The 288,358-nt window shown below is 49.6% G+C and overlaps 1 protein-coding gene across 5 annotated transcripts; it reads left to right on the top strand.

Moving 5' to 3' along the window:
* The first annotated feature begins 127,149 nt into the window (after nucleotides 1-127,149).
* Nucleotides 127,150-253,557, top strand: CADM3 (cell adhesion molecule 3). 5 transcript variants are annotated; one of them, XR_006276919.1, is made up of 12 exons: nucleotides 127,426-127,696; nucleotides 182,944-183,057; nucleotides 222,855-222,995; nucleotides 223,566-223,718; nucleotides 224,392-224,529; nucleotides 225,675-225,845; nucleotides 232,949-233,039; nucleotides 233,375-233,544; nucleotides 241,984-242,106; nucleotides 245,186-245,311; nucleotides 248,222-252,191; nucleotides 252,295-253,557. XR_006276919.1 is itself a non-coding variant. In XM_038382546.2 (11 exons), the coding sequence occupies exons 1-11, from the start codon at nucleotides 127,621-127,623 to the stop codon at nucleotides 248,338-248,340; spliced, it is 1,422 nt and encodes a 473-aa protein (XP_038238474.1). In that variant the 5' UTR covers nucleotides 127,189-127,620; the 3' UTR covers nucleotides 248,341-253,557. The 5 variants fall into 5 exon arrangements, 4 of the variants coding, with proteins under 4 accessions (XP_038238477.1, XP_038238474.1, XP_038238475.1 ...); XM_038382546.2 differs by having other exon boundaries at nucleotides 127,189-127,696; nucleotides 248,222-253,557; XM_038382547.2 differs by lacking the exon at nucleotides 182,944-183,057 and having other exon boundaries at nucleotides 127,428-127,696; nucleotides 248,222-253,557.
* Nucleotides 253,558-288,358: the final 34,801 nt, after the last annotated feature.

Raw genomic sequence — 288,358 nt, 5'->3', positions numbered from 1 at the left:
CATATGTATGTGTACAAATTTGTGTCTGCAAGCATAGGTTTTTGTGTGTGTGTGCACGCTCATGTGTGTGTGTGCGAGGGTGTGCACATGGGGATCCTGTTCTGAGGGATATGTGTGTGTGCACGTTCACACTTGCACATGTGGGGGTCCTGTTCTGAGGGATATAGGTTTGTGTGTGTGTGTTTGTGCTCACATGCAGGGCCTGTTGCGAGGGATATAGGTTTGTATGCATATGTGTGCACATGTGCATGTGGGAGGCCTGTTCTGTGGGATATAGGATTGGGGGTGTGTGTGTGGACACACGCATATGGAGGATCTGTTCTGAGGGATATAGGATTGTGTGTGTGTTTGCACGCACACATGGGGGACCTGTCCTGAGGGATAGAGACTTGGGGGTGTGTGTGCGCACATGCACATGGGGGGCCTGTCCTGAGGGATATCGACTTGAGGGGGTGCGCAAGTGCACGTAGGGGGCCTGTCCTGAGGGATAGAGACTTGGGGGGGGGATGCGCACGCACACGTGGGGGGCCTGTCCTGAGGGATATAGGTTTGTGTGATGCACTGGCATCTGTGGGGAACGTACATTTGATCCATTTTTAGGAAGAAATATACAAAAGTAATGGTTCCGGCCAGGCAAAGTGGGTGCAGCTCAACTGAAATCAGGGGCCTTCCTGTGGTGTAGGACAATCAGTCCAACATGCCATGTACCTTGCAGTGTCCAAAGAACACAGTGTGACTCCGGTGGTGTGGGGGTGGGAGGGGAGGAAGGGGGCATCACCCTGAGGAGGCAGGAACGAGGGGAGCTGATTCCAGTGTACAAATGATTTCCACCAACCCAACCATGCAGAAGGCTGGAGACATGGCAGAGGAACCCCAGCTGCCCTACACCCGCCAGTCTAACTGGCTGATAGAAGGCAAGGTAGTCCATGAGGAAAAGGCTGTCATGGGGTCAGAGCTGGGCGGGAGAGGGGCCACATGGACTTCCTTGCCCTTTGGTGGCTAGTAAGGAAGCAGCAGCTGTCCGTATTTTAACTGGAGTGCACAGAGGCTGGATGGCACAGGCAGGGGCTAGCCATGCTCTTTTCCCAGCCTGCTAGATCTTAGGGGTAATTGCTCCCTCCAGAGTCTGATCTATAACCACCCCCTGCCCCAGGGCAATCAGAGCTGTGTGGAGCAGGGACTGACACAAACATCCAGGTGAGGATGGAAATCATTCTTAGCCTGTTTTTGGCTCTGAAGGAGCCTGGATTATCAGTGCTATGTGCCTCCTCGGCAGGCTGGTGAGGATAGGCAAGGGAGGAGGTGCAGTCCATTGCAGACTGCGCATGGGATTGGGAGAGCCTGGACCTTCCCCAGAGCTGGCAGATTCTCATTCCTTCTCCTAAGTTATAAGCCATCGTGGGGCTTTATGGCTCTGCTGGTGCCTGTGGATCCAACACTGCCCAGGTGATTCACATTTTCATTAGGCCTTGCTTTAAATGGCAATGTGGAGGCACCTGCTCTGGGCAGGGTGGAGCCACTGGCAGGAGCCCAGCCACCGTCCCTGCATGCTCTGCCAGCGGAAATACTGCAGCTTGCCTGCAGCCAGGCAAGCGAATTAGAGAGGACAGTGAAACACTGAGTGGGCAGGAGCCAGGGGACGGGAAGGCTAAGAGCTCAGAGCTGCCTCCACTGAGACCAGCTTCTTAAAGAGAAACGCCAGGGAATGTGCCCACGGCATTCTCCATATCCTTCTGCCCCTGCTTTCAGCACAGCTCCAATCACCATCTCGTTCAGTTCCCCCTGTGAATACACCCCCTCCAAGGGCTTGGCCACACGGCAGCACGCAGCACACCTCCTAGCCCAGCTAGAGAGACTTATGCTAGCAAGGCTCGAGCTAGTGCACTAAACATAGCAGTGTGGACATTCTGGTTAAACTGGTGCCACAATGTGTGTGGACACTCTGCATGGCTGTTTAGCCTGCAGTGTTGTTAATGAGTCCCAAAGGAGTTCCTGGCAGAGCTCACGGGCCTTTTCTTCGTTAGACCCAAAGCGAACGCAAAGCAAACATAAGGAAGGGGACTAGTAGCATGAATCCCACTCATCCCCGCCCTCGCCGAAGGCAGGGATCAGCTGGGTGCACAGGAAAGGATTCTCAGGCACTCTCTATTGTCTCAGGTGCATTGTTTCCGTTTAGTCAGGAACTATCGGTCTCTCTGTGTCTTGCCATTACACCCCCTTCTATGGTGTTAATGAAGAGATTAAACAGATATTTTTCTAACGTTCTCTGGCCTGTGTTATACTAGACAATCACAATGGTCCCTTCTGGCCATGGAATTTATGAAACCAGATGATGCTATAATAGACCCCTGCAGCAGCACTGGACCTAGCGTCCCAGCATGTGACATGGCTCACAAGTTTTCAGGCCTGCAGCCAGTTCTCAGCCCATGCGTTAGTGTCATTTCCAAGCCAATCTGAATGTTGAGTGAGATTTCACTGAAACAGAGAATGAAATGCTTGAATAACCTCCACACATAGCACATCCCCTGCATTCTCTTCAGCCACTAAGAACCTGGATCTGCAACCTTTACTCAAGTGAGTAATTCTTACTTCTGAAAATAGCCCCTAATTTTATAATTTAATCTAAAAATCTTCATTATGTTTGCCAATCCCTGGCAGAGCATCATCTGTTCCTATGTCCAAGGTGAATAACTACAAAAACAAGTGTCCACAGAAATTGTCCCATGCACAAGAATGAAGCAAATTAGCACTTAGACACTACAGAGACCAGCACTGTAGAACTCCCTAAAATACCCCACTCGAGGTACCTTTCAGTTAAAAGGGCTCCATGTTCAAAAGTGGCCAGTCATTTTGGATGCCTAACTGGACACCTCTTGGGCCAGATTTTCAGAATGGTTGAGCACACACAAATGCCACCCACAAGGCGAAGTCAACAAGAGCTGGGCTGCTCAGATTCTCTGAGGCACAGGCCCGAGGTACCTGAGATTGGCCTCCCAAAATCAGAGGCCATTGTTGAAAGGCCCAGATGTGCCTGGACCAGTTAGGCAAAGTTGACTATTTCCCCCACCACACACCTTTTTTTCATTCAGTTCAAAAATTTCAAACAAATTTTCCTCTGGCTACTGAGGACATAAGCAACAGCGGAAGCGCTAAGGGCTTTTGGGAAAACTAAGTGAAATGGGAGCAAATCAGGCTTGTACTGGAAATCTTGTTAAAACCTTCATTTAGGGAGAGACTAGGGATTTCCCAGGGTGGAGGCCTTGAGCATCATGGCCTTCCCCACACTGCCCAGACAGACCATTGGAACGCTCAGTTAAGGTGAGAACAGCACAAATTACTGGCCCCAGTTCTGAGATTTTTAGTCTTTACTCAGTGAGAACTTCCATTCTGGGCCTGGGGGACTGTGGGAGTTTTCACTGAGTATGGACTTCAGCCCTGGACCTCATTGCAATGACTTTCTCAGATCATTTGTGCTCTGGATGGTGCAACTCAGCATCTCCAGTCTGGGCAGAATGGCTAAGTTACTGGCGCTGAGGACCTAGAACATCTGAAAAAGAACAGAGCTCCTCCTTGGCCGAGATGATATGGCGTGTGACTGCCCCACAGGCTGGGCTGCAGAATTCAGCTCAGCTTTTCTCCGTAAGCATCTCTGGTGGCGTATGATCTGGGAAGATCACTGACAAGACTTTCTGCAAAGGAAGGCCAGCAGCCTTCACAGTAAATGCACATCTCCTGTTCTCTCCAGGGGCTGCCACTTAGCTCACCAAAACAAGGCAGGGCGTTGCACTGAATATGCATCTAAACCCTGCCCTTTGCAACTGCGCCCCCAGCTCTTTGCCCCAAGTGAGGCTTTCTTGGGGACTGGTCACATGATAATGCTGATGGCTCACACTGCACTGTAATCAAATTATATGAGCAGACAATAAGACTCGACTGTTTTCTTTTTAATGGAGAAAGTCTGCTTTCTTTGCATTGCATAAACCAATGGATTTTGCATGAACTTTAAAAAAACTAATTCACATTTTGCAAGGACATAAGACAGTGCCATTTATTTAGCTCTGTCTCTGTAGTGAAGCCCAGCAGAGACACTGGCCAGTTTTCAGATAAGAACAGCACTAAACTCAGCTTCATTATATAAGCCCTGGTCTCACTACAAGTTTAGGTCGAATTTAGCAGTGTTAGAGCGATTTAACCCCGCACCCGTCCACATGACAAAGCCATTTTTTTCAACTTAAAGGGCTCTTAAAATCGATTTCTGTACTCCTCCCCCGACGAAGGGATTAGCGCTGAAATCGACCTTGCCAGGTCGAATTTGGGATAGTGTGGTTGCAATTCGAAGGTATTGGCCTCTGGGAGCTATCCCAGAGTGCTCCATTGTGACCGCTCTGGACAGCGCTCTCAACTCAGATGCACTGGCCAGGTAGACAGGAAAAGGCACGCAAACTTTTGAATCTCATTTCCTGTTTGGCCAGCATGAGAAGCTGCAGGTGAGTGCAGATCTCATCAGCAGAGGTCACCATGATGGAGTCCCAGAATTGCAGAAGAGCTCCAGCATGAACTGAACGGGAGGTACGGGATCTGATTGCTGTATGGGGAGATGAATCCATGCTATCAGAACTCCGTTCCAAAAGACAAAATGCCCAAACATTTGAAAAAATCTCCAAGGGCATGAAGGACAGAGGCTATAACAGGGACCTGCAGCAGTACCACATGAAACTTAAGGAGCTCAGGCAAGCCTACCAAAAAACCAGAGAGGCAAATGGCTGCTCGGGGTCAGAGCCCCAGACCTGCTGCTTCTATGATGAGCTGCATGCCATTCTAGGAGGTGCAGCCACCACAACCCTACCCCTGTGCTTTGACTCCATCAATGGATTATCATGCAACAGGGATGCGCATTTTGGGGACGAGGAAGATGATGATGAGGAGGAGCAGGTTGCTAGTGCACAGCAAGCAAGCGGAGAAACTGTTTTCCCCGAGAGCCAGGAACTGTTTCTCACCCTGGACCTGGAGCCAGTACCCCCTGAACCCACCCAAGGCGGGCTCCCGGACCTGCCAGGCGGAGAAGGGACCTTTGGTGAGTGTACCTTTGTAAATATAATACATGGTTTAAAAGCAAGCGTGTTTAATGATTAATTTCCCTGAAGACTTGGGATGCATTCGCAGCCAGTACAGCTACTGGAAATGTCTGTTAACGTGTCTGGGGATGGAGCAGAAATCCTCCAGGGACATCTCCTCATGGTCACCTGGTTGAAATAGGGTAATTTTAGTAAGGAGACATTCAGAGGTGGCTGTTCCTGCTGGGCTGTGTGCCTGTGGCTGAAAAGAAATATTCTCCGCTGTTAGCCATGTGGTGGGGGGAGGGGTGAAGCAATCATCTTAGAGAATTGTGTGTGGGGGGGTAAATTGGGTTTGTGCTGCATGTTAACCCGAAAACCACAGCCCCTCCTTTTAAATTGCCAACCCATTTTAAATGGCCAACCCAATGGCTGCTTGGTATGGGAAATGGGGTCGCTGCTGTTTGAAACCATTCCCACATGTTATGAAGGTTAAACAAGCCAAAAGACTGTGACTTACCGTGGCTGCCTGCAAGCCGAATTCTGTTGCCCGGCCCTGCGTGAGTGATCTCTCACACGAAACCGGCAGATCCTCAATATAAGAGGCAAAATGCGACCTTGTACCAAAAGCACATGTGCAATGTAATGTTAACAGCAAGGTTCACCATGAAAGAGTCTACCCATTGTTCTCTAAAATGTGTCTTTTTAACTACTACTCTCCCATTTTTTCCCTCCCACAGCTGCAAATGTTTCAACGCTCACACTATCATCTCTGTCCCAGAGGCTAACGAAGATTAGAAGGCGAAAAAATGCACTTGCGATGAAATGTTCTCTGAGCTCATGCAGTCATCCCACACTGAAAGATCACAGCAGATGGCGTGGAGGCAAGCAATGTCAGAGTCCAGGAAGGCACAATATGAAGGCGAGGACGGGTGGCGGGTTGAAGATGATAGGTGGCGGGTTGCAGATGACAGGTGGCATCAACTTGCTGACAGAAGGCAGGAGGCAATGCTGAGGCTACTGGAGGATCAAATTGATATGCTCTGGTGTATGGTTGAGTTGCAGGAAAGCCAGGAGCACAGACCGCAGCTACAGCCCCTGTGTAACCAACCACCCTCCTCCCCAAGTTCCATAGCCTCCTGACCCAGACGCCCAAGAACACGGTGGGGAGGCACTGGGCACCCAACCACTCCACCCCAGAGGACTGCCCAAGCAACAGAAAGCGGGCATTCAATAAATTTTAAAGTGCAGTGTGGCCTTGTCCTTTTCTCCTCCCCCACCCCTCCCGGGCTACCTTGACAGTTATCCCCCTATTTAAAGAACGCATGAATTTGAAACAACAATGACTTTATTGCCTCTGCAAGCGGTGATTGAAGGGGGGAGGGGAGGGCGGTTGGCTTACAGGGAAGTAGAGTGAACCAAGGGGGTGAGTTTTCATCAAGGAGAAACAAACAAAACTTTCAGAGTAGCAGCCGTGTTAGTCTGAAATAAAACTTTCACACCATAGCCTGGTCAGTCATGAAACTGGTTTTCAAACCTTCTGTGTTGCATACCGCGGCCTCCTGTACTCTTCTAACTGCCCTGGTATCTGGCTGCACATAATCAGTGGGCAGTCGATTTGCCTCAACCTCTCACCCCACCATAAACGTCTCTCCCTTACTCTCACAGATATTGTGGAGCACACGGCAAGCAGTAATAACAATGGGAATATTGTTTTCATGGAGGTCTAAGCGAGTCAGTAAACTGTGCGCTTTTAAACATCCAAATGCACATTCTACCACCATTCTGCACTTGCTCAGCCTATAGTTGAACAGCTCCTGACTACTGTCCAGGCTGCCTGTGTATGGCTTCATGAGCCATGGGAGCAAGGGGTAGGCTGGGTCCCCAAGGATAACTATAGGCATTTCAACATCCTCAACGGTTATTTTCTGGTCTGGGAAGAAAATCCCTTGCTGCAGCTGTTGAAACAGACCAGAGTTCCTGAAGATGCGAGTGTCATGTACCTTTCCTGGCAATGCCACGTTGATGTTGGTGAAACGTCCCTTGTGATCCACTAGTGCTTGCAGCACCATTGAAAAGTACCCCGTTTGGTTTATGTACTCGCTGCCTTGGTGCTCCTGTGCCAAGATAGGGATAAGGTTTCCATCTATTGCCCCACCACAGTTAGGGAATCCCATTGCATCAAAGCCATCCACTATGACCTGCACATTTCCCAGAGTCACTACTCTTGATAGCAGCAGCTCAGTGATTGTGTTGGCACTTGGATCACAGCAGCCCCCACAGTAGATTTGCCAACTCCAAATTGATTCCCGACTGACTGGTAGCTGTCTGGCATTGCAAGCTTCCATGGGGCTATCACCACTCGCTTGTGAACTGTGAGGGCTGCTCTCATCTTGGTATTCTTGTGATTCAAGGCAGTGGAAAGCAAGTCACTAAGTTCCATGAAAGTGCCCAAAAGTTTCGAAGCCACTGGGAATCGTCCCAGACCTGCAACACTATACAGTCCCACCAGTCTATGCTTGTTTCCTGGGCCCAGAATCGGCGTTCCACAGCATGAACGTGCCCCATTACCACCATGATGTCCAAATTGCCAGGGCCTGTACTTTGAGAGAAGTCTGTGTCCATGTCCTCGTTACTCTCGTCACCATGCTGCCGTCACCTCTTTGCCTGCTTTTGCAGCTTCTGGTTCTGCATATACTGCTGGATAACACGCATGGTGTTTACAACGCTCATAACTGCCACAGTGATCTGAGCGGGCTCCATGCTTGCCGTGGTATGGCGTCTGCAGGACAGCAGAGTGGCAGGGGAAGCGGCGGGTGGATGATGATGCTGACAGCAATATGGTGCCCGCACGGAAAAAGGCATGAAACTATTGTTGGCCGTTGCTTTCACAGAGGGAGCGGGGGGAGCAAGGTGTAGGCTGGCAGCAGATGGTGCAGTACGACTGCTAGCTGTTGTCATCTCCTGGGTGCTTGCCAGCAGACGGTGCAGTATGACTGTAGCCAAATCATTTCCAGGCAGACTGAATCTCCTTGAGATGAAACTGAAGAAGAGAATGACATGGAGTCACTCCCATTTATGTCCAGGAGCCCCTGACAGACCTCACCGAAATCGGTCAAGAGCACCCAGGAGATGACGACGACAGCTACCAGTTGTACTGCACCATCTGCTGCCACAAGACAATGAGCTGCTGCTGCAAAGCAATGCAGTACCGCATCTGCCAGCACCCAGGACATGTACAGTGACCGTGAGCTGAGCAGGCTCCATGCTTGCCGTGGTATGGCGTCTGCACGAGTAACCCAGGAAAAAAGGCGTGAAATGATTGTCTGCTTTGCTTTCACGGGGGAGGGGGGCCTGATGACATGTACCCAGAACCACCCACGACAATGTTTTTGCCCCATTAGGCATTGGGATTTCTACCCAGAATTCCAATGGGCAGCAGAGACTGCGGGAACTGAAGGATAGCTATCCACAGTGCAATGCTCTGGAAGTTGATGCTAGCCTCTGTCCTGTGGATGCACTCCGCCGACCTAATGGTCTTATTGGTCTTAAGTGGGGACACACACAATCAACTGTACAAAATTGATTTCTAAAAAATCGACTATAAATTTGACCTAATTTCGTAGTGTAGACATACAGTGAGACTTCCTATTCCTTGGCACTGGGGCTGGCTGACTGGCAGTGATGCAATGCAACTCCTAATGTCCATTAGGAGAGGGAGGGAGTCCAAGCAAGTTCCTCTCTCTCTCTCTAGTGACACTTCCAAGCAAGATTTTTCTGTTGCTAATGAGGGGCCTATTAGTGCAGGAGCTGTCAGGGCTGGATTAAGGTACTCAGGCAGAGCAAGTAGGGTGGGGGAAGAACTAGAATAGAATAGAACAGAATCTCCACCATGGCCCAAGCCCCTCCACTTACAGTAGCCGTGTTTGGGGCCCTACTGCTCTCTCAAACAGAGACGTCTTTCGTTCCCCAGGAACAGCAGTAGGGGCCCCACTCCCCACCACACCACCAACCAGGCTCCCCTGTACCCCCCAGTACTTACTCCAGAAGCTGGGGTATATCTGCTAGAGGAAGGGATCAGTTTTCCTTCCCCTTCTGCCACATGCACAATCCTGGGGTTGGGGTGGAGGGCTTGGAGCAGTGGGGCTGGAAGTTAACACTCCATTGAGATGACAGGAGTAGGTCCCCTATGGAAAGTGAGTATCTCAGGCTCTCTGCAGACTCAGGATGGTGTGGCTGTGTTGATTACACTCAGGCCATCTTTTCAATCTTTTCTCTGCAATCATGAGAGCTAAAAACCTACTTTTTGAAAGAAATGAAAGCCGAGATTGTGATGTAAACACAGGTCTCTGGGGGCCATTTATTAATTATTATTGTTAGTATTTTATGGTGGTATCTAGAGACCATAACTGAGACTGGAGCCCCACTGGGCTGGGCACTGAACAGACGCACAGTAAGTGCACATGTACACAGTAGCTGGGAGGTGTGAGTCTCAGAGTGGGTAGAAACAATGAGGAGTCCTTGTGGCACCTTAGAGACTAACAAATTTATTTGGGCATAAGCTTTTGTGGGCTATAGCCTACTTCATCAGAGGCATGGAGTGGAAAATAAGCAGGTATAAATATACAGCACATGAAAAGATGGGAGTTGCCTTACCAAGTCGGGGGTCAGTGCTAACGAGGCCAATTCATTTAAGGTGGATATGGCCCATTCCCAACAGTTGACAAGAAGGGGTGAATATCAACAGAGGGAAAATTACTTTTTGTAGTGCTAATGAGAGTGGGGAGACAGGCACATGGTAGCAGTGTGGCTCTGGTTGTGGTGGCTCGTGACTGCCCAAGGAGGTACCCAGAGGGTCGGGTGGAGTTGTACTCAAGTGGTTAGTCCAACCCTCTGCCTATGCCACTGTGGCCATTCTGCTCTCTTTAGTGCACAGCTAGCTCCTATCTGTCCATCTGCACTGGGTAGATGGAAGGGATACACAAAAGGGTGTGCGAAGCTCTTACAGCGATAACTGAACTTTCATAGTGCTTGAACTTTCTGGACACCCCCCACTGCATTCCCTGTTGCTAGCGAGGGTTGTCGTGGTGCAGAGGCCACTGTTACACAGTGGTACAGATGGAGCACTGTTACACACAGGGCCCTGAGTGTTTGTGCTCTCCAAAGCAATGAAGAATCCTGTGCCTCCAGAGATCAGCGTCCGAGTTTAAAGCGTGGCACATACCATGGGGAGGGGAGCGGAGCTTACATCTGAAGAGACCAGTCAGGCGCGGGGTGGGGCAGGGCGGAGTGGGGCGTGATGTGCAAGCAGATCTGTGGCTCCGGAGGGCATGGGCAAGCCATGATTCTTTTGTTTGTTTCTTCCTTTGTGTTTCTTGGGCGGGGGGTGTGTTTTGGGCTGGGAGAGGATTAGCTAAACAAAGAGGAAGGGGAGGAGAATGAGAACGAGCTGGGGGGTTAGTAAGCTGAGGTGCAGAGACTGCAAGGGAGGGGTTGGAGTGAACAGCCAGTCAGCACAGGTAAAGCTCCACAGACCAGTCAGTCATATTCCCAGGGCTCTGCTGCAGCCACTGGCCTCAGCTCTTGCTGGGTCTGCTTCTGAGCTGCCCTTCCCAGCAACTTCTCCCTTCCCCAGCTCCGGTGGCTGGGGGTAGAGCTGTATGGGCTCAGGTGCCCTTGGGGGCGGGGGAGGGGTCCCCATGACAGATCTATGTCGGGGCACTGGGGGAGGGGTAATCTCATCTGGGTCTCAGCTCCCTGCACGAGCTGGGGCCCGGGGAATGGGGCTGTCATGCCTATAGCCCTGGCGCTGCTGGATCTGGGACAGTCCTGGGCACCTAGTCTGTCACAGCCTGTCAGCCTGGGAGCACAGTGGCCTTGCAGGGCAGCACTCCCTGGCTAGGGGACATCAGAGGTGTTAGCCATCTCTGCCTTCCAGCCTCTTCTCGCACATTGGTTCAGGTTTGGGGCATGAATGTGGTATCAGCGCTGGATTCAGTAGTGTGGGACCTGCACAATCCCCCACCCCTTCAGAAGGGTGGGAGGTCCCACTAGGACAGATGTGTCCCCTGACACCTGTGACACTCCCCTCTTTCACAAGGTGCTGATCAAAGCGTTTTCTCCCTTCCAACATTTCCTGACCCTCCTTTTGTTGACAGTCACAATAAACATGAACTGGTTGAGACTGTGACAACCCCTCTCTGGGCCCTGGGGTGAGAGCAGGCTCAGTCATAGCCCCCTATAATTCCCTCATCCCAGCAGTGGGGGGAGAGCGGGCTCTTCCATATCCCCCCATAGAATCATAGAATATTAGGATTTGGAAGAGACCTCAGGTGGGCATGTAGTCCAACCACCTGCTCAAAGCAGGACCAATCCTCAACTAAATCATCCCATCCAGGGCTTTGTCAAGACCAGCCTTAAAACCTCTAAGGATGGAGATTCCACCATCTCCCTAAGTAACCCATTCCAGTGCTTCACCACTCTCCTAGTGAAATAGTTTTTCCTAATATCCAACCTAGACCTCCTGCACTGCAACTTGAGACCATTGCACCTTGTTCTGTCATCTGCCACTACTGAGAACAGCCAAGCTCCACCCTCTTTGAAACCCCCTTCCAGTAGTTGAAAGCTGCTATAAAATCCCCCCCCTTACTCTTCTCTTCTGCAGACTAAATAAGCCCAGTTCCCTCAGCCTCTCCTTGTAAATCATGTGCCCCAGCCCCCTAATCATTTTGCTGCCCTCTGCTGGACTCTCTCTAATTTGTCCCACATCCCTTCTGTCGTGTGGGGACCACAACTATACGCAATACTCCAAGTGTGGACTCACCAGTGCCGAATAGAGGGGAATAATCACTTCCCTTGATCTGCTGGCAAAGCTTCTACTAATACAGCCCAATATGCCATTAGCCTTCTTGGCAACAAGGGCACACTGCTGACTCATATCCAGCTTCTGATCCACTTTAATCCCCAGGTCCTTTTCTGCAGAACTGCTGCTTAGCCAGTCGGTACCCAGCCTGTAGCAGTATATGGGATTCTTCCATCCTAAGTGCAGGACTCTGCACTTGTCCTTGTTGAACTTCATCAGATTTCTTTTGGCCCAATCCTCCAATTTGTCTAGGTCTCTCTGGATGCTATCCCTATCCTCCAGGGTATCTACCTCTCCCCACATCTTAGTATCATCTGTGAATTTGCTGAGGGTGGAATTAATCCCAATCCCATCATCCAGATCATTAATAAAGATGTATTATATATATTATATAGATATTATGTGTATAATATAGCCTTCTGCATCCCAGCACTGAGGTGAGAACAGGCTCTGTCATAGGCCCCTATAACCTCCTCATCCCAACAGTAGGGGGAGAGTGGGCTCATTCATAGTCCACTATAACTCTGCCATCCCAGCACTGGGGTGAGAGCAGACTCAGTCATAGCTCCCTGTAGGCTCCTATCATGGGGCATGCATGCCCCATCCTCTTTTGGGATGGGGTAACGGTTGCTATAGTCCCACGGCCAAGTCTGCGAGACCAATCTGTATCTTGGGACAGGGTGGCCTCACAGCCCGTGGCAATATAGCCGCCCCCCTGAGCCTCTGCCCCCATATATTTTATTTCCTTTGACCAAATCTGACTTTTATGCTTTGACTTATAATCACTTAAAATCTATCTATATAGTTAAAAAATCTGTTTGTTTATTCTACCTGAAGCATTTGGCTTGAAGCATGTTAGAGACTCTCCTTAGGATAACAAGCCTGGTACATATCAATGTCTTTGTTAAATTGACAAACTCATATAAGCTTGCAGCATCCATCAGGCAGAACTGGACACTGCAAGATGGAGGCTCCTAGGGTTGTGTCTGGGACCGGAGATATTCGCTAGTGTCATTCAGTTGCAAGTAGCTGGGAGCAGTTTACATGCCAGAGGCTGTGAGTAAACAGCCCAGGAGTGGGGTTTTTCACAGCAGATGAGGGTAAGGCTGGCTCCCAGGGTCAAGGATTGGAGTGACCTACCAGATCATCGGTCCAGACAACACCAGAGGGGAACATCACAGATGCATAAACAGGGGATTCTCAAGTGTAGGTCTATTTCATTGTTAGTTGGCATGATTGGGAAGGTGAATGGAATGTTATGTTGTTATAACAAGCAGTATGATGAATGAGAATAGCTAGCTAAGATCTTGGTATTAATAAACAAACCTAAATATAAGATAAGGTAGAGGTCAGATTACGCATGAATAGCACATGGACAGAACATGCAATACAGGGGTTGTTTCCTACAAAATAACTGAGCCAAACCCTAGACCTGTGATGCAATGTATAGTAAATGTAATGTGATGTGTAAGTGTATATAAAGGAAGAGGTTTTCTGTGTAACTTTATATGTGTGGTACGCCCTATACTCACCCCCTATCCTTATCTGTTCAACTCAGTATAGCTTTGCTGTATGTCAAATAAAGATTCATGAGTGATAAAAATTTGGAGTTGAAATGAGTTCTTGGGAAGCTGAATAGAATGGGGTCTCAGAGGAAATCCCAAAATCAAGTCAGTGACACCAGACACCAGAGGGGTTATTTTACCTTTGTATTTGACACTGGTGCTGAAATACTTTGTCCAGTTCTGGTGTCCACAGATCAAGGGGGACATTGATAAATTGGAGAGAGTTCAGAGAAGAGCCATGAGAATTATTAAATGATTGGAAAACCTGCCTTATAGTGATAGACTCAAGGAGCTCAATGTATTTAGTTTAACAAAGAGAAGTTAAGGAGTTTATTCACAGGAAGTATCTATATGGATAACAAATATTTAATAATGGGCTCTTCAGCCTGGCAGAGAAAGGTATAACATGATCCAATGTTTGGAAGTTGAAGCTAGACAAATTCAGACTGGTAATAATGCATACATTTTTGACCATGAGGGAATTTAACCATTGGAACAATTTACCAAAGGTTGTGGTGGATTCTCCAGCATGGACAATTTTAATCAAGATTGGTCATTTTTCTAAAAGATCTGCTCTAGGAATTTTTGTGGCAAAGTTCTCTGGGGGAAGAGAGGTCTATAGAGGAGGTCAAACTAGATGATCACAATGGTCCTTTCTAGTCTTGGAAACAGTAAATCTTCTGCATATGTCTGAACCAGAAAAATTGTGCTTCCTGGATTTTGTCAGCCACATCACGGACTTTGACTTCCATCCTAATATTTACAATTCAAAATCTGTCTCTTCCTGTAAGTCCTCCTCTGGAGCAAAGACATCTCATTTCCTGTACCTGTAGGCATTGGACCTGCCATCTCTTTATACCCATTCATCTGCACCAGGCAGCATGTTCTACACAGCTGAGCTTTTACTCTGGGTGGCATACACTGGTCATGTACATCCCTGAGATGCTCTCCCAGCACTCCCTAGTCTGGACTGTATCTCATGACCAGGCTCACTGTCTTCCATGATCCAGCTGCTAAAGTCAATCTAGTTTAATTGTGCTCCATTAATCTCTATGTCCAGTTTTTCTCTGGCATCTCTACTAGCCCACATGACCGCAGTCTTAGTCATGCTCACTTTCATCCCATGCCTGCTTAGCTGGTCATATCTCTGGTTTAATATTTCCTTTAGGTCTTCTTTTGAGGGTCCCTTATTGCTGTGTGATCTGCATATTGCAACTTCTCCCTTCTTCCTGCTGATGTAGTCCATCAATGTGATAAACAGGAGTGGACAGAGGACTGACCTCTGGTGTAGTCTGACTTTTACTTCAAAGGGACTTGTCATTCCAAAACATGTTTGGGTCACTGGTTTAGGTGATCTTTATAGGGCATACGCTGTAGTTATTAAATCCTCAGACACTCGATATTTCCTCAGCACGGGTGTGAGCATTCTTCTGTCCTCTTGTAGGCCTTGTCTAGGTCTATAAAATCCCAGAATATGTTCTAGTATCTTCATCCCATGTAGCAATAGCTTTGTTCCTTGATAGTTTTCTCATTCATGGATGTTTCCTTTCTTATGTACTGGGACCAGGATAGACTGGCACCAGTCTTTGGGAATTCTCTTGTCTCGTCATAAGGCTTTAACTACTCTGCTCATCCATTTTAGGCCTCTCTCACCTAAGACTTTCACCAGATCCACCATTGCTTCATCAGGTCCTGCTGCTTTATGGTCTTCATTTTCTGGAGCGCATTTCTCACCTCTTCCTCCATTATATGAAGCTCAGGCACCACATTTCCTCTGTCCTAAGGGGTTTGCTTCATTTAAGGGACTTTCAAAGTATTCTTTCCATCTCTCTTTCACTTGTTAGGTGTTACCAGCAGTCTCATTTACCCATCATATACAAATGGTGTTATAATACCATCCTGCTTCCCTTTGCACCTCGTTTTTGCAATGCTATAAATCTTTTTGCCAGCCAGCTGTGGGTGGTTTACAAGCTCAGCATACATATTGTCTAGGGCAGTGTCTTGGGCCTTCCTTGCTACCTGCTTGGCAGCTCGCTTTGCTTCTCTGTATTTGCTTTTGCAATTGATTGATTTATTTTTCTTTACGCTCCATGTTCTTGTTTTGGATTGCTACTTGCACTTCATCAGTCCATCACCATTCCCCTCTTTCCCTTGGTTTTCTCCATCTGCATCATCCACAAACCTCTTCCACTGCTGCAATCAACATTTTTTTGAAGTGGTTCCACTCCTCTTCAGCCAATGGCAAATCTGTTTCCAGATACTTATCCTGCACAAACTTCTCTGCCACACTTCCCCTTAACTTTCCCTACTTTAACCTTCTCTTTGATAAAATAAATAGATTGAGTTTGTTATGGTCTTTCACTGTAAGGCAAGTTTTTCAGACCTCTATGGGTATCTCTACACATCCCGTGGCAGTGAGCGTCCAGCCCAGGTTGACAGACTCAGACATGTGCTACCTACTCAAAATATCTGTGTAGACAGTACTTTGAAGTTGCAGCTTGGTTGAAGCTTGGGCCTCGGAAGCCCACCCCACTCCCTACCCTTCAGAAACTGAGCTCCAGCCTGTCAAGGTTTCTTCCCCACTCTGAACTCTAGGGGACCTGCATGAAAGACTCCCAAGCTTATTCTTACCAGCTTAGGTTAAAAGCTTCCACCACCAAAGTGTTACACAAAGAACAGGGAAAGAGCCCACTTGGAAATGCCTTTCCACCCCAAATCCCCCCAAGCCTACACCCCCTTTCCTGGGGAAGGCTTGATAAAAATCCTCACCAATTTGCATAGGTGAACACGGACCCAAACCCTTGGATCTTAAGAACAATGAAAAAGCAATCAGGTTCTTAAAAGAAGAATTTTAATTAAAGAAAAAGTAAAATCTGTAAAATCAGGATGGTAAATACCTTACAGGGTAAGCAGATTCAAAACACAGAGAATCCCTCTAGGCAAAACCTTAAGTTACAAAAAGACACAAAAACAGGAATATACATTCCATTCAGCACAACTTATTTTATCAGCCATTTAAACAAAATAGAATCTAACGCATATCTAACTAGATTGCTTACTAACTCTTTACAGGAGTTCTGACCTGCATTCCTGCTCTGGTCCCAGCAAAAGCATCACACAGACAGAGAGACCCTTTGTTTCTCCCCCCTCCAGCTTTTGAAAGTATCTTGTCTCCTTATTGGTCATTTTGGTCAGGTGCCAGCGAGGTTATCCTAGCTTCTTAACCCTTTACAGGTGAAAGGGTTTTTCCTCTGGCCAGGAGGGATTTAAAGGTGTTTACTCTTCCCTTTATATTTATGACACAGCCCAAGCTGCAACATCTACACAGCTATTTTTAGTTCAGCACCACAAGCTCTGTGAGCCTGAGTTTCTCGACCCGGGCTGAGAGGCTTGCTGCGGCAGGCTGGGTAGATGTACCCTAATTGTTCTTGTAGTTCTTCTCTGAACCCTTTCTAATTTGAAAACTTTTTTTCAAAGTGTGGGCACTAGAACTGGACTCAGGATCCAATAGGACTGCCCAGAAAAAAAGACTTCAATTTCTCAAAAAATAAAAAAGATGTTTCAGAATTTGTTCTCATTCTGCATTAGATAGCCCGGTGGTTAGAGCACTCACCTGCAATGTAGGAGAGCCAAGTTCAAGTCCTTGCTCCAAGTCTTGTAGAACGGGCTTGAATGCTCAGACCAACAGGTTATTGGCTAATCTGGGGTGAGTTGCTCTCTCTCTCTCTCTCTCTCTCTCTCTCTCTCTTTTTGACCCTGGACCTTCCTGAAACCCTCCTGAAAAAAGTTCCATCAAAATCAATATGTTCCTGTGAAAATTTTTGATTTTGATAAACTGGCATTTTCCAATGGAAAAACTTTTTGGTTTAAAAATTCTAACCAGCTCCAGTGTCCAGTAATGGTCTCACCAGTGTAATATACAGAGGTAGTAACACCTCCCCACTCCTGCTTAATATTCCTCCACATATATGTCCAAGAATTGCATTACCATGCATCACACCAGGTCCATTTGCCATGGCATCACAACAGGTCCACCAGGACCTCAAAGTCCTTGTGAGAGTCACAGCTTTCCAGGATACAGTTCCCCATCCGGGAAATGTGACCTACATCCTTTGTTCCTAGATGTTCCTACATTCCAATTAGCTATATTAAAATCCATATTGTTTGAATGAGCCCGCCTCCCAGAAGTGATGCAGATGACTTTGTGTTACTGACCTGACTGATCATTATTTACCTGTCCATCATTTTTTGTCACATCTGCAAACTTCACACGTAATTACTTTATATCTTCTTCGAGATCTCTTTGACAGACAAATTGAAGAGCATTGGGCCAAGGAGAGATGCATTGGGCAAATAAGTTAGTTTGTTTGTTATGTCCCTTTTCCCACAAAACCATGGTGACTGACACTAACTGTGCTGTCATCCTTTCATCCTTTACTAATTGCTTCCCATATCAGGTTTTCCATGATTCTGCTGGGATCAGTGTCAGGCTAACTGGTCAATACAGCTGTTGTTCAGTGCTCTGGAACTTCCCTAATATTCCAAGGTTTGTTAAAGATCCACATTGGTAGCTGATCAATGTATATTTGATTATTTACACCAATAGAATTACAAAATGGCCAGGCCCATTTCCTACCTTGTTGCCTGGCATCTCGCTCCCAATTCCCTCTTAGCTCTAAAACCGCAGTAACAAAGTTATTTGATATAAAGCAAAACAACTCCCCTGGGGTTTGCTCTCTGGCTCTCTCCCTCCCAGCCCTGCACAGAGCTGTTTCCCCCAGGAGGACTTGGCGGTGGATTTTCTGCTAGAAATTGTTCCTACTTTGGTTTTGCCTACAACCTTCAAAGAGAATCATTACCAGGCAGGGAAAGCTGTTAGCTTGATACAACTGTTTATCCTATCAAAGTGAAATGGTCTCCCCAGGACAAGCGGAGCTCAGAGGGCTCCCCATGGTTCCCTAGAACCATGCCTGCTGGGTCCTCCAGGGAACACTGCTCCCCCAGAAATCCAGGGGAGGTTGCAAGAGAAGGATGGGGCTCCTTCGGAGCCCTGGGAGCCTGGAATATGGAGATAGGAGTCCTGTAGATGAGGAGTGGCTGTGGGGATGAAGAGAGGGGAAGGGAAGGGCAGATCCTGTGACAGCATTGATCTTCTGCTGCCACTGTCACAGTCTGTTTAGATGCTGCAGAGTGTGAGTGGAAGGCAGTTTCTGGCCCTCTCCCCAGGCCATGGCCAGCATCCCCACAGCTCACACTTACTTTCTTGCCCTTCCTGGAAGTTTCATCCTCTGCATCTCCGTCATACAAGGCATGGTCCATAGTAACTATAGATCCCTGAGGCACTTGGGAGAGTTAAATCAGACCAGGCAGCCAGCGGTATGTGGTGTGAACAAACCACAGAAAGAGGGTGAGGAAGAACAGAGTATTTTTTGTTGAGAATGGAAATGCCGAGTGGAGCTGATAGCACAGAATGATGTGGGGAGGCAGGAGCTGCACAGAAGACAACTCACACCAGAGGGGTTGTGTGACGGGACATGATCACATTCCACAGGCCCTTTGTTGGTCGGAGCTCAGGGACTGAGCAGCTGTTTGATGTCCCTTTTCATCCTATCGTTCAGTGTGTGGCCACATGCCTCATTTACTGCACAAGCCACACGCTGCAGGGAAGTCATTAGCTCCTCATGGGTTTTCCATGTCATCCATCACTGGATTATTTGAACCCCTCACAAACGTTTGCACATTTCTGCTTGCAACACAATACCCCACTGCATCAGGGAGGCTTTATTCTCACCATTTTACAGTTGGGGAGCTGAGGCTTGGAGACATTTGGCCACAATCTGCAAATGTGATATGCTGAAGTGAAGACATCTTGGGCCTGCCATTAGAGGATGGAGACCTGAACTGCCATTGACTGCAGCTAGATCTGTGAGCCCTCAGAACTTCCAAACATCAGGCCCTGGGTGTCTCACTTTGCTTACCTGGAAATGGAGAAATACACAGGTAACAGTCATGCCTGACAACTCGGGTCTCATTAAACTCTGGATATCACACAGAAAGGTGTCAGGCAGAGCCCAGGACAGGATCCAGCTCCGCTAGCTCACTGGTCTAGGACTTAGCTTCAAGACCAGGCTTTCTCTTCTTGCACAGCCTTCTTCATTCATTACACAGCATTCTGTTGCTAAAGAGGTAGGAGGGTCAACAGAAAACAGCTGCATTTGTAACACACACACCTGGGTGTGGTGTTCTGTCCCATCTAGTGGCACCAAGACCACTTAGAGAGAAAATGAGTTTGCTCTAGAGCCTTAGCTAACAGCCAGCTGGAACCTAGGCCCTTTAGCAGGGTCATCCCTAGCTATTCTAGGGCCCTACACAGTCCCCCTGCGGCGGGGGGGGGGATGCAGACCTCCACAGGGGTGGGCCAGGCCTCCGCAGGGTGGGCAGGGCTGGCTTGGGGGGCAGTGGGGAACCGCATCCCCAGCACTCACCGGCAGTGCAGCAGGGGCTGGGCCACTGCACTTCCCACAGCTGGTGAGTGCAGGCCCAGCCCTATTGCAGAGCTCAGAGGAGAGAGGGCGAGGCTGGGGCGGAGCAGGGGCGGGAAGAGGTGGGGCTGGGGTGGGAAAGGGACAGGTCGGGCGTGGAGCAGGGCAGGGGCTTTAGGGAATGGGTGGAGTGGGGGTGGAGCAGGGGAGGGAAGAGGCGGAGCTGGGGCGGAGTGGGGGGGCATGGGGAAGAGGCGAGGCAGGGGCTGGAGTAGCACGCAGCTGTGCAGGGCACCAGGAAATTTGGTGTCCCAAATTTTCTGATGCCCTACGCAGCTGCATACTTTGCGTATGGGTAAGGACGGCCCTGCCCTTCAGGGCTACAACCAATCTCTCGCCTGGGAGTTAAAGGAGCAAATCCTAGCTCTTGCCCACTATGTGGAACAACCCAAAGAGTTTGCAACAGGACAGATATTGATAATGGATTCTACAGTTGCTAGACAGCCACAGAATACCACAGGATCAGGACACCTGGGTTCTACTCCTGGATTGAGAAGGGGGTGTTGTAGTGGTTCCAGACGAGGTAGCTGAGCACCTAGATTTGGCACATCCATTCTGAAAGACAGTCTGGCTAAGAAGTAAAGGCTTAGCTCTAGTGTCCTAAAAAGATGGTTTCCATTCTCATCTCTTGCTGAAGTGACCTTGTGCAACCATCCAGTTACCTGACGTGTAAAGTGGTGTGAATGACACTTGCCTGACTTCTAGAGGAGGGCTATTGCTGGTCTATTGTATTCACATGCTGAGAAGCAATCCATAAGAGAGATGTTATCATTAAAACCATTATAAGCTGTCAGACACAGGGCAATGTGCCCCAAAGCACAGGCCTTCCCCTTTCAGGTCATTTACCACTCATTTGGTCACTCCTCTCTCACTCTGGCAGGTGCGAAGGGTAAGATGTGACTCGTTTGCATGTGTAAAACTGATGTGCGTTGAGTTTGTGTGTGTTAATCTGGATGGGGCAGCAGAAGCTGAGGTGATAGAGTGGCTGTGAGCAAGACAGAGATCCTATGGAGACAACATGTATTTAAAAATGAAACCTTTGTCTTTAGTACCAGTTAGATTCCAAACAATTGGTGTTGCGACTGCAAAGCTCTGGGGGTAAATTCTGTCCTCAGTTCCTTGTACAATCCCATTGCATGCAGTGCAGGGAGCTTCATAGGTGCCACTGAGGGCAGAATTTGGACCGTGCTGTTTTTCTGAAAATGACTATCTCAGCAGACACCCATAACAAGGCATTGTTCACCTGGGAACAATATTGATGAATACAGAAAGCAGAGGCCTAATCCTTCTCCACATATAGCAGCATCCCACCCTGACACACACAGGCCAGTTTAGAGGAGGCTGATATTTACAGTTTTACCAGAGAAGAGTTAGCCCAAGACAGACCCATGTTGGTCAGTTCAGGCAGGAGTTAGTGAGGATGACAGCTTCTTGTTAATGGGAAGGTGATGCTGATACTTCTGAAAGTACATCCCAGCCATAGAGGTGCTGACAAGTGTAAGCAAAGGGCCAGGGAGATGGGGACAAGCACTCAGATAGCAGTCATGATAGTTCACTACGATACAGATAATTACTTCCAAACAGCAGAAACCAAAGAGCTGATGCAGACTTATGAAATCCAAGCAAAGGCTGTAGGGGGAGGAAGGGAACTTGTCTGAATTTGACAAAGAAACCTAATTTTGTGTTACTGCTCTGCATTACTGCTCTACATTCATGAAGATTTCGGGGTATAATTTTGCTATGTTCCCATTCTATACACCTAAGTAGCCTGCTTTGACTAGAGAAACCAGACCCTCAACTAACAGGACAAATCTTTCAGATCCTGGCTGGCATGGACTTCCGAGTGATCTCAAAGTAATCTCAACCATGATCAAGAAATCTTGGACATTGGTCTATTCCTAAAAATCCTTCAGTTAAATGTGAAAGGCCCCTCGGCTGCTAAACACTCCGTTCTCCAATCCCTAGCCTTCAAACGTAAAAAATATAATGTGCCTTCAGAATGGGCGGTGGGTGAACCACAGCTCGGGAAGGCTAGCCCCCAGCCTGACCCACCCCTTCTGACTGAGGCCCCTCTCCTCCACCCTCTGCCCCGCAGCTGCCAGCCCCCCATCCCTGGAGCACCAGGTGGGTGGTGTATAGCCCATCTCAGCCCCCTGTAGCACTGGGCAGTGCATGCCCCCACATGGCACCCTGGAGCACGGGGCGGCATGCGCCCCCCCAGTCCCGGAGTGCCCCTGGAGTGCCAGGTGGCGTGTGGCTCCCTCTCCCCCCAGCCCTGGAGCTCTGGCTGGCATGGCCCAATTTCAGGCTCCCCCCCCCCCAGCACTGGGCAGTCCCAGCCACCCTATCCTCAGCCCCAGCAGGCTTCCCTTCCCGGAAGAGGTGCACCCTGCCTGGGCTGGGGCCAACTAGCAGCAGGAGCGGGCCTCTGGACGAAGCGTGGGCGGGGCCACGCGGGGCTGTTTGTGGAGGCCTATTAGACCCGCTGCCCATGGCCTTCAGGAGGCCCTTTCTGCCTGCCACCTTAACCTCAAATGTTAGGCCCTTATGAGTTACTCTTTGCATAGTAACTATGACTATGTAAACTATAATAGAGCGGATCTTGCTGACCCAGAACTTCCATCTAATTCAGACCTCTGTGATATTATGAGAGTTATCCATTTCAGAGTAATGAGTGTGTATGAGCCCCCAAGCCACCCTTGGGCTATCCTAAATATTCTTCCTAAGCTCCCACACCCTGCCATCTCTGTTGGAGATTTTAATAGCTCTCACACCACCTGGACATACAGAGTCAGATCAAAGTGGAGTTGATCTTTTGGGCTGGGCCTTGCTCCATGTCCTTCACCTCATTCATGATTCGAAACAACAGAGTACTTTTCTTTCTGCCAGATAGAAGTAAGACTTACTCCCCTGGTCACACCTGGGCCATCAGCACAGGCAATCCTCCAGTGCAAGCTATAAGCAGTGTATTAAAAATCCGAGAAAGACCACAACAAGTTACCACCCCATCTCTGTGCTAAGCTGCAGGTACAAATTAGCCGAAAGGCTTATCCTACTAAAAAAATGCCCCCGGCATTGATGATATCCTGAGTGCAGATCAAGCAGGTTTCAGACCAAACTGCAATACTTGTGATCAAGTGCTGGCAATCACCACCTGCATCGAGAATGGCTTCCAGACCATGCAGAAGACAGATGCTGTATTCTTAGATCTTACTGTGGCATATGGCATGATCTAGCATACATGCTTACAAACTGTCATTGATCCTATGGACATGGCTTGTCAGGGCTGTGGAACTGTTGCTGAGAGGCTGCTGGTTTCAAATTTTAGTTAGACAAAAGAAACCCCAGCTCCTGGAGGTCCCAAAACAACAGTCTATTCTCAGGTCTAACACTAACACTTTTCAACCTCTTCACAAATGACCTTCCCAGCATCACTGCGAGGTGTTTTATCAATGCAGATGACATCTGTCTGGCAGTGCAGGATGAGGATTTCAGTCACCTAGACCAGTGGTTCTCAATCAGGGGTATATGTAACCCTGGGGATATGCAGAGGTTTTCCAGGGGTACATCAACTCATTTAGACACTTGCTGAGTTTTACAAAAGGTTACATAAAAAGCATTAGTGAAGTCAGTACAAACTAAAATTTCATACAGACAGTGATTTGTTTATATTGTTCTATATAGTATACACTGAAATGTAAATACAATATTTATATTCCAATTAATGTATTTTATAATTATATGGTAAAACTGAGAAAGTAAGCAAATTTTCAATAACAGTGTGCTGTGACATTTTTGTATTTTTATGTCTGATTGTGTAAGCAAATAGTTTTTAAGTGAGGTGTAATTTGGGGGTACACAAATCAGATTCCTGAAAGGGGTACAGCAGTGTGGAAAGTTTGAGAGCCACTGACCTAGAAGTCCTGAATGTTGACATGAACAGATGGCCCACTATTGCAAAAGACGGAGACTTAAACCTCTTACCAAAAAGACAGTTTCCAGCTGCTTCCAGCTATACCACACAAAGGCCAACAAACAGCTCAACATCTTCTTGCATAAACACAGGCTGGACCACAACCCGAAGCATGTGTGTCTAGGTGTTACACTGGACTGGACTGGACTGTGACTTTCAAGGAACACCTTACCAAGACATTGATGAAAATAAAGACAAGAAACAACCTGATCAGCATATTGTCACAGTTCAGGGCAAATGCACCTGTATTCTCTGTCCCTGGTCCCTTGAGGGGACACACTGTAGGCTCCCGGCTCCTCAGTCATCACCTCTCTTGAATAGAGACCTGAGTTCTCTCCCTCCTGAGCGGGGTTTTTCCAGGCTGCACAGTTCTCTGCCTACACTGTGATATCCCCAGTAAGCCAGGCTGCCTTTATAGGCCACTGTTTGTCCTTTGTTTCCTCTTTGAAAGCTATGAACAGCATGATTGCCAGCAGTGGTAAGTTACCACACAGCCCTTGTAAACAAGCACATATATTCTTAAGGTGAAAACATTTCAGAGAAATCATAAAAAATATACAAGTTCTTATTCACATGCTCAGAGCTTACCAGAACTCACAAATCAGTCCTATGGGCCTCCGAAGGCTGAAGTACTTCCAGCCCTTCCCAGGAAAGACTGGGGTCCCCTTTGGACAGAAGGTCCTGTCCATTTGCTGGATCAAAGAAGGTCCCGAGTCAGTTAGAACTCAGGCTGTTTCTCCAAAAGGCCTTTCTGTGTTTGTTGGTCACTGGATAATCCAGTATGAACCAGTTGAAGTAATCCTGCCCTGGTGGGGACCTCTCAGGAGGTGTTTCAACCTCAGTGAATTTGACTAATTCCCCACTACCTTCACTGTTATTAGTTCCTGAAGGGCTGTGGTCCCCCTCCCCCATGCAATTACAGACAGTCCTTGTATATTAACTGGTTGTTGCTTTGTTGCAGATGTGTGTGAAATATGACTCACCTGGAGAAACACTAGTCACAGGGCACAACATCTGACATGTGATTCAACATACAAATGTGGACCCATTTAGCTCCCATTGACTTATTATTAATTATTATGATGATGTAACATTAGTATTGTGGCAGTTCCTAGGAGTCCTAGTCCTGGATCAAGACCCATAGCGCTAGGTGCTGCACAACCAAACAACAAAGACAGACCCAGCCCCAAGGATCTCACAATCTCAGCAGGGAGTTGAGGGCTCTGCACACTCATGCCACAGTGTTGTTCTGCCTTTGTCTCTCTCTACACACATTTTATACTGTTTACCCATCCTTAACACACATGTGTTGGTCACATTTCTGTGACTACAAAGAAATTCCCAATGTCTTGCTCTCTTCTGCATAGGAATAGGTTGTAGAACCCAGGTCCAAACTGCACTGTTATTGTTCCAGATCTCACCTGCACAGCCCTTTGGAGATTCCCAGTCTGCCATGGATCAGAAGATTCATCTCAATGAATTTATACTCAATTGATAAATCTCCTACTCACAAATTAATTGTCAGACACAGACACTTACAGTGACCTGGGAAAGCAACACGGAGAAATACTTTTCAACTCAAGTATTTTCTCACTGACTTCACAACTCTCTCTGCCCTTGTCTGCACTGGGGGAAAAATGCACACTTTAGAAAACGTGCTGTAGGGAGAGACACAAAACAAATCAATCGCATGGCTCATTGTACCAAATGTATTCTTAATTTCTACAGCACTCCTCACCTGTGTGCCTGAGTGTCTGGCCAAATTTATGGTTCACCATGGATCTCTGGAAGGCAGTTTCTCACTGGTATAGAATGCTGGAGTCTGATTCCTTCACTGCCAGGTACATTCCCACATGGCTGTTTGGGGGGATGATTGCTGAAGCAGGTGTATGTTACATGGTGTTCTAAGGGAGTGAGAGTTGAGATAAGCCCAGCTTGCAGAAGCATGTTCTATAACAATGTACTCTTTGATGAGACAGGCTCTGCCTGTGACCACCAGGGTTTGACATCTACATGCCATCAGCCAAAGTGTCAGCACTGAGCATGGCAGACATGCTGGGGAGAGGTGAGGGAGGCAGTATCTCAGGTACCTGGTCCCAAACCCATTCCAGGTTTGAATGTGAGGATGATAATTTAGAAATGGACTCCAAATTTGAGTGACAGCTCAGCACTAGTGGATTGGCAGCAGAGCCCTCAGGAGCTGTCTTAGAAGGTTGTCTTAGAATTGCAGCTTCAGGGTTGCAGTGAGTTGTAGTTGTTCTCTCTGGGTGTTACCTATGTCACTCAGGATGAGCAAAGCTGTGATGAAGGTGACAGAAGGCATTTGTGGCCACAGCTTCAGCTGGGCTTCCACAACAAGGAGGAGTTGGGCCGCCTTTGCCACTGGGGGCAGATGTCTGCAGCAAGGGTAGGTCAGCCATGCCCTCAAAATATCTTCCCCAGCTATCATCATCGCCTCATCCTGCCTGAATTAAGCTGTAGCCACTGCTGCTCCATCAAAGCCTCCTTTCCCTCAGGCACAGCCAGGGCGTGCACAGGCCTGGCTCATCTCACTAATACTGAGGTCCCTTCACTGTGATGGTGCAGAAAAATCACTCCTGAGTCACAGTGTGCATCAGTGTGAGGTGACAGGTTTCAGATTAGCAGCCGTGTTAGTCTGTATTCGCAAAAAGAAAAGGAGTACTTGTGGTACCTTAGAGACTAACAAATTTATTAGAGCATAAGCTTTCGTGAGCTACAGCTCACTTCAAGGTGAGTATCAGGCCCCCAGTATCACTTTTTAACACTCCTCTTTGTTAAGATAAACAGATTGAACTCCTGGAGTTTAATACTATAAGGCACGTTTTCTAGTTCCTTAATGATACTTGTGGCTTTTCTCTGAACTGTTTCGAATTTATCAACGTCCATCTTCAGTGTGGATGCTAGAACTGGAAACATGATTCTAGTAGTAGTGACGCCAGCACAAACCCAGGATTAATATAACCTCCTTACTCCTATTCAATATTGCCTAGTTTATACACCCCAGGATCACATTAGTCCTTTTGGCCACATCGTTGCACTGGGAGTTCACATTCACCAGTTTATCCACCACAATCCTTCAAGTCCTTTTCAGAGTCGCTGCTTCCCATGCTGGAGTCTCCCCTGTTATAAGTATGGCCGACATTTCTTTATTCCTAGATTTATAACTTGACATTTATCCATATTAAAATGCATATTGTTCGCTTGTGAACAGCTCTACCAAACAATCCAGATCACTCTGTGTCAATGGCATATCCTCTTCATTATTTATCACTCCTTCAATTTTTGTGTCATCTGCAAACTCTATCAGTAGCAATTTTATGTTTCCTTCCACATCATTGATCAAAATGTTAAATAGCCTATGACCTAAACGAATCACTGCAGGAGGTCACTAAAAATGCACACGCTAAGTGATGAATCCCCATTTACAGTGACATGGTGAGACCTATGTGTTAGCCAGTTTTTAATCCATTTAATGTGTGCCAGGTTAATTTTGTGTATTTCTAGTTTTTTAATCAACATGTTTTTGTGGTATGAAGTCAAATACCCTATAGAAATGTAAGTGTATTACACCAACACTATTGCCTTTATCAACCAAACTCAATCTTGTAAAAAAAAGAAAAGATATCAGATTAATTTGACAGGTTCTATTTTTCATAAACCCATGTCAATTGGCATTAATTATATTACCCTCTATTAACTCTGTACTTATCAAATCCCATATCAGCTACTTCATTATTTTGCCCAGGCTTGATAAAAGGCCAATAAGTCTATAATTACCTGGGTTGTCCTGTTTACCCTTTTTGAACATTGGCACAGCATTCATTAGCTTTTTCCATGTCCTCTGGAACTTTCTGCTGGATGCTGGCTCCCTGAGCAGGGCTGGCTTATCGCACTAACGGTTTGCATTCGCAGCCTCTGACAGTGGCAGACTCGGCCACTCTGCATATCCAGCCAGGGCGTGGAGCTCCCCAATGTCTAATCACTTCTCCTTGTGGTGGGATAGGATCAAACACAATGAGAGGTTCTCAAGCTCATTCTTTTCCCCCTTCTGTCTCCATATCAGCAGGAATGGGGAGGATTCTGGATTTGCTCTTATTTTTCTGTCACTCTAGATGTGAGTTCTTGGCAGTGCTGGGCATTTACACATAGGGTGGCACACAGGCACTGACAGCTCACTATTCTGAACTGCTCTGCTGGCAGGATCTTCACAGCATCCATGGTGGAGAAGCTCCCAGGGCCTTTGGTCCCTGTGACGGCCTTGTAGCTGTAGGAAAGTTGTTTCCCCTGCCCCTGTACAGGTAGAGGAACTAGGTGTATTTTCTCTCTTTATGGGATTATGAGGTAATTGCTTATCAAATGTGAACATAAGAACGGCCATACGGGGTCAGACCAATGGTCCATTGGAGAGAATGGTCCCTGGAAGAATAACATGAGGGGGAAAGGAGTCCAGGAGAGCTGGCTGTATTTTAAAGAATCCTTATTGAGGTTACAGGGACAAACCATCCCGATGTGTAGAAAGAATAGTAAATATGGCAGGCGACCAGCTTGGCTTAACAGTGAAATCCTTGCTGATCTTAAACACAAAAAGGAAGCTTACAAGAAGTGGAAGATTGGACAAGTGACCAGGGAAGTGTATAAAAATATTGCTCGGGCATGCAGGAGTGAAATCAGGAAGGCCAAATCACACCTGGAGTTGCAGCTAGCAAGAGATGTTAAGAGTAACAAGAAGGGTTTCTTCAGGTATGTTAACAACAAGAAGAAAGTCAAGGAAAGTGTGGGCCCCTTACTGAATGAGGGAGGCAACCTAGTGACAGAGGATATGGAAAAAGCTTGTGGAAATGTACTCAATGCCTTTTTTGCCTCTGTCTTGACGAACAAGGTCAGATCCCAGACTGCTGCACTGGGCAGTACAGCATGGGGAGGAGGTGACCAGCCCTCTGTGGAGAAAGAAGTGGTTTGGAACTATTTAGAAAAGCTGGACGAGCACAAGTCCATGGAGCCAGATGCGTTGCATCCGAGAGTGCTAAAGGAGTGCCAGCTTGCTGGCTTAGCTTGCTTAGCGGATGTGATTACAGAGCCATTGGCCATTATCTTTGAAAACTCATGGCGATCGGGGAGGTCCCGGATGACTGGAAAAAGGCTAATGTAGTGCCCATATTTAAAAAAGGGAAGAAGGATGATCCTGGGAACTACAGGCCAGTCAGCCTCACCTCAGTCCCTGGAAAAATCATGGAGCAGGTCCTCCAGGAATCAATTCTGAAGGACTTAGAAGAGAGGAAAGTGATCAGGAACAGTCAGCATGGATTCACCAAGGGCAAGTCATGCCTGACTAAACTAATTGCCTTCTATGACAAGATAACTGGCTCTGTGGATGAGGGGAAAGCAGTGGATGTTTTGTTCCTTGACTTTAGCAAAGCTTTTGACAACGTCTCCCACACTATTCTTGGCAGTAAGTTAAAGAAGTATGGGCTGGATGAATAGATTCATAGATACTAAGGTCAGAAGGGACCATTCTGATCATCTAGTCCGACCTCCTGCACAGCACAGGCCACCCACTCCTATTAAAAACCTCAACTTTTTTTGAGCTATTGAAGTCCTCAAATCGTGGTTTAAAGACTTCAAGGAGCAGAGAAGCCTCCCTCAAGTGACCCGTGCCCCTATGCTACAGAGGAAGGCGAAAAACTTCCAAGGCCTCTCCAATTTGCCCTGGAGGAAAATTCCTTCCCAACCCCAAATATGGTGATCAGCTAAACCCTGAGCATATGGGCAAGATTCACCAGCCAGATACTACAGAAAATTCTTTCCTGGGTAACTCAGATCCCATCCATCTAATATCCCATCTCAAGGGATTAGTCCTATTTACCTGAATATTTAAAGATCAATTATTTACCAAAATCACATTATCCCATCATACCATCTCCTCCATAAACTTATCGAGTAGAATCTTAAAACCAGATAGATCTTTTGACCCCACTGCTTCCCTTGGAAGGCTATTCCAAAACTTCACTCCTCTGATGGTTAGAAACCTTCGTCTAATTTCAAGTTTAAACTTCCTGGTGGCCAGTTTATACCCATTTGTTCTTGTGTCCACATTGGTGCTGAGCTGAAATAATTCCTCTCCCTCTCCTGTATTTATCCCTCTGATATATTTATAGAGAGCAATCATATCTTCCCTCAACCTTCTTTTAGTTAGGCTAAACAAGCCAAGCTCCTTAAGTCTCCTTTCATAAGACAAGTTTTCCATTCCTCGGATCATCCTAGTAGCCCTTCTCTGAACCTGCTCCAGTTTGAATTCATCCTTTTTAAACATGGGAGACCAGAACTGCACACAGTATTCTAGGTGAGGTCTCACCAGTGCCTTGTATAACGGTACTAAAACCTCCTTATCCCTACTGGAAATGCCTCTCCTGATGCATCCCAAAACCGCATTAGCTTTATTCACAGCCATATCACATTGGCAGCTCATAGTCATCCTATGATCAACCAGTACTCCAAGGTCCTTCTCCTCTTCCGTTACTTCTAATTGATGCGTCCCCAACTTATAACTAAAATTCTTGTTATTAATCCCTAAATGCATAACCTTACACTTCTCACTATTAAATTTCATCCTATTACTATTACTCCAGTTTACAAAGTCATCCAGATCCTCCTGTATAATATCCCGATCCTTCTCTGAACTGGCAATACCTCCCAGCTTTGTATCATCTGCAAACTTTATTAGCACACTCCCACTTTTTGTGCCAAGGTCAGAAATAAAAAGATTAAATAAGATTGGTCCCAAAACCGATCCCTGAGGAACTCCACTGGTAACCTCCCTTCAGCCTGACTGTTCGCCTTTCAGTAGGACCCGTTGTAGTCTCCCCTTTAACCAATTCCTTATCCGCCTTTTGATGTTCATATTGATCCCCATCTTCTCCAATTTAACTAATAATTCCCCATGTGGCATGGTATCAAATGCCTTACTGAAATCTAGGTAAATTAGATCCACTGCATTTACTTTATCTAAAAAAATCTGTTACTTTTTCAAAAAAGGAGATTAGGTTGGTTTGACATGATCTACCTTTTGTAAAACCATGTTGTATTTTGTCCCATTTACCATTGACTTCAATGTCCTTAACTAATTTCTCCTTCAAAATTTTTTCCAGGATCTTACATACAACAGATGTCAAACTAACTGGCCTGTAGTTACCCGGATCACTTTTTTTCCCTTTCTTAAAAATAGGAACTATATTAGCAATTCTCCAATCATTCGGTACTACTCCTGAGTTTACAGATTCATTAAAAATTCTTGCTAATGGGCTTGCAATTTCAGGTGCCAATTCCTTTAATATTCTTGGATGAAGATTATCTGGGCTCCCCGATTTAGTCCCATTAAGCTGTTTCAGTTTCGCTTCTACCTCAGATATGGTAATATCTACCTCTATATCCTCCTTCCCATTTGTCATGCTACCATTATCCCCAAGATCCTCTTTAGCTTTATTAAAGACTGAGGCAAAGTATTTGTTTAGATATTGGGCCATGCCTAGATTATCTTTAACCTCCACTCCATCCTCAGTGTTAAGCGGCCCCACTTCTTCTTTCTTAGTTTTCTTCTTATTTATATGGCTATGGAACCTTTTACTATTGGTTTTAATTCCCTTTGCAAGGTCCAACTCTACTCGACTTTTAGCCTGTCTCACTTTATCCCTACATGTTCTGACCTCAATTAGGTAGCTTTCCTTGCTGATCCCTCCCATCTTCCACTCCCTGTATGCTTTCTGCTTCTTCTTAATCACCTCTCTAAGATGATTGCTCATCCAGCTTGGTCTACAACTCCTTCCTATGAATTTTTTCCCCTTCTTGGGATCCAGGCTTCCGATAGCTTCTGCAGCTTTGATTTAAAGTAATCCCAGGTCTCCTCTACCTTTAGATCCATAAGTCTCAGTCCAATCCACTTCCCTAACTAATTTCCTTAATTTTTGAAAGTCAGCCCTTTTGAAATCAAAAACCCTAGTTGCAGATTTATTTTTGTTAATCCTTCCATTTAGTTTGAACTGAATTAGCTCATGATCACTTGAGCCAAGATTATCCCCTACAACCATTTCTTCTATGAGGTCCTCACTACTCCAAAATTAAATCTAAAATGGCATCCCCTCTAGTCGGTTTAGCAACTACTTGATGAAGGAATCCATCAGCTATCGCATCTAGGAAAATCTGAGCCCTATTATTATTACTAGCACTGGTCCTCCAGTCTATATCTGGGAAGTTAAAGTCTTCCATGATCACACAGTTTCCATTAATATTTACTTTATTAAAAACATTAAAAAGGGCTCTATCCATATCCAAATTAGATCCCGGAGGTCTATAGCACACTCCAAGCACTATCGTAGGAGAGGCTTTACTAGTTTTCTTCCCCAATGTAATTTTTGCCCAGACGGACTCTGTCTTATCCATTGCATCGCTTCTTATTTCTTTACATTTTACCTCATCATTGATATACAATGCTACTCCACCACCTTTACCTTTGTTTCTGTCTTTCCTAAACAGCACATACCCTTCAATACCTGTAGTCCAGTCATGACTACTATTCCACCATTTTTCTGTTATCCCTATAATATCTGGTTTCACTTCCTGCACCAGTAGCTCTAGTTCCTCCATTTTGTTACCTAGGCTCCTCGCATTGGTGTACAAACATCTTAATTTTTGCTGTTTGGCCTCGCTCACATTTTGTACCCTATTAGGCACAGTCATTCTACAACCAGTATAACCTATTAGACTAGTATCCACACCGCCCTCGCTCCTTATATACATTCTCCTACCCACGGCTGTATCCTTTCTTACTTCGTCTTCTTCCCTCTCAATGCTAAAATCTGGCATGGAGATTACCTGGACATCTCCCAACCATCTCCCCCAAATTCCTAGTTTAAAGCTCTCTTTATCAGTTGTGCCAGCCTCGATCCTAGAAGTCTATTTCCTTCCCTACTCAGATGAAGTCCATCCTGAGAGAACTGTCCTCTGTCCATGAATGCCTCCCAGTGACCATACATCCCAAAGCCCTCCTTATAGCACCACTGCCTAAGCCATCTGTTGACAGTCATAATCTTGTCACACCTTTGTTGCCCTTCTCTAGGAACAGGAAGGATCCTGCTAAAGATCACCTGAGCCTCAATTTCCTTAAGCATCTTCCCCAGCCTAGCATAGTCTCCCTTAATACTTTCCAGCGAGAATCTAGCTGTATCATTTGTTCCCACATGAAGGATAATTAGGGGATTCTTTCCCGCTCCCTTTAGGATCCTTTTCAACCTCAGGTCTACATCCCGTATCTTAGCACCCGGAAGACAGCACACTCTTCTATTCTCTGGATCAGTTCTAGTTACAGGCCTGTCTATTCTTCTCAATAAAGAGTCCCCTATCACATAGATCTGCCTTTTCCTGGTGACACTGCTATTCTCCAGTCTCTCCCCTGTTCCCTCTGGCTACAAGGTTCTTTCCATTCCTATTTTCCCTTATAATCCTCTTCAACCCATCCTGTATCCCCCTGGGGCTCATATTTGGTGTAATCTCCCTTGACTCTTCCCCTTTTCCTATAGGACTAGCCTCTCTTCTCTTCTTCCTTACCCTTCCACCTTCAACAAGTACCAGCTGAGCCCCTTCTTCATTTTCCAACTCTGCAAACCTGTTCCTAAGCTCTATTTCTCCTTCACTAGCCCGTCTTTTCCTCTGTCTGGTTCTTTTAGTCACATGCTTCCACTGACCACTTTCCTCACCCAGTCTCCCCTCAGAATTCCCCAGCCCTGCTTCCATCTGTAAGTCTGAGCTTTTCCCTTCAGATACCTCATATCTTTGCTCCATCATCTGCTCAAACCCCTTCCTAAACTCAACCAGACTTTCCACCTGCATCTCCAAACCTCGGATCTTTTCCTCCATCAGCTCTATCAGATGGCATTTCATGCAGAAAAAACTCTCACCAGGTCCCCCCTCCAGGATCATGTACATACCACAGCTTCCACATCCAGTCATCCTCAATGTGTCTTCCACTACAGGAGTCACTCCCACAGCTACCTCCGTATCTGTCATCGCCTTCCCACCTAAATCCTGTTAATCTGGGAAACACAAGCCACACCAAAAAGACCACCCTCCCTCCCAGCAAAAGCAAACCCCAAACAAGCACCACAATACAAACTCCCCTTACAAACTCCCACTCAAACTCCCCTGTTTACAGCTCTGTTTGCTAGCTCCTGTGCTGCTGCAGCTGTCAGTGCCACTGCCTGACTGTCTGGCTACCTTTATTGGACCTCTAGTCTGAAAATCCCCGCCCCCTACTCAGGGCTCAGCTTCTCTCCCCGCATGAATGGACGATAAGGTGGTATGACAAAGCTCTGTCCTTGCCTCCATGGGTCCCATGTTTCCTGGAGGATTTTGCTAGCCTCAGAGGCTCACTGTGACTCTCCACGTAACCCTTCATTCTCTAGAGACAAGGGTCACAGTCTAATGAGCCATTTTCATCATAAGCCAGCAAGGGAGGTGAGGAGAAGTTATCCTTCCATGCACAGTCTCTGTTGTCTCCCAGTCTCAGTGATTAAACAGGGGCAAAGGTTGGGGGGGGAGCCCAGGCCCACCCTCTACTCCGGGCGCCAGCCCAGGGACCCTAATAGTATCAGCTATGGTAGCTGACCTTTTAGAAACATGACATGTACAATTCCCTGGGCTACTTCCCCCACAGCAACCCTCACTTCCTCAAGCTCCACTTCACCCTTACCTCAGGGCCTCCTTCCTTTTGCCTGATATGGTGTGTACTACTCAGCCTCTCCAACAGCACAACTTCCTCTCACAGCTCCTGACATGCACTCCCACCTGACTGACTGGGAGGCTTTTAACAAGTTTCAGCCAGCCCCTGATTGGCTTCAGGTGTCCCAATCAACCTAGCATTCTCCCTGCCTTCTTGAAAGTTCTTAATTGGCCCCAGATGTCTTAATTGACCTGGTGCAGCTTCCGTTTCACTTAACCTGGTACCAGGGATTTGTTTAGCCTGGAGCTAATATATCTATCTCCCACTAATTTTCTATAGCCATCTGGCCTTGCCCCGTCACATATCCCGCCCCCGCTCAACACCATAGAGTTGGACAACTTGGGACGCCAGGCAGTATGCTCGTGACAGACCATCAGCGTTGCCATGGTGGCATCTAGCCCTGTGCCGAATGCAGAACTGGAATGGTTGGAGGGATAAGAACCACCTGGTGACCCTTGCATTCTTTTCCTTATTCCACTGCATCCACTAGAGGGGTGCATGGTCCATCACAAGAGTAAATTTCTGGCCTAAGAGGTAATAACGCAGTGTCTCCATAGCCCATTTGACAGCAAGGCATTCTCTCTCGACTACTGCGTATTTCTGTTCTCTTGGGGGAAGCTTTCTGCTCAGGTATAGGATTGGGTGTTTCTCTTCTCCCACCATTTGCGACAGAACTGCTCCCAACCCCACCTCGGAAGCGTCTGTTTGTAAAATAAATTCCCTGTTAAAATCTGGGGCTATGAGTATGGGGTCATTACAGAGGGCTGTCCGAAGGTCTGTAAATGCCCCCTCTGCTGCGTTGGTCCACTTTATCATGTCTGGACCTCAGGCCTTCACCAGGTCCATTAGGGGACTTGACCTAGTGGCGAAGTGGGGAATAAACCGTCAGTAGTAGCCTACCATGCCTAGGAATGCACGGACCTGCTTCTTTCAGGTCGGCCGGGGTCAGTTTTGAATTGCCTCTAGCTTATTCATTTGGGGCTTCACTATGCCCCTTCCCACAATATATCCCAGGTACCTAGCCTCTGCTAGCCCTATGGCGCATTGAGCAGGATTAGCATGAGGCCAGCCTACCTTAAGGTGTGCAGTACTGGCTCAACTTTCTCCAAGTGGGTTCCCCAGTCTGGCGTATGGATGATGACATCATCTAGGTATGCAGCTTCATAAATAGAATGGGGGCGCAGCAGCTTATCCATAAGGCGCTGGAATGTGGCTGGGGCCCCATGTAGCCCAAAAGGGAGGATGGTGTATTGGAAAAGCCCATCCGGGGTGGAGAATGCTGTCTTTTCTTTAGCTTCTTTGGTCAGAGGAATCTGCCAGTACCCTTTTGTCAGATCCAGTATAGTCAAGAATGGGGCACTACCCAGTAAGTCAACCAGTTCATCAATACGTGGTATGTGGTATGCATCAAACTGGGATATTTCATTCAGTCGGTGAAAGTCATTACAGAATCTCATGGTACCGTGAGATTTAGGCACTAGAACAATTGGACTGGACCCATTGACTGTAAGATTCTTCAATAACCCCTAATTCTAACATTTTCTTTCCTTCGGCCTTGATTTCCTCTCTTTTGGCTGCTGGGATTCGGTAGGGTCTCAATGTTACCTTGGCTCCGGAGATCGTGGTGATATGGTGATAGGTCTCAGTCGTCCGCTCTGGTTTTGTAGAGAACACATCTCTGTTGCGATTAGTCATGTTGGCTGCCTCGATCTTTTGGATCAGCGTCAACTCGGATGATATCCTCACTTGCTCGTGTAAATTATCCTCTTGGGGAAGGATCTCCTGCATGACTAAGCATGCCTCTTGATCGTGCCAAGGTTTTAGAAGATTGATGTGGTAAATTTGCTCCGATTTCCGGCGGCCTGGCTGCCGCATCTTACAGTTCACTTCTCCCACAGCTTTGATCATTTCATAGGGTCCCTGCCACTGGGCCAACAGTTTACTTTCTGCTGCGGGCACCAGTACCATCACCCGATCCCTTGGTTGGAACCGTTGAAGCTTCGCTTGGTGGTTATAATGGGTTCATTGGGTCTCCTGTGCTCTCTCCAAGTGTTCCCGTACAATGGGCATAACTCAGGCTATCTGATCTCTCATCTGCAGTACAAGCTCAACTATGTTCCTTCCAGGATTTGGCTCCTCTTCCCAGGCTTCTCTGGCTATATCCAATATGCCCCGAGGGTGGCGCCCATATAGTAGTTCGAATGGAGAGAAACCCATGGAGACTTGCGGAACCTCCCAGATGGCGAACATGAGGTAAGGCAATAGGGTATCCCAGTCTTTCCCATCCCGGCTCACCACTTTCCTGATCATGGCCTTGAGGGTCCTATTGAACCTTTCCACAAGGCCATCTGTTTACGGGTGATATACAGAGGTCCATAGGGCTTGTACATGGAGCAATGAACAGAGATCTTTCATCAACTTGGACATGAAAGGTGTCCCTTGATCAGTCAATATCTCCTTGGGTAGCCCAACCCAGGCAAAGATCTGTACTAGCTCCTTAGCTATTGTCTTGGAAGCTGTGTTGTGCAGGGGAACAGCTTCCAGGTACCGGGTTGCATAGTCCAGTACAACAAGCACATGTTGGTGGCCCCGAGCTGTCTTCTCTAGGGGCCCTACCAGATCCATGGCTATCCATTCAGAAGAAACCTCTATTATTGGAAGAGGTATCAAAGGAGACCGCAAGTGACACTCCGGACAAGAGGTCAGTATCACCAGACATCTTCATGTACTCCTGGCCAGAAGAACCTCCACAGGATCTGTGCCTGGGTTTTTTCTACCCTAGGTGTCCTCCAAACAGGTGACTGTGGGCGAGACTCAATATGGCTTTTTGATGTTTTCGTGGCACCAGAAGTTGTTGTATCTCTTGCTCCTGCATTTGCACCACGTGGTACAGGAGATCTTTCTTCACTATAAAGTAAGGTCTGGGACCCCAGACCTTCCCATCCACGGGTATCCCATCGATCTTGTCCAGTTCTTTCCTGGCGTTATCATATCTGGGGTCCTCCGCCTGGTCCCGCCCAAAAGTCTCTCTCCTAGGATTAACCTGCCCAAGCTCCCAGGGCCCTGCTTCTGCTTCTTCCAACGGCTCGCTGCCATCATGGCTGGGGGCAGCTTCTGGCTCACCTTCTGTGGTGGAAGTTTCTCTGTTGGCTGCTCATGTCCATCTGCGTACTAGGGAGGTCTTCTGGTCCTGGGTCAGGATCTGGGTTCCCAACGCCTTCGCGGCCTTCCTCTCTTTTTTTGTCTTCTGGATCTTTTGTGGGGCTGAGAGCAGATCCTGAGAAATCTCAGCGAACATCGAGGGTTGACATTCCCCCAGTGACGAGTCACTGTCCTCAGGGTCCCCACCTCCCTCCAGCCTCTCCGTGGGGAGTAAATTATCAAACCCTGGATAGTCCCTCCCAATGACTACAGGATATGGGAGTTTAGGAACTTTGCCCACGGTCACTTCAGTGAGGTTTCCCTGAACCTCTATCTCCACTGGGATGGTGGGATAATGTCTCACGGCCCCATGCATGTGTTTGGCTTGTAGCAGCTGACTATTTTTTACCAGCTTACCCAATATGAGGGCGATAGCACTCCCAGAGTCCACAAGCACTGTAGTCTCTGCTCCATATATCCTCACTGGCCTGGTGTAATTATGCGGGGCTAATGCGACCCCCGCGAGGTGGATAAGGGAGCATGGGACTTCCCAATCCCCCAAGTTACATTGCATAGGCTCCTAGGTGCTGGGACACTGTGCTGCTATGTGTCCCCACTCCCCACATGCATAACATCTATAATTGCTTTTAATCACTCCCCTATCCCGGGGGCTAGGGGGTTTAGTCCCAAGGTTCCCCCTACTCAGGCCAATCCCTTCCTTCTGGGGTCCCTGCTGGTTTTCAGCCCCCCCTTCTTCCACCTAGGACTCCCTGGGGGTTTGGCTGCCCAACTTTCCAGGGTTGGGGTCGGGTGCTTGCTTTGAAAGGGGCCTTCCTTGGGTAGTCGGGTCAGTTCCCTGGCTGTCATCCATCTTTCTACCTGTATGATCATCTCGTCGTACGTGGACGGATCGTTCTGGCCTACCCATTTGCGGAGATCTGGCGGCAGTCCCCGCATGTAATGGTCTATGACCAGGGTCTCCAAAATCTCCTCCGGCCTGCACACTTCGGGCTGTAACCACTTCCGTTCGAGGTGTATGAGGTCGAATAGCTGGGACCTCGGGGGTTTGTTCTCCTGATATTTCCACTCATAGAACCTCTGGGCCCTTACCACTGCCGTTACCCCTGATCGTGCTAGGATCTCTGCCTTCAGATGGGTATAGTCAGTGGCATCCATGGCAGGCAAGTCGAAGTAGGCCTTCTGGGTCTCTCCCCACAAAAAAGGGGCGAGGATGCTGGCCCACTGCTCCTGGGGCCACGCCACACGCTGAGCAGTCCTTTTGAATGAGAGGAGATATGCCTTTACATCATCTCTTGATGTCATCTTTGGCAGACAACCAGTGGGCCTCAGGGTTCGCGTCCTGTTGGACCCCCGGGCCAGGGTGGTGAGGATCTTCAGCTGGTCCACCACCTCTCTCAAGATCTTGGCTGGCCTGGCTCATCAATAATTGATTGGTTTCCTGCTCTAGCAGCAGAGACTCCTGTTTTGCCATTGCCTGAACCCGGGTGGCCTCCTGCTGGGCTGCCGTGGCTTGTACCAGAGCTCTGACCACCTCCTCCATTGTGGTACAAAGCAAACAAACAAAAACCAAAACAAAAAAAAATCCAAAACCCCAGTGAATTTTTTTAAAACCTCTTTCTTCCACCACACTGTGAACGAAGTCCCACTCCTGACCCCAGTTGTGACAAAGCTCTGTCCTTGCCTCAGTGGGTCCCACGTTTCCTGGAGGATTTCGCTAGCCTCAGAGGTTCACTGTGAGCCACCACATAACCCTTCTTTCTCTAGAGACAAGGGTCACAGTCTACTGAGCCATTTTCATCATAAGCCAGCGAGGGAAGGTGAGGAGAAATTATCCTTCCGTGCACAGTCTCTGTTGTCTCCCAGTCTCAGTGATTAAACAGGGGGCAAAGGAGGGGGAGCTCAGGCCCACCCTCTACTCCGGGCTCCAGCCCAGGGACCCTAATAGTATCAGCTATGGTAGCTGACCTTTTAGAAACATGACATGTGCATCCCTGGGCTACTTCCCCCACAGCAGCCCTCACTTCCTCAAGCTCCACTTCACCCTTACCTCAGGGCCTCCTTCCTTGTGCCTGATATGGTGTGTACTACTCAGCCTCTCCAACAGTGCAACTTCCTCCCACAGCTCCTGACATGCACCCCCACCTGACTAACTGGGAGGCTTTTAACTAGTCTCAGCCAGCCCCTGATTGGCCTCAGGTGTCCCAATCAACATAGCATTCTCCCTGCCTTCTGGAAAGTTCTTAATTGGCCCCAGGTGTCTTAATTGCCCTGGAGTAGCTTCCATTTCACTTAACCTGGTACCAGGGAATCCGATGAATTGAGCTGTAGCTCACGAAAGCTTATGCTCTAATAAATTTGTTAGTCTCTAAGGTGCCACAAGTACTCCTTTTCTTTTTGCGAATACAGACTAACATGGCTGCTACTCTGAAACCTGTCAAATATGATGAAAGGTCTAGAAAACATGATCTATGAGGGAAGACTGAAAAAACTGGGTTTGTTTAGTTTGGAGAAGAGAAGACAGAGGGAACACAATAACAGTTTTCAATGACGTATAAGATTGTTACAAGGAGGGAGAAAAAATGTTCTCCTTAACCTCTCAGAATAGGACAATAAGCAATGGACTTAAATTGCAGCAAGGGAGGTTTAGGTTGGAGGTTAGAAAAATCTTCCTAACTGTCAGGGTAGTTAAGCACTGGGATAAATTGCCTAGAGAGGTTGTGGAATCACCATCACTGGAGATTTTTAAGAGCAGGTTAGACAAACACCTGTCAGAGACATGCTAGATAATACTTAGTTCTGCCATGAGTGCAGGGGACTGGACTAGAAGATCTCTCAAGGTTCCTTCTAGTCCTACGATTCTATGATTCTTTTATCTTTTAGAAAAACATCCAATCTTAAGAACATAAGAACGGCCATACTGGGTTATACCAAAGGTCCATCTAGCCCAATATCCTGTCTTCTGACAGTGGCCAATGCCAGGTGCCCCAGAGGGAATGAACAGAGAAGGTAAGCATCAAATGATCCATCCCCTGTTGCCCATTCCCAGCTTCTGGCAAACAGAGGCTAGGGACACTATCCCTGCCCATCGTGGCTAATAGCCATTGATGGACCTATCCTCCATGAACTTCTTTAGTTCTTTTTTGAACCCTGTTATACTCTTGGCCTTCACAACATCCTCTGGCAAAGAGTTACACAGAGCCAGAAGAGTACCCAGAAGTCACCTACTACAGGACAGGCCCAACAAAGAAAACAACAGAACGCCACTAGTCATCACCTTCAGCCCCCAACTAAAACCTCTCCAACGCATCATCAAGGATCTACAACCTATCCTGAAGGACGAGCCATCACTCTCACAGATCTTGGGAGACAGACCAGTCCTTGCTTACAGACAGCCCCCCAATCTGAAGCAAATACTCACCAGCAACCACACACCACACAACAGAACCACTAACCCAGGAACCTATCCTTGCAACAAAGCCCGTTGCCAACTCTGTCCACATATCTATTCAGGGGATAACATCATAGGGCCTAATCACATCAGCCACACTATCAGAGGCTCGTTCACCTGCGCATCTACCAATGTGATATATGCCATCATGTGCCAGCAATGCCCCTCTGCCATGTACATTGGCCAAACTGGACAGTCTCTACGTAAAAGAATGAATGGACACAAATCAGACGTCAAGAATTATAACATTCAAAAACCAGTTGGAGAACACTTCAATCTCTCTGGTCACTCGATCACAGATCTTAGAGTGGCTATACTTCAACAAAAAAGCTTCAAAAACAGACTCCAACGAGAGACTGCTGAATTGGAATTAATTTGCAAACTGGATACAATTAACTTAGGCTTGAATAGAGACTGGGAATGGATGAGTCATTACACAAAGTAAAACTATTTCCCCATGGTATTTCTCCCTCCCACCCCACCCCCCACTGTTCCTCTGATATTCTTGTTAACTGCTGGAATTAGCCTACCTTGCTTGTCACCATGAAAGGTTTTCCTCTTTCCCCCCCCCTGCTGCTGGTGATGGCTTATCTTAAGTGATCACTCTCCTTACAGTGTGTATGATAAACCCATTGTTTCATGTTCTCTGTGTGTGTGTGTATAAATCTCTCCTCTGTTTTTTCCACCAAATGCATCCGATGAAGTGAGCTGTAGCTCACGAAAGCTTATGCTCTAATAAATTTGTTAGTCTCTAAGGTGCCACAAGTACTCCTTTTCTTTTTGCGAATACAGACTAACACGGCTGCTACTCTGAAACAGGTTTACTGTGTGTTGTGTGAAAAAATACTTTCTTTTCAACCTGTTGCCTATTAATTTCATTTGGTGAGCCCTAGTTCTTGTGTTATGAGACGGAGTAAATAACACTTCCTTCTTTTCTTTCTCCACACCAGTCATGATTTTATAGATCTCTATCATATCCTCCTTTAGTCGTCTCTTTTCCAAGCTGAAAAGTCCCAGTCAGATTAATCGCTATTCATACAGAAGCTGTTCCATACCCCTAATACTTTTTGTTGCCTTTTCTGAACCTTTTCCAATTCCAATACATCTTTTTTTAGATGGGGTGACCACATCTCCACAGAGTATTCAAGTTGTAATCTTGATTTAAAAACTGTCAGTGATGAAGAATCCACCATGACCCTTGGTAAATTGTTTCAATGATTAATTACCCTCACTGTTAAAAATGCACGCCTTATTTCTAATTTGAATGTGTCTCGCTTCAACTTGCAGCCATTGAGGCCATGTGGTATCTTCCCCTGCTAGACTGAAGAACCTATTAGTAAATATTTGTTCCCCATGTAAGTACTTATAGATTGTGACCAAGTCACCCCTTAACTTTCTCTTTGTTAAGATAAATAGATTGAGCTCCTTAAGTTTACCACTGTAAGGCATGTTTTATGCTGGACTACTGTGTCCAGTTCTGGTGCCCACAATTCAAGAAAGGTATCAACAAATAGGAGAGGGTTCAGAGAAGAGCCATGAGAACTATTAAAGAATTAGAAAACCTGCCTTACGGGTGATAAGAGGAGATGAATCTATTTATCTTAACAAAGAGAAGGCTAATGGGTTAACTAATTACAGCCTATACATACCTACAAGAGGGACAAAAATTTAATAATGGGCTCTTCAACCTAACAGAGAAATGTCTAACATGATCCAATGGCTGGATGTTGAAGCTAGACAAATTCAGACTGAATATAATGTATACATTTTTTAATGGTGAGGGTAATTAACCGGTGGATCAATTTCTAGAGGATCATGGTTTCCTTTGCTGGTTTTACAGTGACAATTTTAAAATCAATTTTGGTGTTTTTCTAAATGATCTGCTTTAGGAATCCTTTTGGGGAAGTTGTGTGGCCTGTGTTGTACAGGAGTTCACACTGGATGATCAGAATAGTCTCTTCTGGCCTTGGAATCTATCTGCAGACAGCACAGATTCTGCTAGGGCCTTAGCACATGTCATAAACATACAGCTAAGGGTAGCCTCGAATTCATCCTTACCTGTAAGGGGTTAAGAAGCTCAAATAACCTGGTTGGCACCTGACCAAAAGGACCAATGCGAAAGAAGATACTTTCAAATCTGGGGGATGGGGGGAAGGCTATGTTTGTGCTCTGTGTTGTGTGTTTTCTTGGGAAGCATTGGGTCGGAAACTCCTTCTCCTATAAACTATCCTAAAAGTCTCTCATATTACAAAAATTGTAAGTAAAAGCCAGCCAAGGCATGTTAGATTATCTTTTGTTCTGCTTCTGAATTTTTCCTTTGTTGGAGGGAAGTTTTTTCCTGTTTTTTTGTAACTTTGAAACTAAGCCTTCAGGAAATTCTACTGTGTTTTTGAATCTTTTGTTACCCTGTAAAGTAACAAAAGTTACTTTTGTACCTCCTGTATTTTCCATCCTGATTTTACAGAGGTGATTTTTACCTTTTTTATTTAATAAAATCCTTCTTTTAAGAACCTGACTGATTTCGCTATTGTCCTAAGACCTAGGGGTTTGGGTCTGTGATCACTTTGTAACCAATTGGTTAGGATATTATTCTCAAGCCTCCCCAGGAAAGGGAGTGTAAGGGCTTGGTGGGATATTTTGGGGGAATAGGAACTCCAAGTGGTCCTTTCCCTGATTCTTTGTTAAATCACTTGGTAGTGGCAGCGTACCCTCCAAGGGCAAAGAATTTGTGCCTTGGGGAAGTTTTAACCTAAGCTGGTAGAAATAAGCTTAGGGGATCTTTCATGTGGGTCCCCACATCTATACCCTAGAGTTCAGAGTGGGGAGGGAACCCTGACATGGTGGCAGAGCAGTGGGATCATTTTGAACCAGAAGCACAAATCTCAGGATATAAAAAGGACACTTCCCCCCCTTTTGCTTGGAAAGCAGGGAGGGGTTTTTTTAAGGATTTTTTTTTAAGCTGTGAGCAGCTAGAGGATTTTTTTCTCTGCCTGAGGCAAAGTAGTTAACCTTCTGCAGGGGAATTCACAAGTGTTTTTTTTTTCTTTCTAGCTCTCAGGTTATGCTAGATTAAACAGAGAAAAGCTAGGATGGCTGACAGTGATGTCCAGAAAAAACTGGAATTAGCCAGATTTGAAGCTGAGGAAAAACAGAAGGAACATGAAAGACAGCTGGAACTCAGACAGATGGAGATTGATGCACAAGTGGCCAAAGAAAAAGCTGCCCAAGAGAGAGCTATGGAGGCTTAGTGGGAGGCCCAGAAGCATACTCAGGAGGAGAGGGAAAGAGAGAGGAAGCATGAACTGGAGTTAGAGACAAAACACTTAGAGATGCAAAGGGCTAAGAAGAATATACCAGGCAACCCTAGCAATCCTTCTCCAGGTAGGATTCCCTCCCAACTCTGAACTCTGGGGTATTGTTTGTCAAAAAAGATGAAAGCCATGAAAGATTCTTCTTCCACATGAGAGTACAAAAGGCACTAGAAAGTCTTGAGAAATTTGTTACCCATTTAAAACTGAAGAGCTACTCTTGCAATTTTAGTCCCATAAGAAATCCCCTGATTAGAACAAGTTGGTGATGGCTATAGTAATGGGAAGGAACATGAGTGCTTGTCCAGAGACAGTGAGCTAGCTCTAGAAAAAGCTATGCAAAGCAGCAGAACAGACAAAACTGGAGGCACAGGCCTTATGTAAGATGGAGAGTCAAGATCCAGTATGTGTCGTTATTGTGCAGCAGAATATGAACTGCCAAAATCTTAGAATCATAGAACTATGAAGTTAGAAGAGTCCACAAGAGTCATCTAATCTAGCCGCTTGCTGAGATGCAGGATTTGTTGTGTTTAAACCATAGAAGACAGATGGCTCCAGCCTCTTTTTGAAAACCTCCAGTGAAGGAGATTCCATGAGTTCCCTGGGCAGTTTGCTCCATTGTCCTTCTGTTCTTACAGTTAGGAAGTTTTTACTGAGATTTAATCCAAATCGGCTCCGCTGTAGTTTGAACCCGTTGCCTTTTGTCCTGCCCTCTGTGGCAAGACAGAACATTTTTTCCTCTATCTTTCTTATGGCGGCCTTTCAATTAATTGAAAACTGCTATCATGTCCCCCCTTAATCTCCTCTTTTCCAAAATAAACATAGCTGGTTCCTTCAGCCTTTGCTCATATAGTTTGCATTCCATCCTTTTGATCATCTTTGTCTCTACATCCTTTCTATATATTGGTGACTAAAATTTGACACAGTCCTCCAGCTGTGGCCTAACCAGTGCTGAGTAGAGAAAGCAGTATTATCACTTCCCATGACTTGCATGCTTTGCTTCTGTTAATGCAACCTAAAATAGCATTTGCTTTTTTTTGCAACAGCATCGCATTGCTGACTCATATTGAGTTTGTGATCCAACACAACTGCCAGATCCTTCTCAGCAGTGCTGCTGCCAAGCCAGGTATCCTCCATTCTATATGTGTGCATTTGGTTTTTCTTCCAGAAGAATAGCACCTTACATTTGTCTTTGTTGAATTTCATTTTGGTGTTTGTAGTCCAGTTTTCCAATTTATCAAGATCTGTCTGAATTTTAGCTCTATCCTCCAAAATGTTGGAACCCCCCACTCCAGCTTTATGTTATCTGCAAACACAGTATGCTGTCTATACCTACATCCAAGTCATTAGTAAAGATGTTAAATAACACCAGACCCAGAACAGATCCCTGTGGACTTCAGACCTCCCTTCCAATCCAAAATCATTCCATTAATAGTTACTCTTTGTTTGTGGTCATTTAACCAATTATGTATCCACTCAATGGTAGTTCTGCTGAGCCCACATTGCTCCAGCTTACTTATGAGAATGTCATGTGGGACTGTGTCAAAAGCCTTGCTAAAGTCCAGGTATATTATGTCCACTGCATTGACCCTATCCACCAAACCAGTTACTCCGTCAAAGAAGGAAATCAAGCTGGTTTGGCATGATTTGTTCTTGGTAAATCCATGTGGGCTGCTAGTGATCACCCCATTGTCCTCCAGGTATTTGCAAATTGAATGTTTTAGACATTGCTCTAGTAGCTTCCCAGGTACTGAGGCCAGGCTGACTGGTCTTCAGTTCCCCGGCTCCTCCTTTCCCCTTTTTTAAAGACGAGCACTACGCTAGCCCTTCTTCAGTCTTCTGGGACCTCTCCTGGCATTCATGACTTTGCAAATATTATCACCAGTGCTCTGAGATTTCTTCCGCTAATTCCTTCAGCACCCTCGAGTGAATAGCACCAGGCCCTGCTGATTTGAATTCATTGAAATTAGTCAGAAGATCTCTGCCATGTTCTTTACTTATCCTGATCTGCACCTCTTTCCCTTTATTGTCTATGGTAACTTCGCTAGTCGTCTGGTCACATTATTTTATGTGTGAAGACTGAGGCAAAGTATTCACTGAGAAGCTCTGCCTTCTTATCATTGCTGATTGCCAGCTCATCTTCTCCATTAAGCAGCAGGCCCACAGCATCCCTAATCTTTCTTTTTTGTCTGACATTTGTAGAACCTCTTCTTGTTTCCTTCCAGTTGTAACTCATTCCTTGCCTTGGCTTTCCTGACTTTGTTCCGACATGCTTGTGCTATTCCCAGTATACATCCTCAGTGACATGCCCCTCCTTCCATTTCCTGAATGTATCCCTTTTGGTTTTTAGATAGCTAAAAAGCTCATGGTGCAGCCACATTGGTCTCCTGTGGCTCTTCTTATCTTTCCTCTGCACTGTAATAGTTTGGTGTTGACCCTCTAGTATTACATCTTTTAGGAACTGCCAGCCCCCTTCGACTCCTTTTCTTCCTAATTGGTTTCTCTATGGGACCTTTTTACTATTTCTTTGAATTGCTTGAAATCTGCCATTTTGAGGCCCAGTGTCCTTGTTTTGCTGTTCTCATGTCCTCCTTTCCATAGGATCTTGAATTTTGTCAGATTATGATCACTGAAGTTCCTCCCAAGTTCCTGACCACCTTCACAGTCACAACTAATTCATCGCTGTTGGTCAAAACCAGATCCAAAATGGATGACCCCTTTGTTGTTTCCTCAACTTTCTGAATCAGAAAGTTGTCCCCTACACACACTAAGAACTTGCAAGACATATCAAGAGATATCAGGAAAGTTAAAATCCCGCATTAATACTAACTCATGTATGTTAGCTAAACTTGTCACCTGCTTGTAGAATGATTCATCCACTTGCTCTTCTTGATTTGGCGGGTCTATAATAGACCCCTACCACAACATCACTACTATTTTTTTCCTTTTAATCCTCACCCAGATACTCTCGGTAGATCTGCCGCTCATTTCCTCTTGGACCTTGGAGCAAGTGTACACATGCTTGATGTACAGCACAACGCTTCTTCCTTTCCCCCCCTACCTATCCTTCTGGAACAAGCTATCTCTCCCAACGCTGGTACTCCAATCATGGGCGTTGTCCCACCAAGTCTCTGTAATAATAATTAAGTCATCATTTTCTTCATATACCATGACTTAAAGTTCATCCTGCTTGTTCCCCATATTCCTTGCATTGGTATACTGGCATCAAATGTATTTTTCAGACTGCCCTGTTGTTTCTCTTCTTGCATCTTGCAGCAAATGACAGCCAGTGACAATGTGTGAAACATGGAAGTGCACATGTCTAGAATTTGGGTAACAGTGCGGAGTCTGCCATAAATACAAGTTACTAGACAATGCAAGCAAAGGTAACTGTAAAAGCAATGAAGGAAACAACTAATGAAGCTTTGTGATTTGATTAAATATAGCAACTGTCAGCAGTCAACAAAAACTGGTCCATTACACTTAAAACCGACAACACACACAGTACAGACAAGAAGAAAAGGAGTACTTGTGGCACCTTAGAGACTAACAAATTTATTTGAGCATAAGCTTTCGTGAGCTACAGCTCACTTCATTGGATGCATGATAGATTTCCACTCCATACAGCTAAATTCAGTACTCGTGGCACCTTAGAGACTAACAAATTTATTTGAGCATAAGCTTTCATGAGCTACAGCTCACTTCATGAAAACTTATGCTCAAATAAATTTGTTAGTCTCTAAGGTGCCACAAGTACTCCTTTTCTTTTTGGGAATACAGACTAACACGGCTGCTACTCTGAAACCAGTACAGACAAGGTGGACATAAGTGCTGAACTCAATTTGCTGCCTATACAACTGTGAAAGCATACAATGGATTTTCCATCTCTGTGGTGGGGAGATGCTGCCTTACTCTGACATATAACAACAGAGAAGCAAGCACATTTTTGTCAGGGGACACAACACCAATCCTAGGCTTGGAATCAAGCTAGCAATTGGATCAATACATGGGTTATTACCATACAACAAGACTTGACTCCGAATATCACAGTGTCAGTGATGAAATATACAGATATGCTCAACAGATCAGGAGAGTTACCAGTAAGTTATAAAATCACCTCAAAGGAAAATGCAGCCAGGAATGTCCCTGTGGCCCCGAGGGGCAGGCTAGAGAAGGAACATCAGTGTCTCATCTTGATGCATGTGACAAGGAACTGGAGGAACCTTCCAGATGGGTGCACTCTATGGAGCACTGGGCTTCTGTTTAGACAGCCACAAGCAAATGAAGGAGAAAGCATTATCACATGCTGTCAAGGTTCCCTCCCCACTCTGAACTCTGGGGTACAGATGTGGGGACCCGCATGAAAGACCCCTAAGCTCTACCAGCTTAGATTAAAAACTTCCCCAAGGCACAAATTCCTTTCCTTGTCCTTGGACAGTATTGCTGCCACCACCAAGTGATTGATACAAAAATTCAGGAAAGGGTCACTTGGAGTCCCTATTCCCTCAAAATATCCCCCCAAGCCCCTTCACCCACTTTCCTGGGGAGGCTGGAGAATAATATCCTAACCAATTGGTTGAAATGTGAGCACAGACCAAACTCTTTGGTTTTTAGGACACTGAAAATTAATCAGGTTCTTAAAAGAAGAATTTTATTATAAAGAAAAAGTAAAAGAATCACATCTGCAAAATCAGGATGGAAGGTAACTTTACAGGGTAATAAAAAGATTTAAAACACAGAGGACTCCCCTCTGGACTCAGTTCACAGTTACAAAACAGGAATAAAACTACCTCTTAGCATAGAGAAAATTCACAAGCTAAAACAAAAGATAACCTAACACATTTCTTTGCCTCACTTACAATTTCTGTAATTCTTAGATGGATTATTCCAGGTATGTTTTCAGGAGATGTTGTCCCTGCTTGGCTTCTCTCTCCGTCCAGAGAGGGAACAAACAAAGAGAGCGCAAACAAAACCTCCCCCTTAGATTTGAAAGTATCTTCTTTCCTTATTGGTCCTTTTGGTCAGGTGCCAACTAGTTTATTTGAGCTTCTTAACCCCTTACAGGTAAAGCAATTCAGTACAGCTGCAAGGAGGAATTTTATGCTACCCTTATCTTTATGTTTATGACACACGCTAACCATAGAATCTGCGGGGGGACGGGGGGGATGGCAGGTGACATGGTTGCATCAAATGGATTTTGACAAAATTTTCCCTGTTCAAGAGAATTCACACCTTTGCTCATTTTAACACACCTTTTGTCAGGCGCTGCTCCAAATGATTCCCCTCTGGAATTTCCTCTGCACCTGAATTATTCCATAGAATGATGCATCAGCTTCTGGATGCCATTTACAACCTCAGGATGTGTACAGATGATATTCTTATTTGGGGTCCCACAGAACAAGAACAGAAGGACAGGCTGGAACAAGTCCTGCCGATTGGTAGGGAACATGGTCAAAAATTGAGTAAAATAAAATGCCCATTCCAGAAAAAAGAACTCTTGTATTTGCAGGAAATTCTGTCCAAAAATGGCATCAGGCCTGATCTGGAAAAGAGACCAACTATTCTGCCAAGTCAAAAACAAAACACGGACTATCAAGGGCTTTGGGTGTGGTGACTATCTAGGGACATTTCTTCAATAATCGGATAAAAGAAAGTGTAGGAGAAGATTGCTGCTTCAGGGTGTGCAGTGGGAATGGGCTGAAGCGCAGGAATCAGACTAAAGAATTGAAAAGATTACTCACATCTCTGCCCACATTGCAATATTTGAATGTTTCATGCTCTAAAAGTGGCTACAGATGCCTCAAAACATGGAGTAGGTACAGAACTACTGCAAAGGAAAGACAGTGACCAGAGACCTGTAGCATTTGCATCCAGAGCCAGAGTCATACAAAGAGAAGGACGCACGGAGCAATTGTCATGATTGTGTATGGATATGGGAGTCACTGCAGAGACTGACAGTCACCCTCCATTTCTGGGAGGAGGAGTGCTGGGCTGCAGGGGAAAAGCAAGCTGCGGGTTGCAGCAAAGAGCAGGCTCTGGCTTCAGTTGTATTACAGTTGTGTAAACTGTAGATAATAACGGAGCTGTTAAATAAAACTTCTGCTTGTGTGAGTGTAAAGAGCAACATAGAGATCATCCTGCAGAACATCATGGCAGTGAACCTGGTAGACTCTGACTGGGGTTGGTGAGCTCTAAGGGATAAAGGTCTGTCCTTCCATCAGTGACCAGAAGTGGCAGCACTCTGGCCATATCTGGGGAGCCTGGGCCCCAGTAAGGGAGGGGACCTGGGAGGATGCCAATTTAAAACTGCCCCTTCCCTGCAAAGTGCCCAGCTACACTTTGGGGGCCTCCAGCCCCTCTCACCACTTTGTTATTGCAAAGATGACCCTGGGTATCAGACTTTTCCTGAATGCTGGGCTGGAGGTGGGGGGAGGGAACTGAGTGCATCTCCTGGATTACCCTGGGTTCCAGGGACAGACAAACAAGCACTAAGGAACCTGTGCTCCCAAATTGCTTGGGGCCAGAATCACAAAGGTATTTAGGCAGCTAATGAAGTAGATAGGAACTTAATCTCAAAAGTGCCTAAGTCCATTAGGTGGCTAACTCTGATTGACTTTCAGTATTTATCTGGATTACATTACCCCTCCCTGGGGATACACTGCACATTCTCTCCCCTAGGAGGCACTGCATAGCCCCTCCACCTACACTTTTTTGAAAAAAAACATGTAAACTGAAGCATCTGGCCTGCTTTAGGACAACTCATACAGTGGAGGAAGGGACCCAGGGCTTGTAGTGGCTCCTGCTCTGATAGGAGACATTTGGCCTACGCTCCCCATTTGGCAGGCTTTGCTCCCCTCGGGGGGCTCAGGGCTGTGACATTGAGTCAAAGGATCGGAGTAACATTCTCCAACAAGCCTGGGGGCATGTGTGTATGACGGGGGCAGTGAGAGCCCAGCATGGTAGCTCCATGGGTAAGTACAGAGGGAGGGAGGGAGGAAAGGCCTAGCTTATTTTGGGGAAGGTCAATTCTGGGATCTGTGTGGCAGGAGCGTTACTCCTGGGGTCTGTAGCCTTTATTGTCCCTGCCCCAGAGACCCAGTACTTTGGGCTCATTGAGAGCCATGTAAGTCCCCCTCCAAGGGTGGGGCAGATCCTGGGCATCTAGCACCTGTGGGGAGGGAGCGGTCTGGCTGGTGTTCCAGGCAGGACTAGCCCTGCCAGGCAGAGAGCTGGGAGAGGCTGACTGTAATCACTGCAGCAATGCTGTAGCCAGCTGCAACCTCTCCCTGCCTTCCAGTCCCACTCACGTCAGCTGTTGTCAGGATCTGGGCCAGGATCCCCTTCCGGTTGGTTAGGGCCCTGCCAATACCTCGTTTGTGCTGCTGGTCTCTGCGTGTGTGATTGTTAATGCTCAGGAGAAATCTTGCTCAATCCCACTTTGGGTGTATCATAAATATAAAGGGAAGGGTAACCACTTTTCTGTTTACAGAGCTATAAAATCCCTCCTGGCCAGAGGCAGAATCGTTTCACCTGTAAAGGGTTAAGAAACTAAGATAACCTCACTGGCTCCTGACCAAAATGATCAATGAGGAGACAAGATACTTTCAAATCTGGAAGGGGGGGAAACAAAGGGTCTGTCTGTCTGTGTGATGTTTTTGCTGGGAACAGCTCAGGAATGCAGCCTTACAACTCCTCTTAAATTAGTAAGTAATCTAGCTAGAAATGCGTTAGATTTCCTTTTGTTTAATGGCTGGTAAAATAAACTGCTGGAGGGAATGTATATTCCTATTTTTGTGTCTTTTTGTAACTTAAGATTTTGCCTAGAGGGATTCTCTATGTTTTGAATCTGATTACCCTGTAAGGTATTTATCATCCTGATTTTTACAGAGGTGATTCTTTTACCTTTTCTTTAATTAAAATTCTTTTTTTAAGAACCTGGTTGATTTTTTATTTTTCATTGTTCTTAAGATCAAAGGGTTTGGGTCTGTGTTCATCTGTATTGGTAAGGATTCTTATCAAGCCTTCCCCAGGAAAGGGGGTGTAAGGCTTGGGGGGATATTTTGGGGGAAGACATCTCCAAGTGGTCTCTTTCCCTGTTCTTTGTTTAAAACGCTTGGTGGTGGCAGCATAGGGTTCAAGGGCAAGGCAAAGTCTGTACCTTGGGGAAGTTTTTAACCTAAGCTGGTAAGAATAAGCTTAGGGGGTCTTTCATGCAGGTCCCCACATCTGTACCCTAGAGTTCAGAGTGGGGAAGGAAACTTGACAGGATGGGTGGCCAAGGATCAGTAGCAAACTGGCCCACGATTAGTAGCAGCAATTGGGTGACACCTCAGGCCGGGGAATGGGGCTCAAAGCAGGGATGGGGGTGTGGGAATCTGCGTGAGTGGCTCAGGCTGTTGTGTGCTATTGGATGTGGGGGATGGGCACAGGTAGTGTGGCTATGGCTGCGCACAGCTGCGGAGGTGTGGGGGTGAGTGTGTGTCTTTAGGTGTACCTTGTGTGCATGCAAGTTCTCAGGCAGCTGTGGCCAGATTTGTGGTGAGACTTTGTGTGTGGGTCTCTACTTTGTGGTGGGAAGTGTGGGTGTGTGCATGTGCAGGGTTGAGCACCCTTCAGGTTGTATTGAGGCTGTGGGGGGTGATGTGTGGGTGGATAGTCTGAGCATCTGTTTGCTTTGAGGACCAGCTTTACTTGCCTGCTTCCTGTCCCATTGAAACTCCCGTGGTGTTGTATTTGCACAGTGCCTGGTAATGAGGTATTACCCAGCACTCAGCTCCATCCAGAGGTGGCTTCAGTTCTCAGCCAATGACTCCTAAAGCTGGAGTGCCATGTGGTGCCCTCTTGGAACTGGCTGGGTGCTATTTGCCAAATCAGTTACCTGGTTATTGTCTAGCCATATTGTCTGGTGGCTTTTCCTTTCCACAAAGCTGCTCCCTCTCCACCCACACTGCTGCTTGTTGGAAGAAGAAAGAACAAGATGAGATGGAGGAAAGAGAAACAGGTCTGCGCCCTATGGTGAGGGGAAAGGCCGGCAGAGCTGTAAGATGAGGCTGCTGTGCTGGTCTCCCAGCTCCTGGCATGAACCCTACTGTGAAGGAAATCCAGGGAAGTGCTCTGTGAAGCTTGGCTTTGCTGGCTCCTGAGCTACGTTTCTAGGGCTTGGCTGTTTCTCTGCAATGGGCTGGGGCCATGCACTCACTTCCCTGATTCCGGGAAGAGGAAGGTGGCTCTGGAGCAGTTTGTTCTCAGGAACTGACAGTCCCAGGAAAGCTGCCAAATCTCCAGAGGATGGATGAGCCCCTCTCAGAGCCTAGAAACCTTTCACACAAAGGGAGAGGAGTTCATCAGGGTGCTGCAAGTGGGGATAGTTCAGAGTGAGGGGATGAAACTGAGAAAGGAAGCATTTAAACTGACATTGTGGGGAAATATCTCAACGGGGGTGTGTGTATAAAGGTGTGCACCTTCTCTCCAGAGTCCCATCACTTGGGGCATTTAAAGCTAGCCTAGACAAAACAGAGAAGACTGGGCACAACCCTGGGAATAATCCTGCCCTACCCCAGAAGATGCTGTTTGAAGTCTCCTCCATCCGTATAGCCCATGAAACTTCCAGATCTGCTGTGGGCCAATGGCTCCGGGCCAAATGGCTCCCAGGCCTACAGCACCCCCAGGGTGCTTACCTTCCCCACCAATCAATGGTTCACCCTCACCTGGGGTACTGTGAGCAGTGCTTGTCACCCATCTCCAAGTGGATAGGGCAGAATTAGAGGAGCTCAGAGAAAAGGTCTGGAAAAACTGTTATATGACTTACAAGGAGAAGCTGAGGGACCTGGGCTTCTTTAGTCTGCAGAAGAGAAGAGTGAAGGGGGATTTGATAGCAGCCTTCAACTACCTGAAGGGAGGTTCCAAAGAGGATGGATCTAGACTGTACTCAGTGGTGGCAGATGACAAAACAAGGAGCAATGGTCTCAAGTTTCAGTGGGGGAGGTCTAGGTTGGATATTAGGAAACACTATTTCACTAGGTGGGTGGTGAAGCACTGGAATGGGTTACCTAGGGAGGTGGTGGGATCTCTATGCTTAGAGATTTTTAAGGCCCAGCTTGACAAAGCCCTGGCTGGGATGATTTAGTTGGTGGTGGTCCTACTTTGAGCAGGGGGTTGGACTAGATGACCTCCTGAGGTCTCTTCCAACCCTAATCTTCTATGATTCTAGGATTCTATGCAGAGAGTTTGAACAGACTGGGATTGTTAATGCATAGAGCGGGTAAATAAGAAAGAACATGATCACATAAAGGGATACTGGTCTAGAGAATGGAAACAAGGAACTTCTGTCCTACTGTGAAGTACCAGGGGTACAAATCCAGACTAATGAGCAGCTGTGTCACCCCTGCCCTGCAACCTTGAGGGCCTTACAATGTCTTGGTGAAGTAGCTCCCACCTGGGCCTCTCACAAACAGCTTTCCAGCATGCAAGCCATGCCCTGAGTGTCTGTGTGTAATTGCAGCCTGCCAGCCACACTTGGGTTACACTCTGGCTCTTGCCACCCTTAGTTATACTGCAGGGTGACCCCAACACACCCTCAGTCTCAGATTACCCCCAGAAATGTATGTCCTGTATTGCTCAGCCCTCTCCTGGACTGTATAAGTTGTATTAAGTCCGTTATTTCTTTAATAGAAATAATATGCACACAACTTGTCAGCCCAAATGGAGTTTACCATACACTTCAATTTAAACACCCACTAGATTAGATAAAACAGTAAAACAAGTTTATTAACTACGAGAGAGATTATGAGTACACATAATGAGGCATAAAAGTAAGAAATGATTACAAGAAAAATAGAGATAAAATGCTACTGGTGCCTAACTTCACAAACTAGATTAAGTTCAAAGTAAAGTTTTCTCACCATATGCTTTCAGCTGTCCTATTGACCAATCTACTTAGGTCAGGACTCCTCCTCTAGAGTCCAACTAATGCCTCCTTTGTTGTTTCAGATGCAGTGATTGTGATGGGCAGAGAGGGGTGGGAGAATCCTTTGGGGGTGTTTGTCCCTCCTTTTCATAGTTTCAGTCCCCCCTTGAAAAACATTTCCACTTTATCACCAGGAGACAAAAAAATCTATATGGAAGGATGTTCCCTGCTGTTTTTCCTCACCTGTTTGAGCTTCCTTTGTTTCCTTTCCTGATTGATGATTCATTTATTACTTAAAGGCAAATTAAGCAGAGCACACATTCCTTTGTTTAGGATCTGTTTGCCAGCCTCAGTTTAGGCACGGCTGTGGGTTTCGGAACATGTGTTAATGGCATCTTACAGGGAAATCTTATAACTTCATATTATGTTGCCACACCCATTTTATCAGAACAATAACAACCAGCAAATTATGAGTTTTCAAATGATAACTTACAAGGCTTACTTTGTAGGAGATTATTACAATAGTGTGTAGGGTCTGAATACAGGGGTATAGCCTATCACACTGGTCTAGAGAATGGAGACTGGGAGCTTCTATCCTCTGTCTCACAAGAGAAGAACAAAGGACATTAAGTGAAATGAAAGGCAGAAAATTCAGAACTGATAAAAGGAAATCTCCCACTCCTGCAATTAGCCTGTGGAACTCACATCCACAAGATATCATTGAGACCAAGAGCATAGCAGGATTCAGAAAATGGACATTCATTCATCTAGACATTCATCTAGATAACAGGAATGTCCAGAGTTAGAAAAATGATTATTAAAATAATAAACAAAAATTTGGAAGAAATCTAAACCCTCCTTCTTTCAGGACCTCAGCCCGAGCCTCTAACAAAAGGGGTCAGGAGGTATTTTCCTGGGGGCAGATTATTCCGTAGCTAGGGGGTAACATGCTCCTTCCCTTGAAGCAGCTGATACCTGCCTGTCTTGGACTGTTGGGGGTTAAACTGGGAAACTCAATTACAATTATTCAGTTACTCAATTACAGCTCAAGGAGCTGACTGAGGAGCTATCAGAGCCTTTAGTGATTATCTTTGAAAAGTCATGGAAGACAGGAGAGATTCCAGAGGACTGAAAAAGGGCAAATATAATGCCCATCTATAAAAAGTGACATAAGGAAAACCCGGAGAATTACAGACCAGTCATCTTAACTTCTGTTCTCAGAAAGATAATGGAGCAAATAATTTAGCAACCAATTTGCAAACACCTAGAAGATAATAAGGTGATAAGTTACAATCAGCATGGATTTGTCAAGAATAAGTCATATCAAACCAACATAGTAACTTTCTTTGACAGGGTAACAAGCCTTGTGGATGGGGGGAAGCAGTAGATGTGGTATATCTTGACTTTAGTAAGGCTCTTGATACTGACTCGCATGACCTTCTTATAAATAAACTAGGGAAATATAACCTAGATGGCACTATTATAAGGTGGGTGCATAACTGTTGGAAAACCATTCCCAGAGAGTAGTTATCAGTGGTTCACAGTCAAGCTGGAAGGGCATATCGAGTGGGGTCCCACAAGGATCAGTTTTGGATCTGGTTCTGTTAAATATCTTCATCAATGATTTAGACAATAACATGGAGAGTACACTTATAAAGTTTATGGACAATACCAGGCTGGGAATGATTGCAAGTACTTTGGAGGATAGGATTAAAATTCAAAATGATCTGGATAAACTGGAGAAATGGTCTGAAGTAAATAGGATGAAATTCAATAAGGGCAAAGGCAAAGTACTCCACTTGGGAAGGCACAATCAGTTGCACACTACAAAATGGGAAATGACTGCCTAGAAAGGAGTACTGTGAAAAGGGATATGGAGGTCATAGTGGACCACAAGCTAAATATGAGTCAACAGTGTAACACTATTGCCAAAAAAAAAAGTGAACATCATTCTGGGATATATTAGCAGGAGTGTTGTAAGCAAGACACGAGAAGTAGGTGGATAGAAAGAGGTGGAGAAGAGGTGGATAGAAAGCTGGCTCAATGGGTAGTGATCAATGGCTTCATGTCTAGTTGGCAGCCAGTATCAAACGGAGTGCCCCAAGGATCAGTCCTGGAGGGGGTATTGTTCAATATCTTCATTAATGATCTGGAGGATGGTATGGTTTGCACCCTCAGTAAGTTTGCAGATGACACTAAACTGGGAGGAGTGGTTGATACGCTGGAAGATAGGGATAGGATACAGAGAGACCTAGACAAATTAGAGGATTGGGCCAAAAGAAATCTGATGAAGTTCAACAAGGACAAGTGCCTCTGCTTATGACAAGTCCTTCACTTAGGAAGGAAGAATCCCATGCACCGCTGTACACTAGGGACCGAGTGGCTAGGCAGCAGTTCTGCAGAAAAGGACCTAGGGGTTACAGTGGACAAGAAGTTGAATATGAGTCAACAGTGTGCCGATATTGCCAAGAAGGCTAACGGTATTTTGGGATGTATAAGTAGGGGCACTGCCAGCAGATCGAGGGATGTGATCGTGCCCCTCTATTCGACATTGGTGAGGCCTCATCTGGAGTACTGTGTCCAATTTTGGGCCCCACATTACAAGAAGGATGTGGAAAAATTGGAAAGAGTCCAGCGGAGGGCAGCAAAAATTATTAGGGGGCTGGAGCACATGACTTATGAGGAGAGGGTGAGGGAACTGGGATTATTTAGCCTGCAGAAGAGAAGAATGAGGAGGGATTTGATAGCTGGTTTCAACTACCTGAAAGGGAGTTCCAAAGAGGATGGATCTAAACTGTTCTCAGTGGTAGTAGATGACAGAATAAGGAGTAATGGTCTCAAGTTGCAGTGGGGGGAGGTTTAGGTTGGATATTAAGAAAAACTTTTCCACTAGGAGGGTGGTGAAATACTGGAATGAGTTACCTAGGGAGGTGGTGGAATCTCCTTCCTTTAAGGTTTTTTAGGTCAGGCTTGACAAAGCCCTGGCTGGGATGATTTAGTTGGTGTTGGTCCTGTTTGAGCAGCGGGTTGGACTAGATGACCTCCTGAGGTCCCTTCCAACCCTGATAGTCCGTGATTCTTTAATGTCAACATTTCTTATCTTGTTTCAATATGGATTTTTCCTTCAAATTCCAGTTTTGTTTGTGAATTATTCCAAAAATGACTTCATTAGCCATTTTCTTGTTTTCATTTTGACGAATGTCTCAATTTTGGGATGTTAATATTTAGTTGCTCTTAATGGTACCCCAACAAAACTTTGGTGTGATCCAGTCTGGTGATCCCCATGTTCCTAATCCCAGTTGAGAATACTCGGAGGAAGATGAGTTTGTGTCCATCTTGGTGGGAGTGGAGAGTGTGTGAAATGGTTACACTGAGATCTTGCTGCATTCCCCACATCAAAAGGAGGATAAATGCAGCCGCTCCAATCCAGCGATGCCAGCTGTTCACCTGGACTTGGAGCAATGTTATTAGCAATTCAGAGGGAGTCAGAGAAACAACTGAGGGGGTTGTTTGATTACCAGGTTCATTACATTTTACGTGAGGTAACTTTACAAAGCTAATTTTTTTTTTAAAAAGAAGCCTCTGAAAAGAGGTAGTAAGATGATGATGACAGTGCCTGGGACCCCCAGCCAAGGACCTGGAGCCCATTGTTCTAAGTGTTGTACAAACTGAACAAAAAGTCAGTCCCTGCCCCAAAGAACTTACGATATAAGTATAAGACAAGCGGCAACAGATAGATACAGACAGACCGACAGGGGAGCACAAGGAAACAATGAGATAGTACTGGTTGTAGTAGGAAGAGAGCCTGAAACATAAGGCCTTGTCTCAGAGGTCTGGTATGAGGCCTGAGGCCTGAACTAAAGTAATGGTCAAAACTTTGCTGCCATAAAGCAAAGTTAAGTTGTAAGCAAGAGGCAGGTCCTGCTCACAGCATCTGGCAAGAACAGGGCAGATATTGCAGAAACACATATTCCTAAGTAATGCTAGGTACAAGAATATACATGTAAACACATTCCAGAAGGGTGGTACCAGAACATCCCAATAACAGCACATTCCCCAAAGATAACAGGAACACACTGACCCATCCTAAAGATAAGGTCAGGATGACAGGGTGATGGATAGAGATGTTTTGATCTAACCAACAGGTACAAGGTAATGGCTGGTGTTTAATTATGTCAGAGGAGGGGACCCAGGCATATCACATGGGCAATACGTAACTTGTTTGTATTGGTGTATAAAGAGATATCTCAGAGGGGGTGTCGCCATCTGGCTGAGGGGAGAATAGAAATTCCCACCATTCAGTGAGCTGGTCCATTGTCACGGGCATACATGTATTGAGTGTACTTGTAGCAAGTATAAGGCACCAATACCGAGCTTCGTCAGCAATGAACCTGACCAAGTTCCTGCACTGAAAACCAAGTCTGTGAATTTATTGGGCAGTTCGATTGGAGCCCGCTTGTACGGGCTATCTGGCCAGAGCCAGTGCAGCACTCAGAGAGAGCACACACAGGCGAACACCTAACCACATTGTTCTCAGCAAGGGCAGTGGTCTCAGCATATCAGCAGCCTGACCACTGTTAAGATTCCTGTACCTGATATGAGGACTTGCTGAGAGGGCACACTGTTGCCCAGGAATGAAATAGAGCCAATATCAGGACTCACATGTAGTGTGGTAGCCAGCTATGGAGATCTACACGCTGAGGAATGATTTAATCTCATTGTGTATCTCTCCAGTCTGTAGAGTTTGTATGAAGGTGTGTCACATTCTTCCAAGGCATTTGGCTTGCTATCGTACAACACTTTGATTAAAAAACTAGAACAATATAAAATTAACATAGGACAAGTTAAACGGATTAACAACTGACTGACTGAATGATAGATCTCAAAACATAATTGTAAATGGGGAATTGTCACGGAGGAGGTGTGTGGCCAGCGGGATCCCACGGGGATCAGTCCTTGGCCCTACACTATTTAATGTCTCTATCAATAACCTGGAAGAAAACAGAAAATCAACACTGACAAAGATGACACAACAATTGGGGGAGCAGTAAATAATGAAGAGGAGAGGTCACTGATTCAGAAAGATGTGGATCGCTTGGTGTCATTGATCTACAGGATTGGATCTATGCTCCAGCCTGTAACCGGTCTTTTGGGAGTGACCCCTTTAATGTGCCAGGCCCCCAGGACCCACACAGTTCCACCAGTGCAGGCTCAGCCTCCAAGACTCTTAGACTGGTTTTAGGCAGCAGCAATCCCTATCTCTTTCCATTGCTTCCTGCAATGAATCCGGTTGAGCCAGACTCCTGCAGGAGGCTTGCCCTATTTTCCTCAGGATGCGATGCTCCCAGCGGGTGTTTGCAGTGACACAAACAGCCTTTCCAAAACAAGGTAGCACTTTAGTAGTCACTTGGCATACAGACTCTGAAAGTCCTTAGGTTAGCAAAGAGAGGCAGGGGTTAAGCCATAGTCCATCCTGGCCAAGCCATGGGCCAGCCAAACTGTAATGGACTTCTTTGCACGCCCTCTGTCCCCTGGTCTCTTTGTCCTTAATCCCAGGAGAGAGATGCTGAGTCCCTGGAAAGGGCAGCTCTTATTTCACTCACCTAACACAGTTTGCCCTTTGTTCTCCAGTTTAGTTCATGTATCCCACCTGCTGGAATTTCCTGCTGTGTGATGCTGATTGTTCAGTCGTTGGCAGGGTGTGTTTCTGTCTCCTTTTCTTGTTGGATTTTTTGCTGGTCTGGGTCAGTTTCAACCAGTTTTTTTTAATGACCCATTCAGACTACTCAGACAGCTAGGTGAACCCCTCCTCCCAACATGTCTTTTAGTCTGCCCTGAGAGCAAACTTAATCCTTTTTGCCCCACTGAGAAGCCATGCAAGGTATGGGGGAAACGGAGGTACACATTCGATTCATAAAAATATTGTTTAAATATCCACTTCATCACGCTTGGTAAACTGGGCACAAGCAAACAACATGCATTTTAATACAGCAGTGACTTTGAAAAACATTTGGGGGTTGTGATGGATAGTCATTGAATAAGAGCTCCCAGTGTGACACTGTCTAAAAGAGCTAATGCAATCCTGGGGTGCATAAACAGGGAAATCTTGGGTAGGAGTCAGTAGAGAGGTTATTTTATCTCTGTATTTAGCACTGATGCAACTGCTACTGGAATCCTGTGCTCACTTCTGGTGCCCACAATTCAAGAAGAATGTTGAGAAATTGGAGAAGTTTTAGAGACGAGCCACAAGAATGATTAAATGGTGAGAATACATGCCTTATAGTGATAGACATAAAGATCTCAAACTATGTAGCTTAACAAAGAGAAGATTAAGGGGTGACTTGTGTACAGTTTGTAAGTACCTACATGGGGAACAAATATTTAATAATGGACTCTGCAATCTGCAATGGACTCTGGTTGGAAGTTGGAGAGAGAAATTCAGACTGGAAACCAGACATACATTTTTGACAGTGAGAGTAATTAACCACTTGAACAATTTATCAAGGGTCGGGGTGGATTGTCCATCACTGACAATTTTAAAATCAAGATTGGATGTTTTTCTAAACGATCTGCTCTAGGAATTATTATTGTGCTGTACAGGAGGCCAGAGTAGATGATCACAATGGTCCCTTCTGGTATATGAATCTCTGAAAAATCAAAGGATTATCTGAAAAAGGTAAAAGTGATCCTAGAATGTATCAGGAGAGGTATTTCTAACAGAAGTTAGGAAGTCTTAATATCATTGTACAAGGCACTGGTGAGACCTCATCTGGAATATTGTGTGCAAATCTGGTCACCCATATCCAAGAATGATGAATTCAGACTGGAACATGTGTGGAGAAGGGCTACTAGGGCAATAAGGGAAATGGATGGCCTGTCTTATAAGAAGAGACAAAAGTGTTTGACTTGTTCAGACCAGCAAAATGCAACCTGTGGGGGGAATTTGATTGCGCTTCTTGGAGGTAAACACCCCAGGGAGGGAGAAGAGCTATTGAAGCTGAAGGACAGTGCTGGCACAAGAAAAAAGGGATAAACTGGCTATGAACACATTTGGGTTGGAAATGAGAAGGTTTCTAACCATCAGAGGAATGAGGTTCTTGAACAGCCTCTCCATAAGAGGCTTGGGGGCAAACAACTTCACTAGTTTTCAGATGGACCTTGATAATTTTATGAATAGCATTGTATGACAGTGGAACCTGCAATGGGAGGGGACTGGACTGATGACCCAGGATGTCTCTTCTAACCCTATGTCTTATGTTCCTTTCTGGATGGCAAAAAGTAATAGGAGAGCTAATAGTCATGAACAAGTTTGACTCAGGTCTGCAGCTATGGAATTTTGCAAAAAATAATCCATTCTACTTGCTCAGGATCTGCTGAAATGTTCATAAACCAGCCAAATCCAATCCAGTGTCCTCTAGAACAGGGCTGTACCCCACTCTGCAAGAAGGAGTAATTCCCAGAAATGTTCAGCTGCTAAAAATACAGGATGCGCAAATGCTGTTAAAATGGGTTTAGCATGGAAACTCTTCTGTAATGTGAACTGAGCCAGGGTGTGACTGTCCCTCCTTGGTACCATCTGCTGGAGAGGTAATGCATCACTGAAGTCTGCCAGTATTTGGCAAACAGTCTGTCCTGCTGGTCACCACTTCTGGCCTACTAGTCATGGTGTGCATCGTGTGTAAGGCTACGTGTCTGTCACGGAGGTTACGGAAGTCACGGATTCCGTGACTTTCCGTGACTTTCCGTGACCTCCATGACTTCTTGCAGTTCATTGGCTGAGGAGCCAATGCTCATGACGAGAGCAGCATGTGGAGCTCCCCGGCCTTCCCTCCCCCTAGGAGCTGCAGGGACATACTATCTGCTTCCAGGGAGCCATGCAGAGCTGGGTAGGGAGCCTGCCAGCCCCAACAACCCTCCCCCCCCAGCACCAGTAGGGTCCTGGGCTACCTCCTCAGCACCCGCAATGCCCCCTTGGGCCACTCTCCCAGAGCACCCCAAGCCCAAGTTTTACTTAGGTGTATATAATACAAGTCATTGACAGATCACAGGCCATGAATTTTTGTTTACTGCCTGTGACCTGTCCATGACTTTTACTAAAAATACTCCTGACTAAAATGTAGCCTTAATTATGTGACACATGTTCTGTTCCTCATTGGCTGATCTAGCCCCCTATTTCAGTCCAAGAACCAGTTGTGATTTGGTGGCTCTTTGTTTGTTGGGAGGTGAGAGGAGGCTCTTCTGGGGATCCACAAATTGTTCCTTGGCTCAGGACTCATGGAACATTTTTGTGAATGAAACTTTACCCTGCAGAATGTTCACCACCAGGAAAACAACAGGATCCCAAGCAGTGAATGGGTTTTACTCCCAAATCCTTTTCTGCAGCACTTGACCCACTCTCATCTACTCTCTCCTGAGCCTTTCAATCTCTTTCCCAAACCATGCGGGAGTCTCAGCAGCTTACACCCCAGGGCTAGCATTTCAGATCTGGGCTCGGGACCTGCCTTCTCAAGCAACAATTGATTCACCAATTCTGGGCTAGCAAGAGGCATTGTAGAGGCATAGTCAAGGCCAATTCAACTCATTGCACATGTGACCTATCATTGCTCCTTCCCATCACCTCTTTCTCACTCTCTGTTGATGAGGGGAGGAGGTAGTTTGGTTCAGTGTCCTGCAGACATGCAGCCCAAATTAGCACAGCTCTAACTCAGCCAGCCAGCCAGAACAAATTGCTTTGCTGAGGCTTATGTTCCTTCCACTGCTTTACTGACTAGTGTCTGCAGCGGCTCTGGGAAATAAAATAGACGTTTGAACAAGAGACTCTGGAGGGAGCTCCTGCCCCAGTACAAACATGCCACTGCCATTTCCTTTCCCCCCAGATAGATTCTTGACTCAGATAAATTCCTTTTTAGTGTGGGGGAGGGAGATGATTCTAGCTCCTTGTGCCCTGCTGCTAGAGATACCCTCTTCCCTGTCCCTTGCACTCACCAGAGCATCCAAATCTGCCATATACAGGGATGTTGAACACCCACCCACAGCAGCTCTCCCCGGATTGGGTCACTGCTTTGTATCTGGCTTGCTCTAGTCCTGAGTTGCAAAAAGCATTTCGAGCAACAAGGCAGGCACATGTGAGTTGGTAGGTGTAACAATGCTGATTCTGGCGTGTGTCTGTGATTCTGAGTGTGCCAATTCAGGACAAAGTGCTTAAAGCAGGGCAGCTACAGCCCAAAGTGGGGGGTTTCCACCTCTAAGGCAAACCAAACCAGCCAGATGGAGAGGACTTTGGTCTCACCACACTGGCTAACCACAAGTCACACAAGCAATTCCCTTAGACACTCCAGTTTCCCAGTATCTCCACCAGTGCCATTCATTATAGGGACGAATGGTTATGAAAACCCATATCCCAATAAAAGAAAAAAGGTTCTCTCGATCCCAAAGGACCAAGCCCCAGATCCAGGTCAATACATAAATCAGATCTTACCCACAAATCACGCTGTTGCCAATCCTTTAGAATCTAAAGGTTTATTCGTAAAAGGAAAAAGATATAGATGAGTGCTAGAATCGGTTAAATGGAATCAATTACATACAATAATGGCAAAGTTCTTGGTTCAGGCTTGCAGCAATGATAGAATAAACAAAGTCTTTGGAGAACATCCACAGCTGGGATGGGTCTTTCGGTCCTTTGTTCAATGCTTCAGTGTAGCAAAGTCCCTCCAGAAGTAAGAAGCAGGATTGAAGACAAGATGGAGGAGCTGCAGTAGCTTTTTATATTCTCTTGCCATGTGGTCTTTCTTTCTTTGTTTCCAAAGACAAGCTGTCCATCACATGGCCTGGAAGAACTTCAGAGTTCTGTCCATAGGCATGTCCCTGCATACCTTGCGGAGTCGCAAGGCGTATCTGCCTTCTCTCAATGGGTCAGTTGCATAGTTGATGGTCCTTAATGGGCCATCAAGCAGGCTAGGCAGAGCTGACGCCAACTTGTCTGGTGTGTTCCCCAGAAGCATAGCACAAGTTTGAAATACAGACAGTATAGAGCCAATATTCATAACTTTAACTACAAAAATGATACACATATATAGACAGCATAATCATAACCAGCAAACCATAACCTTGTCTTAGGCACCTCATTTGACTGCCTTTATACAAGATTTGGTGCCACTACAGGACTTTGGTTGCAACAATGATCTATATGGTCCCAGCTTATGTCAATAATGTCACAGTGGGGCAGGGGCCCGGACAGCCCATTGCACCAGGGTGAGCTGGTGAGAGGAGGCCTAGGGTCTAGGAAGCATGGGATGGCTGAAAATGGATGAATGGAGCCAGAGTCAGCACCAACCAGTGGGTGAGTCTGGATTATACCCAGGGCTAAGGGAAAGTCCACACTGTGGCTTCTTGCCAGCTCCCAGCATCTCCAGGGAGTAAATCGCACCTGCCTGGCTGCTCCTGATTGTGTATATACAGAGTTTTATTAAGAAGCATAATAGCACTAATAAAATGGCCATAAAGAGTGAGTCTCAAACACCTCCACCCTTCTGATTCATGCCCAAGTGGGCTCCCTGAACAGCATGGCCCTGGGCCTCTTCTGCATAAAGTGGGCAGTGTGCCAACCTGACGGAGGATAGGGCAGGGCTTTCTGGGTGAAGCGTGAGACTGTGATACAGGGGAGGACTGGGATCTGACTGGCCTATGGCTCATATGGCTTCATGGCCAGACTCTGCACCCTGTAACAAACTGAATGGGGTTCTGCCAGCCTCAGCCATGAGGGCTGTGCTGCACTGCTGACTCAGACACAAACCCTCAGAGCATACAAATCCCCGCTCTGACCTTCTCCTCCTCCCAACCTGGATGTGGGCAGGAGCAGAAAGAGGAGGGGGAGGCTGGATAAGAGCAGGGTTGGGGATTATGGTGGAAACAAATGTATATAAACTCCCAGTGTCATGCTGTGGCAAAAAGTGCTAACATAGCGCTTGGATACAGTGGTGGGGTGTGTGGGGAGGTGACTGCACTGCTGTTACCCTTTGACCTGAATGGTTAGTGAAAGTTAGGCTCTTGCAGGTTGTTTCCTTAGGAAGAGAAATTAGTGATGCAATCAGGGGTTTGACGCATTCCTGTTTATTTTCAAAGAATGTATGAAGTCCTTGTGATGTTGCACTCCATATGTTTATAGAAATATGCTTATGAGTGTAAATATAATGTAACTGGAATATGCTTTATGCAAAAGGTCTCTTGTAAGGTATCATTACAAATCTTGACAGGTTTCAGAGTAGCAGCCGTGTTAGTCTGTATTCGCAAAAAGAAAAGGAGTACTTGTGGCACCTTAGAGACTAACAAATTTATTAGAGCATAAGCTTTCGTGAGCTACAGCTCACTTCATCGGATGCATCCGATGAAGTGAGCTGTAGCTCACGAAAGCTTATGCTCTAATAAATTTGTTAGTCTCTAAGGTGCCACAAGTACTCCTTTTCTTATTACAAATCTTATAATCTACTGAGTGTGATCATCCTGTTTGTATGAATGTATCATTCTTGTATCTGAAGCTAGAAATATGGAGTATTACTCTGAACTCCTGTTGTAACTATGCAAAGTGTGGGCCATTACTGGTGGTTTGGAATCTTGATGGCTCCCATTAACCAGGACAATTGGTTGTAAATGGCTCTGTTTATTTGTAAGACTTCCTGTATACCTGTGTGCCAGCTAGTGAGTAATGAAATCTCACAGGACATGTGAATACGTCACATGATTCTGGAATCCATCTTTAACTTGGTGCTTTTCCATTTAGAAGGAGGGGTGGGAACCCAGAGAGAGGCAAAGGATTCCCACCTTCTGCCAAAGCTATAAAAGGAGGTGGAACAGAACAAAGGGGGCTGGAGTCATGAGAAATCCCCTAGTTACCACCTGAGCTGGAACTAACAGGAACTGTACCAGAGGAAAGGATTGGGCCCAGACTAGGAAGGAGTATAGTCTGTGAAAGAAGTTTATTGGAATATCTCTGAGGGTGAGGTTTTACCTATAATCAGGTTCTTAATGTATTAGGCTTAGACTTCCATGTTTTGCTTTATTTTGCTTGGTGACTTACTTTATTCTGTCTGTTATTACTTGGAACCACTTAAATCCTACTTTTTTATGCTTAATAAAATCACTTTTGTTTATTATTGAACCCAGAGTAAGTGATTAATACCTGGGGGAGCAACAGCTGTGCATTTCTCTCTATCAGTGATATAGAGGGTGGACAATTTATGAGTTTACCCTGTATAAGCTTTATACAGAGTAAAACAGATTTATTTGGGGGTTTGGATCCCATTGGGAGCTGGGTGTCTGGGTGCTGGAGATAGGTGACTAGCTGAGCAGTTTTTAGTTAAAGTCTGCAGCTCTGGGGACATGGACCAAACCTAGGTCTGTGTTGCAGCAGACTAGCATGTCTGGCTCTACAAGACAAGGTTCTGAAGTCGCAAACTGGCAGAGAAAACAGGCTCAGAGGTAACCTCAGCACATCAGGTGACAGTCTGGAGGGGGTCTCTCTGACTGAACCCATCAGAGTCCTCTTTAGCTGAATGCTGGAGGAATCAAACAGCAAGAGACAGTTCTTTGCTCACAGCTCCAAGCCTCTTTCCAGCCAGCACTTTGCCCCAAAGCTGGCTTTCTTAGCTATTTCTCAAGGCCATGCTACAAGTCCTTCTCTGGCTTTCTGCTGATGTGAGCATCTGTCTCACACACAGACACCCAGCAGCAATCCAATCAATCCCCCACCTCTGCATTTTGTTATCAGATTTCTTCAGGAAATCCTTTGGCCAACATGGCTCAACACCTACCACAGCCTTGCAGGGGGCCTTTTTTTTGGGCAGCAACCCCTATTGTTTCAGCTCTCTGTTCCATAAAAGTGGTTTGCTTTTTACATTTGCCCTACTCTCACCAACTTCAGTGAGGTTTTTCCCAACACTTGCCATAACTATGGCATTACTGAGGCCATGGCTGGGCTAGCGCTGCCAGAAGCATACAGGGGTCTGCACACCAGGCGCACACTCACCTTCAACTCTGAACCATATACAGAGTCATTCTCAGTCTTGCTTGATGGCTCTCTCTAGCTCTCTTTGCCCAGTGACAACTGAAACCTCACAGTGGAACAGTCACGGAGCCAGAGACAGAGTAAGAATGAGAATGACCCCTCCCTCCAGGATGTGAGAGACCTACGGTCCAGTCTCCCTGCTCCAATGACTCTTTCATTATTTAGTCACAGGGGAAAACTTCAGCAGAAGAGCCAGAAGGAGCCCCACATCAAAGAGCTCAGTGGTTCGGGCACCCACTGGGAAGTAGGAGAGCCCTGTTCAAATCCTTTCTTCCCTGCTGGCAGAGAAGGGGGAACTCCCAGGTCCCAGGGGAGTGCCCTGACCAGCAGGCTGAGCATTACAATGTGGGAACCACCTCCTTCTCAGGCCTTTTTTTGTGGGGAGTGAGGCAGGTGCCTACTTTGTTCCTACCGAAGATAGCTTAGGCATCTGAGCTACCTGATCCAGGCGTGGGGCTCCCGGCTGTGACTCACCAGCAGAAATAGGTGCCTCCCTGCAACGGGGACTTAGGTGTCTGTCTCTGTATGAGGACACACTCTCATTGGCTGACTTAGGCAGCTCCCCATCTGGTGTGCTGTCTGTGTGGATCACAGTCTAAGGGACCTCTTTCCCTGTTCATTGTATAGGAGCCAGGAGTGGCAGAAGCTCTCTAAAAGTGGAGGGCCCATGAGTGCCTGAACTGTGGCCCCAACCCCTGCACTGCCTCTTCCCCCGGGACTCCCCTGCACCACCCCTTCTTCCCAAGGCCATTGCCACATGCCGCCCACGGCTGGGGATGAAGGGCTTGGGGTGCAGGAGGGGGCTCCAGGCTGGGGATGAGGGATTCAGAGTGTGGGAGGGGCTCCGGGCTGGGGTAGAGGGTTGTGGTGTGGGAGGAGATTTGGGGTGCGGACTCCAGGTGGCACTTGTGATGGGTTGGATAACAGAAACCCCCTTGGGACTGCCACCTGATGTGCCAAGACTACTTCTGCCTCTGCTTTCCTGCCCTGTCAGCTTAGGACTCCAGCACTCTGCCTGGTTTGAGCCAGACCCACTAGCCTGCTGCAAACCCAGACCCAGGTCTGAACCATGTCCCCTAACAGCTGTAGGCTTAACTTAAAGCAGCTTACAGAAGTGTTCCTATCTTTAACACTCAGATGCCCAACTCCCAATGGGGTCCAAACCCTAAATAAATCTGTTTTACCCTGTATAAAGCTTATACAGGGTAAACTCATAAATTGTTCACCCTCTATAACACTGATAAAGTGATATGCACAGCTGTTTACCCCCCTTTCCCGCCCCCCCCCCCGGTATTAATACATACTCTGGGTTAATTAATAAGTAAAAAGTGATTTTATTAAATACAGAAAGTAGGATTTAAGTGGTTCCAAGTAATAACAGACAGAACAAAGTGAACCAAGCAAAATAAAATAAAACACGCAAATCTATGTCTAGTACGGTAATAAAACTGAATTCAGATAAAAACCTCGCCAGTTCCAGTAAGCTTTCTTTTACAGACTAGTCTCCTTCTAGTCCAGGTCCAGCAATCGCTCACACCCCCTGTAGTTACTGTCCTTTGTTCCAGTTTCTTTCAGGTATCTTTGGGGGTGGAGCCAGCTGAAGACAAAAATGGAGGGGGCTCCCAGGGGTTTAAATAGACTTTCTCTTGTGGGTGGAGACCCCCTCCTCTCTCCTATGCAAAGTCCAGCTACAAAATGGAGTTTTGGAGTCACCTGGGCAAGTCACATGTCCAAGCATGACTGAGTTCCTTACCAGCCAAGCCACATTCCTGGGAAAGCTCAGATGTGGACTGGCATCACCAAGTTAATTGTTGGCTTAAAGGCTTCTTTATTGGGCACTTACTGAGCATAGTCTTTTCTCAGGAAGCTGACCAACTGCTTCACTAAAACCTACTCAGAATCAAACAAGTATGAGGCCAATATTCATAACTTTGAATACAAAAATGATACATGAATACAAACAGGATTAATAGATTCAGTAGATCATAACCTTTACAGAGATATGGCATATGTAGCCTAAAACACATTCTAGTTATGTCATATACACATTCATAAGTATATTTCCATAAAGCCTTATGGGAGGCACCATCACAGCGCTGACCTCAGGTGGCTCCTGGGAAGTGGCAACATGTCTCTCCAGCTCCTAGGTGGAAGGGTGGCCAGGTGAGGAGATGCAGAACTGGCGCTTGGGGTGGCGCCTGCGGGTGGGAGCAGCGCGCGGAGCTTCCTGGGCTGCCCCTTCACCTGGGTGTCGGAGGGACATGTTGCCACTTCTGGGAGCCAGGCAGAGCTGGGAAGAGAGCCTGCAAGCCCTGCTGCACCGCCAATCGCACTTTTAATGGCCCGGTCAGTGATGCTGGCTGGAGCCACCAGGGTCCCTTTTTGATCAGGTGTTCCGTTGAAAACCGGACACCTGGCAACCATACCCCAAGGCTTTGCCCCCACACCACCTCTTCTCCCTGAGGCCCTGTCCCTGCATCGCCTCATCTCCCTGAGGCCACACCCCCACATCACCTCTTCTCCCTGAGGCCCTGCTCCTGCATCGCCTCATCTCCCCGAACTCCTGCCCTTGCACCACCTCTTCCTCCCCAGACCCTGCCTCTCAATCATTCCTCTCCGCTCCCCCCCACCATTGCTCACTCTTGTGGCCAGTAAAAAGTGCGAGGGCCATGGCCCCCTGGCCCCCACATGTTCTGGATCCCCTGATAGGAGCCTAGGGCCTAACCCTGGGTTGCAGGGTGTTCTTGTGATGTTACAGATGCCTACAAGTTAGGTGCCATGACAGTGAGCCTCGCAACACCTATGTCCCTTTGTGAATCTGGGCCTCAGTGTCGATGAGAGTGTTGCCTTGCTGGACAGGAGTCCACAAGGTGCAGGACAGTGGTGAATCAGGGCCTAAGGATTTAAACCCTCCTGCTCCAGGCCGTGAGACAGCTTCTTTCCAAGGTGGTGGTGGGAAGGGGCAGTAAGAACCCCCGTCCCTGGGGAAGATGATTGAATAAATGCCAGAATAGTGTTGGCCACGCTTAGAGATGGATTACCCTGGTTTGATCCATTCCCATAGACGCCAGCCAATTACACCCATTCCAGCGGGGTGCAGTGACACGGCTATTAAACTGGTGTTGGCTGTCTGTGTCAGTAGCACCCGGGCAGCTGAAATGGGGCGGGAGGAGGGAGGTTTTGTGAAATGTCCCTGATGTCGGCAAGGCTGTAGATGTGCGAGACTCCAGCTCCTGGTGCCCGCTGACCTGAGCCTTGCTACTACCCTGGGTTACGTGACGTGGCAGCTGCCAGGCAGCCAGATCCTGCAGGGAACACTCAGTGAGAGAAAGGGAGGGAGGCAAGTTTTGTCCTTCACCACTGGCCCTAATTAGCATAACAAGCCTCCTGTATAGCAGGCACAGAGGTGCAGGATTATGGCAGGTGACTTACCCTTCTCTGCAACTGAAAAAGATTAGTCTGGGTAAAAATAGACAAGGAAAGTAGTCCCCCTGTTGAGGGGCTTTGCCATTGCTTGGTAGCTGGGCCCCTTGGAGCTGGCTGTGTGGAGAAGGCAGAGGAAGGTGTGGCCTGGGTCTTTTTGTGTTACTCAGGAGTTGAAGCGCTGCTGTCTTGCTTGGTTATCTCTGGTATATTGCAAAGGAGACACTGCTTCTCTGTGGGGCCTTATTGCAGCATGGCCATTGCATGCGTCAGCTGTGTAGGACTGCCAAGGCTTACATAGCTGCTGCAGAACTGCTAATAGCTGTGGGTCTCAGTGACTCACACTTGTGAGGTTTCAGAGTAGCAGCCGTGTTAGTCTGTATTCGCAAAAAAGAAAAGGAGTACTTGTGGCACCTTAGAGACTAACAAATTTATTTGAGCATAAGCTTTCGTGAGCTACAGCTCACTTCATTGGATGCCTTTGTTAGTCTCTAAGGTGCCACAAAGTACTCCTTTTCTTTTTTTCACACATGTGAGACATCCGAAAAGCCTTTCATGCCCATACACGGCCCTCTGCCCCAGGCAATGCAGGTTCAGTCCTTACCTGCCATGCAGAAATGCCAGAAGCCAGGCCTTCAGGGAGAACCTAGGATTCCCTACCCCAGAGCTGCCTGGAAGTGTCAGCCATCAGGACTGGTTTTGGGGTTGCAGTCTGGGTTTTGCTTCCAGGTACAAACAAAGGCTGAATGGGGCAGATCCAGGGAGCCAGGACCTGGCACTTAACTCCTCACTGTATTGAGGTGAGGAGACGGCACAATCCCACTCCCTCCCACAGAGGTTCAGAGTTCCCTTCAGTGCAGGTGGTCCAGACCAGTGGTCTCCTGTCCATGGGCTAGTATGGAAGAGGAGTAAGCATGGCCCTGCCTCTTCCTTGCTCCATCCGAGGTGCTCCCAAGGATGCAGAGAGAGCAGTCCCTTCGCCCTGCCCAGCAGAGTGAGTGCAGAAGAAGCAAAAGGCTCTTGCACTAACCCCATTTTCACAGCCAGGGGACTAGCTGGCCTCTTCTTCCTTTCAGCCCCTGGTCTGTGTACTGGTTAGCTCCCTACAGGCCCTGGGGCAGCTTGGTCATGGTTTACATTAACTAAGCATTGGCATTTCCAGTCCTTGTTTATGTACTTTCCTATTTTAACAAATAGTTCTGGAGATAATTACAGACAGGGCTATTTATAGCAGCCTGGCCCTCCCTGAATAGGGATGTTTGCTGCTATCTCTGTGCATGTGGCTTTGATATAAATAGTGATACTGGGTAATTATTACAAGGCTGGAAGTTACAGTATAAGTGTAGATAAATATAGGAGAAAGTAAGAAATGCTCCCCATTATCCTGGGGGTTCCTCTGCCTTCACAGGAGCAGCAGCAGCAGCCCCTGTGGCAGTGTTTCCTGCTAAATGGGGCACTGGAAATGTCTTTCAATCCTCAGGAGCCCTGTGTGCTCAGAGGGTTCCCAAACGCTGCACTGTGCAGGGATCAGAGCCCATGTGCGATTGAGCACAGAGAGGCAGTCCTGATGCTAGGAGTTCTATGCCAATGGGATCTTTCTGCCTGCACTGGGCATTGTAACTAGCACCCACATCGCTCTGAGGGGACCCCACCTATAGAAACAGCAGATATCCTTGGGTCACAAACCAGTGACTGCACATGTTACAGAGACGGTGCTCACAGATGTGGTGATGATGCATCCTGCCATTACTTACTACAGCAGCCACCATGCCAAACCCTAAGCACAGAGCCCATGCTCAGGAGTCCCCAATATCCCCAACCCAATGGGTTGGTGGAAAATGGTGTCAAAAGGAATAAAGCACCTACTGAAAGAGGCTGCAGAGTCAGACTCTGCTCTGTATTTAACACTGTTTGAAATACTGTATTTAATTAGAGAATGGCACCAATGAAACATGGCTGTATTTTGTTTGAGAGAAAACCAGAATGCCTGCACGTTAGGAACTGAGGTCAGAGTCACTGGGGACTTGCAGACATATAAAGAGACAGAGAAAGCCTGACAAAAACGCAGTATGATTTGGGGTCCGAGGAGCTGCCAGGCTGCTCTCTCTGGTGGGGAACAATGGCCACAAACAGCAGTGGGGTCACAAAAGGTCATTCTGAAGTCTTGTGAGGCTGTCACTCCAGATGGATACTTACCGCAGAGGACCAGGTTACACCTTTTGCAAATCCCAGGTGGGAGGGAGACAAGGGGTGTGGAACTGGCTGCTTTCCCTTATAGGGTCTGAGATGGAAACAACCACAGCAGGGTGGGTCAACAGAGAGCCAAGATGTAGCACAACTAGAGAAAAGGGCCCTACCATCTCCTGACAGCAGTGGTGCAGATGTTCCAGCGAGGCCCCAGGTCCAGGCAGCAGCACAGGGCACCTCACAGACTCACTGAACGTCGTTAGTCAGTTTAGTTGTCAAGTGGGTTATTGGTATTAGTGAGTGCTTGTTGTTTAAGTTGGTTTTGTTTTTAAGAGTTATTATTATAAAGTTTTGGCTGGGTAAGGAAGATGTGAATTGGGGCCTGTGCCTTTAAGGGCTGAGCTTCCCAGATGGCAGAGCACTGGGAAGCCAGTTGGAAGTAGACCCAGAATAAAGCAGAGCTCTCCCAAGCCGCAGGAGCACTGAGTGATCCCTGAACCTCAGTGAGCCCTTGTCCACTAGCTCATCCACAAAGGCTCATTTTTTGTAAGTATGATGTCCATGTCAGAGTCCACAATGGTGGGGCTACTGGATGCTAGGACAGAGTCTGCTCTCACCCCACTGCTGGGATGTGGGGGAACTGTGGCAGGACCTGCTGTGACACAGACATGCCCAGGCAGGCATATTATCCCTGTGTCCAGCCATCTTCTCAATATTTCACCAAAGGAGGTTGTCTTTAACTATAAAGATAGATTTTAAGTGATTATAAGTCAAAGCATAACAAGTCAGAGTTGGTCAAAGGAAATAAAAGCAAAATGCATTCTAAGCTGATCTTAACACTTTCACTTTCCTTACAAACTTAGATGCATCTCACCACAGGCTGGCTGGTTGCTCTTCAGCTAAGCTCTCCCCTTTGATCAGCACTTCAGTTGCTTACTGTGGTATCTGTAGATGTAGGTGGAAGAGAGAGAGAGAGAGAGAGAGCATGGCAAATGTCTCTCCCTTTTATCATGTCCTTTCTTCCCTCTTGGCTTTGCACCCCCCTTCAGACTAAGGTGAACGTTACCTCATCACCGTTCCAAACTGGCCAAAGGAAGCATGGTGACTCACTGGAGAGTCCAACAGATTCTTTTGTTGTTGCCTAGGCCAGTGTCCTTTGTTCCTCTGAAGCTGGGCTGGGTTTGTCCCATACATGCCCTGATGAGGTGTGAACTGCTTCTCAGCTCTTAGAGAGTTTTTTCCTGGGTTTATTTTAAGCCATGAGGATACATTTTCAGCCTCATAACTATAGTCATGAAATTATAACCTATAACCATACTATAACATTACTAAAAAGAAAAGGAGTACCGGTGGCACCTTAGAGACTAACAAATTTATTAGAGCATAAGCTTTCGTGAGCTACAGCTCACTTCATCGGATGCATTTGGTGGAAAAAACAGAGGAGAGATTTATATACACACACACACAGAGAACATGAAACAATGGCTTTATCATACACACTGTAAGGAGAGTGATCACTTAAGATAAGCCATCACCAGCAGCAGGGGGGGGAAAGGAGGAAAACCTTTCATGGTGACAAGCAAGGTAGGCTAATTCCAGCAGTTAACAAGAATATCAGAGGAACAGTGGGGGGTGGGGTGGGAGGGAGAAATACCATGGGGAAATAGTTTTACTTTGTGTAATGACTCATCCATTCCCAGTCTCTATTCAAGCCTAAGTTAATTGTATCCAGTTTGCAAATTAATTCCAATTCAGCAGTCTCTCGTTGGAGTCTGTTTTTGAAGCTTTTTTGTTGAAGGATAGCCACTCTTAGGTCTGTGATCGAGTGACCAGAGAGATTGAAGTGTTCTCCAACTGGTTTTTGAATGTTATAAATGAATTATAACATTCAAAAACCAGTTGGAGAACACTTCAATCTCTCTGGTCACTCGATCACAGACCTAAGAGTGGCTATACTTCAACAAAAAAGCTTCAAAAACAGACTCCAACGAGAGACTGCTGAATTGGAATTAATTTGCAAACTGGATACAATTAACTTAGGCTTGAATAGAGACTGGGAATGGATGAGTCATTACACAAAGTAAAACTATTTCCCCATGGTATTTCTCCCTCCCACCCCACCCCCCACTGTTCCTCTGATATTCTTGTTAACTGCTGGAATTAGCCTACCTTGCTTGTCACCATGAAAGGTTTTCCTCCTTTCCCCCCCCTGCTGCTGGTGATGGCTTATCTTAAGTGATCACTCTCCTTACAGTGTGTATGATAAAGCCATTGTTTCATGTTCTCTGTGTGTGTGTATATAAATCTCTCCTCTGTTTTTTCCACCAAATGCATCCGATGAAGTGAGCTGTAGCTCACGAAAGCTTATGCTCTAATAAATTTGTTAGTCTCTAAGGTGCCACCGGTACTCCTTTTCTTTTTGCGAATACAGACTAACACGGCTGCTACTCTGAAACCTATAACATTACTGTAACAATTACTATAACATCACTATAATAACCATGCTCAGTGCATCATGAGCTTCCAAAGACACTCAACATGACAAACTTTACATTGGATACCACACAATCATTTTATAAAGGGGTGTAGGGTGTTCCACCAAGGTACAGAGCGTCACAGAATCCCATGATTACATTAGTTCTTTTGGCCACAGCTTCACGTTTGCAGCTCATGTTCAGCTGATTATCCACCAGGACCCCCAAATCTTTTTTTAGAGTCACGGCTTTCCAGGACAGAGTCCCCCATTCTGTAAGTATGGCCTGCATTCTTTGTTTCTAGATGTATGTGTTTACGTTTGGCTGTATTAAAGTGCATATTGTGTGCTTGCTCCCAGTTTATCGCGTAATCCACATCACTCTTAAACAGTGACCTGTCCTCTTCATTATTTACCACTACTCCAATTTTTGTGTCATCTGCAAACTTTATCAATGATGATTTTATGTTTTATTTCAGGTCAAAAGAACATAATAGCCATACTGGGTCAGACCATTGGTCCATCTAGCCCAGTATCCCGCCTTCCTACAGTGGCCAGTGCTAGATTCTTCAGAGGGAATTAACAGAACAGGGCAATCATCAAGTGATCCATTCCCTGTCATTCAGTCTCAGCATCTGGCAGTCAGAGGCTTAGGACAGAGCATGTGGTTGCATCCCTGATCATCTTGGCTAATACATTCATGGAGGATAGGTCCATCAATTGCTATCTCTCTTTTTTTTTTTTTTTAACCCAGTTACAGTTTTGACCTCCACAACATCCCCTGACAATGAGTACCACAGATTGACTCTCACTTATGTGAAAACGTATTTCCTTTCCTTTTGTTTGTTTTCAACCTGATGCCTATTAGTTTCATAGGGTGACCCCTAGTGCTTGTGTTATGAGAAGAGGTAAATAACACTTCCTTATTCATTTTCTTCACACCGTTCAGGATTTTATAGACCCGTATCATATTCCCCCTTAGTTGTGTCTTTTCCAAGCTGAAAAATCCCAGTCTTTTTAATCTCTCCTCCTATGGAAGCTGTTCAATACCCCTAATGATTTTTGTTGCCCTTCTCTGCATCTTTTCCAATTCTGATGTATCTTTTTGAGATGGGGTGACCAGAACTGCACGCAGTATTCAAGGTGTGGGCGTATCATGGATTTATATAGTTGCACTATGATATTTTCTGTCTTATCTCTCCCTTTCCTAATGGCTCTTAACATTCTATTAGCTTTTTTGAATGCCGCTGCACACTGAGTGGATGTTTTCAGAGAACTATCCACAATGATTTCAAGATCTTTCTTGAGTGGTAACAGCTATTTTAGACCCCATCATTTTGAGTGTATAGTTGGGATTATGTTTCCAATGTACATTACTTTACATTTATCAGCATTGAATTTCATCTGCCATCCCAATCACCCAGTTTTGAGAGATTGTGATGTACCAGGGTAAATCCAGACTAATGAGCAGCTGTGTCACCCCAGTCCTGCAACCTTGTGTGCCTTACAATGCCTTACTGAAATAGCTCCTACCTGGGCCTCTCACAAACAACCTGCCAGCTACACCCTTGCTGTCACCAGACTTGTTTATACTGCAGGGTGACCCCAGCACATGCCCACTCTTAGATTTCCCCCAGAAACGTATCTCCTGTGTTGCCCAGCTCTCTCCTGGACAGTACAAATTATACTAAGTCTATTATTCCTTTAAGAGAATCATATGCACACAACTTGTCACCCCAAATGGAGTTACCCTGACACTTCAATTTAAACACTCTGGATTAGATAAAACCATCAAAAGTTTATTAACTACAAAGAGTTTTAAGTGGGTACAAATAGAATCATAGAATATCAGGATTAGAAGGGACCTCAGGAGGTCATCTAGTCCAACCCCCTGCTCAAAGCAGGACCAATCCCCTATTTTTGCCCCAGATCCCTAAATGCCCCCTCAAGGATTGAACTCACAACCCCATGTTTAGCAGGCCAATGCTCAAACCACTTGAGCTATCCCCTCCTCCCTCTCACTGACCCAAATAATGAGGTATAAAAGTCAGAAACAGTTACAAGAAAAATAAAGGTAATAGTAAACATCTATCTAACTATGTCAGATTCAGCAAAGTTTCTCACTGCATGCTTTCAGAAGTCCTACTGTAAGTCAGGACCCCTTCCCTAGAGTCCAATAAATGCTTCCTTTGTCATTTCACATGCAGTGAATGTGATGGGCAGGGAGAGAAAGAGGGATCCTTGGGGTCTTTGTCCCCACTTTTTGTATTTTCAGACCCTCTCTTGAAAACATTTCCAGCTGGGCACTAGGAGACAAAGAGTCTATGTGGCAGGATGGTCCCTCCTGGCTTTTCCTCACCTGTTTGAGCTTCCTGTGTTCCCTTTTCTGTCTAAAGGCAAATTAAAACTATGATTCTAAGCAGAGCACACACTCCTTTGTGTCAGACAGACCTTCTTGCCAACCTTAGTTTGGGAAGGGCTATTGGACTTGGAACATGTGTTAATAACATTATAAAGGGAATCTTATAACTTTACATTCAGTGTTGCCACACATATTTTTTACCAGGACAATACTGACCAACAAATTATGAGTTTTCAAATGATACCTTATAAAGCATACTTTGTACAAAGATTATTACAACAGGGTGTAGGGTGTGAATACAGGGGTGCATTCTGTCACTGTGATCCCTTTGTGATTGTTCAGCATCTGCTTTTGACTTAACTATCTTGAGTAATTTTGTATCATTTGCAAATTTTGCTACCTCACTGTTTACCCCTTTTTCCAGATCATTTACACCTATGTTGAACAGCACTGGTCCCTTGGAGAACCCAGCTATTTACATCTCTCCATTCTAAAAACTGACCATTTATTCCAAGCCTTTGTTTCCTGTCTTTTAACCAGTTACTGATCAATAAGAGGACCTTCCCTCTTACCCCATGACTGCTTACCTTGTTTAAGTCTTTGGTGAGGGACTGTGTCAACAGCTTGCTGAAAGTCAAAATACACTATATTCACTGGATCCCCCTTGTCCACGTTTGTTTATCCCCCTCAGAGAATTCTAATAGATCAGTGAGACATGATTTCACTTTACAAAAGCCATATTGACTCTTTCCCAACAAATCGTGTTCATTTGTGTGTCTGTAATTCTGTTCTTTGCTGTAGTTTCAACCAATTTACCCGGTTCTGAAGTTAGGCTTACTGTATATGCCAGGATTGCGTCTGGAACCTTTATAAAAAATTGGTGTCACATTAGCTATCCTCCAGTCATCTGGTACAGAAGCTGATTTAAGTGACAAGTTACATTCCACAGTTAGTACTTCTACAATTTCATATTTGGGTTCCTTCAAAACTCTCAGCTGAATACTATCTGGTTCTGGGGACTATTTGCTCCAAAGCCTCTGCTATTGATACCTCAATCTGGCATAGTTCCTCAGATTTGTCACCTAAAAAGAATGCCTCTCTTATGGGATTCTCCCTCACATCCTCTGCAGTGAAGACTGATGCAAAGAATTCATTTAGGTTCTATATTTGACTCTATGCTTTCTTTCATATACAGTGCCACTCCCCCACCAGCACGACCTACTCCGTTATTCCTATATATTTTGTACCCTGATATTACTGTTCTCCACTGATTATCAGCATTCCACAAAGTTGCTGTGATGCCTGTTTTAGCAATATTCTCAATTAATACCTGGCGCTCAAGTTCACCCTCTTAGTTACTTCTTGCATTTATATACAAGCACTTATAAAATTAGTTACTTTTTAGTTATCTGGCATTATGTGATGTGATTGAACAGGACTCTTTTTCATTTGACTGTTTCTCTTCAGTTCCTACCTGTACTTTATCAACTTCTATCCTCTCCTCTTCACTAGGATATAGAGAATCCGCATTAATAGAGCTTCACCTACAAGATGTATCTGTCCAAACCACATGCTCCTCCACAGGGCCAGATTTAGGGGCAGGAAACATAGGCAACTGCTTGGGGTACTGTGTTTGGGGGGTGCTGTGCTCAGGGTGCTGTTTTTGTTTTTAGAACCAAAAAGGAAAATAGAATGTTTGAAGTAAAATGTTTCAGGTATTCCATATGTGGATTCATTTTTCACTAACCTCCTAGAATGTTCTGGACCTTTGTAGAATCTCATGGAACCTTCCCGACATTCTGAGATCTAAATTTTCCTTGAACCTCCTAGAATGTTGTCAGCCATGGCCTCGAGGGTATATAAGGGGAGGGGCATCACCAGTCAGTCTGTGAGATGTAAGAACGAAGTGAAGTGACGTGAAGTGAAGTGAAATGAGAACCCAGCTGCAATATTGCGAACCTTGTTTTACTGTGCAATTTTGAAAATGTATTTGTGTTTTAAGACTTGAAGCGTGTAAGTACCAATAATGGACATATTTAATGAGGCACCAGAAATATCTGTTAAACCCCTATCCATACAACAATATAAAAGAAATACGGTTATTTCTTTTGCCATGCTTAACATGTAATGTTTCATGGCTTTCTAAGACTGTGTAACCCAGACTTTTGCTCTCCCTAATACTGTCTGTTTCCCCCATAGAAAATAAAAAATGCCCCCGAATAAACCTTCAGGGGCTCAGTATAGGAAGTGAAAGCTCATTTGCAATCTAGTTTGCAGCAAGGTGCAAATTTGATGGGAAAATGTCTGAAACAGTACAACATAGACCGAGCATTAGGCAGTAGCAATTGTCCCAGTGCAGAAGAAATTGAGGAGCGAAGCACAAAGGATGGAAGTCCTATTACTAAGGAATTAGCAGATTTACCTGACGACAAAGAAAGGAAATGTGAGGAAAGCGATGACAAATTGTCCAGTTTTCCTGGCGACGTAAAGGAGAATGATGATAAAGAAGAATGGATCACATGAAAAGGAGAGTAATGACAAAGAAAAATCTGGTATACATGAAAAGGAGAGAAACAATAAAGAAAAATCAGCCTCGCATGATGACAGAAACAGCAGTGAGAAAAATTGCACACCACAGATTGATACATCAGATCCTGCTTTATGTCTGGCGGTCCTAAACTCTGCTGATATTGATTGTACAATTTTGAATGGGCTGGGGAAAATTGAGTATATCACTTTTCCATTAAATGAACAGAAGCGACACTTCTCAAAGTCACGCTATGACAGAATGCTCGAGAAGGGTAAGAAACTGAATTGACATTAGCTAGTTTACTCAAAATCAACTGACAAACTGTTCTGTTTTTGTTGCAAACAGTTTGACAAGAATGCCAAATCGTTGCTTGCACTTTCCAGGTACAATTACTGGCGTAACTTAGCTGATGCTTTGAAGCAACATGAAAAGTCACCCGACCATTTTATGGATGGAGGTCAAATCAAGTAAATGCATAGACACAGAAAACCAGCGGATTATGAATGTAGAAACCCAGCACTGGAGGAACATGCTTGAGCGTCTAATCTCAATTACCCGCTTCTTTGCAAAGAATAATTTGGCTTTCCGAGCTCGTCAGATAAGTTGTTCACTGAACGTAGTGGTAATTTCTTTGGTTTAGTAGAGCTCATTGGGAAATATGATGATATCACACATGAGCATCTGTGTCAAGTTGTTCGTAAAGAAGCTATGTAGCAAAACAATTCAAAATGAATTGAGTGACCTTATGGTAAGGAAGGTGCTTGATAACAATTTGATGCAGCTGGCAAAGCCAAGTACTATGCCATATTAATGGACTGCACTCCCAACATTAGTCACAGTGAAAAGATGTCATTTACAGTAAGATTTGTTGATGACAAGGATGGCTCTATCCAAATAAAGGAACACTTCGTCTGTTTCTGGTCTGTGGATGATTCTACTGGAAAAGGCCTAACAGGACTGTTTATGAATGTTTTGAATGAAAATAAAATAAGGCCTTCAGGACTGCTGTGGCCAAGGCTACGACAACGGCATGAATATGAAAGTAAGAAACAGTGGGGTCCAGGCAAAGATCAGTGCACTGAATCCAAGAGCTTTCTTCATGCCTTATGGCTGCCGTTCCCTCAGCCTGGCTGTGTCAGATGCAGCAGCATTTTCTTTAGATTCAGTGATTCTCTTCGGAGCACTGCAAAGGTTATACGTCCTGTTTTCAGCATCAACGATTAGGTGGAAGATCCTCACAGACAAAACAAATCTGACTGTGAAGCACTAAGTGACGCTTGCTGGGAGATCTGCGTTGACAGCATAAGGCCTGTGAGGTACCAAGTGACTGAGGATTACGATGCCCTGATGGAACTGACGCAATCGAGTAAAGCCAAGGCTGGAATCTGACACAAGGTGAAAAGCCTGGCAAACCAGATCATTGGCTTCAAATATCTGGTCTCAGTTGTGGTTTGGCATGTTCTAAGTTACCATTGTAAGCAATCCATTACAAACTCAGTCAATGGACATTGTGACTGCTACTACAAAATTTTGTTGTGGCCCACAGAGACAACGGATTTGAAGATCCCCCAAAAAATGGCAAAAAACTTAGGAGTTGCACCTGACTTCAAGGAAACTCGTATTCATCAGAAGAGACAGTTTGGTTATGGGGGCAAAGATGAGGCAATGGGAAGATTTTTGCTCGCTTGTTGACACTGCTCGAGTGTCCATCGAACAAAGGTTTGGAAAAAATGAAGCACTGTGAAATGACCTGGGGTTTTTTGTAGGATCTTCACACCTGGCAGGCAATTCAATGCAGATCATTAGTAAAGTAGTTCAATTGTGTAGGGCCAAGAACCAATCCCTGCAGGACTCCACTGGAAACAAACCCACTCAGTGATGACTCCCTGTTTAAAATTACATTTTGAGACCTATCCGTTAGGCAGATTTTAATCTACTTAGTGTGTGACATATTAAATTTATATAGTTCTAGGGTTTTTTTAATCAAAATGTTGTACAGTATCAAGTAAAATGCCTTACAGAAATCTAAGTATATTACATCAACACTATTGCCTTTATCAACCCAACTTGTAATCTCACCCCAAAAAGGTATTTAGTTAGTTTGACATGATTTGTTTTCCATAAATCCATTCTGACTTGCATTCATTACATTTAAAATCTTTATTAATTGACTCCCATATTAGCTGGTCTATTATCTTGCCCAGCATCAATGTCAGACTGACAGGCCTATCCCATATACTTTTTTTAAAATTGGCTCATTAGCTTTCTTCCAGTCTTCCAGCCAGTGCTCCAAGACTTACTGAAAATTAACATTAATGGTCCAGCAAGCTCCTCAGCTGACTCTTTTAAAATTCTTATATACAAGTTATCTGGACCGACTGATTTAATAATTTCTAACTTTAGTAGCTTCTGTTCAACATCCTTCAGAGCAACTAGTGGAATGGAAAGAATGTTATCATCACCATATGATGTGACTATATCATCTGATTTTCCCCAAATATAGAACAGAAATATTTATTGAACACATCTGCCTTTTCTGAATTATTGATAATTGTACTATTTCCATCTATTAATGGACCAATACTATTGCCAGGATCCTTTCTGTTCCTAATATCTATCTATCTATCTATATTAATTCCTTCTTATTGTTAATTCTGCTGTCCATAGAGTTCTTCTTGTGACCCTTTCCTTCTTTTATCAGTTTTCTACAGTGACTAACTTCTGATTTATATTCATTACTATCAACTTCCCCATTCTTCCATTTGTTATATATTTATATTTATTATTGTTATTTTGAATAAAAGGGACCTGCTGAAGATAGCATGGCAGGAGGACAAGGCAGGAAAGATACCCCAAGAAAAGCAGAGGAAGCAATGGATGGTTTGCATCAAAGAAAATAGTAAGCAGGTGTACCTTATTGCTTCCTTGGACAGGCAAAGATGGTGGATGCTTGCACAACAACCCAGACCCTGTTGATGGGATAAGGAGAAAGGAGGAAGAAGAAGAAGAAGGTTAAGAAGCAAACAGCCTGAAACTGGTAATAGAAATTGGAGGCCTATAAGTATCTACATAGGGAGGAGATTTCTGATAGCAGAGGGCTCTTCAGTTTAGCAGACAAAGGCAGGACAAGATCCACTGGCTGGAAGCTGAAGCTAGATAAATTCAGACTAAAAAAATGTGCAGATTTTTAATAGTGAGGAGAATTACCACTTATCTAGGGAGATGGTGGATTCTGCATCACTTGGAGTCTTTAAAGAAGCCTGGATTCATTTCTAAACAATATGCTCTAGCTCAACCATAAGATATGGGCTTGATTCAGGAATTAGTGAGGGGAAATTCCCTTGTACATGTTATGCAGGTGGTCAGTCTAGAAACTAATAATGGACCTTTGACTTTAAAATCTATAAATATGACAAGATTAACTTTAAAAGATTTTTGCTGCTTATAGTTCATGGTTCTGTTGCCCTTTAGCTATCTGACATTAACTAATCTTTCTTTTAATATTTATTCTATCATTTTAAGGGATGGAAGTGAGATTTTGGGGATGATAATTACCAGGGCCGCCTTCTTGCCTGTCTGAAGATTGGTACTACATAGCTCTCCAGTTTTCCATGACTCATCAGCTTTACAGCAAGATCCTTAGCTAATTCCTCAAGTAACTGAAGATGCATACTACTGAGCAGTTGATTTCAATATGTTCCAGTTTTCCAGCTACTCTCTCACCTGGTTTTTATCCATTGCTATTTCCCTAAGGTCTTTATTACATCAGAAATCCTCAGTCACTCACCTGGGTCCTTAGCCTCTGCAGCGCTCTAGTGGGATTCACTTGCACAGCGCCGATCGCAGGGTTGGGCCCATCCAATGCTTTTGTGGTAAAGAAAATTTTCCCATTGACTTCAAAGGACATGGAATCTGGCCTGGAGTCCAAACTTTTGTTTAATTATGCGTATAACAGGAAGATTTAACAATACCCTATGGGCCTCAGCAATTTGAGAGTCTGTCTCCGTCTCTCCTCATTTATTAATGAACCCGCTTTCTCTGCACTGCTTTCTTCCTCCATGATGTTTGCAAAAGTTCTGAGCTCCTTTTGGGTTTATTGGTGGCGTGTGGTGCTGTCTCCATCCCTTTCCCAATGTCAGTGCACAGCAGGAGCTGCACCTAGATTATAGTATTGCAAGAATGCTCCTGTCCCCCTGCTCCCCCTCCCTCGAGCCCCCTCTTGTCCTCTAGACGCTGCCAAGCATTCCTCCCTCACCCACCTTCAGTCCACATGAGTCAGAGGTACAAAGGGATCTCCCTTCTGTTCCTCATTTCCCCCAGAGAAATGGCATCATAGGCCACATCTTTACCCTTGTATCTCCACACTAGGGGACAGCGAGGAAAACCATAGCTTCATATATACCAACTGCGGTGCTTCCAGGTCAGTGTATGTGTAGCCACAATACAGGACATTTGTGAACTGAAGTGGACAGAAATGTTTGCAGCCTTTCCAATTTTAAAGTTCCACTTTGTTAATTTATGTTAAGAATTTGTATTACAATGCTTGCATTGTTTTGCAAATTGTTTTTCTGCACTGTTTTTGGCACTCAGTAAACTTCTATTTTTGGAGAATAAAATTATCTGTATTAGTTCACAACACATATTGCAAAATGCAGAGTGGTACTCAAAGGAAAGAGTACTTGTAAATGTATAGCAAGCATCACTAATTCATAGCTTCAGGAAAACAGCCATATTTATACATGTACAGCAAGCACACCACCAGTGGTTTTCAACCTTTTTTCATTTGCAGATCCCTAAAACGAATTTCAAATGGAGATGCGGACCCCTTTGGAAATCTTAGACATAGTCTGCAGACCCTCAGGGTCAAACACAGATACACACTGTTTCCCCTCTGATCATTTTCACAGACAATTGCTTACAGTTTGAAAACCACTGTTCTATGGTAATGACAACCTTTCACAGACCCCCTCAGACATAGTTTGCAGACCTCCAGGGGTCTGCAGACCACAGGTTGAAAACCACTGCTCTAGCTCCAGGCCCAGAGAACAGTCCAACTCAGAACTACTGTGTCTGGCTGTTAAAATGCTCTTTACAAGTCTCCCTCAGGAGCATAACTCCATGCTAGTTCTTGTAAAGGCCCTTCTGTCTGGCTGTTCAAAGTCAGCCAGCAGCCACTCCACCTCAGACCTCCCCCCAGTGGCATCTCTTCCCCCTTTGCCTCACAGATGTTATGCAGGACACAACAGGCAGCAATAATCATTGGGATATTTTTCTCACTGAGATCCAATCGAGTGAATAAACACCACTAGCAAATTTCAGTCTACCAAAAGCACCTTCACCTGTCATTCTGCACGTGCAGACCAAGTAGCTGAATCTTTCCTTGGTGCTGTTGAGGTGACCAGTGTATGGCTTCATGAGCCATAGGAGCAAGGGGTAGGCTAGATCCCCCCAAAATCACTATTGGCATTTCATTATCACCAATGGTAATCAGCTGCTTGGGAAAGAATATCCCTATTCATAGTTTTCTGAAGTGTCCTGTGTTCTTAAAGATGCAAGCATCATGCACCTTCCCTGACCATCACATATTGATGTCAGTGAAGCATCCCTGGTGGTCCATCAGTGCTTGCATAACCACAGAAATATAGCCCTCTCTGTTGAGGTACTCTGTAGCAAAATGGGCTAGAGCCAAAATAGGAAACGTGCTGTCTATGGCCCCACCAATTTGGAAACCCCATTGCTGCAAATCCATCCACCATGTCCTGTACATTGCTGAGAGTCACAGTCCTGCACAGCAGATGATTAATGGCCCTCCACATTTGTATGACAACTGCCACTACTGTGGATGTTCCAACTCCAAATTGATTTCCCACTGACCAGTAGCAATCCCGTGTCAATGCAGCTCTCATTCTGGTGTCTTGCTGGAGGGCTGAGATGAGTTCAGCACAAAGCTCCAGGAATGTGGCCTTTTGCATCCCAAAGTTCTGCAACCATTGCTCATCATCCTAAACTTGCATTAGAATGAGATGCCACAAGTCAGTACTCATTTCTTGGGCTGAGAACCATGTGGATTTGTGGGATGTTTTTAAAAGGCACAATAATTATGGGATATTCATAGGCGCTGACTACGTGGATGCTCCAATGCTGGAGCACACATGGAAAAAAATTAGCAGGTGGTCAGCACCCACCAGCAGCCCCATGGATATACTCCTCCCCCAGTGCCTCCCACCTGCCTGTGGGCCCTACCAATCATCTCCTCCCCATCCCTCCCAATGCCTCCTGTCCGCCGTGATCAGTTGTTCAATGGTGGGCAGGAGGTGCTGGGAGGAGGAAGAGCGGGGGCAGGAAGACACGGGGGAGGGGTGGAACAGGGTGGAAAGGGGCGGAGCGGGAAGAGGTACGGTGGGAGCAGTGGGGCAGGAAGAGATGGTGTGAGAGTGGATTGTGTGGGAAGAGGCGGGGCAGGCATGGGAGCTTGGGGTAAGGGGTGGATTAGGGGTAGCCCTGGGGTGGAGCAGGGGTCGAGCACCCTCCTGGGAACTTGGGAAGTCATTGCCTCTGGATGGCATTATGGGATGGAGAAAGTTACATGTTGGGAAAGTGACCCATAGCTTCCAGAGACTCCTGCGAAGTCATTTCTATCCCACAACACACTGCAAAAAATTTACCAAAAGCCACTGTGCTGGATGACCGCATGTAGCACACCAGGATACCATCCTGTGGTACACTGACACAAGCACTCCGTGTGAGTATGTGCAGCACTGACACAGCACAGACACCTGAGTGATACACAAAGATTGGCGGATGTACACAGATGTAATTTGTGTCAACCAAAGTTTGTACTTTAGACATGGCCTCACAGTCAAACTCAGGGAGACTGTATTTAAACCCTGAATTTAGGCTTCGTTAACAGCCCCCACTCACCTTCTCAGAGAGATCCCCACACAACTGGGCCATGTACAGATTTTTAGTTAACACACCTGCCATCCAAGAACTTTAAGTAGCCCTTTAAATCTTACATACCCAAAAGCTCCCTGGGTAGCCTTCCTCTACAGACTACCACAGAGATTCACTTCTTCATGTTGCCTGTACAGAACATGTGTAATAGAATGGGGGGTTCAGCCTCACACTTATACCCCTTGGCTTTAGCACAAACACAAGTACACGCTCTTTCCCCTCTGATCTTTTTCAGAGACAATTGCTTAGTCTATAATCCAGCCTCAGATGTGGTGAGTGTCACTAGAATTCTTCAGAACTGAACTGAAAACTCCCAAATGATTATTACTAGAGTAGAACCTAGGAGGCCCAGCCTGGACCAGGACCCCATGGTGCTAGGCACTGTACAAACACAGGACAAAAGGATAGTCCCTGTCCCAATGTGCACTGCAATTTGGACTGCATGAGCATGAATTGCAGAGCATACCAAACTTGTGCTCTAGCTCCCCCATGTAAATGCTGCTGACATGAACTCAAAATACACCTCATTCTCGTTAATGTAGTCCCTCTTCCGAGAGAACAATGTGAATGCAAACTAGGTACCTTTGAGTTGCACAGGGCAGTTACCGCCCAGCATGCTAATGTGTGCTGCAATTTACACCCCTGCAGGCCAAACTGTGTGGCCGTGTCCTTGGCAATAATCTCTCACTCCTCTCCAAACCGTGCTTCCCTTCACTGTCTGGACCAGGAATCCTGCTAGCTGGCAGCACTCCAGGCTCCAGTAATGGGGACTCACTTTTAGCAGTCGTCTGCTCTGACAGGGAATCTTGCTTGTAGCCACAATGGCCTGCTATTGAGAAGTGTCTAGTGGGAATTGCAGAAACTGGCGTCATTTGCCAGGTTCAGGTAACTCCTTCCTTAACAATCTGAAGGAGGGATGTAAAGGGTGTGCTAATCACCAGCAGATTGGGAGGAGTTGCAAATGTAACCAATGAGTGGGCTAAAGTTTACTTCACCACCCCTCTTCTAGTGCTTAAACACTCCTTCTATACAAATCCACAAGGAGATCCAGAATTCAGTCACTGAAGATTTTCACCAAGGATTGCACAGCATCTGCCTCCCCAGTCAAATCCATAAAAAACAAAAGGAATTAATTTAATTGTGAAGTACCAACTTCCTAAAAATCATATAATGATAATGAAACAATAATAATAGGTTAATTTCTACTACATACTGTGGTTAGACGTTTGGCTGTGTGTGCGTGTTCTCCCTGTGTGCTTCCCCAGCTCTGCGCAGACAGCCAGCACAGCAGACCTCAAGCGAACTGCCCAAAGACCACAAGATCCATTAAGGTATGAAGGCACCAGGCCAGGTTTATAGTCGATAAAGCACGGTAATAGTGCCTGGCAGACTCTACGAGGATACTAAGACATGTATGCCTGTGACAATGGATGCAGCTGAGTGAATGGTGGGACTTTCCATTCCCCCCTCAGCTGAACAAAGATACTCCTCTGAGATACATCTTTATACCCTGATACCAACAAGTTATGTACTGCCTCAAACATAGTTAGTCACTGCCCCCTGACATGGCTAATTATGACCTTGTACACGTTGGTTCAATCAAAACATCTCTATTATGTACTGTCATCTTTTAGGAGGGGTCAGTGTGTTCCTGTTATCCTTGGGGAGTGTTTTTATACCATCCTTGATATCAGGATGTTCTGGTATTACTTAATATCAAAATGTCTTTGCATGAGTGCTCTGTACTTAACACTTCTTAGGAATGTATATGCCTGTTCTTGCCAGATTCTGTGAGCAGGTCCTGTGTCATACCAGGCCTCTGATACAAGCGGTTATGTCTCAGGCTCTCTTCCTACTACACATACTGGGTTCCTTCATAATCCATACACATAAATCAAAAAAACAAATTAAGTCTAAACAGGTCAGTCCCTGTTTAAAAGCTCTTGCCTTTAGCTCATCAGACCCATGAAAACAAACAAAACATCATGTGATGCCAAGACATGAGAGGATCCTGCAGCTGCCCCTGCTTTTCCTGGAGCTCTGAGGTAGGGATCTTAGCATTCTGTGGAGCAGGAGGCAACTACCTGGGGACAGTGGAGGGTTTTGTGGTGTTAACTGCTGCTCTCTCTTGTGTCATAAATACAGCCAGAACAGTGACATCCCGGATGGGGGAGGGGAGGGGTAATAGAGAGAGATCACTGGATGAGGTATTGTGTCCCAAAAGCAGCTACCGCTCCACAGCTCCAGTAGATGGAGGCCTGGCAGGGATGGTCCCTGCTGCTCCCCGCTCTCCCACATGGCAGTCTGTAGGAATGTTCCCTGCTGCCAGCATTGGCACATGGCATACTTTCAAAGATAACTCCCAGTGGCCCTGGTTACTGGCATAGGGACTCAGGGGAGTGTAGGAGGAAAGGTGTGTGTGTTTCTAATACACGATATGTAGGGTCAGCACAAGAACCAGTCACTAATTACAGGACAAGCAAATTATTCCGGTAACACCACAAATGAGAGCATATGTCTGATAAACCCATCTCTAAGGGAAGCAGACCCAAACCGCTCAAGCCCTTTATCTCTCTGGTAGGTTGGGGATTAGCAGCTTCGTAAACCATGCTATAGACTCCAGAGTAAAGGGTGTTTTCCATTATAGTTTTCCATTATAAACCTGATTTCACACCCTACATTCCTCAAAAATAAGTCTTTGAACCTTAATTTCACATGTTAGCTGTGGCCAGAGCAGAATTCTGGCAGAACTTGAGATGACGGGGTGAGCCGAGATATGGGACTGAGAAGAGAAGAAGAGAATGGTCGACTAAAGCCACGTCTTAGAAACGTCTCTGCTGAAAAGCAGTTCAGCCTTTAGCTCTTGTTGGTTCATTGCTGACCCCAGAATGCTTGAATGTTCTGCCAGGCCCTGCTAGATGTCAGAGAGCTCCCCCTGGAGGCTGGGGCTGGGATCTCCTAAAGGATTGAAGGGAGGTACGTTCCCAAATCCTGCTGAAATTCAGTGGCTGTTCAGTTCCTATTTCCCTATTAAAAGTGTGCTATCAAAGTCAGCAGAGTTCATGCCTGTGATGAAGGTGTGATGCTCAGCACAGCTGGCAAGATTAGTCAATTCATCTTCATAGATTTGAAGACCAGAAGGGACCATTATGATCATCAGCTGCTGCATAACATAAACCAGAGAATCTTACCAAGTGATTCCTGCATGAAGTCTATCACTTCTGGATGAGCTAGAGCTACAGATTTACAACAGGATGTAAAGATCCCAGGCGATGGAGAATACACCACATCCCTGGGTAAGTTGTTCCATTGGTTAATAAGCCCTTACTGTTTAAATTGCACTTATTTCTACTCGGAATTTGACTAATTTTAGTTCCAGCCTTGGATTTTCTTCTCCCTAGGTAGTTACTGTGATGGTGGGGAAATTTTCCCTAATATTTTGTATCAATATTGTGTGTGTCTCAGTTCCACTGTATGGTGCATGGTTAACTAGATGGTGAAAAAAGGTTGTTTACTTGGTGCAGAGACACAGAGATCCAGGTGATCATGGGGTCTGGGCTCCCCTGCCCGTGGAGAGTTCAAGAAGACAATGGTCACTCCAATTGCCTGGACATTTGGCACCTAGCAACTGACAACCCTGGATGGCCTACTCTCCTTAGGAAGCCAGTCAGGTGTGATCAGCTGGAGAACAAAGGGCTAAGGAGGAGAACCAGGTGGCAGTGGTTGCCAGGAACTTGGAAAAAGGATGGGCCAGGTGGGGTTGTGAAGTATGGGCTGCTGGAAGTGGAAGGGAGATGCTCCTGGACTGAGATTAAAGAGGAGTCAGAGGGTTCTGGGAGTGACCCAGATGGACTATGCTGTAACTTTCTGTTCTCTATATTAACTAAGGACTTTCTGCATTGTGTTGCAGATGTCTAATAAACCCTTTTGCTTTTAGAGTGCTGGCTGAGAGTCACTCCAGTTTAAGGAAGGCATGGGTGCATTGTTCCCTTTGGGTGTACAAGTCTCTCTCAGGTGTCCAACTCAGGTCGACTCACTGGAGGGAGCTCACGGTGTGAAGCAGGGGTGCTGAAGGCTCCAAGGTTCAGTCCCAGGAGGCGGTGAAGCCAAGTTGCTTCCCCTAGTGAGAGTGTGACCCTAATGGGGATGACACACTGAAGAGGTCCTCCCAGGGACTGTTCAAGAGCCCCAGACTTGTGATCAAGTCACCTCTTAACCTTCTCTTCTATAAACAATGGAGATAGAGCTCTTGAGTTTTTCAAAGTAAGGCCTCAGACCTTGAATTCTTCTCATGGCTCTTTTCTGACCTCTTGCCAATGTGTCAGCGTGGATACCAAGAACTGGATATAGTACCCAGTAAGGGTCTCTCTAGGGATATACACAGAGATAATACCACCTCCTACTCACTCTCAGTATTTCTTTGCTTATAAGTACATCTTATATTAGCCCTCTAATCATTGCATTTTATGGCAAGCTTGTATTCAGCTGGTTATCCGTCATGACCTTTAACTCATTTTCAAGTCCAGGCTTTCCTGGACACACTCCCCCAATTTGTAAATATGACCTACATTTTTTGTTTCTATATGCATGATCTTGCATGTGGTTGTATTAAAATGCATCTTGCTCAAATAAGTCCTGTTTACCCATATAACTGACCTGTCCCCGCCTTTATTTACCACTCCACCAATTCTTGTCTCACCTGCTGTCTTCACCAGCATGATTTTATATTTTCTTGTGGATCAGTGATAAAGATATTGAATAGCAATGGAGAACTAGCAGATCCCTATGGATCCCCATAAACATCCCCATTGGATGATGATTCCCTGTTTACAATTATTTTCTGAGATTTATCAATTAGCCACTTTTTAATCCATTTACTGTGGGTTGCCTTCATTCTGTAAGGTGCTAATTTTCTAACCAGGATGTCATGCAGCAAAAAGTCAAATTCCCTAGAGAAGTTTTAGGTACATTATGTCAGCACCATTATATTTATAACTAAACTTGTAATCTGATCAAAAGATGCGATCGAATTTGTGTGACAAGACCTTTTATTTTGCATGAAACATTGTTGGCTGACATTAATTATGCTACCTGCCTTTTATTTGCTATCATCTACTTTGTTTCCTGGGCCTAGTCACCTGATATGGGTCAGACAAAGATTAAAAGGTTAACCTCCCTATCCAGCAACAAAGGTCTCAATCCACCCACTGCAGCAGGTGCAGTTACAACCAGGATTGACACAAGTGCCATTTCTTCTGAAGACCCTTTTGAACCCTCTCACCCTTCCATGCTCAGCTGGATTCACTCAACCAAGGCAGGGACTTTGCATGTCACTGTGTTATTTGTGGGTTTGTTACACAGATGGAGAAATCCAGGTTAATTTACTCCCACATTACTCTCTGGTTGGCTTATTGACTAGGAATAGCATTAGTTAGGGATTTGGTCAGAGGCATAGCTATGTAACTGTGTGAGGAGGTCACACCCCCACTCACATTTGTTGGCACATCTGTGACTGCACTGACACATAGAGAAATCTTCCAATCACACAGGCAAACCAAACAAAAATGAATAGAATTGCCCATTTTAGGTGTTGTGTAGACAAACATTTGTTGTCATTTGTAGAATCACTGATCAGGTAAGAAGAGTGAGGTGTGTGTGCCCTGCTCCTCTGCACTGACCCACAAACATTGTAGGCAAGGGAGCATAGGCAAAGGGATCCAGCACTGTCCAGGTTTTTATAATGGTGGGTGGATCATTCAGAACTTTGTACAGACTTATAGACTCCTCATCCTCCTGTCCCCATTTAACGGGCCATCCTGGATGAGCTTTCCCACTGGTTCTCCACTGCTGAATTCCCTGCCTGGCCATCACCTTGTCTCCCTCAGCTTTGCTCACCTGTCCCTTCTTCCTCACCTACTGCCCAGTCCTACCATGGCTTCCACTCAATCCACATCCATGACTCCTTCTCTGCACTAAGTTCCTCCTTCCTGACTTCCCTCCCTCTCCTCCAGACTCTCTCCATTCCACACCTTCCACCATCCTTGACTCCTTTGACCTCTATCCCATTGGAAGGTTGACCCAACCAACCCTGAGCCCTGGCTTATTCCTTCCTCCACTGTCTCTGCTTCTGCTCTCGTGCAGCCAGGGTCTCACCCAGATTTAGCACCAGATCCCACTGTCCTTTTACATTCAGTAAAATTTATATTAGAGGATAGTTTAAGTTTAGATAAAAATACAAAAACCTAATGACTGTTTTGCAGCCTGATTTGGTGGTGTCCAATGGAGTTTTATACTGGGGGCAGGGAAACATTGGTATGTTACCTTCTGATTTCCTTGCTTTGTGATGAGGGTCTTTGAAAAAAACACTGGTGGTCTAGGTGATCAACAGTCTCCTTTCACTTGTAAAATCATTGACACAGAAGGATTCTCCTAGCCCCTCAAATGTTGGCATTAGCTTTACCCCTGATTTCAATTTTCTCTGTTTGTGAAACATCTGCAATTGCCCTGATTTCTTCCAACATGCTCCTTACTTGGACTTGCTGCAGAGTTTGGACAAATCATTTTCTGACAATGGGCTCCTCACAAACAGTTCAAGCTGATTATTCCATATCCAGTTTTTGGCCACCTAAGTCACATGTGTTTTGTTCAAGCTTTCTGGTTGGATGACTAAAACCTTTTAAACTGAAGGAGGCTGAATGGGAGTAATGCACTTTCTGGCACCAATTTTCACCCAAATCATCATTTGTTACAAGGTTGGGATTATGAAACATGATTGCATAGACCCAGTGGTGTCCAAACACCCATGAGTATGGTAACCCCACAACACTGCTGAATTGGATTGGGCTCCACAGATGAGGACTTGCGTATTTCCACCACCACTCTCAGTACAGCTAGAATTTCTTCAGTAGCATAGAAAAATCTCATATCTAACAATTTACTATCCAGAGCTGCAAATCTAAAATGTCACCTTTACATAGACCAAATCATTTAACCAACAGCTAATTCCACTCTCTAAAACTTCTGGGTGATGCTCCAGTTCCTAGAGGAAACAAGTTTTCCAAAGCTGATGTTTCCCTCCCCATGACTACAGGATTTTGCAATCTGCTCCGATTTTTTAAGCATCCTCAGGAGTTTGCTCTTTTACATTTGTAATTTTTTGTTAATTTTCATGCCAACTCTTCAGGTAAGGTTTTCAGTTTGATTGGCATAATATATTGTCTTATTTGTAGCTACTATGACGGGGCAAGGCCAGATGGCTATAGAAAAGTCGTGGGAGGTAGATATATTAGCTCCAGGCTAAACAAATCCCTGGTACCAGGTTAAGTGAAATGGGAGCTGCTCCAGGTCAGTTAAGACACCTGGGGCCAATTAAGAACTTTTCAGAAGGCATGGAGAACGCTATGTTGATTGGGACACCTAAAGCCAATCAGGGGCTGGCTGAAACTAGTAAAAAGCCTCCCAGTTAGTCAGGTGGGAGTGCATGTCAGGAGCTGTGAGAGGAAGTTGTGCTGTTGGAGAGGCTGAGTAGTACACACCATATCAGGCAAAAGGAAGGAGGCCCTGAGATAAGGATGAAGTGGAGCTTGAGGAAGTGAGGGCTGCTGTGGGGGGATGTAGCCCAGGGAATTGTACATGTCATGTTTCTAAAAGGTCAGCTACCATAGCTGATACTATTAGGGTCCCTGGGCTGGCGCCCGGAGTAGAGGGTGGGCCCGGCCTTCCCCCCCCAACCTTTGCCCCTGATTAATCACTGAGACTGGGAGACAACAGAGACTGTGCACGGAAGGATAACTTCTCCTCACCTCCCTCGCTGGCTTATGATGAAAATGGCTCATTAGACTGTGACCCTTGTCTCTAGAGAAAGAAGGGTTACGTGGAGGGTCACAGTGAGCCTCTGAGGCTAGCGAAATCCTCCAGGAAACGCTGGACCCACGGAGGCAAGGACAGAGCTTTGTCACACTACTTAAATGTATTGTTTTGATATCCCACTTCTTTTTCTATTTAATACATAATTCATTGTGGAAAATTATGGTCTCTTACAGAAATAAAACCATCCCCAGTAATTTCTTATACTTTGATCTTCTAAAGCTTTTTAGAAACAAAAACAAAGGAAATTCACCAATAAGCCATCATTACAGTTGTTCTGAGTGGGTACACAGGGTTCTGGTGCCCTGGGGACGACCCCAGTGCCATGCAGCACATCAGTCACACTATCAGAGGTTCGTTCACTTGCACATCTACCAATGTGATATATGCCATCATGTGCCAGCAATGCCCCTCTGCCATGTACATTGGCCAAACTGGACAGTCTCTACGTAAAAGAATAGATGGACACAAATCAGATGTCAAGAATTATAATATTCAAAAACCAGTCGGAGAACACTTCAATCTCTTTGGTCACTCGATTGCAGAACTAAAAGTGGCAATTCTCCAATAAAAAAACTTCAAAACCAGACTCCAAAGAGAGACTGCTGAATTGGAATTAATTTGCAAACTGGATACAATTAATTTAGTCTTGAATAAAGACTGGGAGTGGATGTGTCATTACACAAAGTAAAACTATTTCCCCATGTTTATTTCCCCCCCACCACACACACACACACTGTTCCTCAGATATTCTTGTCAACTGCTGGAAATGGCCCACCTTGATTATCACTACAAAAGGTTCTTCCCTCCCCCACCCCCCCCACAGCTCTCCGGCTGGTAATAGCTCAGCTTACCTGATCACTCTCCTTACAGTGTGTATAGTAACACCCCTTGTTTCATGTTCTCTATGTATATAAATCTCCCCACTATATTTTCCACTGCATGCATCCGATGAAGTGAGCTGTAGCTCACAAAAGCTTATGCTCAAATAAATTTGTTAGTCTCTAAGGTGCCACAAGTACTCCTTTTCTTTCTGTCCTAGTAGTGTCCCTAGAAGGAGGCCCCAGCTTCTTAGGCTCTGTTTACACTACCACTTATGTCAATATAACTTATGTTGCCAGGCCCTCAGAGGTCCAGAGAGGCCTAGGCTACTTCCAGCTTTTGAGGCTCCTAACCATAATAAAAATAAAAAATGATGACACGTGGTCTAATCTTGCGCCATCAGAACCAATATGTTTTTATTAATATTTATGAACATTTTTAACTCTTTAATATGACAAAATCTATATCAGTTAACAAAAAAATTGTGTCTTTTACCAAATCACATCTCTTATTTGCTTAAATCTGCAGCTCCAAGCTGAGAGAGTGTGTCATATTTTTGTCTGATAGGGATGCGCATAAAAACAAGTTGCGAAACTTATCAAATGCCAAAAAATTAACAAGTGTCTAAATTTGAGGCCCGCTTTGAGCTTGAGGCCCAGGCCAAATGGCCCTCCTGGCCCCCCCTCTGATTGGTCCTGTATGTCACTCAGGGATGTGAATAAACCACCCCCCACTGAGCGACATAAGTTACACAGACATAAGTGCTGGTAAGGACACCGCTATGTTGGCTCCCACTGACAGAGCTGCCACCAGTCTTTGGGGTTGAATTAATGGTGTTGATTAGGGTTACCATATTTGAACATTCAAAAAAAAGGACACTCCACCGGGGGAGGATTTGCACCAGTATCTACCAACTCGCGTTGTATTAATATGTTATTATACTGTTATATATGCTGTGTGCTACATGTCGTGTTCTTTATATGTAGTGAGTCCTTTCCTTTCACCAGTTCTTCAGTTTTCTTTCTCCTCATGTACCCACACATACTTCTCTGTAGATCGCATTTTTCTCAAAAGTGGTTGATTGCTCTTTAAGAAGGCATGAAAGTCTTTACAAGAAGTTTGTCTGAAGTTGTACTGTACAAGTAGAATTCCTTTCAGCGTCTCAACATTCAGGTTGTTCCTTTCCTTTGTCCACTAGCTTTGCATCAGTGAAAAAATTCACTCTACATTTGCATTGTGAGAAGGAATAGCAAAGAAGAACTGTGCAATCTTTAGCAGTTCTGAATGACGTTCAATGTTTTTGGATTTCTCAAAATATTTGCCCACTTCTGGTGTGCTAGCAAATAATTACTGAACTCTTCATCACTGTTGCAACTTTCTGTAAACTTCTTCAGGTTGCTGACCTGATCAAAGCACTTCACATCATTAATTTGCACCCCCTTATTGATCAGGTATTTGATATAAGGTTCCACATCACTCTAATTTGGTGTCTCACTCAGGGTAATCCACCTGAAACAAGAGAAGTCTTCCAGGGGTGTAAGCCACTTCTCCAAATATTCTAAGCATCTGCTGTACATATTATCTACTTCAGCACAGAATTTGTCACACTCTTCATCAATTCCTTCCATGAGCTTTTGTGTCAGTAGTCCCTTAACTTTCAGGGACATAAAGTTGTGAGTCTTGCGTTCAAGAAGGATAGTGTGACCCGAGTTCAAACTTTTCAGCACTTCCACAACAGAATTGCTTTCCCTTTCGATTTCTTGGATGTAAGTTTGGAATACACTCATGAGTGAATGCATGTGCCAGAGGTAAATCTCACTTAATTCATACTCAAAAAATGTCTTAAGCACTGTGGGTGGTTTGTCCTGTGACAGAAAGAATGACTTCAAGGCTGGAAACATCTGTATCAGCCTTGTAATGCCTGGAAATAATGACAGCCATCATGTCTTGCTATGAGAAAGCAGCTTTCTGTATTCAACATCAACAAACTCACAGTACTCCTTCAGCTGCTCAGTTCAGACAGTGTAGATATGAAAGTACTGGTAAATTTAAAAAATAATGCTCTCAATGTCAATGTTCATTCTTTCTGCTGCGTGGTGAACACAATTGTTCAAAATATGTGCTGGGCAACCTACACCAATTAATGTTCTCTTCTGCAACAACTTCGTTAAGTTTGCAAACACAGATTCTTTCCATCTTCATTACGCCGGAGTCCTCCAAATATTGTATTGCAGTTATCACCTGTAAATGCAATACACTTCTCAAACAAACCATTTTTTCAAGCGTTTCTTTTACGTAATGAGCAATTGTGTCGGCAGTCTCATTAGGTGTGTTCTGGACCTTAATCAATTTTGACTGCAAACCCACATTCTTCCAGTCGAAATACTGAATAATTACTGGAAATATTTTCACTGAACTGTGATTGCTTCCATCTGTAGCAACTCCACAATAAACTATCTCATTTTCTTCAAACACTTTCAGAACAACATCAGCAGAATGCAGTGCAAGCACAGAGATAACAATTGCTTCTGTCTTGGTTCTAGCACTTGAAAATTTCCTTGCTACTTCAGAATCAGGGAATGTCGTCTTCAACAAGACAGATGTGCAATCCATGGACTTAAAGCGATCATGATGCTTAACGGTGTGAAATGGAAAAGCAGCCTCTGCTGCAGTAACAGCATCCTCTGATTCACTGCCTGGTTTTACAAACTCATCTGTCCATTTTGTTGATGAGCTCTCTCCTGGAACTGCTTTTTTGTGCTTGTCTGAGTCCACCTGAGTTTCTAAAACATTAGTGCCTTTATTTTTCACAGAGATGTAAGTACCAGGTCTACATACCAAGCACTCAGCTTCCCATTCTTCTCTACCACTTCAAAAACACAGGAATTTCATCTTTAGTTCTGCAGTGAATTTACACTTTCATTTTGGCATTGTATTTGGGGGTAGTAAAATAAAATATCAAATAAATAGCTCTTGAGGAAACACTACTGTGCATGCTATGAACTCAGAGAAGACACTGAATTTATTGACGTTGCACTATCGCCACTATGGAAAAATGATCATACCTGTCTGGAACCCTAGGGCTAGGAGCCAACTTTCCCTGGCGCGCCCCCCGGCCCACCCCCAGCCCCGCCTGAACTCCACCCCTTCCCCACCCCTTCTCCGCCCCCATTCCAACCCCTTCCCCAAAGTCCCCACCCCAATTCCACCCCTTCCCTGCCCCATTGGACCCCTTCCCCAAATCCCGGCCCCGCCTCCTCCCCTAAGCATGCCGCTTTCCCCCTCCGTCCCCCTCCCTCCCAGCTGCGCAAAACAGCTGGGAGCTAGGGGGGGAAAGCGGGCACTCATTCAAGTGATCAACATTCACTCTCTTTCTTGAATGATCAACTCTTCTTTGGGGAAAAATAATAATGGCAAAATCCTGGATGTTTTTAGATATTTAAAAATTCCTCCCGGATGGCGATTTAAGAACCAAAAAGCTGGACATGTCTGGGAAAATACGGACGTATGTAACCCTAGTGTTGATGGAAGAGCTCTCGCCTGTCAGCTTAGACCAGCCACACGAGAGAGTTCACAGCAGCGCAGCTGCACCAGTGTAAGCTGTCTAGTGGAGACATAGCCCAAGTCAGCTCAAAGAGACACGGCCTGCGAGAAGATAATCAGCGGTAGTTGAGCCTCTTAGCAGGGGTTCTCACAAGAAATGTTTGGTGGCCTCAGAGTGCTCAATTAACTTCAGGAAAAACAAATAAATATGCACATATCCACGTCCAAATCATTGTCATTTATTTATGCAGGGTTTTTTCGCAGACTCAATAATAAAAATAATGTACAGTTTTCTCTGTTCTTTACTGTACATAAACAGAATAGAAACAAATAATGTGCTTTGCATGTTCTTGTCCCTTTTTGTTGTTGTTTCTTTTGCTTTTTTGGTTGCTTTTTTTAAAAGACTTGTTAGCTAGTAAGTCTGTTTCTGTGAAAAATGATATTTGTATTTTGTTAATATCACTTGTCACAGCAGCAGACTTGCTAGCTAGCAGGGAGGCAGTGAAAAGTGATATTAACAAACATACAAATATCACTTTTCACAACAGACTTACTCAGCCCTGGCAAGTTGGGGGACAAATTAAGCCTTGGATGGGGAGGTAGGTGGGGAGGTAGGTAGGGTGGCAGCTCAGGGCCAGGGGTGATGGGACAAGGAGTGAGTAGTGTGGAACACTAACATGGTGGAATAGTAGTCATGACTGGACTACAGGTATTGAAGGGTATGTGCTGTTTAGGAAAGACAGAAACAAAGGTAAAGGGGGTGGAGTAGCATTGTATATCAATGATGAGGTAGAATGTAAAGAAATAAGAAGCGATGCAATGGATAAGACAGAGTCCGTCTGGGCAAAAATTACATTGGGGAAGAAAACTAGTAAAGCCTCTCCTACGATAGTGCTTGGGGTGTGCTATAGACCTCTGGGATCTAATTTGGATATGGATAGAGCCCTTTTTAATGTCTTTAATCAAGTAAATACTAATGGAAACTGCGTGATCATGGGAGACTTTAACTTCCCAGATATAGACTGGAGGACCAGTGCTAGTAATAATAATAGGGCTCAGATTTTCCTAGATGCGATAGCTGATGGATTCCTTCATCAAGTAGTTGCTGAACCGACTAGAGGGGATGCCATTTTAGATTTAATTTTGGTGAGTAGCGAGGACCTCATAGAAGAAATGGTTGTAGGGGACAATCTTGGCTCAAGTGATCATGAGCTAATTCAGTTCAAACTAAATGGAAGGATTAACAAAAATAAATCTGCAACTAGGGTTTTTGATTTCAAAAGGGCTGACTTTCAAAAATTAAGGAAATTAGTTAGGGAAGTGGATTGGACTGAAGAACTTATGGATCTAAAGGTAGAGGAGGCCTGGGATTACTTTAAATCAAAACTGCAGAAGCTATCGGAAGCCTGTATCCCAAGAAAGGGGAAAAAATTCATAGGAAGGAGTTGTAGACCAAGCTGGATGAGCAAGCATCTTAGAGAGGTGATTATGAAGAAGCAGAAAGCATACAGGGAGTGGAAGATGGGAGGGATCAGCAAGGAAAGCTACCTAATTGAGGTCAGAAGATGTAGGGATAAAGTGAGAGAGGCTAAAAGTCGAGTAGAGTTGGACCTTGCAAAGGGAATTAAAACCAATAGTGAAAGGTTCTATAGCCATATAAATAAGAAGAAAACTAAGAAGGAAGAAGTGGGGCCGCTTAACACTGAGGATGGAGCGGAGGTTAAAGATAATCTAGGAATGGCCCAATATCTAAACAAATACTTTGCCTCAGTCTTTAATAAGGCTAAAGAGGATCTTGGGGATAATGGTAGCATGACAAATGGGAAGGAGGATATAGAGGTAGATATTACCATATCAGAGGTAGAAGCAAAACTGAAACAGCTTAATGGGACTAAATCGGGGGGCCCAGATAATCTTCATCCAAGAATATTAAAGGAATTGGCACCTGAAATTGCAAGCCCATTAGCAAGAATTTTTAATGAATCTGTAAACTCAGGAATAGTACCGAATGATTGGAGAATTGCTAATATAGTTCCTATTTTTAAGAAAGGAAAAAAAAGTGATCCGGGTAACTACAGGCCAGTTAGTTTGACATCTGTAGTATGCAAGGTCCTGGAAAAATTTTTGAAGGAGAAATTAGTTAAGGACATTGAAGTCAATGGTAAATGGGACAAAATACAACATGGTTTTACAAAAGGTAGATCGTGCCAAACCAACCTAATCTCCTTTTTTGAAAAAGTAACAGATTTTTTAGATAAAGGAAATGCAGTGGATCTAATTTACCTAGATTTCAGTAAGGCATTTGATACCGTGCCACATGGGGAATTATTAGTTAAATTGGAGAAGATGGGGATCAATATGAACATCAAAAGGTGGATAAGGAATTGGTTAAAGGGGAGACTGCAACGGGTCCTACTGAAAGGCGAACTGTCAGGTTGGAGGGAGGTTACCAGTGGAGTTCCTCAGGGATCGGTTTTGGGACCAATCTTATTTAATCTTTTTATTACTGACCTTGGCACACAAAGTGGGAGTGTGCTAATAAAGTTTGCAGATGATACAAAGCTGGGAGGTATTGCCAATTTGGAGAAGGATCGGGATATTATACAGGAGGATCTGGATGACCTTGTAAACTGGAGTAATAGTAATAAGATGAAATTTAATAGTGAGAAGTGTAAGGTTATGCATTTAGGGATTAATAACAAGAATTTTAGTTATAAGTTGGGGACGCATCAATTAGAAGTAACGGAAGAGGAGAAGGACCTTGGAGTATTGGTTGATCATAGGATGACTATGAGCTGCCAATGTGATATGGCTGTGAAAAAAGCTAATGCGGTTTTGGGATGCATCAGGAGAGGCATTTCCAGTAGGGATAAGGAGGTTTTAGTACCGTTATACAAGGCACTGGTGAGACCTCACCTAGAATACTGTGTGCAGTTCTGGTCTCCCATGTTTAAAAAGGATGAATTCAAACTGGAGCAGGTTCAGAGAAGGGCTACTAGGATGATCCGAGGAATGGAAAACTTGTCTTATGAAAGGAGACTTAAGGAGCTTGGCTTGTTTAGCCTAACTAAAAGAAGGCTGAGGGGAGATATGATTGCTCTCTATAAATATATCAGAGGGATAAATATAGGAGAGGGAGAGGAATTATTTAAGCTCAGCACCAATGTGGACACAAGAACAAATGGGTATAAACTGGCCACCAGGAAGTTTAGACTTGAAATCAGACGAAGGTTTTTAACCATCAGAGGAGTGAAGTTTTGGAATAGCCTTCCAAGGGAAGCAGTGGGGGCAAAAGATCTATCTGGTTTTAAGATTCTACTTGATAAGTTTATGGAGGAGATGGTATGATGGGATAATGGGATTTTGGTAAGTAATTGATCTTTAAATATTCAGGGTAAATAGGCCAAATCCCCTGAGATGGGATATTAGATGGATGGGATCTGATTTACTATAGAAAATTCTTTCCTGGGTATCTGGCTGGTGAATCTTGCCCATGTGCTCAGGGTTTAGCTGATTGCCATATTTGGGGTCGGGAAGGAATTTTCCTCCAGGGCAGATTGGAGAGGCCCTGGAGTTTTTTTGCCTTCCTCTGTAGCATGGGTCATGGTTGACTGGAGGGAGGCTTCTCTGCTCCTTGAAGTTTTGAACCATGATTTAAGGACTTCAATAGCTCAGACATGGGTGAGGTTTTTCATAGGAGTGGGTGGGTGACGTTCTGTGGCCTGCGCTGTGCAGGAGGTCGGACTAGATGATCAGAATGGTCCCTTCTGACCTTAGTATCTATGAATCTATGAGACCGGGGACCGGAGCCCTGCAGCTGCACAACTGGAGACTGGGGCCAGAGGACACAGTGGGGGCTGGGGGTGATATGGGGGGTGTGATGAGCTTGGGGTTGACAGTCATTGACGCACGGCTGGGGGCTGGATCTCATGGCCCCATGGGTAGAGTCTGAAACCCTATAGCTAGGGGTCAGAGCCCATTGCCGCACGGCTGGAACCAGAGAAGTCAGCGGGTGGGGGCGGGGGGTAAGCCTGGGGCCAGGGCTCAAAGCCCATGGCCAGGGGATGGAGTCCACCACCACAAGGCTGGAGCTTGCTGCCCGCCACCCCCGGTCTGAAGCCTGAGCCCCACCTCCTGACTGCTTCTCCAGCATTTGTGGCTCCAGAGGGGGACAGGGCCCAACCCCTACTGGCAGCCCTGGAGGAGGGACCACTGCTTTGCCCCCACCCCCACCCCCAACACCACGCAGGAGGCTGTGGTCACACGAAAAGTCCCTGGTGGCCGCATTTCAGAAACACTGTCTGAGGGTATATCTCCACTGCAATTAGACACCTGCAGCTGACCTGTGCCCACTGATTTAGGCTCACAGGGCTCAGGCTAAGGGGCTGTGTAAAAGTGATTTTATTAAATACAGAAAGGAGGATTTAAGTGGTTCCAAGTAGTAATAGACAGAACAAAGTGAATTACCAAGCAAAATAAAATAGATTGCACAAGTCTATGTCTAATACAGTAAGAAAACTGAATACAGATAAAACCTAACCCTCGGAGGTGTTCCAGTAAGCTTCCTTTTACAGACTAGTCTCTTTCTAGTCTGGGTCCAGCAATCACTCACACCCCCATGGTTACTGTCCTTTGTTCCAGTTTCTTTCAGGTATCCTTTGTGGTGGAGAGGCTATGTCTTGAGACAGCTGAAGACAAAATGGAGGGATCTCCCAGGGGTTTAAATAGACTTTCCCTTGGGGGTTGGCACCCCTCCCTCCCCCTGTATAGAATCCCAGCTACAAGATGGAGTTTTGGAGTCACCTGGGCAAGTCACATGTCCATGCATGACTCAGAACTTACAAGTGGCGGCCATGGTTCACATGCTACCTTGAACGTCCTCAGGTAGACTTCTTATGTGGATTGGAGCCTTCCAGGATCCACTGTCTGTTAAGTGTTTCTTGGTTGGGCACTTAACTTACAAATTCCTTTCTAAAGAGGCTATCCGAATGCCTTACTAAGTCTACTTAAAATCAAACCAGTACACAGCCAATATTCATAACTTTGAATACAAAAATGATACATGCATACAAATAGGATGAATAGATTCAGTAGATCATAATCTTTACAGAGATATGTTACATGGCATATGTAGCATAAAACATGTTCCAGTTATGTCATATATACATTCATAAGCATATTTCCATAAAGCCTTATGGGGTGCAATGTCACAGGCTCCATTAGGAGTCTTTTTGTTTTGTTAAGTAATCCCTAGAGCTGAAATCACCTGTTGTGGGACAGAGTTTCTGCCCAGCCTGCTGCAGCAGTGAACTTCCCCCACTAAAATTATTGAGTTTTGAAAATCATGAAAGCTGGGTGGAAACTCAAGAGACTGAACTGCAGAGGTCACAATAGAGAAGCAAGTGGTAGCAGAAGGTAACAGTGTGCATCAGTGACAGCCTGTGGGGCAGCTGACAGAATGGAGCATCGGGCAGCGTGGCAGGTGGCCAGTGGGGCAGCTGACAGAATGGAGCGCCGAGCAGCTGGTGGGGCAGCCAGCAGAGTGGTGAGTGGCCGTCAGGGTGGAGTGGTGAGTAGCCAGCAGGGTGGAGCAGTGGCTGGCTGGCAGGGAGGCAATGCCAGAGCAAGAGCTCAGATGGTGGAGCAAGCAAGGTGCCTTCTCCCCTCCCACGCTTTCAGGGTGGAAGGTGAACTCACGCAGATGCACCTCTGAACTCTGGGTCTTCGCTGACCAAGGACAACCACTGTGAGTGCGGTGTGGAAGAGGGAGAAGGGAGGGGCATGTTAAAGGAACTTTCAGTTGTTGGACTCAAGAACCTGAGGCAAAAGACACTGCCCAACATACTCTGGGGTGGGTGTTTTGATCACAGTTTTATATTTATGAATCCTGCTTGTGGCGTTTTCCCTAATTAATGCTGGGTTACTTTCCTCATTTCATTAAAAGTTTCTTTTCTGCACTCAGGTCATGTCTACACACAAAGTTAAGTCGACTTAATTTAAGTCAACATCCAGCCGCCACAGAAATGAAGTCGGTTGGGTGCATGTACACAATGTTCATTGTGTCAGTGGAGTGTGTCCTCACTAGCAGCGCTTGCATCAATGCACAGAACAGTGCACCATGGGCAGATATCCCACAATGCAACTAGTTGCAGGGATTTGGGGATGGACTTGTAATGCTTCATGGGACCAAAACATTGTCACAAGGGGGAGCATGGCTTTGACCTCCCATAATGCACTTTCCTCCCTCACTCCCTCCCCTGATATCAAATGCAAACAACCCATATTTTTTCATGCCTTTTTTCAAAAGCCTGCTTCGCCATACATTCTCCATAGCTTGAAAAGCACAGACCTCACTTAGCTGTGCACTTTTGCTGTAAGCATTCCAAACACTTCTTGCCTATCCTGCAGTATTTCCAGAACTGTGACAGGAGCTGTCAGGGTTCCCTCCGCACTCTGAACTCTGGGATACAGATGTGGAGATCCACATGAATGACCCCCTAAACTTATTTCTACCAGCTTAGGTTAAAAATTCCCCACGGCACAATCCCTTTTGTCCTTGGATGGTATGCTTCCACCACCAAGTGATTTAAACAAACATTCAGGGAGGGCCACTTGGAGCCATATCTGCCCCAAAATATCCCCCCAACCCTTACACCCCCTTTCCTGGGGAGGCTTCAGAATAATATCCTAACCAATTGGTTACAAAATGAGCACAGATTAACCCCGCCCCCCGGGTTTTAGGACACTGAAAATCAATCAGGTTCTTAAAAGAAGAATTTTATTTAAAGAAAAGGTAAAAGAAACACCTCTGTAAAATCAGGATGGAAGATAACTTTACAGGGTAACAAAAGATTCACAAACACTGAGGAACTCCTTCTAGGCTTAGTTCAAAGTTACAAAAAACAGGAATAAACCTCCCTCTAGCAAAGGGAAAATTCACAAGCTAAAACAAAAGATAATCTAACACGCCTTGCCTGGCTTTACTTACTATTTTTGTAATATTAGAGACTGATTCAGGATTGGTTGGAGGAGATGGATTTTGGCCTGGCCTCTCTCAGTCCCAGGAGAGAGAACACCCAACAAAAAACACAAACAAAGCCTCCCCTTCCCCAGATTTGAAAGTAACTTCTTTCCCCATTGGTCCTTTTGGTCAGGTGCCAACCAGGTTATTTGAGCTTCTGAACCCCTTACAGGTAAGGAGGAATTCTAGGCTACCCTTAGCTGTATGGTTCTGACAGGAGCCACCTCACGGAACATTGCAATGTCCTTCAAGCAGCCCTGTTGCAAGCCATAGAACAAAGCAATTCCCAGTTGCTGCTGGCAGTTGCGCAGCAGCTGAAAATGGTGGAGCACTGTTTCTGGTCCCAGGAAACAAGCTGTGACTGGTGGGATCACATTGTTATGCAGCTATGGGATGGTGAGCAGTGGCTTCAGTACTTTCAAATGCAGAAGGAACTTTGTGTAGAGCTTTCCCCAGCCCTGAAGCACAGCAACACTAAAATGAGACCTGCTCAAACAGTGGAGAAGCGAGTGGTGATAGCTCTGTGGAAGCTTGCAAAACCAGACTGCTACTGGTCAGTGAGGAATCGATTCAGAGTTGGTAAATCCACCATGGGAGCTGTTGTGATCCAAGTGTCCAGGGCCATTAATCTACTTCTGCTAAGAAGGATAGTGACTCTGGGCAATATGCAGAACATTGTGGATGTTTTTGCCACAATGGGGTTCCCTAACTCTGGTGGGGCAATAGATGGCATACTCATCCCTATCTTGTTACCAGACCTCCTTGCCAAAGAGTACATAAATCATAAGCGATACTTTTCAGTGGTGTTGCAAGCACTGGTGGATCACAGGAGGCATTTCACTGACATCATCGTGGGATGGTCAGAAAAGGTGCATGACGTGTGCATCTTTAGGAACATAGGTCTGTTCAGAAAGTTGCAATCAGGGATTTTCTTTCCAGATCCCAAAATAACCATTGATGGTGTTGAAATGCCAATAGTGATCCTGGGAGACCCTGCCTGCCCCTTGCTCTCATGGCTCACAAAGCCGTACACCAGCCACCTGGACAGCTGTAAGGAGCAGTTCAACCATAGGCTGAACAAGTGCAGAATAGTGGTAGAATGTGCCTTTGGACATTTAAAGGGTCGCTGGTGCATTTTGCTTATTAGGTTAGACCTCAGTGAAACCAATATCCCCATTATTATTGCTCCCTGCTGTGTGTTCCACAATATCTGTGAGGCAAAGGGAGAGAAGTTTCTGCAGGGATGGGGGCATGAAGGTGGATAGGCTGGCAGATAATTTTGAGCAGCCAGATATCAGGACAATAAGAAGAGCCTAGCAAGGAGCTCTGCATCTCCAGGAGGCTTTGAAAACCTGTTTCAGTAATGAGCCACAGTAATGTGTGCCACTTATCTGCATTGTGCCTTCCCATACCATCCCCTCTATTGCATCAGTTTCCCTGTACCTCCCCTTCACCCTCCAGCCCCCCATGTATGGAATAAATAAAGAGCATTTCATTCTCAAAACATTGACTTTTATTGCACAAACATAAAGCAACTGAAAGACCAGGAAAATAATTTAACCTTGGGCAAACAGTGGGATAAAATTGGAAGGGGAGAAACCAAGTCAGCCTGTCTGTGAAAGCACAGAAGTCTTGCCCATCAAAGGTCTTCAAATGGCCACCTTTTATTCTTAGTACTTTCCCCAATGTTGAGTTGAAGGGACACTGCACCTCCCCCCCACCTCCTGGAATGTTTGGGGGAGGGGGATTGAGAATAGGGTGATGTTTGCAGGTTGCAGAGCGAGTCTAGCCTGAAGCTGTTTTTCTTGAAGCTCAACCAGATGCCTCAACATGTCTGATAGGTCCCTCATAATCTGCAGCATCTCATCCTGCATGGCCCGCTCATGCTCCTGGGATGGTCTCCTGCTCTCCATGTCCATGTCCAGTTTTTCAGACAATGAAATCTTCCAGGCTCTGAGGTCCATGTCAGCTGTCCAGGAGGCGTTCATTAGCTCACTGAACATGTCATCATGCATTTTTCTTTTCTGTCTTCTAATCGGCTGTAGGCTCTCTGCCAGTGTGGAGGATGCACGGAAGGCCAAGCTTTCCACTGTGAGAAATGCAAAGCAAAAGGAAACCATTGTCAGTGCATAGTGTGGGTCTGGTACAAGGTTGCTATTTAAAAATCCCTCCCCTTATTACACTCAAGTGTAAGTCAGAAAATAATCAGAATTCCTAGCTATTCAAAGAACTGGTCTGCTGTTCCAGCCCTGGTGAGTATGGCCCAACGGCCTGGGTGATGGGCTGTGATGAAGCGGGACTGTTCTTAATGTTTCCTCTGAATACTGTAGGGGTGCTTCAGTTTCCCCTATGCATTTCTTAAGTCTCTAGGTGGTGGAATAAGAGAGTGTAACTGTTGCAGAGCAAAGGGCCAGTGTACATAAATGGCTGACACTCTGTCTCCTGGCAACTGATGGCCTGGGCCTTCCCCCCTGCAAGGTGTTAGCTAAATGTGTCGGAGAATAAAGAAATCAGGTGACCTCCTGGCCCGGGACAAAGCCCAGAGGGACAAAGGGACAAAGCCCAGAGGAGGAGGGGTTGGAGAGGGAGTCAATTTGGAGCTGGCTGGGGATGTGGGGTGAAGTGCAGACGTGGTTGTCTGGCTCATTGCCCCCCAAAATGGACCTGACTGAGGGGTCCTGTTCTCTGTACCTACAAGCTCTGTTTTAGACCGTGTTCCTGTCATCTAATAAACCTCTGTTTTACTGGCTGGCTAAGAGTCACGTCTGACTGTGAAGTTGGGGTGCAGGGCCCTCTGGCTTCCCCAGGACCCCGCCTGGGTGGACACACTGTGGGAAGCCCACAGAGAGGCAGAGGATGCTGAATGCTCTGAGGTCAGACCCAGGAAGGTGGAAGCCATGTGAGCTTCTTGCCCTGAAGACAGTCTGCTCACAGAGTGGAGACTTCCCCAGTGTCCTGACTGACTTCGTAGAGAGCAGTTCCAGAGCATCGCCCGGGGACTCAGTGACAAGGACATTGTGCTGCAACTTGTGGGGAACCTGCATTGGGAGGACAGATGGGCAGGTAAACAATACCACCACCCCTTAACGACATAGATGGTGCTTTGAGACCAGGGACCAGTGTTAAGCCTTCCAAGTTGCAATCTTTGTTTGAGGTAGCTCTGGGAGATGGGGGTTTGTGGCCACAATGGAACACAGGAAGCCCCCCCCCACTCTTCCCTTAACGTTGCTAGTAGCAGTTACCCTGGGCTTGAAGATTCTGAGGTCAACGCCAATCCCTGCCACCAGCAGGTTAGGAAACTGTGGTTGAGGGACCCAGAAATCACCATGGGTGGGAGATCACATGCTCTCTTGTTTAAGATATGAGCCCTTGTAATAAAAACTTCCATCTCCCCCAGGTTACCCTATGTGATATCATCTCCTGACAGTAACAGACATGGCAATGGAGCAGATGCTGCAAGCGTCTGGGTACAAACCTGATACTTATGCTACTATGTTGTGTACCAGCAGATGCCAGCAAAGTTAATACTGGAGTGGTGTGGGAAAGTGTGCTACCGTGATAGAAGAAATAAGGCAGCCTTCCCTAGAAACCTGCTACAAAGGATTGCAGAAAACCTCCAGGAAAGTTTCCTAGAGATCTCCATGGAAGATTTGCAGGCCATCGCAGTGGACATAAACAGTCTTTTTCAGGGGAACTCTGCGTAGCTGGAGCACACACTGTGGAGCACCACAGCACCTCACTTTGTCTTCCGATTAAACATAAAGTAAAAGAGCATGTAACCCCTACAGTTTGATTGGAATTGCATACTCACCCGAGGGGCCTTCCCCAACATCACACTCGTCCTGCAACCAACTGGGCTCCGGGGTTGAAAATAGCTCCTGGCTCTTGAGGAGAATGGATCCACCACTCATCTGTCTCCCATTCTCCTCCTCCCTTTCCTCATCCAGAATGTCCTCCTTGTTGTTGCCTGAGGCGGCCCGGGTCTCAGACTCCTGGGAGGTACCCATGCTGCATTTGGGGGTAGTGGTGGAGTTGCCGCAGAGAATCGCATGCAGTTCATTGTAGAAGCAGCATGTCTGTAGTGCAGAACTAGAACAACTGTTCACTTCCCTTGTCTTCTGGTATGCCTGCCTGCCCAAGTTCTTTGATTTTCACACAGCACTGCTGCGTGTCCCTGGTGTAATCTTTTTGTAGATATCTACGTTTCTACAGTTTGATAGGAGCTTTGCCTGTACAGACTCTTTTCCCCACAGACCAATAAGAACCACAATCTCCTGTGTACTCCAGGCTGGAACGTGTTAGGGGTGTTGAGTCACCATGATCAGCTGGGCTGGTGAGCTCTCCTTGCTGATCAAACAGGATATGGGAATTCAAAAGTTCCCTGGGGCTTTAACAAGGATGGGGCTGTTTTCTGTATACCTGGCTGCTGTGCAGTGGAATTGAAAATTATGTCCAGAGCAGTCACAACAGAGCATTGTGGAGGCCTCCTGGAGGCCAATTTGGTCGACTTACACAATGCTGCATCTACACTGCCTCTGTCAACTCATCAACATTGAATTAAGCACTGAGTCTTTCGCGGAGGTGGAGTAATTAAGTCGATATTACAGGCAAGTTAGATCAGTGGAAGGGTCCTGGTAGTGTAGACACACACATTACTAGGTTGACTGAAGGCAGCTTCTGTTGACCTAAGTTTGTAGTGTAGACCCAGCCTCAGATTCCGTGCTTGCAAGAGGGGAAGTATTGCCTCATAGCAGCACCCAGGGGGTGGTGTGTAATTGTCCCAGGTTATGGGGTGAGGGTTTGAGCGGGTTCTGTGTTGTATTGTTGAAAAGGAACCCCTAGCTATTGAACAGGGCTCTGGTCACTGCTGACCACCTGGCATAAGAGTTACACCTGTATTAAGTTGTCAGTCTAGACCAGCCTTAGACTCAGAACCTTAAAAGAAAGATGTTACTTTCAGAGGGGCTAGGAGCCCAGAGTCCAGACTGATCCAAAGCCAGAGTTCTGGGGAAACATAGAGTTACCTTCTAAGGTTTGCGCTTTCTGATCTTGATGCAGGAAGGAATATGCAGCTGGAGAGCTTTGCCAAGTTGGTGTCAGTTTGGGAAGAACCAAAAAGAGCCCCTGCAGTGCAGACATTGCAGACAATGCCCTTTGGGCTCAAGCCTGAGTCTCCACTCATTTTGTCTCTGTCATTGTTCTGCTCTGTCCCTGCAACAGCTGTACATTAATTTTACCTTAACAAAGCCTCTTCCAAACCTGCCAGTAACTATTATCTAGAGTAGCACCTGAAAATAGGGTGGAAGCCAGTGCAAATCACCAAGCAGAAGCGTCAGGCTCCATGCAGGAAACACCACTGAGCAAGTGGGCTGCAGCATTCTGCACAAGCTCTTGCTTGTGCGTGCTCCCATGCAGAGTGTGTGGCAGGGCTCCAATCTGGAGGGGACAAAGGGCTGGATCTTTGTAGCAATGCCACATCCAGTAAGTAAACAATCCAAAGTGCTCCTGGCCACTGCTGCTAACAGGACGCCTGCGACTCCACTCTTGTGCACCAAGTCGGCACCAGTGGAGCTCCACTGAAGTGAATTAGTATGTGAAGACTGGATAGTCAGCGCCCCAGAAATAGCCAAGGATTAAAAAACAAAATAAGAAACCTTCAAAAAGAGGCTGGAACTTTCTCTCTTGGATAGTTTAGACACAACAAACCCTGAATCCTGCCAGAGGGTTAGACTAGATCAGTGGTTCTCAGCCCGGGGTCTGGGGCCCCCTGGGAGGCTGTGAACAGGTTTCAGGGGGTCTGCCAAGCAGGGATGGCATTAGATTTTCTGGGGCCCATGACAGAAAGCTGAATGGGGATGTAGCCTGGGGCCACGAGCACTGCCACCCGGGACTGAAGTTGAAGCCAGAGCAATTTAGCTTCACAGGGCCCTCTGTGACATAGGGCCCTGCTTGCAACCCACTGATGCTGGTCCTGGCTTTTATATGCAGAAGAACAGTTGTTGTGGCATAAGTGGGCTGAAGAGTTTTTATAGCATGTTGGGGGGGGGTCAGAAAGAAAAAGATGAGAACCTCTAGACTAGATGACCCTTGCAGTCCCTTCTAACTCTATGATTTTGTAAAACAAACAGCAGGAAATTCCTTCAGTCAAGGAACCTGAAATCGTCTCTGCCAGTTCATCCAGTTGCCTCCTCCAGCCTGCACCCTAAGCCTCAGTTGAATTTTGTTGCCAGCATGCATGCACTCTGACCCCAGTCTCTCTGTTATAGGCCTGGGTTTGTTCAGGAGCTGGCAGACCCAAATGTTGTCGAGCTATTTCTGTTGCTTGAAGCTGGTGACATGTGCTGTCCCTGGAAGGTTTCAGAGTAGCAGCCATGTTAGTCTGTATTCGCAAAAAGAAAAGGAGTACTTGTGGCACCTTAGAGACTAACAAATTTATTTGAGCATAAGCTTTCGTGAGCTACAGCTCACTTCATCGGATGCATCTGACCATTACTCCTCATTCTGTCATCTGCTACCACTGAGAACAGTCTAGATCCATCCTCTTTGGAACCCCCTTTCAGGCAGTTGAAAGCAGCTATTAAATCCCCTCTCACTCCTCTCTTCCGCAGACTAAACAATCCCAGTTCCCTCAGCCTCTCCTCATAAATCATGTGTTCCAGTCCCCTAATCATTTTTGTTGCCCTCCGCTGGATATTTTCCAATTTTTCCAATCTTTCTTGTACTGTGGGGCCCAAAACTGGACACAGTACTCCAGATGAGGCCTCACCAATGTTGAATAGAGGGGAAAGATCACGTCCCTCAATGTGCTGGCAATGCCCCTACTTATACATCCCAAAACGCCATTGGCCTTCTTGGCAACAAGGGCACACTGTTGACTCATATCCAGCTTCTTGTCCACTGTAACCCCTAGGTCCTTTTCTGCAGAACTGCTGCCAACCCATTCGGTCCCTAGTCTGTAGCGGTGCGTGGGATTCTTCTGTCCTAAGTGCAGGACTCTGCACTTGTCCTTGTTGAACCTCATCAGATTTCTTTTGGTCCAATCCTCTAATTTGTCAAGGGCCCTCTGTATCCTATCCCTACCCTCCAGCATATCTACCACTCCTCCCAGTTTAGTGTCATCTGCAAACTTGCTGAGGGTGCAATCCACGCTATCCTCCAGATCATTAATGAAGATATTGAACAAAACCGGCCCCAGGACCGACCCTTGGGGCACTCCGCTTGATACCGGCTGCCAACTAGACATGGAGCCATTGATTACTACCCGTTGAGCTCGACAATCTAGCCAGCTTTCTATCCACCTTATAGTCCATTCATCCAGGCCATATTTCTTTAACTTGCTGGCAAGAATACTGTGGGAGACCGTGTCAAAAGCTTTGCTAAAGTCAAGGAAGAACACATCCACTGCTTTCCCCTCATCCACAGAGATAGTTATATTGTCATAGAAGGCAATTAGGTTAGTCAGGCATGACTTGCCCTTGGTGAATCCATGCTGACTGTTCCTGATCACTTTCCTCTCCTCTAAGTGCTTCAGAATTGATTCCTTGAGGACCTGCTCCATGATTTTTCCAGGGACTGAGGTGAGGCTGACTGGCCTGTAGTTCCCAGGATCCTTCTTCTTCCCTTTTTTAAAGATGGGCACTACATTAGCCTTTTTCCAGTTGTCCAGGACTTCCCCCGATCACCATGAGTTTTCAAAGATAATGGCCACTGGCTCTGCGATCACATCTGCCAACTCCTTTAGCACTCTCGGATGCAGCGCATCCGGCTCCATGGACTTGTGCTCATCCAGCTTTTCTAAATAGTCCCGAACCACTTCTTTCTCCACAGAGGGCTGGTCACCTCATCCCCATGCTGTGCTGCCCCAGTGCAGTAGTCTGGGAGCTGACCTTGTTCATGAAGACAGAGGCAAAAAAGCATTGAGTACATTAGCTTTTTCCACATCCTCTGTCAGTAGGTTGCCTCCCTCGTTCCGTAAGGGGACCACACTTTCCTTCACTTTCTTCTTGTTGCTAACATACCTGAAGAAACCCTTCTTGTTACTCTTAACATCTCTTGCTAGCTGCAATTCCAAGTGTGATTTGGCCTTCCTGATTTCATTCCTGCATGCCTGAGTAATATTCTTATACTCCTCCCTGGTCATTTGTCCAACCTTCCACTTCTTATAAGCCTTTTTTTTTTGTGTTTAAGATCAGCAAGGATTTCACTGTTAAGCCAACCTGCTCGCCTGCCATATTTACTGTTCTTTCCACACATCGGGATGGTTTGTCCCTGTAACCTCAATAAGGATTCTTTAAAATACAGCCAGCTCTCCTGGACTCCTTTCCCCCTCATCTTATTCACACAGGGGATCCCAATAGGATCAGTGCTCTGAGGGAGTAAAAGTCTGCTTTTCTGCATTGGGCTAATGCAGGCACCTGACTCCAATTAACTGGCAAAGGGTCAGTTAAGGCTTTTAAGCTATTGGATACAGCTGGAACTTATCAAGGTCCTACTCATACTGCTTAAAAGCTCTCCTTCTAGTTCCCTCAAGGAAGCCTAGGTAAAAGGAACTGGAGGAGAGGAAGAGTTGCTGAAGCCTGAGGTAAGGGTGAAGCTGGGAAAAGGGGATTATGGGGAAGTGGCCCAGGGAATCAAAACAGCGTCAGTGGTCAAGAGGAAGCCGCCAACTAGGATGACCCGATATTTAGTTGTTTGTCCCACGTCCCGACTGATGTATGGTCGGGAAGACATTTGTCCTGATATTTTGGCTCGGGGCTGGAGGAGTACACTGGTGAGCGCTCACCTGGGATCCCGGCGGTGCTTATTTGGGGTGGCTTCCAGGAAATGGTGAGCAGCAGGACCCTGTTACCCCGGGGCACAGCTGCGGGGAATGGGGGTGGGCAGGGGAGTTCTCTGCGTGCTGCATCTACCACAAGAGCTGGCTCCATCATGGGCCAGCCAATGGGAACTGTGGGCGCGGACAGGGCACAGACCCCCCCGGCTGTCCCTGACCCTGGGGCGCTTTGTGCTATTCACACCCCCAAGTAAGTCCCGCCCCCCACAGCTTCCAGTCAATGGCAGCTGGAGCCAGTGCTTGTGGCAGACGCAGCACGTGGAGTGGAGACTCCGCTGACCCTAGTGAGGTGGGGGCTGTGAGCCTGTGGCTGCCCCCCTCCCCCACTTCCTCCATGTGTCCCAATATTTTATTCTTTTGGTCACCTTACCACCAACAGCTGCTACCATTAGGGTCCCTGATCTGGAACCCGGAGTAGAGGGTGGATGCAGGTTCCCCCCTTCCCTCCCATGCTCTACAGAAATCCCCTTGAGAGGGGAAGCAGACTTTGGTCCAGGAAGGAGGACGAACTGCACCTACTGAGCTCTAAGGAGCAACAGAGACTGTGGGTATTCCACTTTCCCACCTCCCATACTGGCTTCTGATGAAAGTAGCTCAGAGGCTGTGACCTTTGCTGCTATAATGAGAAAGGGAGGTCACATTGAGAGCCTTAGCGAGCTTCTGAGGCCACTGAACCTGCCTGCAAGCGCGGGACCCACCAATACAGGCTTTGTGACGCTACACTGCATCTGGAGTGAGCCTCCCAGCCCAGGTTGACAGACTTGTGTTAGTGGGGCTAAAAATAGCCATGTAAATGTTGTGGCTCGGGTTGGAGCACCAGCTCTCAAAGCTGGGGGGACAGGGCACTGGAGGGGTCTTGAAAGCCTGCACTTTAGCCCAAATCACAATGTCTACATAGCTATTTTTAGCCTGCTAGCATGAGCCCTGCTGCCACAAGCCTGCAAGTAAGCATGAAAGGGGGTCAAATTATGAATTTGCCCAGGTGCCAGTTAGATTTTAAAGCTGAAGTCTAACAAGCTAGATTTGCCATATATAAGAAAATCCAATAGGATAACCCCTTTTATTGAGTCAAGGGAGGGCTGACTTGCTAGTTTTAATGCTGTTGGTTTTTTTCAGGACAACTTTTAACGTGAACAGTATTTCTCAAATCAGGACACTTGCTTATTCTTAACCAACCAACAATTTATTTATTCATCCAGAACCACATTAATATATAATAAGCAATTCACCACTCCAATACCAAGTGGGTGTACTATACACACTAGACAGTCCTGCAAGCAATTATCATAGACTTGAGGAGGGGGTCAGCAGTTATAGGAAGGAACAATGCAAATTACAAAGATTTATTATTACATTTACTTATGATCAACAATTCTCAATTCTTTAGTACCTAATACATTTATCACACTTCCAAGTGTGCACTTCGAAGGGTGTGGTTAATTCTCTTTGACTAGATTGGTCCAAAAGGGACACATTTAGAGTCTTAAAAGTAATTGCTTAAAACAATTCTTTTCAGTCTCTCTGAAGCCAATTTGCTTGGATTTATAAAGGAGTTTTACTTGAGGTCTCATTAGGGAGTGTAGACTCAGCAAGATAACCTACAGTTATTGATATTAAAGAATAGAAGGGGAATTTAATCTTTGAAATTAAATCTCTCTTCTTATCCACTTAGCCCTGGGATGGGGGAGAGTCCTTTCCACATGGCTGGTCCAGGCTTTGGTCGCACTTAGCATTCTGCAGCTTCTTGTGTTGAGTTCACTCAACTCTCATGAGCACCTGGTGACCTCAGTTGTATATACGCTAGTTTCAGTGCTCCTTGGAGGAAGCCATCCTCTGAGTCCTATTGGACAAATGTCAAGTGAGTGCTCAGATTTCTGCTCTGAGCCCTGGTCTACACTAGGAGTTGAGGTTGAATTTAGCAGCATTAAATCGATTTAACCCTGCACCTGTCCACACGATGAAGCCCTTTTTTTTTTTCACTTAAAGGGCTCTTAAAATCGATTTCCTTACTCCATTCCCGACAAGGGGATTAGCACTGAAATTGACCTTGCTGGGTCGAATTTGGGATACTGTGGACACAATTAGATGGTATTGGCCTCTGGGAGCTATCCCAGAGTGCTCCATTGTGACCGCTCTGGACAGCACTCTCAACTCAGATGCACTGGCCAGGTAGACAGGAAAAGGCCCGCGAACTTTTGAATTTCAATTTCCTGTTTGGCCAGTGTGGCAAGCTGCAGGTGACCATGCAGAGCTCATCAGCAGAGATGACCACGATGGAGTCCCAGAATCACAAAAGAGCTCCAGCATGGACCAAACTGGAGGTACGGGATCTGATCGCTGTATGGGGAGAGGAATCCTTGCTATCAGAACTATGTTCCAGTTTTCGAAATGCCAAAACATTTGTCAAAATCTCCCAGGGCATGAAGGACAGAGGCCATAACAGGGACCCAAGGCAGTGCCACATGAAACTTAAGGAGCTGAGGCAAGCCTACCAGAAAACCAGAGAGGCAAACAGCTGAACATTTTAGTTTCTATAGTTGGGGAGGGGAATTCCCTCCATAAACGTATTGAGCTCAGTCTCGAAGCCAGTTAGGTTTTTTTGTCCCCACTGAGCCCCTTGGGAGGATGTTCTAGAACTTCACCCTTGAGGCCCCTGCTTGAGGTTGGAGCTCAGGCTCTGAGGCTAGGGTTGCCAGGTGTCACTTTTGACTGGAAAGTCTGGTTGAAAAGGGGACCTGGCATTGTGTGGTCAGATGTACTGACTGGACACCAAAAGTCCAGTTACCATGGGCTGGAGCGGGAGGGTGGGTCATGAACTCACACCAGCCCCTGCTCAGTCACGGCTGCCTCCTACCTGCATCTCGTGGGCAGGCAGGCTTCACGGCAGAGGCTGCAGTTCCTGGAGCAGAAGGAGCCCAGCTGGGGGTGAGGTGGAAAGGGAGCAGGAGAGGATCTAGAGAGGAGGAAGGGGGAGAAGGCGAGCAGCGAGCGACAAGGGGATGGGGAAGAGGATGTGGGGCCTTGAGGGAAGAGGCAAAGCAGGGCCGGGGCCATGGGGGAAAGAGATGGGGCAGGGCCTGGGGGAAGAGGTAGAGCAGGGGCAGGGCCTTGGGGGGATGAGGCAGGGCAGGGGGTCCAGTTTTCAGAAAGTTGACAACCCTGAGACCCACCCCCTCACCAGGTTTCAGTGCCTGAGCAGGAACATCTACACTGCTATTTTTTAAAGCCCTCACTCAAGTCCCATGAGCCTGAGGTGGTAGAGCCGGATTCTGAGACTCTTTGTCGCAGTTCTTCTTTTGCAGTGTATCTATACCCTTGCAGCCCAGGATGAGACCTAATATGGGGGCAGATTACCCCACAGCTGCCTACTGTAGGGGCCTTACACTTTCCCCTGTAGCATCTGGTACCGACCACTGTCAGAGATGAGACACCAGCGAGACGGCCCTTAAGTCTGACCCGGTCCAGCAAAACCTATGTTCATAAAGTGATGGAGATACACACATGCAAAGCTAGTGTAAGCAGAAGAATCAGACTCAGTCTTTATTTTGGGGCTGCCAAAGCCAAAATCATGTAGCTGAGATGAGAGGTCCTGATTCTCCACTGCACAGCACCCTATGCACTCATTCACACAAGTGGAAAAAGGGGTATAAAACACAGTCCAGTCAGAATCCCTTTTGTAAATGATGACACAAGGTGCAGATCCATGGAGAGTGCTGGCCCTAGAGTGCATGGCAGAGGCCACTGACCCTCATGGCACAACAATCTGACTCTTTGTAGCTTGTGGGAAGCAAGGCTTGGAGAGAGCAGAATAAAGCAGCTTCCTATGGTGACTTTGCTCCCACTTCTCTGGCTTTGCTGAGCTCGGGGAAGCCCAGAAGTTCCGTCTTTTCTCAGGCACTGGTGTAAGAGTGTGTTACTGCATCAGTGCCAGTGCTTCGCCTGGGGTAGGGACAGCATCACTTCTGTGCTGTAGAGGAATGTGTGCTGGAGGCGCCTGAGCTATTTATTGTTGTTTGTTAGGTTCTACCCCCAGCAATGGCAGATGCGTTCAGGCTGAATCACGGGGCTTTGTTGTGGTGAGCTCTGCCTCAGCACCTGCTGGGTTCTAAAGATCTCTCCCTATCTGCTGCCTCCAGAGACAAGCTCTTCCCTTGCAGGCTGAGTCGGTGCCTGAAAGCCACTGCTTTCAAGCGACTGACAGGGGGCGCTGCTTCCACAGATATGCACACTGCGTTGCCATAAGAAGTGGCCTGTGGGAGAGCCTTTTGGTGGCTCAAAAGCATCCCTGCAAGGCGAAGGGGAAGCACTCGCAGTGGGCAAGGAAATGGAGCCTCCTCGGGAGTCTGCAGGGATGGCAGAGAATTTGGCCTGGCTGAGGGTGGGCTGAGAGACGCAGTTGGGCTGAGCTGGGGCTAAATGTTCCAAAATATAGCAAATGACCCAAAGAGAGACTATTTCGCGTGGAGTCCCCCACATAAAGCCATTTCTTCTGTCTCCCTCTATCAGAGACACAGCCCACCACAGAGACCCCACTATGAGAGAAACACTTCTTCACAGAGACCCCACCTCCCATATACCCCTAGGACAGAGCAGGGGAAGTGTTGGCAGGGGGGCTTCTGCGGGCTACAGCCACCCCAAAATTTGCCTTAGCCTTTCCCCTCACCCCTGTAGCCACCCCTCTGTAAGGATAAGGCCTTTGTCTGCAGTCATATTAAGAGAGCAGCAGCCATTAACTAAGAAGCAGGATGTCACATCCTCACATTCCATCTAAATTACACTAAAACAAAATATCAGGTTGTTAAGAAGGAGATCTTGTCCTAATAGCACCCACTATGACTAGATAAAGAAACAGATCTTAAGATGGTTAAAGAAAATTTAGTCTGATAGCATCCTGTCTGGCAAGAAATCACTTATCAAGAGTTGTGGTTGTGAAATCTTCATTTCTTTATTGTTTTATCTTTGATCTCCACTTCCCTATTGTTTGTCTGTATGATCTCTGGTTCTTTGTTTCTGTCTGTTGCATAATTAATTTTGCTATGTGTAAATTAATTAAGGTGGGGAGTATGATTGGTTAGAGAATTTTGTTATAATATTTTAGGATTGGTTTGTAAAATTTTAGTAAAATGATTGGTTAAGGTATAGCTAAGCAGGACTCAAGTTTCACTACATAAACTGGGGTCCAAAAGAAAGTTCTTTGGGAACCAACTCCAGGACACAGCCCCAAGAACAGAGTTGCCAGACCTCAACACTCTTCCAATGTCACCGTGCAGAAACTGGAGTCCCCCATATGGGCCTGATCATGGCTGGCCAGCAGGGAAAAGTTCATGCGTCTTATTGGGAGTGGTGCGCATTGATGTGTAGCATGTGCATTCTGTTTTAGTGATTATTAATAAATAGAGGTTATGTATTTCAGAGTAGCAGCCGTGTTAGTCTGTATTCGCAAAAAGAAAAGGAGTACTTGTGGCACCTTAGAGACTAACAAATTTATTAGAGCATAAGCTTTCGTGAGCTACAGCTCACTTCATCGGATGCATTTATGTAGAGGTTATGTAGTATATTACTGTGTAAGGCTCTTTCAGTGGTAAAAGACCCCATAAACCCACAAAAGATTAAGCCCGGAGGGAATGGGTGTTTGCCTGGAGCCTGGAGGAGTAGAGCCCAGAGCCCACGGAGGGGTAAATAAATTTAAAAGGGTTACGCCTAGGAACAGGATAAGTAAGGGTGGGTGCCCCTAGAGTGTGCAGATAACATCTCCCAGTGCAAAGGTCAGCCATTACACAGAATTAAGGGTGGTAGGGTATGGCACTGACACCCTTACTTCAGCAGTGCTGCTGATGGGGCGCCTTCTTCAGAGCTGGGTGCCCAGCCTGCAGCTGCCTCTCTCCAGCCACCCAGCTCTCAAGGCAGCACTACCACCAGCAGCAGTGGAGAAGTGAGGGGAGCATACCGAGCATGGTGGAGGGGTGGGAGCACAGAAATAACAGTGGAGGGAACATGCAGGGAGAGAGATGGAAAGGAGTGTGCATAAGGGGGAATCACAGACTGGGAAGGAGAGCATCATTGGGGAGGGAGATCACCAATGGGAGAGGGGGAGCATGCATAGGCGCAGAGGGTCACAAATAGGGGGAGCATGCATAGAGAGGGGGAATCAGAGGGGAGGGGGAACATGCATAGGGGGATCACTGACAAGGGAAAGGGGCATGGTTAGAGGAATGGGGGGCATGGACGAGGGGCAGAGAACCTCAAACAGAGGGAGTGTGGGTGTGGTAGAAGTCCCAGATGGGCAGGCACCGTGCCAGAAGGGACTGGCACATGGCAGAGCAGTAATGTGCAGCCCTGCGCAGGGCACTGCACACCACAGGGGTGGCACAGGGATGGGGGGGGCCACAGCCAAGTTGGTAGCACAGGGGATGTTGCTGTGAGTGGGGTGGGCAGGGACCAGCGCAGACCATGAGGGATCTGGTCCTGCCACTATGGCTGTCCAAGGACTGCTAGCAGCAGGCTTGCCAGGCGCTGAGCTGTGCCACGGCGTGGTGGGTAGTGTGACGAGTTGACCTTGAGCCACAGGTCCAGAGCCCAGGGTGGCTTTTCCATGAAGAAGCAGTGAGGGGCCAGAGCCCTCATGATGCACCTGGTGTGTGGGCAGCAGAGCCTCAGTGCTCCCATATGTGTGCCCATAACAGGTATAGCACAGCCTACTAATCTTCTGTCTAGCCCACCTCAGGCCCCCCACTGGAAAGAGGCTGGCATTGCCCTTGGGAGAGAGAAACCCCCTCACGTTGACATGGTGTATTAATTTTGATGGAATATAGGGGCCAAAGGTGTTAACAAGATCCAGTCACTGTCCAACATTAAACAGTATTAAAGTTTGCAGTTTCATATCCAGAGACCTCAGCCTGCTTAGCCCCAGGGCAACCGCACCATTAACCATCCTTTTAACCCTTTATTAAAGATTCAGAAAAGAGGGGAAAACAGTTAAAGTCTTTACTTTAAAATCCTGCCTTAATACTTTAACATTGCAACATCCCTTGTTCCCTTTCTCTTCAGCTGGAGAGAGGTTTAATAAGGAAAACACCCTTTGACAGTTGCTTAGATAGTATTAAAGATGTGGCAAAGAGAAATTAGTTGAGATGCCCTAGAGAGATGTGTCATAGTTATTAAAGTCCGATCCTGTTTCCTAGAAGACAAAACTACACAAAAAGGGGAGAGAAAAGAACAACAAATAGAAAATGCAACTTCTGTCTCTGGTGCTGACTCTCACTTGCAACCTGACTGCTGGAGAAACACTGGCGCAGCACATGGTCTCCTCAGCCACTCGAAGACCCGGAAAACTTGTACCATCATCAGCCCATTTAGGGCATTGCTTTTAGCTGCCTCTTTCAGGTTGCAGGCTTACTGCAGTGCTGTGACATATACAGCCCTGATCAGCTAAGCCAGACTCTCATTAGACAGAAGGAAAAAGGAGAGAGATAGGAAAGAAAATAAATAAAGTGGGGAAGGAAAATGACATACTGCAGGAGAGCAGGGGGAGGGGAGACAAAGTCTCACATTCCAGGTGGTATTTGGGATTCAGCTAGAGCTGGTAGAGGTGGCAATATTATCTGGCCTGTCTGGTCAAGACACCTCTCGGGAGCAGGATGATGAAGGGCCGGGGACAGAGAAGATGGTGGGGGTGGCAGCCATGATAATAAAACTCACTGCAGTGGTTGCTTCCCAAAAGTCTTTTCTTTTTAAAAATCCCTAAAGGGAGTGTTTGGAGTAACAGTCCATCCTATGGTTATTTTGTCCACCAACAGGCCTCATTTCCAACACACCAGTTTTGGTCCACTGATTTCCAGTCCTCTACACCTCTTGTTTATCAAGTGCGATCTTAACACAATCCTGGAGTGGTGTCTGTAGAATTTTTTGTTTGAACTAATTCAGTCCTTCTGCCTCATGTTTGCACCTTTTCCATCAGCTTCTACTTTTCCAGGTTATTGGGACACTTTAGAAACTTTTATCCACTTTTTACAGTTGAGCTCACAATTAAGGCAAATTTGTAGGCCCAGCTATTACAGCAGACCTCACCTCCCATCCCTCTCTATGAAAAAAACCTCCCTCAATCACCCCAGGCCCTATACCCTTGGTATGAGACCCTCCCTCCCCTTCTGAGATCCCCATCTCCCACAGATCCACCCCAACACACAGATGTCCATCTCACGGATGTCTCATCCCACCAACAAAGAAGTCTCTCCCACTGGAGACAACCTCCAAATCATGGAGACATTTCAAGCCACAGGGACACCTGCCTCACAGACACCCATCCCATGGACAACGTGACCAATAGAGACATCCTGTCTACTGGAGACACCCCTACTCACCAGAGATGCATAGAGAATCCTGCTTCATAGACACCCCAACTCACTGACACCCAGACATGCTCCCATCCCACTGTGACCCTGATCAACAAGACATCCCACCTCCTGGAGACTCCACAACTAATTGAGACTCTGATCCACAGAGATAGCTGCCTCTCAGACACCCGCCTCATACACCCAGATCTTCAGAGCTATCCCACCTCCTGGAGATGCCCCGACTCACAGACCCCCACCTCACAGAAACACCCCATCAAATAGAAACCCTGACCCACAGAATGATCCTTACTCCTGGAAGTGCCCTATCCCACAAAGGCCCCAACCTCCAGAGACCTCAGCTCACAGAAACAGCCTGATCCCCAGAGAACCAGCCTTACAGAAAGAAAAGGAGGACTTGTGGCACCTTAGAGACTAACATGCATCTGATGAAGTGAGCTGTAGCTCATGAAAGCTTATGCTCAAATAAATGTTAGTCTCTAAGGTGCCACAAGTCCTCCTTTTCTTTTTGCGGATACAAACTAACACTGCTGCTACTCTGAAACCAGCCTTACAGAGATACCTTTACCCACCAAGACACCTCAACCCCAGAAACACCTTGCCACACAGAGACCCCCTGGCCCAGGGAGATCTTGCCTCACAGAGATGTCCCAATTCACAGCAATCCCCACTCTAGAATGATACCTTGATCTACTGAGAGTCTGAGACCCCTTGTCCCAGGCCTTCGGGGCTACGCTACATCAGTTGATCATGCTCAGTTACATTTCTTCCCCTACAGCTGAAAGAAATGCACTTGGCAGCTACACACACCAGTATTTCATTTGGTTCTCCATGGTGCTGACATCCCAAACAGACTGTTTGTTGGGGGCCCAAGAAGGACTGAGTCTCATTCCAGCCTCACTCACTCATGTGCCAAAGTGGTTGGAGCTGCCTGAAAAAATGGAGAGAACTGGGCTGTCAACAATGGGGCTTCAGGAGCAGAGATACCAGCCCCCTCCATCTCCTTTCTACACATTGCCCATGTCTCCCACAGTATCCATGTGGGAAATGCCCCAGCCTCCCCTAATGCTATTGCTCTGCACATCTTTAGCAGCTTCTCAACCAGGACCAGCCAGCAATCATTAGCCATTCCCAATTAGTGTAGTACACAAAGGACAGGGACACCTGTGCAAGCCAGGGGCATTTCCAGGGATAAAAAAAGTAGAAGGGAGGATGAAAGATGGTTCCACTGGCCCCCCTCAAGGCTATGGGACACCCACTTCTCCCACAATAACTACTCCACTGGAGCTGTATTTACACAGCAGCAGCCCCTTTTTTTTTTACAAAGAACTAGCTTCTTAAGAAAGGATCCTGATTACAGGACAGTTGCTATGGACCCTGTCTGCAGAGATACTGTCAGTGATACAGTTTGCCCCAACGAGACACCTTCTCGCCAATACACCACCGATAAAACCTGACCCACAAGGAGTGTCCTCACCAATACCAGTGCTGATACAGCCTGCCCCTCAGAGACCCCTCCTCACCAATACATGAATGATACAGCCTACTCCACAGAGACGCGTCCTTACCGATTCACCACTGATACAGCCTGCCCCACACAGACCCCTCCTCACCAATACACGTATGATACAGCCTGCTCCACAGAGTCCCCTCCTCATCAATAAACCGCTGACAAAGCCTGCCCCACACAGACCCCTCCTCACCAATACACGCATGATCCAATCTGCTCTACCGAGACCCCTCCTCACTAATAAACCACTGATACAGCCTGCCTCACACAGACCCCAGCTCCCCAGACATCAGTGACAGCCCAAGTGGGGAAATGGGTTTAATCACGTCCCTTTCCCACCATGACTTAAACCATCCGGCCACCCCAGGCTAGCCCGAGCCTGGGGCAGGGACCATCACGCCGCGGTGGCTCGGATCTCGGAGGCGCGGCTGGATGTGTTCTGGAAGCGGGTGTAGCTTGTTTTGGCTCGTGCTGGCGGCGGCCGTCTGCCGTGTTTCCCCAGCCGCGATACAAAGCGTCGGGGGAGACGCAGCCTCCCACGGTCTGTAGGGGCTTGGGCTGCGCGTGTGCGCCCGCCGCGGGAGAGCTGGTCCCGCCGCCTCCGAGCAGGCGCCAGTGACCCGCCCGCGCCCAAAGGCTGCATTGCACCGTCCGAGCCCGGCGCGGCTGGTTCGCCGCCCCGGCCCAGCTCACGGGCCCCCTGCGGCCGCTCCAGCCCCCGCCCTGCGAGCAGCAGCAGCGCGCTCCGCGGGGACCGGAGCATGCGGACCGCACCAAGTCTCCTGCAAGCGGCGGGGGGGGGGCAATGCGTGGGGCGGGGGGGGGGGGCGCCGAGCGAGCGTGTTTCAAGAGGACGGAGGGGGGAAACGTTCGGAAAGATTCTCCCGTCCCCCTACGCTCGCAGCCCTAATGGTCCGTTCCGCGTGCTCTATTTAATCCCCCGCTGCAGCAGCCGCCCTGGCTTCAGTCAATAGCAGGTGTCGTCGCTGTCGCGCGTGGCCGTGGGCGCGGGCCGGACGCTCGCTCGCTTCCCGCGGGGCTGGGCCGTGGAGGATCCCCGCAGCCCTAGAGCCACCATGCTGCCGCCGGCGCTGACGCTGCTGCTGCTCCTCGGCTGCCTGGCGGCGGGCAGCGGGACCCTCTCGCAGGACGGTGAGTGGGGGGCCGCGGGGTGCCCCGCCTGGGGTCGGGCCGGGGGGTCCAGCCGCTCTCTGTCCGCACACGCTGTTTCGCGGAGGCCGGGCGCAGCATCTGCAGCCCAGGGAGCGGACCGCGGACAGCGCCGCAGCCCGAGCCGCTGGAAGAGGAGCCTGGGGCCGCCTCCTCCTGCCGGGCGCCTGGCAGCTGGGGTGGCGCGTCTCGCCCGCCCGCCCCCCAGCGCTGCCTCGGTTCGGCCGAGCTCAGCCTCCAGCCCGCTGGGGCTGGGGGCGCCCCGCCCCTAAGGCGCAGCCAGGTGCGGGCGAGGGCCCCCCGCTCTGCGGCGCTTAGCGCGGGGGCTGGGAGCCGGGGCACGGCGGGAGGGGGTCGCTGGGCGCTGCTTGCCGCTGGCGGGCGGTGCCGCTATGTCGGTCAGCCAGGCTCCCAGGGCGGCAGGTGTCGCAGCCGCAGCGCGCCGCCTGCCCACCCCTCTTCAGGCTCGGTGCCGGGCTCTGCTCCGGAGTCCCGTCCTCGTCCTGGAGACTGGCTCGGCTCCTAGCTCGACGCTGGCTGCAGTCGCTGTCCCGAAAGGGGGGGCCGCTCGGGGGCTGGACTGGCCGGGCCATCGCCCCTGGGGAGGGTCCCCCGGGCGCAGCCGTGTAGCGGCGGCTCGGTGCGTCCAGCCGGCGGCTCCGCGGCCTGCGGCGCAGCTGGGCGCGGTGAGAAAGGGAGGGGCAGCGCCCCTGCCTGGGGGCTGGGGGGATGGAGCTAGCGGAGCTGGCCGCGCGGCTCTGGGCTGTGGAGCAGGAGGGGCCACCCCGGGTCTCCCCTGGGGCCCTCCAGCCTGGGGCAGCTGGTATCAAGGTCACCCCCTCCCCCCCCCCAGGCTGTCCATTTGCCACCTTTTCAGCGAACAGGGATGGCTGGCTCCACACCCCCTCATCCCTGGAATGTTCCAGAGAGGCTGGCACCCCTGCCTCTCCTGCCACAAGGATCAGGAGTCTCCCCATGGTGTGTCTCTCCATGGCTCTCACTGGGTGACCATGCTGGGGGAGGAGGGTTGGGTGCAGAGTAGGGAGCCGGGGGCCTCGGTCACTGCGCCCCAGATTGGCCGTGTCACCATCTCAGCAGGCCTGTGCTCTTGCAGCTAAGGATAGCCAGGTGCCAAAGGTGACCACAGTCCTGCCAGGGCTGTGGCATGCTGCATTTTGAGGCAGGGCTTCAGTGCTAGAGTTGAGGCCGAGATTGGCTTTTAGTTCCAGGAGCACTTTGGAGAGATTTATTTAACACTATCAGGCTTGCTGCCTGTCTTCCCTTCTCTGCCTATATATCTTCCTAGCCAGCTTTCCATTTGTGTCTCTGTTAGTCCATCTGCCTCTCCCATTAAGCTAGAACATACAGCGCTGCAATTAGAGGAGTTTAAAGTGCTTGGAAGATAGCAGAAGGCTGCAGCAGGGTTTGGAGAAGACAGACCAATTCCACCAGTTCCTCCCAGAGAAACCTGTTCATATTTGTATGTGTCTTATTGTTCAAGTATCTCTCAAATCTCCCTGGCACTCTGTATACAGATTGTTTATTATGCAGAAAGCATGGAGTGGCTCTGTAGCCCCATAACCCTTGAGACAAAGGGTGTTTACCCATTATGTATCACAACAATAGGCAGAGCGATGCATGCCAAAACAACCTTTAATGAAGTACCACAAAGCAAACATAATTTTGATAAGGATTTGTAAAGGCAATGCATTGCTTTTCTTAACTATTTTGCTGCAAAATGAAATGCTGGCTGAACCTCAGTAGCCAGGCTTGGGGCTTGGGGCCTGAAATGACCATGAGATCACTGATGTCTTGTCAGTTGCACCCTATCTTTATATTTGTCTTTAAAGTACTATATATGCACCTATGTGATGCTGTACACGTACTGAGACTCATCAGAAGCAGAAAGTAATTCTGAGGTGGGCGGTGAGGGACCAGCAGTGCTAAGACAAGGATTTCACAGATTTGAAAACCAGAAAGGACTCTAACCTCCTACGTAACAGAGGCTGGAGATTTCTCCCAGTAATTCCTGCATCTAGCCCAGCAACTTGTGGTGGAATTAGAGCATGAGGAGAATTAGAGGTGTGAGGTAGAAGAGCATTGTGTGTACTCACATGCTAATTAGAGGACCATTCATCCATCCCCCTCCCCCCACGCGTCTAGAAATGCCATGTTCAGTACAGGCAGGCTTCTCAGACCATCTCTGCAACTGTGGCCATGTATTTTACCCAGTTAGGTCTTGAATGAGCTTTTCCTCAGTGTGTATTGCAGGTGCTAATGATGGAGGGGCGTGGGACTGCTCTCCTTACACTTCCTTATTGCCTGGTTTCATGGTGCATGCTTACTGGGGTAAAATAGCCTGGAACCAAAGGCTGGTACAATGGATGAAGTATTGCAGCATGTGGGGAGGATGAGAAACTGGAATCAGGAAATGTCCTGGTTAGGTCATGAACTGAAGGTGCTTGGATCCCAAAGTAGGAGCTGCTCTGCCCATTGAGCTTACAGGAGAAGCTCTGCTAGCCCTTCACAGCAGGAGAGTTTCTATCCTCTTCCCCACCCCACACTAGAGGATAAGACTGTTACTGGACGCAGGGTGTCATGTGACCACACCCATTCAAAAGCCCCAGAGGCAGGCACTTTCCATGCATTCCAGGTGGTGATGGTCTTGGTGATTATGAGCATGGAGCTGTCATGAAGTCCCAAAGAGGAGTCACCTGGGTATGGCTGGCACCGTGTCATTCTTGACTGTTAAAAAGGCCATGCTAAATGCCACTGAATACCATAGATTCCAAGGCCAGGAGAGACCATTGTGATCATCTAGTCTGACCTCCTGTATAGTACAGGCCACAGAACATTCCCAAAATAATTCCTAGAGCAAGTCTTTAAAAACAAAACAAAAAAACCTCAACCCTTGGTAAAGTGTCCCAGTGGCTAATCACCCTCAGTGTTTTTTAAGCCTGATTATGTTCAGTGAATTCACTGGGTGTCAATGTGTGTGGAGACACTTTTGACTGAATCCCAAGTGCTCACAAAAATGCATGTGGTATTGGTTGAGAGTGGTGGTCTGAAGTTCTCTGTGTAGCCCCCAGGCAGAGTACAGCATGGAAAAAGACATGGCAAGCTTTCCCCAGGAAGAAGTGTCAGTATTTCCTTTGTTCTCTGGCCCTTTGCTGAGATATCAGCAAGGGTGATGCTGGCTGAAAAACATAAAACCAAAAAATCTGTGAGCACCAACCTGGAGCACTGTCTACTCCCACTATGAATGCAGGAAAGCATTGGCTGAGAAATACTGCCCCCGCAGGAAGACATTCTGTAATGTCGTGCTGTTCACCAGTCAATGACATGTGGGCCCAGGAAAATGTCCTTTGCCACTGATTGTCCTAAAACCCCCCCTCCCATGCACCCCTCAACCTCTGAATATGTCCCTGGCACAGCTCTCACTAATAGGGCCTTTCTGGCAGTGTTACTGAGGAACGTGGTACCTCCTCAGAGAGGAGAGTTAAGGTGCTGCAAGTATAAAATTCCCCACCTGTCTCCTCCCCTTGGGAAGTGGCTACATGGTATCCCACAGCACCTCTAACATTGTAACGAGAGACAGGAGGTGGGGTTTCACAAAGGGTTCTGTTGCCCAAGGAGCAGAACTGGTGAACTCTGGGAAAGGTCTTGGTACTTCACCGTAGTAGCTTTGTGTATGTGCACTTGCACAGCTGATGTGCTGTGCGGATTTTGGTGTCTTTGGGCTGGGAGTGTTCGAGGTGGGGGAGAGGATGATTCTGTGCCTACAAGAACCCCACCAGTAAAAGAGAGAGAGTGAGTGAATTCAGGAGCAAAACCTTTTATTTATTTGAAAATAGTGTACACTAGCTACATGGGAACCCCCTGAACACTAAAGCTCCAAAGCTTGTACTCTGGTCTGCTGGGGACCTCATCTTCCAAAGGTACTTGTATATCACCTGTTACGGTAGCACCTTACAATCTTTAGTAGCTCTGGGTGCTGTTATCCCCAAGTACAGATGGCGGACTGACAGTAAAAGGGGCCAAGGTGTCACAGGCAGTCTGTGACCGAGCAGGGACTTAAAATTAGATCTCACAAGTCCAGGCTAGTTTTCCAACCACTGGGCGATCTTTCCTTTCTCAGCACAGTAGAAAATGTTCTCCCCCACGCCCTTCCTCCTATACTCTCCTAGCTGTATGCCCTAAAGTCCATTGTTTTAGAGACAGGTAGATTCATCAAGTACCTGACCTTCATGCGAATTCCCAGGCTTCCCCTAGGAGCACTTCATGCTGAGCAGAAGCACTGTGCTGGGAGGAGATTTCCCTGTCATAGGTGAGTGCCATGTGTTTCCAGTGAACACCCAGGGAATGAGACCATCCCCTCACAGGATGCTGAAATGGGTATTCGTGCTTCTGGGAGAGAGCAGTGTCTAATGATTAGAATGCAGCCCTGGGAGTCAGGAGCTCTGGGCTCTATTGGCTGTGCCACAGGTGTATTGAGTGACCTTGGTCTAGTCAGCAGCCTCTCTGCCTTTTAATTTCTCCACCTCTGAAATTAAGATGATAATAATGACCTGTCTCACTGGGACGTTGCGTTCATTAATGTTAATATAAGCCCTTGAGCCCCACCTAAGCAAATCTGTAGTGGCATGATCAGTAATAATCTGATCAGATGGGTTTGCCACCATCTGCTGCCTCAGTCCATGGTCTATCTGTGTGCTTTTGGCCGGTAGGTACTGAGTGGACCTGATGCACTGTAACTGTCCTACGGAAATGACCGTGAGATCCTTGCAATAGCTATTTTTCTTCAGTAGGACACATTTGTACCATAGTGAGGCTGAGCAGCAGTTCTCACAGGGGTGGGGGTGCTTAGTGTAGTCCCTCAGCCCTATAGTCATTTCTTAGCCCCTCCTTGCCAGACTGCGAGCTCCTTGTCCTTGAGCTGGAGAAACCATTGCAGTCACGTTAGGATGCACATTATGCCCTTTGCAAATACTACTTAGACTTGGATAGAGGCACATCCATGTACTTGTGCTAAAGCAACTACTGACTTCAGGGCTATCATTAAGGTTTAGCATATGCTACAAACCTTGTTTCACTGCCAGTGTGTGCCCATGTCACACTGGGGAAGTTGGCTGGGGAAGTTGTGGCAACCCTGGTGAACTGATTCCACCATAGGCATGAGAAAGGAGGAGGAAAGTGAAGTGCAACCTTTGTGAATCTCTTGAAACAAAATTAAAACCACTCCGCTAGCTTCAGATTGGCTCCCTGAGGGGGAATGGGCCTTTCTGTTGCAGGAAGCCTAGCCAAGAGGCAATGCAGCTGTGGTTGCTTTTTTTGCATTATTAGACTCGGAGAATAACAAGTGCAACAAAATAGGGAAGCTGTCTATTAAACGTCAGGCAGAGCAAGCAGCGAACCAGGATTGCTGAAACCGACAACTCAGCTATCTGGCAAAAGGCATTAGGATCAATGAGACACACTGGATTGAAAACAATAACAGAGATCAGGGTACACAGAGTCTCCCAGCCATGTACTCAGACAGTGAGGGGAAGTGCTGGTGCTGCAAAGGTGGGCCTGAAACTTTGCTTCCACTCTGACTACCCTCAGGTTTGGGAATAACCTGCGTTACTGACTTGGAGGCTGTGCTGGGGAACGTGGAGGGCACGTCTGCAACGAGCTGGAGGAAGAAACGAGACAAGCTGGGGAGCTGCAATTGCCAGCAACGACTAATGAGTCCCTTCCTGGCCCTTGTGCCTTTCCAGTCTCCTTCCAGTCAGGAGGTGTCAGGAGAGAGAATGCCGGATTGCTGTCTAGACACAGAATGCATGGGAAAGGCAACTCCCTCCTTATCCCTCAGCCCTGGCGCCCATGTCTGTGCATCCTAAGTGGGAAAGTTACTCCTCTCACACTGGCCCATGTGGAATGTGTCTCTGCCCTCGTTTTAAGAAAAGGGGGACTTGTGGCACCTTAGAGACTAACAAATTTATTTAAGCATAAGCTTTCGTGAGCTACAGCTCACTAACACGGCTGCTACTCTGAAGCCCTCGTTTTATCACTTTCCACCGAGATGAAGGCAGACAGCCCTTAGCTCCACCACTGACCAGGGCTCTTTCTGCATCTCTGAGCAATTCCTGGTCACCAGCTACAGTCTCCTCTCTTCTTCAGACGGCCTCCTTCTCCAAAGCAGTGCTGCTTCTCCCTTCCCCACAGAACCCACCTCTCTGTCCAGGGCAGTCTTAGCTCAGTGGATCTCACTCACACCTCCTGCTTAAAGAATTGCACCCATTGCAAGGATTACTGTCTCTGGCCCCCCTCCTCCTACATATACACAGGAGTGGAGAGAGCTCCTCTGGCACAAGGGCTTGAGAAAGGAACCAGTTCTCACTACTGTAGCAATGCTCTTGATGAAAGAATTGATCCATCTGAGCAAATCTCAGCAGGGTTATCTTGAGATGATGATTGATTCCTTCTCTGACTCATTTTGGTCAGCAAAACTAGAACCAGTTGGTCCATTGCTAATTTCTGTGCCCTGAGTTAGGAGTCCACAAACCAAGAGTCTAGTGAGGTGGAGAGGGAGTCACAACGACACTGGGATGTAGGGCTCGCTTTCTGGTGATCCTCTGCACATCTCAGTTGCTCCCCAGGAAGACCCAAACTGGCAAGAGGCTAAAGGTGAACATGACCCACCCTCACCTGGATGGGCTGTGTTCCAACATGACCATCCCTGTGTCTGGAATGCAGAACCATCTCTCTGCTCCCCTCTGTCCTGTCTCTCCTGCTGGGAGGGGGAACAGGAGAGATGACTGCTGCTTCTCCCCATCCCATGTTTCAAAGAGTCTGGGCACTCGCTGCAGCTCCTGCCTCTATCAATGATTTATTAATATTTTAGGAGTCCCCAGAAGCCCTGGTTAGGATTTGGGGCCCCGTGGATGCTTGGTGCTGCACAAACGTGTAAGGAAATACAGGCACTGCTTATCCTGAAGGGCACGCAGTGTAGTTTGAGACCACAGGTAACAAGGGAGAGGAACCAGACATAGAGACCTTTCTGTTCTGTGTTCGTACAGTGCCTTGCACCTGGGTTCCTGTGTACTGTGGGAACACAAATAATAATAATAGAGTAACAAGGGATGGGGAGGCTGAGGCACAAAATGTAGCTCTTTCAGCAACATGGCCTCCCAGGGTGAGGGGCACTGGGACCCGTGTATAAAACCAGCCACGCCAGCTCACTCCTTGTCTGAGATCAGATCGGCTAGTGTGCACTGAGCAACTGCTTTTCATGACAGGAGGGTGACTGAATACACAAGGGAGATTATTCTTAGTTCAGTGGCCTGAACTCCGGAAGCTCAGTGGGACCCCAGGCATCTTGCTTCTGCAGCAGCGCGCTGGCCTCTGTGGCGGCAGCCCAATGGCATTCGCTGTGGCATGGTGACGTTCTCGGTGGCTGCATTATTCTGTTACTGCCGTGTCTTGTGCTGTGATTGTAAAACATGAAGGCAAAGTTGCTTGTGGCAAGTCCATCACTCTGTGAACTGTTCGCTGCAGAGTATCATTTCCGGGCCCTCGGAGTCCTCTTTGCAGGGATTTGCAAAGTATTACAAATGACCAAAGACTTGCTTGAAGAGAGGGGGGAATAGCTGTGTCCTGGAGCTGAAAGTCAGCATCTGTCCAGTTGAATGAGAGGCATCACAGCTGTGACTGTTCAGCAATCCTCAGCCACCCTGTGAACTCCTGAGCTTGTTCCCTGAAATCCTCCTCACTTCTCCAGTGTGACCAGCTGATGGGCGCAACTCAGCTGCACGGGGCCTTGGTGCGTAGCAGAAGCAGAGGCCAAAGTGAGAGGCTGGACAGTAATACTCACCAGGGAGAAGAGTGAACTCTGGGTGCTGCCCACCCAGGTGTCAATGTCTCCCCATTCTCCCCTTGCTCCTCTCTTTGGGCAGTGTCCCCTTTCAGTGTGATGGATTCTTCTCCAGCTAACACCCTTTCATTGTGTTATGAGATTGCTTTCCAAACCAGTTAATTAAACTGATGCCAAGCCCTGTGTGGACATTATTAATTCCATTTAAACCTGGCTTATCCGTTTAGCTTAACTTGCTAAGAACCACTAGAAGCTAGGTTTAAACTAAATAGAGTGTGCCCTTGCTGACGAGGCTGGACACCAGCTTAATAGAATTGGTTTGAAATGACAGTGGTGCCATTCTGCATACATCTACACAGCAACTGGGAGGTGTGATTCCTTGCTCAGGTAGATGTATACTTGCTAGCTCTCCTTGAACCTAGTGCCAAAAAATAGCGATGTGGTCATGACAGCATAGGTAATGGCTTGGGCTAGCTGTCTGAGTATATACCCAGGGGTCAGGACTTGTCACACCATGAATGCTTTGGTCTCTTGTGCCAGCTGTTAGCTTGCTGAACATTCATGGGATGGACCTGCCCCCTTTGTTGTCAGTGACAAAACTCTTGTTGACTGGCTTGGGCCTTAACTCTTGAAATGGAATTTGCTGTTGCTCCTGCTCTCCATGTGTTTTCATGTCTGCATGTCAAGTCCATATTGTCCCTTACTCTGGGTTTTTGAGGGTAAAAGCTGGGTGCAAACTAAAAACCTGATCATCTCCAGAAACAATAATGCTGTGGGATTCCCATGCACCATGGACTCAGTGCCGTCTCCCGTAGGCCCATCATACCCCTGGAGAGACCTCCTTTCACAGGAAAGAGCACTCTTTCTGACTTCAGTGTAGGGCCACTCCATGACATAGGCTCCTGACAGCTCTAAGTTCTTCCCAACTCTCTTATTATAGCCATCACTTTCTAAGCTGAAGTTTCTTGTTAAAGAAATGGCATTGGTAGCCCTTCTGGTAGCAGAGTCTGTAAATCCATATACTGCTGGCATGCCAAGTCCTCGGACAGATGGGTGGAAACTGCCAGCAGCTGAGATGTCAGGCCCCTATCTATTCATATAAAAGGGTATTTGCCCATTCAGCTGCTAATGGAGCTGTGCGCATGGCACCCAAACTGTGGTGATCTGTGTCACCCATCTTTGGCATTAGCCTGGCCTTAGGAACGTCTCCATTCTCTGGTATTTCAGCAAAGTAGCTGAACAACAAGCACAGTAAAGAAGGCCGCCTGAAGAAGAGCTCTGTGTTGTTCGAAAGCTTGTCTCTCTCCCCAACAGAAGTTAGTCCAGATAGTCCCTCCTACATGTTGTGTCTCTAAGCGCAGTAATGACTATTTGCATAGAGCTGTCCCTGGTGGGCTCTGCTCTTCGCCTCTCCTAGACTTGGCAGCTTTGCGTACTGTTTGCAGTCCTCCCAGTGACACTGTAGTGCTCCATGCTGGGCTCTGACCCTCTCCTCTGACAGGGACCGCTCCATGCCCAGAATTGAATGCTCCAAGGCACCACTCAGAGCTGCTGGAGAGATCTGTCCTTCAGGTTAACCTGATTTTGCCACACCTGCTAGATGGCGACTCTCATTATTGGAACCCGTAGCTCTCCAGTGGCCAAGATTCACTGCGAATGACTTCCATGGCCAGGGTTATTTTTGGTTCTGAAATTGTTTCTCCTTCTCCCATTAGCCTGGGAGCCAGTAGGAAATTTGTCTGTTTGGTGCCAGGTCAACAAACTCTCTAAGATTTGTACCCTGTTGGATGAGCCTGCAGGAGACGGTCTCCAGGTAATGGGGCTCCTGCTCCTTTTCATGGGACTTCTAAAGGATTTAGCTGTGACATATCACTAGGAAACATGCCCTGAGCAGAGGAGAGGGTGCAGGCTCCGAGGGGTTTCCAGCCCTTATTTCTAGGGTTTCTCATTAATATGTTTTTGTAGCTCTCAAGGGAAAAATAAACAATTCTTATTTTTCATTTTTCTTTGAACGACATTGGCTGCTAGGGTTCTACATGACAATTTCACTGAATATGCACAGATCCCTGTAAAGCAAAGAGCAGCCCTAGGACCCCACTCTGAGGGGCAGGATGGCCTGAGGCACCAGAGACTATCCAACCAAACCATCTGCTTCATTGGCAACAAGCACATCAGAGATTGGCCCTGAAGTAGAAACCATGGCATCACCGTGCAGATATCCCACAGCCTTCAAAGGGACTCAGACCCTATCATGCCGCCCAGAGGCTGTTCTGGCCCTCACACCCCAGAGACGTGTCAGACCACCATGCCGAGAAACATCCATGGAAAAGGCAAGTGCGTAAAAGCCACAACCTCAGCGAGGAGACCTGCGGGCTGTCTGAGCAGTGCCACCTCACCAGCTGGCTGCATGTTAACAGAGGCTTTTAACAGCCCAAGCAAGAAATCAGAAATGCTGCAGCAGCAGGGGCACCCTAGTGTGTTACTGTGTAAAAGTTCCTTTTGTTGTGCACAGTGTTTGTACGACTGTTACTATGCAAGTAACACAGAGGGGTGGGCATGATTCTCTTCGTACATATGCTGGGGTAAATCAGAAGGAACTGTGGATTTCGATAGGGTTCTACTGGTGTAAATCAGTTTGGGACAAGGGCTTCTCAGTTCAATCTTCTGATCTGCTGATAAATGAGAATAACTGTTCCATGTTCCTGAGCTATGCTCTGGGGCATGTGCGGCCAGTCTTTCGGAAGAGCTCTGCACCCCACACAAAAATGACACTGCTAGTTTAGATGTCTGTCTGTGCAGAGCATCTGAAAGTCTGGTCCATGGTGCCGTGTTTGGTAGGTGTCTCACTACTCATGGTCTACTATACATTCATACTGCTGGCCCATGGGGGCCTGGCTGTAGTGATTCCTGCATGGACTTGTCCCCACAGAGACTGCAGCAGAGTCTCTCCAGCAGGTCCCAAAGCTAGCTGGTAACACATGGCCCATCAAATGCAGAGAGCAGGACATGGAAGGGGCAGAGGAGCCCTGTGTGCCCCACTGCCTGTCCTGGGATTCCCCCTTCTGCACAGATTCTAGGGACAGCTGCACCCCGCTCTGCTGCTTGCGCTCCTTCCCCTAGATACTTGCAGCCCTGTCCTTCCTCCTTGATACAGGTGATGCTCAGTAATTGCAGTGGGAGAGCAGAGCCATGGGAGTGGCTGGACTGTGCACTTTTCCTTACAGACCCAAGCTTGGCTGGATCCCCCCAACGCTGCCCCTGTCTCTGCCTCAGTAGCTCTGGATGCTTTGGTTTGTATTTATGTAGCTCAATCTGGAATGCTCCTGCCTGAGTCTAGTAGGGAGCTCTCCTCACGCTGTCCAGCTGATCCAGGGCTCACTGTGAATGCCTCTGCTTTAAACTCTGCCCTGGTGACATGCGCTTGGAATAGCACTGGCTCCCAAGCTGCTACTGTCCATCCCTTGGCTCCATGTGCCACGGGGTGGTGATGAGCAGGACTCTGCATCACACACTCTTGCTACCAGCCTTCCCTGAAAATCTCTCTCATTTCAGCCTTCCTGGCTGGACTCTGCTGTCTGCAAATACATGCCCTGGAGGGACTTGGAAAGGTTCTGTGGCTGTTGAGAGCTGGGGTGAGGATGAGATTCCTGAGACAGAGAGTTGGGACCAGCCTCCTTTCCGCTCCCTCAGAGGTTGTGCAGGGAGAGGGACAGAAACTTCCCCAGAGCCCAGGGCTGTGTCAGGAGGGACATGCTTTCCCCACACCCGCAAGGGGTTGTGCAGGGAGAGGATGCAGTGCTGGATGCACAGGCAGTGGCCATGCCCTGCACTGAGATTCCCTTATAATGTTCGCAAAAAGAAAAGGAGTACTTGTGGCACCTTAGAGACTAACAAATTTATTAGAGCATAAGCTTTCGTGAGCTACAGCTCACTTCATCGGATGCATTTGGTGGAAAAAACAGAGGAGAGATTTATATACACACACACAGAGAACATGAAACAATGGGTTTATCATACACACTGTAAGGCATTGGCACCCTGACAGCAGGATTGTCTGGCTATGTAGACTCCCTCCTCAGGCCCTTCGTTACCAGCACTCCCAGCTATCTTCGAGACACCACCGATTTCCTGAGGAAACTACAGTCCATTGGTGATCTTCCTAAAAACACCATCCTAGCCACTATGGATGTAGAAGCCCTCTACACCAACATTCCACACAAAGATGGACTACAAGCCGTCAGGAACAGTATCCCCGATACTGTCACGGCTAACCTGGTGGCAGAACTTTGTGACTTTGTCCTGACCCATAACTATTTCACATTTGGTGACAATGTATACCTTCAAATCAGCGGCACTGCGATGGGTACCCGCATGGCCCCACAGTATGCCAACATTTTTATGGCTGACTTAGAACAACGCTTCCTCAGCTCTCGTCCCCTAATGCCCCTACTCTACTTGCGCTACATTGATGACATCTTCATCATCTGGACCCATGGAAAAGAAGCTCTTGAGGAATTCCACCATGATTTCAACAATTTCCATCCCACCATCAACCTCAGCCTGGACCAGTCCACACAAGAGATCCACTTCCTGGACACTACGGTGCTAATAAGCGATGGTCACATAAACACCACCCTATATCGGAAACCTACTGACTGCTATTCCTACCTACATGCCTCTAGCTTTCATCCAGATCATACCACTCGATCCATTGTCTACAGCCAAGCGCTACGATATAACCGCATTTGCTCCAACCCCTCAGACAGAGACAAACACCTACAAGATCTCTATCATGCATTCCTACAACTACAATACCCACCTGCTGAAGTGAAGAAACAGATTGACAGAGCCAGAAGAGTACCCAGAAGTCACCTACTACAGGACAGGCCCAACAAAGAAAACAGAACGCCACTAGCCATCACCTTCAGCCCCCAACTAAAACCTCTCCAACGCATCATCAAGGATCTACAACCTATCCTGAAGGACGAGCCATCACTCTCTCAGATCTTGGGAGATAGACCAGTCCTTGCTTACAGACAGCCCCCCAATCTGAAGCAAATACTCACCAGCAACCACACACCACACAACAGAACCACTAACCCAGGAACCTATCCTTGCAACAAAGCCCGTTGCCAACTCTGTCCACATATCTATTCAGGGGATACCATCATAGGGCCTAATCACATCAGCCACACTATCAGAGGCTCGTTCACCTGCGCATCTACCAATGTGATATATGCCATCATGTGCCAGCAATGCCCCTCTGCCATGTACATTGGCCAAACTGGACAGTCTCTACGTAAAAGAATGAATGGACACAAATCAGACGTCAAGAATTATAACATTCAAAAACCAGTTGGAGAACACTTCAATCTCTCTGGTCACTCGATCACAGACCTAAGAGTGGCTATACTTCAACAAAAAAGCTTCAAAAACAGACTCCAACGAGAGACTACTGAATTGGAATTAATTTGCAAACTGGATACAATTAACTTAGGCTTGAATAGAGACTGGGAATGGATGAGTCATTACACAAAGTAAAACTATTTCCCCATGGTATTTCTCCCCCCCACCCCACCCCCCACTGTTCCTCTGATATTCTTGTTAACTGCTGGAATTAGCCTACCTGCTTGTCACCATGGAAGGTTTTCCTCCTTTCCCCCCCCCCCCGCTGTGGGTGATGGCTTATCTTAAGTGATCACTCTCCTTACAGTGTGTATGATAAACCCATTGTTTCATGTTCTCTGTGTGTGTATATATAAATCTCTCCTCTGTTTTTTCCACCAAATGCATCCGATGAAGTGAGCTGTAGCTCACGAAAGCTTATGCTCTAATAAATTTGTTAGTCTCTAAGGTGCCACAAGTACTCCTTTTCTTTTTGCGAATACAGACTAACACGGCTGCTACTCTGAAACCTTATAATGTTGCCGCATTTTGCTGAGCTAACTGGCCGCCACCCCTGGGTGAAAGTGTAAACACCACTGGGAAGCACAGCCAGCAGCAGTCTGTGTCTGTGCGGCTGGCTGCCAGAGCCACAGGCTGGAGCTGCCGCTGCCATCAGAGTGGCTGCTCCTCCCTGCTTGCTGCCATTGAGCTCACCCATATTGCACCTCAGGAATGTGTAGGCACAGCCGGCACCCGGAGTGTTTGGGGCAGCCCGGGGGGGGGGGGGGGGAGGGAAGGAAAGGGGGGGAGAAGTACAGTCCATTGCCCAAGGCTCTACTCCCTTCTCCAAGTCCTGTTATGGGGCTTTCCAGCTCCTAGTACAGTGTGTGTCTGTGATGATCGTAGGGCCCTGGGGCTGGGACCTGTTATGAGGCAGTAGAGAGCGGTGTTGACCTGGGAATGTGGCAGGGGAGTTTCACTGGCAATGGGAGACCTGAGAGCCTCTCACCTGAGCCGGGAGGGGGAGTTAACACCTCTGCCTGAGAAACTGGACAAAGGCGGCAGGAGAGAGCCTGCTGGTGGGGTTTGGGGTTCAGTTTTGTGCTGGGTGGTGGAACGCGGGGAATCCCAGGGCTGGGATCTAAGCTCCCTGCCCCAAAGAAGGACTGGACTGAGGGGTCCTGGTTGTACCCACAAGCTCTGTTTTAGACTGTGTTCCTATTGTCCAATAAACCTTCCATTTTACTGGCTGGCTGAGAATCACAGTGAATCTCAGGAAGAGGGGTGCAGGGCCCGGACTCCCCCACATTCTGTGACACCTGTCCATGCGGGAGGGGGGCTCTAATTGTGCCCTTGTCTAGAAACAACCTGCCAAGGCAGGTTAAAGACTGCCCCATGGCCCATGCTCCTCAGCAGGTTTTCCTGGGCTCACTCCTTTCCAGCACACCCTGTCTCAGGGCTCCTATTAACTGCCTATTGATTGCTAATGACTAGCCATGTTCCAGTCCTTCAGCTCTGCTTAAGTGCAGTAAGCAGCTGATAACTTGATCAAACCCCTGGAATGCAGCATCCTATGGCAAGGGCCCAGCACCTGAGTGTGCAAGTATGGGGGCAGGAGGGGAGGTGGGCTCCATTTGGGGAGAGGATGTCATCACATCCCAGCACCCTGCAATCACTCTTGTGCCAGCGCCAGTTATATCCAAAGTCCAAGTGATTGTGAAAGCTGGGCCCAAATCATGTGGCAAGGCCCTGGGTTCTAGAGCACTGTAGTGTGGCAGGCTGGAAAATCCATAGCTAGGCTCTGGGTTGTAGAGCTCTAGTGCGGCAAGGCCCTGGGTTCTAGGTGGCTCTAATGTATTAGTTTTGCTTTCCTGCATTTGAAATGAGTGATCTGCTCGGCATGGATCTCTGTATTACTGGCCTTGAGATTAATGTCATTACTTTGTGCTGTTCCCTCATCTTCTGCTTTCGAGCTACCTAAGATGTTTGTACTGAAGGAGCCATAACTGTTTTGTCCACACTGGCATGGAAGAAGCTGTGGGGAGGAGGTGGCAACACAGAAAGGGTGATCGGGGCTTTTGGAAACTGGAGAAGCAGTTTGAGACTGTGAGATGTACACAGTAGCTGGCTGCTTCTGCTAAAATGATTAGCTGTGAAAGATTGAGCAATGTACTCGTAGGCTGATGGGTGCAACACTATAACAGTAGAACAGCCAAAGATGGCAATTTAAATATGAGAGTGAATACCCCTTTGAGATGAATGGGACAGTTCTTGTGTATTGCAGAAATATTGTGTCCAGCTGCCTGCAGACTCAGGCAGACACCACTGGATTGGTTACTCAATTCATGTTTTCCAGGTTATCTTCACAATCACCAGAGCAGACTTTCAGAAATGTTCAGAATCCAGCAGCCCCTGTGGAATCCTTCCCTGCACAGTGAGACCAACAGGGATTCCACCCTTCATTGTCCTCAGTGGAGCTGTGGGAGGCTGAGCTGTTTTGAAATCGAGTCCACAAGGGCTAGAAGCTGCATTTAAAAGGCAGCCATGAGCATGGTGGGTGATTGCAGACTGAGGAGTGTAGGGCCATGCTCTAACCTGCTCCCTTGCTATATCAGTCAGAGGCTCAGCACTTTGCATTGCTGGCTGGATCCCCTCCATCTGTGAATCCTGACTCAGCCCCTGCTGACTCCAGCCTGCCCCATGCTGCACTTCCATCACCATGCCTGGCCCTTCACCTGTTTCTTACAAGGGTAGGCATCTGCCCTTGCCTACACTGCCATTGCCTGGCACGCACCATCCTACGCTGTCTGTCTCCCAGCTGTGAGTGCTGATTAAGGAATCCAAGCAACAATCACTGGTGGCCATGCACAATCTAAATATCACTGAACCAGAAAATTAGCCAACACTCCAGTGGTCCAGGGCTGCCTGCCTGCCTCAGGTCTCCCCACCACTCACCTGTTTAGCCCCAAAAGGCTTCCAGATGCAGACTGCAGCCATTCTCAGCACAGCCAGAGCTGAGCCCCTTCACTGAGAGGTGCCCAGGGGTGGGATGGGGCTGGTCTCTGTGCTCAGAAACTGTCCAGTCTGTGCTAGGAGCCAGGATCACAGCATTCCTGGGGCTTGACCTGCCGTGTTCTACACAGCACGAATGGGAGAACTCGAAATACAGCTGCTGCTCTGCCCACAAAATCCACCCCACATGATGGGGGGGGGGTGAATGAGAGGGATTGCCTAGAACCAGCTGGTACCTGCTCCCCACTTCCATGCTTGGGAGTCCAATGTTACTGCCCCAATGTCCTGGTGACTGATAACAAGAGACTGCTGAAACCATTAGAAGCCATACTACTACAAATCACCATGCCACAGCAGGCAGCTGGCCCCTTCCTGGGGCTGTGGAGAGCAAGAGTTGCTCCCTGGCCCCAGCCCCTGGTGCAAAGAGGAATGCTTCATTGCAGGCTAGCTGCATGGTCCAGTGTTCATGTCCTTGCCATATAGCGGCCCCTCTCTTCCACAGCAGCTTGCCTCCATTCCTCACCCTCAGAGGTGGATTAAGGCGGGGTGGGCAAACTTTTTGGCCCAAGGGCCACATTGGGGTTGCACAACTGCATGGAGGGCTGGGTAGGGAAGGCTGTGCCTCCCCAAACAGCCTGGCCCCTGCCCTCTATTCACCCCCTCCCACTTCCTGTCTCCCTCAGAACCCCGATTCATCCAACTCCCCTGCTCCTTGACTGTCTCCTCCCAGAACCTCCGCCCTATCCAACTGCTCCCTGTCACTTGACTGCCTTCCGGGAGCTGCTGCTCCCCACCCCCTTACCATACCCCAGGGAGAACAGTGGGGGAGGGGACGAGGGCTAGGACTCCCCAGCTGGGAGCTCAGGGCCGAGTAGGACAGTCCCGCAGGCCACATCTGAAGGACCCCCACCCCACCTACTTTGCCCACCTCTGGATTAAAGTCTCCTGGGGCCCTGGGCCAGAGCAACTGTGGGTGCCCCTGCACTGGACCCATGGCCCTGTCCCACCCCTTCCACCTGTGGCTCCGCTCGTGGCTCCGCCCCGTTCTGCCCCTTCCCCCCACGGCTCTGCCCTGTTGCACCTATGGCCCTACCTGGTTTTGCCCCTTTCCCCTGCGGCCCTGCCCCCATTTCGCCCACGGTCCTACCCATTCCACCCCTGCCACTGCGGCCCCACTCCTTGTTTGCTCCTTTCTGGTGTCCCTGTCCCCCCTCCCCCCCATGGCCTCAAGACTGGAAGAGCTTCTGTCCTCCCACCACGGCAATGGGGTCACAGCAGGGTGCAGCCAGGCTTGGGGCGCTGTGGCTTCTGGGTGCTGGGGCTTCTCCCACCTGGCACTTGTGTCAGGGACCAGGGTCGGGGTGCTGGGGCTTCCCCTGGCTGCCCCACAGCTTCTGCCAGGGCTCCAGGCTTCCGCTACCCCACAGTGGATTTCGGCCGGGGTACCCATTTTTTCTGGGGCTGTGGGCCATTGGATAATCCTCCACTGCCCAAGCTGACCTTCCATCTGCCTGTGCTTTCCCTTCTGCCCCACGTGCTGCCTGCTCCACCACCCCCAGCTGCCCTCCCTCTTGAGTCACTTCTCTACCTATCCCCCAGCTGCTCTCCATGAGGTGGGCTGGGGGAGAAGGATCGCCGGTGCCACAGGAGTTCCTCTTCCCTGGTCTGTGAGGCAGAGAAGAGGCAGTCTCTGGCTCTGCATGGGAGCTAGGGGAGAGGCCTGGGCCTGCCTCTGTAGGAGGCTCCTACAGCTGCCAACCATAGGTGCTGGAACTGGGGGTGCTTGAAGTGGTTTCCATCATAGACAGAGTTTACAGTTCGGTTCAATGATTCTCAGCACCCCCACTATACAAATTGTTCCAGACCCCCTGCTGCCAACACCACTGGTCCCAGTCTGTCCTGGGAGGTAAGGAGCAAGGAGAGTAAAGGGGGAAGAAACAGGATGGAGGGAGGGAAAGATTTTTACCTGAGGTGGAAGATGAGGAGGGGCTGGGCTGAGAGGTTTAGCATAACCAGGGCCCAGGGCCCCTGGAGCTGCAGAATGGTCTTCACCCAAACCTGCCGCCTCCAGAAAACTTTGCCTTTGTGGCCGAACTGCTTCAATTTGAGGCTATGCCGAAATGGGAAGTTTCTGCGGGTGGGAGAGAGCAAGAACAGGGCATCTGAGCAGGAGAGCGAATGGTGCTACAGCCTTCCGAGTCTTCTGGGCTCCGAAACAAACTGCCTGGGATGGAACCAGAAAACGAGGCCTGATGAAGAGAAGGGGGCTTTGTACCCCTGTGCCCATGGCACTGAGTGTTGGGAAATCACAGGTCAACCAAGCTTGCAGGTATGTTTATTTGCCTAGCTCTTCAAAAGGGCCTGATCCAAAGCTAATTGAATTCCAAGACTCCCAGCTCCAGCTAAGTTAACTGCCTCACTCCAGACTTGCAGCTCTTGAAAACTGTGCTGTGGGTTGAACAGTATCTTTGTAGTCCAGGTTGCTGCCTGAATTATTAAAATACAATCTGTAGAGAGAAGAGAACTTGCCATAGGAATAAAACCCTGCGTCAATAAAGATAAAGTGGATCCTTCTGCTGATGAAGAATGTGACAAGCAGCTCCATTTGTGTGTTTAAGGAGAATATAATGATCTGCTGTTCTGTTGTATGACCTGAGCGATACTGTGCAATGGTGTAGTCAGAGGCTGTATGATAATTTGTGGGGAGGCAGAGTTAAGGGGTCATGTGCAACCTTACCTTGGGCAGTTTCTGACATTTCAGTGCCAACTCTGCAGCCTTCATGGTCTAAGCACAGTGGCCTTCTGTGGAATTAAGGAAACATGGAAACACATTACAGTAAATAACCCAGTCCTAAACTGGTCTGGGAGTGTGTGCTCACACACCTAGAGTGACCATATACCACAGAGCAGCTTGTCGGTAGAATAATCCTCTAGAGGGGCTAGCGCCCAATCCTGCCCCAATTAGAGTCAATCCACCATGAACTTGGGTGAATTGTTCCTATGGTTAATTATTCTCGCAGTTTAAAAAGTATGCTGTATTTCTAGTCTGAATATGTCTAGCTTCGACTTCCAACCATTGGATTGTTATAACCAGTGGTGAGCTGGAGCCTGTTGTTAAATTTAGAAGCCCTTTTAGAACCGGTTGTCTTGCGAGGGACAACTGGTTCTAAAAAGGCTTCTAAATTTAACAACCGGCCAAAAGTAGTGCCTTAGGCGCTGACTCTGTGGATGTTCCGGGGCTGGAGCACCCATGGGGAAAATTTGGTGGGTGCAGAGCACCCACCGGCAGTTCCCCACCCGGCCCCAGCTCACCTCCGCTCCGCCTCCTCCCCTGAACGCGCCACCCCACTCTGCTTCTCTGTCCCCCCGGCTTCCCATGAATCAGCTGTTTGCACGGGAAGCCTGGGAGGGCTGAGAAGCAAGTGGCAGCTTTGTGCTCAGGTTCAGGGAGGGGAAGCGGAGGTGAGCTGGGGCGGGGGGGGTCGTGAGGAGGGCCGCCCGTGCCGCAGCAGGTAACCCGGGGGGCGCACAGGGGAACTGCTCCACGCCCCAGCTTGAACAGCTGATTCGCGGGAAGCCAAGGGGGTGGGGCGTGGAGAAGTAGAGCAGGGCGGCGCGTTCAGGGGAGGTGAGCTGGGGCTGGGCGCAGGGCGGGGAGCTGCCTTTCCCCATGGGTGCTCCAGCCCTGGAGCACTCATGGAGTCGGGGCCTAAGGCACCACTTTTGATATGATCAGTGAGGGAAGCGGCTGCTCCCCCCCAGCTACGCTCCCCGGCCCCTAGGAGCTAGAGGGACCTGCCCGATGCTTCCTGGGAGCTGCCCAGGTAAGCATTGCTGGGACTCCCCACCTCGCCCCTGACTGGTCCCTCTGGCTCTTAGGGGAGGGGTGGCCACCCACTACGGTGGCCCACAAGAGCCTCCTGCCCGGTTCTGGGGGCAGTCAGCGGACAGGGGATGGATGGGGCAGGGGTCCCGGGGGGGGACATCAAGGAACATGGGGGGTTGGATGGGGCAGGAGTCCCAGGGGGTGAGGGTGGGCTACGACCCCCTCGTGGAGTGAGGCGGAACCGGTTGTTAAGATTTTGGCAGCTCATCACTGGCTATAACCTTCCCTGCTAGATTGAAAAGTCCACTATTAAATATTTGTTCCTGCTGTAGGTATTCATAGACTGTGGTCAAGTCACTCCTTAACCTTCTCTTTGTTTAGCTAAATAGGCTGAGCAGCTTGAGTCTCACTGTTAGGCATATTTTCTAATCCTTTAATCATTCTCCTGGCTCTTCGCTGAACCCTCTCCTATTTATCAACATCCTCCTTGAATTGTGGGCTCCAGAACAGGACACACCAGTGCCAAATGGAGAGGTAAAATCTCTACTTGAGATTCCCCTGTTTACGCATCCCAGAATCACATTAGCCCTTTTGGCCACAGCATCATACGGGGAGCTCATGTTCAGCTTATTATCCACCTTGACTCCAGATCTTTTCCAGAGTCACTGCTTCCCAGGGTAGAGTTGCCCCCTTCGTGTAAGTGTGGCCTTCCTAGATGTATACACTTACATTTAGCTGTATTAAAATGCACATTGTTTGCTTGCACCCTGTTACCAAGCAATCCAGCATGCTCTGTCTGTGACCTTTCCTTTTCATTATTCACCACTCCCTCAATTTTTGTCACCTGCAAACTTTATCAGTGATTTTGGGTTTTTTCAGACCACTGATATAGATGTTAATTAGTGTAGGGCCAAGAACCTATCCCTGTGGGACCCCACTGGAAACATACCTGCTTGATACTCACAATTCCATTTTGAGATCTGTCACTAAGCCAGTTTTTAATCCATTTAGTGTGTGCCATGTTAATTTTATATTGTTCTAATTTTGTAATCAAAGTATCATGCTGTACCAAGTCAAACATCTTACAGAAGTCTAAGTATATTTTGTCAACAATATTACCTTTATCAACCAAACTTGTAATCTCACCAAAAAAACACAAGTTAGTTAGACACAATCTATTTTCCATTTGCGTTAATTAATTACCCTCCTTTTAATTCTTTGTTAACCTGATTCATAACAGCTGCTCCATTATCTTGGGATCAACATCAGACTAACAGGCCTATAATTACCTGAGTCATCCAGTTTATGCTGTTTTAAAAATTGGCAAAACATTAGCTTTCTTCTTCTGGAACTTCCTCAATACTCAAAAACTTAATGAAAATCAACATTAACTGTCTAGCGAGCTCCTTAGCCAGCTCTTCAAAACTCTTGAATGCAAGTTATCTGGACCTGCTGATTTAAAAATGTCTAATTTTAGTAGCTTCTGTTTTATATCCTCCAGAGATATTAGTGGGATGGGAAGAGGGTTGTCACCATATGATGAGACTATATTATGTGTTTTCCCCAAAAATACAGAACAGAAATAGTTATTGAACATATCTGCCTTTTCTGCATAATTATTGATAGTTCTACTATTTTCATTTAGCAGTAGACCATTACCATTGTCAGGATTCTTTTTGTTTCCAGAGTAGCAGCCGTGTTAGTCTGTATTCACAAAAAGAAAAGGAGTACTTGTGGCACCTTAGAGACGAACAAATTTATTTGAGCATAAGCTTTTGTGAGCTACAGCTTACTTCATCGGATGCATTCAGTGGAAAATACAGTGGGGATATTTATATGCACACACAGAGAACATGAGACAATGGGTTTTATCATACACTGAAAGGAGAGTGATCACTTAAGATGAGCTATTACCAGCAGGTGGGGGGAGGGGAGGAGGAAGAAAACCTTTTGTGGTGATAATCAAGGTGGGCCATTTCCAGAAGTTGACAGGAACGTGTGAGGAACAGTGGCGGAGGTGGGGGAAGGGGAAATAACATGGGGAAATAGTTTTACTTTGTGTAATGACCCATCCACTCCCAGTCTCTATTCAAGCCTAAGTTAGTTTGTATCCAGTTTGCAAATTAATTGCAATTCAGCAGTCTCTCATTGGAGTCTGTTTTTGAAGTTTTTTTGTTGAAGAATAGCCACTCTCAGGTCTGTGATCGAGTGACCAGAGAGATTGAAGTGTTCTCCAACTGGTTTTTGAATGTTATAATTCTTGACATCTGATTTGTGTCCATTTATTCTTTTACATAGAGACTGTCCAGTTTGGCTAATGTACATGGCAGAGGGGCATTGCTGGCACATGATGGCATATATCACATTGGTAGATGTGCAAGTGACAAGAATTATAACATTCAAAAACCAGTTGGAGAACACTTCAATCTCTCTGGTCACTCGATTACAGACCTGAGAGTGGCTATTCTTCAACAAAAAAACTTCAAAAACAGACTCCAATGAGAGACTGCTGAATTGGAATTAATTTGCAAACTGGATACAACTAACCTAGGCTTGAATAGAGACTGGGAGTGGATGGGTCATTACACAAAGTAAAACTATTTCCCCATGTTATTTCCCCCTCCCCCCCACTGTTCCTCACATGTTCTTGTCATCTTCTGGAAAGGGCCCACCTTGATTATCACCACAAAAGGTTTTCTTCCTCCTCCCCTCCCCACACCTGCTGGTAATAGCTCATCTTAAATGATCACTCTCCTTACAGTGTGTATGATAAACCCCATTGTTTCATGTTCTCTGTGTGTGTATATAAACCTCCCCACTGTATTTTCCACTGAATGCATCCGATGAAGTAAGCTGTAGCTCACTAAAGCTTATGATCAAATAAATTTGTTAGTCTCTAAGGTGCCACAAGTACTCCTTTTCTTTTTGTTTCCAGTATATTTTAAAAACTCCTTCTTTTGGGGCGTCTAGTAAGGTGTTCTTAAGGGATTCACAATTTTTCTTGCTCAATTCTTCCTCCTAGCTGATTTTGCTCATAATTGTTTTCAGCTTTGAGAAATTGGCCCTAGTAAAACACCAAATGTATAGATATTACTTCTCTGGATTTTATTTTATTTGCATATTGTAAGTGTGATCAAGTCATGATCACAAGTACCTAAGCTACCATTAATTTTTAATTCTGTGTTCAATTCCTCTTTATCATGGGTGGTGGGTATAAGAGGCTCAGGGAGGCTGTGCCTCCCCAAACGGGACAAGAAATGCCAAATGTGGTGTACCCCCCTTTGGAGGTGCACTGGCCTGCCACTGGGAGCTCCCGAGAAGGGGGCGGGCATCAGTGACCAGACCATGGCTTTCCCCTTCTCCCAAAGTACCCCTGCCCCTGCTCAGCTTCTTCCCCTGTGGTCTTGCCCATGCTGCTTCTTTTCCTGCCCCCCCACCTCTTCCCCCAAGGTGTTGCCCCCCCCACCCGCCACTCTCTCCTCTCTGCCTTGGGGGTTGGGGCTGAGAGGAGCAGGCAGGGGGCACTTCAGGGGAGAATGCTGAGTGGGGGCAGGGCCTTGGGTGGAATTGGGGGTGGGGCCACAGTCCGGGCACCAGTGGGCCCCTGCTTCCACTTCCAGGGAGCTTTGGGCAAGAGTCACATGCTGCCCATGCTCTTTATCTGTTAGAACAATGTGTAATGAAGAATTCCCCCATGATGGCTGCAACATTTTCTGAGTTAGGAAATTGTCATCTAAGAATGTTTTAGTACTGGCAGCATAAGACCTCTAGCATTCATCGCTCAAATGGAAGTTCCCCATGATCACACAGTCTTTTCCCCCCTACACATTATGGATAGGCACTTAAGGAGGGAGTCATCCCTATTGTGATGTGGTGGTCCGTACAGACACCAGCTTTTTGTGCTTTATCTGTCAGGACATTGATCCATAAGCATTCAGGATCATTTTCTTCTGAATTATCAGTGACTCAAAAAGGTAATGCCAATTTAAAATGCCACTCCCCCTCCCCTTTTGCCCACTCAATCCTTCCTAAATAGCTTATAACCATTGATTTTAACATTTCAATTGTGCAAATTATCCTGCCAGGTTTCAGTAATACCAACTAGATCAAATTTATGCTCATAAATCAGCGATTCCAATTTCTCTTGTTTGTTACCTAGGCTATAGACAATTCAAGAATTGGTATATAGGCAATTCAAGAGTTTCTTCTTTTCTTGTTCTTTGGTCCTTGATTAATTTTGTGCTCAACATCCTGATTTTGTGCCAAGTGCTCATATCTTTCCTCTTTTATCCCCTCCCCTTTTGCCTATTAGTTTAACCATCTCTGGACCATTCTAGCCAGCCTGTCCCCAGGAAGATTGGTTCCCCTTCTACTGAGATAGAAGCTATGCAAACTGGATAGCCCCCTTTCCTCACAGAGGTGGACCAATGTTCCACAAAACCAAAATCCTCTATCCTACACCACTTACCTAGCCAGTACTTCACTTCCAGAATCTTCTGTCTTCTGCTTTCCTTTGCTTGTGGGACAGGAAGGCCTCATGCTGTCCTGTTGTCCACTTCTCCCTTGCAGAATGTTCTTGTGAATCTTCTGAGTATTCACTCTCCCACAAGGATTGTCCGTCTTCCTTGGACGGTTGGAAAACTCTTGGCAGGTAAACTTTATTTTCTTTCAGGTTGGGCCAAGCTGCCATCCACACATGAGTCCCGTACATCTGCCATTCCCTTGAATTTACTGGATATTGAGTGGTGTCTTTCATAGTTTCCATGTTGAGGAACTGGTATCACTTTGAAAAAGGAATTCCTTGTGGTCTGCTTTTCTCTCTGGAGGCTGTAGCCTGCCTGTCCTTATCTGTTGGCAGCTGTGTAGAATGCCACTGTGATCTCCTGCCCCTGGTAGTTGAACATAGTAAACAATACGAACTGACCCATGGAGTGAAGGGTTTCTTCCTGACCCTGCTGAAACCTGTCTTATGCACTGGAGCCTGGGATCTGATTATGTTTGCTGGCATAGCTGCAGAATGGCCCCAGAATGATCCAGCAAGCTGCAACTGCTGTGTGGGACTCGGCCCCTGTGTTTGCCAATCCTGAATCTCCATCACATGCAGGAGCGTTTCTTCTCATTGGGCTGATCTTACTGCCCTGTAATCCTGGCCTGTGACCCTTGTTCTGGCTTGAAGGGGTTCCTAGCTGTGACCCCCTCAGCCAGGGCCCCTCTATCTTGGCTCTGTGACTCCCCTTCAGGCTGCTAAACATTTCCCCTGCCCACCCTGGCCCTTCGCTAAGGCTGTGTTGCCATTTTATGGTTCCATGGCCTTTGTCTCCTCTCCTGGGGTTGAACCATTTACCTGACACCCACTCGCCCAGTGGTCTAAGCCTACAAGGCAGGGAAGGCTTATGGTGGAGAGTGCAGCTGGGGGGCAACGCCCTGATGCTAAGTGTGGCCCCAGGGGCTGGAAAGAGGCTGAGTTTTCTTCCAGTTGGTCCCTGCTGGGTGTGTGTCTGCCCCATCACCCAAAAGAGACTCTCCCTCTCCTTCCCTCAGGGGCCTCCTGCCTGGTGCCTGAGGAGGCTGTTCTAAGAGCCTGTCACTGTGGTCTCTGGATGCTGTGCTCGCCACAGCAGAGTGTCTGGCAAAGAGGCCATTGTCTGAGCTCTGCTTCTGTCAGGAGTGGGGGCTGCTTGCTATCTTTTCCATCCTTGGGTTCCCTGGGAAAGATCCCCTCAGACTTATGGCTTCTTGGAGGAGGGAGGTCTCCTCTGCGCCAGCCTGCCCTCAGCTCTACTGTTGGGTTGGAAATGCCCCTGCCCCGCTTCTAGCTTCCTTAGCAGCAGCAGAGTGAAACGCCCAGGTCTGTTGTCAGTTTCTCTGTGGCTCAGAGATTCTGAACCCGGGCAGAAATGGATCAGTCTTGTTAGTTTCACCTGGCAACGGTCCAAGCAGGGGACATAGAATCTCATCCCTGTTCTCTGGTGGGAGATGGGTTCACTCTGCCGCTGCTGTTGACTGTATCTCACAGGCAGCGTGATGCTTCTCCACTCATGGCTTGCTGGGATGGGAGCCTGCTGCCTGCATGTGACTGCAGCACTGCCCTGTCCTTGGCCTGGCCAGCGCAAAGTGTCGGCACTCCAGGGAGATCTGGGGTGCTGGGTGAGGGGAGCATGAGCCCAAGGACTCCACAAGTTACTGGGAAGTAACTCGGTCCTTACCCACGATCATCGAGGCTTCCTGCTGTAGCCAGCTGTGGATAGAGCCCCCACAAGACTTCCAGGAGGGCCGTAGGCCACTGATGGGGGAGCCCCATGGGGCACAAACAACCTCTGCTAGGAATTGCTTTCCTGTCGCTGTCTTCCCCTTTCACCAGCTACAGCAGCTCAACGCAGCAAATTCCCTGGCAGACCTAGGAGCTGTGTGTGAACGCTGCAGCTCAACAGCTGTCCTCAGAGACACTGCTGCCCCCACCTCACCCGATCTTTGTGAATGTCCTTCCCCAGTTCCCTGCCTCTGTGTCCTGACCCCACCCCACCCAGCTCTCTCTCATTCAGCACTTTGGATATAAAAGCTGGAATTTGTTTCTCCATAATCCATGAAACTATGCTGGCTTTTAGAGTGAGCTCTGTGGGGCAGGAGCTGGCTCAGTCCCTGGGTGTAGCACCAGCTGGGGTGTGTACATGCTGCTGGAATAACAGTGATAGCCATCCCCTTTCAGAGCCCAGGGGCTCCTGCTCCCTTTCCACACCCTGATTATGCTTGCAGAGGAGAATCCCCTCACACCCCACTGGTTTCAGGAACAGCTGGGAGACTGAGGAGCCTCTCTTAGGTGACAGCCAGCAGCCTATGGAATGAGTGTGGCCGGCACCATGGAGCTGGCACTGAGGGTGAAGCGGAGGTCTTAGCTAAAGGATCTGGTCCTTTCCCTGAAGCCATGGGGGGCAGGGGAAATAGTGAGAATGGTGTATGGGGATGAGGGGCAATGGGGGGAGGGATACACCAGAATTCCCAGGTGTGTGTGTGAGTGAGTGAGAGGTGGGGGGTGGGGGTGGCAGAAGGGGCATCTGGTCTGTCTCCTCAGGCTTGGCTGCTGAAAATCCCTGCCCCCTATGAGTTAAATGATTTGGTCAGAGAACTCTGCTGGCGCACACAGCATGCAAAAAGAACTGCACCACAGCGGACATTGGACATTTCTGGAAGAGCTCCCTGCCTCTGCTGCAATTACACCAAGCTTAGAGCGCTGTCTGCAATAGGCCAACAGTGATAGAGGATTTAGTGGTGTCATGTGGCTTTTGCAGTGTCCCGCTACAGTGGCTATCAGGATGCTGCACATGCACTCTTCCCCGGCTGCAGGAGGCTCAGGCTCAGGGACCTGCTCTGATGTCTGAACCTGTACAATCATTCTCCACGCTGTATGTTCAGGCCATAGGTTGCTTCTTGGCAGGGGTTCACACCACACTGATGGCCCTAGGAGAAGATCCCACCAAGTCAGCCCATGGGGAGGAAGAATCCAATGCAGCTGAGCTGAGTGGGGTTCAGAGGAGAGGGTTCTGTCTGGATCCAGGGAAGGGAACTCATCAGCTGGCTCTGTTTTTTGGTGGGACCGTGGCCAGTGTGTCTGCTGGGGGCATTGCTAGGGCTGCGCACAAACTCTGAAACCCCAGCACAGTCCTGTGATTAATCTGGTTCCTTATCCAGTTGCCGCATGCCCTGCTGGCCAGGGCCAATGCTCTGAACAGATGGGAGCTGCAGCTCCCTAGATGCTAGGACTGGGATGATGCCAGTGAGTCATGTTGGAAAATAGTAAATGCCAGGAGGCTGTTTGTAATCCTGTGGATAATGCGCGTGTGACCGGGCTGTGCAGGTTTCTGGTTGCTGTTATATAACTCAGCTGTGTCAGACTGCCCTGGGTTAAAGAATGCTCTGCTGTGCTAAAGTGGAGCTGACACAAGTTAGTTCTGCAAATGTGTCTTTGAAGATGCTTGGCTATCAAACTCTTTGCAGGAGGCAGTACAAGCATGTACCAAGGCTCAGCTTTCCCAAAGGACTCCCTGCAGGAAAGTGCTCCATGAAGATAAAAGAGATGCCAAAGGTCTCAGTGTGGGAGGTTCCTGAGAGCCATGAGGCTGGAGAGAAGATGCAGCTGTTTCTCCATGCAGAAGTCCCAGGGCTGGAACCTAGCAGAGGGGATGCAGTCATGTGTCAGTCCAGGAGCCAGAGGCCCAAGGTGCTAGGACATAGCGAGGGGTCACAGCCCCCTGCTGGGGCTGGAGGGGCCCCGGTGCAGCTGGGTTGTAGTGGAGGGGACACAGGGATGCCTCAGAGCTGGTGGTGCTAGGAGCTGTGGCACAGCATAGAAGCTGCAGTTCTATTTGAGCACCTGCTTGTGGTACTTGCAGTCACTGGGCAGCCATGCATCACCATGTCAACTGTTTCCTTTTCATAAATATTCATGCAGGCCCCTGAAAAAGAGCCAAGGTTTAATTCAGAAAATATTGAGTTCTGTTGAGTGTTGTTCTACTCTAGTTTGTCTGTGGCAATGGGGCTCTGACCCTGTCTGCAGCAATTACCCAACTGCAGGAGGACTGGCTAAAACCTTGCCATAGCAGCAGCATCTTAGGGGATGAACCAATGACGGGCAGCGCAGATCCCCAGTGTTAGCGACGTAGCAAAGAGGCAGGCCAGGCCCAGGCAGTGCTACAGGCAGTGAGGGGCTGGGTCAGGTCAGAGAAATACCAGCAGGCAGAGCCAGAATACAGTGAATGAGAGGGAACCCCTCTTGGAAGCTGGGGGTTGCAGCTCTTAGGCAGTGGCTGCCTCGGGGGAGGGAGGGCATTTTCCCTCTACTCACTGGCCTGAGTCCATTTGCTGTACCATGTGTGAAGCAGTTGGTGGGGCTGTGCCCAGCTTCTGCTGGGACAGGCTCTCCTGCACCAGGGGTTGCCTGGCTCTGCTAGTGTTATTCCCCCATGGGTAGAACTCCTGCTGGCAGAGTGTCTCAGTGCTTATTTGTGGCACAGATTGCAAAACAATCCATTATATTTAGATTCACCCCCTCAGGGTGCAATTGAAACCCAGTGTCCTGCAGGCACGAATGAAATGAAATGGGAAAGAAACTGCCCAAATCAGGCAAAGCAAAACCAGATCCTGCCTTTTCCCCTGGGCCTGGGTAGCACCAGGGGGGAGCGAACCTGCAGCCGGCAGCCCTGCCCCCATTGCAGGGTGTTTCTCTTCAGGCAGGGGCTCCTGGGGAGGTCACAGTCAGGGCTGGGTGAGGGGTGTCTCTCAAGTAGTTGAGTCTCACACCAGCTTGGCCAGACTGCTGGACTTTGGGTTGTGCTCAGCAGGAGGCAGGTGCTGTGTATGACGCCAGCTGTGGGGGTGGCTGCTGCAGTCGGCCCCCATTAGAGCTTCTGGGGCGCAACAGGGGAAAGTGAGGCAGAGCCCCTTGCAGGAGCCGAGCCTTCAGGTGACTGTTGGGAGCACAGCAGTAGAGAGGAATGTCTGCAGCTCTAGCAGAAGAAAAGCCCCCAGCTCGCTGACCCTACAAGAGCCGATGGAGGCAGTAGGGCCCCTCTTCACTGTGTCTCTGCAGAGAGGACAAAAACTGGGTGTGTGCTGGAACGGGAGGCTCTAGGGCAGGCGTGAGCAAGTGGGAGAAGCTCTCACAGTCGCTGACAGCTCTGGGAATACAGCGGACTATGGGCCTAATGCTTACTGGCTGTAAGCAGTTTACACTCAGCAGGATTCCAGCACTGAGAGCCGGGGCTATGCGGCCAGCAGCTGGCTGTTTGCTTTTGTGGCTATGTACCCCCAGAGCTTTGCAGGCTCGCTGGTTGCCCATTTCTCATGCTTGGCTCATAGCTCCATCTCCCAGCGCCCAGGGCCGGTTGTGCTGCAGCCCCTCATGTGCAGGTTGGTGTCCTCACAGAGGGAACAAAGAGCACCAGACTGACATCATGATGTGAATGTCCCTGCTGTGCGCTCCTGCTGCCAGCAGCTGCCTCTCCAGCACCACCCAGCCCTGGCAAGGAGCTCTGCCTCGCTGCTCTCCTCAGCTGCCAGCAGCTGGCTCCAGGGTCAGTGGAGGGGAGATGCGCCCCCCCCCGCCAGATGGGAGGGAGAGGCAGCTCAGCATTCACCTGCAAGTCAGGGGCCAAGAAAATAGAATTAAACTAAGAATCTTCAAGTTCCTTACATGACAGCCACTCTGTACTATGCCCATTGCTTATAAAATGAAAGGTCATTGAACCCATGAAAAGATCTCTAATATTTTTTAAAATTTAAAATAGATAATTTTAACTGTATTTATAGTAATCTCAAAGTGATAAATTTGGGCCATGAAGCAGGCAGCAGCATTTGCTGTAGCCAGCCCTGTGCAAAGAGCTGTCCCTGGTGCTGAGCAGCAGCCGGCCATCTTCCTGGAAAGGAAGGGCCCAGCTCCCTGCCTCTCTCCTTCCTTCCATCTCCATGTCACTGGGGAGTGCCTGTCACCTCCCGGAGCTGGCCCTAGGTGGCTGGCTGAGGAGTTAATCGGGCTGTTTTCCTCTCTGCTCTGTCTTTCTCTGCCCCACTTGGCCATGTGCTGCACCAGTTTCTTACCTACCATGGAATGGGGGGTTACATGTAATTGTTTCTGCTGTGGTTGGCAAGAGCAGCCTCTGGCTATGGGTGGCAGCTGTGCACCCCGCTCTATCCAGAGCTGACAGTAGTTGTTGGCACAGAGTGCACATGTCCTTGGAGCTCCCGGGGGCAGTTCTGAGGGGAATGCCAAGGAAAGGCTGCATTACAATCTGCTTTCCCAAGCAGTGTGCTCGCAGGGTTGCTGGGTTGTCAAGAAATCTCCTCCTCTGCTGTGGCCCTCAGCAAACGGATAAGAACCTCTCTCCTTCCACCTGAACAGTAGCTTGTAGTTCATCCCAAAGCATGTTACAGATGCATGGGGGAGCAGTCATGCCTAATGCTTTTCACTAAAAACATTGTCTGATTTTTTTTATGTATTTTTACTTTCAAAGCAGCTTGCTGGTTTGCAGCAGGACTCTGTGGTTGGGGAAGGGGGTAGCCCTGGGCTTATGAGGGTGCCCTGTGTTTCCCCTACATAAATCTATTTGGTGTTTTTGGAGTTACAGGATATCAAAAATCACCAGTTGCAGCCTGCATGGGCTTGTGAAAATCACCCAGTCTTCCTTCTGCACTGAGCATGCTTCTTAGGATCTTGCTTGGCGATGTCATTCAGAACGGACCCTCAGGATGGGGCACAGACAAAATGGATCCTTCCCTTCCCTCTGCCCCTGCTTTTCACTATCAAAATGGGTGTTGGGTTAGCAGACATGCACTAGCCTGGGAGCAGGGGACCATGAGTTTTAGACTCTCCTCTTCTACTGAAGGGGGTTAATAATTCTATGCCATTCACATCCCTTATTAAGCAACTAGCCCTAATGCTCCTCTGAGAGGCTACAGAAGCCAGAAATAGAACCTGCATCTCTAATATGGCAGACCCAGCCTCAGCCATGTAGCCCACTGCCTCTTGGAAGGAATCCACCCAGCTTTTGTGCTTGGCTGTGAGGCTTTAAAATGGAGCTGCTCATGCAGATGCAACCACTATTGCAGCATGTTGCACATCTTCCTCTAGGGGCTGGTCCACAGGGAAAAACAGCTGCCTACTGCTGCTGCCAGCTACTGTAGTTAGCGGTTTAGTTAAAGGTTGGAGCTAAAGGTCCAGGATCCCAAACCGGCTGAGGATGCAGTGGAGCTACACTTTCATGTAACAGAATTTGTAGACTGATTGAGGCAGCGTCCAGTGTGCGGGAAATGGTGGGTGATCATGTAAATAGAGACTGTTCCCTAATGCACATGTACAAGGGGGCAGAGTTAAGGTTGCATGGACAACCTCAATTTTGACATTTCCTAACTTTAAAGTACTTGACTTTGCAACGTTAATATTCTTCAGCTGTAGCTTGTATGTAATAAATATTTTATGGGAAAAGGAGCAATTACCCTTGAAATACAGCCATCTCTGGGGTGGAATATGGCAGTCATTTAATGGTACGGTGTTAATTACCCAAGTCAGTCAGAGTGCCCTCTGGTACTGTGCTGGTCTATTGCAGCTAGTGTTATGTATTTAGCAGTCTCACTCTCTATCTCAATATGTATGTAGCCCCATTAGCATCATGTCGGAGCATCTGTGTATGGTCCTTTCCTGCATGCAGAGCATGCCGCGTGGAGCCCAGTGCCCCTTAGGAGCTGGCTAATAGACAGAGCCTGGTCTGGGTGTTCTCTCTGGGAGGCCTTGTGCAGGAGAAAGGATTTGAAGGTGAGTGAGGAGGCAGGGGAATGTTCACTGTGAACCTGTTTCAAGCCTGGGGATGGTATGACACAAGGTACAAAGGAAGGAGTGGACGCTGAAAGGAGGCAGGGGAAGGCGCAAGTTGGTCTGGGCTAAAGGAGGGAGAGGTTGGCTCTTTCATTCACACAGGAGTCCAAGATCAGTTACAAGCTTGCAGGCGGTTGGTATTTGCTGCAGAGAAGTATGGGTGAGGTTTTTCATAGGAGTAGGTGGGTGAGATTCTGTGGCCTGCGCTGTGCAGGAGGTCGGACTAGATGATCAGAATGGTCCCTTCTGACCTTAGTATCTATGAATCTAAGTAGGAAGAACCAGGTGACAAGAGCAGGGCAGTGACTTATTGACAGTATGGGTAGAATCCAGCTGTAGAGTCTTCATCTTCCTCCTTCTTCCCCCCTCCACCCCAGTTTCTTCCCAGAGTCCAGCATCCTCCAGAACATGGACTGGCCATGAACCACTCCAGCAGGGGAGTGAGCATGAGCCACTCCAGCCACTCATAGTGTGGGTATGAGTTCCTGCCCTTGTGCTCGCTGTGCAGGAGCTTAGGCTCAGCCATTTCTGCAACCAGCTCTCCACTGAGCCAGCACATGGCTGCCCCAACCCTCTCTTGTGATTCTTGGCCCCTGGCCTGCTTCCTAGCAAACAAGTGGATCAGCTTCATTTTGTGACAGAATAACCCCCCTCTTGTTTATAGAAAGGTTCCATCCAGCTCTGCAGGGCTCTCGGGCCCTATTCCAGTGTCTCTTCCTCCTCTCAACCCCAGCCGGTTTCTAAAGAAGGAAGTCCAGATCCTGAACCCAGACACCTTCCCGTGAAGTGCCCCAGAGTGCTGGGTGCTGTCAGCAGGTAGCATGGCAGAAGCCAAACCCAACTGTGGACGAGAAGGTCTCTTGGTGGGAAGGGGTGGAGGGGAGGCTGTTCTCACTCCCTAATTTCTGGAGACCCTGGGTATCCCCCACCCTGGGCTGCCCAGGGCCTGTCAGCGTTTACTAGGATTGTCAGGTCCTGATTTCCCCGGCTGCTGGTGCTGCAGCACTCAGTACTCAGAGGAAGGATGGGTTCCTGCTTTGGGACCATGTCTCTTGGCAAATGTGAGCTCAAAGGTCCCACCCCTGCTCAGCAAAGGTCCAGAGCTCGAAGCTGAGTGTGTCTCAGCAGTCAGTGCCTTGGTTTCCCACTTCACAAGTGCATGACTGACCCTGGTGGGAGATGGGAGACAAGCAACCCCAGTGGTTAGGCTGTGATGGAAGAGATGAGAGAGCTGAAGTGGCCTAGCTTGACCAAGTAACTGCTACCGAAGACAGAGCCAGGCCCGGAGGGGCGGAGCCTGGCTGGGAGGAGTGGGTGAAAGGAAGAATCAGGCTGAATATCCGGAAAAGCCTCCGGCCAGGGAAGTGGCTGTGGCTGGGAAAGGCCATCCATCACATGGGCCTTCAGAGTGAGCAATGCACCCCTAGGAACTGGCCATAGGGAGCGCTGGGGCTGGCTGCTCCAGGAGGTCTTCTCAAGCTGTTAATAATCACTACCCCTTCCCCAGGAAGCTCAGCCGGCAGCAGCTGGCTCTCCAGGACAATGCTGCTCCATGTCCCTGGTGCCTGCTGGGCCGAATCAGACAAGGGCCAGCAGGGTCCAGCCCTGGCCGTTTTTAATTAAATCAATCTGGCATAGGCACAGCATCCTAGCCATGCCCGTCTGTCATTTAAAGCTGTCGGCCGTGCAAGTCATGGCTTTTAGCAGCGTATGTAGGTCAGGCTGGAGGGCAGCAGTGCGTGCACTGTGATTAGAGCTGACTGCAGTCAGAGAGGAAGGGAACTGGGCCAGCTGCTGGGCCACGTCCTTCTTTGGCAGCACAGGCTGTGCACCCCACTCCCACCCCTGCCAGTGGCACAGCAACTCCTCAAGAGGCTGGGCCAGGGCTGGGACTCCCTGCCAGGGAGAGCGTTCCCAGCACTGCCAGTGTCCATGCACAGCCCCTCAGTCATAGGAGGACACCAGGCACCACCTGCAATGACCTGTCAGGCCAGGCCCTTTGTGCAGCGCACTGCCCCTGGGGAGCCCCTCTGGAGGGGCGAGGGCCAGCTGTGGGGGTGTTGGCTGGGAGAGTTCTGGCTGGAAACAAGTCCCCCAGTGCATGCAGGCAATGGGGAAGGGACTCTGGGGGAGCCTTCAGCCATGGGGGGCAGTCACTGACTGTGTCGTGGGGAGTGGGGTGCCTGTCCCACATCAACGGCTGTCAGCCTTGGCTGTCTGCTCCCAGCTCCTTCCCCCAGACGCAGACCTGGTTCCTGCCTCTTTCCAAGCCTTGCCCACCTAGCCTGGTTCTGGTATTCTGGGCTCCTGCCGTGTCTGAGAGACCTGTTGTCATGGATCCATGGGATTGGTGCTATGCCCCCCTGTGTTGGAACAGTCTCTTGGAGGTGCCCCTTTGATGGGCCAGATCCCATGGGCTCTCACTCGTCCTTCAGGGTAGCCCATGTGGCCTTGCTGCCTCCTGAGACTGAACCTCTGGGCTCCAGCACTCCTGCTTCACGCTGTGAGCTCTGCTCCATGAGTCCAACTGAGCCCTACTCCTGGGAGAGACTTGTCCACTCTGCAGGGATTAATGCACCTCCCCCAGCATTCCCAGCGATGCTCACACAGCATCTCCAAAACAGCCGGGTTTATCAGTCAGCTGGAGGCCATAGGTTAGCACAGAAACAGGAAGACATTCTGGTCAGCCCAGCCATGCTGGAGTGAAGCCCATGTTCAGGCTGTCTCTCTTTGTCTGACCTCCTTAGAACAGGTCTATGCTTAAAACGCTGTATTGGCGCAGCTGCACCACTGTAGTGCTTCAATGAAGACACTCCTACGCTGCCAGGAGAGCTTCTCCCATGGGCGTAGTTAATCCACCTCTGGGAGAGGTGGTAGCTAGGGCAACGGGAGAAGTTCTCCTGCTATCATAGCGCTGTCTACACGGTGGGTTAGGTTGGTATAACTGTGTCGCTCAGGAGTGTGGATTTCACACATACTGATACAAGTCTGTAGTGTAGACCTGGCCTAAGTCAGGTCCCAGGTGAGAGAGCTCCCAGCTTCCTCCAGAAGTTGGCACTTCTCCACCACCTTTCAGTCCTTTGTTCTTCAGCTGGGATCTCTGCTCTGCTTCCTTCCTGAGAGGGGAAATCCTCTGGCCTCTGCCTGGTGTCAGTATGCTGGTGCTTGGCTTTTCCGTTGTCTTCTCACTGACATGGTGTCAGCCTCTTTCAGTCCTTTTGTAATGATTCATCCAGGATCAGACACCTAGCCACCCCTCCCCCCATGTGCCTTAGCCTGTCTTCAGAGCAAACTGTCCTTTTCCCCCCACTGGGGAGCAATGCACAATATAGGGGAAAATGAGGCACACATAGGATTCAAAAATACAAAAACCCCTCACTTTATCACACCAATCTCCATAGGACGTGCCTGTATGGCCCAGGCCTTCCCAGTAGGTGGGGGGAAAGGCAGGGGAAAGCTCCCTCAGCCCCAGAGCTTCACCCTGGGAGACTTGCACCAGGGCATAGCCAGGCCAGAAATTCCCCTTGGGATTCAGTTGGGATCCAGTATTAAAGACTGCTGCTAATCAAAGCAGGACCAGTCCCTTCCCCTCCTCCCATCTGTGCATTAGCAGCCAGATCCTTGCTGCTGGCTTGCATGGACTGGAGACTCTCGCTCACTTCCCCTCCTGCTCCTGCTGCTTCTTCCTGTCTTTCCTTCCCATCCCACTCTGCCTCAGCTGCTGATGCTTTCCCTTCCCCCTGCCCACTGTCCCTTCTCCCCACCCACTCACTGTTCACGGTTGGGCTGAGTGTTGCCCCCTGGAAGTTGGTGCCCACCACCCTGTTGTCCAGAGAACTGGCTCTGGGTCACATTTCTGTGATTACAGACCAGTCCAGCATTAGCCTTTGTGGCTCCTGTAGCCCATTGCACACTGCCAGCTACCCCACTGCACTCCTTGCTGCAGTCAGTGGGCTCCAAGGATGGGCCTGGCCTTCCTTGAGATGACAGAGGCAGCCATTCTCTTAGCACAGTCTGCCCAGGCCCCATGCTCTCTGGGCATGACAGGCTGCAGCCGAGCCCCTGCTACATGCAGCAATGAGAGCTGCAGAGTGAGCACAGCAGCTGGGTGTCATGCTGTCCCTGGGAGCACCTGAGCCAGGGCCCTCCCTCGAGGGGCAGGAGGAAAGCAGGAAGGGGGGAGCAGGCAACAGCAGGTGGGAGAGGTGCTAGGGGGGCTAAGTACTTGGTATATGGAGGTTCAAAGGCTGTGGGGAGCACTTTATTGTATATTGCCTTGAGGGGGGGGGGGACTCAGCAGGATACTGATCAGTGCAGCCAGCATGGGAAGCTCCTTGTGGATGAGGCCTAGCACCCAGCAAGAGGGCACATTGGAAAGCTGGTGCTCTCTGGTGGGGAGGGAGCAGCAGACAGAAGGGATGTGGGGGGGGGTGTCACATTTCCTAGAACAGGGTTTCTGTGGCCAAGAGACCCTAGCTCCTGCCTTGAGGGCCCCACCTCTCCCGCTGGCAGGTTGGGGAGCTGGGGGGATTGGTGCAGGGCTCCCTCTAAGCCCTGCTGTTAGCACATGTTGGGGGCTGCTGCCGGTGGCCCTTTACAAAAGGCTGGCAATCAGAAAGATGCTGGGGCTGGGACAGGTGCAGGGGGAGGTAGATTGTGATGGAAATGGAGTGCGTGTCTGGTAGGGGCAGTGTTGGGGTGAAGGATCCTGCTTCAGAGCAGCCAGACCTGCAGGCTCATAGCAAGGAGGGTTCAATGCAAAGAGGCAGTCTGGCGGGGCCGGGTGGGAGGGAGTAGCAAGCAGTTGAATGGGAGGACATCCTCCAGCAGTGCTTGGCAGGCTCACGTGCTCAGCATCTTTCCTGGATGTACACTCAGGCCCTCCTCTCCTGGCAGAGTGCAGGGGATTCTGGCCCTCATCTCCTGTAAGGACGCTAGGATCACGCTCAAGACCTGATCTGCCGAGGCTGGCACAGCCACTGCCTTTGCCTAGTTCCCCCATTTTGCTGCCTCTGCCCTGGGTTGAATCTCCCCCACTCCTGCCCAAGAGATCCTGGTGATCTCCCCACAGTGCAGGGCTGTGAAGGGCTTGCAGGGGCCTGCACATGGGCTGAGAGCTCAGCCTTGAAGCCAAACTGGAGCTTGGCCCCTTTGGGTATGTCTGCACTGCAGTTAAGCACCCATACTGGGGCTAGCCTGGGTCAGCTGACTCGGCTTGTGGGGCTCAAGCTGTGGGGCTGTAAAACTGCCATGTAGACATGTGGGTTCGGGCTCTGAGACCCTCTCCTCACATGAGGCATATCCCAGCACCAGCTGTCACTGCTCCCTGCCCATCTCAGAGCTGGGGTACCATTGAGTGCCCATCGTTGCTTAACAGGGCAGGAGCCTGGATCAGCATCTTGAGAAGGGACCTCCCCTTGGCTGGGGCTGGTAATATTGGCTGCGTTTGATAGGATAGTTGTCTGTGATGTCATAGTTAGTCTCATTTCCTATTGGCTAGGGGGAAGGCCATGTGGGGGATGAGTGTGGGGTGTGGCTTGGGGGGAGGAATCGAGGCCAGGATCTGGCCCTGCCCTGGAATCCAGCTCACTGAACCGGGGGGCCTGCAGGGAGACATGGGGACAGACAAAAGCTGCAAGGTGCACTGGGGATGGAGCTGCCCAAGGTTCAATGTTCCGTAGCAGCTCCCTGGCCCAACACACTCCACACGTGTCCCCGCGAATAACGGGGCCGGCCCCTACGGCCCATGTGTGAGGGGGCCAGCTGCCCTGGGTGGGGCTTCATGGGACGGGGGCTGCTCTGTGGTGAGGCCATCTCTGCCTCTCCCCCCCTCCCGACTCTCTTTGGCGCGTTTTGCTGATTGTCACGGTGCTGAGAGGGCATTGCGCTGGCTCAGGTGTCTCACCCCGTCTCCTCTGCCCCCTGCGTCGCAGTGGTTCCTCTCGAGGTTTGGCCTGTGCTCTGTGGTTCGCTGTTCCCAGCTCTCACTGGTGTCCCTGGTGCTAGCTGGTGAGAGTCAGTCTTTAGCTGGGCACACATCCCTGCAGTGCAGAGTTGTGTGTGGCGTCACTGGGCAGGGCGCTGTAGGCCTGGGGCTGGCTGGGATGGGGGTGGGAGAGACTCATACGCTGGGGAGATGATGGGCTGGCACCCTGAGCAGTTGGGGGTCACAGTCCTGCTAGCCTGGAGAGGCCAGCTGCTGAGTGGGGAGCTGTGGGAGTGGTTGGGGGGCTTGCTGTGGAGTTGGTTTCTGATGCTTTTGTGCTCTGTGCTTTGGCTGAGATGGCCCCGGCACTGAGCATTCACTGACTGAATGGCTCATCAGGGCCCTGTTTGATTGATCCCTAAATGAGAGCTTCTGAGAGCAGCTTATTTTGGGGCCTGTGGGGGAGTCTGTGAGTCAGTGAATGGCAGGTTAAGACAGGAGGGGCGGGGGGACCCATACAGGCAGCCGAGATCTTAGCACAATTACCTGTGAGCTTCTAATTGGGAGTGACTCCTCCCAGAGCCACTGCAGCCGCAGACAATGCCCAAAAGCCATGCTGAGAGCAGAGCAGGGACAAAGCCTGCTCAATGTTGAGCTGGGCTGGGGAACTCAGGGGGCTTAAGGGCAGGGGAAAGCAAAGCCCCCAGGCAGCCCAAGGCTGGCAATCAAGGAGGCTGCACTTTGCCAGAAGGGTGGTTACAAAGGCACTCGCATGGGGAGGCAACACAGAGCCTCTGTCTCTGCCTGGTTCCAAGAGGAGGGACTCTAATGCAGAGCCTTTCTCCCCTGCAACAGGTGGCTCTCAGTGCACTTTACAGAGAGCCAGTGATGGCCCCTCCTGACCTCCCCGTGCTGTAAGGAAGCTTCGTTCAGGTGGCTGTACAGATGGGAAAACTGTGGACCAGAGGGGAAGAGATTTGCCCAGTGACAGTGTAGGGAATTGTGTGGAGGTTGTGAGCATATGGGGCTGAGAGCTGTGAGCATGCGTGGGTGTGAGAGGGTGTTCCAGGCTATGGGGGCAGTCCCTCTGACTGCCCCTTGTGGCCTGTGGGGGTGTCAGGAGCTCCTCCCCAGCAGGATGGTGTCTGCCTGCCCTTTCTCTCCTTGGAGCCTGAGTTAATCTCTGTGGCACAAGTGACCACTGGAGCCCCTCACTATGGAAACATTGACCTGGCCGTTATTGGCCGCAGGCGCGTTCTCAGCCAGGCCAACCCATTGGGACCAGTGGAGGGGAAGTGCTGCCTCAGAAGAATGCACAGCACCCACCCCCAATGTCCTGCTGGTGACCCAATGCAGCAGGATCCCCAGCACAAACACACACAACCAGGGGCACACACACAACACACCTCCAACCAAGGACCATATGCTCAGAATTCATACAAACACGCTCATGCAGGCCTACAATCCAAATCAGGGAATTACACACACACACACACACACACACACACACTCACACACTCTCTCTCTCTCACACCCAACCTGGGGAATCACACACAACTAACTTGAGAATACAAGTTTGGTTGATAAAGGTAACAGTGCTGACATAACATCCTGACACTTCTGTAAGGCGTTTGACTTGGTACTGCACAACAGTTTGATTACAAAAATAGAACAATATAAAATTAACCTGCACACATTGCTCGCGTGGTCATCACAATGTCGGAGGGAGAGCTTCTCCGGCCACATAACTACTGCTGCTCGTTGGGGGTGGTTTAATTATGCCGATGGGAGATTTGCCTAGCCCCAGCCATTGGCATAGAACAGCTACATGGGAGACCTTACAGAAGAAGAGTTCTGTGTAGTTCAAAAGCTCATCTCTCTCACCAACAGAAGTTGGTCCAATAAAATATGTTACCTCACCTGCATTGTCTCTGCCAGGTCTACACTACAGACCTATATTGGTATAAACTACATTGCTCAGGACCATGAAAAATCCACACCCCATAGCAACGCAATTATGTCGACCTAATGCCCCGTGCAAACAGCACTATGTCGATGGGAGGGCTTCTCCCGTCAACACTGCTACTGCCTCTTGCAGATGTGGAATAACTACACCGTGGGAGAAGATCTCCCATCGGAATAGGAACATCTTTACTTAAGCGCTACAGCAGTGCAGCTACACCGATGCAGAATTTTAAATGTAGACGTGCCCTTAGTATCATCTGTAAACTTTGCCACCTCATTATTTACCGCATTTTCCAGATAATTTATGAATATGTTGAACAGCACCGTTCCCAGTACAGATCCTTGGGACCTCACTATTTACCTCTCTCTGTGAACGCTGACTATTATTTCTGCCCTTTGTTTCCTGTCTTTTAATCAGTGACTGAACCATGAGAGGACCTTCCCTCTTAACGCATGACTGCTTATTTTGCTTAAGAGCCTTTGGTGAGGGAATTTGTCAAAGGCTTTCTGAAAGTCCAAGTACACTATATCCACTGGATTACCCATGCCCACATGTTTGTTGACACCCTCAAAGAACTCTAATAGATTGCTGAGGCATGATATTCCTTTACAAAAACTGTGTTGACTCTTCCCCAACAAATCGTGTTCATCTGTGTGTCTGATAATTCTGTTCTCTACTGTAGTTTCAACCAATTTTCCTGGTACTGAAGTTAGGCTTCCCGGCTTATTGCCAAGTTCATCTCTGGCGCCTTGTTTAAAAATCAGCATTGCATTAGCTATCCTCCAGTCATCTGATACACAGGCTGATTTAAGGGATAGGTTTCATACTACAGTAAGTAGTTCTGCAATTTCATATTTCAGTTCCTTCTGAACTCTTGGGTGATACCATCTCGTCCTGGTGACTTATTACTGTTTAATTTATCAATTTGTTCCAAAACCTCCTCTATCAACACCTCAATCTGGGACAGTTCCTCAGATTTGTCACCTAAAAAGAATGCCTCCAGTGTGGGGAATCTCCTTCACATCCTCTGCAGTGAAGACTGATACAAAGAATTCATTTAGCTTCTCCGCACTGGGCTTGTGTTCCTTGAGTGCTCCTTTGGCACCTCGATTATTCAGTGACCCCACTGATGGTTCAATGGGCTTCCTGCTTCTGATGTACTTAAAAAAAAATTGCTGTTAGTTTTTGTGTCTTTTGCTATTTGCTCTTCAAATTCTTTCTTGGCCTGCCTAATGATAGTTTTCCACTTGACTTGCCAGAGTTTATGTTCCTTTCCATTTTCCTCAGTAGGATTTGACTTACAATTTTTAAAGAATGCTGTTTTGCCTCTAACAGAGTCTTTTACTCTGTTTTTTAGCCATGGTAGCCTTTATTTTTTAATTTTTTTATTTGGGGCATATATTTAATTTGAGTCTCCATTATGGGTTTTTTTTAAAGTTTCCATGCAGCTTGCAGGCATTTCACTCCTGTGGCTGTTCCTTTTAATTGCCATTTAACTAGCTTTCTCATATTTGTGTAGTTCCCCTTTTTGAAGTTAAATGCTACTGTAGTGGGCTTCTTTTATATTCGCACTCCACGCACAAGGATGTTGAATTTACTTACATTCTTCTTAGAATGATAATCCCTATTGTATTCCACTGAGGGTAACACATGCGCACCCGGTGCTTGGATTCAGAGAATTTGAAAGCAGCATCCATTGGTCTGCTCATGTTTCCTGGCTTGCCTCTGCTTCCATCCAAGGTGATAAAGAGCAGGGCAGGCTGACCATGTCTCCAGTTCCTTCTCACCGTCACATGGTTCGGGTTGGAACTTTCAGTGTCCTCGTCTCTGACACACTTTTAAATAAGATAATTGTACATAGTTTTAAATTTTTTAGTAGTTTTATTATAGTTTTAGTGATAGGTGGAGGGGCTTGTTTTTTTCACCAGAGCCTCTTCCCCCCCTCCCCCACGCCCAGGAGTGGGTTCTGGACTATGCCCAGGACTACGGGCTTCAAACTCTGCATCTCCTGCCCACGCTCCTTTTCGGTCAGTGACAAACACCAGCGCTGCCTCTACTGCTTGGGGGAAGCTCACATCGCTTCCAGGTGCAGTATTTGCCAATCTTTCCCCAGCTGCACCCGAGAAGGCTGGGCTCTCTGTCTCCAGAAGCACCGCACGGAGCTTGCCATGAGGCCTCATTGGGACCCAGACTGGGGAACCCTCCCACCCCCATACATCGGCCTGAATCAACAAGGAGTACCACATCCGAATCCTGTGCTGATGGAACCACCCCCACGGACTCCATGGCGGGGCCTAGTTGGGAGGTAAGGAAGCATACCCATAAGTTTAGGACTAAGTCTTCCTCAAAATCTAAGACAGTGGAAGCTCCTTCCACAAGTCCAAGCCATGGGGATGGAGCTTCTGCTAAGTCCCATAGGCACAAGAAGAAATCCCACAAACAATGGAGCCAGCAGTTTCGAGCACTGGTCCACAGATACCATCATCAGAGGCACCCCACAAGATGTGGGATCCTCCCATTCTGAGAAAGTCCATGGTGCTGGCACCAATAGCAGGCAAAGAGAGGGTGCCTCTGACACTGGGAAGATCCAGAACCATAGCAGATCCCCAGCATGTGTTTGCCTTGCCAGACCCAGAGTCACCCCATCCGTCAGGCCTCTCCCCCTCTAGAGAGATTATTCCTCCGCCATGAGATATGCCCTGATATGGGACCCCTTGCCGTCCACTCCAATAATCTACACTCTTCCACCGGTTCTAATGGTTCTGTAATTTGAACTGGAGTCTGCCTTCTCCTCCAATGAATCAGAAGTGAGAGAGGAACCTTCACCTGCCTCCTTGCATGGGATCCTTCTAGCAGGTGCTCGGACCCGCTGGTAGAGGAGGAACCCCTTCGTCTGGTCCTGGTGGTGCCACTGGAACTGGTGAGATTTCCCTCTTCATCTCTGGATGAAACAGTGACTGCAACATCCCCTTCTCCTCTGGATGACTTTGGGCAATTTCAGGAACTGTTGTGGAGAATCGCAGGGAAACTCCAAATTCCCCTGGAAGAAATCCAGGACAATCAGCATAAATTGCTTGATATCCTCCACACTTTGAGACTAGGCAGAATTGCGCTGCCGATTAATGATACTATTCTGGAGCCTACCAAGACAACGTGTCACACCCCTGCCATGTGTATGGCTAGCCCCAAAGGGCCTGAAAAATGTTACTATGTTCCTGCCAAGGGGTAAGAGAGTTCCTTTGTTCTCACCCTCCTCCAAACTCCCTAGTTGCCCAGATGGCAACTGAATGAGCCAAACAACAGCACCCTCGATCTACACCCAGCTGATAAGGAGGGCAAGTGTGGATTTAAGGTATTTTCCTCATTTAGCCTTCAAGTCAGGATCATGACTTATCACATGTTACTAGCCACGTAGGACTTCCTGAATTACAGTAAATTCAAAGAATTTACTGATAGCCTGCAACAACACCATCAGGCTTGTTTTCAGATACTTATTGAGGAAGGGAAGCTGCTAGCCAGAACAGCCCTCCAGTTGGCAGTAGATGCAGCAGATACCTCCCCCAGGGCCATGGCTACAGCCATAGTTATGCTTAGGGAGTCTTGGCTCCATTCCTCTGGCTTCCTCAGGGAGATACAGAGCACTATTGAAGATCTTCCTTTCAATGAATCCCATCCTTTAAACCAAAAATGGCTGAATCGCTGCCTATCCTCAAGGATTCCAGAGCCACTCCTGGCATATACACTCCTCCCCAAAGCTCAAATTCTACCACCCACCTAAAGCTCTAGGTCCCCCCAGTTCTACCCTCAGAGACCTTATGAGCCCCTGAGGAAACGCCAAAAGATTCAGATCTTGCTGCCCAGGACCCTCTTCACAGGTTTCAATGTTGCAGCTAAAATCTCCAGCCAAGAGGTATTTCTGAGGTGACCCTGAGAGCTGCCAAACACTATACTTACCACTTCGTGACCCACCGTGTCCCCTTTGGGGGTCGTTTAGCACTCTTTTCCCATGCTTGGAGTGCTATAACAATGGACAAATGGGTGTTGAAAGTCAATGAAGTCAGGCTTTCATTGCATCAGCATCCCTTGTTCCCTTTCCCTTCAGCTGGGGGAATTTTCTGAAAGGAAAAGCCCCTTGCCTGACAGTCTCTTAGATGGTGCTAAAGATGGTAATAACTGGGTCCATACTTTACAATGCAAAGGTTTTCACTATTTTGCCTTCTTTTCTGTATCTCATGCTCTCTACTAGCTCTTCTGGTCGCTTAGGAGATGGCATTTAAACCTCCTGTTCTCCCTGACTAGGTCTGCATTAAACATTAAACAGTGTTAAACAAGTCCCAGGACAAGCAAACCATTAAACATCCTTTTTAGAATCATAGAATCATAGAATATCAGGGTTGGAAGGGACCTCAGGAGATCATCTAGTCCAACCCCCTGCTCAAAGCAGGACCAATCCCCAACCAGATCATCCCAGCCACGGCTTTGTCAAGCCTGACCTTAAAAACCTCTAAGGAAGGAGATTTCACAACCTCCCTAGGTAATGAATTCCAGTGTGTCACCACAGTCCTAATGAAAACATTTTTCCTAATATCCAACCTAAACCTCCCCCACTGCAACTTGAGACCATTACTCCTCGTTCTGTCATCTGCTACCACTGAGAACAGTCTAGATCCATCCTGTTTGGAACCCCCTTTCAAGTAGTTGAAAGCAGCTATCAAATCCCCCCTCATTCTTCTCTCCTGCAGACTAAACAATCCCAGTTCCCTCAGCCTCTCCTCATAAGTCATGTGTTCCAGTCCCCTAATCATTTTTGTTGCCCTCCGCTGGACGTTTTCCAATTTTTCCACATCTTTCTTGTAGTATGGGGCCCAAAACTGGACACAGTACTCCAGATGAGGCCTCACCAATGTCGAAGAGAGGGGAACGATCAAATCCTTCGATTTGCTGGCATTGCCCCTACTTATACAGCCCAAAATGCCATTGGCCTTCTTGGCAACAAGGGCACACTGTTGACTCAAATCCAGCTTCTCATCCACTGTAACCCCTAGGTCCTTCTCTGCAGAACTGCTGCCTAGCCATTCGGTCCCTAGTCTGTAGCAGTGCATGGGATTCTTCTGTCCTAAGTGCAGGACTCTGCACTTGTCCTTGTTAAACCCCATCAGATTTCTTTTGGCCCAATCCTCTAATTTGTCTAGGGCCCTCTGTATCCTATCCCTACCCTCCAGCATATCTACCTCTCCTCCCAGTTTCGTGTCATCTGCAAACTTGCTGAGGGGCAATCCACACCATCCTCCAGATCATTAACGAAGGTATTGAACAAAACCAGCCCGAGGACCGACCCTTGAGGCACTCCACTTGATACTGGCTGCCGACTAGACATGGAGCCATTGATCACTACCCGTTGAGTCCGACAATCTAGCCAGCGTTCTATCCACCTTATAGTCCATTCATCCAGCCCATACTTCTTTAGCTTACTGGCAAGAATACTGTGGGAGACCGTGTCAAAAGCTTTGCTAAAGTCAAGGAACAACACATCCACTGCTTTCCCCTCATCCACACAGCCAGTTATCTTGTCCTAGAAGGCAATTAGATTAGTCAGGCATGACTTGCCCTTGGTGAATCCATGCTGACTGTTCCTGATCACTTTCCTCTCCTCTAAGTGCTTCAGAATTGATTCCTTGAGGACCTGCTCCATGATTTTACCTTTTCTTAAAGATACAGAAAAGAAGGCAAAACAGTGAAAGCCTTTGCATTGTAAAGTATGAAGTCAGGCTTTCATCGTTCTCTTTCTGTTCACTGTGGGAAGTCTCTGTAAGGAAAAGCCCCTTCTCTGACAGTCTCTTAGATGGCGCTAAAGATGGTAATAACTGTTCTTTTGGGGAAAAGAGTGGAAGTTAGATGAGCTGGGATGGAGCTCTTATTGTTGCTGTTGTTGTTAAAGTCCAATCTGATTTCTTAGAACAAGACAAATAGACACAAGAGGAGAGAGAAAAGATCAGCAAAGAGAAAATGCAGCTTCTGTCTCTGGTGCTGACTCTCACTTGCAATCTCACTGCTGCAGAAACACAGGCCCAGCTCAGGTCTCATCAGCTGCTCCAAGACCTGGCAAACTTGTACCAGCATCAGGTTTCTCAGTGCATTGCTTTGAACTGCTTTTCTGGTCAAAGACTTACAGCATTATTGCAAAATATACAGTCTTGGGAAGCTAAGCCACTCTCATTAGCCAGAAGGTAAAAGGAGAGAGCTAGGAAAGGGAAGAAATAAGGTAGAGAAGGAGAAGGACACATGGGGGTGGGGGAGGAGAGAAGAAAAGGGGAGACAAATCTCATATCCCAGGTGGAGTTTGGGATTTAGCTAGAGGTGGTGATATTATCTGGGTCCCTCTCTCCTGCCTGGTCTGGTCAGGACACCTCTCAGGATTAGGATGACGACGGTTTGGGGTCCCAGGAGATGGTGGAGGTGGCGGCCATGATGGTGAAGTGTGCTCCAGGCTTGTATTTCAGTCAGTTGTGTCGGAGTAACCAACTTTCCCCTGAAGAGTTTTCTTTTGAGGACCCCAAAAGGGAGTGATGAGTCGTGTTACCTGCACATTCTAGGGCACCCCACCTTTACCCTTCTGTGGGCTCAAGGCATAACCTGGTTAATCTAGGCACCCCCACCCTTACCCAGCTTAGGGGCACCCAGATCCATTTCCTAGAGCTCAGGTTGTAACCAGTTCCTAGGGCTCAGCGCGTAATCTTCTGCGGGTTTGTGGGGCCTCTTACCAGTGAAAAAACCTTGCACAGTAATATAGTAATATTCTTAACCTCTATATTTATTAACAGTTACCAAAACAGAATAAACACGCTAAGCATACAATGCTCATCACTCCCAATAAGGCAGACAAACTTTTCCTGCTGGCCAGTCAGGATCAGGTTGTCTGCAGCTTCTCCAGCTTCTGCAGGGTGTTGAGCTCTGGCAGCTCTGATCTTGGCCTGTGTCCTGGAGTTAGGTTCCAAAGAACTTCCTTTTGGACCCCAGTTTATATAGTTAAACTTGAGTCCTACTTAGCTGTACTGTAACCAATATTTTTAAAGTAAAGTGCTACAAAATAACTTCTTTTACCAATCCTAACATATTGCAAAACAATTCTTTACCCAATCATACCCCACCACATTAGTTGATTTAAATCTTGCAAAATTAGTTATGCAACAGACAGAAACAATCAATGAACAAGACAGAGATCATACAGATAAACAGTAGAGAAGTAGGGACTATAAAGGCAAAAACAATAAAGAAGTATAGATTTCACAATTACAACTGTTGATAAGTGATTCCTTGCCAGGCAGGATGCTGTTAAACAAAGTTTTCTTTAACCATCTTAAGATCTATTTCTTTATCTGGTGATGGTGGGTGCTATTAATACAGGAGCACCTCCTTAACAGCCTGATATTTCATTGGTTTAATGTAATTTAGATGGAATGTGGGGATGTGACTTTCTGCTTTTTAACTCATGGCTGCTGCTGCTCTAATGTGGCTGCAGAAGAAGACCTCAGACCTTACTTGTGGAGTAGCCCAGCTCCTTGTTATTTTGTTCACCATGTAGGCTTAATTTCTGACAAACCTATTCTGGTTCACTGATTTCTGGTTCCACACTTCTTGTTTGCACTAGCCATGTGATCAAGGATTTTATCCCTTAGGGTTTGAGCATGCAGTCATTCTCCTAAATTGCTGCCCCCAGCTGCAAAGGAGTTAAGTGCCTGCCTGCCCCTCCATCCTGTATGCCAACCCCTTGTTCCTAGAGTGCCTCGAGCTATGGGCATACCAACCAGCAATCAGACTCCATCCTCCAGTGACAGCTTCCTGGGGGTGGGACTCTCTTTCCTCTCCATGGAGAACAGAGCATAAAGCTCCGGTATTCCCTGGGGGCATTATTCTGATGGATGAGGGATATTTCCTTCTGTGCTTGGGCTCTCTACCCTCCCATCTGAAAGTTATAGAGCCCCAGTGAATCAGAGCCAGAGATTAGCTCAGGGACCAGGACAGCAGCCTTCCAGGGCTTTGCTCACTCCCCTCTTCCCTGGGAGACCGTTCCCCAGTCCTAATCCATCTCTCTGCCACAGAGCTTTCCTGGAGATGCAGCTCATCGGTCCTTCTATTCATTTCATCCCATTGCTCATACTTACCCCCCCATCATGCCCCCTCTTGTGCACTATGGGCCTGTCAGATGTAATCTCACTCACATGCGCACTCATGCACATACTGTAGCATACATGCCCAAACACACTAGCACACGTACAGACTAGCACACACATATATACTAGTGTGCATGCACACATACATCTTTAATTACCATTTCACCAAATAATCAGGTTTAGCTCCTTTAATATTTTCTTATAAAGGAATCCTTCTAATATCTTTGCTACTCTTCTCTGAACTCCATCCAGCTCCTCAATATCTTTGCAATGAGATATCCAGGATGGAAACAATATCCTGGAGCACTCTAGAGAAGGCCCATCCCCTTCCTGCTCTGGGGGCAAACTTACACTACCCTCTTTGCAGCCCTGTGATGCTGGGAGCTGCTATTCACCCTCCCTACTCAGGCTCTTTTACTCTTTCCTGCTGCCCAGTTGTCTTCCTCCCACTGACTATCTGGGTCTGGGATATTTCCTAGACGTCAGACCTGCTATTTCCCAAGCAGAATCCCAGTTTGTCCTTCCCACATGTCCAGCTTCTACAGCTCTCTAGGATTATGTCTCCGTCCTCTAGGTTCTGGCAGTTCCTCCCAGTTTTGTATCATCTGTGTTGCATATTATCCACCCAGAGCCTTGATGAAGATACAGGAAGAGATAGGGTTGCCAACCCTCCAGGATTGACTTGGAGTCTCCAGGAATTAAAGATCATGTCACATGATGAAACCTCCAGGAATATATCCAAACCAAATTGGCAACCCTAGGAAGAGACCAGGTTTAGCAATGGTCTTGGCAGTGCCCAGCAATACTGGGAAGGTTAGCGCTGCTCTTTGTTTAAGGCCCTGCAATCAGTTTTCTGTCTTAGCTGCAGTTTTCATTCCCCAGCTAATTTGAATTAATTATAAGCACAGGGTTTAGGAGACACCATGTCAAATTCTTTGCTAAAATCCAGAGCTGATGTCTTCTGCTTTGTCTTCATCCTTTCCCTTTGTAAAATGCATGTCAACAAAAACAATCAGTTGCGTGTGTCAGGATTTATTCCCCAAAGCAACTTACTGCTCATGGTTCCATTCCCCTCCAGATGTTTAGTGATGCTTGTCAGTGTTCCATCCATTGTTTTATATGGGGTGATGGAAGAGTGAGACTTTCAGGTGTTAATTTCCAGGATAGATTCTTGTTTCCTTCTGTGAAGACCAGTACTGCAGTACATTTGCTTCCTTCCAATTGTCCACGATATTTACTCTGTTCTCTGTGACTTTCTCAAAATAACTGCCATTGGTGCAGTAAGCTGGTTACCGGATTTCCTTATTGCTCCCATCTGCCATTGTGCTGCCCATTCACTGTCCAGAGAAGAGTCGTGAGGAACTTCACAAGGACCTAACCAAGCCAGGTGAATGGGCCATCTGGTGGCAGGGGAAGTTAAATATTGATAAATGCAAAGTACTGGACGTTGGAGGGAAACGTTTGAATTGCTCATACACCTCCCTGGGATATAAATTAACTGTAGCAATTCATGGAAAAGACCTGGGCATCATTATTGACAGGCCAAGTGAGACCCTCTTTCTAAAGTCCAAAAAGGCAAAGGACATGTAGACTGCATAAGGGATGAGATGGAGAATGATACAGGGAATACTTTATCGCCATTCTATAAATCAGTGGTGCAGCCTCACCTGGATACTGCAGTGGTCACTCCATCCCAGCAAGGGATTTGACGGGGTCAGAGTAGTGTGACAAGAGTGAGAAGGGGTCTGGGAAACCTCTGCTTTGAGGAGACACTGAATAGATTGGGATTGTTACTTTAGAGAGGGGACATGGGAAAAGTTTATAAAATAGTGACTGGTCTAGAGAAGGGAGATTGGGGGATTCTGGTTTCCCTGCCTCATAACAGAAGAATGAGGGATGTTCACTGACACTGAAAGGTAGCAAACTCAGAACTGATAAGAGAAAATACGTTTTTCCTCACCAGATAATTAGACTCTGGAACTCACTGCCACAGGAACTCACTGAGGCCAAGAACATAGGAAAACTGAAAGAAGGATTGCACCTTTCTTTTGAGAATGAGAATACACAGAGCTAGAATAGTTAATACTAAATAAAAAAATTTGGAGAGTTATGGGATTGGGTCTGAAACTTAACGTTTGTATATCATGGCGAGGGTAAATGGATTAGAAGGGATTTAAAATGAGGCCTGGATGGGCTGGACATCAGCTGATCTGTAAAAGTCTATATGGTGGTTGGCAGTTAAACATTAGAAAGATGGCTATTAGCCACCTCCTCCCTCTCCCCCACAGGGTTATGGGCTGATGACCAGTTCCTGTGGAGTGGGGGTTATCTTCAGAAAACTGCTTTGAAAAATGGGTGTGCAGGGTGTTAGCTGGCATCAGGGGGCACAAGGTGGGGACCTCTGGACACAGCAGCGGGAGGCTGTTAGTCTTCAGTGCAAGGGGAGGCCGGAGAAGGGGCTTGCTTTCTAGAGATGTGAGGGTTTCCTTTGGGTCAAAGTGAGCGATGGGTGGCTGGCCTTCATGGACAAGGTGAAGGGCATCACACAGCTCCTCTCAGTTAGCTCAGCCCCTTTCACTTTGTGTGTAACTCACTGTCCCTAGCAGCACCCTCTGGGGATTTCATACCAGCAGTTGGACAGCAAAGTCCATCACCTCAGAGAGGAAGCACAGGCAGGGTAGGCTGGACCCAACCCCTCCCAGTCAGAGGTGTCTTCTAGGGTGGCCAACTTTCTAGTCGCACAAAACCAAACGCCCCTGCCCCGAGGCCCCGCCCCTTTCTTGAGGCCCTGCCTCTGCTCACTACATTTCCCCTCCCTCACTGGCTCGCTCTCCCCCACCCTCACTCACTTTTGCTGGGCTGGGGCAGGGGATTGGGGTGCGGGAGGGGATGAGGGCTCTAACTGGGCATGTGGGTTCCTGGGTGGGACCATAAATGAGGGATTCAGGGTGTGGGAGGGAGCTCCAGGCTGGGGCAGGGAGTTGGGATGTGGGAAGGGGTGAGGGTTCTGGGCTGGGTTGCTGGCTCTGGGGAGGGGCCAGGGATGAGAGATTTGGCTTGCAGGAAGGGGCTCCAGGCTGGGGGGTGGGGCCAAGGGATTCGGAGTGCAGGAGGGGACTTCAGGTTGAGGCAGGGAGTTGGGGTGCAGGAGGGGGTGAGGGTGTTGGTCTGGGGATGAGGGGTTTGGGATGTAGGAGGGTGCAGGTTTGGGGGGGCTCAGGGCTGGGCAGAGGGTTGGGGTGTTGGAGGGGGTGAGGGTATTGGGCTGGGGGTGCTAGCTCTGGGATGGGCCAGGGATGAGGGGTTTGGGATGCAGGAGTGTGCTCTGGGTTGGGGGGTGGTCAGGGCTGGGACAGGAGGTTGGGGCTCAGGGTTGGAGCATGGGCTTACCTCAGGTGGATCCTGGTTAGAGGCGCAGTGGGGGTGACTCCCAGTCAGCAGCACGCTGTGGGGGCTAAGGCAGGTCAAAAACCGGACACCTGGTCACCCTAGTATCTTCTGCCAGCAAGGGGGTGTGCAAGGGCTCTGGCAGGCCTCACAAGGAAGGAGCCCAAACAATAAGGAGGAGCCATGAGAGAGGGCAGAGGGCAAGACAGACAGGATATGAAACCTCCCTCATCAGGGCAGAAGCCAGCCTCTGTTAGTGACCAGGAGGCTTTCCTGAGATGGTATATTGAGGACTGTTAAAATTGTAGGCAGTCACTTCAAATTTCAGGGGTTCCTGGTCCTGCTTGGGGGCTCTGTAGGGAAACATGCAATTGTGGCCTAGTAGCAGACAGTCTGCAGTCAGGCAGCCTATATTAGTGGGGGAGGGGGAGTTGTGTCTCACCTAGGGAGCAGCCTGCTTTCTCTCTTTCTGTTTTGGGGTTCTTGTGGGTTATCATTTTGAGTTGTAAGTACTAAAGTGGTGTTACATTGCAACTTTCCAGCAGGAGTATTTAATGTATGTAGTTAACCACTTTGTGGGTCTGCCATGACCATACCACCTGGGGCATGCCAGCCAAGTGCTGCCCACTGTGTGGAACTTGCACCATAGGTGCTGAGTTTCTAATCTGCTGGGGGGTTCTCCCCCCCGTCTCTGCCCAGGCCCCGTCCCCACTCTACCCCTTCCCTCAATGCCCCACCCCTGCTGTGCCCCGCTTCTTCCTGCCCTGCCTTTTCCCTGCTTAGTTCTTCCCCCTCCCCGGAGCGTGCTGCGCCTTCACTCCACCCCCTCTCCTGCAGCTGATCCATGGCAGGCGGTAGGTGCAGGGAAGGAGGGGGAGGTGCTGATTGGCGGGGCCCACTGGAGGGCAGGAGGTGCTGGGGGGAGGGAGAGGCATTGATGCGGGACTGCCTGTGGGTGCTAAGCACCCACCATTTTTTTTCCGTGGGTGCTCCCGCCTTGGAGCACCCACAGAGTCAGCAACTATGACATGCACATTCCTCCAAAGCAGCCATCTCGCATTGGGAGCCAGGGTTGGATGGGTGGGGTCTCATCCAGTCTGGTGATTCCCATGTCTCTGAGCTATTGAGAGGGGGAAGAAACCATCAGCAGCTCCTTGGGGGGAAGGATAGCTCAGTGGTTTGAGCATTGGCCTGCTAAACCCAGGGTTGTAAGATCAATCCTTGAGGGAGCCATTTAGGGATCTGGGGCAAAAATTGGAGCTTGGTCCTGCTTTGAGCAGGTGGTTGGACTAGATGACCTCCTGAGGTCTCTTCTAACCCTGATATTCTATGATTCCTTGCCCCTTCACCTGGTACAGCTGCTGGATGTGTACTGTCTGTCTGCTGCTCCCTGTCCCCAGTGCCTTGGCTCTGCATGACAAAGTTGGAATTTTCTGTAATATTTTTATAACTCCTATGTGTGCATCAGTTTTCCCTGTCTTTCACATGGTTACCGAGTGCAGGGAAAAAGGACATCTTTTATTGGACCAACTTCAGTTCGTGAGAGAGACAACACAGAGCTCTTTTTCAGGTCTGGGGAAAGTTCTCAGAGTGGCACAGCTAAGTACAAATTGGAACTGATTATTTAGCCTACGGAGTTAACACATATTCTAAGTGACCATTCAAGGTAAAGTGGCTCATTAAAATCACTGCAGTCCTAGGACAAAAAGGGGTATGTGGGGATTACAGATTGTTGTAATAAGCCATAAATCCAGTGTCTTTATTAAGTCCATGATTTTTAGTGTCTAGCAAACTTATGAATTTAAGCTCCTAGGCTCATCTTTTGAAGGTGTTGTGCAGGTTTCCTCTGAGGATGAGAACTGAGAGGCCAGGTTAGAGTGATCACTTTTTGAAGCATTTGCCCACAGATGTTATGGTGTTTTTGTCTTTTAGCATTTTTCAGTGTGAGTTCATTTGAGAACACAGTGATTGTCTCATTTCACCCTCAGAGTTGTTATTGGAGCATTTGGTGCACTGGGATGGCTCTTGCAGGATCAGGGGGAGGTATAGCTCAGTGGTTGGACTAGATCAGGGGTCCCCAACGCGATGCCCACAGGTGCCATGGTGCCCGCAGCGGCATTTTTCTGCACCCGCAGGACACCTCGCTGCCGAGAAGCGTCACCATTTCTCAGCGGCATTTTGGCGGCAGCACTTCTTCCCGGTGGTGCTTCTCTGTGGTGGCATTTTGGCGGCAGGGTGTCTGGCATCCGCCACAGTATTCTGGGAATAGCAATATGCTATTCCCACAAGAAAGGTTGGGGACACTGGACTAGATGACCTCCTGAGATTCCTTCCAACCCTGATATTCTATTTTTTTTATTTTATTGTATTTTTTTTTAATTTTTTTAGACTGGGGGAGGGATAGCTCAGTGGTTTGAGCATTGGCCTGCTAAACCCAGGGTTGTGAGTTCAATCCTTGAGGGATTGGGGCAAAAATTGGGGATTGGTCCTGCTTTGAGCAGGGGGTTGGACTAGATGACCTCCTGAAGTCCCTTCCAACCCTGATATTCTATGGATCCTGAAAGGTATTTTGTGGGAGCTATTGATCATCGTAGCAGTGGTGATATGTCTGCAAATTTTGTACCTGTTGTTCTGGCTGGGTCTGCTGCCGCTCTTGGGTCCTGGTTTTTGGGGAGCTTGCTTCTGATGATGAGTTGGTGAGGCTGATGGGTTGTTTGAAAGCCAGAAGAGGGGATTTAGGAAAGATTTCTTTCAGGCTGTGTTCCCCTGTGACAGAGTGCAGGGTGCGAACAGTTGAGCCTGCACTCTGATCACCCGATGTTATTTAGTTCCCCTTGAGAAAGCTTAGGGAGGTAGTTAGAGAATCAGATTGGCTGGCTGGGATGGGAAGCCAAGAAGGAAGTCCCATGGGGGGGCGGGGAGGGAGACAGGATGGGATGGGACCAGACCAGAGCTAGTTGAGCCCAGTTGCACTGAGACCACAGGGGAGGGAGATCTCTGTTCCCTTCAGGACCAGAAGTGCTGCTGGTGCTGTGAATAGACCATTGCACAGGGATTGCTGTAGAAATGGTGGAGGGGAACTTAAAATAAAAGAGTTTGGTGAAGGCACAACTACTGGAGTCCATGCAGTTTCTGCAGGGAAGAAGGTGGGAGAGGAGCCATACCCCATGACGTGTAGGGGCTTGTCCAGGATCTTGACTTTCCCAGTTGTGACGATTGAGAGACACGGGGGGGGGGGAGGCTGCGGCAAATATTTGGCACCCGTACGATGGAGCAGACTCTGCAGTAGTTGGTGGGCCAGCAGAAGAAGCTGCAACAGATCATGCAATCTTTCCAACAGGCACACCGGCCGGAGAGAGAATCCCTGCCGGCCTGGCAAGCAAATCAACAGAGGAGATTGCAGAAATTTATCAGGGAGCAAGCACGAGTGCAGCAGCAGTTGCTTCAGACACTGGTGAGTTCCGGTACGGGGAACGGTAACCGGAGCCTGGGGGTCGGCCTGTGTAAATGACATTTGAGAGGGTAGCAATGGGAGCTGGCTGAGACAGAGGAATGTGCCCCCCCCCCCGCCAGCAACCTGTTTGGCGGGGGAGCTCAAGTGGCCTGCATGGCCTTGGGTGACAAACAGACAAAGGACTTTGATGTCATTAAGGCAGCCATGCTCCTCTGAGTGGGATTGTCTACAGAGAAATATTGGCAGATGTTTCGGGCTGTTCGATAGGCTGGAGATGGACAGGCCAGGACATGTGCCCAAAGGTTAACTGATTGGCTACCCTCTGGTTGAAGCCAGACACGCAGACTATGGGCTAAATCGTGGACTCCGTAATCCTGGAGCAATTTCTACAAGGCCTCCCAGAGTACACCCGTGTCTTGGTGAGGAGGCACCAACCCACAATCCTGGAGGCAGCGGTCAAACTCATGGAAGAGTTTGAGAAAGCAGATTTTTTTATAGACAGCCTTTAAAAAGAGACAGCCCATCCATGGACTGTGGACTGGAACAATGTTGTGGTTGGACTGGGACCTGCTACAGAGGAAAATGCCAACCGTCTCGATGAAGGTTGGGAGTGGATGGGAGAAGGGCCTAGTGGACACTGCATCAGGATGTTCGCTGGCTAGGAAAGATGTGGTAAAGCTACACTGGATCCTTCCCAGAGAAAGGCTGAGTTTGGAGTGCATTCATGGGGAGAGAAAGCTCTACCCAATGGCCGAGATTCCTCTGAAGGTCTGGAGAGAGTTCAGGTGGAAATGGCTTGGGGCTGTGGATAGGTGATGGTAGGGATGGACTGGAGCCCCTTCCCCTTTAAGTGAAAAGCAGCTTAGTTGGGGTCCGTGGCAGAAAGGAAATGGTCAGAGATGAAGAAAGGGCTTGAAGTAGAGGAGCAGGAGAACCCTAGACAATGTGATACAAGCCGAGGGTGACAGAGGGAAATAAACATTCCCAAGCGGAAAGCGGAAAAGAGGAGGAATTAGCCAAGCAGGCATTCGGAGAAAAGGGAAGGTAGAACATACCAGAGTGGGATGGGCTGTCCTCGGAAGGTTCACTACCAGGGCCTCGAGAAGAGGAGCCCCGAGATAAGTGGGTAGGACTAGGAGAGCAAGAGTGCACAGAGGAATGGAGAGGGGACAGGACAGACCCCACTGCAAAGCAAATATTGCGATAGGGAGGAGTGAAACCCTGGAGTTGCCCTTGGTGTGAAGATCAGTGGGCCAAAACAGAATCATGGGGGTGTCCCCCCCACCCACAAAATGTGACTTTGGTGGGTGGAGCGGGATAATCACCCTGGGGGTGAGCACAGGAAAGAGGTACCTGGCACCTCCTCTAGGGAAGGGCGGGCCAGAGGCAGAAGGAACGTCAGCGGTAGGCAAGGATAGAGGTGCATGACAGAGTGCAGGGTGCATGCACATAGGTGAGCCTGTCCTTTGATCATGCTGATGTTCATTAGTTCCCCTTGAGAAAGCTGAGGGAGGTAATTAGACCATCCGGCTGGGCTGACAAGGAGGCAGGAAGGAAGTCCCATGGGGGGGGGAAGAGAGAGGGGACCAAGGCTAGTCAAAACCAGTTACACCGAGGTCTCAGGGGAGGGAAACATCTGTTTCCCACAGGTCCTGGGGAGAGGGCTAAAGGGCTGTTGGTGCTGTAAATATACTGTTGCACAGGGATTGCTGTAGAAATGTTGGAGGAAACATAAAATAAAAGCGTCCGGTGAAGGAATAAGAACTAGAGACCGTGCAGTTTCTGTGCGGAAGAAGGTAGGAGAGGAGCCATGACCTGTAACATCCCCATTGAGCTAAGTTCCCTCTAAGCTGCACGCCATTCTCCCCCAGTCCCAGGCTAGAGAGGGGTGTGGGGGAGTCCTCTCTCCCCACTGCAGCCCCAGGGCAGCCTGCATCCCAAACCCCTCATCCCTGGCCCCACCCCAGAGCCCGTATCCTGAGCCAGAGCCCTCACTCCCCCTGCACCTCAGCCCTGTGCCCCCTCCTGTACCCCAAACCCTTCGTCCCTGGCCCCACCCCAGAGCCCACATCCCCAGCCAGAGCCCTCACCCCCCCCCCACACCCCAACCCTCTGCTCTAGCCCTGAGCCGCATCCCAAACCCCTCATCCCCAGCCCCACCCCAGAGCCCTCCCCCGCATCCCAACCCTCTGCCCCAGCCCTGTGCCCCCTCCCATACTCCAAACCCCTCAGCCCCCACCCCCGCCACACATCACATCCATATTGGTGCACATAACAAAATTCATTCCGCACAAAAAATGTAGAGGGAACTTTGCCATTGAGTATGGGTTGTAATTGTTTAATGATAACCCCGTCTGGGTTCCAGTGTATGGTGATAGGTGACGATTAGGGATGTGCACTCTGAAGGTTTTGTTCCCTATATTGAAGCAGGTTCTCTTGTGGTATTTTGGTGGCCCATTCCAGGCTGTGATCTACTTCTCTGGTGGAGTGTCCTTTTTTGGTGAAGGCAGTTTTACATGTGTTAAGGTGTGTGTCCTAGGCTTCCTCCTTCGAGCATATTCCTCAGTATCCAAGGGCCTGGCTGTAGATAGGGTGACCAGATGTCCCGATTTTATAGGGACAGATCCGATATTTGGGGCTTTGTCTTATATAGGTGCCTACTACCCTCCATCCCTGTCCCAATTTTTCACACTTCTTGTCTGGTCATCCTAGCTGTAGATAACGGATTTCTTTGTGTGTTTGAGGTGGTTACTGGATCCGTGGGTTTCTTGTCTGGTTTCCTGTAGGGTTCCATTGTTGAAGCTGATTGTGATGTCCAGGAAGTTGATGCTGGTGCGGCAATGTTCTCAGGCTAAGAAACATCAGTTTGAATGTTGCCTAGCTGTCTGAGCTGGGATGGGCCATTAAAAAGGACTGGCTGCGGCCAACCCCAAATTAAAGGAGAATCTGAGAAGACAATGGCAAAGCCAGTCATGAGGACATGGACACCTAGTAACTAAGGACCTACAGGGAGAGGGATTTCCCCACCTCTCAGCAGGGAAGCTGAGCAAAGAGCCCAGCTTGACAACAAAGGATGGGGAAGGTGGGGGAGTAAGGATTTCTTCAGGTATGTTAGCAACAAGAAGAAAGTCAAGGAAAGTGTGGGCCCCTTACTGAATGAGGGAGGCAACCTAGTGACAGAGGATGTGGAAAAAGCTTATGCACTTAATGCTTTTTTTGTCTCTGTCTTCATGAACACTGGGCAGCACAGCATGGGGAGGAGGTACCAGCCCACTGTGAAGAAAGAAGTGGTTCAGGACTATTTAGAAAAGCTGGACGAGCACAAGTCCATGGGGCTGGATGCGTTGCATCCGAGAGTGCTAAAGGAGTTGACGGATGTGATTGCAGAGCCATTGGCCATTATCTTTGGAAACTCATGGCGACCGGGGGAGGTCCCGGACGACTGGAAAAAGGCTAATGTAGTGCCCATCTTTAAAAAAGGGAAGAAGGAGGATCCTGGGAACTACAGGCCAGTCAGCCTCACCTCAGTCCCTGGAAAAATCATGGAGCAGGTCCTCCAGGAATCAAGTCTGAAGCACTTAGAGGAGAGGAAAGTGATCAGGAACAGTCAGCATGGATTTACCAAGGGCAAGTCATGCCTGACTAATCTAATTGTCTTCTATGACAAGACAACTGGCTGTGTGGATGAGGGGAAAGCAGTGGTCGTGTGGTTCCTTGACTTTAGCAAAGCTTTTGACACGGTCTCCCACAGTATTCTTGCCAGTAAGTTAAAGAAGTATGGGCTGGATGAATGGACTATAAGGTGGATAGAAAGCTGGCTAGATTGTTGGACTCAACGGGTAATGATCAATGGCTCCATGTCTAGTCGGCAGCCTGTATCAAGTGGAGTGCCTCAAGGATCGGTCCTCAGGCTGGTTTTGTTCAATATCTTCATTAATGATCTGGAGGACGATGTGGATTGCACCCTCAGCAAGTTTGCAGATGACACAAAACTGGGAGGAGAGATAGATATGCTGGAGGGTAGGGATAGGATACAAAGGGCCCTAGACAAATTAGAGGATTGGGCCAAAAGAAATCTGATGAGGTTTAACAAGGACAAGTGCAGAGTCCTGCACTTAGGACGGAAGAATCCCATGCACTGCTACAGACTAGGGACCAAATGGCTTGGTAGCAGTTCTGCAGAGAAGGACCTAGGGGTTACAGTGGATGAGAAGCTGGATTTGAGTCAACAGTGTGACCTTGTTGCCAAGAAGGCCAATGGCATTTTGGGCTGTATAAGTAGGGGCATTGTCAGCAAATCGAGGGATTTGATCGTTCCCCTCTCTTCGACATTGGTGAGGCCTCATCTGGAGTACTGTGTCCAGTTTTGGGCCCCACACTACAAGAAGGATGTGGAAAAATTGGAAAACGTCCAGAGGAGGACAACAAAAAAAATTAGGGGACTGGATCACATGACTTATGAGGAGAGGCTGAGGGAATTGGGATTGTTTAGTCTGCGGGAGAGAAGAATGAGGGGGGATTTGATAGCTGCTTTCAACTACCTGAAAGAGGGTTCCAAAGAGGATGGATCTAGACTGTTCTCAGTGGTAGCAGATGACAGAACAAGGAGCAATGGTCTCAAGTTGCAGTGGGAGAGGTTTAGGTTGGATATTAGGAAAAACTTTTTCACTAGGACTGTGGTGACACACTGGAATGCGTTACCTAGGGAGGTGGTGGAATCTCCTTCCTTAGAAGATTTTAAGGTCAGGCTTGACAAAGCCGTGGCTGGGATGATCTGGTTGGGGATTGGTCCTGTTTTGAGCAGGGGGTTGGACTAGATGATCTCCTGAGGTCCCTTCCAACCCTGATATTCTATGATTGACTGCTGGAAGGAATCAGGGACTCTCACCTGGGAACTGACTAAGGAGGTCAGACAGAGACTGAATATGGGATTCACTACAGCATGGCTGGGCTCTGGGCTGACCAGAACGGTCCATGCTTTAACCTTCCTGTCTCTGTTCTAATCTATGGACTGCCAATGCCCTCTTGCGGGTAACTAATAAAACCAACAGTGCTCTATGAGGATCACTCTAAATACTGGCAAGGGAACATTAATCTCTGCAGAGTAGACAAGTCTCTACCAGGAGTCTGTCTCAGTTGGACTTGCAGAGCAGAGCTCACGGTGTGGAGCAGGAGTGCTGGAACCCAGAAGTTCAAGAGGTGACGAGTCCACGTGGCTGACTCTGAAGGAAGAGGGAGAGGGCACAGCACTAGTCCTGATACTGCTGCTGGGTGTTTACCATCCACAGCTCCCCAAACCTGTGCCTTGGCCCTGGTACTGCTGCTATCTGAGTACTGTCTATTGCTTTCTCTTCCCTGTGGTCTGGTACTGCTGCTGGGTATGCACCATTCACTGCTCCCCTCCCCCTCCCGCTGGCACTGCTGCTGGGGGTGTAGCGTTGTCACGGATCCGTGCTGCGCTCCCAGCTTTGGAACAGTCTCTTGCAGGAAGACTGTTTTCTTTTCCTTCAGGTTGGCCACATGGCCTTGCCGTCTCCTGGGACTGAGTACTCCTGCCTCACACCGTGAGCTCTGCTCAGCGAGTCCAATTAAGCCAGACTCCTGGGAGAGGCTTGTCCACTCTGCAGGGTTTGATGCACCCAGCCAGTGTTTACAGGGATGCTCACAGAGCGTTTCCAAAACAGTTTGATTTATCAGTCAGCTGGAACAGCACATTGACAGCCCATAGGTTAGCACAGAGACAGGAAAGTTAAAGCATAGACCGTTCCGGTCAGCCCAGAACCCAGCCATGCTGTAGTGAGCCCAGATCCAGGCTCCGTCCCTCTCTGTCTGACCTCCTTAGTTCCCAGGTGAGAGAGCTCCCAGCTTCCTCCAGAAGCCAGCACTTCTCCCCCACCTCCCTGTCCTTTGTTCTCCACCTGGACTCTTTGCTCAGCTTCCCTGATCAGAGGTGGAGAAATCCCTCTCCCTCTGGGGTATGGTTGCTAAATGTCAACATCCTGGTGACTGAATTCTCCACTGTCTTCTGGGAGTCTCCTTTAATAGGGGGTTGGCCTCGGCCAGTCGTTTTTAATGAGCATTTAATAATACTCAGACAGCTAGGTGATGCCACAACACCCTCCCCCCACCTTCCCTCATGTGTCTTAGTCTGCTTGGAGAGCAAACCCAGAGGCTGTGGCTAAGTTGACTGAAGAATTCTTCCGTCAACCTAGTGCTGTCTACATGGCCGGTTAGGTTGGCTTAACTGTGCCACTCAGAGCTGTGGGTTTTTCACATAGGCAGCTTATGTCGACCTCACTCTGTAAGCGTCTGCACTAAAATGTAGCTCCCACTGATGTAATTGCACACTACACTGATTTAATAACTGCACCTCCGCGAGAGGCATAGCGTTTATGTCGAAGTAGTTAGGGTGATGCAGTGTCAGTGTAGATGTTGCGTTACTTACTTTGACTGTTGCTGCCTTTCAGAAGCCATCCCACAATGTCCCACGCTGGCAGTTACATCAGTGCAAGCACTTTTGGTGAGGATGCGCAACACTGACACAAGGAGCATAGTGTGGACATGTAAAACCGATTGACGTAACTTAGCTAGATTTAATTTTGTAGTGTAGACTTGCACATAGTTAAGTCAACCTAATTTTCTATTATAGACCAGGGCTTAGCCCTCCCACTGCCCCCTGCTCAGAGCAGCCAGGAAAAATATAGGGGAAACTGAGGCATGCAAAGGATTCATAAAAATATTTCAGAAAATTCTCACTTCATAACAACCATCCATGGCTCCCCATCCCTAGGCCCTGGCCATGGTACTGACTTTCCCCTCAACATGGCCCTGCATGACCAGTGTTCAGTTCCCTAATGCCTCTCACAGAGCTCGCCAGGGCCCATCTGTGCTAGCCCTCAGTCCCTCCCCAGCTGGGGGCTGGGAGGCTGTGCCAGCTTCCTGTCTTTCTGCTCCTGCTGATGAGAAATATTTCTCTAGGTGTCTTGCAGGATCAGGGACCCTCCTGGGCAGTGTATCCCTAAAGGACCATCCCTAGCTTAGCTCTGCTCTAAAGAGCCCCTGGGTCAAAGCAGGTGAGACCCTCCCAGGCCAGGGAGATGCTTCCCATGAGAGTGACTGGCAGCACCACAGCATGTCCCAGACTGCCCTCCCCACCCCTCCCCCACCCCAGAGACCCCATCATTCCCCCTTCCTGATTGCATCCCACAGAACCAATTGCTCCCCCAGCCCCATCCCACCCCCTGGATCCCATCACTCTCCCTCCCTGATCCCAATCCACAGACCCCATCACTCCCCATTTCCATCCCAGCCCATGGACCCACTCCTTGATCCCAGCCCACCATCACTCCCTCTTCCTGATCCCACCCCACAGACCCCATCGCTCCCCCTTCCTGATTCCTGCCTCTTCCACTCAGCTAGCTCCAACTCCTTTTGCCTCCCCGCTTCTCTGTCAGCCCCAGCAATGGGGTCCCACATGCCTGCCTTCCCTCCTCCTGCAGTAGCTCCCATGGGCTGGCACAATCTCCCAGCTGTCCCGGGTGGCTGGATTACCACTCGCTGGAGGTCAGGGTCTGACCCCGGGACATTGACTCCCCCATGACCAGACCTTGCAAAAGCCACTGCGCTGCGCCTGCCTCCTTGTTGAGTTTAGCTGCTTCCCTACCGGGGACCTGTTCCCTCCTGGCTCTGCTTTTGGGTCATCAATCCCAGCCTGAGCTGGGCTCCCGGCCTGCAGTGCTGGGGGACAGCCAGACACATGGACAGTGGAGAGATCAGTCTGGGACCAGGAGAGTAGTTGACTTGGCTCTGAGAAGAGCCAGCTGCCCCCAGAGGGGCTCCCAGGCAGGGCAAGGTTCTGCAGATGCTTCTTGAGGGATGTTTGTCCATAGGCCCTGCACCAGGAGTCTCCCCTGGGATCCATTGAAACATGAAGCCTGCCCAGACGCCGTCAGCATGGCCCCAGGAGTTGGCGGACTGGGCATTCAGCCAGGGATGTGCGGGGAGAATCAGGCCCTGGGGCACTGGGTCCAGCCTGCGGAGGGAGCTGAAGGCAGGTGCTAGTGATGGGGCCTGGGAGCTTGGGGTTGCTGTGCAGTGAGCAGGGCTTACAGCATATCCTGTAGCCAGGGGCTTGGTCTGTGAGATGCAGGAGTGGAAGAGGAGGCCAATGTCAAATGGCATCAACACTAGGGAGATACGTGCCCAGGCCTCCCTGGCCAGGTCTCTCCGGCTGTCGCCACTCTTCCACCCTGCCCCCCAGCCCTTCCCCAGAGTCTCTGTCTGTGCCCCGGGTCTCTCTCTAGCTCTTCCCCCTCCTGTGCTGAGTAAAACAGCCAGGCGAAGGCAATGTCCAGGGCTGGGGCTCCCTTGTGCTCCGCTTCCCAGGGTCTTGGAGTTGTTGTGGGGAATGAAGAGCCTGCTTGTGCGGTCCTGGGCCCCCACAATGCAGACAGGAGGCAGGAGCCAGCCCCAAGTGGGGCCCCACATAGAGGGGCCCAGTGGTGTATCAGTGAGACTGTCCCGTCAGCACAGGATCTGTAACCCACGGAGCTGGTTCTGCCAGTGTTCAGATGGCACTGCACACAGGGCAGCATTGAGATTGTCAACGAGTCTGTCTCTTTGCCCAGCACCATTTAAACCTGCCACCACCTCTCCAGATGGCACTGCTTGGGGGCACTACAGAATGGAGCAGGCTACTTTTCCCCATGTGCCCTGCAGCCGCCCTCATCATTCTCAGCTGTCTAGCTGGATGCCCCTTGGTCAACTCATGCTTGCATCTGCTCCCTCTCCAGTCACCTGCAGGCACCAGGCTCCTGAGCAGCTTCAGGGGCTGTGTTTGGCATGGCTCCAGGCCCTCTCCCCATGCATGGCGTGTTGCGTTCGCACTGAGATTCCTTTCAGAGGCAGCTGCTGTGTAGTGAACGCAGAGCAGTATTGTGAGCAGGCACCTTTCTCAACCTTGTCTACAAACACTCTGCTTCTTATGGGCAAGATTTTCAAATGAGCTCAGCACCCAGCAGCTCCCACAGTCATGGAGAACCCCACTCCACCCCCTCCCCCCTCCCCTCCACAGAACAATGGAGAATCCCCGATCCAGGGCCGCTCACCTCTCGTGAGCACCTCCGGCACGTGTGTGTGGACCTGCCTTCTCTCTGCTTGCAGTTTCCCATGTTGGGTCTTCAGGTGCTCAGCTGTCGGCTAAGCCACGCATTGTCTATATGCCTGAGCCCACAAACAAACAAACCATTTGCGGGATAAAAGGTCCAACAGGGCATGTCACAGTGCCTTGGGTAATGTCTTAAGCCCTGTCTCCGGGCTCAGTTCTCAGCCCCTTATGGGATAGTTTCAATCTGTCCCTGCCCTGGTATAGAGCAGTGCCCCAAGGGCCTTCTCGCTGGAGACTCTACATCCTATGCTTCCCTTGGGCCTTTGAACAGCTCTTATCCCCTTCTTGGGGCTCTGGCCACTCTGCCGCGGGAGTCCAGAACCCAGGCCCTCCCACTACTCCAGATCAAACCCAGGAACCCTATAAATATCAGCCACGTGCTGCTTCCATCCAATGAAGTGAGCTGTAGCTCACGAAAGCTTATGCTCTAATAAATTTGTTAGTCTCCAAGGTGCCACAAGTACTCCTTTTCTTTTTGCGAATACAGACTAACACGGCTGCTACTCTGAAACCTGTGCTGCTTCCTGTAACAGGTGCTGCTGCTCGTTGCTGCTGCTCTTCCCTGTGCCACTTCCCACACAGCCCCTTCCACATCACCCTTCCCTCAGGGCTGAAGCTCCAGCAAGGAGCAGCACCCTGGCTCCACCAGTCCCAGCCAGCAACTGAACTGCTTATGCCCGCCCAGCAGCGACTTTTAACTGGGCCTGCTGCATTCTGATTGGCTGCTTTGCTGAAGCCTCTCTAGGCAGGCCTGGAGGACTCACCATTATGGCTCCTTTTCTGGGTCAAGGTGTGGTAGGAGCTTGAGGCTTCCAGCAGGGGGCCTCAAAGGGCCTGGTACATGCCATGGTACTGCCTCCTCCCCACAGGGAACAATAGAGAGTCTCTGTCCCCTCCCTTCACCCAGAGAACAATGGAGAACCTCCCTCCCTGCATAGAGAAAAGGGAGAATCCCCTTCTCCTCCCCCCCACAAAGAACAAAGGAGAGTCCCACTCTCCTTCCCCCCACACCCACACCAAGAACAATGGAGAGTCTCCCTCTCTTCCCCTCATGCACAAAACAATAGAGAATCTCCCTCCTCTCCCCTTATAGAGAGCAATAGAGATTCCCCCTCCCCACACACACAAAAAATGAAGGAGAGTCCCTTTCCCCTCCCCCCACAGAGAACGAGGGAGAGTGCCCCTTTCTTCCCTCCCCACTACAGAGAACAAAGGAGAGTTCCCCTCTCCCCCACCTCCCCCCACAGAGAACAATGGAGAATGCCCTCTCCCCTCTCCCACCAAGATCAATGGGGGCTGCTGGGGGCTGCTGAGCTCTTTTGAAAATCTGCTCATCTGTGAGTTTCAGGCTCAGCCCCTTCCTGGGTCAGTAACAAGAAAATCCCCAGGCTCCTCACAGAGTTGTCTCATGTCCTTTCCAGGTGATCAGGTGGAATTTTCTGTAGTATTTTTATGTCCTGACCTCCTCAGTTTCGATTATGTTTTTCAAGGCTACTGAATGTGGAGGAAAAGCACTGTTTGCTCTCAGGGCAGGCTGGGAGACATAGGTGTCAATATCATTTGCCTTTCTGAGCCTGAATGGCCCATTAAAAAGGGCTGGCCGAGGCTGACCTCATGTTTTTGAGAATCTGAGAAGACAATGGCAATGGCAAACTCAGTCACCAGGATTTTGACACCTAGCAACCAAGGATCCACAGGCAGGAGGATTTCCCCACCTCTCAGCAGGGAGGCAGAGCAAAGACCCCAACTGGAGAAGGAAGGATGGGGAAGGTGTGAGGGGTAAGAATTGGCTAGGGCTGGAAGGAGTCCAAGCTGTCACTTGGGACCTGGGAACTGACTGAGGAGGTCAGGAAGAGACAGACAGAGCCTGAATATGGACTTCACTACAGCGTGGCTGGGCTCTGGGCTGACCAGAATGTCTTCCTGTCTCTGTGCTGACCTACGGACTCCCACTGCTGTGTTCCAGCTGACTGATAAACCCAGCTGTTTTGGAAATCTGTGTGAGGATCACTGCAAATACTAGCTGTGGTGCACCAGTCCTTGCAGAGTGGACAAGTCTCTCCTAGGAACGCAGCTCAGTTGCTGAGCAGAGCTCATGGTGTGAAGCAGAAGTGCTGGAGCCAAGAGGTTCAGTCTCAGGAGGTATTGCATCCGTGTGGCCGATCCTGAAGAGAGAGTGAGACCCCGTGGGGGCCTGGCACTCTGAAGGAATTCCTCCAAGAGATTGCTCCAAAGCTGGGGGTGTAGCACCTATCATAGAATCTCAGGGTTGGAAGGGACCTCAGGAGGTCATCAACCCCCTGCTCAAAGCAGGACTAATCCCCAAATTTTTGCCCCAGATCCCTAAATGCCCCCCGCCCCAAGGATTGAACTCGCAACCCTGGGTTTAGCAGGCCAATGCTCAAACCACTGAGCTATCCTGGGGATCCGTGTGGCACACCCCAGCAGCGATTTTGGTGTTTTCAGACCCAGCCCTGTCTGCTCTGCCTGGACCCGCATCTCTCCTGCTGTGCACCTGGATTACTGCTGTCGGGAGGTGGGCTGTGCAACCTAAAGGCTGGGACCTATCCAAAGCTGGCAGCTGTTGAGCCAGCTGAGGGCAAGAGTGGGAGGCTTCCCCTGGCCATGGATTTGTAGGGCAGTGGCCAGATTATGGCTTATGTATGTCCATGGCTGCACACTGTATCAGCAACAGCAGCCACACGCACACCTGCCCCCATGCTGTGCTGGGCACCAGTGTCTGTGGGAGGACGTGTAACACTGACGGACCTGGGTCGTCAGTACGCAGGATCGAACCGGGGACCTCTGGAGCTTAAAGCATGAGCCTCTACCGCATGAGCTAAAAGCCAACTGAGTAAGGCTGTAGAGCAAACTCATTAATCTCTTCCCCTCTCTCTAAATCAGGGGTTCTCAAACTGGTGGTCAAGCCCCCGCAAGGGGTTGCGAGGTTATTACATGGCGGGTCATGAGCTGTCCACCTCCAACCCCAATCCCACTTTGCCTCCACATCTATAATGGTGTTAAATATATAAAAAAGTGTTTTTGATTTATAAGGGGGGTCGCTGTCAGAGGCTTGCTGTCTGAAAGGGGTCACCAGTACAAAAGTTTGAGAACCACTGCTCTAAGTGGTCTCGGTGCCATTAGATGGGACAAAACACCACACCCAGGAGGTGTGTGGGTTACCGACACACATCAAGAGAAATCTTGGGTGATCTGACAGGCAGGGGAGAGGCTGACACTGAACCTTTACCCTGGGTCTGTGGCTTCTAACAATACTTTGGACATCAGTGAGGGGGACCCCAGAGCCTCCTGAGCTGAGACTGTGCCTCTCCCGTGGGCACTAACGCATCCAAGATTCCTCTGGCTGCTGCCCAGCTCTGTGTGCTACCCTCACCAACAAGCAGCAGGTGCTCAGGACGACTGATCCACCCTGGTAAAGTGTGTGGCATCCTGCCCTAGTGTTGCCACCCATCTGGGTTTTACCTGGACAGTCCAGTTTCTAGCTTCCTTGTCCGGGTGCGATTTAGGCTTGCCAGGTGCCTGGTTTTCAACTGGAAAGTCCAGTTGAAAAGGGGACCAGGCAACCCTAAATGTCATTCGAACCAAAAGTCTGGTTACCGCAGGTTGAGAGGAGGCGCCAGGTCATTAACCCATGCCAGTCCCTGCTCAGCCAGGGCTGTCTCCTACTTGCAGGCAGGCTCCTTGAGAAATCCAGTAGCAGTCGGGGAGAGAGGAGTGAGCAACGGGGGCGTGGCCTTGGGGGAAGAGGTGGGATGGCGCCTTGGGGGGAAGCAGTGGAGAAGGGGGCAGGGCCTAAGGGAGAGGCAGAGAAGGGGCAGGGCCTTAGAGAAGAGGTGGGGCAGGGGTGTGGCCTTGGGTGAAGAGGAAGAGCAAGGGTGAGGCCTTTGGGAAGAGGCAGGCAGGATACAGGGCCTGGGGGATCAGGTTACCAGCAATTAGAAAGGCAGCAACCCTATTCTGCCCACAGCCGGGGAAACTCCTCCTCACCAAGGGCTGGGCTTTTCTGAGGCCCACAGCTGTTTAAATCGCCATGCATGGTCCAACGTAGTGGCGTGAGCATGTTCACAGCACTGAGTGTTAGCAACCGAGTGACACCTAGGGCGGTTTCAGAGCAGAAAGTGTGCAGAGTGGGGTGTCTCCAAAGGGAGGAACCCTTTGGAACAACTGCATGCATGGCCCACACAACAGCCCCTGCTGCCAGCTGGACCTGGGTGGAGAATGATGAACAAAGCCATCTTCTGTCAGAAGGGGACCCAGCCCCCCAGACGAGCCCTGTGAGGAGCTGCCAGTGGCCCACTTGCTGGAGTTTTGCAGAAGAGGTGTGATGTGAAATCCCAGACTCTGGGCTGTTCCTTTACTCGTTCTTCCCCGTCAACCTTGCTGCACCTTTCGGTAATGGATTCCCCACCAAACTCCACTCCTCTGCTGCCCTCGGTTGTTGCCCCCTTTTGCCCACCCTTCCCTCCACCACCGGTCTCGGAATCTCTCTTCCCTGTCTGAGCTGAGCCACTGCTCCATGTGCTGTGTGCATCTCAGTTCCCTCTCTGCATGGGGCCCGGTGCTGCCTCATGAGTGTGTGGGGCTGGCAGTGGGCAATAGACCTCTGTGCAGGTAGTGATAGGCACATACCAGCCCCCAAGTCCTTGGAGCCTCCCTCTGGAGTGCCCAGCCACGGTTCCACTGGGCACTTACAGAGCTCTCAGCTCCTCCACTTCCAAAGGACCAGCACATACCAGGTCCCCAGGCTCAGGGCAGGATCACCGCTCCACGTAGCACACAGCTCTGACGTATGTTCGTAGTGAACACAAAGAGAACAAGGAACAGAGAAGTGAGCTGTAGCTCATGAAAGCTTATGCTCAAATAAATTTGTTAGTCTCCAAGGTGCCACAAGTCCTCCTTTTCTTTTTTTAGATAATAGGGAAATATTGGAAACAGACGGTTACAGACAAACCAAACTCATGACACATTTTCTAGAGCCTTAGTTTACCTCATAAGGCATTCCCCTCTCTGCTGCAGGCTAGCTTATCCCAAGGCCTGACCCCACCCAGATGGCTGAGATCCCTCTTTCATAAGATCAAGCTGCTCACAGCCTGTCTCCACAGGTTGACGGGATGCCAGGGTGTCTCTCCGCACCCCCAGATAGACCAGACCTTTGATCTTCACAATGCTCCCCCACCATCCCTCATGCTCTCAACCTGCAAGAGTGTCCACCCACTCCTCAGCCCCCCTGGCCACCTCGGCATACTCTTAACCCCGGCATGGCCTCCACACTCCAACCCCTCCCACCATCACCCCTGCAGAGCAGCTGGTGCAGGAGTAACGTGCATCCATTAGATGCAGATGGTGGCTGAGGTGGGGAGCTGGGGAAATGTGCGTTTAGGAGCCAGAAGGCAGGATCCTTGGGGAAGGGCTGGCCAGTGGCTGGAGAAGGTCAGGAAAGGGCTGTGGTGGGGGCAGGTTTCCCAGGTGGTGGAAGGGAGACATCCCTGAGGGCCTGGTACTGGGGAGCCTGGGCAAACCTTTGCCCTGTCCGGGCTGAGTCCTGACCCAGAGAAGCCTCCCTTAAAACCTGGTATGGGATCATAAATGGCTCCCTCACCACACAACTGGGGAAAAGGTGGGGGAGGGAGAGGGCTTGCACTTGCTCCTGGAGAAAGGGCACAGCAGGCCCCAAGGAGTGAGTCACCCCTGCGTATGTGAGGTCTGGGTGGGGGGCAGTGCGGACCCAGAGTCAGGGCATTGGCCACTCATGGCAGGGCACCAAAGGGTCAGCCCGACCTCCCCTGCCCTTCAGCCCAGGCCCAAGAGCTGCGGGAGCAGCATGTGAGTTGGAATGGGCCCTGCCCGCTGCCTGGCCCTTTCAAGGGTCAGCTTCCATTCCCAGGCCGTGACTCCTCTCCAGGGGTGATGGCATGGCAGGGGGAAGGGCTCCATATGGGTGGTGAGTTCAAGGCCAGGGCAGAGTCTGACTCCATCTGCTTCTCCAGGGCGTGACATGCTGCAGGAGCCAGGCTCACACAGACCCCTATGATCTCCATGACACCCAGTGATGAGGAAGGCACTAGATGCTCTGGCTACCTGAGCGGCATCAGACAGAGTGGTACAGGCTGGCATTAGAAGACGGCCCAGCACAGATGCAGGCCAGCATGGAACCCATGGTTTGGATGTGCCTGAAAGGGTGGGGAGGCAGCCCAGTGCGTGCTCTTAGTTTGGGTGTTCCTGAGGGGGTGCAGCCCAGTGGGTGCTCTCAGTGCGCCCAGGGGTGCAGGGAGTGCAGCTCAGTGGATGCTGTCAGCCTGAGTGAGCCTGTTGGGGGGGTGCAGCCCAGTGGATGCTGTCAGCCTGGGTCTGCCCTGGGGGGTGTGCAGCCCAGTGGGTGCTCTCAGCATGGGTCGGCCCTGGGGTGTAGCCCAGTGGGTGCTCTCAGCATGGGCATGCTTGGGGGGTGCAGTTCAGTGAGTGCTCTCAGCATGCCTGGGAAGCGGTGCTCTCAGCCTGGGCATGCATGGGGATATGCAGCTCAGTGGGTGCTCTCAGCCTGAGTGTGTGCGGAGCGGGATGCAGTGTGGGTGCTGTCGATCAATCCATAACTCCCAGCATCTCTGTGATTTCCCCTTGCAGGGCACGGAGAACGCTTGGTGCTGGGCAAAGCTGTTAGCTCCACTTGGGGGCTGGACTGGGCATAGAGCCTGTTCTTTGGGGCTTAGACACCCAGTGGAAACCATCTCCTTTCTCTCTGTCCAATACCTGCCCAGCTAGAGCCCATGTGTGAGCTCAGGCACACTGGGTGCCCACAGGGGAGGGGGGATTGAGCGGTTCCAAGCAGGCAGGCAGGGTCTGCATCAGGGCAGGAGCCTGGTGATAGATTCAAAATGGGGAGTGGGATGGGCCAGGAGGAAGAGGAGGAGGAATCCTTTCAGAGGGTTTCTAAGGCATGAAAAAAAAGTGAAAGGGAAGGAAAAGGAAGTGCTGCTGGGAGTCTAGTGTGGGGTGGAAGTGAATGTGTATAGCAAGGGGGCATGGCCGGTTAGGGTTAAGAGGCAAGAGCAGAGCAGTGGAGGGAGGAGCCTGGGGCTGGGATAACAAGGGGAGATGCATTCTGAGAGTGAGGGGTGCTGGCAGAGCTGTGGGGAGGGTTTAGGGCTGGGATAGCAGGGGGCTCTGTGTTGGGCCTGAAGGGTATTGGGAAAGCTGGGGGGGTGGGGGAGCCCAGGGCTGGGATAGCAGGGTGCTCTGTGTTGGGCCTGAGGGGTATTGGGAAAGCTGGGGGTGGGGGAGCCCAGGGCTGGGATAGCAGGGGGCTCTGTGTTAGGCCTGAGGGGTATTGGGAAAGCTGGGGGATGGGGGAGCCGAGGGCTGGGATAGCAGGGTGCTGTGGGTTGGGCCTGAGGGGTATTGGGACAGCTGGGGGGTGGGGGAGCCCAGGGCTGGGATAGCAGGGTGCTCTGTGTTGGGCCTGAAGGGTATTGGGAAAGCTGGGGGCAGGGGAGCCCAGGGCTGGGATAGCAGGGGGCTCTGTGTTGGGCCCTGTTGACTATCGGTTGAGCTGGCGGGGGGCGGCGTGCTATCTGCTCACAGTACCTGCCATGATCCACTGCTTGCTTTCCTGAGCAGCATTTTTTCCAACCAATGCCCAAGTCTCCAGTGTGAGGCTGCCTGGGCCCAGCTGTTTCCTGTCTTTATTATGAGAACTATTGAAAGTTGTCAGGAGCGGACAGCGAGGGAGACATCGCCCCAGACACGCTCAACTCGGAGCACTTGCTGCCTGCTCAGCCAGATGCCCATGAGAGCTCTGGTTAAGTGCAGTCAACAGGGGCTCACACAGAGCCAGGTCACAGTGCTGTGTGCGGATGGTGCGCTGGGACCTGGGGCTGAGCTTGGGGGCCTGGCACCCTGGAGGGTTCTGATGGGCTGGGATTAATTGGACTGAAAAAGTGCTGAGTTTTCCAACTCTCTGGCCCTGCTCCCCTCCCTCACCCAGGACTGCAGGATGTGAATGAGGGGGCAGGCCAGGCTTTTGCAGCAGCAGGAGTGGCTGGGGGGCTGTCACTGCCAAGGATACAGCTCAGCGAGGTCTCCCCTGCCTAGCACCAGTGGGAAGCTTGTGGGTGGGGGCTGTCCTTTGACAGGTCTCTGGGGGAGCCCTGGGGATGTGCCCCCAGGGCTCTGGCCCAGAAGGCGACATTGTGATTGCCCCCAGTCTGAGGCACATCAACCCAGCCCACCATTCTTGTTCTCTCATGCTAGACCCGTGGCTGATAAATTCCCCCATCTGTGGTTGGATCCTGGTCAAGGCCCAGCTCTGCCTCCCTGCTGGGTCCTGGCTAGATCAGTGTTCCAGACAGAGCTGAGAGTCTGCCTCTGCCTCTGGCTTCCGATGCATGAGCTGTCCCTCTGCCTCCATGGTTTGCGCTCCCCTTGTGCATGAGGCCCAGCCACGGGGGTGCCTGGGAGGGCTGGAGGTAGCACCGTCCCAGTCGTATTGATGCTCTCGTCAGACCTCAGGCTGTCCATAGCCAGGCTTAATGCCCATCCTGGGAGACTTGGAAACAACCCAGGTTCCCAAGGCAGACTCCATGGTATTCTAGGAGGACTTGTGTGGGATCCTGTGTTTGACATGTGGTCATTACTTGACTGTGGGCTGCAGCTCCCTCTCTGCCTTGCTTCAGCTGGGTGAGGGAGCTGGTTGTGACCCCTGGATAGATGTAGGTGGCCTAACACTTTCTTGCAACCTCTTCTTTGATTAGCTTCTAACCTCCAGTGTTTGCAGTGGACTTGTAAAATTCCTAGATTTCCAGGTCAGAAAGGACCATTGTGATCATCTAGTCTGACCCCTGTATAACACAGGCCAGAGATCTGCCCCCAAATAATTCCTGAAACAAATCTGTTAGAGAAACATCCCTTCTTGATTTAAAACTTGCCCAGGAGAGAGAGAGTCCTCCACAATCCTATGTTGTTCCAACTGAGCTGTTAATTACTCTCACTCTAGAAAATGTACACCTTATTTCGAGTTTGAATTTGTCTAGTTTCAACATCCAGCCATTGGATTGTGTTTTACCTTTCTCTGGTAGACTGAAGAGCTCATTATCAAATGTTTCTTCCTCATGTAGGTACTTACAGACTGTGATCAAGTCACCCCTTAACCTTCTCTTTGTTAAGCTAAATAGACTGAGCTCCTGGAGTCTGTCACTATAAGGTGTCTTCTTATCCTTGAATTGTTCTTGTGGCTCTTTTTCTGAACCCTCTCCAATTTATCAACATCCTAATTGAATTGTGGGCACTAGAACTGGACACAGGATTCCAGCAGCAGTCACACAAGCGCCAAATACAGAGGTAAAATAACCTCTCGTCTCATTTGAGATTCTACTTGTTTATGCATCCCAGGATCTCATTAATTTCTTTTGGCCATAGCATCACAGTGGGAGCTCATGTTCAGCTGATTATCCACTGTGACCCCCAAATCCTTTTTAGAGTCACTGCTTCCTAGGATAGAGCCCCACCATGTAAGTATGGCCTTCATTCTTTGTTCCTAGATATATACTTCTACATTAAAGTGCATATTGTTTGCTTGCGCACATCTTAACGAGATCTGGATTGCTGGATCGGAGATCTGTCCTCTTCATTATTTACCACTCCTCAATTTTTTTGTCATCTTCAAACTTTATCAGTGATGATTTTATGTTTGCTATCAATGATCTGGAAGAAATGTTAATAGCATAGGGCCAAGAACTGATCCATGTGGAACCCCGCTAGAAGCTCACCCACTCAATGGCGGGTCACTGTTTGAAATTACATTTGGATACTTGTCACTTTGCCCATATGAAATAGATTAAAAGCTGGCTATGTTAACTTTCTGTTGTTCTCATTTTTTTAATCAAAGTGTTGTGTGGTACCAAGGCAAACACCTTAAAGAAGTCTAGGTCTATTACATCAACACTATTACCTTTATCAACCAAACTTGTAATCTCATCAAAAATAGTTATCAAGTTATCTGTTTTCCATAAACCCATTATGGACCCATTGTTCCATAAAATTTGACAGTAAGAGTCCTCAGGCTAGGGAAGTGCCTTTTCTTTCTATTCTATTCCGGTTTTACTGTTTAAAAATACCATTTACTTTCTGATTCTTGCATCCCTCAAGGACATGCTGGCAATTGCCAAACTAAGCATGGAACATGAGCATTTTAAGGCCAGGCTGGCTGCGCTGTTAAAGCAGCAGCTGCAACACACACTATGCTGGGAATGCCTGTTTGCTGCTGGAGTGACTGTAGAATGGGGGAGAACCAGACTGGGCCTGCTCCAATCTCTCTCTAGACCTGCACGTGGCCTAGGGACGGGGGTGGGCTTCAGAGTCTGCGCTCCAGCCTGAGCTACAACTTCAAAGTACTGTCTAAACAGCATTTTTAGAGCACTAGCATGCTCCCCACTACTCCAAGTCTATTGACCACACACAAGTCTCTTGAAGCTCACTCCCAAATGCTGTGTAGGCATACCGCACATGGCAGCGGTTCGTGCCCTGCCGCTGATACACGGTGGTGGGGTTGTTGCAGGAAGGTTGTTGTGGGAGGGATGTAGCATGATGAGGGAGGTTGTTGCAGGACTTGGGGAGCTGTTGCAGTTGCACATGATAGAATTGTTCTCCCTTTTTTCCTTTTAAATAAACTTGGGAAATTCCATTTTGCAATAAAGGCTATTAACAGGGGTAACGTAGGTCACCAATCCAAGCACTCAGACGCTAGAAAACTACCCGATATAGGATTGCGTGTGCCCATTATTGCTGCCGCTTGTATGTAGGCATCATGACCCAGCCTGTCATTACATGATTACGCACTCTTTCCCACAGGCCCCTGCCTCCTTGGTGCACAGGATCAGCACAGCGGCAGCTGTAGATCTGGCATTTCTTAACTCTTGCGTGTTTGACATGCAGCTGAAGTGACATTCTTGTAACTGATTTGTTGTGTGTAATTATAACATTACATTGCAGTAGCCCCTAGAGGCCTTAGACAGGCTGGGGCCCCTTTGTGTTGGGCACTGCACAAACAGCACAAGACAGTCTCACCACATGGAGCTTACCATCTAAGCTGCAAGCGTACCAGAGCGTGCAGTTATTAGCCTATCTGCCACATTGATCACAGCTCAGCACCTGCCTGGATGGGCTGTGGCTCAAGCTTCAGTGTCCATTTGTGGAGACAGAAGGGTTCCAGCTCTGCATTCCTCGGGGTTCTTGGCATGAGCTGGCACCTGGTCTGCCAGTGTCACAGGTACAACACACAACTACAAATGCCAGTAATCCGCCTGACAACTAAACTAACTAACAATATTCAGCGAGTTAGTGAGGTGCCCTGTGCTGCTGCCTAGACCTGGGGGCTCCCCTGGAACATCCGCAACGCTGCTGTCAGGAGACGGCAGAGGCCCTTGCTCTGGCTGTGCCACATGCTGGGTCTCCATTGTCTGACCCTGCTGTGATTGTTCCTGTCTGAGACCCTCTTAGGCACATGGCCGACTGTGCACCCTTTGCCTCCCTCCCTCCTGGGATTTGGAGGAGGTGTTACCTGCACCTGTGCAGTTCATGTCCATCTGGGGTGACAGCCTCATAAGATCGCAGCATGCCCTTTTGTGATCCCACTGCTGTTTGCGGCCATTGTTCCTCGTCCTAGAGACACAGCCTCATTTCCATGAAGTGGAGGGGAGCTCCTGGGACCCCAAATCATACTGAGGTTTTGTTTGGCCTTCTCTTTCTCTATATACATCCTCAAGTCCCCAGCAACTCTGACCTCAGTTTCTAGCAGTGCAGCCATTCTGGTGTCATTTTGCTGTGGAACATAATGTCAGCAGGTGATAACTCCAGGCTTCATTGGTGCCATTCTGTAATTTAACCATGCTAAATGTGGATCAAAGTCTGAGTCTGTCGCTTCTTTCAGTAGGTGCTTTATTATTTTGACACCATTTTCCACCAGCTCATTGGATTGGGGATCATGGGGACTCGCTGTTACATGTCCAAACCCAAACTTCACTGCAGACTGCTTAAACTCATGCCCACTAAACTGCAGTCCATTGTCATACATTACCATGTCAGGTATTCTGTGATGAGTAAAACCAGATGTGATGTGCTCAGCCACCTGTTTAACGGTAGCATCTTCTAATATAGTTGTCTCAGGGAAGTGGGAATAATATCTGGGAAAAGTAAATAATGTTTCCTGTCAACAAACCTCTGCCTGCATTGTTCCAGGGGAGACCACCAGCATGGGCTCTTTCTCCTGCCTTGTCCTTTATTTTTGATATATACAACAAACCTTAACACTGTTCTTGATGTCACTGTTCATTTGAGGCCAATTTAAAATGTCTCAGGCCTTTCTCTTAGATTTTTCAATCTCTAAATCAGTGGTTCTGAGCCAGCGGTACGTGTAAGCTTGACGGTACTCAAAGGTCTTCCAGGGGGTACTCAATTCATCTAGATAGCGGATCTCAACCTGGTGATTGCCACTCTTCCCCCCTCCCCGGGCAGGGGGTTGGGACGAAGCGGGACTGTTCTTAATGTTTCCTCTGAATATTGTGGGGGTACCTCAGTTTCCCCCATGCAGTTCTTAAGTATCTAGGTGGTGGGATAAGGGTGTGTGATCATTGCAGAGCCCTAGAGGGCAGGTGTGTGCAGGGGTCTGGACACAGAGAATGGCCGACACCCTGTTTCCTGACAACTGATGGCCTGGTCCTTCCCCCCTGCAAGGTGAGAGCTGAAGGGTTGGAGAACAAAGGAATCAGGTGCCCTCCTGGCCCGGGAAAGGGCCAAAGCCCAGAGGAGGAGGGGCTGGAGAGAGTTTCAGTTTGGGGCTGGCTGGGGATGTGCAGTGAAGTACAGATGGTGTTGTCTGGCTCACTGCCCCCCAAAATGGACCCAGCTGAGGGGTCCTGTTCTCTGCACCTACAAGCTCTGTTTTAGACCATGTTCCTGTCATCTAATAAACCTTCTGTTTTACTGGCTGGCTGAGAGTCACGTCTGACTGTGCAGGTAGGGTGCAGGGCCCTCTGGCTTCCCCAGGAGCCCGCCTGGGCGGACTCGCTGTGGGAAGCGCACGGAGGGGCAGAGGATGCTGAATGCTCCAAGGTCAGACCCAGGAAGGTGGAAGTTGTGTGAGCTGAGTGTCCTGCAGACAGTCATCAAGGATCTACAACCTATCCTGAAGGACGACCCGTCACTCTCACAGATCTTGGGAGACAGGCCAGTCCTTGCTTACAGACAACCCCCCAATCTGAAGCAAATACTCACCAGCAACCACACACCACACAACAGAACCACTAACCCAGGAACCTATCCTTGCAACAAAGCCCGTTGCCAACTCTGTCCACATATCTATTCAGGGGATACCATCATAGGGCCTAATCACATCAGCCACACTATCAGAGGCTCCTTCACCTGCGCATCTACCAATGTGATATATGCCATCATGTGCCAGCAATGCCCCTCTGCCATGTACATTGGCCAAACTGGACAGTCTCTACGTAAAAGAATGAATGGACACAAATCAGACGTCAAGAATTATAACATTCAAAAACCAGTTGGAGAACACTTCAATCTCTCTGGTCACTCGATTACAGACCTAAGAGTGGCTATCCTTCAACAAAAAAGCTTCAAAAACAGACTCCAACGAGAGACTGCTGAATTGGAATTAATTTGCAAACTGGATACAATTAACTTAGGCTTGAATAGAGACTGGGAATGGATGAGTCATTACACAAAGTAAAACTATTTCCCCATGTTATTTCTCCCTCCCCACCCCACCCCACCCCCTACTGTTCCTCTGATATTCTTGTTAACTGCTGGAATTAGCCTACCTTGCTTGTCACCATGAAAGGTTTTCCTCCTTTCCCCCCCCTGCTGCTGGTGATGGCTTATCTTAAGTGATCACTCTCCTTACAGTGTGTATGATAAACCCATTGTTTCATGTTCTCTGTGTGTATATAAATTTCTCCTCTGTTTTTTCCACCAAATGCATCCGATGAAGTGAGCTGTAGCTCACGAAAGCTTATGCTCTAATAAATTTGTTAGTCTCTCAGGTGCCACAAGTACTGCTTTTCTTTTTGCTCACAGAAAGGAGACTTCCCCAGAGTCCTGACTGGCTTCGTCGGGAGCAGTTCCAGAGCATCGCCTGGGGACTCCGTGACAGGGGTCAAGGGATGTGTTGGGGGGGTTGGAAGTGCAGAGCCGGCATTAGGGGGTGGCAAGCAGGGCAATTGTCTAGGGTTGTCTGCCACAGGGGGCACCGCGAAACTAAGTTACATGCTTCGGCTGCACTGCCTGGGTTTGGGCTTCAGACAAGGCTCTCAAGTGAAAAACAGGCTCAAGTATCAAACTGAAATGTAAATACAACGTTCATATTCCAATTAATGTATTTTATAATTCTATGGTAAAAATGAGAAAGTCGGCAATTGTTCAGTAACAGTGGGCTGTGACACTTTCTTATTTTTATATCTGATTTTGTAAGCAAGTAGTTGTTAAGTGAGGTGCAACTTGGGGCACGCAAGACAAATCAGATTCCTGAAAGGGGTACAGTTGTCTGGACAGGTTGAGAACCACTGCTCTAAATGACCTCCATGTATCCCTTGTAGTATATTTTTTCTGTAAAACCATAGGAATCACTATCATGATGCGTTTAAGAAAAATCCCTTTTAGTATTGAGAGCTCCCCTGGAATTGCTAATAGGGGCTGGAATATGCTGTCCCAGCCCCCTGGTGCTAGTAGCCTTGATTACTTGATTACTGAGCAGTTGCTCTGGCAATTACAGGCCACATTTCCTCCGGGTTTTGTTTATCAAAATGACATACAAAATCTACCTCTGGACTTTGCTCCACTGCTCTTTTGTCAACTGTTCTAGAGAGTGTGTCTGCAGCCACACAGTCTCTCCCAGGTTTTTATCTAATTTGCAAATGATACATTTGTAACTTACAAATTCACCTCTGTATTCTTGGAGCTACTAGGCCCCTTTTGGAAATGGCAATGAGTGGTTTATGGTCAGTTTCAGCTAACACTGGCCTCTCCTAAATAAAGTCACGAAACCTTTTACACCCACGGACTAAGGGCAGAGCTGCCTCCTCTATTTGAGTGGATTTGACACTCGACTTTGGTTAGCGCCCATGACATATAGGCAAAACTGGAGTGACCTATGCTATTGTCAGGTTATATTATTAGAATGGAAGACCAACAAATTACAAAGTGTGCGTACCAAGGAATGCCGCTGTGTGGCCCATGATCACAGGGCATCAAAAGCTTTGGTAACATGACAAGATGGCCAGTGATGGACATAAACTGACTATACAACCACACCACCTAAAATACATCACCAAAGATCACTCTGGGTGGTGCTTGATTTGCAAGGAGACCATGTCATAAGAATGACCATACTGGGTCAGGCCAATGGTCCATCTAGGCCAGTATCATCCTGTCGTCTGACAGTGGCTGGTGCCAGATGCTTTAGAGGGAATGAACAGAACAGGATAATTATTAAGTGATCCATCCCCTGTCATCCAGTCCCAGTTTCTGGCAATGCGAGGTTTAGGGATACCTGGAACAAGGGGTAACATCCCTGACCATCTTGGCCAATAGCCATAGATAGACCAGTTATGCTTCTGGCCTTCACAGTAACCCCAGGTAACAAGTTCCAAAGGTTGACTGCATGTTGTGTGAAGAAGTACTTCCTTTTGTTTGTTTTCTGCTGCTTATTAATTTTCATTGGATGACCTCCAGTTCTTGTGTTATGTGAAGGGGTAAATGCCACTTCCTTATGCACTTCCTCCACACCAGTCATGATCTTATAGACCTGTCATCCCCCCCTTAGTCTTTTCTAAGATGAACAGTCCCAGTCTTTTTAATCTCTCCTCATATGGAAGCTGTTCCATCCCCCTCATCATTTTTGTTGCCCTTCTCTGTACTTTTTCCATTTCTACTACTTTTTTTGAGATGGGGCAACCGGAACTGCACGCAGTATTCCAAGTGTAGGCGTACCATGGATTTATATAGTGACATTATGATTTTTACTGCCTTATCATCTATCCCTTTCCTAATGGTTCCTAACATTCTATTAGTTTTTTTGGCTGACACTGTACATGGAGTGCCTGGTTTCAGAGAACTATCCACAAGGACTCCAAGATCTCTTTCTTGAGTGGCAACAGCTAATTTAGATCCCATACATTGTATGTATAGCTGGAATTATTTTTGCCAATGGGCATTACTTTACACTTATCAACACTGAATTTCATCTTCCAATTTGTTGCCCAGTCACTCGGTTTTGTGAGATCCCTTTGTAACACCTCACAGTCAGCTTTGGACTTAACTAGCTTCAGTAATTTTGTACCATCTGCAAATTTTGCCACCTCACTGTTTACCCCTTTTCCATATAATTTGTGAATAGTACAAACTGCAGTACTGATCCTTGTGGGACATCACTATTACCTTCCCCCACCCCCCCTGTGAAAATTGATCATTTATTCCTACCTTTTTCCCTGTCTTTTAATCAGTTACTGATCCATGAAAGGACCTTCCCTTTTATCCCTTGATGGCTTACTTTGTTGTGGGACCTTCTCAGATGCTTTCTGGAAGTCCAAGTACACTATATCAGTGTTTCTCAACGACCAGTCCATGGCCCAGTGCTGGTTCCTGAGATCTCCCTGAAGCAGTTTAGGATGGCAGCAAGTCAGTTCTTGGTATCAAAGAGGTTGAAAAATACTGCAGTATATCAACTGGATCATCCTTAGCCACATGCTTATTGATCCCCTCAAAGAATTCTAATAGATTGGTGAAGTATGATTTCCTATTACAAAACGGATACAGACTAACACGGCAGCCACTCTGAAAAAAGCCACATTGACTCTTCCCCAAAACATCATATTTATCTACGTGTCAGATAATTCTGTTCTTTACTATAGTTTCAATGATTTTGTATGGTACTGAAGTTAGGCTTAGCGGCTGGTAATTGCCAGGATCACAGCTGGAGCCTTTTTTAAAAATTGGTGCCACATTAGCTATTCTCCAGTCATCTGGTACAGAAGCAGATTTAAATTATAGATTACATACCACAGTTAGTAATTCTGCAGTGTCATATTTTAGTTCCTTCAGAACTCTTGGGTGATATCATCTGGGCCTGGTGACTGATTACTGTTTAAGGTATCAATTTGTTCCCAAACTTCCTCTATTGACACCTCAATCTAGGACAGTTCCTCAGATTTGACACCTAAAAAGAATGACTTGGAGGTGGCGATCTCCCCCACATCCTCTGCACTGAAGACTGTTGCCAAGGATTCATTTAGCTTCTGTGCAACAGCGTGGTCTTCCTTGAGTGCTCCTTTAGCATCTCGATCATCCAGTGGCCCCAATGGCTGTTGAGCAGGCTTCCTACTTCTGATGGACTGAAAACATTTTTTGCTGTTAGTTTTTGTGTCTTTTACTAACTGTGCTTCAATTTCTTTCTTGGCCTGCCTACTTATACTTTTCACTTGACTTGCCAGAGTTTATTTTCATTTCTATTTTCATCTCAAGGATTTGACTTCCAGTTTTTAAATGATGCCTTTTTGCCTCTAACTGTCTCTTTTACTCCATCTTTTAGCCACAGTGGAATTTTTGGTATCCCCTTTACTTTATTTTTAAATCTTATTTGGTTAGAGCCTCTACGATGGTATTTTTAAGTTTCCATGCAGCTCCCAGGTATTTCACTCTTAGAATCATAGAATATCAGGGTTGGAAGGGACCTCAGGAGGTCATCTAGTCCAACCCCCTGCTCAAAGCAGGACCAGTCCCCAACTAAATCATCCCAGCCAGGGCTTTGTTAAGCCTGACCTTAAAAACCTCAAAGGAAGGAGATTCCACCACCTCCCTAGGTAACCCATTCCAGTGCTTCACCACCCCCTTAGTAAAAAAGGTTTTCCTAATATCCAACCTAAATCTCCCCCACTCCAACTTGAGACCATTACTACCATTACTATCACTGAAAACTGTCTAGATCCATTGTGACACAGCAGGGAATGGGGAGTGTTGACCTGGGAATGTGGCAGGGGAGTTTCACTGGGGATGGCAGACCTGAGAGCCTGTGACTTGAGCCAGGAGGGGAAGGGGGAGGTAACACCTCTGCCCGGGAAACTGGACAAAGTCTGCAGGAGAAAGCCTGCTGGGGGGGATTTTGGTTTCAGTTTGGTGCTGGGTGGTGGAACGCAGGGAACCCCAGGGCTGGGGTCTAAGCTCCCTGCCCCCAAGAAGGACTTGACTGAGCGGTCCTGGTGGTACCCACAAGCTCTATTTTAGACTGTGTTTCTATTGTCCAATAAACCTTCCATTTTACTGGCTGGCTGAGAGTCACAGTGAATCCCAGGAAGAGGGGTGCAGGCCCCGGACTCCCCCACACTTCATGACAACTGGTGGCAGTGGTGGGATGTACTCCCCCCCCCCCCCCCGTGAACGGCGCTTCCTGCAATAAGTGACTAGGGAACAGTAAAACGAAGGGGGATTGATGGGGACCAGGCATTCTGAAGATTCAGAGAGAGACAGTTTCAGGGGGCAGTTAACCCCTGGGAGCGTGTGACCAGAGAGAAGGACTTTTGCAGTAACAGGGTCCCCCGAGGGATTGCAGCGAGTGGTCCCAGGAGTAGAGGAGTCTGCAGCTTGCCCTGGCAGAGAGGTGGTGACCTCAAGAAGGACTGGCACCCTAGAGGTTCTTCCTGGAAATGGTGGAAAGCTGCACAGGCCTGCGAGTGGCCAGCAGGGAGATGTATGCTAAATGCCTTAAGAGTGACCTGGTGGAGCTATGCAGGCAGAGGGGGCTGCGCATTGGGAGGTCCACCAAGGAATAGCTGATTGCCCAGTTGGAGGAGAAGGATCGCTTGGATGACCCGATCCCTGTCCCTGAGGGAAGCCGCCCAGTCGACGCAGCGTGGGACCTGAGGATTGACCGGGCTGGGAGGGGTCAGACTGCTGCAGGGGACATCCCAAGACCCTTCCTACCCATGCCCGGGTGAGGGGTTAGGGGAAGCCCAGCAAATACTGAGGGCACCCTGACCCCGGCACCCAGCAGGGGATCCTCCCTGCGGAGCTCCCCATCCCTGAAACGGAGGTGGCTGGAATGGGAGAGAGAGATGAAAATGAGGGAGCTAGAGGATGATGAAAAGCAGCATCAGCATGAGGGGAAGCAACGTCAGCATGAGCAGGAGGAGAAGGAGAAGCGGAGACAGCATGAGCTGGAGCTGGCCAGGCTGAGGAGCAGTGGGGCCCCGGCTGCAGTGAGTGAGGGGGACCCAAGACTGCAAGGAGCTTTGATAAGTGCTTCCTGGCCCAGCGTAAGGAGAAGGAGGACATAGATAGCTTCCTGACGGCTTTTGAGAATGTCTGTGAGATGCACAGGGTTGACCCTGCAGACAGGCTCCAGTTTCTCACCCCCTTACTGGACCCCAAAGCCGTGGAGGTGTACAGCTGAATGACAGGGGCGGAGACAGGGGACTACGAACTGTTCAAAAAGGCCCTGCTCCGTGAGTTTGGGCTGACCCCTGAGATGTACTGGAAAAGGTTCTGGAGTCAGCGTAAAATGCCTGAGGTCACATACCTACAACTGGTCAACCAAATGCAGGGATATGCCCGCAAGCGGACAGCTGGGGCCCAAGCTAAAGAGGACCTGCTTGACCTAATTGTACTGGAGCAACCGTATGAACAGTGCCCTTCTGACCTGAGGCTATGGTTGGTGGACAAAAAGCTAGAGAACCCACAGCATGCAGGGCAGCTGGCCGACGAGTTTGTGAACAGTCGGTCAGGGGATAGCAGGGAGGAGTCCCAAAAGAACAGGCCCCCCTCGCTGCAGAGAGAGAGTCACCATGGGACCTCCCAGCGGGGAAATATGGAGAACCCCCTCCCAAGGGGAATGCCTGGCATCAGGACCATCTGACCCACTCGAGGGGACCAACGTGACATGAGCTATCACTGTGGCCAAAGAGGCCACGTATGGACCCAGTGCCCCAGGCTCAGGAACAGACTGAGTGGACCCAGCTGGATGAGGGGCAGACGGCCCAGGCAAGGGGGGCTGCCAGCTTACCACCTGCTCAGGAGGAAAGAGTACCCCAGGCCAGCTCCTCCAGAGGGCTGGATGCTCTGGACTCAGGGTTCTCGGTTTACAGGGTGGGCGTGGGGCTGTCCCTCCGGAGAGAGTGCCTTGTTCCCCTGGAGGTGGATGAGAGGAAGGTCAATGGATACTGGAATACGGGCACGGAGGTGACGCTGACCTAGCTTGAGGTGGTGGCCCCAGATTGGGTGGTGCCCAACACCTACCTCACCCTGACAGGGGTGGGTAGGACCCCATTCAAGGTGCCCATGGCAAGGATACACCTGAAATGGGGGGCCAAGGAGGGCCCCAAGGACGTGGGGGTGCTCCACCATTTGCCCACTGAGGTTTTGATGTGGGGGAGACCTAGAGGACTGGCCAAGCAATCCCCAGACTGCCCTGGTTGTGACCCGTAGCCAAAGCCGGCGAGGGGCACTGCACCCTGACCTTGGGGAGGGCACCAAACCAGAGGTGCAGGACCCTACCCTAGTGGAGAGGGAGCACCGAGGGGCACGGCTCAGAGAGGCTGTGGCCTCAGACCCAGCTAGTGAGAGGGAACTGGTCCCCATCCCTTCCCCAGCCGCTGAGTTCCAGGCCAAGTTGCAGAAAGATCCCTCCTTGCGGAAGCTCAGGGACCTGGCCGACCTCAGTGTGGTACGGACCATGAGGAGAGGTTGCTAGGAGAGGTTTCTGTGGGAGGAGGAGTTCCTATACAGAGAACGGGCTCCCCCAGGGGAAGTGGAGTCCTGTGGGGATCAGGAGGCAGCTGGGGGTCCCCCAGAAGCATCGCCGCAAGCTACTGTACCTGGTCCATGACATCCCCCTCTCAGGGCACCAGGGAATCTGGCGCACCCAGCAGAGGTTGCTACAGAACTTTTACTGGCCTGGGGTCTTTACCATTGTCCGGCAGTGTTGCCGATCCTGTGACCCCTGTCAGAGGGTGGGGAAGGCCTGGGACAAGGGGAAAACAGCTTTGAAACTTTTACCCATCATCGGGAAAGGTTCCTCTAAAGGCGGCCATGGACATAGCGGGACCTCTCAGCAAGACAACCCGGTCGGCGAAAAAATACATTCTGGTGGTGGTAGATTTTGCCACCCGCTACCCCGAGACAGTGCCCTTAGCTTCCATTGAAGCAGACACCATGGCAGATGCGCTTCTGACCATTTTCAGATGAGTGGGGTTCCCCAAGGAAGTCTTGACAGACCAAGGATCCAATTTCATGTCAGCCCTGCTCTGGTGCTTGTGGGAGAAATATGGGGTCCGGCACAACTGGGCCTCAGCTCATCACCCCCAGTCCAATGGGCTGGTGGAGAGCTTCAACGGGACACTAAAGAGGATGCTGAAAACCTTTATGAACCAGCACCCATAGGACTGGGACAAGTACTTACCACACCTGCTGTTCGCGTACAGGGAGGTACCCCAGGAGTTTACCGGATTTTCACCTTTTGAACTGTTATATGGAAGGACTATAAGGGGTCCCCTGGACCGGATGAGAGACGAATGGGAGGGGAAGGCCACTCCCAATGGAGAGTCAGTGATGGAGTATGTCCTAATCTTCCGAGAGAGACTTGTTGAACTTATGGGCCTGTCCAGGGAGAATCTGGCCAGAACCCAGAAGAAGCAGAAGGTCTGGTATGACCGCATGGCACGGGCCCCTGCTTACGCCACCGGGGATCAGGTGATGGTTCTCATCCCCGTGAGAAAGAACAAACTACAGGCCGCCTGGGATGGCCTTTTCAAGGTTGTCAAGCAGCTAAATGAGGTAAACTATGTGGTGGAGCTGTCTAACCGGGCGCACCACCACTGGGTGTACCATGTGAATATGATGAAGCCATATTATGCCAGGGGGAATGTGGTGTTGGCATGTGCAGACGTTGGGAGGAGCAGGGAGATGACCCTTTAGTAGATCTCTTCCCTGGGACCAGAGCTGGTTCACCCCTGGAAACAATTCCCCTCTCGGATCAGCTAATCCCTGCCCAGCAAGCTGAGGTCGGGGGGGTGCTGCATCCATACCGACAACTATTTTCCAACCAGCCTGGACGCACTAATCTGACTGTCCGCCGGGTGCAGACAGGATCACACCCACCGATAAGATGCTCCCCCTTCTGAGTCACAGGGAAAACTGCTCAGGACCTGGAAAGAGAGGTCAGGGACATGCTGGCTTTGGGGGTGATCCAGCCATCTGCCAGCCCTTGGGCCTCGCCGGTAGTACTGGTCCCCAAAAAGGACGGGTCGATCCCGGTTCTGTGTGGATTATCGGAAGCTCGGTGTCATCACTGTATCTGATGCCTACCCCATGCCCAGGCCTGATGAGCTCCTAAATAAATTGGGAAAAGCTTGATGCCTTACCACCATGGACCTTACAAAGGGCTACTGGCAAGTGCCATTGAATGTAGATGCCTGGCTGAAATCAGCCTTTATCACCCCTCTGGGGTTCTACGAGTTCCTGACCCTGCCTTTTGGCCTCAAGGGAGTGCCGGCCACCTTCCAGCGCCTGGTGGATCAACTACTGAAGGGGATGGGGAGTTTTGCCATGGCGTATATTGATGACATCTGTGTCTTTAGCCACACCTGGGAGGACCATGTGTCCCAGGTTAGACAAGTGCTGGACCAACTCCAGGAGGCTGGGCTGACCATAAAAGCTGAGAAGTGCAAGGTGGGGGTGGCTGAAGTATCTTACCTGGGCCATCGGGTGGGGAGCGGCTGCCTAAAGCTGGAACCAGCTAAGGTGGAGGTAATCAGAGACTGGCCCACTCTCTACACCAAAAAGCAGGTCCAAGCCTTTATTGGGTCGGCAGGATACTATTGAAGGTTTGTGCCCCGCTTTAGCGCCATAGCCACCCCCATCACTGAGCTCTGCAAGAAGGGGAAGCCAGACAAGGTGGTCTGGACCAAGCAGTGCCAGGAGGCTTTCTGGGTGCTGAAGGAGGCTCTGGTCAGTGGCCCAATTCTGGCAAACCCAGACTTTGACAAGCCCTTTATGGTGTTCACCGACACCTCAGACACGGGACTGGGGGCGGTGTTAATGCAGGAGAGACACCCCATCGTGAACTTGAGCAAGAAGTTGCTACCCCGGGAGCAACACTACACGGCCATCGAGAAGGAATGCCTGGCCATGGTGTGGGCCCTCAAGAAACTAGAGCCATATCTTTTCGGGAGACACTTCATAGTGTACACCGACCACTCTCCCCTGACCTAGCTGCACCAGGTGAAAGGAGCCAAATGCCAAACTCCTGAAGTGGAGCCTGCTCCTGCAGGATTATGACATGGACGTGGTCCACGTGAAGGGAAGTGCCAACATGATAGCGGATGTGTTGTCCCGGAGAGGGGGCCCGGAACTTCCCCAGGTCACTGGTCAGAGTCACGCCGCTCAGTTCAGTCTCAAAGGGGGGGAAAAGATGTGACGCAGCAGGGAGTGGGGAGTGTTGACCTGGGAATGTGGGAGGGGAGTTTCACTGGGGATGGGAGACCGGAGAGCATGTAACCTGAGCCAGGAGGGGAAGGGGGAGGCAACACTCTGCCCGGGAAACTGGACAAAGTCTGCAGGAGAGAGCTTGCTGGGGGGGGGGGGGGGCAGTTTCAGTTTGGTGCTGGAACTCAGGGAGCTCCCGGGCTGGGGTCTAAGCTCCCTGCCCCTGAGAAAGACTTGACTGAGGGGTCCTGGTGGTACCCACAAGCTCTGTTTTAGACTGTGTTTCTATTGTCCAATAAACCTTCCATTTTACTGGCTGGCTGAGAGTCACAGTGAATCCCAGGAAGAGGGGTGCAGGTCCCGGACTCCCCACACTCCGTGACATCCATCCTCTTTGGAACCTGCTTTCAGGAAGTTGAAAGCAGTTCTCAAATTCCCCCTCATTCTTCTCTTCTGCAGACTAAACAATCCCAGTTCCCTTAGTCTCTCCTCATAAATCATGTGTTCCAGCCCCCTAATCATTTTTGTTGCCCTCTGCTGGACTCTTTCCAATTTTTCCACATCCTTCTTGTAGTGTGGGGCCCAAAACTGGACACCCTACTCCAGCTAAGGCCTCACCAGTGTCGAATAGAGGGGAATGCTCAAGTCCCTCAATCTGCTAGCAGCGCTCCTACTGCTACAGTTCAAAATGTTGTTAGCATTCTTGGCAACAAGGGCACACTGTTGACTTATATTCAACCTCTTTGTCTTGTGACTGTTCCTTTTAATTTTTGCTTAACTAGCGTCTTCATGATTGCATATTTCCCCTTTTTGAAGTTAAATGCTACTGTGATGGGGGTTTTTTGGTATTCCCCCCCCCCCATGTTGGTAAGTTTAATTGCATTACGGTTGTTTTTACCAAGTGGGTCAGCTATATTCACCCCTTGGACCACATCTTGTGTTCCACTTAGGACTAAATCAAGAATTGTCTCACCCCAGTACATTCTGGGACTAGCTACTCCAAGAAGCAGTCATTAGTAGCGTCTAGAAATTTTATCTTTGCATCTCATCCCGAGGTGACATGGACCCAGTCAATATGGAGAGAGTTGAAATCCCCGCCTATTATGGAGTTTTCTGTTTTTGTAGCCTCTCTCTCTTGAGCATTTCTTATCCCTTTGGGATTTGTCATCATGATGATGATGATGATGGAGGATATCCTTGGAGGTGTCCATAACAGCATGGCACCCACCTCTTGCAAGCACCCTCTTCTGGTTGGCTGTGCAGTCTTTAAACCAGTCCTGGCCCTCGTATCGGGCCATACTCTCAGGGCTTCCTCGCTGGAGGCAATGGTTTCACCCTTTTAGTCTGTTTGGACCCAGCACTCCAGCTTGCCTTCCTGACAGCTCAGTCCCCTTCTGTGGATTTACTGTTGTCCAGTTGTAGGCCCTTCTCCAGTGGCCTATTGGGGGCAGGATCCAGGCCTGCCCACTACTCCAGGTCTCAGCCCAGGGACCCTAAGAATAGCAGCCACACACTACCGTGTCCCTTTAGCAAAACAGTCTTCAGTTCCCTGGGCCACTTCCCTGTGGCTTCAGCTTTCACCGACACCTTACCCTTGGTTCAGGGCTCTACTAAACTCAGGCCCAGCAGCCAGCCAACAGCTCTTCCTCACTCCCCCAGTCCCTACTAGCACTGAGCTGTCCATTGTGTTGCAGTACCCTTTGGTCAGTCAGGAGCATCATCTGCACTCCTCTAGCTCCAGCAAGGAACTGCCTGTCTCTGACTCCGCAGCTCCCTTTTTATAGGGCCCTCATGGGCCCAGATTTGCTGCTTCCCTTGCAGTCACTCTAGCCTGCTTGGAGAACCTCTCCATTGCTCCTTTCCTGGGATGAGTGTGTCAGGACCCTAAGGCCTCCAGCAGGGGGTCTCTGGGCCAAGTTCACCCCATCACAGTGTCCGTGGACAACTTAGTTTTGTGCATACTGTCATAGTACCTCAGGGCTGGGCCCTCTTTAATTAACTAATTTCTTAAAACATGTCATTAAGATTTGCATCTCATGTCCACTGAACATCTCTGCACAGGCTTTCAGGTTGCTGGCTCAAGCAGCTAGGTTTTGCACACATTTCCTTATATAGTTCACTCTTACCTCTGACCCCTTCCTTCTCTTCTGGGGCACATATTAGTGATGGGCTCCACCTTGCTGTGATCTACCTGTACCCTTTGCTGTGTGAAATTCTTTCCCTGGTGTTATTGCCATTATAATGAAGTTACATTTTGGTTTGTGTAGCTTTAGCCCAGCAGCTCTGGGTCTTTCCAAAGCCACCTGGATCTTCTGGTCATTCTCTTAGCCCTGGTCTACACTCGGGGTGGGGGTCGACCCAAGATATGCAACTTCAGCTACACAAATAGCGTAGCTGAATTTGGTGTATCTTAGGTCAACTTACCTGGCCATGAGGATGGCGGCAAGTCAACTGCTGCCATTCCCCTGTCAACTCCACTTCCTCCTCTCACGAGCTGGAGTCAATGGAGAGCGCATTTGAGGAGTCAATAAATCGATCTCAGATTGATCACTACTTGCCAGATCAGTGGGTAGTGAAGACCTGCTCTTATACTGTTTTTCCCAGATGTGTGACCTTAGTACCCTCTAGAAAATCAAAAGTGTGTTGTATTTTCTGGTGCAGCATCTTAGGTGTCAAACATCTTTTGGGTCTATTCATAAGCAAAGGACTCAGTCTTTTTCCTATAATGATCAACAGATGCATTTACTCCATCAGTTCTTCTATGCGCTCTGTGATTCCCAGAGCAGTGAGTCTACCTAGCTCCTTTTTTACCTTCTGCCATTAGGTTAGGGGGACTTTCCTCATGGTGTGAATTGTGGGGTGGTTGGGTTCCTTCCCTCTGTCCTGTACTCTATTGAGAGGTTTCTTATTCCCTGGAAGATGTCCTCAAACTCTTCCTCTTCACCAGCTGTAAAACAGGGACACAGAGACCTTAGGGCTACACAATACACCCCTAGCCTGGGCTTTCCACCTGGCTCTTGTCTGCTGGCCACACATCACCCCCAGCTCACTCTGCCCAATCAGCCCCATCCCCTCACCAGGGTCACCCCAGAGGCCGGCTGGGTCAAGCAATTTTGAGACACTCCCCAGCTTGCACATGCACATCCACATGCACTGATACACACCCATGCACTGACACCAGCTCTTGCCCTTTTTTGACCTGAGCAGCTAGTCGAAGTTTGGGGCTGTGGGGATGGTGGGAGTAGAAATTGTTAATAGCCATTTCTGTGATGCCATTTTGTTTATTTCAAAGAATGTAAAAAAATCCTGTAGTCTGAACACAAAGAATTGAAAAGCAGGGAGGAGCTTAAAGCCTCTTTAGCCAACAGACCCCAAAGTTCTCCCTCCAGCTTCTTCCAGGGTCACACTGGGTATGTTTACATCACAGTTAGACACCCTCAGCTGGCCCTTGCCAGCTGACTGGGGCTTGTGAGGCTCAGGCTAAGGGCCTGTTTAACTGTGGCCTGGGGGATCTGGCTTGGGATGCAGCCTGAGCTTTGGGCCCCTCCCACCTTGCAGGGTCTTAGCGCCCGGGCTCCAGCCAGAGCCTGGAAATCTACACCACAATTAAACAGTCTCTTAGCCCAAGCACCGTAAGCCCAAGTCAGCTGGCACAGGCCAGCCACAGGTTTTAATTGCAGTGTAGAGATACCCACTGTGTTCACTAGCTACTGCTTGGCTTCCTTGCTTTATGCCTCTGTCCCATATCTGTCTATTCTCAGTTTCTGTGTGTTCTGCTTTCACATACACACCAAACTGCAAAACAAACACACTTACATACATACAGACATTGCATGTCCACACATTCACAACCACCCCCTTACACTCACACGTTATATGTTTCCACATAGACTAGGGGCGGGCAAACTACAGCTTCCAGGCTGCATCCAGCCCATCAGACCTTTTAATCCAGCCCTTAAGCTCCAGTTGGGGAACAGGGTCAGGGGCTTGCCCCACTCCACACATGCCGTGGCTCCTGGAAGCAGTGGCATGTCCCCGCTCTGACTCCTACACATAGGGACAGTGTGACAGGGTTGGGACTCACCACCACAGCAGCTCCTGTTGGTCACTCTGGGAATTAGCTCAGTCCATGTGGAGAGCCCTCCGCTGGTGGTGTCCCATCCATCTCTTGCCCTCTGTTGGCATCTGGACCCGTGTTGCTCCCTTCTCACAGCATCCTCTTCAGAACACTGCCCTCCGGCAGTGCCTCCTAGTCCACGCTCACCCCCTTCCAGGGGGCAGTTAACAGCAGTCTTTCCACTTTGCCCCAACCACAGTGGCCAACCACACCCCACACACACCTTTTGTCAGGGGTCGGGTGCAGTCCGCTATGGCCACTTCTAACAGCCAGGTGGAAGTGCAACAAGGGGACCCAGACCACCCTCTACTCTGGATCCCAACTCAGGGACCCTTTGGCAGCAGCCTTCCTGCCTGCCCTCCCGCCCTCCCTTTGGGCCATTTCCCCTTCAGCCCCTTTGCACCAGATAGGCCCTTTCCTCAGGGCCTGCAGCCTGGCAGGTACCAGCCTCCTCACACAGGAGACAGACATTCACCCTCTGAAGGCCTAGGAGAAACTGTCTGCTTCTTGCCTGGGCAGCCTTTATATAGGGCCTAGCCTGGCCCTGATTGGCTGCCTCTTGCGCAGCCCTGATTGGCTCCCCGCAGGCCCTCTCTGATTGGCTGCCTGTCTGCGCAGCCGCTCTGACCTGCTGTAGCCCAATCTGGCCTGGGGGTGGGGCACTGCCCTACCACAGGCAGCCAGGGGGCTCTACACACTGACCCTGCCCCAAGCGCCAGTTCTGTAATTCCCATTGGCCAGAGCACTCACCCCCCTGCACCTCAACCCCTTGTCCCAGCCTGCATCCCTCTCCCACACCCTGAACTCCTCATTTCTGGCCCCACCCTGGAACTCACACCCCCAGCCCAGAGCCCGTATCCCCTCCCACATCCCAACCCCTTGCCTCAGCCTGGAGCCCTCTCCAATACTCTGAAGCCCTCTGCTCAACCCCAAGCCCTCAGCCTCCTCCTGCATCCCAAACCCCTCATCCCTGGCCCCACCCCAGAGCCTGCACATTCAGCCAGAGTCCTCACCCCCTCCTGCATCCCAACTCCCAATTATGTGAGCATTCATGGCCCGCCATATAATTTCCATACTCAGATGTGGCCCTCAGACCAAAAAGTTTGCCTAGTCCTTACATAGACCCCCCCTCAATAGCCCCCTGTGAAAGGAGGGGACAGTTGGCACTCCCTGTGTGTCTCGCAGCCTGCACTCAGGGCAGCAGGGCGCTTTGTGACAGTGACAGGGCACGTGCCCAGCCCCCTGCCCAGCATGGATTACCTCTGAGGGACTGGTCCGGCCTCTCCTGCTGCATGTACTGCTTGGGGACCCACTGCGCGGTCAGCACTATCACTAGCCTGGAGTCTGCCCCAGCCTGTTGCTGAGCTGGCTGCTGGCTTCGCTCCCTGCAGCAGCCTCCAGAATTACTGGGCATGCTGGAGCCAGCTGGGCTCTGGGCCGGGGCGGGCAGGGGAGCCAGGAGACCCAGGCACCCTGAGAGGGCAGGGGAGCCAGAGGCCTGGAGCAGGAAATTCCTCCCTAGATATTCAATCCAACACCTGTGTCGTGCCCCCCACCTTGGGACTGAAGGGGAGAGAGAACATGGGAGGGGGAGCCTCTGGGATCCCACATTCCCTTTGCTTTGGGCTGACATGCCCTTCCTCACCCGACAGAAGGGGCCATCCGCCCTGATGCTCCAGGGTAGCCAGAACTCCCCAAGGACTCAGCCTCCCCAACCCTCATGGGCTGAGCCAGCCTCCCCCACTCTGTGAGCTGCCCCTCCCCCTCTTCCTCCCTGAGCCATGTCCACCTCTCGAATTGATTATTATTTATCATTGTTCTGTTCATTGCATCCACCTGTCCCTCTTGGAGTAGGGAACAAGTCCTGCTAGTCCAGCCTCTGCCCGATGGGCAGGGGATTCGTACTGTGCCAGCCTGTTCCTGATGGGCAGGGGATTCGCACTGTGCCAGGCTGTCTCCAGTGAGTGGGGGATTCCCACTTCACCAGCCTGTTCCTGATGCACGGGGATTCCCTCTGCGCCAGGCCATCCCTGATGGGCAGGGGATTCGCAGTGCGTCAGGCTGTCCCTGATGGGTGGGGGATTCCCATTGCACCAGACTGTCCCTGGTGTGTGGGGGATTTGCACCGCTCCAGCTTGTCCCCAGTGAGTGGGGGATTCACACTGCACCAGGCTGTCTACGGTGGGCGGGGGATTCACACTGCACCAGGCTGTCCCCAATGGGCAAGGTATTTTCACTGCTCTAGGCTGTCCCTGATGGACAGGAAATTCACACTGCACCAGGCTGTCCCTGGTGGGCTCGTGGGTTGTAGTCCCAACTGCCCTCACCGGTTCTGACATACATGGTGGGTGCAGGGGGCTCAGGCGCAGATCCTAGTCAGGGTGCAGCATATGCAGAAGGCCACACCTGTCCCTATGGAAAGGGCAATGCCAGGTGCTGCCTGGAATCAGGATCTGCTCCATGTGGGTGGACTCCAGAGAGTCCAGGATGGAGGGGACCTCAGGCCCAGGGTGAATGACCGGCCTAGTGCTGACTCTGCACCCAGCCCACGTGGCCTGTGTGCTGTCCTGCTGTGGGCATGGGCCCTGGCAGAGCACTCAGCAGCTGCTATCTCTACGGATGGGGAGGGGTGAGTTGGGCACAATGGGAGAAAGGCTGCTTTGTACAGCCAGTGGGAGTGGAGCCACCTACAGCCAGGGCTGTGTTCTGGGTCTACTGGCCAGGGGCTTTCAGCTCTGGCCTGGCAAAGGAGCAGAGGCGGGACGAGAACTCGGGGCCATGACCCCAGGGAGTGGGGCGGCTGGAATGTGCCTCTCAAGGCCCAGGCATGGAGATGCAGCAGAGTCAGCCAGCGGCAGGGGTTACACTCCCATCTGGCCAAAGACGGTCTTTCACCTTCATCCCAGTGCACACAGGGAGGAGCCCAGGCTGCTGGGAGATGGATGGTGCCCAGCACAGGGTGGGTCCTGGAGCACGGGGGTCAGCCCAAGTTGATGTCTGCCCATTTGCCCCCAGAGAGCCAGCCCACGACATCTGATGAGACGGTGGTGGCAGGTGGCACCGTGGTGCTGAAGTGCAAGGTGGAAGATCCCGACGACTCCTCACTGCAGTGGTCCAACCCAGCCCAGCAGACGCTCTACTTTGGGGAGAAACGAGGTATTGCCAGCAGTCCTGACTGGGCCTGGAAGGGCCCTGCTCGCCTCTCCCTGGGCCTCGGGTTAGTCTGCCTGTGAGGGGAACAGGCTCCAGAGAGCGCTCCTCAGCCTTTCCCCCTGCATGAGAGGTGGGGTGAGAGGGAATGGTGCGCCAAGGGAGGTGGGGAGCAGCGTCCTGGGGCAGCGGAAAGGGGAAGCAGTACTCCAGGGAATGGGAGAGGGGCAGAGGGAAAGCAGTGACCCGGGGGGGGAGAGAGGAGGGGGCGGACGAGATGGAGCAGTACCCTGCTAGGATGAGGGGAAGCAGTGCCCCACAGTGGGAGTGGAAGCAATGCCCCACAGGGCGAAGGGGAAGAAATGCCTCACAGGGAGAGGGAAAGCAGTGCCCTGTGGGGATGAGGCGAAGGGAAGCAGTGCCCCATGGGGACGGGGAGAGGGGAAGCACTGCACCATGGAGGGAGGGGAACCAGTGCTCAGTGCAAGAGGATGTGCTGCTGGGTTGAAGCGTGGCCTGGTGGCTCCTGCTCTCGGTCCTGGCCAGCATAGCTAATTCCTCTTGCTCTGGCCCCAGCGCTCCGGGATAACAGGATCCAGCTGGTGAAGTCCACACCCAACGAGCTGGCCATCAGCATCAGCAACGTGGTGCTGGCGGACGAGGGCGAGTACACCTGCTCCATCTTCACCATGCCTGTGCGGACGGCCAAGGCCCTCGTCACCGTGCTGGGTGAGGGCTTGTGACTCCCTTCCCCTGGGGAACCCACTCAGCACCCTGGGCAATGGAGCCTGCTTGCGCACGGGGCCCAGTGAGTGTGACCCTGGCCTGGCAGCAGCCTGCACAATCCCCTCCCCCAACTTGCCAGCTCCTGGTGCTGGGCCCCTGCTGTTACTGAGAGGTGGGTGCCCCGGCCCTCAGAGGCCTGGCCACAGCCCCTGGGGACTCTCCTGGGTTCCCCTTCAAGCTGCAGGGCCTGGATTCTCCTCACAGCCCCAACTTGAGCACAGCCAGCCACTCCCACTCTGCTGCCAGTGGCAGAGTCCCCAGCCAGGGCTCTGTGTCTGGCTATGTCCGTGTGTCTGCATGTGCCCATGTGTATGTGTGTCTGAGTGTGTCCGTGTATCTGCATGTGCCCTTGTGTCTGCGTGTGTCCATGTGTCTGTCTGTGTCCGTGTTTCTGCATGTGCCAGTGTGTCTGTCCCTTCCCATTTGTGCATGTGTCTCTGTGTGCCCCAGTGTCTATGTATGCGTGTGTCTCTGTATCTGTGTGTCTTCCTGTGTGTCTGGGCCTGTCCTGTTCTCTGTGCCTGCCCTTGTCCTGCCCGTGCTCGGGAGCCATCAGGAGGGGAGTTCAGGGGTGCGGAGGGACAAGACGTTCTCTGTTTCTTGCCCTCTCCCCCAGGAATCCCCCAGAACCCTCAAATCTTTGGCTATGAGCTGCCCATCCGAGAGACGGAGATGGCCCAGCTGACGTGCCGATCCTCTGGCAGCAAGCCAGCTGCCCAGCTCCGCTGGAAGAAAGGCAACAAGGAGCTGCAAGGTAGGTGCTGGCTGCAGGGCACTAGGGCATACTGGGAGGCCAGCTCTGGTGAAGCAGCGTAAGGCCTGAACCTTGCAGTTTGGCCCACAACAGAAGGGGAGAACTTGCTCCTGCTCAGTAAAAAGCTGAGGCTGCCCCAGCCCAGAGCCTCAGGGTGGGCACTGCTGTCCCCGGGGCCTAATCAGCCACTGCCCACGGATGACACCTTAGTGAAGATCTTTCCCTGGTGCTGAGCCTGCAGTGAGGGAGCTGGCCCCGAGGGCCTGGGGTGGGTAAAGGGGTAAAGCACCACCCAGCTCTGAGACAGACAGAAAACAAAGTAAAATTCACGGTCCCTTTGCAGCATGGCCACAGGCAGCAGCGGGCAGCAGAGTGTCCTGCAGCACTGGGCTGCATCGTGAGTCCACTAAGAAGGGGGAGCAGGGAGATGGCACAGAGCCTAGTTTAGTAATAATGAGGGCTGGGGAAGAGTGAGGAACCCTAGAGGGACCTGACCCCATGGGCCAGCGAGGACTCGTTGCCCAAGGCAATGTGTTGTGTCCTGGGGGGAATGACCTGACCTGGGCCCTAAGCCAGGGGACGGCACTCAGTACATTGGAGATGTGGGAGCAGCTCTCGGGTGCCCTGGCCATTGCTCAGACCCCCACATGGGGGGACTGTTGGGGCCCACTAGGGAGAGCAGGGCCGGTACAGTGGGGCTGTTTGAATCTGAGGACACAAGGGTGGGAGGCAACACAACGAGCTTCCCTGAGATGTCAGGTCAGTCTCCAGCTATGCCTTCTCGTACCATGACCAAGGGGATGCTCAGTGGCACTGCGAAGGAAGACTGGTAACCACTGTGCCCAGCACACTTTGCCCCAAAGAGGCCCTGGGGGCCCAGAGCCAGGATTCTGGACCAGGCAGACAGGCCAGGATAGCTGGTGGAAGGGCTGTGCATCCTCCTGCAGGGCACCAGCCAACCACTAGCCGAGGGGAGCTGGGGAGCCAGGTTCTCCCATCACTAGCAGCCCCTGTCCCTTGCTCTGAAGCAACGAGTGCCGGCTAGCATGGCAGGCGGGAGAGGTGCAGATGGGCCACGTGGGTAAGATGGAATCACTCCTGTTCAGGCCCCACGCTGATAGCACCTGTTCCTTTGCCCCCCAAAGGTGGGGCCCTCGAGGTGATGGAAGATTCCAACGGGAAAACCTTCACTGTCACCAGCCGCGTTGAGTTCACTGTCACCAAAGAAGACAACGACATGGATGTGACCTGCACAGTGGATCATGAGTCCCTGCAGAACTCGGAGAGATCCGCAAGCAAGAAACTGCAGGTCTACTGTACGTACAGGCCAGCCACGGTGGGGTCTGGGGAGGCATCCGGGGACTGTGCTTGGAGTGTCGTGGGAGCATGACGAGGTGCAGATGAGATTGAAAGGAAGCATGAGCCAGTGACCAGCCCTCCGCAGGCATCCCATGCCTCACACGAACACCCCGCCTATAGCTACATGTCACCCACACCTGCTCACAGCCCACCCCAACCCCCCACAGCCCACAAACCCCACACACATCAGACACACAGCCCACGGCCTACTACACCCCGCATAGCCACTGCTTACCACCTCCAACACAGCCTGACACCCCAACACACGACCCACGGCTTACCACCTCCAACACAGCCCTCTGCCTACCACGCCCCAAAACACACAGCCCATGGCCTACCACCCTCCATACACAGCCCACCACTAATCACCCCTACGTCAACAGCACCAGAACCAGGGGTCAGTACGGCATGCCCCCCTCCCCCACTATTAAACATGGGTGTAGTTTGGCTGGGCAGGGAGCAGTGTTACCTCCCCCAAATACAAGGCTTGCACAGGTGCTGTGCTTCGCAGCAGGGGAGATGATCACCGTTATCAGTTCCCCCGCCTCAAACTACAGCCTTTACTGGTGCCACTCTGCACCTGCCCGAGGCTTGCAGTTTGGGGGGCAATGCTGCCCCCTCACCACCGAACAACACCCATGTTAAAAAGTGGGGAGGCCAGGTCTGGCAATGGTGGTCCCCCCATTTCTACAATAATTCTGATGCCCTTATCCTATGTGCAAACACATCCCACCGCTAGCGACCCTGACACATACACAGCCCACTGCTAACCATCTCCACGTACACACAGCCCACCATTACCGACTGCAGTGCACACACAGCCCACTGCTAACCCCCCTGACGCACACACAGTGCTAATCACTGTGACACACGCACAACCCACTGCTAACCACCCTGATGCACACACCGCCAATCACTACCGACCGCGATGCGCACAGTCCACTGCTAACCACCCTGACAAACAGAGCCCACTACTAACCACCCCATACACAACAGCCCACTGATAACCAACCTGACGCACATATCCCACCGTTAACAAATCCAGTACACACGCATCTCATTGCTAACCACCCCTTGCACACGCAGCCCACCGCTAACCACCCCTACGTGCACACATTCCTCTGCTACTGACCCCGATGCACACACAGATCACTGCTAACCACCCTCACACACACACAGGTCACCACTAACCATTTCTTGTGCATCCACAGCCCAGAGCTTCACCCCCCCATACACACACAGAGCTGACGACTAACTGCTCCCCTGACACACACAGCCCACTGCTAACCACCCTGACGCACACACAGCACACCATTACCAACCGCGATACACACACAGCCCACTGCTAACCACTCCATACACATACAACCCATTGCTAACCACACTATCGCGCACACAGCCCAGAGCTACCCCCCACACACACAGTCCAGTGCTAACTACGCCATACACACACATCCCACTGCTACCACCCTGACACACACACAGCTCACTGCTAATCCCCCTACCATGCACACACAGCCCATGGCTATCCATCTCCTATGTACACACAGCCCACCGCTAACCCTCACTACATAGACACAGCTCACCGCTAACCCCACCCATGCACACACAGCCTGCTGCTAACCATCGCCTACGCACACACAGCCCACTGATAACCCCCACTATGTAAACCAGGGCTGGGCAAACTTTTTGGCCCGAGGGCCACATCAGGGAATAGAAATTGTATGGCGGGCCATGAATGCTCACAAAATTGGGGTTGGGATGCGGGCTCTGGGGTGGGGCTGAGGATGAGGAATTTGGGGTGTAGGAGGGTGCTCTGGGCTGGGACCAAGGAGTTCAGAGGGCGGGAGGGGGATCAGGGCTAGTGCAGGGATGCAGGAAAGGGTGCAAGGTCTGGCTAGAGGTGCGGGCTCTGGGGTGGGATTGGGGATGAGAGGTTTGGGGTGCAGGAGGGTGCTCTGGGCTGGTATCGAGGGGTTTGGAGAGCAGGAGGGAGATCAGGGCTGGGGCAGGGGTGTGGGAAGGGGTCCAGGTTCCCAGTGAGGGTGCGGGCTCTGGAGTGGGGCTGGGGATGAGAGGTTTGGGGTTCAGGAAGGTGCTCCAGGCTGGGATCGAGGGGTTTGGAGAGCGGGAGGGGGATCAGGGCTGGGACAGGGGTGTGGGAAGGGGTCCAGGTTCCCAGTGAGGGTACGGGCTCTGGAGTGGGGCTGGGGATGAGAGGTTTGGGGTGCAGGAAGGTGCTCCAGGCTGGGATCGAGGGGTTTGGAGAGCGGGAGGGGGATCAGGGCTGGGACAGGGGTGTGGGAAGGGGTCCAGGTTCCCAGTGAGGGTACGGGCTCTGGAGTGGGGCTGGGGATGAGAGGTTTGGGGTGCAGGAAGGTGCTCCAGGCTGGGATCGAGGGGTTTGGAGAGCGGGAGGGGGATGAGGGCTGGGGCAGCAGGTTGGGGCATGGGGAGATACTCAGGGGTGCAGGCTCTGAGTGGCGCTTACCTCAAGCGGCTCTCGGAACTAGTGGCATGTCGCTTCTCCATCTCCTATGCGGAGGCATGGCCAGGTGGCTCTGCGCGCTGCGCCATCCGCAAGCACTGCCCCTGCAGCTCCCATTGGAGCACCGGAGGGGGCCATTGGAGCACGTAGGAGCCAGAACAGGGCCATGCCGCAGCTTCCCAGAGCTTCCCAACCCTGCACCCCGGCTGGAGCGGGGCCGAGCCGCGTAGTGCAGCCTCCTGACCCAGTGCACCAGCCAGAGTGAGGCCGAGCCGGGTGGTGCGGCTCGCAGGCCGGCTTAAAACTGCTCGCAGGCTGGATCCAGCCCACAGGCCGTAGTTTGCCCACCCTGATGTAGACACAGCTTACCGCTAACCCCCACACACACATACATTCCACCACTAACCACTTCATACGTACACACAGCCCACCACTAACCACCCTCCTCCACACACAGTCCACCACTCACCGTACTCTATGTACACGCATCCCACCCCTAACCACACAGCCCACCACTAACCACCCCCTGCACACACCCAGAGCCCACCACTAACCACCCCATGCACGAATCTTGCACTACTAACCAATCTCTACATGCACACACAGCCCACTGCTAACCACCCCCATGCACAAAGAGCCCTCCGCTAATCACTAATACACACACACACACACAGCCCACCACTAAACACCCCTTCACATGCATGCATCCCACTGCTCACCACCCCGTCCATACACACAGCCCACTACTAACCTCCCCCTGCTCACACACAAATCTCACCACAAACCACACCCTGCGCACACATAGCCCACCACCAGCCACTCCTTACACTCACGCAGTCCACAGCTAACCCTTCCATGCAAACAATTCAGCCCACCGCTAGCCATCCTCTACATGCACACACAACCCACTGCTAACCATCCCCATGCACAAAGCACTTACTGCTAACTAACACTACGTACACACAGCCCATCGCTAACCTCCCTCCCCACGTACATGCAGTGCACCACTAACTGTTCCCCATGTACAAACACAGCCCACCGCTACTCCCCCACCGCTGCTCCAGACACACATACATCCCACCTCTAACCACCCCTACACAGACATACAGCCCACTGCTAACCCCCCCGTCCATACGCAGCTCACCAGTAACCACTTCCTAAGCACACACAGCCCAATGCTAACCCCCCCAACACACACACTACCCACCACTAACCAACTTGATGCACACACAAAGCTCACCACTAACCACCCCCTAAATGCACACACAGCCTACTGCTAACCCCCCTGAAACACACACAGCCCTCTCCTAATCACTAATACACAAACAGCCCACTACTAACCATCCCTACGTATACACAGCCCACTGTTGAGCACTAATACTCACAATTACAGCTACCACTATCCTCCCCTGTACAAACACACAGCCCACCATTAACCACCAACATGCACACACATCCCACCACTAACAACCGCTGCATACACACAGCTCACCACTAACCAATCCCTATGTACACACAGCCCACAGCTTAACCCCTCTACATAGACACAGCCCACAGCTTAACCCCCCTACCTAGACACAGCCCATCAATAACACCCCCATGCACACACAGCCCACAGCTAACCACTCAATGGACATACACATCCTACCACTGACTGCCCTGATGCACACAGAGCTCTCCGCTCACCACCCCAACACTGTGACATTCCCCTCTTGTGTTATCTGGACCGGTGATCTGCTAGGCCACTCCAATCCTTGACTCTGGGAGCCAGCCTTACCCTGCTCTGCTGTGAGAACCCCCACTCCTGGGCTGTTCACACACAGACTACTTACAAGCGAATGACACTAGCCAATATCTCCAGTCCCAGACACAACCCTAGGAACCTCCGTCTTGCAGTGTCCAGTTATGCCTGCTGGACACTGCAATCTTATATGAGTTCGTCAATTTAGCAAAGAAATTGATATGTACCAGGCTTGTTATCACAAGGGGAGCCTCTGACACACTTCAAACCAAACACGCTGCCTCAGGTAGAATAAACAGTGAAATTTATTAACTATAAAGACAGATTTTAAGTGATTACAAGTCAAAGCACAACAAGTCAGATTTGGTCAAATGAAATAAAAGCAAAACGCATTCTAAGCTGATCTTAACACTTTCAGTATCCTTACAAACTTAGATGCTTCTCACCACAGGCTGCCTAGTTGTTCTTCAGCCAGGCTCTCCCCTTTGATCAGCACTTCAGTCGCTTGGTGTGTCTGTAGATGTAGGTGGAAGAGAGAGAGTGAGCATGTATGCATCCGATGAAGTGAGCTGTAGCTCACGAAAGCTTATGCTCAAATAAATTTGTTAGTCTCTAAGGTGCCACAAGTACTCCTTTTCTTTTTTGAGCATGGCAAACGTCTCTCCCTTTTATCACGTTCTTTCTTCCCTCTTGGTTTTCCCCCCCACACCTTCAGAGTCAGGTGAGCATTACCTCATCACAGTTCCAAATTGACCAAAGGAAGGGCGGTGACTCCCTGGAGGGTCTAACAGATTCTTTTGTTGCTGCTGAGGCCAGCATTGTCCATTGTTCCTGTGAGGCTGGGCTGGGTTTGTCCCATACCTCCTCTCATGACGTGTGAACTGCCTCTCTGTTCTTCGAGAGTTTTTGCATGGGCTTGCTTTAAGCCATGAGGATACATTTTCAGCCTCATAACTATATACATGAAATTTATAACCTATAATCTTACTATAACATAACTGTAACAATTACTATAACGTCACTATAATAACCATGCTCAGTGCATCATGAGCCTTCCGAAGACACCCAACATGATAAACTTTGCATTGGATACCACATAGTCATTTTATAAAGATGAACATGGGGGTATAGGGTGTTCCCCCGAGGTACAGAGCATCACAGACACACACACACATCTCACTGCTATGCACACACATCCCACTGTTACCGTCCCCAATGCACACACAGCTCACTGCTAACCCCCCCACCATACGCACACACAGCCCACTGCTAACCAGCCTCTATGCACACACAGATCACCACTAACGCCCACTACATAGACACAACTCACCGCTAACCACACCCATGCACACATAGCTTGCCACTAACCATCGCCTACACAAACACATCCCACCGCTAACCCCCATTATGTAGACACAGCCCATCACTAACCACCCTCCTATACACACACAGCCCACCGCTAATCACCCCCACGCATACATATCTCATCGCTATCCACCCCTACGCGCACACATCCCACTGCTGACTATCCCTGTACACAAACACAGCCCACCGCTAACCACCCCTATGCACACACACAGTCCACCGCTAACCATCCCATGCACACACAGCCAACTGCTAACCACCCCTGTACACACACACAGCCCACCGCTAACCACCCCATGCACACACAGCCCACTGCTAACAGCCCTTGTGCATACACTAATCCCCCGCTAAACATCCCTTACACACATACTCAGCCCACTATATGCACACCGCTAACCACCCCTATGCAAACACACATTACATCGCTAAACATCCTGTACACACACACAGCCCACCGCTAGCCACCCCTACGCGCACACACAGCCCAGCCCACCATTAACCACCCTTACACACTCACTTCCCACCACTAACTCCTCCATACACACACAGAGCCCAGTGCTAACCAATTCCCCAAAAACGCAGCCACCACTAACCACCCCATACGCACAGCCCAACACTAACCTCCGCCACGCACACATAGCTCACTGCTAAGCACCCCCTACGTACGCACATCCCACAGCAGGTGTAGGGAAGGAAGGGCATGCTGCGGGTGAATGGCGGTAAGGGCACGCTGTGGGCATGTGAAGAGAGGGTCACACTGCGGGTGTGTGGCAGGAGGGAAGAAGGGAGGGACATAGTATTGCTGTGCGGTGGGGGGGACAAGTGTTGGTGTGTAGAGGGAGGGGCATGCTGCTGATGTTTAGAGGGGGGGCAAGCTGCTGATGTTTGGAAGGAGGGGCATGCTGTGGGTGTAGGGAGGGATGGGCACGCTGTGGCTGTAGGAAGAGAAGGGCACACTGTGGGTTTATGGAGGGAGGGGCACGCTGCGGGTGTAGGAAGAGAAGGGCACGCTGTGGGTTTATGGAGGGAGGGGCACGCTGTGGGTGTAGGAAGAGAAGGGCACGCTGCGGGTTTAGGGAGGGAGGGGCACGCTGCTGGTTTAGGGAGGGAAGGGCACGCTGCAGGTGTAGGGAGGGAGGGGCACGCTGCAGGTGTAGGGAGAGAGGGGCACACTGTGGGTGTAGGAAGGGAAGGGCACGCTGTGGGTTTATGGAGGGAGGGGCACTCTGCGGGTGTATGGAGGGAGGGGCACACTGCAAATGTTTGAGGGCAGGGGTACGCTGCAGGCACACGACGGGAGGGGCACGCTGCAGCTGAAATGCAGGGGGGCAAGCTCAGGGTGTAGTGAGGGACATGCCGTGGTTGTGGCGGGAGGGGCACCATCGGGAGGCGGGCAGGAGTGGGGGCAGCACAGAACGTGCTCCAGGATTTTGGTTTTTACCTTTCTCTTTTTTCTCTCCCTCCAGTTAAGCCAACAGCAACGATCGAGCCGGACCCCCCCTACCCCCGGGAGGGTGAGGAGCTGCGGCTGCAGTGTGAAGTCCAGGGCAATCCGATGTAAGCGCCTGTCCCTCCCCAGCCCCTCTGGCTCCTGTCCTCTCCTGCAGGGCTACTTGCAGTACCACTCATAGCTCTCTTCACCAGGCTACAGCCTTGTTGCTAGGGCCTGTCCCGGGGGCGCTGCAGCTCCTGCCAGTTTAGTGGGATGCAGTCAGGCCTTTGTCACAGTCTGCAAGGGCCTCAGGAACCGTGGGGGAAGCTCCCCTGGGAAATGGAAGCTGCTGTAATGAATTCCTAGCTGGGCTGACCCCTGAAGCCAGCACCTGCTGCTGCGTGGGTTTATGCCCCTCGGGAAAGCGCCCCTTGCCTTTCACTAACCCCTGTCCTCTTAGCCCCCAGGAGTTCCTGTGGACGAAGGAGGGCAGCGATCTTCCCCTGCGTCCAAACACCAACCGTGTCCTCACCCTCCCCTTCCTCAACAAGAGTGACAGCGGCACCTACATCTGCATGGCCACCAGCACTATGGGTAGCGTTGTAGTGAGGTACAACCTGGACATCAATGGTAAGCACTGGGCACCAGAGAGGGCATGGAGCGCTTGCTTGCTGCCTCCTCCCCTCTCCGGGGATTGGCACCTGAACCTTTCCTTGCACTCAACTCCCCGGAGCCTCTGCAATATGCTGCGAAGTACAGTGGAGATGTCCCTCTGTGGGGCTCATCCCTCACTGCTGGAGCCATCTGATGTGTGCCCCTGGGTTTGTGCAGAACACCCCCTGCGGGGAGCTCTGCGTGTGTTAGGAACACCCCTACTGGGGAGCCCCAGTGGGTTGGGTACACCCGTGCCGGGGAGCTCCAGGTGTGTTGCGAACACCCCTGTCCGGGGAGCAGTGTGTTGGGTATGCCCGCTGCCAGGGGTGATGCTCTTTGGAAGTACACTGCAGTGTCTCACGGATGGACCCAGCATGGACCCAGCCAACTGCAGATGTTGAGCCTCAGGGAGCTTGTCTCTGAGCTCCTGCAGCTGCTTCTTTGGCACAGGCTCCGTGAAGCTGCTGCTGCCTCCTCCAACCTGTTCCTCTTTTCTTCCTTCTCTGGTATTTCTCTGCTGTTCTCCCCTCCCTACTCCCCACTCTCCCCCTGGGTCACTCCTCACTGCACTCCTGTGCTCACTCTTCCTCCTCTCCTGTTCATTTGCTCCCCTCCCTCCCCGCTGGCTCCTCGAGCCCCCCATGTAGAGCAGGAGGGGAGCAGATTGCCTCTCCAGAGCCCTGCAGGAGCTGTTGGGTGTTGCTTGGCTGGGGAGCCCATGTGCAGGAGGAGGGAGCGCAGCTTGTGGGAAGCTGGGAGGGGAGCCACACAGCCTGGGCTAGGTTCAGTCATTTGCTGCTGTAAGGACAAGAGATGAACTGGGGCAGGGAGAGGGCTGGTCTGCTCAGCTACCCGCCTGTGGATAGTGATATGGAAAGAGAGCAGCCAGCAATGGGGAGGAAAAGCTGGTCCTGAATGTCAGGGACTGCAATAACTGGAAACACCCTGCTGGTTCCTTCTGGAGCATCCCCGGGGCAGTGCAGGACTAGCCCTGCAGGAAGTTTGGAGGTGTTTGTCCAGTCTCATGGGATGGGGCTCCCACCTGTCCCCTAGCCAGATCTACCTGCACACTCTCAGAAGAAACTCCTGGAGTTTCAGATTGCTCTCCCCCTCTGGGATGACAGCCCACTGCTCTGAGCTGCACCCTGTGTGGGATACTGAACTGAGTCTGCTCTCTCTCTGATGGTTGTTAACACCCTGCACATGTTCACAGGCTGAACTCCCTGGTGTCCTGCCCTCTTCTCCCAGAACAGATGGGCCAGATTTGCCAATTACTTGGGGTACACTCAATTATTAGAGTTACTCTTCAGGCGGCGGGGGGGTGTCTGGAAATCTATCCATGTACTGCTTGTGTCACTTGTGTTCTCGGAGCTCTACTTCTCCCTTCTGCACGTTCCCTCACAGTGGAGCCTGCAGGACCTAGGTTCCCCAGGGCTGGGTTCTTCCAGCCCCAGAATCAGATGAACACACACCTTAACAGAGTGCGTCTGAGAGGACCGGGTCAATCAGCACTCCCACGCTGACCCCTTATATGCCCCTGGACTCAGCAGGCTGAGTCGAGCAGCACTTCCAAGCTGCTACTCCCATATATCCCAGGTTCAGCTTGTTCCTATCCCCACTTTCACGTTATAATTGTTCTGGTAGTAGCCCACTTGATGAGCAAACCCCATGGGATTATTGGGTGCTGCAGGGATCTTTAACTTAAGTACAAGGAGCATTGTTAAAGAGAAAGAGAGAGAGAGAGAGAGAAGCAACCAGCTTAACCATGAAAGTTATTTATTGCCAGATAATAACCATACAAGCGGAGCCAAACAAACAAAACAGTTATAATATTAAATCTAACTTAAATTTTATTACAAAAGTCAGGTTTAGAAAACTATAACTGATCACACATGGCAGGGTCAGTAGGCTATACCTAGAGAGAAAGCAAGAGAGAGAGACCTGGGTTTTCACCACTCCATGAAGCTTGAATCGATTGGGGTTCCCAGGTGGTGGTGGTAGCTGAGGGTCCCGAGTACTGGAGACAGGCAGAGCCCCCAGCACGATTGGTCAGGAGAAGATGAAGTCCCAGTGGAACTGATGCAGATGTTGGATACAAGCATCAGAGCACTTACTTGAGTATTTGTAGGGAAACAACAGTGGTTCAAGGGAGAACACTAGATTTCTTTATGGGTAAACTGATGACTCAAGGGAGGATACCAAAGTTGTTTTGTTCAGGCTAGACGATAGGAACTGCTCATTCTTGGCTAACGGTGGTGTTCCTTCAAGGGAGCTCACAATGCAATTAGGCAGGTTCCTTATTTTGGATACCAATAAAGGATTTATTACTCGAATTGGTCTGATAACTACTGAGCTGGGTGTGTGCAGACGTGGGTTCATTAACATCTGGAGCAGAGATACCCCAGAGTTCAGTGCGGTTCTTGCCTTGGAATCTCTCTTCTCCATTCTGTATGCTAATGGGGATGCCTCCCTGTCCCATCCTTGATGCAAATGAGGCTAGGGAAGTTTCCTTAATCCTGTCACCCTTGTGCAGAGGGGTTTAGGTGTGTCTTCCACTGCCTTTTCATTGCTTTTTGTAAGCCGATTTAGGGCCAGATGTTCAAAAAAGCCTGACTCCTCCCAGCTCCCACTGACAACAAAGGAGGCTTAGCCCCCAGCCCCATGGAGAATAATGGGCTGCTGAGCACTTGGTAACTTCAGCCCTTCATTTCTTCCCCTAACTGAGCCTTCCCAGCCCTAGATCATTGCTCTGAGCTGTCCAGAACTGAACAGTCTCCCTAGCACGGCCACCGTCCCAGAGAGCCTCTAGGGTGTGATCCCTCTGTTCCTGCCCCAGTGCATTAGCAGCTCATGTCTAACCTGCTCATGTCTAACCTGCTCCTCGGGCCCTCCATGCAGAGCAGGAGGGGAGCAGATTGCCCCCAGCCCCATGGAGAATTGCAGGCTGCCCTGGATTCTCTTCCCAGGGGTATTCAGGCTGCTGTGTTTTTTTCACCTGCTGCTTGTGCTGCATTTCCAAGACATTGCTACTGCTATTCCCTGCCTATGTTTAATGAGTCAGTGTGCTCTGCATGTGGAACAGAGCTGTGTACCATTCAGGGTTCTGATTATGGTAACTCTAATCTCCTGCTGCCTTGGGATCTGTTCTGTGTCCCCACCGGTGTTTGCAGCTCCTCCTAGTGGGGGTTGTTGGTGAATTTCATGGCTGTGCAGTCCCCTCCCAGACCAGCAGGGCCTGGCTTTCAAGCGCTCTCAGGGACACGTTTGAAAGTGCTTGTTACAGAGCCGCTCCCACTGTGACAGCCAGAACTGGATTCTCAGGAGCTGAGTACCACCCAACATGTGTGCAGCACGCTTAGCTCTTTAGAAATGTGGCCCCGATTCTGCATGCTGAATTTCCAGACTACTTCTGGAAATCTGCTTCTTTCTGTGACCTCCCATCCATCCATCCCTGGTGCCCAGCACAGTTCTATCTCATGGTCCATTATTGTGAATTGGCTGGGTTATTTTGGCAGTTCTTCCTCCAGTTTTCAGCAGCTCCCGAGTCAATCTGAGTGACTGAGGTGAGCAGAGGTTCCGTGTGACAGGAAACCAAACTCCAGATACACGGCAGCTCCAGTACCATCTCTTCTTTTGCTACCTACTGTAGAATTCTAGCCAAAAAAACAAAATCAAGTTTGTCTCTTCTCCATCATTCTCAATCAGCTCCCAGTGCTGCTTATTGCTCATCGCCTCAGTATCCTCCATGCACAGATTGAAGGAGATTTCACTTTAATAGTCCATCATTTTGTAAGGGGCAGAGGGTCAAAGTGAACTGACTGTAATGCCAGGATTTCTTTTGATCTTTTGATTGATTGATCTTTTCTAAAAAACTAGCACCTGTCCCCTGGAACCTTCCTAACTCTCCAGGACTTTTCTTTACTGCTCTGGCATGTAAGTCCATTAGCTCGTCACTGTGCCTCCCTGGGACTCACATTGTCCCGATATTGATACATCGCCCATTTGCCTATCTTCACATTTTTCATGGACTCTCTTGCTAGTTTTGTATCAGAAGCTTCCTCAATTCATTTGTCCCCATTCCTTGTCCATGTGTTGCTTAGTGCAGAGAGCTTTCTGACAGGTGCTCAGTGTCTCCGTCAGATTTCATTCCCTTTCGTACTGACTCATGTCCCTGCTGCACCCTCTCTCTTTGTCTTCCCCCCTGACATTTGTGGCAAAAGCCCCTCCTTCCCCTTTGGCAGAGTTAGCTCCTCCCTCTCCTTCCTTTTCTCCCTAGGAGCCTTATTGGATTCTGCTGGCTTTTTGATAGTTGCTTGCTTTCCACTCCCTCCATTTCCAAAGCAAATGACTTCCCCATCTCCGAAGCCAACTGGCCATGTCTTGTTCCTTCTCCCAGGGATCAGAATCTCGGAGAGCTCCTCAGTCACTGCCACCGTCCCGTGTGCACTCTGATGTGCTCTTCCATTGGACTGTGCTTGCTAGATTTCTGGAGTCCCCAACTGTGCTTTTCCACACTGAATGCCCCTGCCTTGCTGCATGTGGTGAGCCCTTTACACTGGGTTCTGGCAGACCAGGGTTACTGGTCTCAGGCCTCCCTTTTATTCTGTCTCAGTCAGTTTCTTCATATCAGCAGATCTAGGATGGCTTCTTCTCTGAATGGATTCTCTAGTATCCAGGTTTCAGTGTAGCAGCCGTGTTAGTCTGTATCTGCAAAAAGAAAAGGAGTACTTGTGGCACCTTAGAGACTAACAAATTTATTTGAGCATAAGCTTTCATGAGCTACAGCTCCCTTCATCGGATGCAACATGAAAAGTGATGAAGGGAGCTGTAGCTCACGAAAGCTTATGCTCAAATAAATTTGTTAGTCTCTAAGGTGCCACAAATACGCCTTTTCTTTTTTCCAGTATCCAGGTCATTGAAGTCCTAGGAATGTGGACTGGTGCTGAGCTAGCTGAATCCTCTTCCAGAAGAGACCAGGAGAGGTAACCCCCCTGAGCAGAGCTCCCAATAGTTTGAGTTCCCGAGTGCTGGAGCTTGTCCCTGTTTGAGTCGCATCCTCTCTGCAGCTGAGCAGAGCAATCCCCTCCTTCATTGTTATCAAGTGCAGCTCACGGGGGCTTCAGACCTGGTTCAGAGCCAGCTGCCAGCACCCGTGCCTCCTTTACACCACGGTGAGTCCCACTTACACTGGGCACCCACAACTCACTGGGGTAAGTGACTACACAAGGTGCTTGGCAGTTGAGAACTGGACACAAATCTTGCGTCATATTTTGCAAAGCTTGTGAGAAAGCAGGAGTGGAGTCTGCACCAGGAGACTGTAACATAGCCAGTGTATCAGCTGCTCACATGCCTTGCGGGGGAGTCAGTGGGGAGAAGGGCTCCCTGCGGGGATGCAGACTCCCTCAGCAACCCCACCACAGAACAGGCTCTGGTTTTGCCCCTTCCAATCTCCCTGTTTGGCCCCTGCACTCAGATCCCAAACACACATTTGCCAGTGCCTTGCACTGCCAAGAGTCCTGCTCACTGGTCTATTAATAAATGAGCCAAAGGTGTTAACATCACTGAGTCACTGTCTGACACTAACAGTGCTAAACAGGGTCCAGGGGGTTGGTATCCAGAGACCTCAGCTTTGGTTAAGCCAAGAGCCAGATCACAACTCCACTCTCGCAAATTTGATCTAGTCAGGGGGGCGGGGCCAAACCTCAGCAGCGCTGCAGTCCCAGAGGTTGCAATGCCCAGAGTGGAGAGCCAAGCCCAGCCAGCCCCACAGCACAGGAGCTGCAGGAGCCACCACTGTGGGGTGAGTGCCAGGCAGGACGCAACTCTTTTGGAAGGGGAGGCAGGATCCGACTGAAAGCACCCCACGGCTGAGGGTTACCATATTTCAAATTCCGAAATAGAGAACACTGCCAGGGGGAGGGGAATTGAAGAGGGGGTATAGTTTCTATGGCAGAACCATCCCACCCCACCCTTACTTCTGCTCTGCTGCAGAGCGGCATCACTGCCTTCAGAGCTGGGTGCCCTGTCAGCAGCCGCTGCTCTCCAGAAGGCAAGGGGAAAGGACGAGCAAGGAAAAATCATGGACATTTGTTCGTATTTCAAAAATCCACCCAGACGGAGGTCGGTGGACCAGAACAGAGGTCATGTCCGGGAAAACCCAGAAATATGGTAACCCTACCAGGGCCTCTGCCTCCAGACTATTTACTGGGTTGCAGCAGGCCGTAAACATTTGCAAATGGGTCCGGAGCCCAAAAAGGTTGAGAACTACTGACTTAGGTGGTATCAAAGATGGTAGTAACGGTCATCCCAGGTGGTGTTTGGGTTTCAGCTGGAGCCGGTGGGGTGGCCATGTCATCTGGGTCCCTTGCGCTGGCCCGGTGTGGTCAAGACACTTCTTGGGATCAGGATCTGCCCTGGAGTCCCAGGAAGCCCTGGGCATGGCAGCCATGATGGTGAAATTCACTCCAGGACCCTCTGCCCTTCCCGTCTGTTCTTCTTTTTGTTCTTTCCTTCATCACAAAATCTCGTTCTTTGAAGGACCCAAAAAGGGAGTGTGAGTGGAATAGCTCCTCCCCTCATTATTTTGTCCCCCAATTAGGCCTCATTTCTGACATACCAGTTTTGGCTCATTCATTTCCTGCTCCACATCTCCTGTTTTTAACCATGTAATTTCAACACAGTCCTTGACTTATATTAACTAGGCCTTTTTGTCTGGACTAATTCAGCTATTCTGTCTCCCCTCGTACCTTTCCCCATCAGCGTGAGTCATTACAGGGTATTGTAGCAACTTATGAACTTCTACAGTCATTTCACAGTTGAGCTCACAATTTGGGTCAATATGTAGGCTCAGTTGTAACAACACCATGCCACCTAGCAATCCAGAGGGAGCCCCTCATGCACTTCCTTAACTGCCGCCTGAGAGGACACTCCTGCGTTACACTGAGAGCCAGACAAGGGCATGCCTGGAAAGCTGCAGTGAAATGCCAAAGAGATGCCTGGAAAATGCTTCAATGGGCTGCTAGGCCCATCACAGACATAGGCTGAGAGCTACCAGAACTCATAACACCCAGGGCTACTAAGCAGAAGCTAACAGGGCTATACTGCCTGAAGGGCACAGAGCCAGGATGAAGGGAGGCAGGGAAGGGCATATGGGCAGGGGCATGTGGAGGTTGTGTGAGGCTGAGTAAGGGCACTAGAGGGGCAGGTGCAGATGAAGGGGGAAGAGCACCAAGTGGGGGCTCTTTTCCATGGATTCGGACCATGGAGTTTGATTTTCCAATGGTTATAGCCAGAGCCAGCTGGGGCAGTGAGAGGAAGAGGAGAGGCACAGGGAAGAGGAAAAGGCCCCGGGCGGTGAGGGGAAGCAGAGGGGCCCAGGGAAGAGGAAAAGGCCCCAGGCGGCAAGAGGAAGGGGGAAGGGCCCCGGGCAGTGAGGGGAAGTGGAAGGGCACGGGCGGCGAGGGGAAGTGGAGGTGCCCGGAGAAGAGGAAAAAGCTGGTCCATGTGGGTGGCAGAGGAGAGCAAGGGTTGGGAAGGAGTCTTCATGTGGAATTGGCAATGAATGTGACAGCCACAGAGCAGCAGATGGCCAGGGCTGCCTCCCCTCCCCCAGGAAGGCAGGAGAGAGAAGATGTCAAATAAGAAGGGGTTGAGGCTGGGAGGAGCCTGTAAGGAAGGAGGGGTGGAGTTAAGCAAAGGTCAAGCAGCACTTACACACCCCCATACTGGGTCGCTGCTATACATTGCATAGCTCCCAGGATCAGGGCCCTTGTGCTGGCACTGACCAAGCACACACTCTTTTGGGAAGAGCTCGCCATCTTCATCTGAACCAGTGACAGCAGGGACCGTGGGTTGGGATTGAGGGGCACTGGCAGAGCAGTGGGGGGAGCCCAGGGCTTGGAGAGCATGGGTCTGCAGGTCAGGATTGAGAGGCATCAGCAGAGCTGTGTGGGGAGGGCCCAGTGCTGGGATGGCTGGGGGTGGGAGTGAGGGGCACTGGCAGAGCTGTGAAAGGAGGAATACAGGGCTGGTATAGCGGGGGGCTGCAGGTCAGGACTGACCAGCACGGCAGAGCTGCAGGGGAGTCCAGGGCTGAGATAGCAGGGGGCTGCAGGTCACGATTAAGGGGAACTGACAGAGCTGTGTGTGGGGTGGCCCCATGGCTGGGATAGCACAGGGCTGCAGATCAGAATTGAGGGGCATTGGCAGAGCTGTGTGGGGAGATCCCATGGTTGGGATAGCAGGGAGCTGCAGGTCGGGACTGAGGGGCACTGGCAGAGCTAAGTGCAGAGGGCTGGACATTAGGAGAGAGTTGACAGAGACCTCCAGATATCATTTTCATCTTGGAGTCTCTCACACCATTGCTGTCACCTCTCCAGGTTGATTTGTTTCCCTTTTTTTTGTTGTCCTCCCCAGATTTTTCCCAGCTCCCCACCCCACATGTTCACTCCACTCCAGCCCCTTCGTCAGGCCCTTCCCAGTCCACCACTCATGTTACCATGGCTACTGCTTCATCCTTCACTCCAGTCGCTGTCCAAGGTACCGTAAGCTCCTTTTCTATTTCTTTATGGATTCCCTGCTCCCATGCCCGGTGGGGAGCGCTGCAGGACATAGGAGGAGAATGGCTGCCAAGCCCAGAGGGACAAGGGCTGTGGCTCCAGCAGAGGAATTACTGCCAGCCCCTGGCTAGTACAGTCAGGGGATTGTTCCTAGCACTTGGCTTCCTAGTTGGAATGTCCAGGTTCTGCAGCCGCCTTGCCAGTTCACCCTGCAAAGCCAGAACCCATAGGAGTAAAAGGTCCCAGACTGTGGCAAGTGGATTGTGGAAGCAGAAGAGGCCAGTGGCCCATCAAGTGTGACAGCCCACCTCCCTGTTGGTCCGGTACTGCTCTGCCCATGGTAACACACACCAGTGGTCTCTTGCTCTGGGTGCTGTCGCTGCAGGAACCCTTGCCAGAGGCTTTGGAGGTTGTGGAAAATCGCCATATGCATCTTCTGGTCCCAGATGGGGAACCACCTATCTCTCCCCTAACACATGAGCCCTTACCATGTGTATCCTAGTGATTGCCATTGCTTTCAGGCAGTGACATGTCTAATCAATGTACTAACTGTACTAAGCTATTTGCTGTAATGCAGTCATGTGGCAGGAAGTTCGATAGGTTAATCACACATTGCAAAAAGTGCCTTTTGTCTGTCTGAAGTGTTGCCTTTTCATTTTGAATGCCTTTTGTTCTTGTGTTAAGGGGCTGGGTGGCTCAGAGCTCTACTGGCTCCCTGCCCCATTTCTCTATTTATATCCCTCTGCCGTCCTCTCTTTTATTCTTCTCCATTCCAAACTCTCCCCCTTCAGATGCCCCCTTCCTCTCTAAGCATTTCTGTGACCCTTCCCTGGACCTTCCAATTCCTGAGCCAACACTTTTGGGATGAAGCAACTAAAACTGAATGAAAATTTGCCCCTGCACGCCCAGCACAGCTGGCAAACACTGTTCCCCTGACAGGCACAGACTCCTGACACTGCCCCTGCTCCCAGGTGTGAACACCAGACATCGTCCTCCCCTCCAGATGCAGAGACGAGAAAGACCATCACCCTCAGCACAGACATGAGACCCCGTTCTCCACCCCCCGACCCCCACAAGCAAGACACACGAAACACTGTTATCCACAGGCACAAGGCATTGTTCCCATCCCCCCAGCATGGACGCAAGACACCATCACCACCAGCACTGCTGTGAGAAACTTCCTCCCCCCAAGCACAAGTACGAGATACCATCTCCCCAGCATGTACATGAGACACCATCCTCCCCCAGCCCCACCCTTGTGTAACCTTGGTCTAGGGTTGGGGCACTGTGACAAGGGGCCTGGCAGGTGCTCTGTGGTGCCAAGTGGCCAAAGCAAGGTCTGGCAGGTGGTCTGAAGTGCTCTGGGGCGCTGCTCCCCAGTCAGTGCCTGAGGTTTCCCTCTGAGTCATGAGCACCCTGCACTCCAGGTTGCTGTCCCCTTCAGCCCAGTTCTGCCAAGAGACAGAACGGTTTGAACAGAGGAGTCAGAATGAACTGGGCCAACGTCAACTGCTCCGAGTATAATCACCTGCCTGCCATGGCAGCTTCCAGGGCAAAGCGCTCCTGACAGCCAGAGGAGCCAATCGCACAGGCTGTGCTGTTTCGGAGACTGGCAGAGCAGGACCTGTCATAGCAATGGAGATAGAGCCCCTGAACATGCCATGCCATGGGGCAGGACTGAAGGGCATGGACAGAGCCAGGGCTGCAGGTTGGGATTGAGGCGGCATCACAGAGCTGGACAGGAGCCCAAGACTGGAATAGCCAGGGCTCTGCAGGGCAGGAGGGAGGGCCATGAGCATGTGGGGGTAGGTCGCTCACTCTGTGGCCAGTTCTGGTTACTCGCTTTCAGGAGTGTTCATTGTACTTCAGACCAGTGGATGGGTTGGCGGGGAAAGGAGAGGAGAGGAGACAGGGTGGGTAGGGATGGGACGGAGTGGAGAGGGGAGGGGATAGATGGGCAGGGAAGGAGAGGAGAGAGGGCAAGGATGGGATGGGGAGAGATGAACGGGACAGGGACTGGAGTGGGCTTTCACCTCTTGCCTGGTCCCAGCTCTCCAGGCCTTTGGACCCACTCTGGCCTCTCTCTCTCCACTTCCCTCCCAGTTTCCTCCTCTTCTGCCTGCATCCAACCCCACTGCACTGGGGCAAGAGCTTTCTCCATCGCAGCTCCACTGTGCATCCATCACATTTCCCATCTCTGCTGGCAGCTCCTCTCTGCATCTATTGCATTTCCCATCTCCACCACAGCCCCTCTCTGCCTCCATCGCATTTCCCATCTCCACCGCAGCCCTTCTCTGCCTCCATCGCATTTCCCATCTCCACCGCAGCCCTCTGCGTCCATCACATTTCCCATCTCTGCTGACAGCCCCTCTCTGCCTCCATCGCATTTCCCATCTCCACCGCAGCCCTTCTCTGCCTCCATCACATTTCCCATCTCTCCTGACAGCCCATCTCCGCCTCCATCGCATTTCCCATCTCCACCTCAGCCCTTCTCTGCCTCCATCACATTTCCCATCTCCGCTGCAGCCCTCTGCGTCCATCACATTTCCCATCTCTCCTGACAGCCCATCTCCGCCTCCATCGCATTTCCCATCTCCACCTCAGCCCTTCTCTGCCTCCATCACATTTCCCATCTCCGCTGCAGCCCTCTGCGTCCATCACATTTCCCACCTCTGCTGACAGCCCCTCTCTGCCTCCATCGCATTTCCCATCTCCACCAGCAGCCCCTCTCTGCCTCCATCATATTTCTCATCTCTGCTGGCAGCCCCTCTCCTCTCTCTGGTTCTGAACTTCTCTCTCCCACTGGTAATATTTCACTCCCAGCTTTTAGGACCTGGCAGCTGGTGGGAAGGACGTAGCCATGGGGAAAGCTGTGCTCTACTGGAATGTGCCCTTAGCACCCCAAGGTTCCATGTAAGGGCACATGGAGCCAGGCCAGGCACACACATTGCGACCCCCCAGCTCTGGTGCTGAGAGAATCTCTGTACAATGCAGGACTTCAGCAGGGCCTGTAAACACCTTTCTCTCTCTCTCTCTCCCCTGCATTGCCACATGTATAGATGCCAGCCCGATGTCTTCCTCCTCTGGCACATACCATGCTGTGATTGGTGGAGTGGTCGCAGTCATTGTTTTTCTGCTACTCAGCCTGCTCATTGTCCTGGCACACTACCTAATCAGGCACAAAGGTAAGGCCAGGCCACTGCCTACAGCTCAGCTCACAGGCTGGCCTCTCAGAGGTGGGAGGGAGAAGGCAGCCAAGTTTCTCTCGCCAGTGGCCTTCCTGTTTAATGCTCTCCGTGCCCTGCTCTTCCAGAGCCTCCTGGGGTTTGGCATTGCCATGTGGGGGACAAGCGTTTTGCTTTCACGGCTTGGGTGCTGCAGAGGCGTGCTGGGCATAGAGCAAGAGGAGCTAGAGTTCCAGCCCTGGGGGAAGGAGTCTCCTATTGCCCCAAAGCACCCCCTGCCTGCCGTACACAGAGGAGCCGCGCATGACCTGGCACAGAGGGAGCAGAGACCTGACCTCAGCAGCTAAAAGCAGATCTAATTAAATCTGCACAGCACCACATGGGGATCCTGGTGGGTCATTCTCCCTCCCTTGGGGCTGGCAAGCTTGAGCATTGCCTCCCACTGACCCCCAAGAGCAGGAGCAAGTCCCACAAGACTCTTGTAACCAATCAGCTTCCGCCTGCCTGAGCCCAGGATAGGGAAGGCTATCAAATCGCATCCCTCCCTTCTCCATCACCTCTCTCTCATACCCTGTCTGTGTAGTATCATCATGTCATTGTTTTCTGTTCATTTCTTGAGTACTCATCCACCTAAATATCCTGCATCACATTCAATCTATTCCTGGTCACCTAGGCACTCATCCTCCTGTCTCTGACCATCTGCAGAGATTTTTCATTGGCCACATATTATCCATCCATCCATCTGTCCACCTCTGCACCATCCATCCACCATCCACTCTGCCCCAACCAGGGTATTCTCTGTTCCCTTGACTTTTCATCTGTCCAGCAGATATGTGTGTAAAACACAGAGGGATGATCAGATCTAACATCAGCAGTAGACACATACATGTGAGGTGCTGGAATCTGTGATATTCATCATATTCATCAATGATCTGGAAAGGGAGATGAATAGTGAGGTGGCAACATTTGCAGATGAAACAAAATTACTCAAGATAGTTAAGTTCAAAGCTGACATTGAAGAAATACAAAGCGAACTTACTAAACTGAGTGACTGGGCAACAAAATGGCAGATGACATTCAGTGTTGATAAGTGCAAAGTAATGCACACTGGAAAACATAATTCAAATTATTCATACTAAATGATGGGGTCTACATTAGCTGTTACCACTCAAGAGAGAGATCTTGGAGTCATTGTGGATAGTTCTCTGAAAATATCCACTCAATGTGCAGTGGCAGCCAAAAAAGCTCACATATTGTTAGGAACCATTAGGAAAGGGATAGTTAATAAATCATAAAATATCATGTCACTATATAAATACATGTTAAACCCACACCTTGAGTACTGCATGCAGTTCTGGTCGCCCCATCTCAAAAAAAAAACAGAATTGGAAAAATTACAAAGGTCAACAAAAATGTTGAGGGGTATTAGAAGAGATTAAAAAGACTGGGACTGCTCATCTTAGGAGAGATATGGCAGAGGTCTATAAATAATGACTGTGTGCGGAGAAAGTGAATAGGGAAGTTTTATTTACCCCTTCACATAACACAAGAACTAGGGGTCACCCAATTAAATTAATAGGCAGCAGGTTTAAAACAAACATAAGGAAGTACCTCTTCACACAACACACAGTCAACCTGTGGAACTCATTGCCAGGGGATGTTGTGAAGGCCAAAAGTATAACTGGGTTAAAAAAAAAAGCTAGATATGTTCATGGACGATAGGTCCATCACTGGCTATTAGCCAAGATGTTCAGGGATGCAACCCCCTGCTCTGGGTGTCCCTGAGCCTCTGACAGAAGCCAGGACTGGATGACAGGGGATGGGTCACTCAATAATTACCCTGATCTGTTCATTGCCTCTGAAGCTTCTGGCATCAGCCACTGTTGGAAGACAGGATACTGGGCTAGCTGGACTGGTCTGACCCAGTATGGCCGTTATGTGCTTATGACACCAGGCCAGCTTCAGAGATGATGTATAAGTTGGAAACGGCCACCCCCTCAGCTCCTTTGGAGCTAGGCGCCCCTCCAACTAAAGTAAGGGAGTCGGAGTTGGTATGACTTACATACTGAGGAGCCAGGTGCTTGAAGTTCATGTGGGGTGGAGGCTTCTTTGCTTTCCGCCATCCTACACCCTCTGGGTAGGTGCTCTTCTGGCCCCTCCAGCTGTCACATCACTCTTGGTTGTCATTATTTGTGTGGCTGTAACTCCCAGAGCCCCAAGCAGCTGGGGCGGTGATGGGCTGGGTGCTGCACAGACCCAGAGGCAGCCATGGTCCCTGCCCTGAAGATCCCTCACCCTGCTCAACTCGTGGCTGATGAGTGAGGTTGCTTCAGCCTGGAGGGTGCTGGCAGGAGTAAGGTGTCCACTGTAGGGCTGGGAGGAGGCGGAGATTACACAGGGTCAGATTTGCCTCTTGACCTAGACCTTGGGGCTCCAGGCTGCACCTGGCCACAGCACTCTCAGCATAGGCACCGTGAATACAGCAGGTCGGGAATGATTTTCTAATGCCCTCTTTGCAAAATTGCAGTTTTGGGTGGGAAAATTGAAATGCCAGCAACCTGACCACCCACCTGCAGGTGAGATGGACAAGAGCCAGTTCCAGGCAGTTCCCAGCCAGCTGCAAACCTCTGGTTCGGTTCTCCCACAACATAATTGTTTCCATTTCTGTCCATGCAAAATGTCAAGGTTTCTGCTTCTCAGCTTACACCCAGGGGAAATATTTTCTGAAACCTCAACATTTTCAGCAGGATGGAAATTCCATTTTCCGGCCAGCTCCAGCTGTGAGCTCCAGCCCGGAATCCCCCTTGAGCCCTGCCTGCCACCCAGTCCCTCTCCTAGCTGGTGCAGAGAGAGTCCAAGAGCCATTTAAACCACTAGCCATATGATAATGAGAACCCTCTCCTTGCCCAGGTACCTACCTGACTCACGAGGCCAAGGGATCAGATGATGCCCCGGATGCTGACACTGCCATCATCAATGCTGAGGGAGGCCAGGCCAGTGGCGATGACAAAAAGGAATATTTTATCTAGGGGTGCAGGGTGGAAAGAAGAGAAATGGAGCCAACAAACCCAGATGGAAATGGAAACTGGACCACAAACCCCACTCAACCCAACAGATTTTCTCTCGTGCCCTGGATGGATGGACGAATAGAGGGATGGCGGGACAGAGACCAGAGAGTGACCGGCTTGACTCATGATGCTTCTCAAACTTGTATAAAACGTTATTACTAAAAACATTGAAAGCCCCACCCCCATTCGCTTGCTTGTACCTTCATACCCACGACCAATACTCGCACTAAACACACAGACAAGCCAGTGAGTGAGTGACACTTTCCTTCTTTCCTTTGGCCCCTTTGCTTTGGTTTTGTGGATGCTCTTTGCTTTGGTTCCTTGGGTTGGAATGTTGGGGTGGGGTCAATGTCGCTCTTTCCGTTGCTGCTCTTCATTTTGGTTCCATTTACACCCAAGGATAAAATCAGCCCTCATGGTGGCTGCCTGCTGCCATGAGTCTGGGCAGCCTGGGATGCCCTTTCTGTTGCTTGCATTTCCCACCCGAGAACCAGGGCCACGATTCCATTGTGTTCCCCCATCCTTGGCTCCGGCATGGTGTTCTGAGCCAGACCTGTGGGAATGACCCTAGGCAGAGGATGGGAGGCAGTGACATGGGGTCTTTCTCTGCCCCACAGCAGCAAACAAGCCATGAGAGCCCAGGGGAATGTCCAGCGAGAGCGAGGAGATGGGGTAGCCACCCAGCCCGGCTCCTATCCAGAGGGATGTGCCCTCCCCTCAGCGAGATGGGGAGGGAGGCAGTATTGCTGCCTCAGAGAGCCCGGCACACCCAGCCTGCTGGGGCCCTGCACTGATTTTATCCTTGGAGGTTGTGTCTGACAATGTTCATCTGGGAGGAGAACTGTCCTGTGTGATACATGTACAAAGGGGAGCCAGCTGCCAGGTGGGGAGCCGCTCATAGGTTCCAATCCCCACTGACACCCAAGGAGAGAGATTCAAATGCTGCAAGGTGACTTGCAGTGCTCATGCATGGTTCCAAGAAAGGCTGTAAAGTCTCAGATTGGAGCCAGGACAATAACCCATCTGTTGAGATGCTCAGTTCAAGGAAACCATCCTTGTGTATCTTCCCTGTGCCAGGGACTGATGGGCACAGCAAGGCCCTGGCGAGCCAGGTGACAGGGGTAAGAGTGCCCTGGCCCTCCATGCTGCTGTCATGCCTTTCCTGCTCTCTGACCAGTCGACCTGCCCCAGCACCAAGGCCCAGGGAGCATTTGGAGATAGAAACCTTGCTATGATCACAGGTGACTTGGCCAAGGGGCATCTTTCTTCTAGGCCACAAGTAGCTGTGCAGCCTCATTCCCACAAACCAGCCACCCAGAATCTGAATCATTACAGCTCAGAACCTGACAGGGCGCTGGCAACCCCAGCTAAAGCCAGGGGAGGGAATGAGCTTCATGGCAGACTGCACAACAGCCCAGGAAGTGTTCTCACAGGGGCTGAGCTGCACGTGGTGGGGGAAAGAGTGAAGTTTGCTCATCAGACCTCTCAGCTTTGGGAACCGTAAATTCAGTCAGGGAGCTCCCTCCCCAGGCAAGAGCCTGAGAGCAGTGTCTCTAGCCACAGGGCTGTTACCTGTCGCCCACTCTCCAGAGTCATAGCCCTGTTCCGTCTAGAGCTCGCATGGCCCTCACCTGCTGTCGCCACCTTCAAAGAGCACACAGCATTCCCCATTGAAGAACCCCAACCCAGTCCTTGAGATGGGCTCTGCCAGACAGCCTGGGAAATGGGCGAGGGACTAAGTTAGAGCAACCAAACTATGGGGCGGGAGAGGAGGGGCTCAGCTGTCACAGCCATGCTGGGGGTTCCTCTGATTCCCCTCTGGGGTGTTCACTGTTATCAACTCCCATGATTTTATCAAGAGTCTCCTGAGATTTGGTGTGTTTCTCAAAGCCCCAGCTCCTGGAGTCTTGTCGGACTAGATGGTCATAATGGTCCCTTCTGACCTTAGTATCTATGAATCTATGAATATCTGAGCCTCTCAGCCTTCATTTTTTTAAAAGTACATTTCTAGCCCTCCTGGTTGAAGAGAAAAGCTGGAAAATATGACAGGAATGTGGCCTAAAGGCTGCAATAAGAGAAGGCATATCCCCCGTCCCCACCGCCAAATTTAGAATTTTTGAAAATCTCACAATTCTTCAGCCAGTCTCAGGATGTTGGGGAGCCTGACTCATTGCTTTTGAGCATGCAAGGCTGGATCTTGGCCCCTGCGATAGGCAGGAGCGGTGTGGCATCTGCCGGCTGAGTGCATGAGATGGTGATCAGGTCATCAGAGAGCCACCTGGAAATGATTTCTGTCCGTTTGCTTTACCTGGCCCCTTCCCGGGGGGCTTCTGTAATTCTCACTGGTGAGATGCTGGGGAAAAGCAGGAACTGGTGGTGGCTGCTGCTCCTTCCAACAGAGGCATGACAGCAAGTGCTAGCAGAGGGGCCTGGCCAAGGGCAAGGTTGTGTGGGCAGCAGAAACTGGACACAAGGGCTGACAGAGGCCGTCTCACCCCTGGGGAACAGGGAACTAAGACCTGGACCCCAACCCCCAGCACCCAACGTACAGGCTTCCAACAAGAGAAGCAAAAGGCTTCTCTTCACTGTGACAGACACTAACCCACACACACAGAGCCAGTGCCCCACGTGCCACTTCTCTTGGCACAACTCAACACCAGCCTCACAAGCCAGGCTGAGTCCCAGAACCAGGCCTCAGGCTGTGATAGCTCCATACACTGCTGGGAACAGGCACAATTATGGTGTAACTCACCCCACCCTGCAGAGCTAGGCTTTGGCTCCTGGCCCCTCAGGTTCCAAACTATGGGCCTCTGCCGTGGGTCCAAACAGCATCTGTCCTCTGCATGGGGCGCAGGCCCATGAGGCCTCATCATGCATCCACCTGGTCTGCATGGCGCAAGCTGAGCACTCCAGCCGCCTTGAAGAATCTCTAAGCCTTCTCACAGTAGCCAGGTAGGGTCATTGCTAAATGCCTTCCTAGGCCCTTGGAATGTGACTGAGTCTCCATGTGCTTTCCTGGGGTTCCCTGTTCTTCCCTGGGGCCCTGACAGGCCTGGGCTTCGCTGGGACCCTAACAGGCCTGGGCTCCCATGTGGTTAAGATGGGCCTCGGGAGAGTAACAAAGGGCACTGGGCAGCAGGCAGCCATGGCTCTGTGTAAGCAGTGTCTTTCCCAGGAGCTGTGTGTGTGAAATGAGGCAACCCAAGATGTAAGACATGATCCCCCTCTCCTGCCCAGGGGTTTATACAGGTCCCACCCCTCCAGTGCATGGCTGTTATAGAATGGTCCATGTCTTATAAACATGGGACTAGCATTTTCCAAGCCTCTGAGACATGGGACCAAGTAGAGACCCAGCTGTGGGTGTGGCAAGGAAATGGGAGGGCCCACATGTCTAGTGGGAAAATCTAAACTTCCCCTCATGCTGTGTATATGGGAGGCAGGAGATACAGCCTTTTAGTGGCTGTGAGCCTGATGAGACACACAAATTCTTGAGTATGTGGGAGCTCTAGGATACATCACCACTGCAGTGGAAGTTAGGGAATTAACCACATCCCAAGGGAGTGCAAGTAACAGGATTCAGCATGTCTTGTATGTATGAGAGTGCCAAGATACATCCAATCTCTAGCATGTGGGAGTGATGGGATACACCATGTCTCAGGTTCGTAGGAGTTATGGGATGCACCGTGTCTTAAGTGTGTAGGACTGATGGAATACACTGTGTCTTGTGTGTGTAGGGCTGATGGGATACACCATGTCTCGAGTGTGTAGGCGTAGTGGGATACACCGTTTCTCAAGTGTGTAGGACTGATGGAGTACACTGTGTCTTGAGAATGTAGGAGTGATGGGATACATTGTGTTTTGAGTGTGTAGGGCTGATGGCATACACCATGTCTTGAGTGTGTAGGACTGTTGGAGTACACTGTGTCTTGAGCGTGTAGGAGTGATGGGATACACTGTGTCTCGAGTGTAAAGGAGTGACAGGATACACCGTGTCTTGAGTGTGTAGAAGTGGTGGGATACACTGTGTCTCGAGTGTGTAGGAGTGTTTGGATACACTGTGTCTTGACTGTGTAGGAGTAGTGGGATACACCATGTCTCGAGTGTGTACCAGCGATGAGATATACTATGTCTCAAGAGTGTAATAGTGACAGTATATATCACATGTCCAGTGTGTGGAAGTGGCAGGCTAAACCATGTCTTGCGTATGAGAGAGTGACTGGATACACCTGTTCTGTGTATTAGTGGTGGGAGTTCTGGGTTCAGCCAGGTTAAGGTTTTTAAAAATCTAGCATGCTGTTATGACATTAAACCATCATTTGTGGTTTGAGGTTTTGCATCAAGTTGGGGCTTGTGATTTCATGTAACAAGCATCAATAATAAAACCACTGAACCTTGTATAAAACACACAGCAAGGGGAAACACCAAAAGTATGGCCACAGAGAGTGATTTTAAAAAGTTCCTTTATTCCCTTTCCATTTATGTGCACAAAGTTGTATAAAGGGAAAGGTCCTTGTCTGAGAGCCCTTGTGATCAGTGCAGGATGTCACCCTGCCTCGGAGGGTGGGAAGATCAAGCCTGGGGGAGCAACCAGACAGTTCTGTCTCAATTGCTCTCCATCTCATTTTCATTTTTGGAAAAGTCAGTATTATTCTTGAGAGGAAAAGTTTAATCATGTGATCAATGCGGTGATCTCTGCCTAAGTCTGTAGAGAGCCTGAAATCATAGTGCTGAGGTGTGAACTATCCCTTTCATTTCAATGATTGTAACTCTGATGCCAGTGACCACTATTTCACTGCTCATGAAAGTCTGGTGTGAATGGAGGGAGCTGATACTGTTATGAAGATCTTTAACATTCAATATTGAATAGAAATCATTCCTTAAAATAAAAATGTAAGGACATGATTTACAATATGATTTCATTTCATTTCATTACAAATCTAAAAGCTGGGCAGGGCAGGGTGGGGGCGCCCTAGTGATTTCATTTTCATGGGGTGGCAAGGGAAGGCTCAGCTTTCCAAAGTTCGGGGAATTCTGCTTCAGAGTGTAATCAATGTCTTTCTGGAGGGAAAGGGGAATAGATTAGTTACAGACTATAACTCGTGGGTTGCTGTTGATAAAATTGAAGTCTGATTCTTTTTAAGACAAAACAAGGCAAAACACACAAAGAAAGAAAGAAAGTACATCTTTTGTGTTTCTGTGACTTTTCACTGGCATCGGTGCAGCACACAGTCTCTCTGGTCTCTCCAAGACCTTGCAAACTTCCATCCAAATCGGATGTTTAAGTTATTAGGTCAGAGCCTCAGCTGGTGTAAATGGACATAATTCCATTTAGTTTAAGGGTGCTTTGCTGATTGACCTCAGCAAGGGATCTGGCCCCTTGCTTTAGCTTGCCTTACTGATCACTGCAATGGCATGCTGATAAATGCTGGACTGGCCATTATGCCAGACTCTTATTAGACAGAAGGTGAAAAAAGAAAGATAGGACAGAGAGAGGAATAAGGTGAGGAGGGAAAATGATGCAGGAGAGAGGGAGTGAGAGTAGGGAGGGAGTGGGGTGAGATGGGTCCCAGGGGTTGTCAGAACTCAGCCAAACATGATGGACGTGGTGATATCTCCTCACCTGGTCAGCATCTTTCAGGATGAATGCAATGGCAACCTAGATTCTGGGGTCAGAGGTGTGGGAGGCAGTGACGCGGGGACACACTCCCTCTTTGCCAGTTGGCTCCTTCAGGGTGTCCAGTCTGAAGCACAGGCAGGCAAGGTAACTGCTCATTAGCTAAGAAGAAATTGTTTTTCTGATTGTTGTTCAGCACTTTTGCAGGGGGCAGAGTGGTGCTTTATAATCATCATAATTATTATTATTATTTTATGTATTATTTATTATTAAATAAGTTGCCAAGAGGCCTCCCCCATCCCCCACATACCAGTGTCCTGGAAGGAGTGGCAGCCCAGTCCCATCAGAATTCACCAGTCAGAACACCCTTCTGGGGATTCCAGTTATGAACATGTCCTGTCATTCTAACATCATCTTGGTTTGTTGCCAGAGCAATTCTGGGACCTGCCCAATATATTTTGACAACCTGTGGTGAGTTCTTGTCTCTAAAGAAATCCACTGCTATCATTGTCTTTGTCTCCAATTTATTTATAAACTGCTTTATAGAACAGGTTGAACTAAACTTTAGTTCCCTTTCTTCTGTGAAAGTGACAGTACGCCATCTCTCGAGAGTCCAGGAGTGACAGGATACCCTGTATCTTATGTGGGCAGGGATGACAGAATACACCATGTCTCGAGTGTGCGGGAGTGATGGGATACACTATCTTGTGTGTACAGAAGTGACAGGATACACAGTGTCTTGTGTGTGAGGGAGTGACAGGATATACCATGTTTCACGTGTGCAGGAGTGACAGGATATACCATGTCTCGTGTGCAGGAGTGATCGGATACACCATGTCTCATGTGCAGGAATGACAGGGTGCACAGGGTCTTGTGTGTGACACAGTGACAAGATATACCATGTCTCATGTGTGCAGGAGTGATAGGATACACCATATCTTTTGTGCAGGAGTGACAGGATACACCATCTCTTCAACGTGGAGGAATGATTAAATTCACCATGCCTAGTAAATGGATTTCATGGGAAGTCTCCCAGGCAGGTGACTCTTGCTGGGGATAGAGTATCCCTGCCTACACTGGCTTCCCTGGACTGAGGGGTCTGCAGTTAGAGCGACTCACAGAAATAGACCCTACTGACAGTGACTCTGCTAGAGGGACTGATCTTCACAATGCTGTAGTCTTCCCACCTGTCACCAGGTGAGATGGAGGCTCAGTTAGTGACTCCCACAGAGAGAGGCATCCTCCGCCAATGACTCCCCCGGTTCCTAGGATTCTCCTGAAAGAGAGTCAGCATCGCTGATCAGTGATCCCCACAAAGTCATAGTGACAGAGTTTAAGGCCAGAAGGGCCCACCAGATCATCTGATCTGACCTCCTTTATGTCCCAGGCCACCAATGCCACCCAGCCCCTGCACACTAACCAACAACCACAACAAGACCAAAGTATTTCAGCCCCCAGGAGAGGAAACTGTTACGTACCACAGACAGAGAAAAGGAGGGACTGAGGCCCCTGCAATGGCAGGGAAGTGACTAAGAAATACCCAGATAATCCTGGCACCCACACTGCCAAGGAAGGTGAAAGCCCCAAGGTCACTGCCAATCTGACTTGGGGGGAAATTCCTGCCTGACCCCACCAATGGCGATCAGTTAGACTCTAAACATGTGAGCAAAAACCAGCCAGCTAAGCGCCCAAGAGAGAGAATGCTCAGTGCCCTGGCCCTCCCTGCTCAATACCATATCTCCAGCCCGGGCCACCCCGATGCTTCAGAGGAAGGAAAGTCAATTCAACAAAAACTCCATGGGGGGGATCACTCCCTGACTTCTCCAGGTGGCTGGCTCAAGCCCTGAAGCATGAGCTTTTAGGACCATAAGACATAAACCAGAAGGAAGCTCCTGGGGCTGCCAAGCCCTGTTCCCCCACCACCACAAGCAACCCCATCACACAATCACACTCATTGCTTTGTCCAGCTCTCTCTTGACACTAATTGAGTTGTTTTCCCCCACAACTCCTATGGGGAGGAGGTTCCAGATCCTCACCCCCTGATGATTTCCAGACTGAATATGTTCATGGCCAGTTTATATCCATTTGTCCTTGTGCCAACACTGTCCTTTAGCTTAAAGAGCTCTTTCCCTTTCCTGGTACTTATCCCCTGAATGGATTTAGAGAGAACAATCATAGCCCTTCTCGGCTTTTTTGTGCTAATGTACACAAGGCAAGCTCTTCCACTCTCCTCTCCTGAGACTCCTCATTCCCTTGACCATCCTAGGAGCTCTTCTCTGCACCTGTTCCAGGTTGAATTCACCTTTCTTGACCATGGGTGACCAGAATTGCACAGTGTTTCAGAGGAGGGCTTACCAGTGCCTTGTGCTGATTAATACTTCCCAATCTCTACTGGAAATGCTTCGCCTGATACAGCCGAGGATCACAATTGCCTTTTTCACAACTGCATCCATTAGTGTCTCATAGTCATCAAGTGATCAGTCCACACTCCCAAGTTTCTGTCCTCTATTGCTTGTAACTGATAAGCCTCCAGCTTGCAGCAGAAATTCTTATTATTAGACCCCCTAAGTGCATGGCCTTGCATTTTGTACTACTCAATTTCATGCCATTTCTGTCACTCCCATCGTCAAGGCCATCCAGATCTTCCTGTATAATATTCTGACCCTCTTTAGTGTTTACACTGCCTCCCAATTTTATATGATCAGCAAATTTCATTAGCACTCTCCTACTTTTTAAGCCAAAGTCTCAATAATAAAAGTATTGAATAAGATTGGTCCCGAGACTTATCCTTGAGACACTCCACGAGTCACCTCTTTAAAATCCAATAATTCACCTTTCAGCAAAACCCGTTGCCTTCTCCCTTTTAGCCAGTTTCTTATCCACCTTATAATGCTTGTGCTGATCCCCATCTTCCCTTATTTAACTAATACTTTCCTATGTGGTACAATGTCAACTGCTTTACCAAAGGCCAAGGATATCAGATGTACTGCACTTACCTTATCTAAGGAAATCACTTATTTTCTCAAAGGCAAAAATCAAGTTAGTCTGGCATGATCCATCTTTCGGAAACCTGTGTTGCATTCCATCCCCTCTATCTTTTACCTCCATGAAGTTAATTATTCTTTCCTTCACAATTTGTTCTAAAGCCTTGCATACTACTGAGGTCACACTAAAAGGTCTATAATTGCTCGGCTTGCTTTTTTTCCCTTTCTTAAACATAGGTGTTCTCCAGTCACATGGTACTGCCCCCAAACAGCTAGATTTATTCAAAATCTTTGCTTCTAGACTAGCAATCTCATGTGCCAGTTCTTTCAGTATTCTGGGGTGGAAATTATCCGGGTCCCCTAATTTGAGCACATTTAGCTTGTCAAGTTTTATTCCACCACATTTGTAGTAATTTCCATTCCTAGATACTCGCTTCCATCTGACTTCATGCACGTGTTCCCTATTATCATCCTAACTGAAAATGAAGGCAAAGTATTCATTTAGTTTTGGGGCCATATCTCGATTATCTGTAATCTCTTTCCCAGGCACACTGCACAGCAGTCCAACCTCCTCCTTCCTTATCTCTTTATTTATAGAACTAAAAAAATCTCTTATTATTTATTTCAATGTCATTGGCAAGAGCTACTTCAGCTTGCCTTTTAGCAATTCTTTTTAGTCCTACATTTTCTAACCTCTGCTAGGTAGATTTCTTTGCTGATCTAGCTCTTTGTCCATTCCCTATAGGCTCTCTGCTAACTCCTCCTAACCTTTTTGAGGTGGTTTTTCATCCAGCTGGGGCTGGAGCCTTTCTCTACAACTTTTCTCCCTTTGTTTGGGATGCAAATTGCAGATCATTTTTGACAGTTGATTTGGAGACATTCCAAACCTCTGAATTGAAGTGCTTGAGCTTGTCAGTCCAGTCTCTGATTCCCTAAATTTCCTAGAATCTGCCTTTTGGAAATATAATCCCATAGCTGAGGACCTGGTTTTGATGATCCTTCCATTTAATTTAAACTGAATCAACACGTGATCACTCAATCCAAGGTTATGTCCTATAACCAGCTTGTCTATGGTATCCTCACTGCTTACCAAAACCAGGTCTGAAATTGCATCACCTCATGGTGGTTCAGTGACAGCTTTATGAAGAAACCACTCATATATCACATCCAGGAATAACCGGGCCCTACCAGTATTAGTAACATTTATTTTCCAATCTGTACCTGGAAAGTTAAAGTCTCCCCAATGACACAATGAAGAGAGTGGGGTCTCCAGGTCATGACCCCACAGAGACAGTGGGGATCTCCCTAGAGGCATGCTGACCTCACATGTGCTCCTGGGGCCAGCTCATTGTTGCACTGAACAATCAACATCAAAGGTCCTTTTCATCCACCCATCCAGCCCAGCCCTCCATCCACCCCTCCCAGTTCCTTGCTGCTAAGTCCCGTGCAGCCCCGCCTGGAGCACAAGTCACCATTACCCCTTTAGGTGCCCTGGGCAGTGTGAGCAACTTGGTGGGCACAAGAAGGTTTGGGGGAATCCAGTGACAGCCAGGGGTCTGGGGAGACAGTGGGGACCAGGTATGGCAGGGAGTTGGGGTGCTAGGGGAAGAGGCACCATGGGTAGTAGCCTGGGGGCAGGGTGCTGAAGGTTGTTATGGGCAGTGGGACCCCACTGGGGGAGCTAGGGGAAGCCTCCCACCCCCCCTTTGGACCCATCCCCCATTCTGTGCCCCCAGCCCCTCTCCTGTTGTCCTTCACCTCCCTAACAACTGCCACCTCCTCCTCCTGGACTCCCATGGCCAGCAGGCAGAGGGGTGGCAGGAAGCTGCCTCAGTGGCCACTGTAGCCAGGAGCAGGAGCTACAGGCCACACTTGCTGGATGCCTGAGATCTCCCTATATGCGATGCCATCAAATGTCATGTGCCATGTCAAATGCTGGATCACCTCCCCTGGCCTCCCCCAGCCCGGGCCTTCCCTAGGCCCCCCAGCACTGCCAGCCAGGGCCAGTCCTGGGCCCACCAGCCCAGCCAGCCAGGGCTTCCTCTGGGACCCCCAGGCCCACCAGCCATGGCCTCCCCTGGGATTCCCAGCCCAGCCAGCAGGGCCTCCCTTGGATCCCCCAGTCTGGCTAGCCATGGCTTCCCCTGGGTCCACCTAGTCCCGCCAGCCAGGGCCTCCCTGGCACCCCCCACCCCAGCTAGCCAGGGTCTCCCCAGGAACCTCCCAGCTCAGGCAGCCAGGGCCTCCCCTGGGCCCTCCCAGACCAGCAAGGCAGGGCCTCCTCTGCCCCCCTCCCCAGTCTGGCCATCCAGGGCTTCCCCTGGGCCCCCCCAGCCCAGCCAGCCAGGGCCTCCCCTGGGCCCCCCCAGCCCAGCCAGCTAAGGCCTCCCCTGGGTCAGACTTGCCCCAGAGGCTGCCCATTCCTTGCCCTGCTATTGGTGAGTCCCCCAGACAGTGAGTGTGAATACCACCCTGACCCGGCCTGTCACTGAGCACAAGGGCCAGCGGTACATGAGAATGGGACAGCTCTGTCCCCACAGCAGACCAGTAACCTATGTGCTCTCCACACCACTCCCTGCTCCACCACCCCCAGCAGCTCCTGCTGCCCTGAGACCTGGGAATGGCCCCATCAGTCCCTCACCCCTGCACTGGCAGGTTTGGTCTTTGAGGCCTTCGCCATGACTCACTTTGGCCCAGAGAGGCCACTGAAGGCTCCCCGTGGCACATAAGGAATGTGCCTGCTGCTGCAGCTGCTCTGGCTTCAGGCGTCTCCCAGCCCAGGTGTCAGACCTGAGCTCCTGCACCTGCTGCGGCATATTCCACCCAGTCACCTTAACACAGACCCCATCACCATGAGCCTGTGGGGTCCTCAGGGCTTCCCTACAATCCCTGTGGCACTAGCTCCTGCAGTGGGTGTGGAGGGTGAATTCCTGGGCCAGGATGTAATTGGGATGTCTGGACAATCCCCATCGCTCTCTGGCTAGTTTTTCTGCTCAGCCTAGTGTGCAGCCACTGGGGCTGGTAACAGCCAGGCACAGCAATTAGACATGACCCATCGCACGATCTATGGGGTGGCAGTGGCACATGAGCTCAGCAGCTTCTGGCTCTGCAGCCAACCTGCCATTCGCTCTGCTACAGAAATGAGCAGCCAGCCAGAAAATTTCCTTCCATGAGAGGCCTGCAGTGAGGGCGGGCAAGTGACAGCCAGGGAAATGCAGTAGCTAAAGGAAGTCACTCTGTTCCACGGCTCCTGGCCCCACAGCTACTTCCTAACTGGGACCCCTGGCTGTGACCCACAATGAGCACCAAGCAACCAACTCTCCTGGCCCAAGCCAAGAGGCCACTGGCAAGGGGGCTCTGCAGTTCTACAGCGCCCCCCCCCCCGGTCTGTGCCCTCAGGTGAGGCAGGCTGGGAGCTCACCAGGTGCAGTTGCCCCTAGCTTCCCACTATGAGCCTGATTTTCCCCCCATACTCCTCTGAACAACCAGCCTTTCTCCAGGGTGCTGCACCCCTGAGCCTGACGGAGCCCATCTCAGCCCAGGGTGCAGTCTGGGGCCTGCACACTCTAACAGGGGTTTGTTCTGTGGCCTTGCTGGGAAGAGAGGCCTTCAGCAGCCTGGGAAGCATTCGTGGGGCAATCAGTGAGGGCTACACACTCATGTAGGCGAGGGACAGGTTAACTAGGGTTCCTGGGAGCAGAGATCTCTATAGCAGGCCCAGGACAGCTGGGGCAGAGCTCTGAGGGGACGAGGCCAGATCCTCCTTGTCATGACCCAGAAAGGAAGCACTGAGATCTGGCCATTGGTCTGGCTTTAGGCTGGTGGGATTTGGACAGGGCTGAGGAAAGCCCCAGACTCAACCCCCTACATGCTGGGCCAGCAGGGGATGTTCTGAGCAGAGCAGGGCACATCCTGAATGTGGCAGGGGGCAGGACTTGGTTCCCCTTGATGGTTCCCTGTGGCCTTAGCCGAGGTGCCCTCCAGTATCTACACCAAGCAATGTAAACCCTTTGCAAAGACAGCTGGTGCTGCCTCTGGGCATTGGGTGGACAGAAGAGCAAAGAGGCTTGGGTGGAGTGGTGTGGTGTGGTGGGGACACAGGCTGGGGCAGGAGGCTGGCTGGCAGGAGCTGTGCTGTCTGTTCTTAGCATGGGGGCCTGAAGGAGGAGAGGATGTAGGACAGGAGGGTGGCAGGAGACGAGGGCTCAGGGAAGCCCATTGTATCGGAGCGGGAGGGAGGGAAGGGCACTTGCAAAGGTGGTGCCCAGGTTGGAAAGAGCCTGGTGTAAAGTGGATGCTACCATGATACACATAGAAAATAATGGCCAGTTCCCAGGGGGAGCATTGGTTCAGTTTTTGCATGTCCCAGGGCCTGTCCTTCCCAATAGCATCATGTCACTGCCCCCTGTATCCCAGCATGTACCCCTGGGCAGCCTGGGAGTCTGAGCTCTGCTGCCCCAGCGCCAGTACTCATGCCATCTGCACAGCTGGCTTTCCTTAGGTACAGGCTCCTGGGAAGAGGCAGTGAGATCAGCAGGGTCGAGAGGTGAGGGTTCTTCCAACTGCAGCTGCTCCAGGTTTAAGTGAAGCAAGGGGTTCTCCTGTGCAAACCGACCAGGAACTCCAGTGACTCCATTTCCTCACTGACCCTGGGAACTCGCCTGAGCCCAGCTCCTGCAGAAACAAGCAACGAATCCAGCAATGTGAGGAGCAGGTTGGAAGCCAGGAGGAGTGGAGGGTGGTGGGCATGACTGCCCAGGGCTGGGTTCATCATTGGTCTGCCCGCTGGTGGGGTCACCACTAATCTGCCCAGTGCTGGGGGAGCATTGGACCATGCAGGTTCTGACTTGAGGACAGGGTGGATGACAGCAGCATGGCCCTTTTCCACATTGCATGCCAGGCTGTATCTGCGCTTAGTGCCCACAGTGCCCCGTGTGGCTGGGGGGAGGAGATTCCTGCATTGCTGACTTTGGCAGCTGGCCCCCCCCCCCATCAGAACAGGCTCTGTGTTCGTCCCAGCTGGCGCTGAGCTCTTAAAATTACCAGAAAGCCATATTTGTACGATGCTCAGAACACTTGGTTTGGGTGAGCAGTGGGGCAGGGTGGAGGGTGGCCATTGAGTGTTGTGCTATGTTCTTGTATGTACATAAAGGGGATACAAGCAACGTCAGTGTTACTTTATAACCTTTCTAATATCCTGTGCTAATCTCAGAAAATAGTCCTATCAATATATCTGGATTGTACATGTCACTCTGCCTGCATCTCTCTGCTTCCCTGCGGGGCACCCAGCGCCGAGCAAGAGCTACCTGAGCACAGGTTGCCCCTCAAATGCCAGCGTGACACAGCACCGTTTCCTCACCATCTGCTCTTCCTCCGTCTCCTCCTGGAGCGGCACCCACTGCCAAAACTACTCCTCATGCTGAGAGCCAGGCTCCTCTCCTTCACTCCCACATGCCCTGTGTCTTTCTCACACACAGTTTCTCTCTCCCACAAGCACATGTGTTGCCCTGGACAGTGTGTTACACTCGCTCACAGACACAGGTTGCTGGGCCTGGTGTTCACACATGGGCGTGTTTGTGTCTGCTCAGACCTGCCGTTGGTCACTCAGCCCAGTGCTTAGCTGAGCGCAGTGCTGGGATTTGGGTGGCCTGCTTGCAAATGGCCTTGCAGCACTTTGCTGGAAGTGGCTTCACATAGACTGGCTGCACAGAACTTGGGCATTTGGGATCTACCCATGGTGATTCCAGGGGGGTCAGGTCAATTCCCCCTCACAGACTGACTCTGCCAGGTCAGAGACTGCTGGCGAAACACATGGCCACGGCTGCCCAGGTAGTCTCACAGATCCCTGCTTCACCAGCAGTGCTCTTAGAGCAGAGGTGGGCAAACTACAGCACGCAGGCCACAGCCAGCCCGCAGGACCGTCTCGCCCGGCCCCTGAGCTCCTGGCCCAGGAGGCTAGTCCCTGGCCCCTCCCCTGCTGTCTCCACTCCCCTGCAGCCTCAGCTCGCTCTGCCACCGGTGCCAAGCTCTGCGCAGTGGGGCTGCGAGGTCCTGGGGCAGCACAACTGCCAAGCCCGGCCTGACCCAGTCTCTGTGCTGCGCCGGGCAACTGCCTCTCCTGGTGCAGCCGTACTGCCAGCCACCGGTACTCTAGGCAGCGTGGTAAGGGGGCAGGGAGTGTGTGTGGGGGGGTTGTATAGAGGGCAGGGGAGTTCAGGGGGTGGTCAGGGGCCGGGGGTGTGGATAGAGGTCGGGGCAGTCAGAGGGTGGAGAACAGGGGGGTTGAATGGGAGCAGGGATCCCGGGGGGCAGTCAGAAAGGAGGGGGGGGGTGGATGGGGCGGTGGGGGGCAGTTAGGGGTGGGGGACAGTTAGGGGCAGTCAGGGAGAAGGGGTGGTTGGATGGGGCACAGCCGCCCCTAACCGGCCCTTCATACAATTTCAGAAATGTGATGCAGCCCTCAGGCCAAAAAGTTTGCCTGCCCCTGTCTTAGAGCATGAGGAGCAAATCACCAGTGCAAGAGCCTGGCTGAAAGGCCTGAGATGTCAGGCAATGAGGGGTGAAATGAGCAGGACCACACAGAGCGAGCTCTGGGACAGCTAAGGGCAGCAGAGGGCATGGAGAGCAGAGGACAGCAGAGGGCCCGGGGAGCCAAGGGGAGCAGAGGGCATGGGGAGCAGAAGGCAGCAGAGGGAATAGGGAGCCGAGGGGAGCAGAGGGAATGGGGAGCCAAGGGGAGCAGAGGGCATGGGGAGCAGAGGTCCCGGGGAGCCCGAGGGCAGCAAAGGAGATGGGGAGCCGAGGGCAGCAAAGGGCACGGGGAGCCGAGGGCCCGGGGATCCTAGGGCAGCAGAGGGCCCGGGGAGCCTAGGGCAGCAGAGGGCCCGGGGAGCAGAAGGCAGCCGAGGGAATAGGGAGCCGAGGGGAGCAGAGGGCACGGGGAGCCGAGGGGAGCAGAGGGCCCGGGGAGCCGAGGGCCCGGGGAGCCTAGGGCAGCAGAGGGCCCGGGGAGTAGAAGGCAGCCGAGGGAATGGGGAGTCGAGGGGAGCGGAGGGCATGGGGAGCAGAGGGCCCGGGGAGCCGAGGGCAGCAGAGGGCCCGGGGAGCCTAGGGCAGCAGAGGGCCCGGGGAGCCTAGGGCAGCAGAGGGCCCGGGGAGCAGAAGGCAGCCGAGTGAATAGGGAGTTGAGGGGAGCAGAGGGCACGGGGAGCCGAGGGCAGCAGAGGGCACGGGGAGCCGAGGGCAGCAGAGGGCCCGGGGAGTAGAAGGCAGCCGAGGGAATGGGGAGCCGAGGGGAGCGGAGGGCATGGGGAGCCGAGGGCCCGGGGAGCCGAGGGCAGCAGAGGGCCCGGGGAGCCGAGGGCAGCAGAGGGAATGGAGAGCCGAGGGCAGCAGAGGGAATGGAGAGCCGAGGGCAGCAGAGGGCACGGGGAGCCGAGGGCACGGGGAGCCGAGGGCGGCAGAGGGCACGGGGAGCCGAGGGCGGCAGAGGGCACGGGGAGCCGAGGGCGGCAGAGGGCAACAGAGGGGCTAAATGGGATCCGAAGGATCTTCAACAAAAAAGACAGGCGAGAGAACACCATGGAGGCTCCCCAGTGCCTCTGATCTTTTCACTCTCCACCTAGCAGGAAAGAAAACCCCACATCTGCACAGAAGAGGCAGAAGGTCAAGTAAAGACTAGGTGGACAGGGTGAATGTGTACCGCTCAGTGGCTCAGCAGAGTATCTGCTTCTTAGTTTGTTAAAGGCATCACCGACCCCTCTGAAAGTCCTGGAAATCCTTGGAGGGTTCAGAGAACTGGAGGACTTTAGCCTAGCTCAGCTCCACAGCACATGGCAGAGCCATCCTGGAGTTATCATCCGGTAAGTCTGAGTGCAGCCCCAGTGAAAGGATGGAGGAAATATTGAGAAGTGAATGATCCCTAAATCTCTACAGGACCCTGCAGCCATGAGGTACTGTACACATCAGGGGGCTTGATGGAAGCAAAGCAAGTCGGATCCACAGGATCGCTGCTACACCCCCAGCCTTAGACCTGTCTCTTGGTTGGAGGGACCCCTTTGCCGGGCCAGACCCCCAAGGAGTCTTACTCTCCCTTCAGGGTCGGCCACATGGCCGCACCACCTCCTAGATTGAACTGCTGGGGCTCCAGCACTCCTGCTTCACAGCATGAGCTCTGCTCAGCGAGTCCAGCCGAGCCGGACTCCTGGGAGAGGCTTGTCCACTCTGCAGGGATTGATGCACCTCACCCAGCATTCCCAGTGACGCTCAAGCAAGGTTGTCAAAACAGCCAGGTTTACTAGACAGCTGGAACACAGCAGCTGGAGTCCCTAGCTTAGCACAGAGACAGGAAGGTTAAGTATGGATCAGTCTGGTTGGACCAGAGCCCAGCCACGCTGTAGTGAACCCCAGGTTCAGGCTCCGTTTATCTCTTATTCTCACCTTCTTCCTCAGTTCCAGCAAAAATGATTAGGGGACTGGAACACATGACTTATGAGGAGAGGCTGAGGGAACTGGGATTGTTTAGTCTGCAGAAGAGAAGAATGAGGGGGGATTTGATAGCTGCTTTCAACTACCTGAAAGGGGGTTCCAAAGAGGATGGATCTAGACTGTTCTCAGTGGTAGCAGATAACAGAACGAGGAGTAATGATCTCAAGTTCCAGTGGGGAAGGATTAGGTTGGATATTAGTAAAAACTTTTTCACCGGGAGGGTGGTGAAGCACTGGAATGTGTTACCTAGGGAGGTGGTGGAATCTCCTTCCTTTGAGGTTTTCAAGGTCAGGCTTGACAAAGCCTTGGCTGGGATTGGTCCTGCTTTGAGCAGGTGGTTGGACTAGATGACCTCCTGAGGTCTCTTCCAATCCTGATATTCTATGATTCTATGATTCCCAGGTCAGAGAGCCCAGACTCCTTCCAGCAGCCCGTTCTTATCCCCCCCCACACCTCACCCCTCATGCCTGCTTAGTCCGCAGGCTGGGCTCTTTGCTCAACTTCCCTGCTGAGAGGTGGGGAAATTCCCCTCCCTCTGGGTCATGTGTCACTAGCTGTCCATGTCCCACCAGCATGGGGGCAGCCTTGACCGGTCCTTTTCTTAGTGACCCATTGAGGCTCAGACACCTAGATCACATTCACCCCTATGTCTCTTAGCCTGCCTGAGAGCACACTTAATCCCTCCCCACCACACACTGGTAACCATGTGGCACACAGGGGAAACTGAGGCACACATAGGGGTCATAAAAATATTACAAAAAATTCTCACTTCATCACGTCTTTGCCCCCTTCGAGACCAAACTGAGCAGGGTCACTTCAACCAGTGACCTGGGGAAATTCAACCCACAACTGTTATCCAGAGATGGCCAGCATCTTTCCCATCCCCTGGAGAGCTGAACTCCCAGGCACTCCCACGATTCTTCCAGCCCAGTTCCTAACCAACCAAACATCGGGTTTCCAGTGCACAGCTCAGAGCAGTTCCCCATCCCCGCTTCGGTGTGGGCAGTTTGATGGCACTCACAGGGTGCATGTGAGGCATTTTCAAGTGGCCCTTCTCCCTTTTGTCACCCCAAAACCTTTGGGTTTGAAACTGGGCTGGGGTCCTGCCACTCCTTCCTCTCCCTCATCTGCCAGGGAGTGAGGAGGGCAGTGAACCACATTCCTTCATGTGTCAGACCTCCCAGCTGCAGCCGGGATGTCCTGACTCCATGGCTGGAGTAGGAAGTTGACCCCTGAGCAGTTGGCAAGGGATCAGTATAGGTTTGTCCCCCTGCAAAATTGACCTTAACCCAGCCGTATCTCTGGGGCTCTGCTGTCCCAAGGACTGGTGAGGCAGGGGTGCAAGCTGCACTTCTACATTGGCAGGCCCCCTCTGCAATGGTGTCCCCACCCAGGGCTCTGCACATGCTGTGACAAAGCGGGGCTGTTCTTAATGTTTCCTCTGAATATTGTGGGGGCGCCTCAGTTTCCCCTAGGCAGTTCTTAAGTATCTAGGTGGTGGGATAAGGGTGTATGATCGTTGCAGAGCCCTAGAGGGCAGGTATGTGCAGGGGACTGGACACAGAGAATGGCCAACACCCTGTTTCCTGGCCACTGATGGCCTAGGCCCCTTCCCCCCTGCAAGGTGAGAGCTAAAGGATTGGAGAACAAAGGAATCAGGTGACCTCCTGGCCTGGGAAAGGGACAAAGCCCAGAGGAGGAGGGGCTGGAGAGAGTTTCAGTTTGGGGCTGGCTGGGGACATGCGGGGGGAAGGGCCATTTCTCTTTGGGGGTTAGCTAATTGCCCTCATCTCCAGGGTAGATTATGCCTGAGCCCGTGTGACTCACATCTCCTGTCATAAACCTACAGCTAAGAGTAGCATAAAATCCCTCCTTTACCTGTAAAGGTTAAGAAGCTCAGATAACCTGGTTGGCACCTGACCAAAAGGGGGAAGATACTTTGAAATCTGTGGGGGAAGGTTTTTGTTTTGGGCTTGGGTGTTCTCTCCAGAGACAAAGAGAGAGATTAAGCAAGTAATCCAGCTCCTACTGAATGATACATCTAAACTTTCAGAAATAGTAAGTAATAGCAAGGAAATGCATTAGGGTATCTTTTGTTTTAGCTTGTGAATTTTCCCTGTGCTAAGAGGGATGTTTATCCCCGTTTTTTGTAACTTTAAAGTTTTGCTTAGAGGGGAATCCTCTATGTTTTAAATCTTATTACCCTGTAAAATTACCTTCCATCCTCATTTTACAGAGGTGTTTCTTTTACTTTTTTTTCTTTATAATAAAGTTCTGTTTTTTTAAGAATCTGATTGATTTTTAGTGTCCTAAAAACCCGAGGGGCTGGTCTGTGCTCACCTGGTTTACCTATTTGGTTGGTAGATTTCTTTCAAGCCTCCCCAGGAAAGGGGATGAAAGGGCTTGGGGGGATATTTTAGGGAAACAGGAACTCCAAGTGGTCCTTTCCCTGAATCTTTGTCTAACTCACTTGGTGGTGACAGCAGAACCCATCCAAGGACAAGAAAAAATTTGTGTCTTGGGGAAGTTTTTAACCTAAGCTGGTAGAAATAAGCTTAGGGGGTCTTTCATGCAGGTCCCCACATCTGTACCCCAGAGTTTAGAGTGGGGAGGGAACATCTTCCATCTGCCCCACACAGATCCAGGTGTCTGCTCGTAGACAGAAAGGTGTCCTGAGCGTAACAGCCTTTCCTTTGTGTTGCAAGCAAGGGGGGCGACCAGCCCTCATTCTCCCTACCAGCCAAGCTATTTGCATTTGCACTGACACCTCCAGTCTGAGTGTGGTTCACAGCCTTGGCTGGTACAGGAACAGGGATTGAATCTTGTCTTACAGTGATACAATTATTTCCCAAAAGAATGTCACAGCTGATATCCTGAAGAACCCCAACTACCAGCCACCCTGATCCCTCCTGGGTCTGCCCCTAGATCTGAGCCATCTGCAGGTTGAATGGCTTCACATTTAGAACCCTAAGCCAGGCCACGCAGCCCTGCAGCATCTGGTGGGGTTGCACCACACAGGGTCTGACAAGGCATCTCTCTGTCCTAGAATCTCTCCACCCCATGAATGTCTTCGCATTACCCACCACCTTCCACTCCCACTGTGGGTCTGAGGAGTCTGAGCCCAGGAGAGTACAGCAGGACATGTGTACTGGTATCTGGAGGGGGAGCCCATCTGTCACCACCCCCTGACCCCTCGAGGAGCTGGTTGTGACTGTTTTCCTCTGAAAGGTCAGTCGCTTAGTTCACTCTCCAGGCCTGAGCTCCAGGCTGCCTTCTTGGCAGGGGGGATGAGTTAGATCCTCTGTCCTGGGCAGACCTTTCATCAAGCTTTGGGCATCCTGCCCACTTACACCCTGTTTTTCCACCAAGGTTGCACCGCCAGTCCTTGCAATACCTCAGCAGGGGTCTACCAGGATTGGCTGCTCCCCCCACTTTGGGTTTCCCTGAATCCCACTTCTGGGGCACCTCCATCGGTTCCCCTTCCCAAGATTCATGCTTAGATCAGTCCCCTTTGGGTCTTTTTTCATTCCAGACCTATTGTCCAAAACTTTTCCTATAAGCCTCATTCAAACCATTCATAGTCTTCAGTGTCAACTCCATCCATCTGGCTGTATCCCTCTATAGCTTACGTATAGCCTATAGTAAGGGGATAAAGGCCTTGGACTTGGTCTGCAGGGTCAACCTGGTTCAAATCACAACCCTTCTCAAAGGCAGTGAGGCCGGCATTTATAACCCTACCTCCTTAAACTGGGGCAACAATTTGTTATCTAGGTTCCCTGTGGAATCGGCATCCCAGGATCTTTCCCCACTTACCCTTCGGTGGGTCATCTTGCTCCTAAGCTTCCCCATCTCCAGTTCATGAGTTCTCTGCATTCTCCTGGCTCTTCTGCTGGTCTTCCTCATGCTTCCGCTGCTTCTCCTGCTCAGCTCACTCCCTTTTGTGGTCCTCTAGGCTCTTTTGCTCCAGCTGAAGCTCCTTCACTTTCAGCTCCAACCTTCATTTCTTCAGTTCTATTGATGGCATGAAGATGCCCTGCTGGACGGGTCATGTGGATGCCCTGCTGCTGCCTCTGTTGCTCTTGGACCATCATGCAACCCTGGCTGGGTCTAGAACCTGCTTCTTGGACCGACTACCTCCTAGACCAAACCTTTGGGCTCCAGCACTCCTGCTTCACACTGTGAGCTCTGCGCAGCGAGTCCCGCTGAGACAGACTCCTGGGAGAGACGTGGCCACCGGCAGAGACTAATGCTCTTCACCCAATATTTGCAGTGACACAGTGCTGTCAAAATAGTTGTATTTATTAGTCAGTTGGAACACAGCGGCGGGAGGCTGTAGGGTAGCACAGACACAGGAAGGTTAAAGCATGGACCATTCTGGTCAGCCCAGAGCCCAGCTGATCTGTAGTGAAGCCCAGGTTCCAGCTCTGTCTGTCTATCTCCCATCCAACTCAGTCAGTTCCCAGATGAGAGCCCAGACGCCTTCCAGCAGCCAGCTCCTATCCCCTCACTCAAACCTTTCCAGGGGCAGTGAGTTATATGGGCTGTGGGGCTCGTACTCCAGGAATATTCAGGGCCCAGGGGCCCAGCGCGACTAATGTTCAGGGCTGTGCCTCTCCCCCGGCCTCACCTGCCACCCCGCGTGCCTCCCCCGGAGCATCTCCCGGCCCCACCTGCTGCCCCAGTGCGATTTAAAAGGGCTCGGGGGCCCCCGGCTGCCGCTGCCACCACCGGCAGCACAGTGGGGCTAAGGGGGCTTCCTGCCCGCCCTCGCACTGCACCACTCCTGGAAGCGGCCCACATGTCCCTGCAGCCCGGAGTGGGGGGTGTCTCTTCACAATGTCCCCACCCCGAGCACCGACTCCGCAGCTCCCTAGGAGCCACTGCCAGAGGGGTGTGTGGGTCGCTTTCGGGTAGACACCACACCCATCACCCTCTCCTGCACCCTAACCCCCTGCCCCAGCCCACAGCCTGCACCCCAGACCCAACTCCCTCCCAGAGCCTGCTTCCCGCACCCCCTCCTGCACCCCTGCCCCAGCCCAGAGCCTGCACCCAGCACCCAAACTCCCTCCCAGAGTCCGCACCCCCTCCCACACCCAAACTCCCTCCCAGAGCCTTAGGCAGGTATGGGGGGGAAGCGGGATTTGAACCCATTCTGGGCACCACCAAAAATTATACAAACCTGCCATCCTTGCACTTCCCCGTCATTTGCTCTCAAGCTGGGGTCTTTGGTCCGTTACCCTACTGAGAGGTGGGGAATGCCATCTCCCTCTGGGTTGGTGGTTGCTAGGTTTCAGTGTCCTGGCAATTGGCTTTTCCTTTGTCATCTCAGGTTTTAGAATAGAATATCAGGGTTGGAAGGGACCTCATCTATTCCAACCCCCTGCTCAAAGCAGGACCAATCCCCAACTAAATCATCCCAGCCAGGGCTTTGTCAAGCCTGACCTTAAAAACTTCTAAGGAAGGAGATTCCACCACCTCCCTAGGTAACCCATTCCAGTGTTTCACCACCCTCCTAGTGAAAAAGTTTTTCCTAATATCCAATCTAAACCTTCCTCACTGCAACTTGAGACCATTGCTCCTTGTTCTGTCATTTGCTACCATTGAGAACAGTCTAGATCCACCCTCTTTGGAACCCCCTTTCAGGTAGTTGAAAGCAGCTATCAAATCCCCCCTCATTCTTCTCTTCCACAGACTAAACAATCCCAGTTCCCTCAGCCTCTCCTCATAAGTCATGTGTTCCAGTCTCCTAATCATTTTTGTTGCCCTCCGCTGGACGTTTTCCAATTTTTCCACATCCTTCTTGTAGTGTGGGGCCCAAAACTGGACACAGTACTCCAGATGAGGCCTCACCAATGTCGAATAGAGGGGAACGATCATGTTCCTCGATCTGCTGACAATGCCCCTACTTATACAGCCCAAAATGCCATTGGCCTTCTTGGCAGCAAGGGCACACTGTTGACTCATATCCAGCTTCTCATCCACTGTAACCCCTAGGTCCTTTTCTGCAGAACTGCTGCCTAGCTATTCCAGGCCTTGCCTTGTGGTCAGCTCTCAGACCCCTAGTCTTCCCTTTCATCTCCCCCCGCTCCTTGGAACACGTCTGGGTGGCTGCCCTTCCCCATGGCCCTATGCATCACTCCCTTCCCCAGCCCTGGTCACGTGCACTCCACTCTCCAGAGTGTCCCTGTCAGAAACCCATGGCCCACCCAGACTCCTGCTACCACCAAGCCAATCTCTCCAGGGCCCTCCACCTCCTGTCTAGCCAGCTCTGTCCTCCCTGACCCACTCCTCTGCAAATGCCCCTGCAGCTCATTGTCACCTTTCCCCACTGATTCCCTGCCCAGGCCTCACCAATTCCTTCACGTCTTAACCCTTTCATCCCTCCTTCAACACCTCCCCCTGCCCAGGACATGCCCCCTCATCATCAGCCTCTCAGCTCACTTGCTCTCGCCATAGTAAACCCAGGTCTTTGCCCCTGTCCTCCCCCCCCGCATACTCTCTACACTGTCATGCCCTCTCTGAGCTCATGCTCAGCCATTGCATGTCGGCAAGATCTTGCCCCTCAGACCTCCTGCACCCTGCTTTCCTCAGTCCTGCAGGCCTCTCCCACCGCTCCCCACCCCAGCATGCCCAGCCTGTGGCTTACATCCTGTGCTCATCCCCACTAATTCTCTCCTGGATCATCTCCAGCCTGTCTTACACTCCACGAAAGCAGCCAGAGCCAAGGTGACCAGGGACCAAGCCCTGCTGGCGTCTAAGGGTCTCCCCACTTTGCTCCTCTCCCGGATACTCAGCTGCTTCCAGCACTTACTCGTTCATCCCTGGGTTCTCCCTTCCCCTTGGCATCTAGGACATGCCTCTCCTGCATTTCTTGCCAGCTCTCCACATTTCCTCAATTCCCTGGGTAGCCCCTACCCCTCCTGCTACTCCCCTCAGGGCTCTGCCCAGCTCCCCTCCCCCTTCTCTCTGGCTGGCCTTTCTGGGGAATCATCCCAAACACACCTCTCCACTCTGCTTTGTCATGCTGCTCTTCTACCAGGCCATCATAGAATCATAGAAGATTAGGATTGGAAGAGACCTCAGGAGGTCATCTAGTCCAACCCCCTGCTCAAAGCAGGACCAACACCAACTAAATCATTCCAGCCAGGGCTTTGTCAAGCTGGGCCTTAAAAAACCTCTAAGGATGGAGATCCCACCACCTCCTTAGGTAAAGCATTCCATTGTTTCACCACCCTCCTAGTGAAATAGTTTTTCCTAATATCCAACCTAGACCTCCCCCACTGCAACTTGAGACCATTGCTCCTCGTTCTGTCATCTGCCATCACTGAGAACAGTTGAGCTCGATCCTCTTTGGAACCCCCGTTCAGGTAGTTGAAGGCTGCTATCAAATCCCCCCTCACTCTTCTCTTCTGCAGATTAAATAAGCCCAGTTCCCTCAGCCTCTCCTCATAAGTCATATGCCCCAACCCCTTAATCATTTTTGTTGCCCTCCGCTGGACTCTCTCCAATTTGTCCACATCCTTGCTGTAGTGGGAGGCCCCAAACTGGACATAATACTCCAGATGTGGCCTCACCAGTGCCGAATAGAGGGGAATAATCACTTCCCTCGATCTGCTGGCAATGTTCCTACTAATGCAGCCCAATATGGCAACAAGGGCACACTGCTGATTCATATCCAGATTCTTGCCTACTGTAATCCCCAGACCCCAGGTCCTTTTGTGCAGAACTGCTGCTTAGCCAGTTGGTCCCCAGCCTGTAGCAGTGCATGGGATTCTTCTGTCCTAAGTACAGGACTCTGCACTTGTCCTTGCTGAACCTCATCAGATTTCTTTTGGCCCAATCCTCCAATTTGTCTAGGTCAGTCTGGACCCTATCCCTACCCTTCAGCAGATCTACCTCTCCCCACAATAATGTAAGGGTGTGATGGATCCAGCTGGGAGGGTCTCCGAGACGCCCGCCTCTTTGGGTATTTGAAAGCTCACACTAACCGAAAAGACTGGCCTGAAAAAAGAAATGGAACCAAACCACCTGACTCCTCTTTCAGACCAACTGAGCTGCCCCGTGTGGACATTCTACAGGCATGTCTGCACGACAGACTTAAGTCAACTTATGTTAGGTCGACTTACAGCCACTGCAGCCCAGCTAGCAGTGGGGAGCCAGGGAAACCAGGCTTTAGTTGCCTGGCTTTCTTGTCAATTTCACAGCTACAACATGGAATGCATGGCCCTGCTCCAGTTGCCAGAGTTGCCTGACTTCAGAGTGATCTGTCTGCCCCCCAGGAACTGAGCCGAGCTGACTATGGCCCATGTAACGACCAGTGTTCCCCACTTATCACAGCCTACAGCTCACCTTGGCACAACTGGTGGTGTTTCCCCAGTACCAGCCTATGACATTCTCCAGGGTACAGTCTGGACTGTGAACAGCTGTGTCCCCTCAGTTCTCCGACCTGGGGAGCCTTTTACATGGCTTCGCTGTGAGAGCAACCACTCCTGGCCTGCCCACACCCAGCCTCCCACATATAAGTTACTCCCATGCACAGTACATGAGTGCTGCAGCCTAGGCTTGCCAACAGCCCCTTATTACAAGGGACGTCCCTTATTTTTCATCTCAAGATCAGGAGCTGCTGAGTGTTGCAAACAGCAGGAAGAAGTTTCCCGGCAAATGTAGGTGAGTGCTGCTTAGTATTACTATCATTATTATGTCCCTTATTTTTGAAATATGGTGTTGGTGACCCTCCTGCAGCCAGCCACTCTTGAATTACACTGCAGAGTGACACTGGCAAACTCCAAGGCCCAGACTTTCCCCAGAAATGTGCATCTTGCATTAAATCCTCTCCTGGACCATACAAACCGATAGAAACTCCACCGTTTTATCAACAGAAAACGATATGCACAAATCCTGTTATCCCAAATGGAGTTTCCCAAACACTTCAATGCAAGCACCCTGGTTTATATAAAACAATAAAACAAATGTATCAATTGTAAAAGATAGATTTGAAGGGACTACAATTAATGAGGTATTAAAGACAGAAATGGTTACAAGAAAAGGTAAAACACAACTAATGCCTAACTTAACAAGGTAAGTGAATTCAAAGCAAAGATCTGTCTCACCACATGTACCAGCAGTCTTGTCAGCTGAACTTCTTTCCGTCAGGATCCCTCCTCCACTCCAGTGCTGCTTCCTTTGTTCGTCAGGTGTTGTGGACTCCATGGATAGAGAGAAAGGGACAGATCATTTGCGGCATTTGCTCTCCCTGCTTATAGTTCTCTCTCTTCTTTGAGAAGCATCTCCAGCTGAGGTTCAGGAGACAGAAAGTCTGTCTGGACAGGAACCCCAAGCTGCTTCTTTGTCAAGATGTAGATTTTTTGCCCACACCCTCTTTCCTGCCAAAGGATGGCCACTAACCAGGTGAAGGTCCATTTGATTTTGTTGGCACCTGGCCGAGGCATTAGCTTGCCTTTTTCTCTGGAGAATTGGTTTGTGACTTCTCCCCAAACTTGGAACATATCTTAGTAATACCATACAGGAGAATCTTATAACTTTACATGCAATATTGCCGCTCATATTTTACCAGAACAATAATGGTCAGCAAATTATGAATTTTCAGATGATACCTCACAAGGCATCCTTTGTACAAAATGTACCATAGTCCTGGGGTGAACATAGGGTTCCAGACTGTCATACAGACTCCTTCTGTGAATACCCAACACAGCTGCCAATACCCTCCCAGTGCCCACGGAGCCATCTGCTCCCTTCCCCAGTGCTGCCGCCTCTTTCATTACATTACATTTGGGTGGGAATTTCCCAGCTCCCCAGGATTTTGCAGGGCACTTTTCTGCTCAGCCATTCCAGGCTCACAAAGGAGAAGCCAGCACTCTGCTGAACTCCAGCCTCCATCAATCTACACAGCTGAGAATTAGTGGCTGGCTTAGTCTGCTGGCATTGCTGTATGTGCTCCACTGCTTGGTATGAATCTGAATAACTGCTTGGTCAGTGCTGACTAGCATAGTCTGGCAACAGCAGGAGGAGCTGCCAGCGCCAGGGCTGTGAGCCTGCCCTGAACTGCCAGGACTCTGAGCCTTAGAGGGTCAGCTCAGCCACACTGCCTGGGTGTCCATTTGTGTCACAAGACTTACCAAGCAGCCTTGAGGGCAAGGTGACAGAAGCCTGATGCTTTGGCTCAAGAGATGGCCTCCTTAGCTGTGCTCAGCAATCAGCACTATGACCGGAGCACACATGGATATGGCTCAGAGAAGGAGCCTGCCCAGCTGGGGAGCAGACAGCTCTCCCTTCCTACTGTGTCCATCCCCTCATCACAACGCTGCTCTGCACATGGCAGCTAGGCCTGTGTCTGAGCAGGAAGGGCTAGTTAACCAGATGCTGGTGCTGCAGAGGGATGTCACAATCGGGGACCAGGGTCGGCGGAACTGGAACCCTAGAGATGGACGCCTCTGGTCTCTGTCAGACCCCGGACACTATCTTGGACACAGGAATCCCTGGGGGAGCATCTGATTCCAGTCTGTGCGAAGCAGGAGCTCAGACGGGATGATCAGAACGGCCCTTCTGGCCTTGAAAGCTACACAGCTAGGAAAATTAGATAGAAAATGCCTTTTAGTTCACACCTGGGGCCAATGCAGGATTGTTCCCTATGGCCAGGGCCTGTATGTGGCAGCTGAGCTGAACTCCTTGGAGCAAGCCCTGTGGGCTCTGGTGTGATGGGCCAGCAAGACCTCTGTTTTCTGAGAGGCGGGCAAAGCCCCAGGATCCGAGGGCTCGGGCATGACAGGCGGGCAAAGCCCCGGGACTCTGCAGGCTCGGGTGTGGCAGGTGGGCAAAGCCCTGGGACTTGGTGGGCTTAGGCAAGCCAGGCCCTGGCCTCTGCGGGCACCAGCCTGAGGGGCTGGATATTCTCTGGCAGATTTGTTGAATTTAATCAATTGAATATGGAATGACTAATCCAGCAGGCGCCATCACCTGGGAATTCATTTGGAGCCTGATGGTGTTCATAGAATCATAGAATCATAGAATATCAGGGTTGGAAGGGACCCCAGAAGGTCATCTAGTCCAACCCCCTGCTCAAAGCAGGACCAAGTCCCAGTTAAATCATCCCAGCCAGGGCTTTATCAAGCCTGACCTTAAAAACCTCTAAGGAAGGAGATTCTACCACCTCCCTAGGTAACGCATTCCAGTGTTTCACCACCCTCTTAGTGAAAAAGTTTTTCCTAATATCCAATCTAAACCTCCCCCATTGCAACTTGAGACCATTACTCCTCGTTCTGTCATCTGCTACCATTGAGAACAGTCTAGAGCCATCCTCTTTGAAACCCCCTTTCAGGTAGTTGAAAGCAGCTATCAAATCCCCCCTCATTCTTCTCTTCTGCAGACTAAACAATCCCAGCTCCCTCAGCCTCTCCTCATAAGTCATGTGCTCTAGACCCCTAATCATTTTTGTTGCCCTTCGCTGTACTCTTTCCAATTTATCCACATCCTTCCTGTAGTGTGGGGCCCAAAACTGGACACAGTACTCCAGATGAGGCCTCACCAGTGTCGAATAGAGGGGAACGATCACGTCCCTCGATCTGCTCGCTATGCCCCTACTTATACATCCCAAAATGCCATTGGCCTTCTTGGCAACACGGGCACACTGCTGACTCATATCCAGCTTCTCGTCCACTGTCACCCCTAGGTCCTTTTCCGCAGAACTGCTGCCGAGCCATTCGGTCCCTAGTCTGTAGCGGTGCATTGGATTCTTCCATCCTAAGTGCAGGACCCTGCATTTATCCTTATTGAACCTCATTAGATTTCTTTTGGCCCAATCCTCCAATTTGTCTAGGTCCTTCTGTATCCTATCCCTCCCCTCCAGCGTATCTACCACTCCTCCCAGTTTAGTATCATCCGCAAATTTGCTGAGAGTGCAATCCACACCATCCTCCAGGTCATTTTAGTGTGTTGGACACTTGTCTCCCAGAGCGTCCTTGCGCTGCCTTTGAAATCCCCAGCAAAGGCATTGGGCCAGATCCTGAGCTGGGGGATTCCATGTAGCTCCATCAGCTTTGCTATTAAGGGCTGCAGAGGCCAGGGATATGGGGCCCTGCCTACAGGACATTGCCAGGTAGCATGATAACGAACTGGTGAGCATGTGTTACAGGCCCCTCTGGGCCCAATTCACAGAGGGTATGAGTTGTTATGGGCCCTGTCTAGGGAATCTTGACTCTTTAGCTCAAGCTGTAGCAGTTTATGCCTTGACTCTGGAGGTCCCCCGTTCAGCCCCTGGGGTGTTGGCTGAGTTGGCTGCCATCACACCATATCCAGTCCAGGTCTAAATGTACCAAGCAATGGGATGTCCGCATTTTGGGGTAGCATGCTACACCAAAGGGGCAAAGGAGATGGTGGCTGTGGATGGGTTGGGGGAGGTGTCCTGTGTGCTGAGCACTGGCTGGTTCCCTCTCGGATGATGCTGTGCTTTGAGGGCAGGTGTTGCCCTGTCCCTGCACAGGGCCTCAGCCCCTATGACCAAGCTGGCTGATGATGCCTGTAGAACCTTTCCTTCCTCCTCTCCTGTGCTAGTTGGGCAGGGGCCTATGGAGGTGGCTTGGGGCAGCCTTCCCCTGTGGTTCTGAGCAAGGGCAGCAAGGAAAAGGAGGCTGCAATGGGACGGACGTAGGTTAGCGAAGCAGATACCTTTGATGTCAGGGCTTCCCTGAGCAATGTATGTCCATGCTGAGTTCCCAACAGCAGTAGCAGACCCGGAGCTCGGCAGCAGCACGGCATCTGCCCTGGCTGGAGCAGTCAGGGATAGAGCTGACCAAATAATGGATTTTTGATTCAGGGCCAAACCCCTAAATCTGAAAAAATCCAGTTCAATTCGAACCAAAACCAATTTCATTTTTACATTCAGAAAAACAGTTTGTTCTGAATGGACTGAAATGTTTCTGGTAAACTCAAAACTTTTTTTTTTTCGTTTTTCGTTTTGATTCTGCCATTTTCAGGTGTTTTGCACCCTTTTCTGCAGGGTTTTGGGTTTTTTGCCAAATATGAAACTGAAATGCTGTTTCAAAATTAAAAGTTTAAATGAAATGCTTTGACTTTTTTTAAACATATTTTCAGATTTTTTCAGCAAAACTATTAAATAAATTTGATCCAAATTCATTAATATTTTTGGAGTTCTGAGAAATGCATTTTTTTCAGCAAAATTTCTATTTGCCAAAAAATTCACCTCACCTTAGTCTGGAGGGTGTTAAACTAATAAAAGGGGAGAATAAATAGGCTTTCGTTAGCACAAAATCGAGATGTTGAGAACAAAATTAACCAAGAAACAAAACAAATTCTTGAATTGCCTAGACACCAATGCTAGGAGCCTGGGTAACAAACAAGAGGAAATGGAATTGCTCTTTTAAGCCCATAAATTTGATCTAGTTGGTATTACGGAAACCTAGAGGGCTGATTTGCATGATTGGAATATTAAATTCACTGGTTACAACCTATTTAGGAAGGCTCACGTGGGCAAAAGGGGAGCGGGAGTGGCACTCTGTCAAAAATGGCATTGCCTGTCTCTGAGCCACTGGCAATTCAGAAGAAAATTATGTTGAATGCTTAGGGATCAATGTCCTAACAGATAAAGTACAAGATGGGGTATCAGTTTGTGTTTGCTACTGACCCCCAAATCACACTAGGGAACAGGATGCATAGGCTGCTGAGGACCATTGCACCAGCCAGAGTGACCAACCATTGATAAAAGAAAAGGAGTACTTGTGGCACCTTAGAGACTAACAACTTCATTTGAGCATAAGCTTTTGTGAGCTACAGCTCACTTCATGAAAGCTTATGCTCAAATAAATTTGTTAGTCTCTCAGGTGCCACAAGTCCTCCTTTTCTTTTTGCGGATACAGACTAACATGGCTACTACTCTGAAACCAACCATTGATGGCGTCACACCAGGCATCATGTAGTGAAGATCCCAGATCTGGCTCAATCCTGAGAATCCATGAATCTCTAAGGCAACTCTGCAGGCAGCACCAGATAGGCTCAGGGTGTGCAGTGTGCACCTCTTTGTGCATCAATGGAGAGTTTCAGAGCACAGTGTGCTGGAGGAGATGTGCAGGTTTCTTAAGTGCCTGTCTATAATATATAGAGGGAAAGACTGTGTGATCATGGGGGACTTCAGTTTGAGTGACATAAATTGGAGGTCTCATGCTGCTGCTGCTAAAACATCTTCAGAATTTCTAAATATTATAGATGACAATTTCCCAATTCAGAAAGCGTTGCATCCAACTTGGGGGAATTCTTTATTAGACCTCATCTTGACGGATAAAGAAGAACTGATCACAGAACTAAAAATTAGTAGTAGCTTAGGTTTAAGGGATCATGGTTTGACTGTTATGTGCAAACAGAATAAGTTCAGACCAGGGATATATATATTCTTGGTGCTTTAAAGGGCCAGTTTCACAAAACTGAAAACAATTATGAGCCAAATCAATTGGGAGAAAGAATTTAAACTGAAAAATGTGAATGATAAGTGGGAACTTTTGAAGATTATTTTACTAGATGCCCGAAAAGACACAATCCCCGAACTGAGAAAGAAGCCCACACTCATTTAAAAAAAAAAACTGGCTTGGAAGATAAGCAGGAAGGCAATAAAATTAATTAATTACAATTAAAATAAAACAATATATAACAAAAAGAAAAAAGGGGAAGTTGATAGAAATGAATATAAATCAGAAGCTAGAAATTTTAGAAAATTGATAAGGGGAGTAAAAGGACAGCAGGAGCCCTCTATGGTCAGCAAAGTTAAGGACAATAAGAAGGGGTTTTTAAGTATATTAAGAACAAAAAGAATTCTAACTATGGTATTGGTCCATTACTAAATGGAAATGGGAGAATTATCAATAATGCAGAAAAGATGGAAGTGTTCAATAAATATTTCTGTTCCATATTTGGGAACAAAAAATAGGTGGTGTAGATATATCATAGATCAATGAAACCCATTCCATTCCAATAGTAACTCAGGACGATGTTAAACAGTAGCTTTTAAAGCTAAACATTTTAAAATAATAGAATAGAATATTATAGAATATCAGGGTTGGAAGGGACCTCAGGAGATCCAGATAACCTGCACCCAAGAGTTTTAAAAGAGCTGAATGAAGAGCTCACAGGACCATTAATGTTGATTTTCAATAACTCTTAAATCAGTCAGGAAGTTCCAGAAGACTGGAAGAAAGCTAATATGCCAATATTTTAAAAGGGTAAATGGGATTAACCTAGTTAATTATAGGCCTCTCAGCTGGATGTCGATCTCAAACAAAATAATGGAATGGTTTACACAGGACTTAATTAATAAAATAATAAAGGAGGGTTATATAATTAATGCACATCAACATGGGATAATGGAAAATTGATTGTCAAACTAACTTGATATCTATTTTTGATGAGATTTTATATTTGATTATAAAAGTAATAATAGCATTAATGTAAAACACTTACTCTTCCATAATGCATTCTGCACAATATTTTGATTAAAAACTAGACTGATGCAAAATTAACCCAGCATACATTAAATGTATTAAAACCTGGCTAAATGACAGTTCTAAAAATGTAACTGTAAACAGGGAATCATCATCTAGCAGCTGTGTTTCTATTGGGTTTCTGATGTGATCAGTTCTTACCCATACATGATTTATCATCAATGACCTGGAAGAAAACAAAGTCATCACTGATAACGTCTACAGATGAAAGAAAGATTGGGGGCATAGTAAGCAATGAAGAGGACAGGTGACTGATTGTAAATGAGTGGCATCCTCTGGGGTGCCCCCTCATGGCCATAGGGAGCCCTACATGTGGACCCTCACCTCAGTTTCCCTCTTTAGCAACCCAAAGGACTCCACTTCAGGCTCTTACTTACAATACCCCTCCTGGGGGGCAGTTTATTACAAAAACCCTGTGCAAATAGTCTATAACAAAAGTCCCAAAACATAGTCCATATAACCCCAGTGCATAGTCCTTGTTCTCACTGTACCCCATGTCTTCCGTCACATCTAGGCTTCTTATCCATCCTCTTTCAGCCCTCTGCCAGATCAGCCAGCCCAACCCTTCTGTCTGGGCTGCAAGCAAACAATATGTGCTTTAAGATGGCAAAATGTAAATGCATCCATCTAGGACTGAAGAATGTCAGCCATGCTTACAGAATGGGAGGGGGGCTCAATCCTGGGAAGCCGTGACTCTGAAAAGGATTTGGAGGTGCTAGTGAATAATCAGCCGAACACGAGCTCCCAGTGTGATTCTGTGGCCAAAAGGGCTTGTGACAGGTTGGATCACAGAAACCCCCTGGGAGCTGCCATCTGATGTGCCAAGACTACTTCTGCTCCTGCTTTCCTGCCCTGTCAGCTTAGGACTTCAGTGCCCTGCCTGGTTTGAGCCAGACCCATTAACCTGCTGCAAACCCAGAACCAGGGTCTGAACCACGTGCCCTAACAGCTGTAGGCTTAACTGAAAGCACATTACAGAAGTGTTCCTGTCTTTAACACTCAGATGCCCAACTCCCAATGGGGTCCAAACCCTAAATAAAGCTGTTTTACCCTGTATAAAGCTTATAAATTGTTCGCCCTCTATAACACTGATAGAGAGGTATGCACAGCTGTTTGCCCCCATCCCCCCAGGTATTAATGCATACTCTGGGTTAATTAATAAGTAAAAAGTAATTTTATTCAATACAGAAAGTAGGATATAGATGGTTCCAAGTATAACAGACAGAACAAAGTGAATTACCAAACAAAATCAAATAAAACATGCAAGTCTAAGTCTAGTACAGTAATAAAAACTGAATACAGATAAAAATCTCACCCTTAGAGATGTTTCAATAAGTTTCTTTAACAGACCAGACACCTTTCTAGTCTGGGCAGAATCCTTCCCCCTGGTACAGCACTTGTCCCAGCTCAGGTGGTAGCTAGGGGATTTCTCATGATGGCTGCCTCCTTTGTTCTGTTCCACCCACTTATATATCTTTTGCATAAGGTGGGAATCCTTTGTCACTCTGGGTTCCCACCCCTCCTTCTCAGATTAAAGATGGATTCCAGTTCAGGTGACATGATCATGTCACTGTAAGACTTCATTACTCATTTGCCAGCACACAGGTATACAGGAAGACTTGCAAGTAAAACAGAGCCATCTACAGTTAATTGTCCTGGCAAATGGGAGCCATTAAAATTCCAAACCACCATTAATGGCCCACACTTTGCATAACTATAATAGGACCTCTTAGTTATATTTCATATTTCTAGTTTCAGATACAAGAGTGATACATTTATACAAATAGGATGACCATACTAAGTAGATTATAAACTTTATAATGATACCTGACAAGAGACCTTTTGCATGAAGCATATTTTAGTTATATTATATTCACACTCATCAGCATACTTTCATAAAATCATACAGAGTGCAATGTCACAGGGCTAATGCGACCCTTGGCTGTGTGAGCAGGGGAATATCGAACGGGAACAGAGCAGTTATTTTACATCTATATCTGGCACCTGTGTGACTGCTGCTGGAACACCGTGGCCAGTTCTGGTGTCCACAATACAAGAGGGATGTTGATAAACTGGAGAAGGTTCAGGCTGGTTCCAGGCACCAGCTTTCCAAGCAGGTGCTTGGGGCGGCAATGAGAATGGGGCGGCAGTCCATGTTCCGCAGCGGCAATTCAGCAGCAGCTCGGCCGCTGTTGCAGCAGTGGCAATTCGGCGGCTGCGACTTGGGGCAGCAAAATAGGTAGGCTAGGAATAGCCCCTCGCTAGGAGAATGAATAAGGGGTTGGAAAACCTGCCTGCTAGTGACAGACTCCAGAAACTGAGTCTCTTTAGCGTAACTGAGAGAAGGCTAAGGTGATTTAACCATGGTTTTTAAGAACCACTGTGGGTCACGGTGGATTCTCCATCACTGAACATCAAGACTGGAAGTTTCACTAAACATTACGCTCCAGTTCAAATGGGAATTAACTCCGGGAAGCCCTGCGGCCTGTGCTGTACAGGGGCTCAGACCAGCTGATCACAATGGTCCCTTCTGGCCTTATAACCATATCTGCACCAGCGGGGCCCACCTAGCAGCCACCAATCTCCAAGCACCTTGCAGGCACTAGGGAGTGCGGCTTGGGTGGGGGCCAGCCTCCTCCCACCCATTTCCTGGAGCAGCGGGGCTGTGGGCCGAAGGGACCCTGGAGTGCAGCGGCGAGGCTGGGCGGGGAGGCCAGCAGGGGGCGCTGCCGGGCAGGCCTGCGGCGGTTTGCGGTGCGGGGTGCGGGGGCGGGCAGTGCGGGGCTCAGCAGCGGCTGCTGGGGGGCAGGGATAGCGCCAGGCTCCAGCGGCACTGCCAGCTCCGCGCGACCCAGCAGTGACCCCGCCCAGGAGAGCGACAGCCCGGCGCGGCACTGCCCTCGCCCGCCGGCCTGCGCTGGGGACGCGCTGGCTCCAGCCAGGCAGGGAGCCAGGGCTGGGATCGTAAGCGCAAGGCAGAGAGGCCAGGCTCAGCCCCCCCCCCCCCCCGCCTTGATTCTAGTGCCCCGGTTAGCTCCTCCCCCGGCAGCTGGGTGAGAATCTTTCTCCCCCCGCCCCCGCCGGGTGATTCCCTCCCCCTGAGAGAGCTGGGTTAGACACTCCCCCTTCTGACAGCTGGTTCCTTTTTAGGCCCCGCTTTATTTAAAGCACCCCGGGAGAAAGCAGCCTTTGGCCGGGCTTTGCAATGTATGCCTGGCTCTTACCTGCTCCTGCCAGTGCGATAACCACTTGGTGTCCTACCCCACCACTGTGTGTCACCCCATTTGGTGGTTCCCAGCAGGGTGGGAAGTTTGCAGGGGTGGAGGTGGGGTGTTGGAGAGGCCATTGGCTGGGGAAGTGGCTTGTGGAGGGGTAGGCTGTCAGAGAGGGGTAGGCTGGGGTGGGGTAGACTGAGGTGGGGGGTTGGGGAGGTAGGCTGGGGATCAGAAAGGAGCAGGGGGTCATGTTGGGGTGGGGGTGGGGGGTGGAGAGGAGTAGGCTGGGGAGGTGGGTTGTAGGGGGTGGACTGGGGCAGGGGGTTGGAGATGAGTTGGCAGGGATCAGGGAGGGATAGGCTCAGGTGGGAGGTCATGGAGGGGTAGGCTGGGGTGGGGGGCCAGAGAGGGGTAGGCTGGGGGTTGGAGAGGGGTAGGCTGGGGGGATAGGCTGGGGTGGGGGGTCAGAGAGGGTTAGGTTGGGGCAGGAGGGTTGGAGAGGGGTAAATTGGGGTGGGGAGTCACAGAGGGGTAGGCTGGGTGTGGGTTTTGAGAGGGGTAGACTGGAGCAGGAGTCCTGTCTGGCTTCAAGATTAAGCTCGATAAGTTTATGGAGGAGATGGTATGATGGGATAACATGATTTTGGCAATTAATTGATCTTTGACTATTAGTGGTAAATAGGCCCAATGGCCTGTGATGGGATGTTAGATGGGGTGGGATCTGAGTTACTACAGAGAATTCTTTCCTGGGTATCTGGCTGGTGAGTCTTGCCCACGTGCTCAGAGTTCAGCTGATCGCCATATTTGGGGGGTCAGGAAGGAATTTTCCTCCAGGGCAGATTGGCAGAAGCCTGGGGGTTTTTCACCTTCCCCTGCAGTGTGGGGCATGGGTCACTTGCTGGAAGATTCTCTGCACCTTGAAGTCTTTAAACCATGATTTGAGGACTTCAGTAGCTCAGACATAGGTGGGAGGTTTATTGCAGGAGTGGGTGGGTGAGATTCAGTGGTCTGCATTGTGCAGGAGGTCGGACTAGATGACCATAATGGTCCCTTCTGACCTTAAAGTCTATGAGTCTATGAGGAGGCTGGGGGTCATGGAAGGGTAGACTGAGGTAGGGGGTTGGAGAGGAGTAGGCTGGGGTTGGAGAGGTAGGCTCGGGCTGGGGGGTTGGAGAGGGGTAGGCTGGGGGTTGGAGAGGGGTAGGCTGGGGGGATAGGCTGGGGTGAGGGGGTGGAGAGGGGTAGGTTGGGGCAGGAGGGTTGAAGATGGGTAGGTTGGGTTTGGGGGTTGGGGAGGGGTAGGTTGGGACAGGAGGGTTGGAGTAGACTGGGGCAGGGAATTGTAGAGGGGTAATTTGGGGGGGTCAGAGAGGGCTCGGCTGGGATTGGGGTCAGAGAGGGGTAGGCTCGGGGGGGGGGGGGGAGGCTGGGGCGGGGCGGAAGAGGGTAGACACTAGCTTATCAAAACTCCAGAGCAAACTCTGCCACTCCCACAGCTCCCCACTTGCCTGCTGACACCTCCCAGCCGGCAGGGCCGTGACCCCTAGCTGCTCAGGCTACCAGCCCAGCATCTCCCCAACATATGAGTCACTCCCACCCCCATCCCAGCCAGCCCCAGGCCTGCAGCACCCTGCCCAGCAATGCCACTCATGGCCCTGCACTGCAGGGATGTGTGCCCAGCTAAGGCTGACTCTCACCAGCTAGCGCCAGGGACACCAGTGAGAGCTGGGAACAGGGAGCCACAGAGCACAGGCCAAACCTCGAGAGGAGCTACTGCGACTCAGGGGGCAGAGAAGACGGGGTGAGACACCTGAGCCAGCGCAAGACAGAGCGAAGACCTCTCTCAGCACTGCAACAAGGGGAGGTGGGGGGAGGGGCAGTGATGGTCTCACCCCACAGAGCAGCCCCAAACCCCCAAAGCCCCCCCGGGACATCTCGCTCCCTCCCATGCAGGCTGCAGGGGCCTGCCCCATTGTTCGCTGGGACACTGTGGAGTGTCTTCGGCCAAGGAGCTGCTGTGGAACTGAGATGCATGTAGCTGTGCGTTTGCACATGTATGTGAAGGGCTCTGTGTGCATCTCCCTGTGCATGCACTTACATACGCTCTTGTGAAACACACTTGTAAAGTGCTCAATCTCGGGTGGCTGAACGCCACTTGTCCCACACTTGTAAAGTGTGCGTCCTCCTCCTCTAGTGATTAGCCTGCATGGAGAACAGGCTAGTCACACCTGCACTCCCAGGGGGCGAGGCTGGATCTGTGGTGTTGAAGTCCAAGGCTTAAACCTGGCTGATAACCTGGGTGGGCCCATTACATGTCTGCTCACATGTCTCTCTATGTACATATGCATGTGAGTGTGCTGGTGCCCCAGCTTGTGCATGGGTGCATCTGTGATTGTGTGCAAGTGTGTTTCTGCATGGGTATGTGTGTCATTCCCTGCACATGTCCTGTGCATGCATGTGTGCGTGTGCCTCTGTGTGCATGTGTGCGAATAGGTATGTGTCCCCCTGTGTGCATGTGTGTGTGTCATAATGCAGAGCTAGCACCACTGTTACCTTAACCCAGGTATTTCATCTGCCTCGCCATTCGGAGGGACGGACATGTCCCATGGCTCCCACCCCTGTGGCATCCCCACTGAGTACTGCCCTAGTGCCCGCAGGCCTGCTCTGGGGTCTCCACAGCCATCCTCTGCTAGTTATTGCCTGAAATGATAGTTATTGCATCTTTCCTGAGAGCTCGGTTGCTGTTGATTCTGTTATTAAACTCCCAGTTCTGGTCTAGTAGCAGGGTGACGGCTTGTCCCCTGCAGGCCAGGGAAGGTTGGGTTCTAAGGCCAGTGAGTGATGGGCGGTTAGACCACACTGAAGGGACTTATTAATCTGCAGGGTCATGAAGAAAAGCCCTAGAAGGGTCCAGGCTTTTAGCAGGATTAGAGTTTTAACTGGGCACCCTGTCCCATTCCTCTCAGGAATCCTGCAAACAGAGGCAGGCAGCCCCTCACCGGCTGACCCTGGGCATCCCACTTGCCATCTGGTCAGGACACTGAGTGGAGGGTTCTTCCCAGAGAACAGGAGCTTGGGAACCAGCCCTGCATGCCTGCTGGAGGCAGCTCTTGCTGCTGCTGGCCGTGCTGGCCGCTGCAGCCTGTCCCAGTAAGGAGCATTGCTTAAGCCCTTGAGCATCCGCTGTCATTATTGCTGCTATTTATCATGTGGATTCCCGTAGCACTTTTTACCTCTCCGGCCTGAGCGCAGGTTTCTGATGCTCGCTGGCTCCTCTGGGAGCATCAATCACAGGGGCTCATGGGCATCTTCAAGGCTGTTATTGGGTTGCCCTGCTGGGAGCCCAGGTCTGTGTGGCAAGCCAGGCTCCCCTGTTAGCACAGTGGCAGATCTGTAGCTGCAGCCAGAGCGGGTTCTAGCCCAGGCTGGCATTCCCCTGCCCCGCTGTACTAGAGGCACCTGCTATAGGGAGGTGGGAGGGGCTTGTTTGAAAAAGGAAAGGAAATAAATAGGAATAAAAATTTTAAAATCATCTGTCAATCCCCTGGCCCCACTCAGGGCACCTTCGCTTCCCAGTCCCTTGGCAGTGCTGGTGTTGTCCAGGCAGTCTGCTTGTCTCTGGGGGCTGCTAGGCCAGGCAGAGCTTCTATTTTCCTGTTAATACCTTTGAAACCTTTATGTTTGCAAACAAAAGCTCCTGAGGGTGTTAGAGATTCGGTGTCATCCTGGTGCAGCCAGGCGGCTGGGAACGGCCTCTCTCAATGCTCTGTGCGCTCTGAAGCCTAATGATTGCCATTTAAACTGCAGCTTCTCCTGCTGATCATTGGAGCAGAAACCTCCGGCCACTTCAGGGGTGAGCCGACTGTGGGTTGTATAGAGCCATAGAGATTAAGGCCAGAAGGGACCCCCGAATTACCCAGTGTGCCCTGCTGCAGAACTGCTCATTGAACAGCACCCACACACCATGCCCAGTAAACAGACGTAGGCCAAAGCATTTCACAGGCAGAGCCCAGGAGGGACCGAGGCACCAGCAGTGCCCAAGGCACCTGCCCTGGCAGAGCATGGATTAGCTGAGATGTATGATCCCAGCCGGACACACACACACACACTGAGATATATGATCCCAGCCGGGGAGACACACACACACACACACATGCT

This window comes from Dermochelys coriacea, chromosome 24 (assembly GCF_009764565.3).
Source record: "Dermochelys coriacea isolate rDerCor1 chromosome 24, rDerCor1.pri.v4, whole genome shotgun sequence".
Lineage (NCBI taxonomy): Eukaryota > Metazoa > Chordata > Testudines > Dermochelyidae > Dermochelys > Dermochelys coriacea.
Note: the sequence above shows the minus strand (reverse complement) of the source record. Positions and strands in the feature narration are given on the sequence as shown.

What these genes read in the sequence shown, in the direction of transcription:
- CADM3 (XM_038382546.2), top strand. Translation starts at nt 127,621, where the DNA reads ATGCTGCCGCCGGCGCTGACGCTGCTGCTGCTCCTCGGCTGCCTGGCG. An exon ending in CGGGACCCTCTCGCAGGACG is followed by an intron (nt 127,697 to 182,943) that starts GTGAGTGGGGGG and finishes TCTTTCCAACAG; the next exon opens with GCACACCGGCCGGAGAGAGA. An exon ending in AGGCAACAAGGAGCTGCAAG is followed by an intron (nt 224,530 to 225,674) that starts GTAGGTGCTGGC and finishes TGCCCCCCAAAG; the next exon opens with GTGGGGCCCTCGAGGTGATG.